Raw genomic sequence first — 283,970 nt, forward strand, 5'->3', positions numbered from 1 at the left:
ATCTAAGGAGCCCAATCTAGGCTAGAAAAAGATCGTCAGGAGTTTCTGACACACTTCACTTGGGGTTGGGTTTCTCCTTGAGGGTCTCCCTCTGTAGTGCCTCTCCGTAGCATCGCTTGTACCACCACCTCTGACCACTAATGCTGGGCTGGACTAACAGAGATTTGACTTAAACCTGACTGACAAAGCCTAAAAGAAAGCTAAGATCTGAGTGGTGACCTGCAAGCTCAGGGGAGAAGGAGCTGTAACGGCCCTTTTCCCTGCCCGAGCTTCAGCTCCCCTCACCTCCCAGCACTGGCGCTGGACCAAACTTTCCTGTTTCATCACAGGAAATAACTTTGTCATTAATCACATTGCTGTATCCAGTATTTATACATAGAAAATTCAACCTGTACTCCAGATTATTGAAAATCCCTCCTAAGTGCCAGCAGAGGGTTAGGTTTTGGCTGCAACTGCCCAGATCTCATTACCAGCAACGATCCTTACCTGTCGGCTGTGGGGGAAGATTTTCAAGGAAGGGCAAATTACAGGCTATGCTGCAGAGCTGTAATCTGGCGTCTGCAGTCAGCCCACATCTCGCACAGAGCCATATATAAGTACCATTAAAGCCAGGCCAGGAGCTCCTGCTGCTGTAGGCAGCTTCGACACAAGCACGGGTGACAAGCCGTGCCCTAACCCCCCACCCCCCCGTGAGGGCCGTGAAACCCTGGAGGGTCTGGGGTTGGGCTCAGCTCTGCTCTTCAGGGCTGAGGAGGGTAAACCGTTGTGAGTAAGCCATATATCCCTAGCTTCAGTTACTGTGACCCTTCAGTGACATCCGAAAAGCTTCAGGGAGTGATTCACGAAACCGCATTTACAACACGTTAGCTGCAGTGGTGGGGCTGAGGAGGAGGCGGATAGAAATCTCTGCAGGAGTGGACTCAGCCTGGGTATGTACCCCAGGCAACTCAAAAAGCTGTCCTGAACCGGTTGTACTAACCCACAAGTCAGGTTTTATTTTAGGACGTAGGTCTCTACCAGACTGCAGAGCCTCCTCGGCCCCCCAGCAATTGCCCAGGGGGGTGGCGGACCTCCCTCTACGTGAGGTCTCAGCTTGACACCACGAAGCGGTCTGTAAGGAGCAAGCCTGTATTCAGAGAGGGAGAGACCTCGATTCAGAAAGTGCCTCTCCCGTTTCTGCTCTGTGACTCTGTTGGAAGACCAAGCTAGTGAAACACATTTGCCAGTTTTAATCCCCAGATAGGACAGAGAAGCCTTATGTCCTTTGTGCTGCTTCCAGCTACAGCATTGCTTTGCTAAACATATTAAGTGTTAGAATTTTTGTACTCTCTTGGTAGAGACAGATAAAAGTAATACTTATGCTGGAGCTGGCCCATTTGAGCTAGTGAAATGTTGAAAACTCCCAGTTGTCTTTGAATAGATACATTTCAAAGTATTGCCCAAATACTTTGGAGCAATATTCAAACTGTGGTGGGTTTTTTAAAATATTTTATTTGATGTTTGCAAAATACTTGATACCTGCAAGCTATTGGATTTGACTTTCAGCTCATGTTGAGTGCTAAGCAATGTGCTTCACGACTGCAGGACTAACGCTTCCCTCCTGATAACCGGCGACTTGCACACCACTGTGCTTCTTTTTTGACTTTTCTGCAGGTAATTCATGCTAAATTCATGAAGCATTTGCAGAATGGTTTCTAGTCACCAATAGATAAACCATTATGTTATCTCATATGTTGCAGTAAATGAAATTACGCAGTTTTATTTGCTGTGCACCTAAACGTTTTATTTGCTCTTTGAAAAGAGCTGTAAGTTAAATTCCTCTTTCTGAAACTATTAATGGGCATATTTTCTGTCACAGTCAGAGTTGCATCTGTATTCCGTGACAAGAATGTCTTGTTAAATTCCTTTGAGCAAGTCTTCATTTAGTCTTCATTTGCACGTGCAAATTCTTCTGGAGCCGGGGGACCAGCGAATGCATATCCGAGAGCTGCATTTTGTCCGTCGAATCAAATTGCCCAGCCCATCAGATGACCAAAGGGGATGAGGGGAAAGATGCGAGCGATAAATTGCAGTACCATCAACGTGCTGGTATGCTAGAGGGGTATAGAGGGACATGCCTTTCTGGACACATAACCACTTTCCAGTGGTGAGGAAAGCTGGGGAAAGTGAGGACATTTGAGAAGCTGGGAAAGAGATGTAGCAACTCAAGCTAGTGGGAGAGCATGACTGTACCCACTGTCAGAGTTTCAGTGCACCGAAGCCAGCGTGCCTCACCCCGTAATGACACAGCTAAATGGAAAGATTTTGTTTCGTTTTGTCTCCACCCAGTTAGATAAAGGTATAGCTAACGAAAGCCAGGTCACACCTGTCTACTGGCACCTTTCCCTCTCTCATTGCGTTACCTTCGCAGATAGATTTATCTTGGAATAGAGATAAAAGGGGTTCTTTTTGTTTGTTTTCTGTTTTCTTTTTAATTTTAGAGGAAGTGTTTCATACCTGAAAGGTACAGATTACAGTTGTTTTTCCTTTCTCTAAGCTTAACTCTGGTGGCGGGATGGGAGCTGCTGGATACGTTATGCTTGATCCACTAGAGAATAAATATGTAAATAAGATTTGGGGCCGCACAGATCATAGCCCTCTGACAATAGTCCATGACAAGCCATGAAGTAAAACCAGGAATATCTTAAGTAATTTCATGGAATGAACAATATTTATGTTTTTCTTTTTAATATGTTCACATATCTTTTCATCTTTTTGCATATCATGATTTGAAGGAATTTTGATTCACCTCAAAATACTTGTTAATGCAATGGAAACACTTCACTGTCTGGTCTGTATTTGCTTCTAGGCCTGCATCTTTCATCAATACCTTCTCTGGGGAAATCCTTCTCATTTCTAACAGACAACCCAAATCAGGTGACAGAATTGGACCTACAATGAATTAAGGGTGCAGACATGGCTCAGCTGAGAAAGCACAGGATTGAGTTAATCGTGGAATTATCTGTCCTGAAGCAAAAATCCTTCTTGAATGTACTGTGTGTTCAGGTGATAGAATATTTTTTCAACTTCAAGCCTCTAGCAGAATGATAAAAGTCCTCCGAACTTTTACAGGTGCTTCATGCAACGTTGAGTAAATTACTCCAGAGTGAGTTTGTCTGGGGAGAAGTGACAGTACTTTTATTCATTGCACAAGCACCTCAGTCAGTCTGTCTGCTCAGGTTTCTGGAAAACTCTGTGGTCTGATTCACTATTTCCTTACTGTTTGTTCTGGGACTGGGAGTAACTACGCAAACATGATGTTGATGCAATATTGTAGGGAGTATCTAGGCTAATCCTTGCATTCAACTTCTGAACATGTTTGTTGAGAGCAAGGGGTTGGATTCCTTACTGTCTTCTATCTTGTGCTGCCTGTAAGCCTATGGAGCTACAGTCACACACACAGAGTTTTACACTCATTTTCTAACTGTAAATCACCTTGCACAAGCCAGTGAAAGAGATAGTTTCCAGTATACAGTGGACATGTTCTGACAGTTGGCATAAGGACATAGCTAGCACAAGAAAACCCTTTTGAGCTAGCACTGAAAACCTTTTTACAAATTGTCAGTTTCTGAGAAATCATCTTGGTCTTCAAAATGACCTAAGGTAGTCAAGCTGCCACTTTGGTTTTGGTATTGATAGCCAGGTGCTTTCGGGGAAGAATTAGAATTCGCTTCCCTCCAGATTTGCTCTACTACGTCCAAAGATTTAGTTGTACTACCAGGACTCTTCTGGTGACTCAGAGTTTAGTTGGAGGGCCAGTACAGGAGCCAGGAACGTGCTTTTAGAGATCTGTGCCACTTTTTTATATGCATTTCAGGCAGCATCCATCTCAACTAACACTGAGCACCTTCAGTGCAGACATCTACATCTGAGCTGGTCCTGTATGTCCCATTCCAGTAACTGTGAGAAACATCTGACCTGGTTTAGATATCTACCTTACGAGGAAAGGTAGGAGAGCCTGCTTCCCTCCATCAACTGTGAAGGGATCCATGCAACCTACTCAGATGTGGAAGTCTGCACCCAGTTTGGCCACAGGACATCCCACCCTTTTGCAGCTGAGCAAGAAGCAGGATTTGATACAAGCAGCAGCTTATTTACAGTAACAGAATGTATGAAGGAAGAAAAACCAGCAGAACTTCTAGACCTGCTTTCCAGTTCCTGATTCTCCAGGGAGTGTTGTGTTGGTTTTGGAGACATTTATGAGGGAGGAGGGTTTAAATTTTCCTTTAAGGACTGCAAAGTTTCTAAGAGCAGGGTGGATGGTGGTTGCAAGCCTTTTTAGGAAAAATAAAGATCGACTTACATCTTTCTGCAGACACTGACACTTCTAGTTGCAGAGCAGCGGTATGGAGATCAGAAAGGCTTTCTGTTTAGTCTCCCAGTCAGAACTACAAAGATATGAAAGATTCTCTAGAACAACACAGCTAGAAGATCACATTTCCTGGCACTGTGTTACATCGAATTGTAGGTGGACATGATGTTTTGGTATTGTAAAATGTACGTGGTCTGAAGACAGGCAGAGCAGAAGTCCATGGGACTTGGGATGCATCCAAGGGTGCTGAGGGAGGCAGCTATGGCTTTCTGCCATCTTTGAAAGGATGTGGTCAGCAGAGAAAGTCTCCAATGACTGGAAAAGGGCAAATGTCACACCTGAAAGGTGAAAAAGGATGGCCTAATCTCAGTCCCTGGAAAGAGTATGAGCGAACCTTCTGGAAGCTGTGACTGGACACCAAGAACAGGCAGGTAACTGGGAACAGCCAGCATGGGCTTAGGAAGGACAAGTCATGCCTGCCCACCCTGCCTGCCTTCTGTGCTGAGATGACTGGCTCTGTGAACAAGGGCAGAGCAATGCTCATTAACAAAGACGTTAAACGGTACTGGCCCCCGTAGTGACCCCTGAGGGAGGCCACTAGCAACCAGCTGCCAGCTGGACTTTGTACCTCTGACCACAAACCTTTAATCCCAGCGACCCAGCCAGCTTCCCACCCACCGTACAGCCCACTCATCCATTTCAGCAGCTTGGCTCCAAGGATGCTATGAAACACGACAGCGAAGGCCAAGCTTAAGTCAAGAGGCAACTGGCACAGGTCGCAGCAAAGGCGATCCCGATCAGATGAAAGGAAAACCAAACCTCACAGGGGGGGTGGTTGCCCGGTGAGACTCTGGAACCCCCATCCTTGGAGATGTTCACAATACAGCTACCCAAGGCCCTGGGTAAATTGATTGGAAAGAGTCCTGTCCTAGCCAAGGTAAGGACCAGAGGGATGAAAGGCACCTGGATAGATTCCTTCCAAACTGAATTATTCTGTGATCTCTTCTGTGGTGTATGTGTTTATATGTAGGTGTGCAGGAGACTTTCAGCACCGTTTCTGGCCTTGTGTGGGAGTCTCTTTCATACCTTAATTCAAAACAGTCATGTCTAGCTTTCTCCAAGAGAAGAGACAACCTTCTGAGAGATGATGTTTTTGTTTCCACTTCTGTTACGGAGGCGTCAGGATCACCAAAGCTACCGCTGTGTGCAGGACTAATTACCACCTATTTGAGAAAAGGAATATGGGGCTGTATTGCCCTCTTAGAAGGTAAGGTGTGGCAACTGTCTGCGCAACGGGAGGGGGCCTGTGCTATCAACAGAGGAAGGGCTCCAGCACAGAGCTGTCAGTCTGCTGCTTATCACCCCCAATACACATCTCCATTTTGTGTGCGAGTTTGTTGTTTGTTGCCCCCTGCCCCTGCTAAAAAAATTTAATATATTAGGAATCTGTAATAATATTTCAGCATGGCCTTGCCATGCAGCAGCAGCTAAAGAGAAATAAAAGCAAGGATAGACCCATGGGGAAAAGCAGTACCTTCTCTGTCCTCCAGACAGGAAAGAGAAAAATCTTTAAGGGCTCAGCCATGAGTAAACATTTTCATGAGATCATCAGTATTTAATCTAAGAAATTTATGTTAATATTGCCCCCAATATCATGATAGAGATCATGCCTATGAATGGACAGGAAGGCTCCACATTACGGGGCTACATCCGTGTATACTTATTGCCATCTGTGCTCATTCTGGATCTTCTTAAAGGTACCTCAGGCAGGGCTCCTCTGACTCATTTTACAGCAAACCCACCTACACTGAGATTTCCTTTGTGGTCAGAGGAGAGATATAGGTATTTCCGGGATGCAATTTTTCTCTTTTGATAGCATATTTTCAGCATATATGGATGATACATCTTCCTGGCAGCGCCTGCTTCTTTCCAGCTACTGGAGAGAAAGCGTGAGTGATGGGCTCGAGTGCACTGTAAACAACAAGGGTGAGGTTTCACCTCACTCTGATTTTAGGGTGTTAGGGTCCTGCGTGCACTGTAGGAGGTTTTAATTGCCCTGGACAGTCTCCCACAGGACACCCAGACATGTAGGGCTGTGTGTGAGCTCAGATGCTGGCACCCAGTCCTTGCCCCAGCTATGCCGTAGGTGTGCCCACCCTGTCTCCTGCTGATCCTCACTTGCTCCCTGGACTCCCCACATTGACTTCATGCCCGACTCCTTGCCTGCTGCTCCCCTCTGAAGGGCTTGATGTGGTCACCTCAGATCAGGTACCAGTTGAAATGACGTTGGGTATCCTGCTCAGTCTTGAACTACTGCTCCAGAAGACTCCCACAGGTCCTCCGCCAACTCCATGGGAATGTCGCAGCTACCCAAAGGGGTCTGAAACAGTGTCAGATGATACTGATGGGCAGGCAGCTGGATTGCGCCTCAGGTGTCTAAAGCACAAGGGTCTGCATGGGAGCAAGTAAGGATCTAGAACATATAGTTAGCGGAGTCTGGAGCGTGATTTGGCTGACCAAGTGTTGGGGTCTACCTCAGGAGGAGGAGAGTAGCTTGCTAGGCTCCAATGACCGTATGGGCTCAGTCTTCCTTGGCTGCCGTGGGAGTTTAGGCTGTATCTCACATCCAGGCACTATAATTTAGGCAAGCTAAATCCCACTCATGGTGACTAAAAAGAGAACAAATAAATACATTTATGAGAAAAATATGAAAATGATTACTCTTTGTGTTAAACATTATGATTTTCATCTGAGAAGTATAGAAAGGGAAAAGCTTTGTGGATATTTAAGGTTCAGTCTCTGTATCTGTAAATGCAATCACACACTCCCTGTATATTATACTGTATTACGTACACTCTCACAAAACATATCCTTTGTTTATGGTCATATGGATTGACAAACACTCCCTGGAAGAACAAAGATACACTCATTGTATACAAGATATTTTTTGCTTCTGTAAACTATAAATGTGGAAATATAAATAATAATTTTGGATATTTTGCATATGGTTTCCTGCATTTTGTGATTCTATCTCTACAAAGAGTAAATGAAAATATTGGTAGTGTATAATGATGATCTCTTTTTGCCCAGTCTCCTCTGCTCAGTTCTACGGCATTGTTATATCCTCCTCTGTTGCCATAGAAATGATTGATATGTCCAATCACAGCATTCTTGCCATACCCTTCCCTCTACATATTATGTATCTTGCTCTTTAAACCAGACTCTTACTTGGCTTTTTGATATTTTGGGTTATGTTCTGCAGAGGGAAAAAAAAAAAAAAAAAAGGAAACTTTGGCTTTCAGAAGCTGAAAGCTGAAACTAATCCAAAAGACAAAGTAGCATATATTAATATTGTGAATCGCTATGATTTTACTGTAAGTCTTGTGACATTTGGTGCTTTTATTAACCCCTGACTCTGGCAAGCAATGACTTTGTGAGAATCTTAGCATTTTCTCATGCAAAACAAGTATTTGCATTGTTTAAAGCTTCATAGCCATGGAACTTACAAAAGCAAAAGCAAATTTAGAGTTGCCTATTTGGGGGCGTGCTGATTTTAGGGGAAATTAATTATGATTTTTGCAGATTTGGGTTTCCCTCTCAAGAAACCAGGAGAGAAAGATAACTACTCGAGCGTGATGCAATGAGTAGCGGTCAGATTGACCAATTTAATTTTGCTTCACATGTTTCAAAACTTAGTAATGCACGCTGGCTACTTCCAGACTCTAATGTCCATTCCACAGCAGTTTATCACCCTAAGAAATACCCTGGGGCTGCCTGGGCTTCCTTTCTATCTGCTTCCCCTTCCCCCCCAGCAGTGCCTGGAGGCATATGGCACCAGACAGACCTCCCCTTCCCCAGCTTCTGGACAATAAGCCTTCTTTCCCGCCCCCCCCCACCCAGTTCCTTTGCCCAGAGCCCCATGAAGGCCCCTATGCAGTCCCCCATACATCCTCTATACAGGAGAGAAGGCTTTCTGTTCATCTAAGGCATTTGCAACACGTGAGTGCTTTCAGCTTGGAGCAAAGGAAACCAACAGAAGCTGGGGCTTGGGAAAGGGGCTGCATGGCTTTGCACCCCCTGCTACCTCCTATTGAGACACTCAGCGTTTGGTCCTTGCCCGGAAGGATGCTCTAGGAACAGGGTGACCCAGCCAGCAACAAAAAGGGCTTTCAGTGCCATTTGGGCGATACGCGGATGGACCGCAGAGCTGCCACTAAACCTCTTTCTCCACCTCTTGCCTTTTTTTTTGAGGGGCTCGTAGCCTGATGTTGCCTGTAATATCTATTTCTAGCAAATGCCACTAGGTGGCTCAAGATCGAATCTGCTACAGGCAACAGCTTTCAGTGGGATGTGGGTGTGTGTGGGGGGAATTTTGGAATTATCCTTGGGCGGTGAGCACCACCCTCATCACTTCTGTAATTTTCAGATCTTGGTTGCAGATGCTGGAGGAGGGAAAGGGGCATCCTAGCAAACTCTCTGAAATGGGAACGAGCGCATTTTTGTTTCTCACGTGAAATGAAACACCGGCAGTTTTCTTGATTTATTCATTGAGAATCGGGACAAGTGATAGCCTGGAGCCTAGTAATCCTCCCTGGAATAACAGTCAAGTTTTTTTTTCCCCCCTGCTAAAAGAAAAAAATGTGTATTATTCTCCTCTTTTAAGCTCTATCAAAGGCAATTGTTACCATCATTAAGGGCTTACTTCGACCTGAGTTTGCCTTGAGAACACACTATGGATGAGAAGTCTGAGTTCAATGTACTGGGGGTGAGCAGAGCCTTCAGAGGCCCAGCACACGACAAAGGTGACCCCCCACAAGGATCACTTTTATGTCTGCCACCCTTCTGACCTCTTTTCCAGGGGCACCCTGAAGGAATTGATTATTCCCCATTCCTCACTTCCCTCCATACTAAACCTCTGTGTTTTCCTCCCATTTCTGTTTGCCCTTATTCCAGGGTGCTCCTTGGGTTGCCCTTTCCTCTGCGTGCAGGGCTTTATGTGTTTTCCCGTAGCAGGAGCTCTGCAGGCATCTCTTCTCCTCCTCTCCCAGACAGTGCAATTCCACATCCCAGGAGGGCTGCAGTCCCTCTTCCCTTTTCCCCACTGATAATTGTCTGGGCATCAAATCCGCAGTTTGGCGCACACCCTCCGTGGTGGTGGCGGCATCCAGGACATCTCCCAGCACCCAGTCCTGCCTGCCACCCTGGGCTGCTCCAGCTGCCTGGGGGGCCATGCGAGAGGATGCTGCGGGCAAGAACTGGGAGGAGCAGGGAAGCTGGGATGCACAGCTCAGCCCTCCCTGGAAAACCTTGCCCTGCTCCCTGGGGAGGCCAGGGCTGAGTTTGTCAGGGTGTCAACACCTCGAAGGCAAGGAGGAGGAGGGGGAGAGAGGAGATAGAGACATTGTTGAGCAAGAAGGTGCAAGTGGGTGCCATCGGCCGGTTGTTTGAACTAGAAACAATTGCAGAGATGCTTGAAGCTGTAGCTATGCTAAACAGTTGGCCCATCCCCCTCCTGTGGTGTTTCCATTCCCCTTTCCCTCCCCCACAGTCAACAGGGTTTTGGCCAGCGATACCTTCCCTGACATTTTGAATTTGATTAGAAAGCAACGTATATCCTATGACACACAGGCAGGCGAGCACAGAAACGCTACCAAGTCAAGCGTGTGGTCTCACAAGCCCTGACAGCACGTCAAATATCCCCACACACACCTCCTTACGGGCCTTAAAAATTCCTCATTTAGGGCCTGGGACAGCAAAGATGAGTAACACCAAAGCACTCGCCCAGCTCAGTGGCAGAGCATGGGGAAAGATTTCATTTGGCTTCTGCATGGCAGCTACCAGAGCTCCCGCTAACCATCAACAGATTAGATGCTTGTTTTAAAGTGTGAAAATATACTTCATCTGAACTTTGCTTTTACTGAGAGAAAAGGGATGAAAAACAAATTCATAAGCCCCACCTAAAGCCTCTTCCCCAGAGTTGGCTCTGCCTTAGCTTCTCTCCCCACAAACACTACCTGCCCCCCCCCCAAGAGCTCCTCCCGTCTTCCTCGTTTTTAGGGTGGAGGCTAATAAGCCTCCCCAGCCCTGGTAAGTCAGGATTAATTAACCTGCAGATCCCTGCAGGCTTCCAACACCTGCTAACTGAGAGAATCCAGCCAGTCTCTCACGGTGCTTTTTTTTTTGCACGCAGCAAGCTTTAGCAGCTGGAATAAGGGAAGGAAGGGAAGTTTACAAGATCTGGCTTTGCCTGGGTGTTTTACAATGAAGAAAAAAAAAAAAGAATATTTTGTAGGGTCTGTTTGCTTTCTATTTTCCTTTTTTTTTTCTTTTTTTTTTTCTTTTTCTTTTTTAATTTAGACCAGCAACCTCTTTTGCATGGGAGGGGCATCTGCTAGCAAGCAGCTCTGTTTCATGCCCTTACCACCTTTCTGAGGCTGGTGGAGACCCTTTTAGCTGAGTTCTGCCTCTCTGCTAATGGGCACCCCTCTCTCCCGGCTGGTGGCTGCCATCTGTGGCAAACGTAGAGCATGTAGTCAGTCACTGCGGGATGCAGTTATCTGATGCAACCGCTCTCCCGGGACTGATTTAGGACCACTATAGTAAGGACAGTTAGAACTAATTGGATTTTTTTTTCCCCCTCAACCTGGGTTTCCAGATGTGACAGGGCAGCGTTGCTTTATTAACCCAGCCGTGTTCATCGGTGCTGCCTGTTAGAGACGAAAGGATTTCTTTTTTTTTTTTTTTTCTCTTGGTGTTGGATCACAGCTTAGTAGGGGCTATTTCCTGCTGGTTCCTGAACAAGAGCCAAGCGGCCATCCTTGCCTGCTGGAATTTTACAGCACGCACTGAGCAGGGGTGCCACCCTGCTGAACGCTGGCATTTTTTATTTCAATGAACAATTTTTTTTATCTCCACTAGTAACTGACTCACTTCAGTGGACTGGGCAAACCAGAACAACAAAAAAAAAAATGTTTCCAGGCAATGTTCTTCAGTGACTCATTCAGGTTTATCCACCTGAATGAACTTTTACAAATGTCCCCTCGTAGCTACCAGAACACTGGCGATAGAGCCTTGGCCGCTCTGCCTGTGAATTGCCACCACCCAGCCCTTCCCTGCCCAAGCACTCGGCTCTGCCTTGGTGCCAGCTTCAGTGCTCTCTGGGTCCTAGCCACAGCCATCTCATCATCCTAACCAGTGAAAACACCGAGCTGTTTTCTGCTAGTGCTTTGTCCCAACACCTACCAAGCCATGAGGGAGGAGATGGGCCCACCTGGTTGGGAAGATGTTAGATCACCATGGAGCAGCAGCCTTGGTTCACCTGCCAGTGCTGCTCACCAGCCATGTGTTCTTTTTCACAATGCCCTTCTGAGAGAGATGGGAAATAAAGGCCCGAGGGGGGATGGAATGACCTGCTGAAGGTCGTAATACAACAAACCTAGCTCCTCTCACAAGTTTTGCTAGAGTGTTGTACCAAAACATCCAAAAAAATTACTTGTATCCTGTATTTGTTTAGATAATCCTATGCTTTAGATAATGGACAGCTCGGCCCCTATGTACTGTGATACGCTCATAGGGCAAAGGACTGTGTTTCAGAGAGCAGAAATTATTATCAATCTGCCATTGATTCTTTGGATTCTGCAGTTTTCCACTGAGGATCTCCTCCCCAGGAATAAGTGTTCCATCTTTATCTATCCTGAAGATCTTTAAGAGAGGCTGAAGGCTTGCTAGTACCATGCACAATATCAATTCAAAGCCAGAATGGAGACAACATGTACATCAGCATGGTAAGTGTGTGTTCTTCATGGTCCAGGCAAGGGTGGTGGGGGCCTCTTCCAACCCAAATGGCTCCAGCAGGACCCTGTGCTTGAAAGGACCCTCCAGCCACCTGCAAATAACCATGGTAGTGTCCTTGATAAATGTGGCTCTGAGGCAAGAAGGACCACACGGAATGCCATCTGCATAAATGTCAGAGGCTTCTTTCCCTTGGAGACCCTATACCTGTAGACACATCTGTTTGTGCCTGGCCACCACTTTCTCCCCTCTTCATGCTTTATCCCTCCTCGTTTTTAACCAAATCTGCCAGCAACAGGGAAAGTCTTCTTTTGTATGGAGAACAGCTGCCCCTTCCTTACCACCCACCAAACACAAGACAATGACACCTATAGCTCTTTCAGTAGCAACTGAAGGCTGGTACCAGAATGGTGGTCCTCCTCATGAACTCCCTACCTGCCATCCTGTTCACTTCCCTATGAAGCATCCTCCCTAGCATGCTGTACTCGGCTTGCCTAAAGGCTGTAGCTCTTTAACTAGAAGACATGCTTCTGGCATTCTGGGGAAGCGAATTACAGTCACGATGGCAGCTGCCCTCTGCCCTTGTCTGTTGCAATAGCTCAAGATGATGCCAGCAGCCCCTGGGCTGCATTAGGAAGAGGGTCGCCAGCAGGTCGAGGGAGGAGATTGTTCCCATCTGTTTAGTACTGGTAGACACATCAGGAGTGCTGGGTTCCGTTCTGGGCTCCCTAATACAACAGAGACAAGAACTTACTGCAGCAAGTCAATGAAGGGCCATGAAGATGATGAAGGGACTGGAGCATCTGACATATGAGGAGAGGCTGAGAGAGCTGGTATTGTTCAGCCTGGAGAAGAGAAGCCTCGGGGGGGGGGGGGATCTGATCCATGTGTATGAATACCCAATGGGGCGACTAAAGAAGATAAAAGATTATAAATGATGCCCAGTAAAAGGACAAGAGGGAATTGGCATAAATGGAAATACAAGAAATACCATTTCGACATTAAGAAACCTCAAACTTCTTTACTAAAAGGGTCACCACCCAGATGGGTTGTGGAGTCAGCATCCTTGGAGATACTCAAAACCCGACTGTAGGCAGTCCTGAGGAACCTGCACTAGCTGACCCTGCTCTGAGCAGGGGTTGGACTAGGCAATTCGCAGAGACACCTTCGAGCCGTAACCATTCTGTGATCCTGCTCACTGATCCTCATGTCCTGTGGTCAAGTCCCACTACTCTTACTTGTGTTTTCCCTCGCCCATCTTGATGGAGTGGTGTTTGGCACTCCTGGGTGAAGGGACAAATCAGCTCTTCTGCAGCAGATACTCCTGAGCAGCTGATAAATGCACACCTGATACGGTATAGATGAGGAAAAAAGTCTTTCCATAAGGTGTTAAGTCCAGACATGGACCATTTAACTCTGGACATTTGCAGTGTAACCATTTATGCCTGAGTTATGTTTCTAGACTCCCTTTCAAGTCAATACAGAGAAATAGGCATTTCTAGAAAGTGTTTCATGTGACTTATTTTACATGAGATTAATCATGCCCATAAGTGCCTTTCTTTCTCAGCTAACTGTTGTGAAGAGAGATGTGAAGAGGTCAAATTTGGACTTCTACACTGTAGACATCTTACGGCATTCCCACCTCTGATACTTATGCAGAAGTCTATCTGTTATTGCCTAGAGTAAATTTTTACACACCATAAAATGCAGTCAAATTTGATGATCGTCTCTTTGCCTACAATCAGGACTGAACAGACAACTGAAAAGGACAGACAAACCCCAAAGCACTGCAGATTAAAAATTCATACAAGCAATCTAGGGGCAGGTTGGAACCCTGTTTTTTTATTCCAAGAGTGAGTATTTTGGAGCACAACTCAATGGCACTTTGAGTAATGGGACCTCATCTACTACATTGGACCAAAGTCAAGAGCCCCAAACCCAACCCTACAGATTCCTTGTGTGTCTGGGCTCCTCAGCCCTGAGTCCAGGGGAGTCTAGGGAACCGGCTACTTGATCGGTCCAGGCTACCGTATCTAAGGTGAACAGAGGAGAGTTGTGGACAAGATGTCTCAGTAAGGAGATACCTTAGATTCCTCCTTTGCAATTGTTAGCCCAGATTCCTTTGCATACATTTGTTAACAGGATCTTACCGGGGCAGAAGATCTTCACCTCACCATGCTGTAGACTGAACTTTCTTACTCATGAACTGTCATTGGCCTGCAATAACAAGCAGCAAGGAGGTAATGTACATCCTTGGCAGTGACTGGCCCTATGCTGGAGTGTCAAATGCTTGTAGAGCACTGCAAGATGACATGACCTGTCTTGTTTTGTCTTTTGAAATATGATGACCCAACATAGCATAAAACTGTTGTCCCTTTTTGCACTGGCTGGCACGCATCTGGGCAGCATCTGGACAGAAGACTCTGATCAAACTTGGCAGAGGTGGTTTGGCTATGCAGCATGATGCCTGCGCATGCTATAGGAAGCCAGATTGCATAAATACGCTGGTATGGGTGCTGGGCTGTAGTGTGGTCCTGGGTGCCTTAGACAGTCAGTCTAGGAGCTTGACCTTAATTTTGCTGCAAGGGTTCTGTGAAAACGCAGTATAGCTGCAGATTTCATCAGGCAAGTCATCTGTGGGCAAGATGCTTAGCTCCAGGTTTTTTCAAGGGAAGCCACAGCTTTTAGAGATCTGCACACATTTTGGGATGTTGGGATTGTAGAAGGAGAAAGGATTGAGAAAGAGTATATAAAGTCAACTGCCAAGAAAAATGATGTGCAAAGTGTGAATGAAAATAGTTTGTCTCAAGTTAGGTACCCCAAATCCCAAATTAGTTCCTCGCATAAAAGAACTTGTGACCTCCAATTTCTCAGCATTTTGATAAAGACAATAATATTTTTTCCTCTAAAGTGCTCAGAGATGTCAGATAACTATATAACATTTAAGTGATATTAAGTGTAGATATTAGCTGTTGTCCTGTAAAATGCAGTACGCAAACATGTTAGAAACTGCTGTGTGATGCAGGGAGAAGGTTGATATTTAAATATAATTTTACACCTTGCCAGTGTAAAATTTCATCATCAAAAAAATCAGAATGTGTTTCCATCCTACGTTATATTGGTGGTGAGAGGAAAGTGACTAACTGTTACAAAATGCTTGGAATGCCTGACTCTAAGGTAATTGGCCCTTATTTTCCGCCTTATATTCCACGGAGATCAAGAAGGTTCCAGCTGCAGAGGTTTTTACCCCCAACCTTTCCAAGATTCAAGTGCAAGGGAAAAACTAGTTTGGTAAGCTGATGGTTCATCCTCAATGAGTAGAATTTCAGATCCCGAAGTTAGTGTAATGGCATCCTTTCTCTCCTGGAGGAAATCAAGGACTTGATCAGAAAGGGAACTGCGGGCAGGGCTTGAGTACATCTGGCAGTGTCCTGGGGAACTCTGCAAAGTGCTCGTGCCAAGAACTTAGGATCTGAGCTGGGGGAACGCCCTTATTCAGAAGCGCGCATTTGCATGCCGTTAGCGTCCCACCACCTGTAGTACTTAAGCTGTCTTCTGAACTGGGACTTCCTCCTGTGGTGTACGCCTTCATCTCATCAGTGTGTCCCTGTGTATTTACACTTAGCTCAAATAACGGCTCCAGTCTGGGCTTTTGAGAGGAGGGAACAATAATGATCAAATCAGCAGACAAAGTTTTCAAGTGCTGTTGGGAAATCATGTGCTGTTTTTCTATTCTTTGTATAAATTTTCCTGCTTTTTCCATTTCAGAGCTAATTGAGCAAAGGGCAAATTGCCTATTCACCACTGCCTAACAACATACTTGTTTCTGATGATGACTGCTTATAGTAAGTACACCAGTCTTAAATTGGAGAATTTGGTCAGATGAGCTTCCGTGCAGTTTCACAAGAAGAGCTACGCTAAATCACAGCAGTTAAATGTCTGTCCCTTGACTTCACTTTGCTAGTCAAATGGGTAAATAGCTTCCAAAGTATGCAGGCCTGCACAGCTGAAAATCTTAAAAACTAGCATTGCGTGAAAGAGCACTGACTGGCTGCACGAGATTCATCGCACCAACCCGAGATGTCTGCAGCACAGGCTTCAGCGTCCAAACTTACCATGCCTTCTTCGTAGTCAGTGCTAAGACACCATTCCTCTGAGCCGCTTTATCTGTCTGTTTCAGGATGAGATGGACCGTACCCTGGAGGTGCTTACTTCTTTGAGTCAACTGTTAAAGGAAGCTTAAGTGATCAGCATGCAAAATGGACAGGTGAATCCCACATGTTTTATCTGAAGAGGAGAGCTCTCTGTAGACCCTCTTTATTCTGTGTTTCTGTTATGACCAGAAGACCCCTACAAGCCTCCACATTTCAGAAGATACAATCATTGTATTGCTTAGGAAGTTCTTCACTAGCAATGAGGAGCTTTACCAAACTGCTGTGTCACAGCATTCCTGATATTTGGCTTACTTAAAACCAGGACACAGAGGGTAAATGTATTATACAGAAGAGCCACCTGGTAAATCAACAAGATCTAGAAGAAAAGAAAAGGACAGAAAATGCCCTTTCAAGCCAAACTGTAGCTAAAATACTTTGCCTCACATCAAAACCCAGCAATGCCCCATAACAACCTTTTACTATATTTTGATGACAACATTTTGTTTAAAAAAACAATACCTGGAGGATTACGTTGTGTCAATCACCAGCCCAAGGGTGACTAATACTTTTCATTTCAACCATCTATTATGACCAGTGGGTGTCTTTTGTTAAATTATATGCTGCATGGTGATGCCTAAAGGCTTTGTCTCTTCCCACGGACCTTTCCCTGGCATTTCTATTGACATGTCAGCAGCAGCTCCATGAGATCTTGGCTTTGCTATCGGAGCTAACTTAAGAAGTTGCCAATGCCATTTCACCATTTCAGTCTCCCATGTGCTCCTCTTTGCTGTCACGGCCTCCTCGGTAATGATGCTGCAGGTGTCTATGGGGACACACCAGAAATCAGAACCGATTCATGCTAAAAAGCCCTACTTCTTCTGGGCAAGTGTTATTTTTAAGCCGGTGTGTGGCTCATCCCTGCAAACCCTTGTTCTGGCAACAGGAGCTGCCCACGGAGAGGGCAGTGTTCTGCGGTGTGAAGCCAGGTACGAGGCGCCAGGGAAGGGAGGAGAGGGAACATTTTAAGTTATCTTCACTGACAAAGCCAGAGTTTCATGAAATTAATGCCTCTGTGAGCCTCATACTGTATAAAATGAAAGGGAAACTTAAACCAATTAAGCCTGTGTATTAATTGTGGAAATCCTTCAACGGTGCTGGGGTTTTAATTTTTCATTTGAAAGGACAGTTTATTCTCACCTATGCTTTTTTCCCCTCCTTTCTCCCTACTCATTGTAAAATATAACACCAAATGAAAATGCCTTCAACATTCAAAGAAAAGTCACTTGGAAACTGAAGAAGAAAGCTTTCAAAGGGCAGACTTCAGTAGCCTTAATGTTTGTTTAAAATATATGCTTTATACTTTAATTTTGATTTCTATAATTTACCTCACTTAAGCCACAATCCTCAAGGATTTATGAATTCACAGGGAGTTTGCACAATGCATGAAGTTCAACACGGGGATAAATTTGCAGGATTAAAGGCAGCTGTACTCGACCAGGGGCACTGTGGGAATTTATGCTCTCACAGCTTTCTTGCAGAAGCCCACTCTTGGTAGAAGTGCATTGGCTTCATTCTGGTAACGCAATGGCTTCTGTACCAACTCAGGCCATGGTTACAGGTTGGTTATTACCAGATCTGTGGGCTTTTTGGGATCAGCTTGCTCTGGATCAGATGTAAACACACAACAATCTTCTTTTTGTTCAGTTAGCCCAAGTATAGAGAAATATTTCTCTGCCAGCTTTATGCTTTTTTGTACCAGCTTTCAGCTGTCTACAGCACCTGCTCTATCAGAAGATGTTCTGGGACAAAATGACTCCTTCAGAATTTTTTGAACACATTTGAATTGTCAGAGTAAGTTCATACAGGTTCAGCGCATTGCATCATGTCGTTGTGGCATTTCTGACTCAGTATGTGGCACATCAACACTATGTTCAGGGCCATGCCAAAACAAGGCTGAAGTTCTTGAGAAGTGATCCCCACCTATCTGCTCAAGAGCCTGGTAGCCTTGCAGACTCAACCTGAACTGTGTTTATATAAGCTGGAGGCCTACAAAAGAGCAATCCAATGACCTCCACGCTCACCACTTTCCTCCTTTCAGCTCTTTCACCACGCTGTGAGCACAACTGAGCCGGATAAAACAAAACCAAATCTGAAAGCAAGGGTTATTTCCAACACTGATCTGTTTGATCACAGGGCTCTGCAAGTAAAGGCACCAGCACAACAACAAGGGCAGTGCTGTGACAGGAACCAAAGACCAGGAGGGAAAGCACAAGACACATGCCCATGTGCTTGGTGGAGAAGGCCTGGGAGATCCTTACACAAGCACTGCCCATAGAGAAATGCCTGTAGAGCCACAGCCACCATCACGTTGGTTGAACAGCTTTTCTTATCCCAGGGCTCAAATGTAGCGTGAGCAGGTTGTCTCTCTGCCTTGCTCATCATCCCGAAGCATGGACCTCAGAAACTCTGGGTGAGCATACCCAAGTGCCCCGGGCGCATCAAGACAAATGTGAGGAGGGACAATACTCTCTGAGGAGTTCTGACTCAGATGGGGAGGAAAAATGTTTGCTCACAGCTGCTACAGATATGGCTCAGGGCCCTGTATAAGAGGTGAAATAAGTGTCACAGTTGGGTCACGGGAAGATAACTACAAGCCAGCTTAGCTGCAAGCAGAGATAGCCTGTGACAGCCAGCCACACTCAGTAATTGCATGCTTTGTGTGATAGATAGCAAGACCAGAAACAGCTAGCTTGTTAAAACTTAGAGCGCGGGCAGTGTCCAAAACCATACTCTGAATCTTTTCAATTAGCCCAAGCATGCAACAGTATTTTTATGCCAGGTTTATGCATTTTTGCCAGCTTTAAGCCTGGCTGCAGGACTGACAGTCTCTTCCCAGTCTGATGTGAACTGTGAGATCCTGGGCTGTGCTGAGAATTCAGGCTGGGTAGATAAATTAGGGATGTGGAGTCAGTGACTGTGGCAGCATGAAATCTCCCCTCCTTGTCCTGTTCTCTTCCAAGGATGGGAACAGCCTCCTTGCAGAGGCTGTGGCTCCACGGATGTAAATCCTGTGTGGGCATGTTCAGAACCAGATTCAAAATGCCCCAGCTAGGTGATGCAAATTGCTGAACTTTACTCCGCTGGTTCAGATTTGTTCACAGATTCCTCGGGGAGCACATTGTCCTGGCAAACTTCATAACATTTCAGCTGTCGGCTTCTCATGCCCTATGGCTTTAGATGGACCAGGTACCATCTTTCTTCACCATATCCAGTATAAAAGCATAAAGATGATATAAATACCATATCATGTTATTTTCATAAGAACATTGTTGTATGTTCATTTGTGATCCGGATCAAGGTAGAACTGCTGGGTGCTCCAGTACTGCAACGTGTGATATTAATTATTACAGGACTAAGGTCAACTTGTCCCCCTAGGCTAGACTGCAGTGCCATTTGAGGTAACTCTTTCACTCCAAAATGACTTTTAGGACATAGTTTCATGGTACCTAGATCTCTGCGCAGTAACAACTTGAGGAATTCCTGCTCTCACATTACGGCCCATCACTCCTTCAAAGCAGGGCATTAATAAGAGGTAAAGCAAAGCCTGCAGAAAAAACAAAGAAAAGAAGTGTTTTCTTTTTTTTTGCAAAGATCAGCCCAGCTACCTGACCACAATGCACGGGAGCTGTACTGGCACAGCTGCGGAGCCTGGCAGGGGATGGGGGAAGGTGGGCACCTCTAAAGTGCTGACAGTGCTGGGAGTACTGTGTCTTCCCACCCGGTACCGAGCAGCGGTGGGAAGTGCTCTGCCTCTGCCACTCTTCCCGCGCTATATTTAGGCAGCCCCTGTGTTTCAGAAGTCCTTTCAATCCACTCCCTGATCTGCTAGCAGAGGAAGCCAGGGAGTGGACAGTGATGGCTTCAAAGCGTACAGCTGGTGGAAAGCTGCTCCTTTTGGGTCCTGCGCAACTCGGTGTCACCTACAGCAACAGCTACGCGTGCTTCGGGTCAAACTACACGCCTGAGCCTTGCCTGCGTGCCAGGGTGAGGGTAACCCATCGGTCTGGGAGGCAGTGCAGTATCCTGGGGAGGGGGGAAGCAGCAGGATGTCACCCACAGCAGTGTGTGCACAACTGGGCAACCAGAGCTGTGGGAACACATCCATCTATACAACATCCAGATGCAGCATATAAGAACCTGGGTGTGCCGGCAGCGCTCACGCAGAGCAGCCCTCACGTGAAGGTGTGAGATGATAGCGGTGGTGAAAGCAGCAGAGGAGGAGAGGAGCGTAAGCTGGAGGAAGGCTGATTGCGTGGCATTCTTATGTATAGGATCTACTCCCAGTATATGTTGTAATCACCAGCACTAGGAGAACTCACCAGCATGAGAACAGGCAGTCTTTAAGGCCTCCCAACCTCCTTCCGGTCTTGGGAGTCCACTTGCACCGGGAGAGCTGGACTGTGCAAAACCTTAGTCAGCCACTCGCCCCTCTGTGCTCTGGTATTCCTCACCCTAGCCTGAGCCTCCCTCATGGACTTGCCTGGCCAAGGCAAGAACCGTTTCCCTAGACACAACAATGGGGCACATGTCTACCACTTCACGCTATCGAGGAGGTCAAAATCACTCCCATTTTCCACATAGGGAACGGAGCAGAGGCAGGAAATGAGATGCCCCAAGGCTACGGGATGAATCAGTAGGAGAAACAAAATGAAAATTCAGAACTTCCTGTCTCTTTACTCATCTCCTTGAATACCGTTGATGATTAAGCTCTTAAAAAGTTAGTGCAGTCAATGACCTCTACATCTCTGGTCAGTGATTAGGGCCCCAGTGTATTAAATGCGGAAAAGAATAAAACAAAGACAATTTCAAAGAACTGGGGGGGGAAGGGGGAAAGGGCAAGGAATTTCTTTTGTGGCTAGAACATAAATGTTGGGTTCCCACTACTCCCATGGTGCCTCTTCCCGTAAGGAAGGAAGTTTCTCTAGTTCTACCCCTATGTATCCACCGAGAGTTGAAATTGGCTTAAGCCACAGGTACCACCAAGAGGCAATGCTATGGTTACACTTCCTCCCCTGCACGCCTCCTGCCTCCCCAGCTCTGTTCAACACAACTGCTCAAGCAGGCATGCGATGAACCAGCCCGGGGAACTGATCAATAGTAACATTAAAAATTCTTTTCTTTTCCTGGGCTAGCTTTGCAATGAGCCCTAGCTCAATGCACAGCTGTACGAACGCTTACACTGACACAAGGGATGACCTTCCAGAGGACAGGAACAAATGGCTGGAGAAAGGGAGGCTCAGCCTCCCTCTTTCAGGGATGCTGAAACTGCTGAGGAAACTAGAGCTCCTCTGTTCCCTTCGCCGCTGCGAGCACAGCGAGCAGGAACGGGTGCAACTGTGTGTGTCTGAGGGTGACAGAAAGCACCACACTGGCCCCACAGCTTTCTCCTGCTTTGTTCCCGAACAGACGGAGCTGACTCAGAATTTTTGATGCTTGCACGTAGTTTGTCATTAGAAGACACAGTCATTTACTGCTCTGTGTGTGGGGTGACTGTAAATGGGGCTGAAATTGCCTTTCCTTGCATTTCATCTGCATTATGATTTTCAATGGCCGTCTGTCGCCTTCAGGGGTGCTGGTTTCACTCTGTGAGGAAGAGTTAAAACAGACCGCTCATCTTCTTTCCAGTGGTTTTAGGTTTGGTCTTTTAACCTTTAGACTTTCCAAACTGGGCAAGTAGACTGTGCTGGTGAAGGGCATGATGAACATGTGAACAGAGTGGTTTTGGCCGCAGCCAGAGAGACTTCTTCCTCAAGAAAGCAATCCTTTCATCCCTCTGCTTGTGTAGGAAGGAAAAGGAAGGTGAGACGGTGTGGTGCTTCACCCCGGGAATGACCGGGAAGCTCTCCTGTGGCATTTACTGCTTTATGAGAATTATTTTTTTCCTTAAAGTTAGGGGATGCAGCAATCTTCAAGGATTCATAATCTTGTCGTTAGCACCTTTGCTTCTTTAGAGTTCTTCTGGTATAATATTAAAACAAACCAAAGAAAAAAACTCACTACAATAAAATATAAGCTCAAAATAGAGAGGGGACACTATGGTGGAGTGACATCAGAGCTATAATGGTGAAAATGTGTATTTGGGTTCAGAGCCTCAGCTCTAAAAAACTCGGGCTGTGTTTTTCAGGGACACAAGAAAGGTGTTAGCTACTGGGTTTGGAAAACCTACAGTTCAGAGTTTGGGCTTGAAAATCTTTGTGGCATCCAGAAGTACACAGCAACAGTCTCTGAGGTAGTATTACCACTATGGAAAGGGATTGTGGAATTATAATAGACATGTTCCACAGAAATGTCATTTTCATACTCAACAACAGTGAAAAAAGGGAGTATCAGGAGAGGACTGGAAACCAGGACATCACCATGATGCTGCATGGGGAACCCACTATGAACATGATACAGAAAACCACTCCCCTGTCTTGAAAAAGAGGGCATTAGAAGCAGAAATGGTTCAATGAAGGGCAAGTACAGAATGGCTCTGATTTGTGGTATCACTAAAAAGACCAGAACTTGTTAGCTGGTGCAAACTGAGGGGGAACACAACAGAAGTCTATAAAAAATGAATGCAATGGAGAAAATGAATGGGAAATGATTGTTGTCTCTTCCAACACAAGAACCAGCAGGGTGTTCTTGCACACTAGCAGATGTTGGTTCAAAGCCAACAAACAAAGGTGGTCTTCACATAACAAACAGCTAGTTCATCTGTGGAACTCCCTGCCAGATGACACGGTAAGAGCCAGAAGCATGTATGAATCCACAAAGTAAACGGGCAATCTAATGGAAGGAAAAAAATCACCAGAGAGTACGAGATGTGGCGACACCAAATGCTGCTGAAAAAATCCCTGAGCTGCAGAGAGCTGGGAAGATGCCCCAGGGAAGTATCACTGGATGGTTAAAGTATCCCTGTGCTCTTCCCTCACCGTTCACCACTAGCTACATCCGGAGACAGGACGCTTGGCTACATGGGCAATGGGTTTGACTACCAAGGCTGCTCTTACGCATAGAAAGGCAGAGTTAAATAAGCCATGTAATGCAAACCAGGCTGTTGATAATGTATCTTTGTGGAAAAGTCTGCTTTCCAAAACTTACCGCATCTCTAGACTTGATCCTACTACTGTGTGCATGCACTCGGACCCAGCACAAAGCCCGTTGGAAATCATTTGCCTTCTTATTACTGTAGGTTCCTGTACAGAGAAAAACAGTTGCCCGGTCCAGGCCTGAGTGTCCTTTCTTTGTAACTACACTTTAAGTGAAAATGAAGTACACCATTAAACTGTTATGGTAATTTATCCTTACACTTTCTGCTCAACAGGTTTGTTTCGTTTTAAAAGTATGTTTCTGTGATACTTATAGCTATGTATATGTAATTTTGTGGTTATAGTAGAAGAGACAGGAAAACCTTGGTTCCCACAGGAAACGTAACTCGACCTCTTGCAAGCAGGTAACATTTTTGCCGTACCAGTGCGATAAAGAACTTCAATGAGAGACAAATCCTGCCAAGGTTTACACCTGTGTGCAACCGCCTGATGTGACTAGCTCGAAAGAGGTTAATGAGATTTTTCCACGATTCGGATTCTGCTGGAGGATGCTTCTGGGCGGGAACGGGGCCTGAGATAGTTCTGGCTGTCAGTAAATGATGTGTTAAAATGCCATCTTACAGGTGTTGGATCTGGTTCTGGAGGCCAGGATTTGTCTCTGTTTCTGCAGAGGTCTCTGGTGGGGCTGCAACGTTTTCCCTGTGGGCCTGGGGTCTCTGCGGGGGAAAAAGGAAAACGAGAGATTTTGCTGGTTATCTCACAGGAGACAGAAAAGGAAAATAAGACCACCATCACCCACCCCACGGGCTGTGGGGTAGCGCCGACCACCCTCTTGTGCCTTTTTTCATGATGATTTCCAAGGAGTGCCTCGCAATACCGGTGGCGACAGTCCAACTCTGACCGCGCTGTCCCCCCAAAGGCGCGGCGGGGGCAGCAGGGCGACTGGCAGCGCCCCGCACACGGGCCCTCTCCTTGCCCACGCCGCGGGGCAGAGGCAGGGTGAGCTGCCCGCAGCAGGCGGCGCGGCAGAGCCCGCCCCGTTCAGTCGCACAGCTCCACAACCCTGCCGCGGACACGCGTGGGCCTCCCCGCCAGGCCCGGGCGTTACTCGCGGCGGGGCCCCCGCCCCGGCGGGGCTATTATTGGGGGGCGGGCAGCGGCGGCGGGGCGGGCAGGGCTGTCGGGGCCGGTCCCCTCCCCGTCCTCCCTCTTTCTCTCCACGCGAGTTTACCCAGCAGTGCTTTGGTGAGGGCGCGTTTCCGCCGGTTTTTCCTGTTGGAGAAGGGAAGGGGGAGCTGTTTTCTCTCTCCCTCTCCCCGCTCGCAGTGTATTTTGTATCCCTTTTCTCCTCCTCCTTCTCCTCCTCCTCCTCCTCCTCCCCGGCTATCTTTGTCTGGCTCGCAGCACCCCGCTCCAGCCCCGCACCCGTGCCCCGCCGCCGCCGGGACGCGCAGCCCCTGCCCGCCGGTGCCCGGCGCCGTTTCATGCGAGGGCAGCGCCGCGGGGAGGGCTCGGAGGCGGCGGGGGCTCCGCCGCGGCGCTGGGCGTGAGCCCCCCATGCGAGAGCGGGGCCGCGGCTGCCGCTGCCGGCTCCCGGCGTGAGCGCCGCCCCGCCGCCGGCCGGGCCGGGCCGAGCCGTGCCGAGCCGTGCCATGCCCGGGCGCGGGGCGCACCGCGAGGCTGCCAGAGGCTGCCGGCCCCGGCGCCGCTCCTGCCGCCGCCGCCGCGACATGGTGTGAGCCCGCTGCCGCCGGGGACGCGCGGGCACCCACCGACCCACCCACCGACCCACCCACCGACCGGCCGGCCAGGGCATCGCCGCCCGCCTCGGGGGGGGGGGGGATCCAGCCCCGCACCGCGGGGAGACAGACGGACCGCAGCACCCCCTCTCTTTCCTCCTTCCTTCACCTCCCTCTCCCCCCTCCTCCTCCCACCATCCATCCATCTATCTATCCATCATCCCCCCCCGCCAACCCCTCCCAATGCTGAAGAGTTTCAACCCGGCGGGGCTGGAGTGAAGAAGGGAAGGGCGGAAGGGAGGAGAGGAGCTCCGTGCAATCCACAGCTGCTTCGGGGAGGGGGGGGCGGCCTCGCTATTATTTAACAGAGAAGAAAAAAAAGGAGGAAAAAAAAAAAAAGAGACAGGAAAATGGCGAACGATTCTCCTGCAAAAAGTCTGGTGGATATCGACCTTTCCTCCTTGCGGGTGAGTGCCAGGGCGGGGGGCCGGGGCGGCTGGGCGGGGGTCCCCCCAAGGGCCAGCGGCTCGGGGGCCGGCGCGCCCCTGCCGGGGCTGCCGGGCCGGCGGCGGTGGGAGCGGCCGGGCCGGGGCCGGGGCCGGGGCTGGAGCCGGAGCCGGGGCCGGGGCGCGGGGGGCCGGCGGCCGCGTGGGGGGAGCCCGGCGGGGGCGGGCGGGGGGAGCGCGGCCCTGGGCTGCTTTTCCTTTGTTTGCATGTATTGGCATGTGCGTGGAAAAACAGGGCGCAACAGCTGCACGCCGCCAGCAGCCGGGCTCGCTCGCTGGGCTCTGCCAGCAGCCATCGCCTGACAAAAATGTAACCCCGCTTTTCTTCTCCCCCCCCCCCGCCCCTTTCGCCCCTCCCCCCCCCCCCCAGGACCCCGCTGGGATTTTTGAGCTGGTGGAAGTGGTTGGCAATGGCACGTACGGGCAAGTCTACAAGGTTTGTGGCAGAATTTCTTCTCCTTTTATTATTGTCATTTTTCTAGAGGGTACCCGGTGTCTCTGCCGGGCTGAGCACACGGCTGATGGCGAGCCACCCGCTGTGGCAAGCGGAACAGTTAGGGATGATAAAAATGTTGTCCTTGTCATTGTTTCTGCCCATGACAAGTTTGTCAGCCTCTTGGCTTCTGCTTTTCCAAAGGGGCTCTCGTTACTCTCCCAAGTACCCATCTGAAATGATGAAATAGTCCTTTATTGTCCTTTTCCCCTCCTACATCCCCCCAGAGAAATGACCAAACCGAGTGGACAGTGTCAGAGCGTGTCCGTGCTGTACAAATAGGTCCACGGGCTTATTCAAAATTGCTGCTGGACGTCCTCATGGAAGTTGCTGCTGCTGCGGTGACTTTAGACAAAGGCATTGGCCTTCATTAAAATTGTCACCCGGTTTCCTTGTTGGAGAACCTTCAAAGTGCTGAAGCTGTCGAGTCGGGGGTGAATGGTGCCGCATCCGATCCCGCTGTGCTGTGCAACGATGGGGGGGGGGGGGCAGAGTGACAATAATAAGCGATCGAAGCAGGGATCTTATTTTGTGAAAATCAGAATTCCCAGAATAACCTGTTTGACAAGTGTATGACTTCAAAAAATAGAAATCGGAGAGTGCCCATGTGGGTGTGAAACTAGCCTACTTTTTTTTTTTTTCCCCCTCCACGGTGCAGTCAGTGGAACAAACAAATCTCGAGATTGCATGACTTTGCAGTGAGTGCTAGGTACCAGGATGACTAATTATTCACACAGTCTTAATACTTGGCTAAAGACGGGAGGCTCTGGTCTCTTATATTGTGTAGAAATGGTACATTTGCAGAGGGGAAGGAGCGATAACCAAAAGTAGCCGAGTATGCCTAGCTGCTTGGGGTTTTGGTTTTTTTTTTTTCCCTTTTTTGCTTATAAACAAGGGAGTATCATTGGTAAGTTTCCCTGATGGCAAGATACTGCTGCTTGCAGCTCCAGTGACTAAATAAAGCACTTTGGTGCCTCTTCTGCAAACGAAACACATGTCAGTTTGTTTTGAGGGCGTGAACCTCAGCCTTCCTGATGGGGAAGTAGTCTGTCTGTGCAGCGTGCAAGTTGCATTTTAAGGTTGGAAGTGGAATAACCAGGCTGCTGCTGCTGGGAAAAAGAATGTGGCTCAAAAGGCCAGGGGAGACAGGGGAGATGGGTGAGAAGCTGCACTTTGACATTACCTTGACCATTAAAGTTTTTTCTGACAAATTAAATGACACCATTGATTTTTTTTTCTGTAATCCTGCTCCCAGAGCTTGCATCACCTGAACCATTCTTACAAAAAAAAAAAATAAATTGTAGGGCGTGAATGTGCGACTTGAAACTCTCCTGTTAATTATTGCAATTTGGTGCATTGTTTCTCGGCTTACTTGTTAATGCTTTGACTTAATGAGCAAAGTCCTTGTTGGTTTAACAGTCTTGAGAATAGAAATTTTTAATTTCATTTTCCTTTGGTATGCTTGGAGTCTCCTGGAATAGTTAACATTAGCAATGAAACTCAGCGCATGCATTTATTGACGTGGAAAAGTGAATGGACACCTGAGGTTTAAGGGCATTGGTGTCACTGATAACGGGGGGAGCAGCGGGCGGTTTCTGTCAGGGCACTGGTTTTAGTGTGCATCTGATGAGATTTCCCTGCCCTTCCTCACTCGTTAGACAACGGTGGCAATGTTTCCTGTCACCTAGTAACTGGGGGCATGGTGGTTTGGGTGCCAGGCATAAAGGAAATAGGTAAATACTGCTTTGCTATGGAGCTTGTCAGACAGTAGTGGCTTGACAGTTACGCACGTTTGGATGGGCACTGCTACTTCTTAGGCGTTTGTCCACCTTTGTCTACATAGTGTTAAAACGTGGACACCTAACAGGGTTGTACATAAACAAAAAATACCAAACCAAAAAAACTTCCTTGCTGTGATTAAACCTCGGCTTTCTTCTTAAAAGAATGCAGTTATGATAAAAAAAAAAAAAAAATCAGTGCAATAGCAGTGCAATAGTATTTAACTTTTCTTCAGCTGCTGTTTTGTTAGGCAAAATGCTCCACGGACACTCCAAGAAGAAACTGTGTGTGTATGTTTTGAGGGCTTTTGGAGGAACTGCATAACCGAGGAAAAAACGTGGTTGTGCTGTGTTTGCTTGTTGCCTTCCCCTTTCCTCTTACCCAGCAACCCCTCCTCGAAATCCCTCTTCCCAAATGGTTTTATTTCCCTTTTAACGGGTCTGTCATCCCAAGGGACTGGTGGCAGGTCGGTTGTCTTTGATGAGCCGCGTCCCGAGATCTCTGGGGCAGCGCTACTTTGATGTACTTCCACATTTGTGTATCGGCATCAGCGATGATGTCACCCGGGCGCGGGGAGCGGGATTGGCTGGCTACCTGCCACTGCGGGGAGGACTGAGGGAGCGGGAGAGGGCATGACGTTATCTCTTTGTCTAGCTCATACACCCCGGCGATGATACTGACTGAAGGCCGTTAGGCTTGCCTGGGAGTCTCCTCTCCAGCAGTGGGAAGGAGGCTGCGCCGACCTGTTGAAAAGCAGAAAATTGTCCTGATTTTCTCCTCTTTGCCTTAGCAGAGCTTGCTGGAAATGGCTTAGATCTATCTAGCTACCAATATTTCTATAGGTAGTTCTACCGTAGCTATTTATTTAGCTATATATAAGCGTATATAGAGACGTATGTAGATATATATACACACATGAAATACGAGGGCAGCCCTTGGTTGTTTGGCACCTAAATGCCGACGGAGTTACTCCCCGTCACGGAGCAGTGTGGATCCTCCTGGGATTTTATGCCGTTAAATGGGTTGGCTGATGTGGCCTGTACTGTGGGCCTGGGACACAGGCTATTATAAAATACTGAGTTTTCAGCTGCTCCGCTTAAAGTCCATAAAGTTTACATTATTTTCATCTTCACAACCTCACTTACGCCTCTCCTGCGTGAAGGAGCCTTGCGTTTCAAGAGGAGCTTGTTACACAGCGGTGAATTGGGGGGGGGGTGTGGGAAATGAGCCGGGGGTTCCCCATCGCGGGGTGCCTAAAAGAAACGGGGTGTTTTTGGGAAGTCTCTGCCCAGTGCAGGGGAAGGGGCAGCAGCGGGGGTGGCTCGCTCATCCCGGGGCAAAGCAGAGCTCCTCTGCTGCTCATCTGAAACCCTGGGGAATGAAAGGCCGGCCTGGCAGTTGTTTGCCCTAGTAGTTAGTTCAAAATCTGAGAATGATGGAACAGAAAGAAAGAGGGATGCTTTTACACGTTGCCTGGCTTGGAAGTTAGAAACAAAGGGTTAAACGTTGCCAAGTAGAGCAGCAGAGTTCCCTCTGACCTGCCGGGCCGCAGAACCCCGTGAATCTGTAGTTTATCACTTTTAAGGAGCCCCACGCCTCTGCCGGAGTTGAGAGAGAGAAATTTCCCTTCAACAGGTTGGTATCAGCTGATGGGAGCCGAGAGAGAGACATGTGCGGGCTTGTCCGGAGCTGCGCCCTGCCCGCCTGCAGCAGGCAGAGCTGGCAGGGGAGCACCCCCACCTGCGCCTCAGCACCCCTAAGCCCTCTTTTAAGTGAAGGAGTAGCAATGTACGGCCTTTAACAAGTGAGGTGCAAGCGAGGGATGACGTGAATAGCACAGAATTCAGCAGAAAAACGGTGTCAGCCCGTAATGGTGCTTTTTGTGCATGCTCCTGTCTTGTGGGATGGCTGTGCCTCCCCAATCAACCCAGCTTTAGCAGGGCACTTCGGTGCAACTGGAACTTGTAGCCCGCTTACCAAACTATTAGCTGCCTTAAGGACTTTTTTTGATCTTTTGCAAATAGCGGAGAAGCATTTTTAGCATTGCTGCAGTTATTAGTTTTTCACATCCAGTAGTAAGCTTAATTTGAAGTTTGGCTCACACAAAATGAAAACACTCCAAAATTTGCCTCAAGATAAGATTCGAACTGGGTGTTTGCTTCCCTTTTTTTTTTTTTTTAAAAATGCAAAAATGACCTGTGAACTAAAGGCACTGGTTAATATTTTACACATTTTAAAATCTCTACCATATTATTGTTCATAGAGGCAGAAGACTTATTAATTTTGCTCTTGAGACTGAACTGTGTTAAATTGTTCAGTCACTTTCTCTTTGCTTTTTTTTGGGGGTGTGTATGTGTTTTTAAAGACAGCTAACACTTTAAAATAGCTGTTGTGAGCGCTCTGTTACGTCTCACAGATAGACATCGTAATTCTCTTGTAGCAGCAATGACTGGGGGGAAGGATGTTTTCATGCAAGTTCTGAGAAAGATGAGAATTAGGGATGATACTCCTAATTGCCCTCAACTCAGGCTAGTGTAGCTTTCTAAGAGCCTTGTAATAGTTAATGCATAGTGAAGGCTTCTTTTGTTGATTTATGTTGCAGCCTTCCAAAACTGCATGTAAATGATGTGTATTGTCTAACTACAGGCTCATAAAAGGAAATGATGTAAGATGTGATCGTTTAAATGCTGATTTGAAAATAAATTAAAACTTGGATAAATGTTTTCCCACGCTAAGGATACTCTATTTTTGTCTCTTAATGGACTTTCTGTCTTACAAGGTGACAGCGTTGGGGGGTAGGAAGAGAAGACAGTGCTTGGGATTCTCTACTAATTCAGCTAAATTCCCCTCCCCCTCCCCCCTTTTCTTTCTCTCTCTGCTAAAGGGACATCATTGTGGATTCAAATGATTTTGTTAAACATGAATACAATTCCAGTCTTATCGTTATAAAGACAAACTGTACTGAGGATCGGTGAGGTCACTGGCTTTCAGGAACTGGTCCAGACCAGCTCTCTTAAGTATGAACTGCCCTTCTTCCTTTCCTCCTCGGAGTTTTTGTGGATTATGTTGCAAAGGGAGAGTTTGGCATTGGAGAAATCGGGAAGGACCAGGCAGCGACTGGAATATTGACTTTTCTCTGGGTCCTGCGGCTAGATGTAGCCCTTAGCATTGTTTGCCCCCCCTTGGCCATCCTCCCCCAAATTGGCTAAACTTTTGACCAGTTTGCCATCACCCAAATCCTTCTTAATTAAATATATAAAAGCTAGGCAGGTGGCCAGTGGGGATTACTGATATTTATTTTTATTAAAAAAAAAAGAGAAAAAGAGAAAAGAAAGCAACCTGCCAGTTGTGGGTAACCACATGTCCCTCTCGTTCTTCCTCCCCCAGTCCATCTGTCTGTTTGTCAAAACGTCTTTTTTTTTTATCTTGTCTTAAATCAAATTGCAGGCTCCTGGGGCAGGGACTCCTTATTCCTGGTGGAATTAGAAGAGGGCCTGGCACTCAGAGACCTGGATGTGTGTAGGGCTTCGAGGCGATGGATGTAACAAAATACAGCCCAGAGTCTTACACTGACTCCTTGGAAATCTTTTTCAGCTTTCTGTAGGAAGATTTTTCAACTGGTGTGGATAAAACTTCAGTTGAAACATCTTGTACTCTCTCCTTGCTTTTTGTGTGCATGTGCTCTCTCCCTGTTGGCAATGGTTGGGGTCATTTCCCCGGGCTTGCAAAGTCGGATGGTTTTCCCCATGGAAGGTCTCTGCACCTCACCCCAGGCATGGGGAGAGTGGCTTTATTCATAAGGCCCAGGATAGGGATTTTTGTTAGTTTAGGGATATTAAAGAAAGAAGGGGAGAAAAACAGGATCATACACCTTCCATTTCCTTGCTTTATTTTTGCTCCCTCCTGGTAATGGAAATTTTGGTGACATGTTATCAACTTCCAGGCACTGGAGCCTCGGCGGTAGTGTGCAGAAATGCTTTTTTTGGCCTCTGTGATGATGGCAGGTCCGTGCCTCCCACCCTAGGGGATGATGTAGAGGAATGTTTCCAAAGGGAATCCAGCATTACAAGAGGTGTTCACCCTTTGCATTTCCCTGCCTTCAGAGTATACATTTTTTAGTATAAGTTTTTGGACTAGAATGCTAGCTGACTTTTCTCATGTGGTCTAGCATGTGTTTGTGTATACACATTATGTTCCAGTCATCTTCTTTTCAAGTGGTACTTTCTGTTGCAAGTGTGATTTCAGCCCGGTAGATTGTGTACCTACCTTCTCAAGATCTATTTTCCTTGGAGGAAAGTGGTATTTTTGTTTTTCCCATTTTAACATTTCTGACTGTACACTCTGGCTCTGCCAGAAGTATTTCTCCCTGCCTTTGGATGACGTTGATATTTAAGCTCAATAGCATTGACTTGCACAATGTGAGATTGACTGTAGTCAAAAGTTACAGTAAGATCCTTATCTGCGGCGTTATTTTAGGTCCCCGTCCAACTCCCACTGGAGCTGGTGGAAAGAATTCAACTCACTTGAACGAGAGGTGGATTTGGGAGGGGATCACATAGCTTTGCACAAGAGTTTTCTTATCAAATACCTTATGTTTGTAGCATTATGGGTCCCTGATTGTTTCTCAGGTCAGCACAGGCTGAAAAAAGATACTGCTGGCTCTAAAAGCGGGCAACTACATGAAGGGGGAGGAAAAAACCCACAACTGTGCATACTTCTTGGGAACCTTGAGGTAGCTTTGAATGTAGGAGGCTTGGAGATTGACATTGCATCTCAGTATTACTTCCAAAGTGTATTTTCTGCCTTGGATGTGGTGTGAAACACTTGCACAGAGGCACAAAATATTGCACTGATTACAAACTGCAGAGCACTGCCAAACGGTCAAAACACTGCTGTGAAGTTCATGATGCCTCCACCTAACCCTCATTCCTGGTCTCCTGTCCTGTCCCCAGCAAGGCTTGATGTATCTCCTCTTGGGTGGCCACGGGGCTCAGCAAGTCCTAACTTTTGTGGCATCTATTTCCAGTGTTAGAAAAAGGGCAGAGCAGCTTTCTGAGAGAGAAGTGAACACAGACTGGGACAGGGAGCACTCCCTTGCTCTCCTGGGCTTTGCTGTCCTGCAGCAGAGTGAAATCTGCCATTCTGAATGTAATGAAGAACTACGACTTGACATCACTGGTGTTGGTTTTAATTTGCTGCTGATTAGGAAGCCTGTGGAAAGCACCACTGAAGAAGGATGAAATCCCAAAGATTGAGGAATGGAGGTGCCCACCCTTACAGAGGACTGGCACTTCCAAAGCATATAGGGATCAGGTGGACATAGGATGGAGTGGGCTTCTCTCTACTTTATTTAGAAATTGGTGCCACTAACTCCTGTCTCAGGTGCCCTGTGCAGCTCGCTGTAGCAGGCATGAAGGGTGTTGACGACTTCTCCCTGGGCTTTTCCCATGGCCTCCTCCTGCTTGATCTTGCGTCATACTGACAAGTGAAGGACCAAATCTATGGGAAGATGTGGAGCTGCGAAGAGGTAGTGGGACAGCTCAGAGAGAAGCAGCCTAGTGAAGGTGAGTTTACAAAGGGAATCAGAAGGTGAAGAGGGAGAAGCTGGCTTAAATGTTGAGAATGAATTAGTGCACGATTCATAGTTGTGGGAAATGAAAAACAGTGCGGAGTCAGGGAAGGGCTTAATATGAGAAAAAGTGAGGGACAGCTTAATTGTCAGTAGAAACACATTAGCATGTGTAATTTATATTAAATATATGGATATATATTTATATATTATGAAAGAGATTAGTATTTACCCGTGGCAGTTCACTAGCTTTCCCTAGCCAGCCAAGCTTTGGGCTTATGCGCACCAGGGGAAGGTTTATCGACACCAGTTTTTGTGCTGATTTCCGCATGGCCCGGGCTGACGAGACCTCCCTCAGCCCACCTAGCCGTGTTGAGTCTGTGTGCCAGAATAAGCGATGTCTTTTGGAGGAGATTGTTTAACACTCCTGGCAAAATGCTCCTTTCCCACCGGAGCTGCGCCTCCCTGGGTTGCTCTGCCACTGTAGCTGTCATTATCGCTATACAAACAGGACACTGCAAGTGCCAACAGGTCCTGACCAGCCTGCCTGGTAATAAACCAGCTAATGTGGTAGAACTTACCTGGCTCCGAAGGCTTTCCTTCTTCTAGTGCCGGCTGTGGAGCAGCCCTTTCCACATGGAAATGCTGGTCCTCACGTCCATCCCTAACACCCGTCTGCCTGGTCTTTGGCTCCTCACTCTGTGTTGTATTATCCTCCAAAGCGGCTTTTCTCTTTGGTATGCCTAGGGAGTTCCCCTTAGCTTCACCAGATGTTTTAGGGCACTGAAAACCAGACTTTTTGTAAGTTTGAATGTTTGGGTTACCATTTTTTTATGTTTTACCAGTCCATGGTATGGACTTGTTGGTAAGCTTCACCAGAGGACAGAGGTGAAATGGGAGGACATTACTTAGGTGGAAGAATGGTAGCAGCTTGAAATACTTGGTTGCACAGTATCTGAGTTTTATTAACTTCCTGAGGAGTACCAAGGCAATAGTCTACTCCTGCTGATTTACCTCAAAGCTGATGCACTTTCTTTGGGATTTTTGCATTTGGAACTGTTGAAAGTTACTTGACGTCTTAAAAATACAACAGTGAATTTCAGTTAAGCTCTGGTAGTTTCAGTTGCTTTTTCCCAGGATTTTGTGAGAGTAGCTGTAGGGGAATGACAGTGGGCAAGAGTTCACAATTCTAATTTAAACAGTAAGCTCAAACCAAAATAAACTTGTCTCAAAACCTGCCCCCTACACTTTGAGCTATCTAATGGCATTGAGTTGTTTTGTTTTCAGTCGCAGGAAAGAAGAGCTTAAGGTCCATGGGCCTTAATGTGTTACTGGAAAGTATACTATGCTATACTTAGGTTTATGTATCTTAAAGTCTGGGACCCCCCAACATTATTGCAATTCATTATTTTTCTTCATTTTTGTGCTTCATGAGGAAAGTTCAATAGAAAGGAAGCACAACTGGACCCATCTTACAAGGCTGTCGTCAAGAGGGAATACTTGTAGCTGAGTCATAAACCCTTGCAGGCAGGGGTACATAAAGAAAGTTGAAATGCTTATGGACCCTTAGCTGTGGTCCACTAGCATGTGCTACTGCAATAATCAAAATAATTCTTGAGGGAACTGGTGCAGCAACGTTTGCATATAATGATGAGGTATTTGCTGACTGGAAGCCCTAATTGAGTTTCTTTTGTGCTTCTCAAAAAAACCTGATAGTGCTGCGTATCTCCAGTTATTTATGGTGTCCTGATAGGTGAAAAATGCATTTTGGAGCGAGAGCTGTAGATATGCATGCCTGGTCAGTAATACACAGCTCGCTGTGCAGTGGGCTTGGATGGTACTTTTGAAAGGGGCTTAAGTAGGTGAGCTGCCTACTGTCCTTCCGCTGTCTAAATCTGAGCTGTGTGCTCTAGGGCTCACAGCAGAGAGAAATAGGACAAGGGAATGGCCTCTGGAGACAACTACCCTAGGATGAGATAAATTGCTCTTTACCTGAGTCTTTGTCTGTTAATTATAATGGGAACTTAGGATGAATGTCTCAGTTGTATGTCTTCTAGATGTCTAAGGTCGGATAGGTTGGCTCCACTCTGTACCATGCATGGAGTAGCTCCTACAGTCCATCTTCTTGGTGGGATATATAGTAGGAGTGCCTTCGTAAGTGGATATGTCAAAGTAAATGACATGTAAAACCCCTCTTGCCCATCACTGGAAGGGAAGCATCCCAAAAGACTCAGAAATAAGTGACCTGGTTTTGAATGCATTTTACCAAGAGGTGAATGTGTTTGCCCTCGGTATCTCCGCACTCTTATATGAAGGCTGGGAACTGAAATATAGACAGGTTTATTTCTGCAGGACTTCCGAGGGATCTGGTTGAGAAGAACTATCAGTGTGAAAAGCAGTCAATGCCTTGTGTCTCCTCTCTGTGCCCTCAGTAGTAAGCTCTGGGGTCTTTCCTGTTCAGATAAATTATACTTCTACAGAGAATGCATTTATGCTAGGTTACTGTTTTTCAGGAGAGAATTATAGAAATACTTTAACTCTTTTGATGATATTGATAAGGGTTATAATTAAGTTCCTGACATGCAAGCTTTTTTTTTCAAAGATGTGCTTCTCTGCAAGGTATTATTTCCCATCAAACCTGTTTTGGGGTTGGTTTGGTGGTTTTTTTTTTTTTTTTTTGGTTCCCCCCCCCCCCCCCCCCCCCCCCCCCCCTAGCCATGTCGTATTGCTTCTCCGTAGCTGTAATCTCAGCTAGTAGAATTCAGTCTGGTTGTGAATCTTATTTTTAAATCTCAATCTGTTGTAAATCCCAGTATCTTTTCTCTAATTAACACTTAGGTTTTTTTGAGGCAATATACTGCATGTTCCTTCAGCAACTACAGCGGACATTCCTGAAGTACTTGAAGTTTCATATTCTGCACCATTTGTTAAACTGAACTATCAATTGCATGGTAATCTGCTGTATAAACACAGAAGGAAGGGGAGCTCTCATGTGCTTCTCCTCTGAAACTGAAGTTATCCACTGTGCTTTGCTTCACAGTGAGGGTGTGGGAGGAAAGTACGGCAGGGAACTGATGCAATTTATTCCCAGTCACACAGGAAATAAGTGACAGAGGCGCAATCCAAATCTCTGGACGCACAGTTCTGTGCTTTAATCAAAAGAGATCCCTTCTTTGCCTTAGTGATAGCTGGGATCAGCTTTCATGCTTACCCAAGCCAAAGAGAGGGAAGACTTTGCATGTTGACCCTCTGGTCTCTTAAGAGCTGCCCAGAGGAAGGGGCTAAATGTTCTTGGGTGACTGGGCAGGTGGATCTTGTAGAGTAAGCCCCGTGGTACCCTTTGTTGTTTGAGTGGCGTTTGCGGTGGGATTCTTCTGCTGTCTTGCAGTTGGTGAAGTTCCTGTGTTTAAATGAGTTTTGTAGAAAGCCCTGAACTGAATTGCTCACATTTAACTGTATTGTTCTCTGTAACAGAGGTGGGGCAGGTATTAGGATATTTTACCATGACTAAACGGCAGCGTTAATACCTTTAAAATTGGTATATTGACATTTATGAGCAGATATCGCATTACAGTGATAGCTTCAGGGGCCTTCTGCTGCGTATGAGAGCTCTTGGTTGATTTAGAAAGCAAATAAATAAAATTTGAAAGCCACCCTAACACAATCAAGCATGTTGAACCGAAAATGCAAAGCGATGCTATATCCTTAGCCTGTCCTGCGATCCGTTGTTATTTTGGCAGATGAAGTTAATGATGTGCTGTTGCAGGAGAAGGAGGAAAAGACGCAGTGTTGAGAACTACGGGGAAGCCTGGGATGTAAAGGACCCCCCTGATTTCCTGGCAGGCGTTTTTGTACAGCAGCGCCGTACCTCGCACCCGATGCGCTTGTCCAGGGGCGCGCTCGGAGGAGCCCCTGCGCCGCAGGGGATGGGGCTTTGGCAGAGCTGGCTCACCTCCAGGCTCCCTTAAATTGTCGCCTTCGCCTGTGTTTCTGGTGTGGTCTTGCGGGGGAAGAAAGAATGTCAGCCTATTAATAGTGACGGCGCAGGCTTTCTCCTCTTCATCTGTTAAAATTGCTGGAATGCTTTGAATAACAAATTACCGAAAAAAAATCTTTTTTTTTCTTTTTTTTTTTTTTCCCCCTGAGTGTTGGGAAGGGTGAGCTTTGCTCCTTCCTTTCCCCCACGTGAAACGCAATGAAATTCTTTGATCTGACTTGTCCTTGGGGGCTATGGAGAATGCTTTGTGCAGCTCCCCCTCTGCATTTTAGGTGCTCGCCAAGAGTTAAATTCTGGAGCGATGACAAGTGAATATGGAGAAAATGTTTCGAGTCATGTGAAAGAAATGTTACTTGCTAAATAACTTAAGTGTTAAAAGAAGGGATGGGAAAAGCTTTTCGTAGCCTTTGTGGAAGTCTTATATGGCAAGGAATGAAAATCTTTAATATTGACCTAATTTTATTTGTATTTAAGATCAAAGAGCTCTTGTGAATGAGTTGCTTGTCTTGTATGTCACCGGCTTTATGGTTTTCTGAATGGCTTGAGGCAGTAAATCAGTCCTGAGTAATGCTACCTTTCCTTAGGTTTCCTCTGAGGTAATGGAAGAGTGCTCTGGTTTCCTCTTCAGGAATAAAAGTATATTAGTTATTGAGAAGACTTCTTTCTGGTTAAGTTGCTGAATTTGGAGGTGCCTCGTTGTGTACCGAGTGTTGTGCATTGGATTTAGGGAAAGGAAGAGGGAAGCAGGCAATGAAACCGCTGTCGTTGACACCACCACTTTGGTTGCGGGTCAAGTCTTGCTGCGGTCTGGGTTTAACTTTGGAGCGTCCTCTGCTGCTGCTGCTGCTCTGCACCTCTTCGCTTTTTGGTAATGGAGCGTGCAGTCAGCGTGTGCTGCTGTTGTGAGGAAATATGTTTTGTATACATACGGTGTGGTTGCACTGGGCTATATGGGAAAGGGGAAGGTTTTATTTTGTGCTCCCCATCAGTAGGATTTCCTGTTGCAGAAAGGAGAAGGGAAGGTTAAGCAGACAGCTGAAACGCCTTAGGTGGTATCTGGTTACTTTATGCCAGCAGGGAGAGTGATCCTGCTTGCAGACATGGTACAGAGCTGTGCTGAAAGTACCGGGTCTTGGAGATACCTTGACTCGCTGGAGAATCTACTGACCCAGTTCCACCGTGGTTGCAACGTGGGTTTTCATCTTTGTAACTCAGGAGAAGATGGGAAAAGGGAATGTGAGCAGCATTTCAAATCTGTAAAGTGACATCAGTGTAGTTTGTAGATCCTTGGAAGTTTGGAAACAAAGCCAGTAGCCTTGGGTATTGAAGTGTCACGTTACTGTTAATATCTGTTCACCCTGCAGCATCAATGCGCTTAGGAGAAAAGAGGGGTGAAATCCTTTTCGCGGGTCTGAACCCTTGTCTGATGTGAAACGGCTCAGGTACATGAAAACCCACTGAAGAGGGTGTGGGTGGTGCGGTACCTCTGAGGTGGTAGTTTGGTCTGCTGAGCTTTGACTGCTCCTGGGTCTGCGTCAGTGGTGGTGGATGGTGCTGACTCGGCAGAGCCTCTTCTCACCTCCTCTGCTTGGAGCCAGTGCTCATCGCGAGAGCGAGAGGTGCCCAATAAACGGGAAATCTCATAAAGCCACTTGTGTTGCTGAACTTTGCCAAAACCTGGCTTTTTGTCAAGGTTAGCTGAAAAGTCAGGACTGCGTTTTCCTTCCAAGAACTCTTGGTTTAAAGCTCCATTAATTGTATGTCAGTTACCATATGTGTTATGATAATAACTAAGAGTGGAAAGGACTAGATTTATTTCGGTAAACATTTCACCTAGTAAAAATTTAATAGCTTGTCCGCCTTCAAAGGCCATTCCTTTTTCTCCTGTGCAGATTGTGCACCCAGCAGCAGTACGGAGTGTTTCCCTGAGAGCCGCGTTTATAACCTGACCTTGAGATGCTGCTTTTCCAGACCGACGGACGGGGCTGTTCAAGGATGCTCAGTCCTGAGTTTCTTTGCAAGACACAGATTGGGTTCGCCCCTGCTGCGCTGAATTCTGTGGGTTTCTTTTAATAGTGACTACGGACAGCTTTGAAAGACGATAAAACCAATGCGCTGAAATGACTAGGGACTTGTGTCTGAACCGCAGCCGTCAGCAAAACCACCTAGTTTCGAGAACTGTTCTGCAGAAAAAGTCTTGTGAGCGCCCAAGCCAAACTTCTCTTCAGCAAATATGTGATTTCATGATTTGAATGTTTCGAGGGAAATGTTTTGAATGTCCTTGCTGTCTTAGGCTGGCAGGAACAATATCCTTACCAGATTAGGCAGGCTGCCTGTGTATTTCTAATTTAAGGGTGTAAATGTCATTTGAGAGAAAAAGAAGTGCAGTGGGATAAGAGCATGGTAAATCCTTCTTACTGTGGTGTTTAGGTGTATATTGGTTTAGTTTAGATTATTTTTCTAAAGCTAGAAGTGCTTTGCCTGTGCAGGATCAGGCCCCATCTGCTGAAGTCAGCAGAGCTAAACTGGGTATCAGCCTGGCTCTGCAGCTTGGTGTTAGAGCTGTAGGCAAAGGCTTGCACAGTTTTGGTTCGAGACAATGTTCCCTCATCAGACTTGAGAGAAAAAAGTATTTTTTCAAGAAATATCGCTTTTCATAAGTGCCTCATGTCTTAAACTTCTTTGACTTCTTTAATGTTTTCTCATAGAATGAATTTTCTATTTCTGCCCTTTTTTTAGCAGTGGCAGGTTTCTCTCCTTTTCTGTGGTTTGTTTTGCCCTTCTTGCTCTATTCCCTCATACTCATCTGATGTGGGTGAATTCCTCCTGCTGCTCTCCCTTCCTCTAAACTCTACAGTCATCATCCTTTGCATTTCTTCCTCTAGGCTTCTCTGTGGTTTTTTTTTTTTTTTTTTTTTTTTGGTGTGTAAAAGTAACTACCAAATAGAAGGGATATGGTTAAATCCACGTGACCTCTGGTATTGGCTGTAGTTCTGCCAAGATGTGTGAGGTTTGTTTGTTTTTTCATTAATATGTTTCTCCACACACATTCTATACCTTCTTTAGATCTTTTTTTGTGGTCTCTTTTTACCCTGGCTTTCTGAAGAAATGAGGCTCTGTCCGTTTTACCCTGTCCTCAACACTTTTTCAACCTCAGGGTTGATTTCAGCTGTGTTTTCTTTTGGGGTATGGTCTAAAATCCTTACAAGTTTCATGAAAAATAGATGACTAGGTAGATGAGATTGAGAGAGCCTGTTTGCTTTTCTTCTATCTTCTGCTTCCCCATGGAGAAAGCCTACTAAACTCCCTCTTATTGGGCACTGGGAAGATGTGTGCCCAAGATGAAGGCTTTGGGCTCACCTCTGCTTGCAGCGTTGTTTGCCTGCGAGGTGGAGGCAGAGGGGTCACCGTTGTTACCTGCCAGCTGAGACAAAAAAGAGAAGGAAAATGGTCTCTGGTCTGTCTTTTGCTCTACCGGGGTAAGATGACAGGTGGCTATTGCAAAATTTATTTTTTTCCTCCCCCCTCATGTCTTTTGGACAAAGCTGTGATGCCATCCCCTGAAGTCAGAGGGGTCCCTGCTGGCAGAGGCGGCGGTCGGAGGAGCTTTGCGGGGATGCTCCCTCCCAGGGCTCCTCTCTCTGCTGGGATGGAAGGTAGGAGGTCTGTATATGCTAACTAAAGTGCATTGAAAGGCTTTGTCTGTGCAAGGCACAGCTGCCCTTGACACATGCTAGGTCCTTATAGTTAAAGCTTCGGGTACTTAGTGTGTGCTAACCTCGGGAGGTAAATCCAGGCCCAGACAAGCCCCCTGAGGAGGTGGTGGACAAGGTGGGGATTTCTTTGCATTAGTCTTTGCTGCAGCCTCAGCCGGTGCCTGAATGCAAACCTGCTCATAAGTGGTCATAACCATGGATGCTTTTTCTCTTGTCAGCTCCTGTCTGAATAGGGGCTTTTTTGTGACACACGCTTGTTTGCTCATGTTTCTCTTTTAAGGAAAGCAGTTAAACTCGGCAATAACCACCAGTGATTCAGTGCTCCGTTAAGCACGTAATAAACCAAACCCCAGATCCCTCGGTCTCAAGCCGTTGGAGACTGCCGCCCTTTGTTTCTCTCTTTGCGGGGAGGAGGGAAGAAAGGGGGCACAACCAACTTGTTCAGCGCGGGCGGGACAAAGGGGCGGCTGGACAGGGGAGAGGCACGACGGTGCGGGGCTCCCAGGATGGGCATCAGAAGTGCAGGATCAGAACCTGGGTTTTGCTCTGCGCCCGTGATGGCAAACTGCCCTGGTGTCTGCTGCAAATTTGCTTATAAAAGAGATTGCAGCTCCTCATGGTTGGTGCTGCATAAAGCGCCGGGTCTCAGCTCATCCTCCTGAGCAAAGCGGGCACCTCTCATTGACAACAAGGCTTGCTGTCATTTTCTGACTTCTTTTTAATCCAGGTGCAGCCCAGCTGTGGGATAGGCAGTAGCTGATGCAGGTCTGCACTGTTTGCATCCATTGCCAAAATACGGCCTTCTGCTGAGTTACCAAGTAGACTTTGTTGGGATTTCTTTTTGCACAAGCTGCTTGGTGCAAGTGTTGGTGAGGAGTGGAGACAAAGCAAAGTCTTTAACCAATTTGTGGATAAATGTTTAGGACGGGTCTTACAGAGTTCTGGGAAACTCTCCATGAAAAAACCAAATTTAAGTGCCTTCTTATCTCTGAATTGCCCCTTTAAGCCTCAAACCCAGCCTCTGCAAATCAGTTTGCTCTTCTACAAAGAGAATGGCTTCATGCTATTTCTCTGCATGATTTTGCAAAATGCATTTCCAGAGGGGAGCTTTCTTACACATATGCAGAACAAATTTTAGCAAAACATTTCACTTTCTCCTATCTTCAGACTTATGAAAATGAACTCCATCGTGACTTTTCAAAGTGTGGGTTTAAGCAAAAGCTCTCAAGGCATTTCAGTGCTGATTCTGATGCAGCTGTTAGTTTAAGGAATCTCTTTTTAAACTGGAGGTGGCTGTTAATTTTATTCAGGAGAGGAAAATGCAGTATCGAGCTGGTTAAACTGTAGTTTAGCTGATACTTATTTTGAGGTTGGGTGTGGCAGGTAAAAAAGACATTCTGTCAGAAAGATAAAAGGAGGAGGACTGGCCTAATTTTTAATACAACTAATTTTTAACAACCTTTTCTAAAATTTTCTCCTTCTGCAACATATTTTACCAGCACTGCCATACCATTGCTCCCCACCACTCCGCTTCGACTGCTTCGTTGCAATTCTTCTGGCTTTTCAAAATGTGATGGGACTTTTAGATGATCTGTGCAATTCACAATAGAACATTTAGTATACATGAATTTTGTTTCCTTGTCCTTTAGGTATAAGGAGGTGCCTGGTGGCTCTGTAAATGCTGAATGGCAGTGTGTAAGACTGTAAGTGTTAGGGAACTGGTGGAGAGGGAGCGAGGGAATCAAGGGAGGATAGCAGCTCATCCCCATGGGTCTGACTTCAGCTTGTTGGCTTGCGGCTTGCACGCGGACCATCACCGCATCCCGTCTCTGGTTCTGTGGGTTAGCCTCTGCAGTCATCCCCCTGAGACTGTGTGGGCATCATGGCCTTAAGAAATGGTTCATTTAATTCCTCGGGATGATAATAACATTTGGTGGGGGAGCTTTAAATGTGGAGTAGCTGACTGCCCTTTGAGTCTGGAGCTTAGTCACTGTTTTCCTTGCCGGTTGTGCTTCCCCCCCACCGAAATACGTCTGGGGCTATCTGCTGCCTGCGCAGGAGTGATGCTCTCCCCTTGGGAGCCGCCTGCCCCTCTGCTTTGGTTTCGACCTTACTGCCCAGGAGCTGCTTTTCCCACCCTCCCTAGGATCAGAGTGGATGGGAGAGCTGCGGGACATGCCAGGCTTATTATACTCACGGGTTCCCAGCCTGCCAGGTTTACCAGGTGAAGTAAAATTAGTTATCTATTCAGATTTTTCTCACCTTGTGGATGAATTGAGGCGTGCGTAAGGATGTCTGTGGCCTTGTGCCATATTGCAAGCAGCGGGGGATGAAGGAGAAGCTGATGTACGTCTCTCCAGCATTATGCACGCTGGTTGCCACTCTATCCTTATTCAGTCTTTCAGGTGCTGGATAATAATGCAGTGGTTCCTCTGGTAGTGGCAGGCAACAAATGGTAAGGATCAAAAGTCTCCCACTTGGATAGCTGCAATTTTTTATGTACTCACATAGCCTTTTTCCCTGGACGAGCACAATCACATCTGTCGCTTAAGCTGTTTTTTAAGATTCCCTCCTCCCCGCCGCCACTCCCTTGATCTGCAAGGAGGTGACAGTTGTAGGAGGATTGAGCCAAGTCTGTTTTTTAGATATTAGGAGGTACTTAGGGGAGTTCTGTTGAGACCACCATCTGGACAGAGATGCTGCACCGGTTCCAGGGGAGAACTGTTCAGATTTGGTGTGTACGGTACTAGCAGGCTGAAAAGGCAGTAAGGGAAGGTATAAGCTGCTATATGGTTACTTCAGGATTGTGTGCTTCTTGAAGATTTGAGTGGATGAAAAATAGCAGGTAGTCCGGGCACATGGGCATATCTGTTTCTTGGCAGGATTGGTGCTGACCTCTGTAATGCACTGCGTAGGCAAATGGCTCTAATCACTGTTAATTGCTCCTATATGGCAAATTCAATAATAATATAGGTGCCTGAGTACTTGGGAATTGCTTACTTTCCTCCATTGATCTAGACCCATCCCATGCAGGCATTGCTGGAATTGGCTTACGGTTCTTGGGAAGGGTTGAAACTGCAGCATGTTTCCAGCCTGACCCCTTCAAGTGTTTGGTTTGCTAGAACAAACTCAGGAGAGAGACGCTCTTGCCCTCGGACACGGATCCTGTTTGTCCTGCTCTGCTGAATCTAACCTGCTGCGTTTCATGCTCTCCGTGCTGGGATTTATTGAAGATTAGAGCTGGGGGGACACGACACGGCACGGGGGGGGGGGGACGGGGGACAGACATGCCACACACATCCCGCTCTGAGGGGGGCATTGCACTGCTGGAGCTTCACATTTAGGCACCAGAAGGATTAAAGGGCGCGCTTTGAAAAGATACTCCTTCATCTTGCTGATAAGCGGTGCTGAACAGGCAGAGGGAGAGGAGGTTAATGCCCCTTTTACCCGGGGTCTGTTTAAAGAAAGGCAGTCGTTTAGCAAAAAATATGCATCCACAGTTAATTTTTGTTTAAACTGAAATTACTGAGTAAAGAAATGCATCCTGGAAACAGATCAAGCCGTATGCTAGGAAAGGAGCACATTTCTCTCAAGCACAGTTGACAGCAGCACGCTTAAGGGTTTTCTGTATTAACTATTTGATAAATCTGTAGTAGACTTGAATTCTGTGTGGTTTTAATTACTTTTGATTTTTTAAGCCTGCAGGATTCTGACATTTTTCTTCATCTTTCCCTTTTTCTGCCCCCCCCCCCGCCCCCCTGTACTCTCCCCCACCCCCCTGATGATCCTGTTTCATCGTGGAATGAGCCCTTGGGTGTAATCGGCCATAGCCACGTCCTGGCAATGGGCAGAGCGATCCCCGTGGAGCTGGCCATAAGGCCGCGTTTCCAACTCTGCGAGGTCCAGAAAGCTCTCCGGTCCTGAAATTTGTTGCTTCAGAAATATTTGATTAACTTTATTGTATTAGCACGAGGTTGGTTTTATTGCTACTTCCTATACTTTATTAGAAATCTGTTATTAAAAGTGCAAGCATGTGTATTTGCTTCTAATGACTCCTTTCTTTTGCTGCTATTGGCAGCAATTTGCTATAGTGTTGTTAGTAGCCGGTGCGTCCAGGGATGGTGGGGTTGGGACGGAGGAGTGGTAGGAGGGCATTTGCCCCTCCTATTGTCTTTGATTTCTTTTTTAATTTTATTTTATTATTGTTCAGAAAATATTTAGGATTTTTTTTTTTCCTGGGCTGGAGAGAAGCTGATTCTCCTTGTGCATTTTAAAGCTGGATTCTGGATCTTCCTCTCCCATCGAGTTATATTTGGAGGATATTTGCCCGTGTGCAGGCCGTGAGCATGTAAGTGCCACCGGCTGATGTGCTTGTTTGCTTTCTCCCCCCACAGCTCCCGGCTGAAGCAAAGGTCGGACCTTTCCCCTGCTCCCCTCTTTGCATTTCCATTGTTTAGATAAACTTGTCTTGCCAGGGAGCCACAGGCACAGGCCGTTTTTGCTGAGCAGATGCACCCGCATTATCTCCCCGTGTGATTTATGTTGGGCAGTGCGGTGGTGTTCTCAAAACACTGAATGGAGAGGGAGGTCAAGGGGAAAAAATAAAAACCCAGCCATAAGTAGTTGCTTGTAGCTGTTTCAGACAGTCTATTCTTGCTGCTGCTTTATTACTCACGTGCTTTCGGCCGGCAGACTCTGGACTGCAGAGGGTAAGAAAGAAATAAATAAATCCACCCAGAGAGAACTTGGTTTGCTTATTCACAGTGCAGGTATCTTTCCTAGCAAGAACGCATTTTTTTAAGGGAAAAGCACTGATCCCATGCGAGCAATTGTGATATTTTGTTGTGAGGAATCAACACGTTCCTGGGGAAAGCAGGGCAGTAAAAAACACTTTCACCTGGCCAAGGGTGCAGGCCACTGGTTAAGTTGACAGTCTTTCCCCATTTCTCCTTACTTTGACCACGTCTGCAGCTGTTTGTCTCTTGAGAGACCCTTTCCAGAGATGTTCTCTGTGATTTTATTCTTTTTTCCCTTCCCCTAATGGTATCTTCTTGGTCTCCAAATTTTGCATTCTTCATCCTTCAGAATATTCCATACATGGGAAATTAATCCTTCTTCAGTCTGTTTCCCATAAGGTTGTAGGTATTTAAGAAATGCTGGAGACAGCTAAACCAAAAGACCTTTGCAGACAAAAATTATAATACAAGCCACCTTGAGAAGCTTGGTCTTCTCAAGCCGCCTGCTAGCAACCCTCCTTTTCCCTCAGCCTCAGGCTCTCCGTGAAGTCTCTCCCCTCTGGATTTGCCAAGCACTCAGTTGCCTGTTAATCACCACTAATAAAAAGCATGCTTAAGATCAGATGAGTGTCTAAGGATACTTGTCAAGGCTAAATGTCTCCTCAGTCTCTGCAGCTCTTTCCGATGGTGAGTGTGGATGGAGTGATTCATACCCCTCAGCTCCAGCCGAGCAGGCGGGCGGCTCACTGGCGCGCACCGGCTCAGCCATTTCCTTCTTCTCTCCTGCCTAGGGCAGAGGTAGGCATCAGGCAGATCCTCATTTCTCAGGAAACATCAGGGAGGTTACATATGATTGGGTAGAGGATGTGTTTGCTCTGTGCAAACCACTGGTGAAACTCCTGCTGGAGGGCTCCGGCTCACCCCTGCTCCTTACACTCAGACCAGATGTGTTTTAAGAGGACTCTGCTACTATGGACAGCCACGGTAAAGATGCTCCCAGTGTGGGTATGGGTCATGGTCACATAGCTGATTAGTGCTGATTTGCGTCAGGGCTTATGTTAGCCAGGGATGACCCTCTGGACGACTGTAGGTTTGAAAGCTTAAGCTCAGGTGGGAGAGCCCCGTGGTGCCATCTTTCTCCATCACCTGCCTCTGCTGATGCTCGTCAGCACCTTGGCGTTGCCCAATGCCGGTTTAACTCCTTGTCACTTCATCTCTGTTATACAAGTCATCTGCTGACAAAACAAAGATCTGGGTCACTGCTCTTAAAATAGATTCAGCATTAAGCAAATTGTTCAAGCAAGCTCTCCTTTCCTCTGAGAAGGCAATGTCAACCCAACCTCATAGGGATACCCCTAACAAGCACAGCATCCTTCCGCAGAGGCACCGCCAATTTAGCGACGCTTGCCTAATACTCTTTTAAAATGCAATGTCCAGCTGTTTGCACAATGTTTGACTTGCGCATAAGAGAGTAAAGGTTTTTTTCTTTATATTAATGCAGATATATGCATCAATATGAACTGTTTTTTCGAGGTGATCTTTGCAAATCTTCTATTTATTTGTGCTTGGAAGTGTGTTTGGCACATTTAACTTTCATCCGTAAAAGCTGTGATAAATGATATCTGTAGAAGCGGACTGTTGCCCTTGCTTATAGGCAGAGTTCAGCGGTGCCAGTTTCATCTTGATAATAGTCATACCATAACCGCTTTGAACACGCTGTGCCAAGCCTGTGCATGGGTGCGCAACCGGTCAAGGTTGAATTACTCATGAAATCTGTTTTTAAGGTCACAGCCAGGCCTCTGCAGGCTCTGATCCTGAGTTTATAGGCCTTCCTCCACCACATGCCTTTCTCACAAAGTTCTGCGGGCTTCCCGGGCCAGGGCTGCAACACCTGCTGCCTGGTGGTTGGCTGGCGGTGGTTTCTTTTGCTTCTCCAGGGGGGTTTCTTCTACTCTGAAGGGGGCTGCCATCACTGGGAGTGGGGCTGGAAAACACACTAATTGAAAAAGAGGAACTGGAAAGTAGGACGTTTGTGCTTCTTGCTCATCGGAGTCCACCTCTGTCTGTGTGTATTGCCTTTGCTGTGGGCATGGAAAGCCCGGTAGCCAGTGATTTGATAAACTGGGAAGTCCAGGTGGAATTTCCAGTTATGAGGCAAATGGAGTGAAATATGGTTTGGTGTCCCATGAATGGGTTCCCCGCTTGACCTCATGCAAACCTGGGTTGTCAGTAGCAGAAACGTCCCTCTGATGATAGGGGAGGTGGCAGTTTTCTACTAACGATGCCGTTGAAAACGTGGTATGTTTTTTGAGAGAGGGGTGGCTGGGCAGCGTGAGCCCTCATAATTCTTTCCCCACCTTTTTCCTAATGTTACGTTCATAATATCTGCTCAGTTAATGGGTTATACCCTAAGTAGACTCCAAGGCAAGGTTGTGAGTAGTGCCTTGCTATCTTGTGAAACCATCAGCACAAATTGTGCACCCCACAGGCTCTGGGGGAGCAGATGCCTTAAAGGTGAATCTAACAAAACCAGCCTGCTGATTGGAGAGCTGTGTATGCAGGCAAGTAAAATGGTGGTGAGAATTGTGTGCACCGGAGTTTAAACTCTTGACTGGAGTTTAAGACTTTCCTTTGGGCTACAGCAAATCACTCTGTGTGAGGACTCTGCAGCCCTGAAAGCAGCAATGCGATCAGTCGCAGAACAGAGGGGGGAATGCTGGTGGGGCTTCTGTAAGTGTGTTAGCAAGAGCACTTGGTTAGCTGGGAATTGGGATGCAAACTCTTTCTCTGGGATGTGACCCCTTATCTCCTACCCCCTGAAGGCTACTCCGGTCGCTGTGCTATAGGAAAGTCTTGGTAGAATCGATCCTGCTCTCTTATTTAAATTGTAATACTTTTCATGAATAAATCATAGAACTATGGAATGAGTTTGGTTGGAAGGGACCTCAAAGATCATCTAGTTCCAACCCCCCTGCCATGGGCACGGACACCCTCTGCTAGACCAGCTTGCCCAAAGCCCCATCCAACCTGGCCTTGAACACTTCCAGGGAGGGGGCATCCACAGCTTCTCTGGGCAACCTGTTCCAGTGCCTCACCACTCTCACAGGGAAGAATTTCTTCCTAATATCTAATCTAAACCTACTCTCTTTTCAGCTTAAAATCATTACCCCTTGTCCTGTCACTACACTCCCTGATAAACAATCCCTCCCCAGCTTTCCTGTAGGCCCCTTCAGGTACTGGAAGGCTGCTATAAGGTCTCCCTGGAGCCTTCTCTTCTCCAGGCTGAACAACCCCAACTCTCTCAGTGTGTCTCCGTAGGAGAGGTGCTCCAGCCCTCTGATCAGCTTTGTGGCCCTCCTCTGGACTTGCTCCAACAGGTCCATATCTTGTACTTTCTTGTTTGATTGGTTTGGGAAGGAGATGGTATGATGCATACGGCTTTGTGTGATACGTCATCACATAAAGTGTTTTCTGAGAAGTCCCAAATCTGCACATCTGAGAATACTGAAATACTGTTTGGGTGAAAGAGAGGATGAAGGGTCTTCCGCCTGTAAGAGGGGAGATGTGGTTGCTAGTACCTACTTCACACCCCACCCCCAATGGTGTACTTTCAGGAAAAAAGAATGTCTCAGCACTGCTGAGGGGTGAGAGGGGAGGCTGGACAGAGGAGGTGCTGTTGATAGGTACCCATTTTACCCCCAGCAAGGGACTGAGGAACACAGGGTCGAATACTTCTGTAGATACTGTGCTCGATGGGAACAGAAAGCTCCCTGCTTTATCAGGCCTGTATGTCCCCAGTGGTTTCTAAGTCCAAATCATCTCTTGCCTATCAGCTAAGAACAAACCATTTCCTTTCACAGACTAGAGGAAAAATCAAGGAACTCTGTGGTAACTATGAATAATGTTTTTCTGCTTTCCCATGATGAAGTGTTGCTTTGTTTCTTTTTTCCTTGATGATGAGAAAACAGAAGTGCCAGGCAGTGACGTCAAACTGCCTGTGCCTAGGGACATAGCCGCTTTGGAAATTAACTCCTTTACCTTGCCATGCTGCCATTGGGGTTAATCTTGACCTGGAGCCTAGCGTTTCCCTTTTCTTCTCGGATTCTTCCCACTCCCAAATCACAAATCTAATCAACTTAAACAAATTAAAAATGCTAAACTGGGAGAAAGCTTTGTAACTGTTTTCCTAAGGAGGCCTTTGTCACTGAGGAGTTGGGAGCAGAAAACTCAGTTGCTGTTTGCCCCAAATCATTAAGTCAGGAAGATGGACTGAACAAGGACCAAAAATTGTTTCAGGTTATTGTCACTGTTTTTATTTCAGCTGTTCTCAGGTTTTTCTGTACCGTGCCCAGCGCTAAACCAGAGTAACCTTCAGCTGCTGCTGAACCTTGACTTCATGCTGGAACGTTTGGTTCAGAAAGGTTGAGGGGTGGGACAGAGAAGGGTGTGCTGGCACGTGAGCGTACTTATAAGATCAGGCCCAAAGTCATTCATGTGATGATATCAAAGTACTGCAATGCACAGAGTGGGGTTTTTCAGCAGGGCGATGCCTGGTTGCTGTAAATTGCAGTTGCTTGCTGTATCTTTAGAAAACATTTATCGCTGTTCAGCATTCCTTTTACAAAATTACAGTAAATTGGGCTCAAAACGGTTTCTTCCTAAATCTGGGAGTGATGTATTCACATGGGCTAGAAAGTAGCAAAAAGCAAATAAAAGTTTGCTGGAATGGTCTTGTTGCTTGTGCTGTGCTTTTAGCTATCCTTCTCTCTGCTGGAAATGTTGAGCGAAAGCTTCACCAGGGTTTGAATGGTGAAATCACGTGAAGTGCTAATTTTGACTCAAAGATTGTCTCTCCACAAAAGGTAAGACAGCAAAAGGAAGACAAAAAGAATAGAAATGTGGACGTAATACAAAGAAGTTGAATTATTATGTTGAATTGAAGCCATGTGTGTAATATTCCTATTGAAGCATTTCATGCAACTTCTGACTAAGAGCTCTCACTGCTGTGTTGCTTGGTCTCCTCTGTGTCGTTACCATGAATTTTTCAGTGTATGAGAGAACTGTGTGTGTACTTCACATCAGAATAACATAAATCATGCATGTTAACATACTAAAGAGATAATGCTAACCGCTCTGGCAGAGTGCTAGCTTCTTTAAAATCAGGACTTCCAAATCGATGCCCTCCCTTCAATGTATAGAGCTGTGACAGCTGTCCCTTGGACATCCGTGTATGTGTATTCATTTTTATTTCCTGTATCAATCAGTAGCTTTATGCAAGGCTCAATAAGGTTGATAAAAGGCAAAAAAGGATCCTAACACAGCTGAAAGTGGCACAGTAAGTTCCTCTTGCATGAACAGCAGTCCCCTGATGTATCAAGGAGACCTGATTATACAACAGGACTAATCAGCTCTGGATGCTGCCATGAATTATGGGTTGGCTTAAGTGCTGCGATACACATTTCTGCCTTAAATTGACGGTAGAAGCGAAACAGAAAACCAGAACAGAAAGCCGAAATGTCGACAAGGCTTATCTTCCTTAGGTCTCTATCAGGGTTATAGAAGAGATTTCTTAATGTAATTATAACCTGTCTCTTCTATCCAGGCTAGCAAGACTAAACCAGGTTATATTGGAACTTTACTGCATAATATTACACAACTGTGCTTATTTAAATGTGGCTATTTTTGTAATACACACTGTGCCTTAATGGAGGTAATGGATAAAGAGCGTTGACCCACTGAAACATAGCTGAATATAGAGGTACAACGTTTATGTAAGTTACAGTGAAAGCTGGCCATTTTTCTAATGTGTTTGCACTTAGGGCAGAAGGAAATGTGGAAAAATAGTAAATGTTGAAAAAAAAATAATATCTGCCCGGTGCGTTTGTATGCCTTTTCATCTTATGAGGGGCCAATGAATTATTTCCCCCTCCCTTTCTTTCGTTGACTGCTTTCCATTTTTATTTTGCTAAATATAGTGGTGTAATTTTGGCACCTTATGCACAGAGCTTCCTCACTTTTGAATTTCGGACACCTGCAATTAACGTCTAAGGCTTACCTATTTACTGAGACATTGGGTGCTTCTATGGTTGAGAGAGAACTAGGTGCTTCCAGGTGATTCATCTGACCTGTCTGAGACCCTGGTCAAAAGGTGACTAGCCGAAACTAGCAGTTAGATGCCCTAAATGAGGACAAATGTGTTTCCTTCCTCCACCCCCATAATTTCCCCATCTCGGGTCGCTTTGTGAAGAGGGTGAGGAGGGTGACTTTGGTCTACCCCCAGTAATTCCTGAACCAAGTCCACAGCTGTTAGGTGAGTTCAGAGGGGAACTGTGCTTGGGGAGGTGGTGGTTCAGACCAAGTGGTTTTTGGAAATAGGGTACAATACCGGCTCTCGAGTACTCAGCTGTTTCTTAGATATGCAAATCTGCTCCCTCTGATTTGGCTGGGAGAGCCTGGTGTCTGCGTCTCCTCCTGATGAGATTGTTTGTTTGTTTATCTGTATGGGGTTTTCAACATTATGAATTCCGAGTATAATTATAATAATAGATGGCATGGTTATTTCACAAACAGTGTGCCCTCTGCTGTGATCAGCTACTGCATTCAAGAGCCTACGTGCCCGTCCACAGCTTCCTGCCCTCTCGCCGTCTTTGTATTCCAGCTGTTCCAGCTTTCCCCTCCTTGAACGCAGGAGAAGTTTTCAAACATTAAAAAAAAAAAAAAGAAAAAAGGAATGCTAAGAACATGATCTAGCAAGGAAGAAATTATTAACGTGTCCGTAAGAAGCAGCACTTTGTTACCTTATTTTTGTGCAGGCTGGGAATAGTGGGTGACACAGCCCCTGTGACGTGCTCGGTGCGTCTGTAGAGGAAAGCTGGCACTTACCTTGCAAATAATTACAGTCTAAGCAAGCTTAGAAAAGGGGCGGAGTGCAGGGAATAATTCAGTGTGAGAGAGATTTATTGTACAATGATGTTGGCTTCACTTGGGTTCACATTTAGTTTTTCTTCTAGGGTTTTACCCTTGTGGGGTTCAAGTCGCAAAGTGAGGGGAGGCTGCCACTGTTACACTCTTCTTCGGAGAGGAGTCTCGAAATTTAAACCCCGGAATTTAAGTGCTGCTGTTTCTCAGGCATTTCTTTTAGCAGAAGCGTCAGCTGGGAGAGCTCGGCCCTTCCCCACCGCTGCCATCCCCTCAGCCGGGCTGGTACAGCCCTGGCAGCAAACCGAGTTGCCATCCCTGTGCAGCTGTGCAGAGCGGCACCAGTGTGGCTGGAGATGGGCAATTTGCAAAAGCTGGTTTTAGGGCCTTTTAATGCCGGATCAGAAGTGCTGAACCCTCGTAATGCAAACTCACTCTGCTGGTTCAAATCTGTTCACGTTTATGGTTTTTTTTGAACAGGTTATCTTCCCACTGACGGGGCTTCGTGCCGGTTTGGGTATCCCTCTTCTCCTGCAGCTAGAAAGCTGGCAGGGAGTCTGAGCTCTGGCTAATGGAAGAGAAATGCAGCTGGCTGGCCACCAGTTTCTCACCGCCATTTTGGGGTGGGGAGGCTTTGCCTGCCCCACAGGTGCCTGCTGGAGGCACGTGGGGAAAGTTACAGTCCTGGGCTGGCATGGGCGCCCTGGCACAGCCGCTGCCGTGCTGCCTGCACGGCGCGCCTCGCCAGGGGACGGCCGCGATGGCACGTACCCTGCTGAAACAGTGTTTTCCCGCCACAAGAGCGTGTTGGGGGGCATGGCAAAACGTTGCTTGTGCGGATGTGGCTCCCAAAGCCTTCGCCGGGGCTCCAGGTCAGCTGGTAACCATTAGCTTTGGAGTCAGAGTGCTTGCAAATACACAAGACCTGGATTAAAAATGTCAGGCTGGAGTGTTGAAGGGAGGTCCCTCAAGTCTCACCTATGCCATGAAGATAAATATCTAGGCCTCTTTCCTTGAAGTATGGCTCAGCCTGAATAAATGGTTCTTAATATTGCTGCTCAGGAACACCCCGCAGCCATCTCATCACCCTCGAATGGGCTCACAGGGCTGCAGTCACAGATGCTTTCAGCTTTGTCTTGAAAAGTTCCAATTGTATGTTGCTGCTCCTGAAGAAATGTTGCATGGACCCTGTCACAGTGAGGCAAAACCAAAATCCTATTTAGTTGATACCTTCTCTAGCCCCTGCCCCAAAAAGTGGTAGGAAAACCTGTGGCCCTTCTCTTCCCTCCCCCTCCCAGTCCCTATGTCTGTGGCATAGCGGATGTGCTGGCCGGTGCAATACCAAATTCACTTTTTTTTGGCTCTTGTTTCCTGATGGAAGATTAAATCTAGATGCAAACCCCACATCAGAAAACTGGTATATCTTTTAGTTTTACCTTGAGGCTGTAATAACAGTGTGCAACTTTCTTGACAGTTTTTCCCCTGAGATTGCATTTTGGCTGTGCAGCCCCTTTATTTGTTTGAACCAGGGATGCTCTCTCCTCCTCTTTACTGTTTTTTCCCCTCGCGAGCCCAATGTCGCCCAGGTGCGCAGCTGAGCAAGCCTCGGGTGGGTGGGACTGATGGCAGGAGGGGGACAAGCGTACGCAGGAAAAGACATATTCTGGATTCCGGCCATGGAGATCGCCGGAGGAATCGCTGGAGGTTGAAGCGAAACAGGAGAGTTACAGATACAGTTTTGTCTTTTCCTCCCATCCCTTTTCCCCACCCGAGAGCTACGTACCTTTTCCTGGTTTAGGTCTAAACAACTGAGCCCCAGGACTGCAGAGGAAGATGTGGGCTGTGTTTTTCGATTGTATTGGAAAAACCTTGTGAATTATCTTACTGTTTTTCTGCCGTGAACTTTGAAAAGATGATGCATAGCCAAATGCCGAATACTGGATTATCTATGAAAGGGATCATATAATCGTTACACAGGAGGTGAGGGTACTCGTGTACTCTCTGGGTATGAGGATACCAAAAAATCATAATTTGTTTTTGTAGGACTAAGTTTGACTATGTAATGCTTTGGGGAACACAAGGCAGAACTGGAGCCTCCCGGCACAGTCACCCAGCCTGGCAGTCGTAAAGGTTTTGTGTACGAGGCCGTGAACAATGGCTCTAAATGTGATGCTATTGATTTTCTTCCTCGCAGTGTTTCATAAACACTGTGCAGTTTAACTCAGCTTTTAACCTTGCACGCAGGTTGAAGCGTGAGGCTTCTCACCCGGTGTCAGATGGCTCACCCAGTGAAAAATAACAGTCGCCCTACAGCCCAAATCCCGTTGGTATGTGAAAATGTGCCCATTTCACCTTCCGATTCCCAGCGAAAGCGCCTGAGGGGTGGCAGGCCTCTGTGGTGGTCCCCGGGAGGTCCTGCACAGCTCACGGAGAGGAGCACGAGTGCTGCAGGCTCGGCACTGCCTGGAGCCTCAGGCTGTGATCTTAGATGCCTTCGTTTCTTGCCTGGGTCAGTATAGCATCTGTTTGGACCTAGTAGGGCTTTGTAGCATGGCCTGACTCTGCTTGCTGAGTTTTAGACTTGTGTGTGGTACTCAGCGCTTGCCTTGAAAAAGTGACCGTGGAGTGCTCTGAATAGAAATCCTACAGCTAACCGAGACTTGCTCTTCACCAAATATTTACTATTTCACTGAATATTGCATTGCATATTCATTATTGCATTGCATATTCATTAAAAAAAGTCCAGTGAAGGAGCTTCATACCTTTTTCATATTTTTGTAGTGTTCCCATTTTTCTGGATGTGCAGGTGTCTCATTTACATTCCTAGAAACACGGCCTTCGTGTTTCCTTTAAAGTCAAGTTTTCTGATCTGTTGTGCTTAAGTAGCTTAAGGCATCCTTGGCATCGCTCAGAAACACCTTTGAGAGGGGATTGTTTCACAATGCAGTAACTGCAGGCGGTGACGTCATGGCGATACAAGCAAAAGAAAAACGATCAGAAGTGTCACCATGTGAGCTGGGTTTCTCCTGTGCTGTGCCATCCGTAAATGTGTTTTCTTGTACATTGAGTTTCTGTCACAGTGTGTCCTGATTCGTGCCCACGTGTTGTAGCGTGCCTCTTGTACGGCCAGCCTTTGGTGCAGGTTCTTAGGCAGTTTCCGCTCCCAGTTGCGCAGATCTGGATTTGGTTAGTGCTACACTCCCCTATATGACTTATTAAATTGCTGTTTCATATGGTGGATCAGTGAATACTGTTGAAAGATGTGCTTGATAGCAATAGTAGAAGAAAAGCCAGTGCCTATTTTGTCTGTAGGTGGAGTGACTACCCCTCGTAAAGAAGATGATTAACACGCATGCACACATGCACGCACCAGGAAAAAAAACCCCAACCAAAAGAAAAAAGTCTTGAAATGTTCCCTTTTTCCTTTACACATCGCTCTGGACTTGCTTGGGGCGATGGCCCTGTGCTGTGACTCTCAGATGGGTGACTCAGAAGGAGACCTGAAGACAAAACACCTGCTTGGCATTTCTGGTTACCAGATGAGCATCCCGGACGCTTCTCGGCTGCACCTTGCCTGCTTAGCTACCCAGCAGCTGGAGATGGTAGCTGTGACATTTGTAGGTATCTGCGCTAATAAAATGCTCTGAAGGTACCCCAAAAAATGAATTATATGTTGGACAAGCAGTGGAAATGTAAGGATAGTTTTTGTTTCCCAGAGTAACCCTCTTTGAACTTTGGTGAAGAAGGAGGAGTAGTGGAAAACGGACTGGAGGCTTTCACAGAGGTAATACAGGAAAGGTTTTGCTGTAGGATCAGCTAAAGGTGCACCTTAAATCAGACCCATAGCAGGTTGAAATGAGTGTTGGCTAAAATTAATGTCTGGAGGTTTGCTTTGCTGTGTTTGTTAAGAACTCTCCCCAGTGCAACATTGGAAGAGATAACATTTTTAAAGAAATGTTTTGCGTTGCTGAATCCTGGGCTAATCTGTAATTAGAAGTATCTCAGAATGGTACAGCTCAAAGTAATCAGCCTGTATGTGTGGGGAACAGTTGGGACATATGGGACCTGTGCACTCAGTGGATTGACCCACGTAACACAACTACAAAAAAATCCACAACGGGCAGATTTATTTCTTTGTGTTTTATACCTCAGCCTGTTTATACTTCTGCTTAAGCTCAGGTTATCAACAGAAGTCTCTAATTACAGTCACGGTTACAAGACTAATATTGAATGTGCCTTTTAATGTCAAACTCCTCCAGGAACCAAATTCTTTCATTTTAGGATGGAAAGATTTAAAACAAGGGCAAATGCTGAGTATCTCTGTGTCTTTTTTTTTTTTTTTTTTTTTTAAAGGGGCATCAATGCTACGGTAAGTTAATTGCAGCCATTAGGATGCTCATAGGTTGCTCCAGTGCTTCCAGACAGCATAGCCACGGTCCAGCCATTGCACTTGAATTCTTTGCATTCTGGCAGCACTTGCAGTTTAGCTGTTGGGATCCTTTGGTGTGCAGAAGTCCCTGTGTCTGGAACGCACACACGTGGGCTCTCTGCTGAAAAATCATTCAATTGACACCCCCCCCCCCCCGTGGAAAAGTACAAATTTGTGCATGTACTTTCTATGGCTATTTATTTGCCTTGCAGAGGGTCGACTGCAAAACCCTTTCTGAAATTATGCTCCTTGAAAATCTCCTGAAGAATGGTGGGCTCAAGCCAGAAAGGTCTTGTTTTACAGCCCTGCTGCCGTGAAAGAAATCTAAGTGTAGAAAAAATACAGCTTAAATGCCTCGGATATTTATTTTGCCCTTTCATTACACAAGCCTCCCCTCCCTCCTTAGGCTGGGAGGTCAGGGCACGTTTGTGGGGGGGGCTGTGCTTTGGGGCGGGAACCCTGCTGCACAGGCACTTGTGGGCCTCCTCTGGGCTCTGGCCCCCTTATTGTTTTAACAATTAGTCTTTCACCCATTTATAATTTAAACCACTAATAAATACACCCTTCTCTCCCCCCAAATTCTCAGGAATCTCTGCAGTCTCCTGCTTGATTACATATCTCCAAGCTTGCACAAATAAGTCCTCCAGTGGTATCTAGCCAAATGAAACCTTGGAGGGATGTGTTTGACCTTGGTTTGTGCGGTGACTGTACCTTACCCACTTGTCATGAAGACAGAAAAGAATGTTGACATTCACAATGTGAAAATAAATATTTGAAGATAGGTTTTGGTCTGCTCAATTTGCTCTGTCAGCATAAACAAAATCCTTCTCTTGTTTGCGTTTTAAGGGTCCGTATTGTAGCCTTCAGAATACTAGCCTGTATAATCCGAAAGCCCTTCATTGGAGGCATTTTAAATTGGAAGTTAAAACCAGAAAACAAACCAGAAGTGAAACTCCTGCACTCCTATTATCGTTTCTATTCCTTTCTTCCACCTAAATTCCATATATATTTTTTCCTTTTATATAAGTTTTTGCATATTCCACAACAAACAGGATGTTTGCTACCCCACTTGGTAGCTCAAATCCATGCCTCAGCCCTTGCTTTCTTGGGGAGGCCTTAATTTGAAATCAAATTTTCAGCAGTTCTGTAGGCTGCTAAAGCAAAGTTGGAAGGCTTGCTTTGTGTTAGAGCTCCCACCTTCCTCCTTAGCTGTGGAAGACTTGTTTTGGTGACCAGGCATATTTGCCTGAAGACCTTCTTTTTCATTGATGGATGGAGGGACTGACTTGTAGCTCTGCATAGCTGTGCGCCATGGGAAGCCCTACTTGGCAGAGCAGGACTTGTAATGGTGGGAAAGGAATAAAAGCTTCAAATATCTACGTTTAGTTCTCTGTGTGTGCATCTGCTGCTGGAAACTTCAAGGTGAGAAAATTTGAGATTCAAGGAAACATGGTTGGTAGTTTTGTTGTTGCATGATCCTAGATGTGGTTCAGCCTTCCTCTCCTTTCTTTCTCTGTGTTGTTGAAAAAGTGTAAGCCCGTGTCTTAGACCATCCCCCCACCCATTAGGACCGTCTAAGAAAGTAAGGAGTGACATGTTGAATTTGGACTGGGCCAGGTTTGTTTGCCTGAGACCAAACAGGGAATCGTGCAGTGGGCTCTAGAGGAGTATCCTCTTGCAAAGAAAATGGTTCCTCAGAGGGCAGTGCTAATTTCCCAAAATGCAGCTTGCAGGAGGCGAGGGTCTCCGTGCCACTGAGGTGTGGTGTCTCCCAGGTGTTTTGGGAGACGTGTGCCGGTGGGAATGGTCTCCTACTGATAGAGATGTGACAGGGCCTCCCACAACTCTCCAGTTAATATTGCAACATTTCTCCTGGAGTTTTGCTTTAAAGACTAAAGGGGACCAGAAACATTTGGCATCGGGTCAAAATGCTGAGATTATTTTTCTCCTACTTGCTGTGCTTTTGTATTTCTAAAGCCAAGGTGAGGTTGGTAATGATCTGTAGTATATTTTCACTTGTTTTCGAGGTACTTCCAGCGGTGGTGTGCCTGCTAGCCCTATTGCAGACCATCAGGATTTTGTTAGCTCCATAGAAGAACAATTGTTGGTATCGGTTTCTGCACTGAGAGTTCTCTGACAGCCAGTGATGCATGCAAGGACCAGATCTGGTTTTGATCTGATTAGCTTGATTATAGCTTGAGGTAGAAGAGCTGAAAACTGCCTGGAAGCCACTTTGCCATCCTTGTTTTCCCTGACTGCTTCAAAATACTGTTGCTTTTTCTTGGAGTTTTTCTCCTTATTGCACACCCTTTCCTGCCCCATTTAAAAGGGACTGCTGTGTTTGGTGCAGTATTTGTCGAAAACCTAATGTTGACAGGCAGTAATGTAGTTAAACAACTTTCCTTGAAACCTCTTTGTCATCATTGGACTTTCTGGCAGGCTGATAGTATTCTGCAGAGCAGAGGCGTGGAGTCAGATTTCATGTTTTGGTTAATTTGCAGGTCATTTAGAGCTAAGGCTACTGCAGGGAGAAGACAGCAGAGCTGTGTAAAAAAACACGAGGGTTATCACTTGCCTTTTCTTTTTTTTCCCAAGCTTCTCCAGAGAAATTAGTTTTCCTGCCTTCCCTTCCTTTACAGTTCATGCCCTAAAAATCATTGAAGTTTCAATGTAGAGATAAACTTGAAGTCAACAGATCAGCTTCCTTGTTTGTGTGTGTTTGAAAGAAAATTTTAATTTTGTAAGGTTTAAGAGGTGGAAGTATAACCAACCCTCACCAATGGTACTTCTAGCTCCTCACCAGTGCTCTTTGCCTGGTAGTGTCCTACCTGGAGGTGCTGCCCTGATGGAGCTGAGACCTTGGCAGTGATCCTTAAGATTAAGAAAACTCTGTGTAGGGCTGTCCTATGAGGACCGGCTGAGGACTTTGGGGTTGTCTAGTTTGGAGAGAATCTGTGATTCTGTGATTGTCTAGTTTGGCGAGAAGGAGGCTGAGGGCGACCCCATTGCTCTGTACAGCTTCCTGAGGAAGGGAAGCGGAGAGGGAAGTGCTGAGCTCTTCTCCCTGGAATCCAGTGACAGGACGTGTAGGAATGGTTCAAAGCTGCACCAGAGGAGGTTCAGACTGGGCATTAGGAAGCATTTCTTCACCGAGAGGGTGGTCAAACCCTGGAACAGGCTTCCTAGAGTGGTGGTCGCTGCCCCAAGCTTGTCAGTGTTTAGAAGAGATTTGGACAATGCCCTTAATAACATGCTTTAACTTTTGGTCAGCCCTGAAGTGGTCAGGCAGTTGGACTAGATGATCATTGTAGGCCTCTCTCAACTGAAATAGCCTGTTCTATTCTACATCTGTCCTACAGCTTTTATGGTCTCCGCTATAGCTTTGCTCTGGCAATTGTAAATGACAAACGTGATTCTTGATGCTGTGGGAGGCCAAAGAGGGCACCACCTACTTTCTGTTCAGAGTACAGATCACCTAGCTCCCGAAGCATATACACCTTCAAATGGGAGCTCCTTAAACTCACACCTTGTCTTTTTTGCTTATTCCTCTCACTACTGAGGTGAAAGTAAGGCACAAAAAGTAAGCATTGAGTAAAGTTAGAGTTGTGATTCAAGAGAGGTTCTCTGTTCCCTCCAGTGCAATATTAACCTTGTAATGGTCTTTCGGGTAAAGAAGTGCTGGGAGTGGTTCAGGAGTCTGAAGTCTGATCGCTTTAGCCAAATCCGTGGTTGGAAACAATGACGGACAAGAGGACGGGGCTGGGGCTTGCTAAGCTTCTTTGCTCTCCCGGAGGACGACGTCTGGTTAGTCCGTCACTGCTGCGGGGTGCCTGGGGGTCCCCCAGTGGGACCGCGGATCAGTTGCAGAGAGTTTGCATGGATCACCAGGCAGCAGGGCTAACGTGGGATGGGTCTGAAGCAGGAAAGTCCCTGCTGGGTACAGACAGCTTCTGAAACAGTGGCATCGGAGGAGTGTCAGAGCTGCACTGGTATCTTACTGATGCAAGTTGCCTTTGAGAAGGGGCAAGGGGCAGGTTATGTGACGGAGCGCCAGAGGCAGGCGTTAAGAAGGAAAGACTGACAAACTTGCCTTTAGTCAGCCTGCAAGGGGAAAAAAAACCTCGTTAGTTAACAGAGAGAGAAGCAACCGGTTCTGAACTGCGTCCGTGGCAGAGATGTTTCTCGGGCACGGGCAGCTGAGCCTGCTGGCACTGTGGGACTGCCTCTCGCTTCAGCACTGATGGGGTGCAATCTGTTTTCCTACCGCTCTCAGGGTTTTTCCGTATCAGTGTGACAGTCAGAACCCAGGAGAAGTTGAAAACCAGTTGTTGGTCTGTGAGATCTTACTGGTGCCATTTGTGCTAGCAGCTTTCATCTGCACGGGTTTTGGGGCTCTGATTAGACCTGGGGAAGACAAACTGTACCGGCCTGTGTGCCGCTTAAGGCAGCTTTGTGTGTGGTTGTAATTTGCTTTACCAGAAGAATAAGCGTTTGTCCTTTTTAGCCTGCTAATTTTTTTTTTTCCCTGTAGTATAGTGATGGCCCGAGTTTTCCAGAACTAGTCCGCTGAGAGGAAAACAAGTGGATGCGTTTAGGCAAATGAAGGCTTCAGCAGCTTAGTGCTTGTCTACATGGGGAAGTTAGTGCGCAGTAAGCTAGGGTGTGAATTTACAGCACGCTAGCTGCTCTGCACTAACTCCCCCTGTGGATGCTGAGTGTGCACTAAGAGCGCCTGTTGTGCGGGTTAATTTAGTCCACTGAAAGAAAGTGTGCTGAAAATTCACACTGTCGCTTCCTTCACCCTGACTTTCCCATGTAGACAAGCCCTTAGTAAGTCTAGGATAAAAAGTCCTTGTTCAGAGGTCTGGATTAACTTCTTTTTCTTCTTTCCTCCTTTTTCTTTCCTCCTTTTCTCCCTTCAGTGCAGGTTAAATGTTACTGGGGCTTTGTCATCCTGGTGAAGACTCTCTGTACTAAATTTGGAGAGGAAGGAGAGAATTACTTCAGAGGGAGGCCTGAAGGTGTATCACATGCAGAACCAGATGCAGAAAGGGACATGGCCTCCAAAGCATAAGGCGGGTTTGACTCGGCCTAAATAGTGTAACCAAAAGCTAGAAGAGCATCGTGATTTGGAGGAATGGACTTCCCCTTGCTTAGAAGATGAGGAGCTATTCATACATGAAACTATAGGTGTTGTATTATTAAATATGTTTAATCTTCAGCAGTTAGCGACCCCATAAAAAAAAAATCTTGAACAAGTAGAGGCAGTAATTCTCTTCCTGATTGCCGAGATATCAGGGTAGATTAGTGTTGTGGAAATTATGGAAACAAATTAATTTTTTTATAGGTTGTACTTACTGATGGTTATTTCCCTCATCACATCTCACTGCCTTTCTATCTCTATTTCCTCTTGGGAGGCAGGAAGTGTGAGAAGGAAAATTGTATGATCTAGTACAAAATGTAGAGGTCTCAGTCATTTCGGTTTTAGATATGGTCTAGCATATATAATTTTGGCTATGTCTTACTGATTTTTCAATCTAGATTTTGGAGAGATAGGTGGTTCTGGTGACTTAAGGGATGGAACGAAAATTTGTGTTTCTTCCTCTTAATCGGGAGGGTGAGAAGGCACAATTATGTACATGTGTGAAAAGGAACAACTCTTTTTCAGCTCATTTCGCTGTGCTAAAATAAGCCCAGTTAAATGGGTGAAATGGGTCAGGTCCAGCGTTACGCCATACTGGCTCTTCGCACGTGTATCCTGGTTCAGGGTGGAGTTTCACAGAAGCTTTTCCAACTTGTCTGCCCCAGCCCTGATGAGGAGGGAGATGCAGCCTCTTCCCTCTTTTCTCTCTCCAGTACGTGTGCATTCACATACAATCAACGCGCATGTGGTTATGCTGGATGCAGTCCTTTTCATCCACTGTTTCCAAATGCAAAGGAGGATGAGCAATTTGGGGGTAGAAGAGTAACTCCAGGGCTGTCTTGATACAGAGATCTTGTTTTAAGGATACGCACAAACACTCGCTGAACTATAGAAAACATAGGCTGCATTCAGGGCTTGGTTGTGTGTTACGTATCCTCCCTACATAGGCTCCATCTACGCTGTCTTAATGGTTCACCACTGTCTCAATGGTCCACCGTTGTAATGGCTTAGAGGCACCACCACAGGGGATGGGGGATTTGTGTTGCTCATCTCCACCATTCCTGTTTGTGCAGTTCTTAAATTTGAAGCAATTATATCATCCTCCTCTCTTCAACAGAGCCTGTGTTGCCATTGATGTAGTTCCTCTTTAAAGCACAGAAATTATGGTGGTGGCTTCTGCTCGGTGTCCTGGCTGATGCGGCAGTGAGTTTCCGAAGTGTGCTTTGGTCTCTTGTAGCAGAGATTGTGAGCAATAAACATGGATAGGCTATTGCTATGGGATGTTTTGACTTAATTCTTCCTATTGCTGTTTCTTGTCTCCTGCAGTATATCAGCCGATAGTTTGTCAGCCTGTAAACATATGTTCCTTTATTTTATAGGAAACACAGGAAAGAGTTCCTGTAGGGTTTGGGAAGAATAAACAACCCCCCAACGTATCTGTGCAAAGGAGCAGGAGTTGTGCCTTATATTATAACGTTGTTGATGGATGTGTTTTCTTTAAACAAGCTAAAAACTCCCAAATTTGGAATCTGATAGGTGCTCTTGCTGCAGTTTCCCTTCCAAATTAAACTGATCTATGCCCTTTTTTCCTTGCCTGGTGTAACCTCGCTTAAATTGCTTTGAGCATCGATTTTTTTTTTTTTTTTCCCCCCCTCTGCTTGGTCATTTCCTTTCTTTTCTGGCATCCGCGGTGGGAATATGTCAGTGTTTAGCCGCTCTTCCCCTCCTTCCCATTTTTGGGAGACCCTTCTCCTACAAATGTTCCCAGTGCCGGCCTCCCTGGGCCGCCGTTCCTGGCCGTGCCAAGGAGCGAACAAAGCTGAACTTTAGCAGTCTCTTGGCTTTCCAGTTGCCTGCCAGCTTCTGAATAGCGGCTGGGGAGACTGACGAGGCACTGTTCGCCTCCCGCTTTGCTGCTCTTTGGCAAGGCAAGGCCGGCCACTGGGACCGTGCCCTCACGGGCTTATGGAGACATTACTCGCCTTCTTTTAGCCCGGGTTTGGGTTTGAGTGATCCCCTTCATAGCTAGCAGGGCACAGAGGTGGGATTGTGCCACGGCTGAAAGCTCAGGCTCTGCTGAGGTTGGGGTGCTCGCACTGGGGTCCTTCCTGTTTTTTATAGGGGAGAAGAGTCATTCAGAACATCCCTCTTTCCCTTTGAGCATTAAAAGCCTGAACACAATTAACCAGGAGGAGAAAAAGGGACCCTCCGCCTCCAGGGTTTTCCTGCATGGAGCTGGGAGGTGCAGGGGACACGGTGCAGCAGGAGTCATGGCGAAGCCTCGTCGTGCGGGGTCGGCCAGCTCTGCATGCCGGCCGGCTGGCGCGCCTGGGAGGATTCGAAGTGACAGAGATAAGGCTTGGATCCTAGTAACCCGACTAATAAAAGACTTATTCCAGCCTTAATAAGCTCCTTGGACAGATGGATTCTGTTGGACAGATGGATTTAATCTGGGAAAATGATTACAAGGCTTTTGTACTCATTAGTATGTTTGGTCTTGGTATTTATGCACTAATATTCTTGCGGTAGGTTGGTGAAAATAGGGTTGCGTAAACCTGCACTGCTTTTTGCTTGCAGCAGTGGGGCAAGACACCCTTACGCTTCCCTTCTCACCCAGTACGTGGTGAACACGTATGCTTGTCTATATAGAGTCTATATATTCCCGGGATTCTTGGATTATTGAGGTGCAAACTTTTATTCTGATACGGCTGTGAAACCCTGTGTCCCCTGAAGGTGTGGCTGTAAGTGATTTTCCAAGCAGGAATATTCTGCCTATTTGAAGGAGACTTGAGACCTCTTTTAGATAGCGAGGGAGATCAACGTTGGGACTGTCGGGTTGTCTTCATGTCCCTGATAATAGCTAAATAGCTTCACAATCTTCATATAACAGGAAAGCACCAGAGTGGGTGCATAATAGGAGATGGTTTGAGAATAATAGGACAGAAGACGCTAGTAAGCATCATCTCTCCCTAAGGTTTGTTGAAAGCTAGAAGCACAGAGTGAGAAAGAACATGCCAAACATTTTGTGTTTGGACTTTATTTTATTTTCATTGACCTAAGTGAGAAGTACTTAATTTTAAGCACTTAATTTTCCCGTTATGGACGGGTGTCATTTGCTGCTCTGGACTGGTTGGGGATGTTTGAAATAGCTGGAGCATGATGAAATTTTAAATGAAGTCAGAAACCAAAAGTTACAGTGGAAACTTTCTTCGTATATTTAATTTACTACCTCCCAAGCTAGTGGAAAAGGGCTGGAGGCAGAGGGAAAGGGAAGAATTGATATTCATGAATTGTTTCGCGAGTGTGTGAGTGGGTGTTTTAATGGAAAAAAACACAACCAAACAAAATAAGTTAATGTCACAGGGTTTATAAACCTACTCTGCTATAAACTGAAGCGGTGTTTGCCAAATATTTATTTTCTTCCTCCTCAGCACTTCATTTTCCTTTAAGTGCTTTACCAATACTGCTTCTTGCGGAAGATGCGCTTGGCGGTTGCGACCCCTGTTTCGCAGGCGGTGGGGGAACGGCCGTGCGGGGCAGGAGGCAGCGGCACTGGGGAGGCGGTGGGATCCGCGACCTGCCGTGGGCGAGATCCGCGACCTGCTGTGGGCGAGATCCGCGATCTGCCGTGGGCGTCCGGGTCGAGTGGCTGGCAGCATCAGGATGCGGGGTTGGGTGATGCTCACCCTGTCGCCTCCCCGACACGGGGTTACCCCGCGGGATGGGCAGCCTCCCTTTTGAAATACCTTTCCCTGTGGAGGCGTCTGCACTTTTGGTTTTCATATAGAGCGTGCTAAAGCTAAAGTATTTAAAACGTTTCCCTGCTTACTCAGATGTAGCATGCCCCTTCTCTTTTCCTGCCAGTAAACCAGAATAGGTGAGCTGGCTTCTGTTTCTGCTGGTACCTGGAAACCCCGGGTAGGGGTGTCAGGGTCCCTTGTTCAGCCCTTTCCTCGCGCTCCCTGCAAGCCACAAGGCGTGAGGTGGGACGCAAAGACAGGGCTCTGGCAGCGCCGGGTGCTCTGCGGCTGAAGCACAGGGTGCAGGTTGTGCTGGTGCTTGCAGTGGCTTCCCTGCCCCTCCTCGCCATGCTGATGCAGATTAGTATTAAAATCACAGAGAGTTTTGGGTGGAAGGTGTGCGTGTTCAATGCTCTCATTTAATTTTTTTTTTTTTGTGTCTCTGATGATTTGTTTGGTACTTATATGTCTAGACTTTTTTGATGCTGGAAATAAACAGAATAAAAGACTCCAGCAACGATGTGCTCATGTTTCAGGGACCTCAGGGCTGTTGTGGCGAGATGCTCAAGACCTGGTTGCTGTGAGAGGGGGATGGGGTTGTCAAGCAAAGAGCAATTAAAGAGTTCTTCAGGGAACAGATGATCCCAGCTGTGTAATTAAAAATAGTGGCCTGCTGCTCTCAGTGCTGTTTGGGTTTGCAGTTAGAAGTGGAGCCGAGGAGAGCAGCAAGCTGCTGCCTCTCCCAGAGCCCGGCTGCAGGATGCAAAGGCCCGGCCGCTCAGTCTTTCCCCCTGGTGCCCTCTTTCCCCCCTACCTTCCAAGTACAGCCGCAGGGAAGCCCCCCACCCTGGGTCAAGGGAGCGAGGGCCAGCGCTGATGGCAGTGCAGGCGCTGGGGTGCTTGTTGCTGTGCAGCCTGCTTCAAAGCACCAGGCATCCCCCTGCATAGAAAAACTTGTTTTCTCCATGCTCAACTGGATGCTTCATGGGTTTCTCTGGAAAAAAAAAAAAAAAAAGTGCTAACGCCAGTCTTCAGTTAGAAGCGAAAAACAACAGTAAAGCAATGGCCATGGAGCAGCATCATTTATACTGGCTGGCAGTGAGTCTTAGAAATAGATTTCCTCCCAAGTTACGGAGTTAACTTTTCTTTTTTGCCTTTTTTTGTACATTGCTGTGGGACTGTCCACCATGCAAGTGATTTTCCAGTACGATGTACTGCATTATATATTGTATTAATAAAGCACCTCCTAGATAAATCCCTTTATTTAGGGGAACTGTCCCCTTGGCGTCTCTCCTTTATCTTTTTAATGATGGTTTCGTTCTGCTTTCTGACTGGTGCCATGAATCATGTGGGTGTTAATATATCTCTGTCAAGGTCTGCTTGCTAACAGAATTCAGAAGGGGAACAAATGATTAGTTGTCTCCTAGATGAAGAACTGCCGTATTACAGGTTGAAAAAATACAAAAACCAAAACCCAAACCTGCTAGCGTGAGGTTATTTTTCTGGGAGGAAGGGTGATTGAAAAGGCAGTAGAAAAGCAAATCCAGCATAACTGCAGTCCTCCAATTCTTTCAGTCTTGTCCAAGTGTGTAAAAGAGTGCAGATGGCATTGACCTTTTTGACCAACCGTTTCTTTGCTTGCTCGTTATGGTTCCTCAAGGCTACTTGCATCCTTTGGCTCCAGCAAACCAGAATTTGTTTTTCTGGTGAGATTTGAATGACACAAGGGAATTTCTGCCATAGTTATATTGAAATGCAAAACACCTTCCGATTAATTGCATGAAGAGGGATCCCTGTTTTGGTATCCTCCGTTTTGGTAGGAAAATTAATGAGCTTCCCATAGTCAACTTGCAAGGAGCAGTTACTGGTGTGTTGAGCTGCTGGTACTCAGCTGTGATGGATGATTCAGGGTTGCAGGATAAAGACCTTTGGACTCCTGACTAAATTCCTGTGTTCAACTCGTTGGCAAAGCAACTAACCGAGCTAGCATTTGTGATTGCCTTTTTAATTCACTTACGATGCACAAGTGAACTGAAACACGAGGGGACAGCCAGGCACCTCTGTGAATGCTCACAGATGAGCCCTGAGGGATGTTGCTGTGCTGCTGGAAGGACTTTCTTGGTGGCAGCTGGGAAGAGGGGAAGGAGTGCCTGCCCTGCAGCGCTCCAGTTTTGTTACCACGCAGCTGCGGACAGAAGCAGCTGGAGCTCAGATGCTGCTCCGATGCAGAGCAGGCAAAGCGTGCACGTAGGTGGGTGTCAGTGGGTGAATTTTGCTGCAGAGGCAGGGATGGATGGCAGACACCTGGGAGGAGGGAGACCTTCAGCTACCACAGCCAGACCTCATCTGTCTTGGCTCCGTTAATAAGTCTGTTTGGGTAACGTTGACGGAAATGAGAAATTATCTTCCACCCCACAAAAATACACCAAACCCAAGTTAGTGTGTTGGGTTTCTTTGCTCAGAAGTTATGAATCGGTAAGTGTATAGTTATTCTTGCAACAGCTCCTTTTTTGCATCCTCCCTTTGTGTAGCCTGAAACACGGGCAAGTGGAGTGTGATGGTACTTTATCATAACGCCAGTTTGTAGGGAGAATGAATAAAAGCTTGCGTGGATAAAATAATAGTCTCAGTGGGGCCAAAATTTGAGTCCCGGTATTGGATAGCTCCAGCACAAAGAAAAAGGTTTCTGCCATAGGTGTAGGGTAGGAGATGGTGAGGTTTTTTTCATTTTTCAGCGACTGTAAATCTGTCTGGCTTTGGCACTCCTTGAAAAGTACTGTTTTTTTCACAGCATAGCTGTCATACACTTCTGTTTTCTCCTGGTCTTTTGGAAATAATAATTCTTTAGACTAATCTTGCTCTGAAGGATAGGTATGCATTTACTATCCAACTCTGCTCTGGACTGTACTGGCCAAATCCCAAATAATTCCCAGATTTAGTGAGATCAGAATCTCAGCCCTGGGATTCAGCAGTGGGTTGCAGGTCATGTGTGAACGTGCCATATATTGGATGGAGCTGGAAGCTGCTCTTTTTGAGATGCCTGTGCTTAACGTTGGTAAGCTCTTTGCCCCCCGACCCCTGTTTGCTGTTTGGGGGGATGACTGTACATTATCACTCTCCTTGGAGATTATTTACAGTGGGTTAAGCTATGGTGATTGCCACAAGTTGAGGCTGTCAGTGAAGTGTATTACTTGGGATGACTTTGTAGCTTAAAAATAAATAAAAATTAATATTTTTATCCTAGCCTGTATTTTTGGGAACTGCGTGCACACGTTAACCACTCCTTTGAAACACCTTATTGCGGCAGACACTACCAAGTAAATACAATAAGCTCTGTTAAAAAGTGGCCATTTTAGTCTCTTACTCTTTCTCCCTTATATTTGTCCTCAATGTATTTGTTCAGCTTGATTGCTTGGGAGCGTGCCTTTAGGCTGGTGTATGTAGAAGGCTGCTGTATGAAGAGTTCTCTTTAGTTTTGGTTGGATGTGCTAGGGCATTGATACTGAGGAAAAGACAGGCATGCTCTCAAGTTTATGTTCACAAATAATTTCATCAACTAGGGGTCTAAAGGGACAAATTATTCCAATTTACTCATTACATTTTTGTAATCCTAGATTTGAAGAGTTTCTTGTTTGAATTAGATGCATCGCAAATGGCAGAAACCTGCGTCTAGTTTATTTTACGTACCGAAGAATTAGAAATGGTTGTGTTTGTATTAATTAGAGCCAGCAATAATAAATCATTTTACCCATAGCTGTCAAACTTTGTCTTCAAGAGCAAATTCGTCACTGTGATTGGAGGTGACATGAGAACTGAGTCATGGACTCAGCCCCATCCAACACTTGCATATAATACATTTTAATTACTTTTAAATTTGGAATAAAAGCATATCTCATGAAGACCTTTATTTTTATGCTAAGAGCATGCTTTGTATTTTTATAGTAAGACTGCATTTTGGGTGATTGCTGCATGGCCTTGTAAGATATTTTTTAATGAGGATTTTTTTTCTCTAAAAGCTTTGCTTTATATTTTTATTATGAAAAGTTAAAGTCTTTTACTTGTAGACTAACCTAAGTAATATTAAACTGAGACATAGTTTGCCTTGTCTTTTTTATGTGATGTTCCTATGCTCTATCTTGGTTTTGAACAATGTTACCTTTGGGTACACGATGAAGTTGATGACAGGTCGATGAAGTATGACGACAAAGTCAGGCTTAATTTTAGTATATTTTATACTCAAAAGTTCACTAAGTTCTTTTACGGTCTGATTTAAATGCGTCTGTGAGTTGCTTAACCCATGTTTGAAGTGGAAGGAGAAACTTTTCAGCGGGGCAGAACATGTAATCATGGAAAGTGAATAACAGCTTGTGATTATGGAATTGAAACTACTAGTGAGAATTTTTATAGTGGCATGTAGTTTATATAACTTAACAGAATTAAAATTTAACCATATGTGAATATCTTTCCTCTTACGGACTATGTTTACTGGAAGAAAAAAAAAAAAAAAAGAAAGCAAACTCCAAAGGAATCCAGCAACTACATTGAGTGCGTTGCATTTGATCTCTTACCAATCTTTCATTAATGGTATTTTAAAATATGAACTTAATCTTAATGCATACATAATTCTCTCCTATTTCCACTTGTTTGATTTGGACTGTGAGAACAGACCAGGAGCTAATATCTCTGTTTTTCAGTACCCGCTTCCGCATCGCCACCTCCTCGGGAGAGCTTTTGCTTCCAGAGCAATGTTTCAAAGGAACTTTTCTAAGCTCAGAGCTGAGCTCTGCTCCCAGATGCTGACAGGCGGGCTCCTCCTGAGGGGGGTGGAGGACCGTTTTAATTTACCTGCTGCTTCTTCCATGAGGAAGAAGACATCTGAAAAGGGGAGTAGGGAAAAAAAGAAAATAAATCTGCTTTTTCCATTGAGCTGTGCAACTCCACTTAGCCAAGTTGATATTAAATCCTGATAAAAAGAAAACAGGAACTCTCTCCTTTGCTTAGTTGCTTTATGTTGGCATTACATTTTCTCACCTGCACTTAGTGCTGGGCCCTGCTTTTTTAAGATGCCAGTGAGCTGCCACTCTTTATGTAAAAGCCTGTTTCCAAGAACTTAAGCTTTTTCTACACAAAAGTCTAAGTATATTTGGACTGGCCTAAGAGCTTCCATGTGGGATCAGACTACAGGTCTGTCATGCCTAGGCTGCTGTGTCTAATACTTGGCAGTGGTGGAGAAAAGGATTAAATACATATATACAGGGAAAGAGAGAGACCTCCCATAGGATATACCAACCTTTGGCAGCTGATGGTGGGGGTGTAGGGTGGGCACTCTCTTTTTTTTTTTTTTTTTTTTTAAATTTATTTTTGACCAAGGTTGCACCCAGTTCATCCACGCTTTTAATAGCCTTTATGGTATAAACCACGTTTCTACCTTTGGCTTCGCTGGCGTCCTGTGGCAAGGAGTCTGGCTGTGTGAAAACGTATGGGTTGGACTCGCTGCCCAGTAAGCGTTGGTGGAAGCACGATGGTGTGGGTGGATTTCTCTGCCTGGGGAGGAGCACCCCAGAGCCGTCTGCAGCTGGCACAGCATCATCTTTCCTGCCGTTCGCCTCTCATTTCAAGATAGCAAAGTTACACCTACACCTCGGCAGCTTGGTGACCTGTGGGTTGCGTTGCAGGCACTCGCAGCTCGCTTCCATCTGCCAGGTGTTATTAATGATACGTGTGTGTCTGTCTATTAAGAGTATCAAGCTAGTGTAAACAGTCCTTTTTCCTTTGGAAACACGGCTGCTCAAAAGCATGCTATCACCAAATTGGTATTTGTATTAATCTACAAGTTGGAAAAATATGTTTTTCTGATTTATTAGGCTGTCACGAGGGCTCCCTAAGTCAGGCCTGAAGCTTGCTGTCTCTTGCAATCTCAACTGGGACTCCCTTCCAAAACTGCTACGAATCCCATTTTTGCTGAAACACTTATACATGTTCTGCAGTTATAAAAAGAGTACTTCAGATAAAAATTTATCTGTTAACAGCAAATTTGGGGATTAAGTAAATAAGTTATTTCAGCTTTAAAAATGTTCTTTTTAGCCGTGAAAGAGATTTTGTTCCTGAATTTCTGCAGTTCCTTTCTCACTTCCCAGCAAAGTATAGGATGAGTTTTTATGAAGAATCAAAGCAAGTTTTAGGCATTCCTTGCCACATAGTGTTTGATGGATGTAGTTTCTCAGCTGTAGGGTAATCTGCTGTAATTTTCTAATTTGGCTTCCTAGGCTGTATTCCAAGTTTATGGATTTGCTTGTAGATCTGCTTTCGAAATCTTATGTATGGGGTTTGGTGCTTTAAACTGTTCCTACCCTTTGTGTTATATATGGAAGGAGGGAAGAACAAAGGAAAAATTGCAGAAATAAACATTTCACAGTATATTCGTATGTACGCAAACTCAGATGTTCATTAGATCAGTAGGGAGCAGGACTTTTTCTAATTATGGTGTCCACCAAGAAATAGCTCAGCAAATGTGAATAGCCCAGGAAGAGAGGAACAAAAGGATGTGACTCATGCAGTGTGTGTCTTCCAGGGAGACCAATGAAAATGTGAAGAAAGACTGTGAAATTTTGTGTATGTTGTTTTTGGCATCTGTTTGAACCTGCAAAAACCACCCATTTTTATAAGGAAAAATGCTTTCGGCTATCTGCTTCTGTCTTCTAAATATTTCCAGCAGCTTCAGAAACCAGCATTTTGATGAAAAAAGTTTGGGTTATGATTCCTTTCCTCTTTGTTAGTAAAAAGCAAGAATTATTATGATTTAATGTAATGAATATTTTCAGAATATAATAATATGAAATGAAATATGGGATGCATTGAAGGTTTCCCAAAATATGGAGTACATTTTTCATATTTTTCAGAGAGTATGTAATCTTATTTTTTTTTCCAGGATGGAGATTATTAAAAAAAGGCTTTTTTTTTTCCACACCAGCAGTTGGTGACATAGTTTGCCGAGCATGCAGTATATAAACAGATGAAAGCTATTTTTGATGTGTCATTGTCTCAGCAAGATGGGAATTGGCAGCACCGATGAAATGACAAGTACTTGGCGATGTCGACTTTACCACATGGCTGTCAGTCTAGCGATTAAAAAGAACTGGCAGGCGAGGATTGCTGTGGTTTAAGCAGAGGAGCTGATTTGCTCGTTTAGAGCCTGATTCTGCACATTTTGACTCATTTTGTAGTTCTGATATCAGGTGACTTGGCTGAAGTGAGGCAGGGCTTGCTTGAGCATCTTGCAGGATCGAGCTCCTCGGGAGCGGGTCTGCTCCTCTGCAGACCCTCCTATCGTGCTGCAGGGCTTGCTAGCACGGACACGTGGACACACAGACAGACGTGTGCACACTCGCTGTCAGGTTGCTGCATTTTGAGCCGGAAGGGTTCAGGCCTTGTATTGATCCTTGCGCAAAAGGACCTCCTTGCACCTCCATGCACCTTTCAGCTCTGAACTCCGGGCTGAAGTTGTATTTGCTTTTTAAAGCATTGCTTCTTGTTAACATTGGACTAAGGAGGAGAAGTTGTTTTTTACTGCTTTCTCTGAAATGGGTATCATGTAAAATAACTGACTGTTCTCTTCAAGGTACCATGGAGAAGAGATTTCATCCCTTAAATTAGCAAGTTAGCTGAATGCCATTAATGAAGAGCTTGACCTATTGGTTGATACAGAGGGGCAGACAACATGCCTAAATTTAGGAATTTTCTCTCCCGGCGGGTGGGGGGTGTGTGTGCCCCAGCCATGTCACTTTTTGTGGCATGCTGAAGGGGTAACATTGAGGCATAAAAGGTTTTTTTTATTTTGGTGTCACAGTTTAAAGGCTATTTGGAAGGATACTTGTAGGCTGTGCAGAAATGCTTAAAGGGCTCCTTGTGGACAGCCCAGCAAAGGCCCTTTGTTTGGTGTGCAGGCTCCGGCTCGCCTCACGTGATGGCAGCGAGGGGATAAATAACTGCAAGACATGTGCAAAGCAAAGGATCTACTTATCTTTACAGCCTCCCCACCATCTCCCCCACCCTCACCCTGCTGTGGGCCCTTGGCTAGGTTTTGGGTTTGTTTTTTTTTTTTGTTGAGCACGATCCAGTCCTCTGTTCTGCGATTAAATTCGGTGCGGGGCCGGGGGAAAGGAGGACGGGGAAATCTCCGTCCGAGTTAAGATGAAGTTGCCAATGACTTAATGTTGCAGAAAGGGCAGTGCTCCAGACGTCTTTAGGATTTTAATGAGCGTAGCTGATGGTTCGGTTAGGGCTTTTCTTTCCTTTTTTTGACAGATTGCTGATGTCTGTCCAGCAAACCTAAATGCAAAAATCATTTGTGGCTGCACTGTACTCCTCCTCCTCTGTCTCCCTGTGTCGGGACGTGCTCGATGTGGCAGCAGCCACGGGTGGGCTGTCAGCAGAGGTCGGTGGGAGCTGGGTCTTCTGTCCCGGCGAGGTACTGCGTGCCAGCCCTGGTCACAGCCCCGCTTTCTGCCGATGGGGATCTCCCTCTGCCAGCAGATACCTGGGTGATGGATGCTGGTGCCTGGGTTTCGGAGGATCACGCTCCTACCAACCCTCTGCGTGAGCCATCTGTCTTTAATGACCTCTCCAGCGGGGCTGGGTTTTGGGTTTTTTTTTTTCCCCCCTCTCAGCAGACAGGAAAATTTTCAGTATTGGGCCTGGCGGTTTCACGTTACAAATCCTCTCAGCTGGCTTCTCATTTTATTGGCCATTTTTCTGACCACCTTGTACGGGCTGTAGGGAAGGGGGGAAAGCTGCTCTCAACTGCTGCCCCTGGGTTTTTAGCCTTTCCTACTCTTCCTCCTGCTTTTCAAACTGTTTTAACTCTCAGTTGACAAATGCGTGAAATGAGATGCCTAGACCTATTCAAACCTGAACTCACTCTAACATTTTAAACTTACAGAACTGTATTAAGGGATTTAAAGCTGCATGGCCATTTCAGAAGTGCAGCAGGTATTAATTCCCTGAGCTCCATCATTAACCTTTATGGAGCGAGCTGGACTGCTGCAGGTTTTTGACCTATGTTCCCTATATCTGATGGAAGGACGAGGAGGTAAAATATAACTTAACAGTTGTTTGGTGCAGGTCTTTTTTTGCTTCGTTTTGTGGGGGCATCAGGAAAGGAATGGTGGGTGGCACAGTTACCTGAAGCTCCCCAACTCTTTTGGGGGTTGGGAGCAGTACGTGTGTGAAGGGAGTGCAAATTCTTGGCATCGCTGGTCTCAGGCTGGCGATTGGCAGAGCTTAGAGCAGCTTCAGAAAGCTGCAAAAATATGTGCTTTAGGTTATGCTTTTTTAAATCCCTTTTCTAGAAGTTTAGGACATGTCTTTGCTTTGAGGAAAAAACAAGTAGGCATCAATGATTAGCCTTTCCTGTGTTACATACTTAACCAGATATTATGTAAAGCTCCTAGTTACTGTCTTTTTATTCAAATGCGAGATCCAACCTCTCCTACCCTTGGCCTACAAGTTTTCTAGGTGTTTGAAAGATACCATTATCTCAGGTACAAGTTGGACTTACTGCTGTGTACTCCCTCGTAGGGTACTGTGGGTATTTGCTTGGCTCATCCATCTTCTTCCCCGGGTGGCTGGGTTTCAGGGAGGTCCTGAGCTCGTACAGCTCTGCGGATCCTCACAATGGGTTAGGCCTGCCACGGGTTTTGAAGAAAACAGGCCTATTTCACAGCTTTTTATACTGAAGTTTAGGCAGGACTTCTTGCAACTGATGCTTTCAAAGCTTTCAGTTCTGATGGGAAGGTTTATATTTTGGGGAGAAAGCAGGCTACTGGCCCTGGGTGATTTATAAAGAGTGCCATCAGAAGAGAAAATCCTCTGTGTAATCGATAGCGTTTGATATTGCCAGTTGTTACAAATGCAATATTACACGTCACTATCCCTTGTTGCCCTGTAGTTGTTACTAAAAGTGCCCGTTCGGTCCCTAATGCTGGAGGGGGCTTGAAATAGCTCCTGGTGGTCCTCCCCCCCTGCCCCCCCCCCCCCCCCCCCCATCTATTGCCCCCATGGCACAGCACTGCCAAGTTTGGCAGCTTTTGGCACGGCCTGCATCTGGAGAAGGCCTGGAGAGGTGGCTGTGTTCAGGGCTGCACCCCGGGGGGGGGAGCAAGCTGTGTTTTCTCCTCCTCCAGCTGCCGCAAGCCGGCATTTGGGAGACCTGGGCTTTCATCATGGGTAAAATCTATCAAACGTGCTCTTTTCACCCCTGCCCTCATGTTGTTAGAGGAGCACATTTGTGCCAGATAAAATACCTGGGCATGGAGGAGGCAGACAGACTGAAGGAAGGGGGTTTTTTGTATGCGTGCATGTAGCTTGGACAAGAAAATTTTGAGTCTGTCACGCAGGTTTCTAAATTCATTCCCAGGGGTTGTGGGGCCTCCAGCTCAAACTTTCAGATGTGACAAGGGTGACTTTTCACGTGCCTTTCATTTTGTGGGAGGGCTTAAAGAAACTTGGTTTTTTGGAGCGTGCACAATATGTGTCTTTTGAAAATCATTGACCACTTTAGTTTTTTAACCTTTGAAATTGAGTGTTACCATTTAATCTCATGCAGTGCTGATGCTGCCAAAATGCCATCGCTGGTGTGATAACATTCCCGCTGCTACACGCAGGGGCAGCCAGGTTTTGGGGGGCAGCAGCTTGCCCTCTTGGTTTCCCACCCTTCCTGCTGTGCTTTTGCTGGGGGATGTGGCTTATCCTTCTGGGCTTTACCCCTCCTGCCATGGAGAGGCCCCTTCAGTCCAGGCCCCATGAAGATGAAGCTGGTGGAGGTTTTGGGATGCCATTAAAGGCAATGGAAGCCCAAAGGGGTGTGTAGTGCAGAGCTGGCACATGGTTCACCCCCAAGTACGCCATAGTCCTAAGGGCCTGGTGTCTTGCGATGCTCTGGCATCGCCTCCAGTGAGGTTGCTGCTGTGCTATCGACACATCTCCCATCACGCTCACAGTCACTGCTCTGTCTTGAAAATACCAGACTTCCTCTCCTGACTTGAGCAAATGTCAGCCTTTGTTACTAATCAGTTTTTTCTTTTTTTTTTTCCCTTACTCTTCCTGTGAGAAGTCCCTGTGCTAGCCTTGAGAAGTGGATCAACGTTTGAATTTTCATTCTTGTAAACATGGCACTCCGATGCACTGACTTACAAATCCCATTGAAGATCCTTATGCTGTTATTTGGTTTTGAAATGTTTCAGATAGGCTCTCATTGTCTGTGGCAGCATGCTTATTTATTTACTTATCTGGGGTGCCCTTTGGCCAGCTGAAGAGCTTCAGTCATTTTTGGCTGCACTTCGGTAGGTCTTTTAAGTGTGGTTAGCGAGCATGCTTAAGCATGGTTTAAAATTCTTACGGCTGAGCAAAATTACAGCCCGCTTCTGCCAGCGTTGTGGCGGGAGCCAACTGGTGTCGGGGCCGTCTGAAAAAACACACTTTGAGACAAGGGAGGGCTGTGGCGGAGACAGGGGTGCTCGGCCGGACTGAGCTGTGTTACAACCTGGGTCGCCACAGCCATGTCCGAGCCCTGCTCGAGCCTGCCAGCCGTCTGTGCCATCGAGCTGCTGAGAGCTGCCCTGCCTCCCTTCAGGGAGAAGGAGGCTTCGGAGGTGGGATGCGCATCGATGGAGGTTGATGGGTGATGGAGGAGAGGCGGGAGGGAGGAGCAGAGGAGCTTCAGCATGGCAGAGTGTGATTCGCAGCGCCAAGCCTAAGCTGGCTTGCTCCAGCCGGCTGGCAGAAGGCATCCATATTCATCTGTGTCATCCTGTGCTTTCAGTAGGCACTTTCCATAAGCATTTTTTGTAATAGCAGGTTAACCTTCCTGAGGGAAAAAAAATTGCCTAGTGGTTTAAGAGTAAAAATCTGGCTATTGTAAAAGAAAATATGCTTGTAGCACAAATGAGTAATTATCTCCCAGAGTGTGGTCTTATCTATTCTCTAGTCTCAAAGGATCCGATGATACCATCTCAGTGGCATTTCCTCAGGAAAGTTTGTAGCTCAGATCCCCGACGCCACCCTGGCCCTGCTGGTAACGCAACCCCGGGTGGCTGGGAAGGGAAGGGAACGGGTCGGGGGAGAAGGGAGCACCAAATGGGTATGTTTTCCGAGGGAACGGGAGACAAAACAGGACTCATTGCCTCCTTTGCCTCCGCCTTGCTCCCGAGTGCCCCATTGAGCCCGTCAGACGTAATAGGGTATATAAGGTACAAGCGGAGCTTTGCCCATGTGTCCCTCTCGACGCCTTTGCCTGGGCAGCACGAGCCATCGCGTTCATGCGTATGCAGCGTGCTAATCTTGTGCATGTGATCGCGTCTCCTTTCAGTGTCTGGCCTAAGTTACTTAACAACCAGCAGATTAACCTTAGGAAGATTTCCTTTGGCTTGAGGGGGAAGCCTGTTCTTTTCTCCCTGAACAGGGGATTCAAGCCTTATGTAAGAGACCAAAGGTTTTGACTACAGTCCTTGGGTATGGGACACATTTTAAAGTGTAAGTAATTTGAAGGGGTTTTGGACTTTTTTTTTTTCTCCTTTCCTCCCGGGCAATATTGGTCAGCTGCAAACTGTATTAAGGAGATTAAACATGACGTCTTTCCTTGCCCTCAAATTGATAATTTATGTGTACATGTTTGTGTATGTGTATATACATGGGTATATATATATATGTACACATATGCATGTACAGTTATACAATCCATTCATGTAAATCAATCCATTCATATGAAAGCAGGGCTAGACAGAGTCTTGGGAGATCATCCAGTCCTTCCCTGTGCCCCAAGACTGGATCACTTTGGTCTGTCAGGCTGTTCCTGATGGGTGTTTCCTGTAGCCTGTGGTCTCGTGGTGCCACATCCACGGGCAACCTATTTCCACGTCCCACCAGCTCTCACTATTGAGGGTTTTCCTAGTGCCAAACATGAATCTCCTCCAGCCAGTCCCTGGTTTCTGGAGTTATCCATCAGTAAGGAGGACCGTGTAGCCTGTAGCAGCAGCTCCCCGATTTCCAGCTGACAAATGAAAACCAGCAGGAGTTTGTGTCTTTCTTACCCTCAGCACTGGTTTTGGTAGGAATGTCGCCCTCATTCACCCCCTCTTTTCAGAAAGCCTGACCTTGCCTGCTTCCTTGCTGATGGCAACACTCAGTCTCCAGTGCAGCCACACTGGTTTTGTCTCCGAGCGATGGATGCTTCCCCCCCTCCCCTTCACCTGCTCCTTGAGACTCCAAAGAAGTGTTTGGAGTTTTCTGCTGGTTTAGCTCTCTGAACTGGCTGCTGCTGTGCCTGAGCCTGGGGGCTGGAGGTGTGGGGAGGGGAGCCATCAGGCCTCCGCTCTTGTTGGCAGCAGCTTGCCCGTAGATGGGTTTTTAGCCATATCCTTAAGTCACACCCGCAGATGTCTGCTCAGGTCTTGTCTGAGTGAGGTGCTAACCGCAGTGGCAGTGGGGCGAAACGCGGGTATGAGCTGTGACTTGCAGCACTACGGTCTGCCCAAGGTAGATTGGCTTATTTTGACAGCGGGGGACTGGCGAGGTGTCAGCGCACACACAGGGACGTCCCCACTGCATCCCCACCCTGCTTTCTATGTACGTTCTCAGATGCTTTCTGACCCTTGTTTTTTCCCCATTTTTTTGCCTGTTCCCTCCTGCTCATGTAGTGGCTTCCCTGCTTTGCCTCCTTTACCTCCAAACAAGGACAGGAACTAACTTTATGCAGCTTGGCTGAAGCTGCAAACAAAACAATCTTCTCCTAAACACCCACTGGTTTTTTTGGTGGGTGAGGGAGTAAACCTCTTTGAAAGAGCATTTTCACCACTCCTGCCTTCCTCTCTGGGGATTAATGTGGGTTTTTTTTTTCCAAATCCACTTTTCATAATTACTGAAAGTGATCAAATCAGCCATGACTTTTTGCAAGTGATCCCGTACATTTAGAGAAGTAACTCCTGGCAAACTAGACCTTTTGGGTTCCTTATGCATTAAAAAAAGGATGACTTGCTCTGCCCATAAACTCTACCAACCTTTCTATTTCCCCAGCTTTAGCCGAAAGGATGAAGTCAGGCTAGGAAAAATAGTACTGCATTCATCTGGCTAACGTGGGAGAGCCTGCTTTCATAGAAGCATGTTTTGAAAAGGCTTAAGTTACTCTTATGTTGTCCTCAAAAAACAGAATTTGTTTTCATAGCTGAGGACAGAATAAATGGATTTCTTTAAATGACAGTATTTTTAGTAAAATTGTGGGGAGTAGACTAGTAATAAAATTGTCTGCAGCTGAGATAACATTTTATTTTGTTTACTTATCTGGTTTTTTACTGGTTGAGAGCTAGCACAAGGCATTGTCAGAAGCTCCACTTTGCTGGTGAGCTCCTGGTCTTTATTAGCAGCCTGTGATCTAATCTGCTCGCTCTTCTTGATGACGTGGATTTGTTCCTCCTTACCATGTTACGAGATCAGCCATCTGTCCGTCCATCCATCCATCCATCCATCTTTGAAGTCCATAGATGTGGTAACACAGGCAAAAGTCATAGGACCAGGACTCTGCCTCAGTCTTTCCAAATTACTTCTCAGTTCCTTGGCCCCTCGCTGAATCCTCCCTGAGACATGCCTGGGGAAAGGTAGATATTTTTCTCCTCTTGACAGGGTTCATCACAGCTTCGCTCACACAGCACAGTGGTAGTTAATTGTGAAGCTGTGCTGAAAGTGATGTCCTTGGCAGCAGTTAAGTTTTTCTTGTTGAAGTCCTTGGCATGGAAGTGGCTTTTAGCAACCCAGTACTCATGATCCTTCTTCCTTAATTTATAAATATTAAATTAGAAGAATTAAATGTCTTCTGATTTTAGTCTTTAAGCTAATGAAAGTGAAGTAAATCATGGTTATGGATGAACTGCTATGTAAACTTGCTGCTGTAAAATACCCTGCCAAGTAGAATCCTATAACAAAAGTAAATCCTATAAGCCCAAAGCTTAATTATTGATTTGATTTAGGCGTATATACAAATGCTAAGAAAATACTATAAATTTGGGTTCTAGTGTAAGTTGTAATTCAAGTTGTGAAACAGTTTCCATTATGAGCCTGAGACTGGACCTCCTCAAACTAAGTGATTTTTTTTTTCCTTCCCTGTTTTGGCTGAAAGTTTGCATCTGGCTCATTCTCCCTAGAGATTGCTTTGAATGTTTGTGCTCTGTGGTTTTGTTTGGGCCTTGGAAATCAGGAGGGTGATAGGAGGAATTAGTTCCTCTCATCTGATTAAATTCTGTCCTTCCTTCTGTAGTGGACTATAGCGAATGTTCAAAACTAGAGGAGAAATTGGCATTAGGGAGATTTTGACTGCTGTCGGGTTGTGGAAATATTTCTGTATTTCTAGACAAGTCTTCCAGTGGAAGAGTGCCCTGACAAACTACCTCCAGCAGAATCTCACAATATTTTCTTAAAACCAGGAGCGTAAATAGTATCACAGACCCTGTAAGTCAGAATTGTGGCAATCCTGACAAAATTACATTTACAGGGAGATGTAATTGATAAAGGTGGTCAAAATTTTGGGCACGGAAAACCTCCTTTGAGCCTTGAAACAGGAGGAGCAAACTTCAAGCTAAATACAAGTTGAATTCTTTCAATGTAAGTTTCTGTCGAAGAAGTGTTGTTTTGGGGGGTGTGTGTTTTTTGGGATGTGTGTTTTGGTTTGGTTTTAAGAGACCTTGACAGGCTGGAAAGGTGGGCCCATGCGAACTGCATGAAGTTCAACAAGGCCAAGTACAAGGTCCTGCACGTGGGTCAGGGCAATCCCAAGTACAACTACAGGCTGGGCAGAGAATGGATTGAGAGCAGCCCTGAGGAGAAGGACTTGAGGGTGTCAGTGGATGGGAAGCTCAACATGAGCCAGCAATGCACGCTTGCAGCTTAGAAAGCCAACTGTGTCCTGGGCTGCATCAAAAGCAGCATGACCAGCAGGTCGGGGGAGGTGATCCTGCCCCTCTACTCCGCTCTTGTGAGACCCCACCTGGAGTACTGCGTCCAGCTCTGGGGGCCCCAGTACAGGAGAGACATGGAGCTGTTGGAGAGAGTCCAGAGGAGGGCCACGAAGCTGATCAGAGGGCTGGAGCACCTCTCCTATGAGGACAGGCTGAGAGAGTTGGGGTTGTTCAGCCTGGAGAAGAGAAGGCTCCGGGGAGATCTAATTGCGGCTTTCCAGTACCTGAAGGGGCCTACAGGAAAGCTGGAGAGGGACTGTTTATCAGGGAGTGTAGTGACAGGACAAGGGGTAATGGGTTTAAGCTGAAAAGAGAGTAAGTTTAGATTAGATATTAGGAAGAAATTCTTTCCTGTTAGAGTGGTGAGGCACTGGAACAGGTTGCCCAGAGAAGCTGTGGATGCCCCCTCCCTGGAAGTGTTCAAGGCCAGGTTGGATGGGGCTTTGGGCAAGCTGGTCTAGTGGAGGGTGTCCCTGCCCATGGCAGGGGGGTTGGAACTAGGTGATCTTTGAGGTCCTTTTCAACCCAAACCATTCTGTGATTGTATGAAGTTGCATGGCCTCTTTTTGAATACCACAGCTGCACTTTGACTACTTTACAGAACTTTTTGCTAATCCTTAGCAGCACCCTAGCATTTTCCCTTCCAGCTTACCAAGCGGCTGGGAACTTGTGGGACCTGAGCATTAGACACAATGCAGCCAGGTGAAAGAGGTGAATTTGCTGCAACAGTAACTCCATCCAGGTCTTTTCCAGACTGGCATTTCTGCCCTAATCAGAGCAGGATTTAACACTTGGAGAATTTACTGTCTGGGATAGCTTGGGCGCACATGCCTTCCTGAATGAGGGCATCAGCTCGTAAGCTGTTTGGGCTAAGCGGTTTGCCTATGTGGGTGGCTGAACAGGATCTAACACAATGCTGCTTTGGTCATGATTTGAGGCCACTGAGTGGTACTGCAGTATAAATAAGAAATAAATTGTCGCTGAGCCGCACTCCCACACTGAGCCTGTGTAAATCCATTCAGTCCCAAGAGGCTGTTGTTCCAACTTTAATTAGCGTTCAGCGTGAGCTTCCCCCAGTACCCAGACCATGTTGGTAGCTGGTGGAGAGGCTTCAGCCTTACATCTTCCCACTTTCTTTGCAGAATGAGCTCGCTGGTTTGTTTGTGCTCCCAACTGAAGAGTTCCCATTGAGTTCCCAGTGCGTTTGGTCGCTGTGCGCTCCCCGGCGTGCATCGGTGTACGCCTGCCCGAGCTCTGGGGGTGCCGTGAGCTCCTCTCATCCACCTGGAGCGTGGCTCCTTAGGGAAGGGCTTTGGCATCCCGTGCTTCATGCCGGGTTAGGTCCTCAGGACGTGGCTGGCGGGGAAGTTGTGTGGGCTGCAGGCTTCCTTCTTCCCCGCTGCCTGGATGACACTGTCCCTGTCCTGTTTCAGCTGTTTCCCCTTGGGGGCTAGTGACATCATGTATATTTTCGGTGATGCAGAAAGACTGCCTGCAAACCCAGCCTTGTTCATTTATTCTTATGGACAGCTTGTACCTTGAAAATAACCTGCAGAACATCTGCACGCAGGGGTGTGTATTTACTCGTGCTATAGACACCAGCTGTGAAGTTTCTTCCATCTGTGCCTCTCCCTAGACAGCTTAATTTAATTTCTGGCTTGCTGCAGCTGTACCTGCGGATGTGGGAGTCATCGCTTCTACTCATAGACCCAGGGCAGGCTCTCACCCAACCTCTGCTCTGTTTCCTAGCATTTTTTTGAGGTTTAGGATCCTCTTTGATCCTCCACTCACCTAGGAAAGAGTGAACTGTGTAAACTTGAAGGTAGTTGGTTATTCTACTCAACAAAAAAACCTCTCTGCTTTTTTTTTTTTTTTTTTAAAGTAGCTTTATTTTTGCCATGAGTTTCCCCCTTGCTCTGCTTTAATTGTTGGCGTTTGGACATATTAATATCAAACAGAGAACCTGGGTGGTATTCAGTAGTTACTTATAAATACTGCACATGTAACTTCCGCATTCTCCACAACATCTTACTGTAAGCTTGATCTTTTAAAATGCAGAGCACCTAATAGTTTAAGAGAAATGGGATAAAGCAGGTTGTTGGTATCAAATCCAGCTTCGGAAAGAGATGGGGGGATGAGCATGGGGAGGAATTGCACTTGAACTTGTGTTTGTGTGTGATGTGAGGTCAGGTATACGTTTGCTCTGGATGGTGCTTTGGTAACCTTCATCATTCTGTTGAATGACTAATCAAATAGATAGTTAGATAGTTAAATAGTTAAATGCCTTCCAGTCCAAGTTGTTAGTCCTCCTTTCCCAACAAAGAGAAGAATAACACAATTTTAGCCCACTGTGCTGCTCCCTACTGTGCTATAGTGTTGGCCCCGCACAGGGCTTTATTTGAAACTTGGCGTAGGGAGAAGATAATTGGACTGTTGCTCTTTTTTTTTTTTTTTTTTTTTTAACTGTTCTGTTAAATTAATGATGCACTTCCCTCTAACCGATGCTCATTGTATGTAATCTTGTAAACTGCCCTGCTAATGCTGCTAACAGCATGATTATCTCCAGTTGTACCTTAGTAATATTCTAATGAATCAGAGGCGCACAAAGCACCAGGCAGAGGGTGAGCTTAGGACCTAATTAACAATGTGCCGAATGTCTGCCTCTCCTAGAGGAGGTGGAGAGGAGGGTGACAAGTCCTCCGTGTTGGATGTGTCGTGCAGTTTCTTTAAATAGCTGTAACTCCAGCTGAGCCGGGAAGGAGGACGTCTGCCTACTGAAGGGTCACGGGAGTAGTTGGCTACACCATAGTGCTTGGTGGTCCTCCATCACAACATTGAATGAATCACAACCCAGGGATTTGAGGGTCTTTTACTTCAGAGGAGTTCCTCAGGCTCCCACCCTGCCCTGCAAAAATTGTCCTTTAAGAGGAGGGTTTAAACTCTGTGGTGAATGCCAGATGGGTTGTGGGGTGCAGGAGGGGGTCCCTGCAGGTGGAGGGTGCTGCACGGCCCCAGGCTGCTCCTCATTTCTGGAACCTTCTTCCTTGGATTTGCAGAATTTTAAAATAATTTGGCGTAGAGTGAGCCATCAGTTGAGAAGTGTGGGAGGAGTTGGCCTGCATTAAAGGGAGTCTTTTCTCACCACCCCTGAAACACGGAGCCTTCAGAGGATCTAGTGACTTTTAAATTTGGAAACAAGAACACCTTAGGTTTGAAAGTACACCAACAGCTCCAGCTTGGAGCTGGGCAAGGTGCAGAAGTGGCAGCACTGAAGCAGCGGAGTTTTGTCCTGAAGGACAGAATTTCTCTGCAGAGGGGGAATTCAGATATTTATTTCATTTCACTTTGCTTTCAGGCTTATAGATAAAGATCTGCATTTCCTCAACATCAGCAAATCTCGGATTTACAGTCTCTTGAAGATGTCCAAATAATGCTGTTAATGTTTATTCAACAGATCTTTCTTTAATAAAATAGTTACTTCTGCTAGAGACTGTCTTAACCTGCTTAGTCCTTTTTGCTCTACTGAAGAGCAGTGAAAGAATTAACAATAATCCTTCCCGTAACCCCTTTTGCCTTTCCAGATTTAACATGGAAAGCGTTAGATATTCGGAAGATGAAAGTTACAATGCAGATACTCCTTGAACAAATCACACCACTTTTTCAGGAATAGGAGATATTTTTTTTTCAATTGGATTAAGAGTAAAAAATTAAAAGAGGTGGAGGGATCTCATCTTACATGAAGAAATAGTAAACAATAACCTTATTGAGTAGGCGCTCCTCTTTTTTTCCATGTCAGTGCCAAATTGTGGCATTGTTTGCGGCGTGCCCTTTGAAATAGGCTGGGAGGCTGGGAAGCCATGTCTGCTGTTAAGCTTTGTTCCAGCCGTGTCAAGGCACTTCCTTGAAACCAAAGGGATTCTTCCTGCTTCCAGGGGCCACTGCAGCCCAGCTGCCTTCAAAACCTGGGTGCATCCAGCTGGGACACTGCCTTCGAGCTGCTGGACCAGGGGATGGCTGGTGGTGGCATTGCACCTCGTGGGCAGTGGGATGGGACTTGTGTCCCCCTCTGCTCCTCTCTGCCAAGGAGAGGTATACTGGAACATCCTGCTTAGCCCCCCAGCATCTGCTCCAAAAGGACATAGATCTCTAACAGGTCTTGTGCTGTTTTCTGCCTGCCCTGGGATGTCCCACAAGGCATCAGTCACCCATATTTAGACCGCACGAATTGAACCGCAGGATGCCGGCAGTCCGGGCTCGGCCGCTCGCCGGAGGAAGGGGAAGTCTGACTCCGTTTCCTCGGTTTTCCCTCAGCACCCATGATCTTGTTGCTTTGCTTTTGTGGTGTCGGCCGCTCTCCTCCGGATCTGGCAAGGCACCGAATATGTCTGGCGCTTCTGCTGGAAGTGTCGGCTGCTGTTTCCTGGTCTCAAATGGCCGCTCAGTACAGAGGAACCAGTCCTGGTAACATTTAGCTGTTACTTAATATGTAATCTATCTGTGGCTTTTACCCAGGAACTCACAGCACTTTTTTCATAAACATTAATGAATTACGCCTGACAACACAACTATAAAGTTAGTTAATATTTTAATAGATTTAAAAAAACCCCAAAACCAGAGGAAATTGAGTTACATGTTCAAAATTGCACAGGATGTCTATGGCTGCAGTGGAAATGTGTCACCTCCTTCCAGACCTCTCTTCTTGACATGCTTTCTTCCACCTTACAGTATCTTATGGTGACAAACGTCCCAGATTTTCGTGCATCTCCTTCAACGTGCCTCAGGTTGCTCAGGATATCAATCTCCTTGTGAACTTTTCTTCCCTGAACAGTTTCGAAGCTTCTGGTAATTTTCATGGCAAATCTGGAAAACTAGATTTGAGGGTGGGGGGATCAACGTCTGGAGTTTCTCCTGGAAATCAGCTCTCTTGGATCCTGGCAATGTTCCCATCTCTGCATTGTCTTCCAATCCCAAACCCATTCTCCATGAGAGGACATTTCTGATGCTTCTGTCTTCTCTTGTAAGCAGAGGGTTAGAGCTACCTACTGGGTTTAACAGGAAAAAGAGATGGTTGGCATGTTTCATCTTTCAGAGCAAAGACAAGATGCGAGTGCATGCTCTTTATCTACTGGATGCTAAGGCTGCTTTCTCTGAGGAAGTGGAACGTGGTACAAGAAAGTCATTACTTAATTTCTGTAGTATCAGGCTTTGCAGGATGTGGCTTGAAAAGAGTAGAAAGAAACATTTGCAAATTGAGAAGGTTTAGGGAAATGGTCATAAGGGTAGAAATATGGATGCTGTTTGGGTCAGACTGTCGCTGCATGCGTGAAAAATGGTAGCAATGCTAACATCTAAATGCATATAGAAGTTTCTCCACAAATAATTTATATGTGCAGAGGTCCTCTGGCACAGCTGCTAGTTTCAGAAGTAGTTTCACTGAGAGCTTACGGTCTGCTGAAGAGTTTTGGAAAAACATTTAATGGATACTTGTTTCTTAAAATTTTTGTTATTGTACCTTTTAATTTTTGGGGGCCTTAACTATCTCAGTTTTGTAGATTTGGGAAGCACCTTACATGTTTCAGGTATCACAGCAACCAAAGAATACAGAAATCTGGGTTTTTTTCCCTGTCTTTGAACATCAGGCTATTTTTTTTACTGCACTGAATTTGAGGTACCTGTATTTGAATGTTGACCTTTTAGTCACAGCCAAAGTGGTAAGCAGGACAAGTAGAGTCCAGTCCTGGAAGTGCCTGTGTCTAGCTGTGATGGAAAGAAGCATCGTTAGCTCTCATTAATGGCATAATTAAATGGATCAGCCTTCTTTAAATCTAGCTTTGAGGAACAAAATTCTCTTAATCTCATATTGGTAATAAATCACTGACACTGTTGAGGCAACTTTTTTTTTTCCCCATCAGGAATGAAATCTGGTGCTCTGAGGAGAGACTCTTCTGCGTAAAGAGCACATAAGCGGGATGCGGTGGTAGCTGGGATTGTTAAATGCTGGAATTTCCTCATCCCTGTAATCTCCTGTGTGCATACTTGTTTCCTGGGCTTGTCTGCTAAAATGGCCTGCTGTCACGTGTTGGCTTCCTAGTAGTGGCTAGGCAGGCATGCTTTGTGAGGGCTATCATGGTATTGGAAGTGGTCTCTTTCTCTTTCTTCCTCCCCCTCTCTTTTTCTACGGCTGCCAGCTTTCTGGAATGAGTGTCACTTCTTTATGTTGTGGTATATCCACGAGATAGATTTCTTTGTCTGAGTTTGGATGTTTAAAGCGAGCAGAGATGTTAGGAAGGAAGCTCTGTTGGTTCCCCCCGCTGAGTTGGTTTTTGATTGCTCGTCACTCTTGCCTGGGCAGTAGCCATGTGAGTGTCACATGCGATCCAGTATCATGTAATCTTGATTGAAGAAAGAAAGGCTTTGCTCGTAATTCACGAGGTGATTCTAGCTGGGGGGCATGAAATCCCAACAATCCATGAATTTATTAGGTATTCTCACTTGAGATCCTGTTTTCTGAGATGAACGGAGTCATCACTGGGAGTGCTGAAGATCTGATGTAGAGGAAGAGATGAAAGATAAGGTTGTACTTGCACCTACATGCTGTATCTTCAGCTCCCTTGCCATTGACCCATCCACCAGTAAAAATACTCTCTCTTGTTTGTTTGCAGTCGTTACCTCCTATCTCCCAGGGCCCTGCCAAAACCATAGCATGGTGTGGTTCCCCAGAGTGCCAGGGTGGACATGCAGATCTCCATCCTGGTTCCTTACTGGGGCTCGTCTGTCCTCTCTGCCATGTTTCTGACCCGCTCCTCTTGGGTCTTCCATAGGGCAGTCTGGAGAAACATAGCCTGAAGGCCTCCTTTTTAAGTGAATTTCCTTGAAGAAATCAGACTTGATGTAAGCATATCATGTATCTTTGAGTTTGTTTGCTTGGAACACATTGGCACAGACTCGCCTGTGCTTTGAATGATTTCTGTCTCAAGGCAAAACTAAAACTTGTCATTAGTAAGTGCATACTTATTGTCGAGTGTGTGACACGTTCATGGGAGTCATAAAAGTAAAACAAATGAACTTCTGCCTGCGATGAACATGGAAATGAAGACTGGGAAGCTGGAGTGGTCTACTTTGAATTCACACTAACACGTTTTCCTGATCGTTTTCAGTTGCTTTTACTGAAGCTAAGGATGGATCTTGAAGATTTTCATGCAGCAGTCAACTAGACTGTTTGCTTTTTCTCACTTGCTGCTTCTTGTTGAATTTCACCCACTGATTTCAATACTAACTATAATGCAAGTGGCAAACAGTACAATTAAGTAGATAAAATCTCTCTTAGCTACAGGCTTATTCATATAATGCAGAAATGTTGGTTTTCTTTTTTTTTTTTTTTTTTCTTTTCTCCTTTGGAATAGTGTCTCCTGAAACTTTTAATCTAATGAGCAGGCTAAATGGAAGCTGTGCATTATCCATTTTTAAATGTGTACAGAAGATGGCTTGTAAGCTAGTGAAGCATTAGTAAAAAATGAAAATAAAAAGCAGAGTCATCAAAATAAATTAAAATAAAATTAAGCATTTGCTAATTTTCCTAAAATGGTGTGCTGGCATTTGCCAGTAACTTGTATTTGCTTGTTTTCTCTGCCCCAACCATTTGGTTGCATATTGAGGAACACTTGTTCTGTGCTCCCTGTGGAAACTTGGATGTTAGAGCTCCTCAGTTTTCATTTTTTGGATCTTGGATGATTTTACCTCAGATCCTGTTAGCTTTTCTTCTTTCTTGGTTGCACTTAGGGTTTGTGCCAAAAATCAGAAAGGAAGCCCCTGTAGGAAGGAACCCTTCCATTGGTGGAAGATATGAGCTCCTTCCCTTCTTTCTTCAGCACTGGGCATCTTTCATGCTTCCAGCTTTGAATTCTGATGTTTATTTGAACTCCAGCCCAGCATAGTATCAAATTAAGCTTTTGAGTTTTTCTTGCTGTTTCAGATGGAAATTCATTGGAGACTTTAAGCCTGGTTCTGTTTGTTTATTTACCTTCCAGGCATCTCTGAGATGTGCTGTAGCTGGACGAGGAGTAAGAGTAGCACAAGAACACTGTTCTTTTTACTTGTTTTTGACTAAAACATCCTCCCAGGCCCTGATCTAGGTAGATTAAAACCTCTGGGACAGACCTGCGTGCCTGTGGGGACCCGACTGCCCTCTGTCAGGCTGTGTGTAGCTGCAGCAGGTGCCCCCATGGTGCCTTTGGGAGGATCAGAAGGTCTCACCAGCTTTCCCCTGGAAAGAGCCAGTTGTAAGAGCTTGCCCTCCTGCCATAGACAGAGTCAGGCAGAGGTGAGTGCTGATGGAAAACATGTTTTGGGCAGTACGGGGGGGGGGGTGTGTGTGTGTGTGTGTGTGTGTGTGTGTTTCACCTTCAGTGATAGTGGAGCAGCATCTCGCACAACTTTGCCGGAGCTGGGGCTGCCAGGGGTCACGTGGGGCTGCACCTTGGTGGCTGTCCCCAACCCTCCTTCCCTTCATGCCCTGTAGTTTCTGGATTTGGGTAGCTCCCCTGCGTGGCAAAGCACCCACACCTATTGGGCTGGTGGGTGGGGTGCACTTCTGACTTCATCAGGGTCTTGTCACCCAGGGTAGGTGACGTGAGTGGTGAAGCAGTGGTTGGTGCTCAGGTTTAGAGCATCATGCCGTAGTCAGCCCTTCATTCAGCTGCATGTTTGATGGGGCTGCCTCACACTTGGCATAAATCTGCATCCGTGCATGCATGTGTCTTCAAACATGGCCTGACAGCATGTTGCACGAAATCTTGTCTTTTATGTGCTTCTCTTGGTGATCCATTGGTTCAGTGAAATTGCTTTAAGTGTTAAGTATTACTCTTGCTCGTGTTTTGAAAGGCAAGCCCTTGGACTTGTTATGAATTCTACTTTGACAGCAGTTGCAATAGCTGTGCATTGTATAATTGAGCAATCGATTCCAGCATGCTATATTGATGTTTTCAGTGCAGACACATGATTATAATAAACTGTAATGCTCTTTCAGTAATTAGACAAGTGCCTGTAAATTTAAAAGGCAAACTTTAAAAGCATTGGAACTTTCGGAAATCCAGTTTTATTACAATTTAAAAAATAATTACTTTGTTTTAGCTCTCCTCAGAGTGCTGTAATTTGGGACAGGCACAGCTGGCATACATAGACCCCTCCCCAGCATCTCGGAAATCCAGTCTTGCTGGTGATACAGCATTCAGACTCGTGGAAAGGATTTTGTTTTCTTTCCCTGATGTGGGGAGAAGGGAGTAGAAGTAGTAGGGCAGCATCACAGCTGATTTAATTTTGTTTTCAGTGCATGACACTTAATTGGAAGATTGCTTAATTCTAGGAACTGCTGTTCTGCACCACCATACCACGTAATGTATTTAGGTCATGGCTGTAGCGTTTGGTCAGAGTACCTGATTGTGTTTTCCAGATTCAAGTGGTGATTTGGGTAAAGGGTAGGTAGCTTTTGAGGCAGCATTGCTCAAACTTTCCTCTGTAGATAGGTTTGTATGCATCCTAGGAAAGTGTGCCTGAGCAAATACCTTAAAAGAAGTGGAAGGCTTCTACTTTTTTAAAATTTGTTTCTTTCCAGTCCCTTTCTCCACTCCTTTTAGTAAGGTTGGAAGTGGTAGAAAGGAATGGTAAGAGATTAAATTTGGCTACAGCATTATGTATATCTGTGTTTGCAGGATTACAAATTTTTGAGTTGAAATTCTGAGCAGGATTAAGCAATGTTTTCATTTGTGAATCCCTAACCAGAAACTGCTCCATTTTCCTGGAGGTTTCTGTGTTTCCTGGAGAACACAGGAGGTTTCTTCCCCACCTCGGTCTGTCTCTGAGCTGCAGCGGTGACCGGTTATTTTGCAAAGACCCGCGCTGCAGGAGGCGTCGTGCTGGTTCCAGCTGTGCTGCGAACCAGATGTGGCAGTGTGCATCCTTCACAGTCAGCTGTGTCTGCTCTTGGAGACAACAAAGTATGGGCAGATACGTGAGATCTTTCACAACTTGGGAAAACACCCAGCCGAGGATGGAAACTTTGGGTGTGTAGGGCACTCCTGAGCTGGGGCTGAAGGATTGCTGGAGCAGTTTTTTCAGTTTGCCAGGGTCTGGGACTTCAGCCCGAAGTGTTCACAGGCTCCCATTTCCATCCCTATATTTAGGGGAGATGAGCTGATGAGCCAGGAGATGGTCAACCTGCTGTAGTCGTCGGGAGGGGTGGTCTGTTCCCTGCTTCCTTTATGTTGTGCATCTGCCCTCAGCGGGACAGGACCCTGTCCAGGCTCACGCCGCGTCCCCTCTGCATCTCTCCCTGACACGAGCATGGCTGCCAGGATGCTTGTGGGGCCTGAGGGACAGCCTTGCTGCCCGGTGCACACGCAGTGGCTTATGCCTCGTGCTGGGGGACTGTTTGGGGTTGAGGCACCCGCTGCCTCTTTCTTCCTTCCGCTTCGCCGCCTGGGAAACAGTGCAGTGTTAGAGAGGCTGGATGGACGGTGATGCTGGCTTAAGCTGCATGGCTGTAAGTGATTACAAAATGTGTTAGTCGTCCATGGCACATGAATTTTGGTCCTCACTCCTCTTTTGCAGTCCAGGGCAATACTAAGTTGTCCTATTTATACTAGTTTGCTGAATGATCTACAACCAAAAGCTTGGCCTTTCTGACTAACAATTTTTGTATTACATCTAATGAAGAGTTGTGCTCCAGAGTAGTGACTTGTAGTCTGCAGGAATAGCTGGTGTTGGATTGTGAGTTGAATAATACTTTTGTGTAGTGTCATGAGAAGAGTTGGTTTTTTTCCCCAAGCACAATTATTAGAAATACTAAAAAAAAAAAAAAAAAAAAAAAAATCTGCAGTGTATCTCCTACCTCCAGTTACAGAAGTTGTGTGCGTTGGGGACTAAAATCTCACAAATCCTTTTGCACCGAAATACCTTTTGCTCAGTCTGCATTATATTTGTACCCTGAGCACACGGCAGAGTGGGTGGAGACTGGCTGCAATGGCAGCAGCACCCTGGGCTTGTTTGACGAGTCCTCCCGAGGAATTTCTTTCCCTTTTTGTTTGCCACAGCTTGGTCTGCAAAGGCCCGTAGTGTGTTATTTAAGAGCGGTGAACATGTTTTGACTGGTTTTTGTGAGGCACTTGGTGTGTTCTTGAGTACTCGGTAAAAAGTAATAATCAGAGAACGCGCAGGCTCCATTTCCTTGATGAATGCCGTTCTTTTCCGTGGATTAACCTGCAAGCTGAGTGTGTTGCACAATGGCTTTTCTGTCGTGTGGCCCTTTCACATAATAAACACGGTGGCCACAGGCTTTGGGAAAGCAACTGAAATACTGCCCAGGTAGCAACCTAGAAGAAATTGTGTTCATTTTGGTCCTCCTTTTGCTAAATAAATAAATATTTTAAACCCCTCTGAGGTTGGGGTTTTGTCTTTGGCAAGTCTGTTACAGAAAGGGTTGTTAGTACAGGCTTGGATTTCTGAGTCAGGCTCCTGTGCTGATGAAGCAGAAATAGTTTGAGGTCTGAAAATACTGCCTGAGTATTTGAAAATAGTTTGTGTGGACACAAAGCTGTTTACAGATCGCTCGCTGGCCACATGCCAGTTTCTCAAGGACAAGGTGGTTTGGGTTGTTTTTTGGGTTTTTTTATTGTTGTTGGGTTTTTTTGTTGTTGGTTGGTTGGAATTTTTTTTGCTTTAGAAGCACAGATGACTTGGCAGGGTACCAGAAGATAAAAATGCTGGAAAGAGTCTTCTGATGTGAGTCCTCGTTTAATTAAAATACATATAACTTTAGGCTAAATGTATGTTTTGCATCTTGGAAACAAGTTGGGAAAATATTTCTTAATTTGCTCTTACGTCCAGGGTCACAGTATACAACATGGTCCCTGTTCGTGTGGCTGCTACGTTGGCTGGTGCGATACTTTTTAAGAATTCCTGCTCTTGTAATACTCCCCCAGCAGATCTGGTGCCCTAGAAGATGCATTTTAGTTTCAGCCGCCGCTGCCTAGTAAATTATGGCTCCCTAGCCCACAGTGGCTAGCAGATGTGACTAACTGGAAGTGGTGCTGATGATGTTCGTAATGGCTAAAGGAAAGAGATGCCAGGCGGTATCTGCCCTCAGTAGGAAAAGCAAAAAGCCCTAAAACACACAGTTCCAGCCCTTCTTTGTCATGTTACAGCACTGGAGGAATATTGACAGTTGGACTGGAATTTCATTATATGTATATGCTTTATCTACTTAAGACTTTATTAACTTTTCTGCCTTACTGCTAATATTCTGGAATTTTTTAAAGGTTGTGGATGTGAAAACTTTCATTTTAACCATGTTGAAATAAAACCCATTATGCAGCTGACTGCTCTGCTCTGCTTGGCTGTCTTGTTCCACTGGGATGGTATAAATGAAAATAGTTCTCCTTCCCCTTTCCTCTCATTAATACTAAGCTGTCCAGTGATGGCTTCAGATCCTGCCCACGCGGGGTGCTTGTTAGCATCTCGTGGTGCAGCTAGACAAAAGGTGGGACTCTCTCAGTGGGGACAGCCGCACGTTTCAGTGTGTGTGTTGGGCTCCTCCTTGTCCAGTGGGCTGAATCAACAGCAGCAAACCCAAAAATGTATTAAAAAGGGAAATAAAAAGGAGTGGAGCCAATCGCTCTCCCTTTTCCCTTCCTCTCCCACCATGTCTTTTGCATTTACAGTGAGGTTTTGTACCTTCCAAAATAATTCCCCCATCTCTTTATCATACTCGAAATTAAAGATTCGGGCAGCCAGGTCCCCGAGCGCATGCTGTCAGTGCCTGCTGGGTGCTGCTCGGTGAGGGACACCTTCCCCTCGCTGCCTGGGGTGGCCGTCGCCTGTTTCTCAGTAGGTGTTGGTTACGGAGCTGCGCGCAGCTCCATGCTGGCCGCGTCCTCCGTCTCAGTGCAGCATTACCTGGGCTTGGTTTTCCTTCTCTCGTGGTGTATGACATCTGACAGTGTACCCCAAGAAAGTGCAGGCTGCTTACAGCAGCATCAGTGCAGGGAGAGTGAGGGACTAGCTCTGCTTCGGTTTTGATCTTTTTTTTTTTCCTCCCAGAGAAAAGTCAGTCTTTTATGTAGGTCTTCTGGCATTTCTGTGTACCTAATACTTAAATTTTGTGCTTTTATCCCGTGATCTGTGACAGGGCAAAATACCGAGGCTTTGAAAAGGCTGGTAGATGTTTGTCTGCCACAGCTGCTGTAGCAGCACTGTTGAAGTGATGGTGTTTGTCAGGGACACCTCTCCTCCTCTTTCAGGAGGTGCATGCCCAGCACCGAGGTGGTTTCTCAGCAGCTTCTCGGCAGTGAGCAGAGTGAAACGGGCCCAGACTTGCCCAGGTTTGCAGAGGGCCTTGGTCACAAGGCGTAAATTGCTCCGTTCAGTCGGAAAGCTCTGATTTGCACGTCCAGGGGTGATGAGTTAAATGTCAATATGAATTCATTTAAAACACAAATAAAGAGAAGTGGCCCCAGGCTCTTTTCATCCAGGCTTATTTCGATGTCACTCTGGAGAAGTGATCTGGAGACTCTGCCCTTTATCTGCTGTCTCTCTCAGCTATGGAGGCGCCTCTGTTGTTCCGAAGCTCCCATCCGCCTGCGCCGGGACCCCGGGGAGTCTGTTTGGGCTGCGCTTGGTCAGAGGTAGAAGCGGCGCGTGGTGCACGACGTCTCTCTGAAGTGGCGTCACATGGTTGTGATGGTGGGGTGCCACCTGGCAAGCGCCGGGCTCGCTCTGGAGACCTGTGGTGGTCCCCTTCAACCTGATCGATGCCGGCCCTGCTGCAGGGCTCGCTGTGGCCATGCCACCAAACCTGCCTCTACTTCAGTCAGTGGCCAGGATCCACTGGAGCGTGCTTTGGCGATGAAAGTGGTTGCTGAGGTGTAAAATGAGAAGTCAGCTGTATCTGTAGCTCATGTCGTTTTGTATCTACAAGCACATGTTTTATCATTTTGGTCTAAATTCTTCTCTTGATGTTCTCCATCTGGCTTGTTTTTAATTATAGTTGCCAGAAAGAAATTGTTCTGCATAAAAGAGACCATTGCAGAGGGTCTGAAGAGACGAATTAGTGTTAGGAGGGGGTGGATTTAGTGACTGGTAAAGCCGTTAAGGTAGGGTGAAGAACTGATTTGAATGAGAGCTGGACACAGCAGATTTTAGCTGGACGTTTCCAGAGGAAGCCAAATATAGTCTGAGCCAACAGTGTCCGCATGGGAGGTATGCCTCTACTCAGGTTTCATTCTCTTCTTTTGTTTTAGTTAGGGGGTTTTTTTGTGTGTCTTTCATTAGTGTCCCAACTAAATTACCTAGGTATGTTTAAAACTAGAAGAAAATACAAGCAATAATAAGGTTAGAGGCCGTTCTCTTTTTGGAGGAGTCTGAGGGTGGGGACTCTATTGTAAGAGAAAAAGAGTGATGTTGTGTTTAGTGAAGGTCACTAAATCTGGGCATAGCCTGGTGGTGGCTGGAAGGATGGGATGGTGACTTTGAGGATGGCTCTTGAAGAGGGTATTTTCCAGGCTGGCACCTCAAGGCAATTAGCTCAAATGTCCTGGTAGAAAAAACATAAAATCTGGGGCAGTTGGCCACCTACAGAGCAGCAAAGCACGAGCCAGCAGCCAGCTGATGGCCAGGGCCTCTGGCGGAAGGGCAGCACTCAGCAAGGCCTATCTTTTAAGAAGTTTAAAAACTTCTTAATGGCCTGGAGTTGAGGCCTTGTGGAAAAACGCATTGCGGCCTTGCTGCCGGCGTTGCCAGCGGACCCCGTGTGTCAGCCTTTTCTGCTTGGTATTTGGGAGCGAGAAGGAAGAGGGAGATCTGTAAGCTTCACTTGATAAGGGGATGTTTTGTGCCATTTGAGCCAGGAGATGCGTGGCCTTGGGGGATCCAAGCTGGCTGAAGGGACTGGGATTGGCGTGACTGGGTAACGAAGGGCCAGCCACAGTCTTAAACTGCACCGCTGCTGGACCTTCACCCTCCCCTGCAACATCCCCTCCTTCTGCCAGCGTTTTTCCATCTGTCACCCAGTCAGATATCTCAGTGGCTGTGAACCGAAATGGGCATGATAGTCAGGCCTCACTAAGGCAAATCTGTCCAAGGTCCTACGGGGGACCGGCATTGTTTTCCAGATGAAGTGGCGAGAGAACTGTCTGCCATTGTGGTTCTCTTCCTGTCCTTTCCTGTCAAACAAAACCATCTCCTGCTGAGAGGTGGGACAAGGTGGACCGCTAGGCAGGGTTCTGGGAATCAGTGGAGACGCCTCCTAACAGAGCTCTGCTGTTGACCTGTTGTGATCCTGGGAAAGTCAGATTGTGGCTTTGTGCCACGGTTTTCCCACCATCCTTTTTTTTTTCTTTCTTTCTTTTTTCTTTCTTTTTTTTTTTCTTTCCTTTTTCCTATTTAGGCAATGAGCTGTTTGGGAGAAGGAAACACCTCTGGTAATGTATATGCAGCATCTTTCGGAATGGGAAAGCTACCACAAAACTAGCAGTCGAAGTAAAAAATAAGTGCATAGGACTCTCTTTTTCCTTTCTAGCGGGTAACATTTTTTCACTCTGTCCCTGGAAGTACAGGACTGATAATAACTGTGCATCTTTCATACTTCACAGAATGCAGTACTATGCATGAGTAAATTGTCATTATTATGTCTTCAATAGACAGCTAGTGAGCCTGTGGATATCTAAAGCAGGATAGAGAGTATGTTGTTTTCTGTTTTGCTTTCCAGGCATTTGATGTCAAGAGTTAGACGGAGGGAAAACACAGAACCCTGTCCTGTCTTTGACTTAAACAGTGGGAGTCTTTAATAGCTTCTGGTTGGTTTGGGTTTAGAAATCGTCTAACAGGAAGAAAGAACACTGATGTTGGCCTTTTTTTCTTCTCATGCGTTTCTGCAGTGATTTTGCCAGGCTTTTGTGCTGAGGTTGTTTACTGATCTTTATTCTAGAAGGAGCTTCCTTGCCAGATAAACATTATCCTTTTTTTTTACAAATTTATCTCCATCACTGAAGCCTGTGATTATTTAGCTTTCAGAATGCTGTATCAGTAGGAACAGCATTATTTTGGCTACAAATGCAACTAGGTAGACTTTTTGCTTAAGAACATTTTCTACTTTATTATTTGTTTTTAATTGGGGAGGTTGCTTTCACTTTGTGCCATTCTATCTCAGAATGCGTGTTCTGTTTCCTCCACAAGCATTACTCCCGCTGCTTTTCACAGGGTAGACCTAGCCTTTCTGGGGAATGGGAAGAAACATCTTGTAGAGTCTGAGTATGTGCAATGCAAAGCTGGTTGGTCTGCAACTTTCTGTGTTGGCGAGTGACAAAAAGATCTGATGGTAAATGTGCATTGGAATAATCATCATCATCATCATCATTTATTGCACTGGTGTGTGCAACCTACTAGCAGAGTATTGCTCCATGGCCTGTTGCCTCAGGCTGGTAGGACTTTAGAGTCAACTAACTGAGAAGCAAATTGAAAAGTTAATTTTGGCATGGGGGCATTGTGCAGCACTGCTAAGATGTGATACCCTGGCGAGTTTTCACTTGATAGCATGTTTAAATCTAGCCTGCCACTTCTGTGTACATTGTAGCAACTGAAATGTGAATTAGTAGATTTTTTTTCCCAATTTGCTCTTCTTTCCAGAACTGTCAGCATAGGATATTAGGAGTTTGGAAAAGTTTTCCAAAGACTTCATGGTGTACAGTGCACAGGATAATCCAAGCTTGCAAGTCATGAGTCACGCATGCTGCCTTCCTTCCTTAATATGTGATGTTGCCCCATATTCCACTTTCATGGCATTTAGCTGAGGAGAAAGCTTCCAGGAACAATCCCCCAAAAGGCACATTAATACACAAGCTGAAAAATGTGTTAGTAGGAGAATTACATTACTGTGGAATACATATCTTGGATAATTAGTGGGGGGAGGAGGTAAATGAGCTGACAGAATTTCTTTTACATTTAATTTGCATAGTTCTTTGGTAACATTGAGGCATCTTAGGGAAAAAAAAAACACCATAAAAACCAGCACATAGCACCACTTGCCTTTGAACCTTTCCCAAACAAAAATTTTACCGTAATTGTGCAGAGGAAGAAAGAGGCAAGAAGTAGGTGTATTAACTGAGTTGGAGAGTGTGGGTAGGCTTGAAATTTATAATGTTCTGCAGATCTTGGCAGTCTACCAAGGATTCCCCTTGTCCCCTCTGCTTTTCAACATGCCAAAAGCCCACTGAGATGAGAAATAAACAGCATATTGCTATCAGACATGACTGGGAATGTGCTTAAGTAGGGGATTCAGTTTAAGAACCAGTTAAATGCTGCAGTGTTGCTATGTTGATGAGAAGAGCTGTGTTTTAAAATTTTCCATATGTAAATGAACTTTCTGTCATCCGCATGAGAAGAAACAGGACAAGATTTGGGGTCAGCAGACTCAACTCCATTGACTTGCTCATCCCAACAGGCCATTTAAAAATAGAACAGTGCAGTAGTGGTCTTTTAAAAATATTCTTACATTACTTCCCTGGGAGGATACACAAGTGCTTTAATATAGGTACATTCGTGAAAAGAGGGAAAGAAAGGAGGGGTGAATGCGTAAGAAAACACAAGCAGTTTGGAAATTTTGGTTGATCATAACATGGATAAATGAAGGGAAGGTGTTGGTGGGCTCTTTTCCTTGGGGCAGGAGCGAGACTCAGCTGACAGTTGTCGTGGCCCGCATCCCCGAGAGCAAACCCTTGCTCATGGGATGATGTAGCCTCCACTACCTGTTGCTGCTACTACGCAGTGCAAACCCTGCAGCCTCCTCAGTCCGTTGGCTCTGGAGACAGTCATCTTAGGCTTGACAAGATGCATCTAGCTTGCTGTCATCTTCATTGCATGTTTCATATCCGTACTTAACTTTCTGGCCAGGTGACAGTTATCCTGTGATCCCCAGCCTCTGATATTTGGTATCTAGCAATATTTTAAGAAACCGCTGTTTTCAGTTAGCATGGGTTGTGTTTTGCAATCGCGCAGCATTTTTCAGATATTCAGATGGTAATTGCCGACAATTTGCCCAGAGAAACAAAGCTGCAAGAACCTCCATGCGCCCTGGGGATGGGGGAGCCTGGGACGCCCTGAGGGGCCACAACTCCAGACAATGATAAAAAAGGGGCCTCCTTCTGCGATAAAAATGCTGTCTCTCCAGAGTGTTAGCCGGTGGTGTTGCTGAGATGGTGTCTGTATGGAGCCTTAATGGTTACCACATTTATGGAGTGCCCTGGGAGTTGGATTTGAATAAATTTTAATCCCAGGAGACTTGAGTTCAGAGGGTTTCTCCCATCTATGACTTCTGCAGTTCTTCCATCACATTCAACGGCTTTGCGATTTTAATATTTTTAATGCAGTTTTTTCCAAAGCAAAAGCTGGCTATGAAAATCTGAAGATCAGTTTCCAAAACAGGAATGCTTAGCCATTTCATGTTACAAGCAAAATTATACCAGCCTGCTAATAGTTTGACAAGTCTGATCTTGAGCAGAGTTGTTAAGCAGATAAACAAACAAACAAAAACTCTGCTCATGCTTATATATTGTGCTTGTGATGTTTGCTTTTTCCCCTCCCTCTAAAAATGTTTTTAATGAAAAGAATGTGGCTTTAAAATGTCCATTAACTTCTCTCATATAAATCAATGTCATGCAGCCCCCCGTATATGTTGTAGATGCTTAGAATATGAATGCTCCATATATTATGAAAAGGGTATTTGGAGTAATTTTTAATGATATTCTGAAATGACCAGGGTTTAAATTTGGCCTGGGATACTGAGCAGCCCACACTTCCCACAGTCTGCAGTTCCCTGGCTTTCCAGTCCCTCAGGAGGGTTATGGAGAAGCTTTTCCCATCCCTGCTGCAGAAACAGCAAAGCGAAACACAAGCAATCTCTGCTATAACTGTCGTGGCCCCAGGTTTTGATAGGGACTAGCGGAGGCACCGGTAGGATCCCGTAAAGCTGTAGGGGAAGGACGGTCAGGCTGATGCACGTTAGTCATTCTGAGGGGGCCAGTCTCACGGGGACTAATGACATCTTGAGAAAAGTTGTGAAAATGAACCCTGGGAAATTTCGAGCTTCTCTCTGGAAATAGCAAGCCCACCAGTAGTTTGTAGATTTAAAAAGACAAATAGAGCAAGTTTTCCATAAAATATGTGGCATCCCGTGGATGTCTTGCTACTTCTCTTTTCTGTGTGTCACTTTTTCTGCTTGGAGTATGTTCTGCTGCTGTTTTAGCATCCCCGCTTTACTGCAGAATGAACAGTGAACCGTATTTAACTGTTTTTTAAAAAATTTCTTCTTCATCAGCCCTCCTTAGTGTTTTGAGGTTTTTTTCTCTGAGATGTCCTTGTTCCTTTCTTATCTTTAGCATATTCTTTTTGTACCTTGAACTGTGCTTCCCCACATCTTTGTGTCTTTTAGTTCCTTCCACAGAACTGTGGAAAACGGGCAGAGCTGAGAGGAGACATTTTTCCACCTAGGTGTAAAACATTTTCCCCTCCTTCCTTGGTGGGATGGTAGGTCTTGGAGGAGAAGACCATAGGCTTTTGTCATTAGGCATAGGTCCAGGGTGAGAAATTGGGGATACATCTCTCCTGGGCTTGCTGAAAGTCTTTGGTTCAAGAAGTAGTAAGGGCAAGGTGGGGTCAGTCTTGGCCACTGCACGCATGTTAGGACCCTAAATTTGTTTCAAAATCCAAACCAACTTGAGACCAAGCTGTAAAAAGAAATGCATGCAATAAAGAGTTTACAGAGCCGGCAGAAACCCAAGTACAGTAATTTATTTATAGAAAGCATGTGGATTGGTTAATAAGGGGAAAGCGCAGCACAAGAAGAGTTGTGAAAGAAAGCGGAGGCTGTGAATTCTGCAGCGTTTCATCCTTTCTAATGCACCAGCAATGCCTGGCCATTACCTCCATGGAGGGCATCATAAGGTGTGAAGGGGTCAAGGTTTCTCCAAAGAGACTAGTGGTTTGGGGTGCTTCAGTTCTGGGGTGCCGGTCTCGAAAGAATCTGTAAAAAGATTAGGAAGTTAATCCAGGAAAAAAATACTCTTATCGATGTCCATTGGCTCTAGTGGATGCTACGTATAGGTTTCTGCCTAGGAAACTTAGAAATTGGTGAGGAGAAAGTTAAAGGAACTGTGAATTTAGTGAAATGTTTTGTTGTGTTTTTATCATTATTTCTGATAAAAGTAAAGAAATGTAGCGGGCATACCTCTTGCTGGAGAGCTTGACTGATTTAGAGAAGAACCTTTGGGGATGATGCTTGAGAAAGGCGTTGGGAGACTGGGCTGTTTGACTGGAAGTCTTGGTGCAGACCGCTGGGTGTTAAGTGGAGAGTTGGAAAACACTAATACCAGGACCATTTCTAAGTGCCTGTTTAGAAGAAAAAAACAACAGAGCAGCTTGTTGATATGGCCCCACCTCCTGTAAAAATGTACTTGAGAGAAAAAAGGTTTTTGTCAGAAGTCAGCTGAGGCGGTACAGCCCAGCACGGCCAGAGGGGCCCGTGGCGCTGCCTGCCTCCCAGCCACGCGATCGCCTCCTGCCAGCTCTGGCTCTGCTCTGACTGCCGAGCAAACCAGTTTAATTTCCTGATCTGCAATCCCCCGCCCCACCCTGCAGTTTGCTTTTTCTGTGTTAACTTTCTGCCATTTTAGTGATCTCAATCAGCTTATCATATGATCCGATGAGTGCCAGAACGAGCTCAGTGCTCCTGGGAGAAATATATGTGACAGGAGGCTGGAGGGAGGCAGGGGAAGGAAGGGTAGGAGCTCCCTGCCGCAGGAGCTGGGATCTATTAATTCAGCTCCAGCTGTACTGAGAAACCGAACCCTTACGGTGGCGTAGCTGAAGGGAGGCGACGTCTTGTTCTTGTCTAGCTGTCGTGAGACAGGCAAAGAGAGCTATTACAAGTCTGATGCATCGCTTGAAGAAACCTCACTTTTTTTTACTGGTGAATACCAAAACAAAGAGAAACGTCCATTTGCAACCCCCTAAGCGTGCTTACATTTACCCGGTAAAATATCACCCAGGTACCAGGCACTGGTGCGTGGAAATAAAATATGCAATACGTAGAGTTTAACTGTTCTGGCATGTTAATAAACTATCAGTACTGACTATGAGCTTTGCTAAAGTAAACATAAGGGAACCTGTGAATGTAATCTGTCTGTGCTCAATCTTGATAATCATCCTTTTAATGTGGAGAAAAATAAATGGGTTCTAAGATTTGTGTAAGAACATTTTGAAGAGAAACTGTTGGGGGTTTTTTAGCCATCTAGAGTATTTGTTGGTTTTTTCATATGAAGTATCATAAGGGTCCAGTAAATTTGGGGAATGCTTTTCTCTGTGTATGCTGAAGGGATGGGTGAGACACTGGTGCTGATGGTTCTCTCTCTTCTTCAGGGTCGACATGTCAAAACAGGTCAACTGGCAGCCATCAAAGTCATGGATGTTACCGAGGTGAGTAGAGGAACATTCTGCTTTATTAGCAATATGGGTAAAATTTAATTATGAGAGAGGGCATATGGCTTACCCCATATTTATGTTGAAGGGCATGGTCCTTGCATGTGATCGTTAGCTTTCTGTTTGCAGGACCTGACCCCTTGAGCCCATCTGCCGTTCATGAGATTTCTGTGTGCTTGTGTGCAGGGGCCTCTGGCCGTCAGAAAGTGCTTTAGCTGGTCCCAGGACATATGAGCACATGTAGCCCTCCCTTATCAGAAATTTCTTAGAAGAGGGGGAAAAAAGTCAGATTCCCCGCTTCCACTTTTTTATATTAAATGTAACATCTTGCTTTTACCAAAAAAGAAGGTGAGGAGGCTGCTTGAGATAGAGGACAGTAGTTTCCCTGGTACATTTGCAGCCTAAAAAGGGTATACGTTTATTCGAAGGAAATAGGTCCAATAAAGTTCCCAGAAGCCTGAAAGCAGAAACATCTGCAGGAATGATGAGCAGATTGCTGGCAGAATTCAGCAGTGTCAAGTAGTAGTTGTAACTGACCCAGGGGATTTACTGTGGAGTTTTAGATGGAAAGACTGGAAATTAACCCAGCCAAAGAAACAAAAAATATATGCCCATATTTGAATCTTTAGATGTCTTGCAGTTTATGTTGTTCAAAAAAGAATCAGTTTAAATTAAGTCTTCAAAACAGATCAGGAAAAGCATGGATTTTCCCCTCGATTTCGTTTGTGTTTTATAGTTGCATCTGCAAATTAACACAACAGCTTCAGATTTAAAATCGAATGAGATCCTCCTGTGTGCAATGCTTGACTGATGATACTGCAGTTCTGAAGAGAGGTTATGCCTCTTCAAACCAAGCTTCTTATTTTTCTGAACTCCTCAACCTCATATAGGTATTAGGGGAAAAATTACGTCAGCACATGTGCATTGTACAGAGCAGGGGGTCTTTGGCAAGCTGGTTATATTAAGCAAAACTCCTGCAAGGGTGTTGCTGCAAAATGCTTTATATTTTAGTGCGTGTATAGGTGCCAACAAGTAAAAATGGCCTTGGATACAAGCTCCTGGTGAGTGGCTGGGGTGTAATGGGTAAACAGGCAGGAGAAGGGGGAAAACAAGAAGGCAGGGTTAGGTCAACTAATAGGACTTCAGTCCTATCTCTGCATCTCCTTCTGATTGATGGGCAGTGTGACTGCTGCTCTCTAACTTAAGCTGTTGTGTCTGCCAAGAGCAAGACATTCTTACTTTGTAAGATGGCCTGATAAAAATCAATTTTCAATTGGAGATTTTCAAAGGCTGCCTTCATAAGAAGGCAGCGCTCTTTTGCTGCAGTTAACAACCAGACAAACCAGAGAAGAGTAAAGGTGTGTTGACACGCAGTGAATGTTCTCTGCACAGCAAACGTTTCCATTTGTGCAGCGGTTTTACACAGGGCAGCTCGCTGGACTGTGCACAACGAAGGCTTCTTCCATAACGTTGAGATTGGCTGTGCTGCACACTCCCTCTGTTTTTAATAGCATGTATTAATCACAAACAGTTGTAAAGGAGAGGTTGCACAGCAGAAGGAAAACAATTGAAAAATGCTGTCTATAGTATGGCTGAGCTCGTATTGTGGGAGATGGCTTATGTTTTGAAACTTTCTGTAGTTTTTGGCTGGTTTTGAAAAGCTAGTTGTATATTGGCTCTATGTATCTTTTATCTCACAAGCTCATGCTTTTTTAGGGGATGAAGGGCAGTCAGAGGGAGGAGTTTGGAGATGTTAGCCCCATGCAGCTTAAAAGTGTTGTCGTTCCTACCAGTGGAGCTCATGTGTTTTTGCTTCAAAGTAATGAGCCTGCGGAGGCTAAAAGCGTGGTGTAAATTCTTCCAAGTCGTGCTAAGTCAGCTCCATTTTTTAATACCAGCATGGATGATACTGTTGCTAACACCAGGCATGGGTGATACTGTTCAATGTACCATTTTCTCAGTGGCAGATGTGGCTGTAGGATATTCCTGTCCACTCTTGCTCGCTGGTTCCTTGCCTGTCTCCGAACACTTGTGCCGGCACAACTGCCCCGGGGCCAGATGGTGACCTGGATCAGTGAACGAGCCCCGGTTTCATGTTAAAAATACCCTCACTCCTCTCTTTGCCCTGGTTATTTATAACCTGGATTGGTTCGTTGATCTAGTTCAGCGCGTGGTATTACAAGCAGTTGTGCTGTCACTATGAAGAAGGTGGCATGAGGCTGGAGAAGAGCTGCCTACGGCCATGGGGGGAGAAGGGGCAGTGGCTCAAGTTGATGTTGCTGCCAGAGATGGCCATATCATCAAGCCATGGCTTCAGTTCCTCAAGCGATGGTTTCATGAACGCCTCCTTTTGCTGGTGGACTGTGCAGCTCCATGCTGGTTCTAGCTCACCACAGCTTATGGGAGCAGTGAGAGGAGAGAAGATGGGGACAGAGGGGACAGTGACTGCCGCCCCCAGCACTGCCCCGACAGAAATGCTGAAGAAGCCACAGCCTCAAATTTACCTCCTCTGCCTACTTCAAGATCTCCAGTTAGATGAACTGCTTTTGTAGGCTAATGGTAACTGTGTCCATGCCCGGGAAAGAGGCTTGAGTGGCAACTTCTACAAAACTGAAATTGTGATTTTTATTTTTTTTTAATGAACCTCTAGGTGGTTTGTGCTTCTGTGCATGTTTTACTGGCAGTGTTATGCCTTTTTGCTTAAACAGAAGTGATGCCATAGAGCATATCTGATTATTTTGTCTAACCTGCGTTGAGAACAGCCGCAAGACTTTCTTTCTTCTGGGATACCTCTGATCCAGTGCTTGCTTTGCCAAATGCTTAACAAATTAGAAAGCCTGATGTGTTGGCACGCTCTGTGGGCACACCCCAAATGTTCAGTTTTCAAGGCCTCGATTCTGCAATTCACCCATTGCTCAGGATCAGCTAGGTTACATCAGTTGTGGCCTATAAAGCTTTGATCACCCAAATGGGAGGGATGTCAAAGTCAGAGCGAAGGCTTTCCTTAAAAAGTTTTGGTTGGCATGAAGAAAATGAGGTAGTTTAACCTCCAACTAGAGACGTTGGAAGAAACATTACAGCTCTGTAATGTACATGGTGCTATGGAAATACTCTTCATCCTTCTCAGCTTTTCTTGTGGTTTTCTCTTCAGATTTTAATTTTGAAAAGAATGGTGGTGAGGATGAGAAAAGAGGAGGTGGGCTGAAGATAGCATCTTGATCTTTGAATATATTATGACTAGTTAGTACTGCTGCCTGAAACGTTGGGGGGGTGTTGATGTGCATAAAACTTTCCTGTCTTTTCCACTTTCCTCCTCTCTAAACAAATTATTAAAAGATCTAGAAGATTGTATGGATCTTTATAGACCTTTAGATCTACAGCACTAAAGCAAGCACTAAAGGGTCTGTAAGATCTAAAGATCTATAAGTCTTCCTACAGAATGGTGCATATGTAGGTCCTATTTTCACTTTCTGAGGGTGAAGCTAGAGTGCGTGTAGGGTGAAAAAAATTCACTGGAGTGTAGAACAAATAAAAACAAAACCCCACCAGTCCTCATCAGTTTAAAGCTATTCTGTTGTTGGAATGAGCCCAATGACCGTAAAAGGGGAACAGTACGAGCTATCAGCATATACACGCTTTGAACAATATTTTCCAAAATGTACATATGTAGACTGAATCTCAGGCTGCATGTGTGTTGTGGGGGGAGGCATTATTCAAAAGATTCCTGTAGTCAGTCTTTAATCTTTTTATTGTAGGGTCCCAGTTCCTTTGGCGGCACTGGTTTAGAGAAGGTGAAGTTCGGTCTGTGTTGACTCCTTCCACTCACTGACTGTGCTGTTAGGTTTGTGTGCTCCTTGCTGCGTGCTGGTGTGCAGCACTGTAGGGTACCAAGTGAGCCGTGACCAATGTTTATCAGATGCAACACAAGTACGCTGTAAGATTCGGCAGTCACCGTTTAGTTGGAAGAATCCATTTTCTTGTGAAGCAAATATTTAAAACCTTAGCAAAGCTTACTTGGCAAATCTGCCTGCATCTAAGCTGTTAACTTGCGTTACACCTTAAACAGGCGGCTTGACTCTGCTTAACTCTTTTGGAAGCTTTCTTTGCAGCTGCACGGTTGTTTCCAGTGTCACTCCTGTGTTCCCCTTCCAGCGATGATTTTCTCTTTGAAAGGTTTAGTAACTGATTTTGAGGGAAGAACACAATCGCTTCTTTTCTGTTTGGTATAACCCCTGACGCTGCTGCTTCTTCCTCCTACCTCTTCCCACACATGCTCTTGGCATCCCTTGGGAAAGTTTTCCGCATGCCTTTTTAATAGCAGTATTTCTCAGCTCTTGTGCCCAGTGTTTCATGACTTGTCCAGTCTAGTTTGTGTAAAATTATGCTAAGTAAACAACTGGATACTGTATCCTGCTGATTTATGAAAGAAGTTGGATTGCTTTTAGTGCTTGCCTGTCTTGCCCTTTCTGTACGTGCTCTGCAGAAAAATTAACAACCCCAAACCAAAACCTCCAGGCCTGCAGAGAAACGTGGCGCATCTCCTGCACCTAGACAGGAAAGGTTACCCGAATTATTCATTGCCATCTTCCTGACTCTGCTGACTGCTTTTTTGTGTTGTAGTAGGCAAGTCACTTTGATTCTTGTGAGCCTATATGTTATGGCCTACGTGGTGTTATAAACTGCAATCATGTGGATGATCTATCTGTCGTCTGTAAGACATCCAAAGAGCAATCTGCAGAAAGACTGCAGATAAATATAAATGTGTGTGTACCCACACATGCAGGCAGACGAAATGAGGGGATAACAAAAGTAATAACCACTGAAAGTTTGTCCAAACTTTTATGCAGGTTTTTTCCCCCCCAAATATAATGTGTAGATTTTGATCTGTTTGGAGGAAAAAAAAAGTTAAAAAAAAAAAAAAAGTTCATGTCTCATTGTAGCAGACTGGGAAATGCAGATCTTCACAGCACTGTGCAACAGAACTGGGGCAAGCCAGTCTGGAGAAGCTGAATTTGGGCTGGCCTTTTAGTGTGGAGACATGAGTGCACTGCTTTACCTGGCTTAGCACTGCTGCCTAACAAATCACTTATATACCAGTCCATGGCAGTACTTACTGCTAAGTTAGCCAAAGCAAACCTGAAGCCAGTAGGGTTAGTAGAAGCCTTTGCTGTGCCCCTTCTTCTTGATATGAATTGGGGAAAATGGATCAAGGACCTAAAAATCCAGGTAGTTCCCATGGCAAGTACTGGCACCTTGCTTGCTTGTCCCTCAAAGGCGAGGTTGCTTACTGCTAGTCTGTGCAAAATTTTGCAGTCTTTAGTTAAATAGTTACCTGGCAAAACAAAGAATTGTTCTGTGGAAAAGGAATAAATAGGAAAGGTATTTACAATGTGGACAGCCCTGCTGTCCAGTCTGTCCTGAAGTTGATTAACCCCTGATCTCTTCCAGGACTTAGGTCAAAAAAAAAAAAAAAAAAAAAAAAAAAAAAAAAGCTGCTGGGAACTTTCTGTTACAGTTCAGAGGAAAACAGAGCTGGACAGTGGTCCCTTGAGCTGTAACGTCTATTTTGGGAGGAGGTAAAAAATTGCTACAGTAGTCTTGCAGCCAGCGGGGCAGCCTTTTTTGAGCTGCAGAGCATTTGTATAATTGACTGTTTCCCTCCTTAATTTGAGATCCCACACCTACTTCTACTGCATGCCCTCGCCCAGCTGCTTGGCACAGTTCTTCCCCGGCTTTACCACAGCCCTGATGCCGGGAGGCTCAGCCCTGCAGTGCTGGCTGATGTCTGTGTGGGATCGGGCTCTGCTGCAGCCCCCCTCAGCTCCCATTTCTCTGCAAGATCCCCATTTGGGTTGCGTAGAGGTGGTCCTGTCCATCCTCAGGGCCTTGCAGGGGGACTCGGGGTGTCAGACATGTCACAACACGTCCATCCTTGGGTGGCAGAGCAGATGGAGTAGAGCGACATTTAACTCTGGAGAGGCTTTTGTCCTTACAGTCATACAAGGTGCAGTGACTTTATCTCCCAGCAAGGCAAATACTTCTAACACCTGGCTTGAGTCAGGTCTGTGATTTTTGGACATGATCCAAGAAACTTTCGTGGAGCAATGCTGGCACCAGTTTGTATAAAGGGCAAACTTTCACTTTTCATCTGAGTCCTGGGGTGGTTAGCAAGACTGTCGGGCTGGAGAAGATTACTTGGGAAGGGGAGAGCATCAGGTTTGATGCGGCTGCAAGAGGGAGGTTGAACAGGGAGCTCCACATGGAGTTTGAGGTCAGGGCAGAAAGCCATGGCTGTTACCGAGCCGCTTGGGAAATTAATTGTACACATCACAGATTGACCGGAGACAACTGGTGTCGAGCACCAAGGCTCTGGGCTGCTGTGACCCAGCAAAGACCAACTTCACTCTGATACTGTTTGGTTGGAGGAAAAATTGGTAATGATGAGAGGAAAAAATGAGATGTAAAACATTCATACATGCTTGTTTCTCTATCTACTTTTTTTCAGCATACAGTTTCTTCTTAGTGCAAAATTTCCACCTGAGTGGAAGACTGTTTCCATGCACAGCCTATTGTCAGTTGTCCTTGTGGGTATACCTCTCTCTATATTTTAACATGCTTGTTTTGGAACATGACTGTTTCAAGGCTAGAAGAAACAGATGTTTTCCTTTTGCCATGAAGATCCTTGAGGGCACCATTGCTATCTCACCAGCATCTATTATCTGTCAACAGCAAAAGAACTTTGACTGTGAAGGCTTTGTGGTGCTCACTTAGTAGTATTCCTGTTGCATGGCTTTTCAGCTGAGGCTGGGAGATGGCTTTGTACTCAAGGTTGATCGTGGATCACTGTGTTAGGAAAGTGCAAGGAAAGCTGTGCTGCCTCTGCCTTCTCCTCATCTGTATGCTTATGTCAGGTCTGTTGTGCAAGGTTTTTATCCTGTCTAGCAGAAGAGATTTTGCCAGTGCTCTGTAAATTGTAATGTAGTTTAGATTACACAAACTGAATTTATGAACACATAAAGGAAACGTCACTATAATTTGGAGCACCGAAGAATCTCTTTGTTTTAGGGAGGCAGCTTTAAAATTTTCCCTACCCGGCTGTAAGAGAACCAGGTACTGCTCTGCTGTAGCACAACAGATGGTGCTCAGGATCTTCTCCTCAGCTGTGGCTCTGAGATCTGTTATTGCTCGTCAGTATGTGAGAGCACGTGTTTAGCACTGGAGCACAATGGAAACTAAATGGCTGTGTAGGCTACAGCTGACTTCCAGTGGCGAAAAGGCAGGAATGCATTATTAAGGTTTCTCTGCAAGTCTTGATCTCTTTGGACAAGTCTGGACTTTTTCCTTAAAAATTTCTTTCCTCTGGTCTGTCTTTGCGACTGCATTGACACAGTCAGAAGGAAAGGATAAGTCATCTAAGTGAACTACTGATGTCTGTTACCATCATAATGAGTAGGGATGGGTGCTTGAAATCCAACTTTTGGACACTGTTTATCAGTCCAAGTGGGCAATACTCATGCATTTAACTGTTATCCTGTGCCTATTTTTCTTCAGTCCTTAGGCTTGGTGCCTGCAATCATCTGGAGACCTGCTGTTAGCATTGACGAGGAAGTCACTAATGACAATGTGATTTCATACATATACAAATGACTGCTAGCATTTATCTGCTTTAGGGAAATCTGGACCCTAATACCAGCAGTGGTGAAGGCTCAGTGTGGGTAGTGTGCGGGTGCTTTCACAATGATGATGTTTAATCTACCGGTCATACCTGCACTGACATGAATTTGAGCAATAATAGCCTGCGCAAGTTCTAGTGATGGAGCATTTCCTCCGAGCCAAGGGGAGCATTCGTGCAGGTGGCCTCGATGTGGGGGTTTCACCACTGCCTTTCTGAGTGCCACACTCTGTTTGTTCAAGCTGTCTGAGGAGATTTGAGTTCTGATGGGAAACAGAAATGGTTTGTATGCAGATAATAGCAAAAAGTACGGGGTTGCATTTTGTAGGATTTCTGTCAGACACACAGCACAGCTCAATTTACCTCCAGTGAATCAGACGTATCGTCTGCTCAAGGAAAACAAGGCAACCCTGTCAATACAGTGTTAGAGCATGTGTGCTCTTGCCAGTTTGGGCAGAGTAAAACCAACGACGGTTGTGATAGAGCACTGTGCTATCATTTTAGCAACTGTCTAGGCTGAACCCAGGTCTGCGGCATATTCCTCCTGCCTGAATAGGCAAGCAGGAGATCCAGGTGCAGTAGGAGCTGCTGTCTTTCAGAGGTGCACTTTAAAATCTGGCTTGGGCATAAGGATCAAAGACAGGAAAATTAATTTTCTGTTTATGTTAGAGGGGATATATCTGCTTGAAACGTAATCTTTCTTGACTGTGTTTAATTGTAGTTTCATAAACTGCACCTTGCCTGCAAGCTCCTCCTGGTTTTTGCTGCGACATTCCATATTTTTATCTTGATTTCCTAAGGAAATGAGGCTTCTCAGCGATAGTGCGTGTGTCCTGCCTTCTTTTCCACCAAATATCTTTTGGATCTGCTGGCCAACTTCAGCCAATTTAATGAGGAGGAGAAAGATACAAGTCCCAACAAGTTATGTGAAAACTGGCAGGCTGTGCGGAGAGGGGAGAGGCTGAAATTTATAGCCTCTGCTTTGGGAATGGTAGGCAGACCTTAGCCACTGTCCGTTATCAGTCAGCTGGCCACTGTTCTGCAGTAAATCAGGAGGGGGAAGCAGATTACTTTTTTTCCCCTTCTGTTTATTTAGAAAGAAAGTAAGTTCTGATGCTTGACTTTCAAGTGAGTGCTGCAGCTACAGGAATGTGTGCAGGGTAGCACATGAGAACTACTTTTAAGCATTTTAAAATCTCCCTCTGGTTCTTTCTTTAGTTTACGGATCCACAAATAGTATTGTACATTTAAGATTATCCTGCGTGGTCTCTCTCCCCTTTTTCTCTTTCTTAACATATGCATATGTATATATAAATATAAAATAGCAATGCTGTTCTCCAACATTTAATGAGACAAAAATGTTTGCTCTAAGTCCCTCGACAGTGCTCCTTTTGCAAGATGCAGTTTGAGTGATTGTGTTGGGAGTTGTTGGCTAAAACACAGTCTTAAAGCCCAGCTCCTAAGTCTAGAGATTATGGCAGCAAGTGCTAATGCTCAAGGACCTGGGAATTCATGGTACTCTAAGCTGACTTGTAACCGCGATGAATGCTCCCTTTGTGCCTCAAAGGAAAGCGTTCTTCTCCCCCTGTGCCCAGTCTCTTAAATATGCACTGGGAAGCACTCGACTCAGCTAGGTGTTAAAAGAGCCTTGAAGATGCTGTGCAAGCTAGTTCAGTTGATCAATGTAGGAGAAGATGCTGTTTGTCTCCTGAGCCTAGAAGCATCTCAAGTCCTTTCCAGCAAGGGGCCTGTGTACATTTCTCTAGATCGGTTTAATCCAGAAGGGATTAAAGCCCACTGAGTGTGCTTTCTCTGGCAGAGAACATTTTCTGCTGCTAAATAAAAGTGCAAAGGTGTTGTCATTAAATTGCAAAAAGATTGGTGTTTCATAATAAGCTCATGGTTTAGTTTTGCTCTCCTGTCCTTGCTGTCTCTCTTAGCAAGACCCTGCTTCAAGCATGATTAGACCAATGGGAGTCCGGCCAAGGAGACATCTTTTTGTTCTGATGATTCCCTGTTGATTTTTTTCACGTCGGGCGTTATTTCTCAAATGTTTAGATCTAAAAGATGTGTCTGTGAGAAGTGAGCTAGTTAGCAGCAGAAGCAGGTACTGTTCCTGTGTGGAGAGCAAACACATTGGTGGTGTGTTTTGCCTCACGTGCACCAGGTAAGATGGTAGTTTCTTTACCCAGAACATCATACCACTGGTGCAAAAGCTGTGGTGTGCTCTCTTTTGCACCTAGTTCTGCAGGACGAAGGGGGGCCTTCACCAGCGTCCGTCTCTCTGCCTAGTGGAGGGGTCAGTTCCAGAAATGAACTTTCAGTTTTTTGCATGTCGGTTGGTGTATGAGGTGCTTCTGCAGTGTTTTACTAGAGCAGGACTATTTTCCACTCTAGCTCCTTCTTCCTGAACTGAATTTTAGCATTTGATTCTAGAGCTGGTAAGAACTAAGTGGAAATTGTAGTGTAAATGCAGCGGCCCAAGGACCTTCAGGTAGCTGTTACCGGCCTGGCAAAGCACCTTGGCTCTGCGTGCAAGAGCAAGAAAGGATAGTGTCCATGATTCCTGAAAATCGTTTTCTTACGTGGAATATTTTACCGAATGGAAATGTAATCGGGCAAACAGACCACAGGCAGCAGGGAGCGCAAGCATCCCCGTGGCTGGCTGCTTGGCTCCCCCTCTGCTAACCTGTCCTGCCGGCCAGGGCTGCGGGCGGCCAGGCAGCCGTGAGTCACTGCTGTGGAAACAGTGATGCAAAGGCAGCACCATTAAGGAGGGGTTTATTTGTCTTTGGCATATTTTACCTCAGCAGCTTTTTCTCTAGCATTTATTGGTGTTTCCTCTCTTTGAGCCTGTGAGACAAACCCCGTTTTTATAAATAAGTTAGTTGCTTTTCACTCTGATTTTTTTCTTTTTGCTTCTTTTGCTATGCCCCTTTGCAAAAGTTTGTTTATAATTGACTCGAGGCTTTACATTTAAAATGCTATAGTTGCACTGATTTATAGATCGGAAGGGGCTGCATCGTCAAACAAGTCTCCACTCAAATTCAAGTCGCTGAAGGTGATGTCAGTTCCTATTTCAGAATTGCTGCTGGTCCTCAATTCTAGTGAAAAGAGTTTGGGAAATGTACCTTGCCTAGTCTTGGTTTGCAACACAAATTGTTAAGAGTTTGCACTGTTCTTGTAAAAATGGATGGATCAGCATGTAAATGCAAACTCATTCTCTCTCCCATGCTTACAAATGTAAACAAACAAACACTCATGTAAATTCAGGAAAGGATTTCTCACACTGGCAGGAAAGAAAGGAGGAACAGTTACATTTTCTATTTGTAAATGTTCGGATGGCATCCTGTTGTGATAGCAGCGCTTCCTCCCAACATAGGTGTCTATGGGTTTTCCCTATTTTCTATATACTTCTCCCTCAAGATGTGGTTTTACAGTACAGAAAAGCCCATTTGATATCTGGCTGCTACTGCAGGGGCAGCCCTGCCTCTCTTCCCCACCTTCCCCAGCTCCCCTCGTACCGGCACCTACCCTTGTCCTGTCCTTCAGAGAGCAACACTGGCAAAGAAGTATTTTCTTTCTACTTTTTTTAATACAGATTAGCTTTCTACTGTTTTTGCCCCAGCAAAGCTGGCTGGAGGGTGGGTGAGAGGGGACAGGCAGGGCAGAGAGAGGGAGAGGCTGTGGCTGGGAGCTGGCCCGCAGCAGCAGCAGCATCTCCTCAGGGTTACAGCCGTGAGCCCACCTGGGGAACCGCACCCCCGCGGCCATCCCTTTGCAGCGTGAGTGCAGAAGGAAAGCTGGCTACAATGCCTTTCCGACAGCCTGGACGCATCTTCCTCGGCCACCTGCGATGGCCACTGAGGGACTGTTGGTAGTGCTCCACACCTGCAGATTTATGCATAAGGAACGGAGTGTAAAGGTCTTTTGCAGGGATTCCCCCACCCTCTGATTCTTTCCACCGTGCAGCAGGCTATTTTTAGTCTGCTTGCTTGCCTCAGATATTACTTCACTTTCTGCTTTGGACCATTTCCATACATTTATTGTGATTCTGAATTCTAGTGTTCAGGACAATGTCAGAGCAAAGAATCACTGGGTGGTGAGCTCAGTTCCAGTGGTGGAGCCAAAAAAACAGCGCTGAGGGTGTGTGATGCCAGCTACTTCTGATCTGGTGACCCATAGGAGAATGGTTTAGCTGACCCCCATTTTGGACCATGCCCCGTATTTGCAGGCAAAGAATCTTGTTAATCCTGAGTTTAATGGTGCTTTGCTTCGTGAATGGCAAAAGAAAACAACCCTTTAGTGGGCTAATCCAGGTAGCCGAAGAAGATCTACCTCTGAATGATGTCTGTTTGCTTTAAGGGAAGTCCAGAATCAAAAGCCCAGCCTGCCCCTTGCGGTGTATGCTTCTGTGGTACCATTGCTAATTCACTGGATATCACTCTTTCTTCCTCCAGATATTAGTTTGGTATGATGTAAATCGACAGTTTCTTTGGCAATAAAGTGGTCTTAAGATACATAAGGTGTTAGAGCAGACTTTACCGTGGGAAACAATGCTCATTTTAACATTGTTGCATATGATGCATCTAATGATTTGCCACTTTGAGATATGAAAAAACATATAGCTAGTTCTGTAATAGGTATATTTCATACAGCTGGTTGATAAAGTAGAAGAATGTAAATCACTGGGTTTGGGCAGAGTGTTGTAGGTTCATAGGAAAGATCTTCTGACACAGTAGCATCCCTGAGGCAGTGCTGGATCCAGAGGGGGACAAAGACTGGCTGACAGTTAATAGGAATTTTTCTTAGGAGGAAAAAAAAAAGATGTTTCTTCTACTGGTCTTCTCTGCAGCTCAGTAATGCATGGGATGAATATAGTAGTGCAAACTGAAGTATTCAGGAGCTGTATATTCAGTGGACAGCAGAAATTGTGCCTATTGCTAAGGCACAATATAGATAAAAAAGTTGGATTTCAGTGTTTGAGATTAGGAAAAAAAAGACATTTACTATCAAGCCTACATTCTTGTGAATTTTCCACAGTTTTTTTCCTGGGTCTTACTTAAGAACAACTCATGATGGTTTGATGCCTGTTTTATGTTAGGAGTCTAATCCACGATTGTTCACAAAATAAACATATTCATCATCCTTTTGGGGAACAAATAGCTACTTAGAGTTTGGATAAACAGTCCAAACGCTCTGCTTAGCGTGGCTCCACGAGCTGTTACGTGCTCTTGAGACGTGGCCATCTTGACCTGGCGTGGCTGATGAGCAATGATCTCTCGGGCAAGGGTTTGCCTAAATTTTTCCGCCTGGTTGCACTCAAAGCGAATACTTGTGTGACTGCTGTGCTTTTGGCCATCACTAGAGGGCTTCAGAGTGGGAAGCCCGCTTACCTTCCATGTGATGTCAAGAGCCAGAAGTTTCTCCTGAAACCTGATGCACAGCAACATATCAGAGATCTTTGGGTTATGCTAGTAGGAGCTTACTTGGTGGTCAGCAGTTTTTTTGCATCTTCAATTCAGAGAACTTGTTTCATCAATTTTTTTTTTCCTTTCCTTTTTAACCTTCTGTTTTAATCATCTTTACAAGATGAATGGTAAAACAGGGCCTTACCCAGCCCTCCAGGTGTGGAGCGAGTAGGGCTGGTGGGCAGCTAACAGCAGCTAAAGGGTTTTGGGGTGTCCTGCACTTCCTCGAAGGGAAGAGGCCAGGATGTGCAGGTTGTTGGTGTGCGCGGGTGCGTGCCTGCTCTCCAGGCCAGCACCGCAGTGTCGGTGCTGCGGAGAGGTGGCCAAAACTGGGTTGTGGCCGTTGCACGGCTGTACGCGTTAACGGCTCCTGGGGAGAAGTGTCTACTCACGAACCAAAGGCGTGAGGGAATAAAGGCTGTATTGTATGAAAGACAACCTTAGCTGGGAGTCTTGCTTTGAAGAGGTTTGCCAAGGAGTTGGAGAGTTGCCCTCAGCCAGGCCTGCTTTCAGTGAGGAAGTTTTATAGGTCATGAAAAGCGGCAATGTCCTTTTTTTTCCACCATGCCTTGCCTTTATATGCAGCGGCGCACATGCACTGCCGTCATCCCTTGTGCTTTGGATCAGCGGCTCGGCGTTAGCCCAGGGAGAATTGCGAGTGCCTCCGATTTCTCTTCGTGGTGTGGGAATGCTGGAGCACATAATGGCTGTGATTCAAAGACAAATGCTAGCTCTTTGCTACTGATCACTTTGGCAGAAACCCCCTGATGCTTGGAGACTACAGATGGAGCTGATTTGGGGAGTTTAAAAAAAAAGGCACCCACAACCTTAGAACTTCCTTTTTTTTCTTTTTAAATTATGTTTTGCTATCTTTATAATAGCCTCCCTATTCTTCCTTTTCCTATTCTGTACCCCCCGCCCCTTGCTTTTTAATTCATGCCAGCCAGAGCACAGCTAAAGGCTTTTCCTAGCAGAGTGTCATTTGTTAGTAAACCAGCAAAGACAAGCTTAACCAATTTAACCAACAATTTCTGTGAGGCTTTCCTTTTTGACTGGGCTTTGGGATTTCTCCATGCGCCCGTTTGGAGGGACGAGGCTGCAGGAAACCGCAGGAGAGGAGCCTCCAGCTGTGACGGGCTTTGTTCAGATGCCTGTAGTCTGGCAGAAGCTGACCTCCACAGCACATGGTCTTTCACTTAGCTGCCTCTTTCCAGCTATTGGAGAGGTCCGATTTGCTGCGTGTGGGATTTCTGCTGCTTCCATGCTGCTTGGTAACGTTTCCAAACCCACCGGCAGATCCTTGCCTTGGTGGTGGAGCTGGAGCTGGCAGGGTTGCTACAGCCTGTCTCTTTATGCATGGCTTCATTGTCACACAGCTCCGCTCTGAGCAAATCTGGTGCCTTAAAGCGTATCTTCCTGAATTTTGAAGTTCTTCAAACAATCCAGGTTTCCTCCTTCTGATGTAAACGTGCCCCCCATGCTTCGGCTGGGCTAGTTGCTCTTTGTTTGGTTTCAAATTGGTGTGATTAAGGGAAGATTTTTTCCAGACTGTCACTTTGTCATGTTACAGGACTAGCATAGTAAAAAGTTGTAGTATCTGTTGGAGTGAGTACCCCAAGCACAGAATTACAGGTCTTTTCCTGCTCGTGAATCATCTTTCCCTGGGACCCTGTAGTGATAGCATTACTTCTCTTTTAAGGGAAAAGTCCCTGAGAAGGAGACAATTTATTTATTGGGACAAGAGGCACTGTCTGGTTTTTTTAAACACACATAACTTTTGAATTTATCCTTAAGGAAAACACTGCTCCAGGCGTTAGAGGTGAGCGTAGCTGGCAGGGCTGGGGCCACATTTGGCACAGGAGATGTGGTGGCTACTGGAGGCTGGGGAAACGTGTGACACCCAGTGAGCGGAATAAAACAAAGCAGTGACCCCCTCACCACAAACCTGAAGGATCGGCATTAATGGCCCTTCGCCGCCCCGGGGAGGGCTGCAGCCTGGATGGGGAGGCAGCGGGTGTGCTTCCTCCTCTTCCCTGCCTGGTGTAGGGTTTTTTCTTTCTGGGTGAGGTGGTCTGGCCTCTCAGGTTTCTCTTACACGTGGTTGATTTAGGGTGGGCCTGTCAAGGGAGAGTTTTGGATCAAGTAAACCTCATTTTCTGCTTATCAGCACCTGGCTGTTGGTGCCTGGCTCCCTTGTTCCTGTTCGGACCTCTTTCTGCCTGCTGCACATACACATCCAGAGTTTTAAGCAGCTGTCTGATGATTTATTATTTCTGTCCCTGTAGCCCCCGCGGGTCCCCTCTGCTAGTCGTGGTGCAGCGGTGAAAGGCAAGGGCAGGCCGGCAGGTTCGGGGCTGGCAGCAGCCCCTGCTTTGCAGCGCAGGGGCAGCAGGGCGAAGAGCAGCTGAGCCTCACCCAGAGCCGGCGTTGGGGTTGGGAAGTGGACTCCTGTCCCCAAACTCCAGCCAGGGCTCTCAGGGTTTCAGCTCAGAAGTGAGAGACTTGTGCTGGGATCCGAGTTGTTTGTTTTTAAACTGGAGAGTGAGATGCCTAGCGGCTCTGACTTTTGGAGGTGAAATGCCATTTAATAAATGCAAGCCCCATTCACAGTCCAGCAGCAAACACAAACCTGTACTGCAGTATTAGGACCACTTATACTTTCTCAGTTCCTATTTTCTTGGCTGTTAATCGTGGTCTCTTTGTCGCCTGCCCAGCTAAGGGTAAATGCAGCTGGGGTGTAATACTTTGTGCAAGCGTTTGCTGCATTTATTTATCCTAATGGAGGCAGAAGGACTTTTCTCAGGCAGGTAAATAATTAGCTGGCTATTGGCAGCTTCCTTGCTCGGAGAGGGCGAGGAAGGGAGAGGGGGGCCACGATGCCCCATCTGATAGATGGACACGAGCATCTTGTGGCTCTGTTCATTGTTAATTCACTCTTGCAGCACCACTCAGCTGTGAGTTTTCCAGGCGTGCTTGGCAGCGCCGACAACAAAAACATCTGGTCCAAGAATATAGTTCCCTTCTGCTGGCAGCTGCATGAAAATGATTTTGTACATAGTGGCGTGACGCCAAATGCACTTACTTGTACACCAAAGTGCACAGCCTTTATAGAGCTTTGGCAGCGCAGGGCGATTTCAAATGCCGTGCATAAGTCAGCATTAATCTACCAAAGAAAATCAAAACCTCAGCAACCAATTTTATAAAGAACTCACTTATCACGCGTGCCCAGATGTGGCCGTACCTTTGTACCTGTCTAACAGCTGTTCCTGTATGAATACAAAGGAAAAGCCTTTCGGTTGCAGCCCTGGTTGTCAACTGTCCTCCAGAAGGGTTTGGCACAAACACGAAGGGAAATTTGCCCCTCACAGACGTCCCTGAATTCCTCTCGTCAGCAGCCACATTTATCTGTTACTGATAGAGCTTGTCTGTCTCCTCTCTTGTTTTAGTAAGGACCTTGTGTGTGCTGAAGAAAATGTTAGCTGTGAATCCAGTAGTTTGTGTGTCTGCTGGTAAATTGTAATTTGAGTGATTGGACCTGATAATTACAGAGTCATCATCATCATCTTGTCAGTCAGTTGTAAATCATTCTGTAATGGATTTCCTTTTTAAAAAAGAGCTGTATTTCTGAGCGCAAGTGTATTTTAGAGGTAAAATGTAATATCTGTATTCCTTTCTGCTTTGAAAACCCTTAGGGTTATAAGTGTGGATCTCATCCTTACGTGAACAAGCAAGTTGAAGAGAACAAAGCTGCTCTTGGCCCACATATTTCCAGTTACTTCTTTTCTTTTTGTTCCCACCGAGTAGCTGAGCTTGGTGGTGCTTTTTTACCCGCAAAGCTGCTCTTGGGTTATAGGTTTTAGGAATGCTGCAGAAGAGCACGGAGGAGCAGAAACCCCGAGTCTCTCTCGTCTGGCATCAGTCACAGGCCTGGGTTTGCCCTTTGCGGAAGGAGCCCGTTCCTCCCTAGGAAGACGCAGGTGGTTTGAGGGCTTGGACAGGGTATTTCTGTGGGTGTGCGTAGGGCTGACTGTCTTCACAGTTACCGACCTGATGTTAATCCTCTGCTCTGTCGCTGCTGGGAGGAGCAGTTCTCACCAAACTGAGAGAGAAGGAAGAGAAGGTGGAGATGGTGGCAAAGGGAGGAGGAGCAAGCTTGCTTCTGCCAGCTTTTGAAGGCGTCTTTGCTTGCAGTATTGGTGAAAGAAACCAAAGGTTTTTTCTGGGGTATCTTTAAAATTGAAAATGGAATTTGACAAGCCTGTAGGGCTTGCTCAGATCTCTTCCCTTCTCCTCACCCCAGCCACCCATGATCTGTGCAGACAGTGTACATTCAGCCTGTTTCTCAAACACATGGTGGTGGGCTGGTGTTGCCGCTTTCTTTGTGATCCCTTCTGGCCCTCGTCTGGTGAGAGGAATGGGCCTTTACACCTCCTGGGTCCTCCCTGTCCGCGCCTGCCGTTCTGCGTTTGCAGTAGTTTCTTTGCGTAAGGCAGGGGAGAAGGCTGCGGATTACCGGCAGGGGTTGAGCGGTGACTAATATTGGACCAGAGGAGCTAAAGTGTTCAACCTTTAGGCAAAGATTACCTGAAATTAAAACTTGTAAGGACTTGCGCACTCGCACTGTGTCATTCAGTCGTGTTTGTAAGACACATGTACAGATCGGACGATTCCTTTTATTCCTGGGTAATTTACATATTTTGGCTGCTTCACAAAAGAAACCTTGTGTCGAATAAATCAGATCATGATCTCATACTAGTCCTTGCTTACAAGGAGTTTTTTGGAGGCTGCAGCATAGCCCAAAATTTGAAGTTTTCCTTTTGTGGGTGTAAAACAGAGCATAGGTTATTGGCAGCATGTACAACGGGCATTAAACATGGGTATTACCTCCTAAGCCAACGTATTACCTTTGATGTTTGGGGATGTGATGGCTGGCTGTTAGATGCCATTTCATCTGGTAGGTGTACCTCAGAGGTACACCACTTTAGAAAAGAAGCATTAAAATCTATTTCTTCGTAGTAATGGGCTAAGTGAAGTATGTCACTTTATGGAAGTGGATTGGTGGGCTGAAAAGAAAATGCAGTAATTTTGTTTTCAGGGCTTTTCTTAGGACTCATTTTCTGACAAAATGCAGGGCTTTGTTAGTGTTGCAGACAGAGTTTTAAATATTTGGAAGGAAAAATTGCACTACTTGCAACATTTTAATGAGAAGGGTTTGCTTAATTAAAGCTTAGAAGACTTAGGGAATGTGGACAGCTGAGGGATTAGCAATGTGTTACAAAGTTCTTCTTCCACCTACCAGTTGATTTGGGTGCAAAAGCCAAAGCCGGTAATAAAACTTAGAGTCTTCCAGCGGCTGTTCATCTGTGCTACCAATGACCAAAGCCTGGATTCATTCTGTCTAATTTTAGGCACGTATGGTTGTGCTGAAGCCTGGAGCGTAGCTGCCCTGAGTGCCTGCAATTTAGCGTGGAGGGGAAAAGTGCCTGTAAGGAGACAGGTCCGTCCACCTGAGGTGGGACTCGTCCCATAGAGGGGTGAAGGTTACCAGGGGGACTGAAGTGCGAGGTACTTGCTCTGTGGCTGCCAGCTGCTCACTGCTGGCAATAAAGGTGGTGCTTGTTCATGCTGCCCTGTATTTTTAAATATTTTATTTTTTAACAAACGGTTGATTTTGGGGTACCATTGCCAGTGTGTTCCCTCTACTTCACAAATCTGTGTGCTTTTAGCCTAAATAATATTACGTACCAAGCAGTGCCAAGCCCTCCATCATCGTTAGGTGAAGAAATGGCAGCATGTGATGGAGCTTCTGAATTTCTTTTGCCAACTACTTTCCCAGCCCCATCTTTCTTTTAATAAAGGATCCTATGTGAAACAGCCCTGAGGAACGCCAGAGTGGGATTACTTTTCTTTCCTCTCCTTTGTTCTGTTCCTGTCCGGGTGCGCATGAGGACAGCTTTTGGGTTTGTGATCGCAAACTGTTGGAGTGTTTTGTTTGGTTTTTAGCATTTGAGTTTCATTCAGTGTACAAAATTAACGAGGGGTGTTAGTAAATCCCTCTTCCCTGTTCATCTGCAGGACTTGTTGGGCAGTGTGGGTGTGAGGCTGTATACTGAACAAATCTGTCCTGTAAGGGAATCAGTGTCTTCATGTCATTATAGGTTTTCTCTCTTTTATGAGAGCTCTGAAGATGTCATTACCAGGCTAGCTTGTTGCATAACTTGTAAATAATTTAGGCTTGATGAAGATGGACAGTTGAATTGTATACATGGGATAAACATGCAGTCTGAGCAGGAAACTCAAAATTTTAAGTAATCATGACCAGGACTGAGGCACTAGCCTTGGAAATGGTTGAAGGGATTTGCCCTCAGGAGATTTCTCTCTTGGTTGTCTTCAGAAAAGTCTGGGGTTTTACTGGGGGAGGTCAGCAGAGGTGCACTCTGTGTGCCTTCAGTACAGCTCATTCAGTGACCATCAAGGCACATCAAGCAAGAAAGAAAATATTGTTGTCGGAGTGATTGGCAGAGGAGGTGGTTTGGGGGGAGACAACAGACAAGTATTGTCTTCACGTGGTTTTTGGCTCCTTCCTGCCTGCACGTGATTCCGTCTCCTGTGCCTGCACAATGCTGCTACACAGGCTCCTTTGGGGAGTGCTGGGACCCTGCTTAAGAGCTAACCCTCCCTCATGCTTTTTTTGTCTGGTTAACTTAATTGTTGCTTTATGGCTGCAGCCTCAGTGATGGCACTGTTGCAAACAATTTGGCTGATTTTCTCTCTTGGTTCAGATGGTGTCTTTAGCATGCAGTAGAGAGGGTGTTGTGCCAAGGGGAGACAAAGCAGCCTCTGTTTTGCATTGCAAAGTGTGTTCCTAACCTGCTTGATGAAATCTTGCCACCGAAGGTAACCAAACGTGGTCATAAGGACAGCCCTGTTCTGCCAGCCAGTTCTCACAAAAATAAGATTTTTTTGACCCTTGAAAAAGCATTGCAGCTGTCTTCTGCGATCGCTCTGCCTGAGCTGTGTTGCTGGTTTGATGCTTCTGGCAGCGTGGCTCTGTGCTGACAACGGAAGCAGCTCGGAGGCTGGTGGGCAGCTCTCAGTGACAAAATGGGCTCCAGAAAGCTCCCAAATGGTAAAGCCTGTGAAGGGCTTTCTCTGCATGGGCTGCATGTGTGGACAAGGGGTCAAGTCTGAGAGGTAACCTCACAGCGATGGCGGGGTGATGCTCACCACCCATGCCGCTGCTTGCTGGATGTCTAGTGCTCCTTCAGTGTCACTGAGTGCGGGGCGTGACGGCTGCTTTTTTTATAAGGGTGAAGAGTCCGCAGGCCTTTGAACACGCGCACGTGTTTGGGAAGGACTTGAAGGACGGTGCAGGGAAATGAAGGTGCTGATGCCAAGGTGGGAAGAGTCTGTGGGTAAAGGGTCTGTGAAAGAGAGACCTTGCACTTGAAGTGGGAGAGGCACAGTGAATGGTGGAGGAGAGAGACAGAAGAGAAACTTACATGAGGTCTTTAGCTTGAGGGTAACAAAGCTCAAAGGCTCCGTAAAAGACTCTCAAGAAGGACAGGATGTAATAAGAAAGTTGGAGGCTCTTGTATGTTAAGATTTAGGAGGGACTGTATGTGGACTTGTTAAATGTTTATGGCACGTCTTGATTAAAGTCTTTTATTTTAAACAGTTTAGGCTTTCTCTCCCAAGAAGCCTATGTTTGGTATTTTCTTTTAAAAACTATTTTAGTATTGTATTCCCAATTCCGACACTCTGTTGTGGCGTTGGAGAAGACCATGTTTCTCCCCGTTCTCTCTCCCCACACTGCAAGCTGCTCTGCTTTATACAAACTTCCTACCTTGGCAGGCGGTGGCAGGGACTTACCCGGCACTTGGAGTCTCATTGCTCTTGTGGTTAGGTTCCTCCCAAAATTACAGTCTCCTTCCCAGCTTGGAGGCAGCACCACAGCTCCCAGTTCAAATACTGTGCTGCATGCAATACTGCCGCAACTCTTCTCGCCAAAACATCTCCCTTGTGTGTGAGAACTTTATTAACGAGTGTGTATATTATGGATTCCAGCACCAGAAAAGGTCACCTATTGTGCTAGGCACTATTCAGACTTTCCCTGTCCTGGACAGATTCAGCTCCGAATGGATGCCAGCCAGGTCTGGGGTGCAGGGAGGAGGGAGGATGTGACACACAAACAGAATGGTGGTTTGCAAAAGTTGGTGTCATGGTTTATCGAGGAGGATTTTCGCTTGCACTTGACCTTTTTTTTTTTTTTTTTAATGTGGATGGAGAGCAGAAATGAAAAGTGAGAGGAAGCGGAAAGGAAAATAAACTGGATTTCTTCTGGTCCTCTCCTGTTTTTCTTCAACTTGCCTGTTGGGGGGAGACAGTGAAAGAAGGGCCAAGTCACTGTGGTTCTGGTGCCTCTGAAGGCAAAACACTCTGGGTGTCCGTGGGTTAGGGATCCCTTTCCCCTCTCAGCACCGGGTTGAGGCTGCTGCCGGCCTCTCCACACAGATCCCAAGTCTCCCGAGATTTAAAGATTCCCATATCTCACAAATCTACCGCTGGAGGTCGTGACTCTCAGCAACTCAGCTTACTCTGAAACCCCAGGCAGAGCGTTGCCAGCTGCCATTCTCCAGGCAGTGCAGCTCCCTGCGTGTAGGCAGGCAGAGTTTCATGACCAGCATTGGGATAGCAAAGGAAAGGAGACTTGGAGGCTTCCCTTTCCCCATCCCCCGTTGCCTGCGTGTTCGGCTTTCCACTGTTGGGGAGTGGTGTTAATTCTTAAAACACTTGGTTGTAGCTTAAAATGACTGGATGCTATTTGTGCGGGGAGAGCTGAGATTTGTCACTGTCTCATTTCTTAAATCAAAAAGGAAAGTTACTGACAGGATTGATCTGTATTCCTCTGCAAACTGATTTAGGGCAGCATATAAATCATCTGGTGGGATAGGTAAACTTGCTCTTACCTTCATCACAGAACATTGTCTTGCTTTATCCTTGCTTGGCCATGTTTCCTCATTCACATTTCCCCTCATCGTACTACCAGGGTAAATAAAATCTTCTGAAATTGTCCTGAGTTTCTCCTCCCTGACCCGTACCATCCCTTGGGAGGGCAGAAGCAGCAGCTAGCAAAGAGCAGTGGTCAGGCAGCTCTTCCACCCGTAGGTCTATGGATGGAAAGTCACCACTTACATGGCCTGGGATACTTCCTCGCTTTACCTTAAGTGTTGGTTGTTTTTTTTGTTTGTTTGTTTTTTTAAAAATTTAGGTCCTGAAATAATTTCCTTGTGCTATAGAGCTTGGAAAACAGTGTTATTCCCCCTTTACTTCCCCAAGTCTGTTTCAGAGACAGATTTCTCATAGGGGTCTCGTACCAGTTGCAGTGCAGGGGCAGGTCAGGCCTGTTTTGCTTGGTCTTCTGAGGCACCTAGACAACAATGTTTAGGGAAACATATAAAAACAGGGCAGCTGTGAAGTGATTTTTCTTTTCCTTTGGTTGTCCTCCCTGCTTCTGGCACTTCCAGAGCTCTAGTTCCCTTCTTCTCCCTCCCTACCACGATGCCCAGGAAAGCGCTTCTGAATTCCTCATCTTCTAAGAATTTGTATACATAAGTGAGATTTTCTTGCAAAAATGATGCAGGGGGGGTTACCTTTGGAAAACATCCTGAAATGGAATAATTGAGCTGTCCAGATGAATATTCCTTACATGGGTTTGCTCTAGTAGCTTTTATTTGACTGGGAGTTGTTACTCCAGTGGCAACCATGGTCAGACACTTAAATCACTCAGATAGTTAAATCATCTCAGTTTTGTAAGTGGTGATGTAATGAATGTAACAAGTCATTGGTTTGCCATCTACATGCAAAAAAAATAATCTGATATTTAGCGTGCAGTGATGAATGGAAGAGCAAGCGGTGTGGAGATGTTGTGCTACAGCCATAGGCAAGCTGTTCAGATGCCGCTAGGTGGCATGCTGGGAGGTAACATGCCTGGGTTTATTTTTAATGTGCTAATTCAAATGGTTAGAAAGTATCTTAGTATACATAGGTGGATTTCTGTGCGGGTGTCGTATGCAGTTTTTAACCTTGCAGGCAAAGTCGTTTTGATAAAACAGCGTTGCATTTAGAAATCCCTGGAGATGCTGACGTGTCTGTTTAATCTCTGAAGGGAAACGCACGGAAAGGGAGAGGAAAGCTGCTCCAAGCTCGATTTAACCACGTGAGACTTGCAAAAGTATAGCTTACTGCAAAAATTACTAGTAATCAGACATGCTGTCACAAACAGACAGCAAATGTGTAAGTATAAAACACTTACACCAGCCCCATCACAGGCCAGACAAAGAAGGTTTCAATGGGAGTTTGTATCCACAGATAATGACTTAAAGTGGTAATTGATGCCAGCTGCATAAAATCACTAGGAAGTGCTCACCAGCTGCCTCTCTTCTCCAAGAAAAAAGGATGTACTTTTGTATTCCTTCATGAGAATGACAGTCCCTCGCCTCAATCGGCTTTAATTTTCCCCCTTTGTGATCCTGGCATCTCTGCAAATGGAGGGACTGTTAGTGGTGGTGGTGGTGGTGCAGCGCGTGTGCTGTTGGGAGGAGGTGAGGGACCTTCTGTCCCTGAGGCCGGCTCACGCATCCCAATCCCGGGACGGCTGCTGAAACACCTCCCTCTGCACAGGAGGATCCCTGTTGCAGGCAGCAGCCTGCCCTCCCTGCGGCACGTGTGTCCATAAAGAGACCTGTGCGGAAACGGTCCTATCCGGTGAGGTTTTTGGGTGGGATTCATCTCACTCTGATGCGAGACATCTGCAAGATTGGTGTCTGGATCTTGGCTAATGACCTCATCCTCCTTTTGTAGTTAGTGGGGAGAAGTAAACACCGGTAGGGCGCACATTGTTTGGCCTCTTTTAGATGTCCACATTGGGATGAAATCAATTGTACCCTGGAAAAAAATGTTCCTGAATCTGGAACAGAACAATTTTGGTCTCGTCACCTTTTTTTTTAATTTTTTTTTTTTTTTTTTTTTTTTTTAATTTTACACCAATTGCTGTACCACAGTGGTACTGCAGCCTTGTCCATGCTGATTAATCCTCATGATAGTTCCTGTCGCCACAAAGTCTTTGGGATTCAGTGCCAGGGAGTTATCGATCCACGCTAAGTAAGTGGAGTCCTCCAAAGCCTGGCAAGAATTACTGAATCCATTTATTTTTGTAGACTGGAATTTGGACTGGATTGTACTGTAGGTGAGATGCTATTTGTGTTGTGGACAAATGCTCAATGACAGCTGAAATAGAAGTTTAGGACCATTATTAGCCTTAGTTAAGGTTGTTGCTGGCTATTGAGCAGGTGCCTTGACACAGCCGCAAGGAAAAACTGAAAGAGCAGTAACTGCCTGCGGTCTGCTGGGTCTGTGTGTGCCTTTTTTGTTGTTGTTTGTTCTTTGGTTTTTTTTTTTTTTTATTATTTTATTTTGCAGAAATAGATCCCGTCTAAGCATTGTCATTTTGGCTGTTGTTGCAATAGATAAACACGAACAACCTTTAGGACATCCTGCCCATTGTATTGTAAAAGCTATTGTGTTCATGTGCTGAGGGTAGGAAATAGTTTTAATGTAAAAAGTCAGTACAAAGTAGCAGATTAATCCAGTTATACATATTAACCTATCAGCGATTAAGTCCAAACCCATTAAGTTTAACAGAGCTCCCGTTACAGGTTTTTTGCCTAAATTCAAAGTTCAGTGTGGTAGTTTCTATTATACACATGTATTTGTTTTACTTCTTTTTTTTTTTTTTTTTGCATATGGTCTAAATAACTAAAAAAATCACACAACAGCAAGGACAACAGAAGCAGTAGAGGAAGCACCCAGTTAACTTTTGGCTCAAAAAGCTGTTCTGATAATGCTTTCTCCCAGGGCTGCTGTTCACTGGGAACTTTGATTTACAAGATTATTTTACTATTTTGTTCAGTGTTCCAGAAATACACAGTATTTTACTTTAAAGATGCGTCATGAGAAGATTTAGGGATAGTTTATCCCCGGTGCATTTTGGGATTTCTCTCGTCATAATTTATGAGTAAGCACTGCATCCCTCTATTAGTGTATTTGAAATAGTTGTTTGCTTTGTAGTATAGGATGGTTTCTTTTGCTAAAGCCATGTGTACCAGTGTGTATAAATAGTTAACATGTACTTAGTATTAACATCTGCATATGTCATGAATAAGATACTTGATTGCTAGCGCGGTACAAATTGCAAGGAAGTTTAAGGCTTAAAATTTTCTCATGTAATCAGCTTTGGCATTACAAGATAATCAAAATACGTGCTACCATTTCCATCAGCCAGCCACCCTAGGGAACAGAGGTTTTGGTTTCTTCCTGGAATCAGTTTAAGGTAGGCATTTTCCCCCTGGATATCTAGGTCTAGAAAATTGTGGAGCGAATAAAAATTGTGCCTAAAGGGGTACACCAGCTGCCTCTTCACTCATTGCCTTGAGAGGTGCTAGATGAAGGCTCCTGCTGTCTCGGTGTGGTGAGAGAGCTGGCGGTGGGATGGTGTCTGCTCCTTCTTCTTCTGTATCTGCTGGCCACCTGCTCAGGCATCACCTCAAACCGTGCGTGGATCCTTCCACGCATCCTGCTGTCACTTCAAAAATGGACTGTGGGTGTTTTTAAGGAGTGGTTGCGTAGCATTACCCGTTTCAGCTCTTTGAAGGGATGACCTCCCTTCACCTGAACTGCTCTCTCCTTGGCACCTCGCTGAGGCGGGAGGAACCAGGGGAAATCCTTCCTCTGCCTTTGTGTCCCAGCATCCTGTTTACCGCCCGGGCTCCCAGCCCTCTCTTCCTGATGCACTTGCTCTTCCTCTGTGGAGGCAGATGGAGGAGGAGGAGGAAACTTGTGCACGAGGCGAACGCTTTGTCCGCGCAATGAGGGGAATTCTTGATCTCCACCTCTGCTTTCCTGCACCAGCCCTGTGCTGGCAGCAAGGTTGGGACCCTGTGGCCCCCACCGGGGGGGGGGACCCACCTTGGATGGCCTGCTTCGGTAGCTGACTGCGCTGAGCCGCTGTCTGGTATTTAAATAGAACTGGTTGCAATTTTCAAAATTAAAGGGGAAAAAATGAGGAGGATGAAAATAATACGCCTTTATTGTAAATTCACAGATTTTTCCGGTTTTCTAGTTCTCTGGGTTACATAGAATAAAAGCCTGCTAGCTATGCATTTGCTTAAGGTATTACAAGTATAGGGTTTTTAAACAGATCCTGTCCTGCTCCATCATTGGATGAAGTCCAGTGCATCCTTCATTTGCTTTTTTACACTACTGAAAGCTTAGGAAAGTAAAGGTCTGGTTTAGACCATCTCAATAAATAGGATTTTGATGGTATTAACATAGGATGTGTTTACTGACCATGATGCTGGTATAAATTCAGCTTTTTAAAAATCTGCTTGTGTGAAAGAGAAGAGGAAATAAATAATGCACGTGGTGTATTAAACATATGTTTATGGTTTTTTTTCCGAAGGACGAAGAAGAAGAAATCAAACTGGAGATTAATATGCTAAAGAAATATTCTCATCATAGAAATATTGCAACTTATTATGGTGCTTTCATTAAGAAAAGTCCTCCAGGACATGACGACCAACTGTGGGTAAGCAGATATTTCTCAAGCATGTTCATAAGTCTTTCCCTTTTGGATATAGTTTGAGGATGACTGAAATATCACATTACGGAAAGACAAACTAATAGAATTTTGTGCTTGTCGGAACAGATAGATAAGTGAATCACATAGGCTAACCGTGCATCCTTAAGAGGATGGCTGAACCAAGATTTGCTATTAGCAATGGATTTGCTCTTTAACTAACGGTTTTTTTCCCCAGTTCCCAGATGGATAGTAACATGTTTCATGGGAACAGGACTGATGAGCTGAGCAGTAAGAATATGTGCCTGAAAAAAGAAAGCTGCACTTGAGAATTGTACCCATTACATTTCTCATCCCACCTCATCTACATCCTATAGAGGATTGAAGTTTGGGTTTGAAATAGCAGGGTACAGACATCAATGCATGTTCTTCCATAAATAAATGGGAGCTCAAGGGTAAGATGTGTTGCAATGGTGTGATCAGTTTGATTCCTTCAGCATTGGATGTGCTCTTACTCCTGTTGCTGCTAATGCATTTTGCATAGCTGAGCAAATCCAGATTCCCAGCATTAAATTACAGTGATTAAATCAGTCCTTGAAAATGTGGTAACTAATGTGCGACATATTCCATATATGTCTAACACACATTGGAGATACTTGGCTTGAATCCATTTTCCAGGCAGAGATGTAATATACATTATATTCAGTGGTTTGCAAGGGTTTCCCAAATCAGTGCTGCAACCTGATTATTTTACTTTGCTAGACATCTGGGAACTGCGTTTGATGTTGGTTGCATGTTGATATTTGTTTTGCAGCTTGTTATGGAGTTTTGTGGAGCAGGCTCTATCACAGACCTTGTGAAGAACACGAAAGGGAATACTCTGAAAGAAGACTGGATAGCATATATCTCCAGAGAGATTCTCCGGGTAAGGAAAATAGTCTGCTCCGCTTGAAAACACAGAAACAGTCTTACAGGGATGTAGCCTGGCTTGAGGTTCTGCACGAAGCTGTTTCTGATCAATTCTGTTAGCCATGTCATCGCTTGGAGAGTGCGTAGGAGCAGATAGATGTCTGCTCCACATCATTTAACTTGGTGTGAGTTGTACTGTATTGTCACAGCAGCCTTGCAGAAAATAGCAATTTTCAGTCATGAGAAGCCAGCGGAAGAATCAGTGACCTTACCTATTGTAGAAGCTGTGAAACAGTGCCCATAAGACACTGTAGTTGAGAAGCCTGAGGTTGTAAGAGTGTCGTAACAACATAGGGTGCAGAGTGGACTTTTCCAAATGTGCTTGCAGCCGTCTTTCTCTGCTCCTATTCAAGTCTGTGGAGGAAAGGAGTTGTTGGCTCAGGCCGCCATTCAGGACTTCTGTGCTGTGATGTGCTCGCACATTCAATATTCCCGCAGTCTGTCTACAGCAAGCAGCTCCATCGTATGTGGTTGTGCGCTGTTGAGTGCTGGCAGACGGCGCTGCAAAAGTTTCTCGGGAAAAGGGATGCCACTTACCAGTTTTTCTAAAACTGAAGCTTTAATTAATTACTCTTCGTATTTAATTTCCAGTTGGTACAGTTTAAGGGCTTTTTGAATTGGCATTTGTTTGCTGTGCTAAGTAAATCTGGTATGGTTTTCCTCGTGCTTCTTTGTATAACAAATTGCCTCCTACCCGTACCACTACACAGTATGTTTGTTCAATTACCTCATCATAAATGAAGTTCTGAAGGGCTTTATGTTAAAGGAAACCATCACTGGCTCTTGCATAAATCAATGTTCCTGTTGTCTGTGTTACACATTTGCTCGGCTTTGGCGATTTTTAAGATGGGGAGGGAGACGTACAATTCTGGTCTCTTGCTCTAACTCGAAATGCTAGGAGAGAGTCCGGCTGCTGGCGTTTGGGCTGGCACGTTTTAAGTTGTTTACGAGAGAGAAGAAAAGTTGAATACCTACTGATGGTTGTATTTCAAATCAAATGGATAGCATGCTTTAATATGAGGAAAGCTAACTTCTGCAGGACTGATCTTATGCTTAATTTGAGAACTGTGTCACCTTGGATGCTATTGGATGCATGCTATGTTGGATTCATCCTAGGTTCTCCTTCAGTAAGGTAGTCACATTTGCCAAGAAGAGGAAAAAATTATTTACCTCAGAAAAGAATGAGGTGAAAGCTATTTTCTCACTCCTGTGAGAGATTTGCAAAAGGAGCCTTAATTGCTTGCTAGCAGGAACTGGAATATCTGGAAAAAAGGAATGCTAAACTCACATTGCTATGAGACATTGCAAAACCTGATTTGACACTGAGTTTGTCAGAGACGGGGGAGAGAGGTTGTGTAACAGAAAGTTAAAATGAGCTAAAGTGCCAAAGATTGGTGCAGGTGGAGACACAGGTGAGGGTCGACCCTGTGGATCCCTGTGTGGTTGGAGGGGCTTGTGCCCCTCTGCCTCCTCCCTGCCCTTCGCAAACCTAAATGTGTTTTTTCAGTAAGGTTAGATGGTACTCTAGAGAAAACAGACGATTATCTCTCTGGCTGGGTCGGCATAGCAGAAAGCTTTAAAAAGTATCCGGTGTGAAGCCGTGGAAAAGTCTTCATTCCTGTGAAAAATAAGACCACACTTAGCGTTAGCAGCCAGCAAAGGGTCTCGGGGACATCAGCCATTCACTTGATTCGCTTGTGACATGTGCGGGGAGGAGCTGTGGACTGTGTTTTTTTTGGTCACGCTCATTAACTGTTTTAAAAAAAGAAAATAGCCCAATGGTTATGTAGGCAAACTGGTAAATGATCATTTAATGAAGAACATGTGTTAGGAAATATTTCTCTACAGCAACGACTACTCTCTTAACCTCTTGCAGCTGTAAAGGTTCTATTTCTTTATTTTTCATAAAACATTAAAAGCCTATGAGGGCAACACGAACAGGCAAGACGATCCCACTGGAGACTGCAATTTTCCGAGCAGAGATCTGAGGAGAAACCAAAATACAGGCAGTTGCTAAGAGGGTTGCCTGTTGTTCTCCCAATTACATTAGAGAGTAAAATGCAACATATGTCTTCCTCAGCCCTCCCTCCACATGGCTAATGCTTTGGGGCATGCATCCAGGTGCTGTCTCAACAAAAAGCACCGTATGCCAGGACGTTTTGTTTCCTTTGGAAAGTGTAATGCTCATGGTTGGAGTTTTTTTGCATTTTTTTTTTCCTGAGGAACAATTATCTGGCTTCATATTAATGGAGGCTAGAGAACTGCAGCTTTGCAGCAGAGCTTTTGTTTGTTGTCAGTCTTCTCTTGCCCTCAAATATAACTACAAGTCCGTCACCCTCCCACCGCCTTCTCGGGCGTACATGTCTGCATGCTGATGCTGCCTTTTTTCTCCCTCCAGCCCCCTTCCCCGGACTAAATTCTTTGTGACCCTGTGTGTGTCAGGTGTCAGTGATGTACATTGATGCTGTTGTCATTTGCAGTGTCATTGCATAGAGACTTTCTGGGAACTGAACTTTCTTCACATGACAGCTGAGAGGTGTTTGCACAGTACAGATGTTGGGCTGTATTTAGGTGCAGCGTGTGCGTGACCTGGGGCCTGTGTCTCTGCTCCGTTACGGAAAGCTGTGCGGGCAGTGTGCTGCTACAAGGCTCCCCCGGATCCCATTGCACCCAGCCGCTAAGCAAGAGCCCGAGACCCAGTGCCATGGGCTTTGCGGGTGCTGGTATGGGTAGTCTGTTGTTAAGCCAAGAGCCTAGCTCTGATGTCGTCTCCTTCCTCTCCTCTTCTTAATGCAGGGGTTGGCACATCTTCATGCCCACCATGTGATTCACAGGGATATCAAAGGACAAAATGTGTTGTTAACTGAGAATGCAGAAGTGAAACTTGGTAAGTAGGCACACACATCCACTGCCTCATTCATTCAACCTTTGTTTCTTATGTTCCCAAACTGATTTTATCCTCTAAGAGCCCTGTGACATGCTCTGTAGCATGTGTACTCTGTCACTGCTCCTGTGTGAATCGAGGCTCTGCACATATTTCTTCTTGCTTTGGGAGGATGGCATGCATTTTGTTAGAAGATGTTGGCTTTCATGCCAGAATCGGTGAGGGGATCGTTTTGTGCCCCCCTCCCCAAGCCGTGCATGACTTGGGTTGGTTCTGATTCTCTTTATTCTGGACTTGGGAAGTGATGAGAGTCACTCTTTTATTTGGCTTTAATTAAAATAGCACCTGCTGTGCAGGTTCTGGACACAAAAATACAATCTGGACAGCACTCTTGAGGGAGCTGTGGCATCAAGTTCAAAACGTAGTTCCAGCTCTGGCATGCCTGCTGAAACCCATGCTCATCCCTGGCCTCTTCCCTCCCTTCCAAGTGGACAAGCACTTTTCTTCCTTCTCTCTAATCCGTCTCTTCCAGTTACCGCACACTTTAACCTTCTGTGTATCACACTACGTTCGCCACCTTTTTTCAGTTAAATATAGAGCCATGCTGAAGCCCTCCCACCCAGCCCACATCCCTTCTGTTTTGCATTACACCTTCCTGCAGCACAAGGCATGGGAAGATGTCCCAGCTGCTGGAGGAGGAAGCTCTCAGGAGAGCTTTCCTCCTTTTGGTCCAAAGTGGAGCACAGTAGCTCCCAAACCGTTGCTCCCACCGAGCTCGTCTACACCAGTTTGTCAGCGTTGCTCAGATGATGGATGCAGTGAAGCTGACACAGCCCTCCTAAGGCAGATGCAGTTACTGGTATAGAAAGACATGTATCACTGTTGTCGTGAGCAGGGAGAACTGAAGGGAAGAAAACACCCTTGTAATGTAATTGCCCTGTAATGAAATGGGCATCCCTTTTGCAATCCATGTGTGCGTGTGCTCAAAGTTGGCACCTCTTGAATAATCCTCATCTTTTGCTCCTATCGACACATCTGCTCTGTATGTTAGAGCAGAGAGCAATTCACTGAACAATAAAAAATTTTTGCTGTCTGATTTTAGAGCAGAAAAGGTGGACAGCTGAAAAGGAGACGTGTTCACACATGTGGTTTTCCCACAGCATAAGAGGTACCTTTGGGAAGCAGCTCCCTTTCAATAGACAAAGGGGCTTGGCTTCACCATTTGGGAAGGGAATAGCCTTTCCTCAGCCTCCCAGGCAGTATTTTTGCAGCTGTACACTCCCTTCTGTACAGGCAGGCCGGTGAGAGGTGCAGGAGAGGTGGTCGCATGCTGCCATGTCCCTTGACACGTGTGAGCCAACATGTTGCATGTGAACCACAAAGGCTCGGCTGCCTCAGTATTCATCATATTATTTCTCCTCAGCATGGTCCTCCCATATAGAACATTCATGGGGTTTTATTTCCAAATCACCTTATAGAAGTAATCACTGCATTATTTTTCCCCCTCTTATTTTATTTTACTCTTTTCCCATCCACAGTGGATTTTGGTGTGAGTGCTCAGCTGGACAGGACAGTTGGCAGGAGAAACACTTTTATTGGAACTCCGTACTGGATGGCTCCAGAAGTTATTGCCTGTGATGAAAATCCAGATGCTACATATGATTACAGAGTAAGAGAGTCCTGTTCACAGAAAAAACCCAACCCAACGTACAAAACCCATACACTTGTATGAATGTTCACGAACGATGGCAGGTTTTGAGATTTCTTATGCTTTGTAGAAGTAATACTATTTTGTGTAGTTACATTCTTATGACAAGAGTACAAGGTATGGGTCACTGTCAAATTGTGACCTTTAACAGTTGCCGTTACTTGTATTATTGTAGCTTTGAGCCATAAGTAGTATAGGAGTTCAGGATGCTGTAGCTGCTCAGAGAAGGCAAAAAAGAGTTTAACTGGAAATGCCCGTGTTCTCAATTTGTATAATGATTGTACATTAAATTGTGTTAGACTATGTCCCAGTTATTGTAGTAACCCAGAACAATGCATTTTAGGTGTTGCCTTAAATAGAACCACCGTCTGGAGAGCCAGTGGAGTACAGAAGGAGCTCTTTAAACTGTGCCTATTCCTGATTTCAGGATACATATATGTGTTGATAAAAAAATATCCATCGCAACATTTCTCAACAAGGATCATTTTTTACATAGTTTGCTGCAGACTGAAGATTTAATTACTGCAAAACCATAATTGGCTTGATGGTATTTACACTACCCTTAAGAATATTATGTATGTGTATTTAAAGTTAAATTTCTCTAGTAAAAGCATATTGTAATCTTAAAAGTTCTTCTCAGCTTGCTTTAATGAAAGCACAAGGAAAGAAAAAATTGAAAATATGCTTTTAAAAAAATCTTCACTTAGACTAATGAAGTTGTTCCAACTCTTAACCAAGAAGGGCAACAAAGGTATCAGAAAGCCTGTGATTAAGGCCTTACAGTGAATTTTAGAGATGAACATCAATTACATCAATTTGCTGAGATTGGTAGTGGTGTTAGCTATCAGTATATTTGTGCATGTCTAAATCTATTTAAAAAAACAACAGCTTATTTGAATTGGTATTTTAGTACCTTTTGAGTAAGATTGATCAGATTGATCATATTTCTCTTGATTTAATTGCTTTTTAAATCCATCAGCTCATTGTACTAAAGATAATGCTTTATATCTTTGCAGATGGAGTTATTAGGGGTGGCTATTAAATTATCTAATAAAGGAGGAAAACTCTCTGCAATATTTGTTAATGCAGTCATGATGTGAAAAATAACTCCTTCTGCCTCTGAAAACACCTGTTTATGGTTCCTGGTGGAGCCTATAGGGCGCTCTCCTCCCAAAAAATCATGGTTGAAAGATTTTGTAAGATCACGAGGCTGTGCAGTTTAGCTTAAATGGCTGGATTGGACCAAGGGAAAAGATTGCCTTGCTGGGTCTGAAAATGCAATCGTTAGAAATACTTCTCTGCTTGTAGTATAAAAGAGCTTATTTGCTCATTAGTTTTGACTAAGTTTTTAAAAAAAACACTATGATCACCAGAAATGAAGACTGCTTTGCTCAAGAACAGCTCTCTTTCAGGAGTCTCCTCCAGTGTTTTGGCCCTTAAGCTGTGGCAGTCTCTGGAGTTGGTTCCTCGCCAGGACTTTTCCAGCTCTTGCCTATGTTTCACCCTCCTGGCTCTCGCTCAGGCTCTCCCTAGTCAGGGGTGCTGGCCAGAGGTGGTACCTTAAAAGGCTCCCACTGAAGGACTCTTGCTCGTAACGTTTCAAGCAAAGCTGAGAGATGGTAGGGAAGGAGTGTTCGTTTTGGCTGCAAGCAGTGTGTCCAACAGAGGCTTCTTGCAGTATTAGCAATGATGGCTATTCCCCTAGATAAAGCTATTATTTGACTATTGGGACTAGAAAAAGTTTGAGACTGGGTATATTCCATTAAGCTGTATTTGTTTGCTTATTTGCTAGTTTAGACACTGCCAGGTTTTGGGGGTTTTGCCCCATACTTTTCATAGTCTTTCATTTTCTCTGTCTTTTGTTTGAGAGAATGGGTATGGTATGTTCTATGAATCTACTGTAGGGAAATCACAGCATCATAGAATACCAGGTTGGAAGGAACCTCAAGAATCATCTGGTCCAACCTTTCTTGGCAAAAGCATGGTCTAGACAAGATGGCCCAGCACCCCATCCAGCCGAATCTTAGAAGTGTCCAGTGTTGGGGAATCCACCGCTTCCCTGGGGAGATCATTCCAATGGCTGATTATTCTCATTGTGAAAAAAATTTCTCTTGTGTTCAATCGGAATCTCCTCAGGAGTAACTTGCTCCCATTATCCCTTATCTTTTCCATGTGACTCCTTGTAAAAAGAGAGTCTCCATCTTCTTTGTAGCCACCCTTTAAGTACTGAATCATGGTGATGATGTCACCCCTAAGCCTTCTTTTCTCAAGGCTGAACAAACCCAGTGCTCTCAGCCTTTCCTCGTATGGCAGGCTTCCCAGTCCTTTGATCACCCTGGTGACCCTCCTCTGGACCCTCTCCAGCCTGTCCACATCTTTTTTTGTATAGTGGGTACCAAAACTGAACACAGTATTCCAGGTGTGGCCTGACAAGCGCTGAGTAGAGTGAGATAATGACTTCTTCATTTCTGCTGGTGATGCCCTTGTTGATGCAACCCAACATCCTGTTGGCTTGCTTTGCCACTGCAGCACACTGTTCACTCATACTGAGCTGGTTGTGCACCAGGACCCCAAGGTCCCTTTCTACAGAGCTGCTCCCCAGCCAGGTAGATCCCAGCCTGTGCTGCCCTCGTGGATTATATATTCCCAGGTGCAAGACCTTATATTTGTCTGTGTTGAACTTCATAAGGTTCTTGTTAGCCCACTCTTCCAGCTTATCCAGGTCTTCCTGCCGAGTGGCTTTCCCTTCCGAAGCGTCTACTTCCCCACTCAGTTTTGCATCATCTGCAAATTTCATCAGGGTGCACTTGATCCCATCATCCAGATCACTTAGAAAGATATTAAACAGTGTTGGGCCCAATATCGATCCCTGGGGGACCCCACTTGTGACAGGTTGCCAGTTCGAAAAAGAGCTATTTACCACCACCCTCTGGGTGAGGCCAGTTCCCCACCCACAGCATGGACCACTTGTCAGTTTTCAAGGAGGCGGCTCTGGGGAACCGTATTGAAAGCCTTCAAGAAATCCAGGTAGACGATGTCCACTGCTCGCCTCACATCAACTGAGCAGGTTACTTTGTCATAGAAGGTGATCAGGTTTGTCAAGCATGATTTGCCCTTGGTGAATCCATGCTGGCTTTTCCCAATTGTGTCCTTCATTTGACTTGTGATAGCCCCCAGGAGGATTTGTTCCATAACTTTCCCAGGGACTGAAGTAAGACTGATAGATCTATAATTTCCTGGATCCTTCTTTAAGCCCTTTTTGTAGATGGGGGTAACGTTAACCTTCTTCCAGTCTTCTGGGACATCCCCCAATCTCCAAAGAGGCTTCTCAAAGATTATGGAGAGCAGCCTTGCAATGACATCAGCCAGCTCTCTTAACACCTTCGGGTGGATATTGTCGGGACCCATCAATTTGCAGAGGTCAAGGTCCTGTAACAGTTCACATACCAACTCTTCCTTCACTGATGGCGGGTCCATGTTTGCATCAACCTGGATTTTTGTTCCCAAGTCCTGGGGCCCAACAGCACTGGTAAAGACAGAGGTGAAGGAAGTGTTGAGAACCTTTGCCTTATCAGTGTTGTGGTGACTAATTCACCTCTCCTGTTTAACAGTGGGCCAATATTATCCTTCTGCTTGTTGTTTACGTACCTAAAGAACCCTTTCTTATAGTTTTTGATGTCTCTGGCCAATTTTAATTTGAGCTGAGCTTTTGCTTTTCTAACTGCATTTCTGCACACCCTGGCAATGTCCTTGTTCAATCCTTTGTAAACAAGGAAATATTGAAAATTCTGTTGTTTCATAGACTTAGATTTTGAGCAAATGTATTTTTCTTTGTCATAACGTGAATATATTTTTATGTGTTATTAGAAAGGATTGTTTGCATAATCTGTGTGAATATGTGCGTGTATTTCTGCATATATATAAGTATTATATGAAAAGTAGGATTTTATGATACTGTTGCAAGAAAAAAGTAGCTTATATTATTTAAAAAGCCATGGTATTTGGTTTCAGTCTCACCTACAGGGCCTCTGTAAATAGTACTTTCTTACTGTCTGAATGGATAAATTCACCTACTAACATATGGTCTCTCTCTTTTTACGCAGAGTGACCTTTGGTCATGCGGCATTACAGCCATAGAGATGGCAGAAGGAGCTCCCCGTAAGTGATACGTGTGCTTCTCCAGTGGGCTCATTAAGACTGAAACATATACTTGGGAGATGCTGGTTGTAATCTAAGCCTAGTTTTGAGGTTTCTGAAAGTATCCACATGTTATTTCTGTTCTCTTTGGTTTTGCCTGCCCTATAAATACAAAATCCCATAAATAGCAATGCTTTTGATAAAGATAGGATTGTGTTTAAGCACTACAGTGCAGACTGCAGTAATTAAATTTCTATAGCAGGAATATTTGGAAGCTAATCGAGCGTCAGACTTCCTTCCTATGGGTAGTATATTGTGTTTCGGAGTTGTGTCCCAATTTGTGTATGGCCTGGCCTGGGATGCTGAAACCTCAGCCGGGGAGAGGGGCAGAGGGGCCTCGAGAAAACCGACCTTAATGAAAAAAGCATCTGTAGCAATTGTTTCTGTGTCGTCTTTCTGTCGCTCTGGGTAATGCTAACATTGTTTTTCCTTTTGTTTCTACCCATTGGTGGGCGGTGTTGATTTTAGCAGTGACATGACTTAAACTGTAAATCCATCTTCAACACAAAGTATTGAACTTAATGGTCCCTACTTGACAATACTTATCTGTTGATATGGGTATTTTTGACAGAGAAACCTGGAAACCAAAAATGCACCACTTCTTATAGCTTATTTTCCCCTCATATAGTTATTCTTTCCGACTATCAAGGCAGACAGCAGATAGGTGAGAGGAGGACAGAAGGATTTAAAAAGAAAGGAAATTAGGCACAATATTTTGGCTTTTAATGGTAATTTTTATGAAAGTCCTGATTGAACTAGCAAATATGCTTACCCTCACCCCCAACTGGAGCTCTGTATTTAAAAAGTAACAGCCTAAGGTACCTAAGAGTGAGTTAATTAAATTTTTTTACTCATAAACAACCACCACCACCACACCGTAGCCCAGCTTGAAACCTCGGTCTTTGCAATAATCATGTTGAAATAAAGTATTGATATTTTCCTAGCTAAAAAAAGGTCATTTCATTATAGCTGCTGCCTGATTTTTTTTGGTTGTTGTTAACATAAAATTTATAAATCGAATCACAACGTTCTTGTTGTGATTCATGTTTTAGGAGGTCTGATGGTTTGGGTTTTGGTTTTTGGGGGTTTTTTTCTTCCTAATTGCATGCTTGCCTGCATGCCCACGTGAGAGCTGCTCCCAGGACACCTCAGCCAGCACTGTGTTAACGACGTTTGAGCTACCACTTGACCTCCTTTTTGCCGTACCTTTTTGCTCAGTGCATTGGGTTGCCTGTATGGCTTTCAATTAAAAGCTCTGTCTGTGAGGTTTTTTGTAAGCTTGGTATTGGACAATAATATTTTTTCATTTCCAAACCGAAGCAGAGTTTGGATCCTTTTTGTGTAAAAGCACAAGAGGGGCATCTGAGAAGTGAGCGAAGATCCAATGTAAATGCTGAACAGCTCTTGCCTTGGTCTGTCCTCTGGCATGTGGGCTCTGCCTCCTCCTCCAGCGGCAGCTGAAGAGTCCATCCCTAAGCTTGGTGGTCAGATGGGATCCTCAGGCATCCAGGGGCTTCTCTGCCAAGGTTGTGGCCCCTTATTTCTGAATCCAGAATCCTCTTTACATCAGTCTGTTTCTCCTGGATTTCTGTTTCGTGGAAAATGTTACCTCTGCCTGCAGCGATCATTTAGGCTGAGACTGATGGTGCAAAGGTCAGGCATAGGAAGGTGGTTAAAAACAGGATTTGCTTCTAGTGACCTTTCTTGGGCAGCCTCTCTCCCTGCACCCTTGTTTCCCTGCTTTGGCTCTGCCGTGGTGCTTTGCTGTGGAACAGGAGGAAAGGCTGTCCAGCAGAGATCCCGGACTCCCACTAAGTGTCTGCTGAAACCAACAGGACTTTTGTCAGAAAAAGTCACGGGCTTGCATTTCAGTTCTGCAGGGAATCCTTTTTTTTTTTTTTTTTTTTTTTTGATACAGACCCTTCCATGCTTCAAAACTGTCAGGCCTTGGAGTAAAGAAAATCTCCAAGTCTGGAGAGTAAAAATGAGGCATCCTCCATAATGGGAGAGAAGGGCAGGTGGAGGGAAGTTTGTATGAAACAGTAACTGTGTCATTCTTTCCTTCTGCCATCATCATCTCCCAATATTTTATTGACCAGAATGTAAGGTAGATGATTTGGGGCTGGAGGAAGATCATGCACAGATGTTCCCATCATGGTTGATTCTGAAGGTTAATCCATGCCTCAATCTCTTTCTGTTTTGGGGGCTGCCCTTGGCACATTTTGCTGTGGAATTGTCGTTTCGGGCTAATTCCATTTAGCTGTGTTGCTGTGTGCATCAGCTGTGTGTGCGGTCAGGACGGTGGGAATGGTTGTGGAAGCTGAGGCCATTGTATTGACACAGAGCAACTAAGCCAACGTTTCTATGTTTCTGTTTGGTTTTGTTTTCTTTCCTTCAGCGCTTTGTGACATGCATCCCATGAGGGCACTCTTTCTGATACCCAGGAACCCTCCCCCACGGTTAAAATCCAAGAAATGGTACGTATTGGTTCTGTCTTGTTTGTAACCCTTTTTGTAGCATGATGCTTTCTTGTATCTGATCACATGCTGTTTTGTTACTGCTTCCACAGAACTGTAAAGCAATTTAAGTTTGCAAAAATCACTCTGTTCTTATCTTTTGTGCTGCTGAATCAAAGCATGAAATAAAAAGCATGCCTTGTTTATTTAGTTCTGTTTGTCCCAGAGAAATTTTATCTTGAATTACCTGAAAATAAAAACCAAGCTTTTTTTTTCTTGACAGAGCAGCATCTGTATTAAGGTGACAAATGGATCCATATTTTAAAAAATAAGCTCCCGCAGCACTCTTAAAATGTAGTATGTTTTCTCAAATGTATCATAACACAGAAACAGAACAGTACTATAGTGTTCTAGTTGCTAAGTTGAAAGGAGCTATTAAAACTAATGAAGGCTTTCACTATAATTATTGTAAACGATTGGAATTGAGTGTGTGCTTCTTGCCAGCTGAGAAGAATCCATTAGTATTGGAGGATTTCCTCCCAGTTACTGGTTACAACTGGCACATGGGAAACAAAAATACTCCCTAGAAAGAGGTTTCATATAGATTGAATGTGATCACAGGATGCTGTGATCCTGTCAAAATAATGAAGTGATTTGACTGCCTATTCAATATCAACGTAATGTAAACTTGGCTTGCTTGCTGGGCTTGGTCTTTGCCTGGATTGACTTATTTATGCATTTGTACTGTCAAGGCATCCCTCTCTCATACTTGCTTTCTGCATAAGTTAAAGGAATAGAGATGCATATACAGTATTTGCATAAGCCTTTCATGAACCTGTTTATTTAGAAGAATAACACTTAAGGTGTGAGGAATAAAAAACCCAGTGAAGTTACCTTGAATTCAGCCTCTTACATTACAGTAGGAAAGTGAAGCAATGGATGGAAACTGTTGTTGTTTTCACACTTAACCATGTGGTAGAGGTGTTTGCTGCCCAAGCATGGAAGCAGGTTGAGAGCACCTAGCAATCAAAAAGTGACTCTGGCCAAAGCCAGTGCTGCTGTGACTCAACTGTTTTGATGGTGTGCTCAGTGGCAGGTTATGAGAAAAATGCGGTTTTGAATATTTCCATTACTGGCATTTTGCAAGGTGGCTTATTTGGTGGCTTCTATCTGGAGAAGTCCTCTTTCAGGAGCTCAAATGAAGTGCAAATTTAGGAAGGTGATGCTCCAGCTTAGCTAACTTCCGTACCTTGTTGCTTCATGCGGTGTGCAGGAGGAGCTCAGTTCAGTTCATACCCTTAAATTGCATCAGTGAGAATCTGACCCCAAGTGCCTGTGTTGAACAGACAATACTATTTAACACCCACCTGTTGTTCTACGAGGATTTTTTTGTGTGTGTGGCTCTTCAGGTAAAAAATAAAATACTCTTAAATTCTCGCAGACCTATCTCAGTGAGCCCAGGTGCATACAAAAGCAGCGCAGTGCTGCTCGTGTCAGGGGAATGCTGGCCACAGTTCTTGTGGCTTTTGGTATGTGGTATGGCTGTTCTGAAGCAGACATGCCCTTAGATAGCATGGGCAGGTGGAGACACACCAGAGCTGCCCTGCCCGTGCTCCAAGCAAGCTGGATGCTACCCAGCTGTGGTCCAGAAGTAGCAGAGCTGGGTTTGCATGATTTGCCTTCGCTAATAGATCCTGCCTTTGAGGGCAATTATGCCTGTGAAAGAGGGCACATTACTGCCAGGCTGTGCCTAAGCACTGCAGGTATGTTGGTATGTGTCCATCCAGCCCTGTGTCCCTCCAGCCCAGTGCTCAGCTGGAGCCCACTCAGCTCTGTTTAGGAGGCATACTTGTAGACAGCACTTGTACCATCCTCTGGGACCTGATGCTCTTTGAGGAAAGGAATTAGACTTTGAGGAAGAACAGAAAAAATGTTTGAGCTGAGTTTTACCTGTGATCTTGTCTTGTTTTGGTTTTTTTCCCCCTCTCTACTTTCTCAGGTCAAAAAAGTTTTTCAGCTTTATAGAAGGCTGTCTAGTGAAGAATTACATGCAGCGACCTTCTACGGAGCAACTCTTGAAACACCCCTTTATACGTGACCAACCAAATGAAAGGCAAGTCCGAATCCAGCTTAAGGACCATATAGACAGGACCAGGAAGAAGAGAGGAGAGAAAGGTATGCCACTTCTAAAAATCCACTACTGCAGCTTGTTAAAAATACGTATTTTTGTCCTGCTTTGCATTCTAAATCCCCATGCCTAGAACAGCTCCGAACAACCCAAGCCCTTGAAAGATTCTTTTTTAATTCATGTTGCAATTATCAGCGGGCTCTTAGGTTTTGTTTTGTCCTCTACAATGTCAAGTGTCTTATTTTCAGATAAATTTATTCCCTTCTGGGCCACTGCCTCTTTCATACAAGCATTAAACAGTATTTAGGTGGATATTGGCATATATGCCTTTACTTTTTTGGTCTGTGGTAGGTTCATTCCTGGAATGATGCCATAAATCAGGCTCACAGGAAATAACCCATCACAAGAGCTATGAAGTGAATATCTCAGGCAGCCTGTTCTCTTTATTCAGGTGGTGCCAAAGTTCTCCAGGTGTCTTGTCTTACATGTAAAACCTGGTGGTGTTCAGGGAATTCACTGAAAGTCTGCTGCAGAGCACGGTGCTGCTTTACAAGTGTGGGAAGATGGGCTGGTATATGCAGAATGAGTTCTAGGGTCTGCGACAGATCTCCTCACTGAAGGGGATAGGAACTGGTTCACTAATGCGCTACTGCAACTCCTCACTGTCCTAAAATGAAAGATAAGCGCTATCTAGGCTTTTGTTTCTTTTCCATTAGATGAGACGGAGTATGAATATAGTGGAAGTGAGGAAGAAGAGGAGGAAGTGCCTGAACAAGAAGGAGAGCCAAGGTAATAATTGCTTTTGGGAGGGCTCTGGGCAGTCCATGCCAAGTAAGTGTAAAGGTCTGTGACTATAAATCAGGGGCATGCTTAATTTCTGTCTCCTATTAAATGCATGCACAAGCCATACAAACCACCCAAAGGGTTTGAATACCTGTACTGTGACTGCTAAAGGTTTTAAAGCTCCCCCTCGTATGGCTTAGAGCCAGCAAGCTCTGGATGGAGGGAGATTTATGGCAAATATGATTGGTCAGGGGCTCCACAATGTCAGAGTTGGTCCTTATTTTGCTTGGCCTCATTTCACGCCTTCCACTGACAGCGTGTATTTGACATGCATCCAGCCTCTTTGCTCCGAAAGCAACAAGATTAAAATTTAACATCATGCTATATTTTATTAATGTTCCCCTTCTTTGGAAAAGGTATTTAATGGCCCATCAGGCTTTATTGTACGGGAGGCTTTAACTTCCTCTTGTTGCAGTTCCATTGTCAATGTGCCTGGAGAATCAACCCTCCGACGTGATTTCCTGAGGCTGCAGCAGGAAAACAAGGAACGATCCGAGGCCCTTCGGAGACAGCAGCTGCTGCAGGAGCAGCAGCTCCGTGAGCAGGAGGAGTACAAGAGGCAGCTGCTGGCAGAGAGGCAGAAGCGCATCGAGCAGCAGAAGGAGCAAAGGAGGCGGCTGGAAGAGGTAGAGACAGGAGGCTGGAGCTCAGGGGGCAAAAAAAGCCCCTCTTCCACTTGCCTTTCCCATTCCCACGCCCATTTAAAAAGAGTTCCCTGTAGCCCAGCACATCTCAGGAAAGAAACCAACATGTTCAAATCCACTGGCAAACATAGAGCAAAGCACTTAAGTCCATGTCTGGCTACTTGAATATGAGCCGTCTTCCAAAGCATTTGAATATCCAGCAGCTCCTATGGAGGCAACAGGAGCCAAAGCTGGGTTGTTTGAAGGTATTTGGGGGGAGGCTGTGTCTTGGTCTCTGTTCCAAAGAAGAGGCAACATGTCTAGACTTTAGGTAGCTGTAAAGAAGGGTAGACATTAATTATTCCTAGACGGATTTTTTTTTTTTTAAAAGTAGGCAGTGCCTCAAGATTACTTTTTTGGGGGACATGACATGCTTCAAATTTCCCTTTAAAGCTTTCTCAAACATCTGTCTTTGGCATTCATTCGTGGTAGGTAGAAGCCTATTTTTTATTTATTACTCTCTCATGCATAGTAGCATGATGACTAAAAGCCACCTAGATTTATAAATATGATTTATAAATTAGTGTTAAAATTATAATTCTGAAAAAACCCACAAATATGCAAGTCATACTTTTGTGATATGGTAAGTATGCAATTTGCATACACTACCTGAAGATAAAAGAAAATTAATGTATACGTGCAATATTGTTCTGTCATACTTTTCACCGCCTAAGATCTCATGTGCGTTTATATACATGTAGATGGAATATGCAGTGTGAGCTTCAGAGATAGGAGGATTTCAAACCAGCGCTTCGGGCCAGAGCTGGGTATGACACAGAGCTGAAGTGAAACCAATCCTCTGCCTCCTCAAGAAGTGCAGGGTCAAATTCCAGTTGTCCTTAAATGACCTCTTGCTTGAGTCGCTGTTTCAACTGTTCACTTAGCAATGATGGAAAAACTACACCCAGTCTGGTTTTCCAAATCCTGGTAATGTTTAAGGAGGACGCTACCAGGACCAAATGTTGATTTGCATCCCGTGATGTGTTTACATAACACATAATACAAAATTCCAAATAGGTTTCCAGGTCACATTATGCTCCTTATCCCTCTTTTTCAATGTGCAAGTGAGTTTAGTGCTGCTGTAAGGAAGGATTGGTAGCAAAAACTCAGCCACACATGAAGCCAGGAGGAGGGACAAGGGGGAGGCATATAAACTCCATTTCTCTTCTGTTTTCTTCCCCACCCTTCTGAGATTGCCAAGATAAACATCATAGCTCTTCCAACTGTTTTTAGACTCTGGCTCTGTAGTGATTTTGTTGGGGGAGCAGATAATAAAAAGGGGCTAGGAAAATAGAGCATGGGACAATATGAAAATAAAATATTTTATTGATATTGTCAGAGGTGGGCAAAAGTTGAGATACTTAGTCTCTAAAATATTGCTTAGTATGGGAATTAGTTCTTTTAAATGCCTCTTTAATCTCCAAGGTTCTGCAGGCAGTACTTTTTTGGCAAGGAAGGGGATTAAGATTAAATTGTCTAGGTCATTTAACTTTAGTAATCAATGCAACCCTTAAAATCTGGAAATTCTTGTTAAAATAAAAGAGATGATGCTGCTAGTAAAGGAAACAAAGCAATGCACCTCTTTTCTGCACGGGGTAGAACTTTTCGGGGATGTTGCAGAAATAATAATTTAATAAGCAATTAAAAAGAAAAGGCAGTTACCTGAAAGTTATGTTTAATCAGTGCTGCTTTTTAAAATACAAAACAGAACTAACAACTTCAGCAACCACAAGCCGGCGTGTAATGTAGGTTGATGTATTACTGAATAAGGTTACACGGGAAACCATGTAAAGTTTTTAAGAGAAAAGCTTTTACCTTTTATTGAGTTTGTAACCTCAGCCTGGTTCCCTTAGAATCATAAATGTGAATGATGAGCTATAAAGGTTTCCTTTGCAGGTGGAGGGGTGGGCATGCTGTTCGTCAAGTGAATTAAAAAAAAAAAGGCCCACATTGAGTTTTCAAAAAACCCCTGCTTAGTTTGTTGGATCTTGTGTTGGAAAAATGTATGATCCCAAGTGATTTTTAACAAAACAACAGCCAAAACAAGCTTTTTAAGATGGGGGAAGGGTGGTAGACACACATTAAGATAAACATCAGTGTTGTGACACAATTGAAGGCCAAAATATTGAAATGTAGTCACTTTGTCCTTAAGCCACCCCCCTGTTTTGATGAACCCAGTAAACAATGATAAACTTGTTAATGTGAGTTAAGATTAGTGTCAGGCATTGAATCTCTGGGCTTCCATCAGTTTGCTGACATTTTTACCAAGCCTTGCTTTCTTGTAATGTTTCCTTGTGTGGAGTAAATGGGTTTACCTGTTTTAACATTCTTTGGGAAGAATTTTATGCATTAGATAATCTCCCTGGACAAGTTGCTTATTCTTCCCCCTCCCCCTTGTACCCCTCCACTTCCTAAATTAAAATTGAGGGCTTGTTCTTACAATGCTGGCACGGAGCCTAGACAGTTTTGACCGAGACTGTAACAGGAACAGTGTTAGGACATCTGCCAAAAACTAATTCTCAGCAGTATTAGAGAAAAAGATTACTTTTTAAAAGGTGTATAGGTGACTTCTGAACCTCATTGTTGCAGGAACCTTATAATTTGTGTATTACTTAGGAGGTGGAAGTGATACGTGGTCAAAGTGCAGAAAATTACCTGAAACATTTTGGGAAGGGGATTATTTGTCTGACCCCCCCCTTTAAAAATCATATAAAGACTAGTTACATAAATATCAGTTATATGACATATAAGTGTTTAGGTGGTTAGAACAAGAAATCTGAGCTGTTCGTGGCTGTTTTAACATGTGTCTGTGTTTCTGTTCAGCAACATGGAGACACCAGTGCTCAGTGTGACGGGTATCGAAAGGCATTTGAGTTTGTACTTTGCAAAACTGAGTCTGGTTTGGGAAATTAAGAATTAGCTGTGGTGGAATCCCATTCTGTGTGGACCTCCACACTTCAGGATAACTTCATTAAATGGTGTCTGTCCCTGATTATGAGAACCTAAGAGGGATGTTTTTGACGTGGTAGGTTGTAGCTCCATTGGCAAGTAGTACAGTCCAGTAGAAGCAGATTTGTGGAGCACAATAATTAAAGTGCTGTGGACCCAGAGACTTCACTCCACGTGTTTGAAGACAGGAGGAGTTCCTTTGGATTAGCTGAGGCCTAGACTGCATGCCTGCTTGTGGTTGGAGCGCATCTGCCCTTTTAATTTCATCCAAAAGGAGTGGTTGGCACTCCAAGACATCTTCAAAATACGAAACAAAACCTGGTAAGCGGAGATGATTGGATGATTCACTTCAAAAGAGCACTCCTGATCTGAACCAAGATGCTAATGTAGGTGTACCTGCAGGCGATTTTTACCAGGGCTTTGTTTCTTTTACAGAAGAGGAGATTATTCATATCTACTTAATTTGAATTTGCTCGCAGTTTGGATTGATACTGAGTAAGAAGTCCTACTTCTGGTTTGTCTCTAGTGTGGACAAAGCAAAAGTCTCAATCTTTCCAATCCTCTTCCTAAGCTGATACCAGGCTACCTAATTCTTTGTGAAAGAAATCATTAATATATGTATTTATCAACCTTCATCTAAGACAGACTAATAATATTTTATGAATATAAAATTAGAGGGTCTATATTTATCTTCAGCAATTCACTGTATGAATGAGGTCCTGAATTTGTTGGTATACGCCAACTGCATGTGTAGTTGCATTGCCCCCTCCTGGTAAATCACACTCTACTGCATGGTCTTCCAGTTTGGAGATGTCAGGTACCATTATGAGATCATCATTAAAGCATCCTAAAACTGGACACGGAGCCAGAGTATTTACACTGTATTTTCTGTATGTTTTCTTTGTTATTGGCATAGAAAATGCCAGTTTTGTGAAATGCACAAATGTGAGGCTGTATGGGCTCTGTCAAAATAGTGTTTTGGCATCTCTGAAGTTTCTTTAAGGAGTTCCTGCCCTTACCTTCTGGTTAACACTTAGCTCCTTGTAAATAAGCTTTTCATCTGACACGTACAAGAAAGTTGGTAATACCATATCCAACTAAAGAAGATCTGGATATGCACCCATAATTTCCGTGAATCCAGATCTATACCTGCTGTCTATTGGACAACAGTGTTTTACATCAGGCCTTTTTTGTAGTGCATGATAAGAAGTATAGTATCTAATAATCACACTTATTAAATTCAAAAGCCTAAGTTTTATAAACAGAACTGACATTGGTTTTAACTAATGATTTTCCCTGCCCCTCTCCCCTCCTTTGGGCCAGTTGAAGGAACACGTTGACCAGGGCTTTGGTGTATCCTCATGGAAGAGTTGCTAGAGGCAGTCAGGAAGACGACCATGTGCCAACAGAAAGATGGTAGGAAGTCAACTAAAGGGCTGCTTCTGAAGCCAGCTTGGGTCAGCAACGGCTTGCCACCAGCCAGCTTTGCCATCTCTTTGGCAAGATGTAGGCTAGGACCCGAGAGATGCTTGTCACTGTAGGTTTCCTTTCCCTGGGCTTGTTAAAAGTAAATTCTCCTTTGTTAGCGGCCAGTAGTTCGATGCTGAGGTTTCAAAGGCCACGTGCAAAGGAAGTGAAATATTTCTCTTACACCTAGGACTAGGAATAAGTGGATGGTGCGGGCTGTTGGTGGGCACTCTGCGGTGCCGGGTGCCTCCCTTCCCACCTGCCTGGCGAGGGCCTGAGGCGGTGTCTGACTGGAAGGCGGAAGTGATGCCAAGAAACCCCATCTCTCTGTGTACTTTGGCGTGTAGACAGCAGCACATTTGTGCTTTGGAGATTTGACATAAACGCACACTGGTCACAGAGAATCCTTCTTTTTCTTTCGTTGGGTAATAAATATCTACTATTGGTGCTGAGTGAGCAAACTGGCTCAAGGTTTGCTTAAAAATCTTGTCTTTTAACAGGTGATTTTGTTTATTTCATGATGCCATCGGAAATCAGGTCTCAGTCAACTTGTAATTTATTTTTTCTCATATTAAGTTCAGTTATTTATAGTGATTGCTGAATTACTTCTCCATTGATTTAAGAAGTGATGAATTTGTTTCATCCAAAAGACCTAAGCTCTGCCCATCTTCCTTGTAGTGAGAACAATGCCATCCCAAGATCTGCAATACATTCACTTAATAATGTCAACACAATATCATTAGACAGACAGGCTTCATATGTTTAATAAGTGTTTGAGATGATACATATGCATATTAACCAGTCAGCAGTGTGCTGTCTCTTGCATCCTCAGGGCAACAGAATTATTGTACTTCACATCTTAGTTTTCTTACACAAAGAGCCTGTCAGACTTGATTAGCCAAGAGGCACCTGAATATATTGACTTAAATATAGAAATTGTTTGACACAGATGCGTATATTCAGAAATAAAAGTGCCTCCTTAATCCTTTTATAGTGCTTAAAAAATGAAGGAGGGGAAGCAGTGAAACCTATAAAATGCACCACGTGCCGTAGCTGCCTTGCAGCACTTTTGCTATTTTTATATCTACATTTATTGAAGAGAGCTTGCTTAAGCAAGAGAAAAAAGGCTGGTAATGCATTTAGTTAGGAGAGGAGATGCAAGAGCAAGGAAACTGTGTCTCTGAGAAGATACAGAAAATGTGGGGGAGAAAAGAACTTATGTCTTGTGGCACGGGAAGGTGGAAGAGATGATGATGCTATAGGCCAGGAAGGAAGGCGTTGTAGTTACAGAGTGGGTGTATTTGAACAGTGGTCTTCAAGAAAGTTGCATCTTTCCTAAAACTGCAGCTAGTTAAAATTGAAAAGCAGTCTGTTTTATTTAATACTACTAATTCTTAACCATCTTTTTTCCCCCCAATGTTTCTTCTCCACTGTCATGTCAGTGTCATGTATCAATTCCAGAAGATGGAAAAGGCTGTTGAGCTTTCAGTTGCTTCTTAGTCATGCAGGGTAATGTGCTGAGCAGAGAAAGCTCATCCCGTGAAGTAACACAGGGAGTGTACACTGGCCTTTGCTTGTTCAGTTGAGCACAACTATGAAAAGCAGACCAGTAACTGGATTTGTGAACCCAACTAAAAGCTTCATCTGAGTTCTCTTGCAAGGCTACTTGGAGTGCCTTAAGACTGGCAAATCTGTGACAGCTTTGTTTCAACAGAAATTGCTGATAGTATTAACCTTAACCTAAATGAGAAAAGGAATAACCAATGTAGGTTTTCATTTTGTTTTTGAGATTAAATTTGCGTCCGCTTTTTTTGGTTTTAAATTTCTTCTATAATTTTTTAGCATATTATAGAAATCTATAATGGAAGTAAATGTTATAGAGATATTCCCAGTTGATGGTTGAACAGGAGACAGCTGGGTCTTTTGACACTTAGGCAGTTGTGGGAGGCTGCCTGGGATTTTGAGGTAGGTGGAGTAACTGGATGCTTCTGTAGAAGTGCAGGAAGAGTTGGTCACGAATGTACAGGCATTTAAAATGTCTCTTCTGAAGTCATATGTGGTGCTCTATAGACATAAATGAGTCAGTTCATGCTTTCTAGAGCTGTTTTCCAGGTTCTTTTCAAACTTGAGCAGACATACCAGGACCCTTTTGTACTTGGGTCATGTGTGCAAGCTTATCTGTGTAAGTGTAAAAGCTTAGCTCAGCTGTTTTTCCTCTTTTACATACAGGTGCTTTTGATGTTCTGGGAGGGGCTGAGGTGCTGTTGGTCAGCCTTCCTTCTCTCTTAGGCAAAGTTTTGGGCAGTGCATTAAGTCAAGGTTGGTTGTTGTGCCAACACCACCAAAATCTTAGCAGACCATGAATTGTGTTACAAGAGAAGCTGCTTACCGAAAGCTCAGATAGTTGTCATTTGAGTTTTAGTTGATTCAGTGGGGCTGATAGTTCCCTTTTGGCAACATTTAGATAATATGTTGAAGTAAAAAAAATTGTCACTCTGATGAAGATTAGAATTCAATAGTTGTTCAAAGATTGAGATTTCAGTGTGAGCCTCTCTTGAAGAGCAGCAGTGGGCTTCCACACCTCGATTGTCAGGAATATGGTACGTGACTGTGCGTGTGTGCGTGAAGAAACCAGAGAGAGTAAGCGAGGCTGCTTTTAGGTATAGTTGTGTGCTGGGTATGAGTTAGTTTCCTGGTGGATCACTTGCATAAAATGTTTTGTCACTCAGTTGCAGAGCTTGCCAGTCCTGGTAAATCCCTCTCTTCACAGTAGAAAACAACTCCACCTCTTTCTTTGATAACAACAAAAGTAAAACTTTGTGGTTTCTTTTCCCTTTTTGTAGCAACAAAGAAGAGAACGGGAAGCTCGAAGGCAACAAGAGCGTGAGCAAAGGCGGAGAGAACAGGAAGAAAAGAGACGTCTGGAAGAAATGGAGAGGAGGCGTAAGGAAGAGGAAGAGAGAAGAAGAGCAGAGGAGGAAAAGAGGAGGGTAGAAAGGGAGCAGGTGAGTCCATGATACAGATATATGGACAATAGGTTTGTTTCTTCTAAATTCTCATTTATTTTTTTAAAAATTAGTAAGCTTAAAGCAGCTTAGAGGCAACCTAACGCTGACCCTTTCATCTTTGTTGTCTCTGACAGCAAACGTACTAACATAGATTGTAGGGCTTTATGGAAAATTCTGGCAGCCTCAATATTCCCTCAAAAAAAAGAAGTCTTGTTGAAGTACTCATTCTAAATTCAGCTCGTGCCCCTGGGCTTGACTAAAAACCATCAGAATTGGCAAAATCATCACTGGAGCTGAAAATTGTTTCTAGGCTTGTCTTGCTGGATCAGTGGTTCTTGCAGGACGTGCCCCTGTTCAGAAGGCCTCCCAGAGAAGGGCAGCCCTGTTGCGTGTCAGCTTCTGGCACCCAGAATTGGTCAGATGCTCATCATAAACTTTGAATATTCTGAATTCCAGATGGAACCTTTGAGCTGCAGAGGGGTTTTCTTCCTAAAACTTAAATATGCAATCTCTCTCTCTCTCACTCTGTCTGTTTAAAATCAGCTCTAATAATGTATCCCAGTTCAGGCAGCAAGTATATCTTTAGCTGTGTCAGGGTGCCCTTAATACATTGAAAGTACAGGTGAGAAACCTTTTAAACTGTCAACTTCAGCTGCTATATTTATGCATGAAATCTGCATGTTTTAAAATCCTTTAAAAACTTGAATCAGGGTGATAATCAGGGTCATAATTACTGTGCATGTACTGCAAAATACTGATCCCAAATAAAGGGCCAAAACTACTGTCCTAGAGGCTGATTGTAAATTTCCCATTAACTTCAGGAATGCTGGTTTTGGCCTGATATACCTTAATTTTTTCTTATGTAAATTCGCTGTATATGAGATCATTGATGATTGTGTTACTGGGGAATTTTATTGTGTTTATGTATATCTCAAAGATTTTTGAGTCAAAAGCAGAGAAGACTAACCAATGGGACTAAATATGTGGAAAATTTCTAATTACAGCACAGCAATTTGCTTTTGGGCAGACACCGGGTATTCCCCCAGCTGCTTTTTAAACTGTTGAAATGCTAATTACGCACAGTGCCAATAATGACAAACAGTTAATTGACATGCCCAAGCTGAGCCACTCGGAGATATTTTTTTTTTTTTTCAGAAGAAAAGACATGCCCCCTCTTAGAATTTTTGTTAACCCAAACTATGGCTCAGCCAATGTGCGTAACTACAGTATAGTGTATCTCATCAGTCTGTCACAAGACTTTCTATAGCTCCCATCACCGTATCACTGATCCATTAATTTCTTTATGCATACACTGTAAACGTGTGCGTGTGCTTGTATGTGTGCGCATGCACATATTACATACTTCCATTAATTGCATGATAGGATGTTACCAGCTTGGGTTTGGTGCTTCAGAGTGTTAAGGAGTTCTTAGGGGGTCAGGCGAAACAGCGGGTAAACCTCTCAGCCTGTTGAGGCTGCAGGTGAAGAGATGGCTAGATTGCAAGAGCAAACGAGTTTGGTCTAATATCTGTTTCCTGGTGGATGTTTGTTTGTGTCATAACCATCGCATAATTCAGCAAGGCTGGCAGCGTCTGCTCAGGAGAAGCTTCTGGTGAGGGCAGCAGGGGAGATGGCAGGGCAGGTCCCACCTGCACTTGGCAGAGCCCCTCTGGGGGAGCTTGCTCCAGCTCTGCCTACACTACGCCTGGCTCTAGCTGTTGCTAACAGTTCATCGCACCAGTGCAACAAACTAATGTTTAATACAACTTGCATGTGACTTTGTGTTGGCTGTGTTGAGTCGACTTGCTGTGTTTTAACTTTCCAAAACCTTCAAGTGCATTTTGCTGCTTCTTGAAACCACTTCCAAAACACATAAATGAGCTCTGGCCCGTGCCGGCAACATTTGCAGGAGTCCAAATTTCAGAACAAAAGGGCCCAAAATCCGATGCTCAGGAGTCAGGGCTTCCTAAATTGTTCTGCAGGCACTAATCCATCCTGAAGTGTGTTTCTCGTTAAAGCTGAACTGGGGAAGTAGCGTGTGGTGTTCCACCCAGGGGGTTCTGATGCATTCCTTTTGAATAAATTTATTGCTGGGTAATTTCTATGTGACAGGAGTATATCAGGCGACAGCTAGAAGAGGAGCAGCGGCACTTGGAAATTCTACAGCAGCAGCTGCTCCAGGAGCAGGCCATGTTACTGGTAAAGCACTGTATCTGTTTTGTTCAGTAGCTATAGGATCCATTTATCTGGCCAGTCCTAGGCTTCCCTCAGTCGGGCACAGCTGCACTGACAGTATGACAACAAAGGAGCTTGATTAAAAAGCCATTTATGCTGGCATCGTGGGCTGACAGGCACATATGAGAAGTGCTGTATGGTCACACTGCTTTCTGGGCAGTAAGAGGAGGCTTTATGTTAAAGTGGAACAGTTCTGGTGTGGTGGTCAAGTTTCTGAACAGACCTTGGCATTCAGTGAAGAACTAGAGTGCTTATGTTGCAGATCAAAAGCACACATGATATGTAAATCCACCCTGCGATACAATGGCCTAGTGTTGGTCTAAATCATTGTTTTATGAACTTTACACTGGATTTAGTGTAAATAACTCTTTTTTTTCTTTTCTTCCTTTAATAAAAATCAGTTTTGACATAACTCTCCAATCATGTCAAGCTTAGCAGTACACTCTCAACTTTCCCAACACGAGACACATGCCATATTGGTCTAACCTAGCTCTTGGCTATACTTTAACAATGAAATAAACAATCAAAATTAAAAAAAACCAAACATTGAAAAGCAACAACAACCAGAAAGGTGCATTTTTAACGGGATGGATAGGGAGACATCCACCGTACAATCAATGTCATGTCTTGAATTGCTCACGCGTTCTCTCAAAGGAATACAGATGGCGAGAGATGGAGGAACACCGACAGGCGGAGCGACTCCAGCGCCAGTTGCAGCAGGAGCAAGCCTACCTCCTGTCACTGCAGCACGATCACAGGAGGCAGCAGCAGCAGCAACAGCAGCAGCAGCAACAGCAGCAGCAGCAAGAAAGAAATAAACAAAGCTATCATACCCCTGAGCCAAAACCCCACTATGAACCTGCTGAAAGAGCGCGTGAGGTAAGTCCTGCTTCTGGGCAGGATTTTGCTATCTGCTCCTCTGCCCCTGCCTGGTGGCATCATGGTGACTGTGGTTCTGCTGTAGTACAGTCAGAGGCCAAAGCGTTGCTCATAATGGGCAGGATATTCTAAAATGTTGGCTCCTGGTTTCCAAACCTGAGGGGTACTTCCAGGTACTTCTGTTGCAATCATTGGGGTTCAAAGTTTTGAGATATAAAGGGTGGAAAGAAATTCTGGAAGGCTGCAGACTGAGGGGACCTGGTTTTGGAAGCAACATGTCAGGAAGTTAATCTCATCTGTGCTTCATCAGACATGCTTTCACAGGAAGCACTGGTGCAGTTGGCGATCCGTGTCTCTGGCAAGTACTGGCGATTGGAAATTGGGAGGCAATTGGAAAGCATGAACCTGTGAGGGATACTTGCACACAGCACCTGTTTACACATTGATGCCTTAGCTCATGCTCTTGGAAATTTCTTTCTCATGAACACAAACCTGAATTCATTAGTTTCATTTTTGAAGTGTAAAGTATTCTCTCCTGAGATCACGTCCAACTCTCAGAAACTCTGTGGTGCTGCCTTCTTGGACTTTGGGCACTAACAAGTCGATCTGAAATCATCAGAGCGCTGTTTGTTTCAGTGAGTGGTCCCCTGTCTTCACTGGTCCACGAGTAACATTGCTAAGCAAGTAATTGCCTCTTTGATTCATCCTTGGCTGTCTTTCAGCGGTCTTATTCTTATGTTTCCCTTGAGCACCATACTGCCCACAAACCACTAGACTGGGCAACACTGGTCAAAGCTCTTAATAGCATTCATCACCAGCATGTGGGAACTAGGTAAATACATTTTGGAAGAAGAACAAAAAAAATCCTTGAGGCTATTGAACATGATAAAATAGCTTTCAGTCCATCTTTGTCCAGTAGTGCTTCATTGCCTTTGAAGTATTGCTGTTTGGGCTTGGTGAGCACAAACTCATGTTCTTGTAAATGCTGTTCTCCAAGTTCTTCATAAACCATGTTTGTGCTATATCTCATCCATTCCTGTTGGTGGTTGAAGTATCTGGTATGTCTCTCTCTTGGAAGAAGTTCAGACTTGTCCGGTATGTGGTAGTGCAGGCATGGAACCGGCCCTCCTGTCCTTGCTCCTGGCCTGCCTCGGTGAAAGCACAGTGCCAGACCAGTGCTCCTGTCCAATATGAAGGCTAGCTTTGGAGGGATGCAGAACCATCTCTGTTCCTTGTCTCCCATTTTCCTTTCAGAGTTGAAAAGGAGAGAAATTCCTGAAGTTTCAAAGTGTTACATCCTTTAACAGAACCACTGACAGCTATTTTTTGATCATGGTCTTTTTCTTTTGTAATTGCTCTAGCTAGAAGGAATAAAGTGAAGGCACAGAAAAATTGTGTTAGTAGTCAGATCTTCCCAGAGATTGCTCTGTACGTGTGGTAGAAGTATAGCCATGATATCTCGGTGCCTGGCAGTGGGAGCAACACCAGTTAATCTTAAAAGAAGGCATTAGCTCTAATGTCATTCTGGACATTGGAGTTGGAGCGAGTATTCTGTGCCTCATACTTCCAGGTATACTGCTCTCCAGAGAAAGTCTCCAGCTACGGAGATGCTGACCATCAGGATGACAAGTGAAAGTGGGCTAACTTTCCTGTTCTGGCAAAGTCTAATGGGGATTAAGGTGTTTTGGGGGGGGGGGGGGGGGTTTGCCATTCTAATGGCAATGGGGACGTAAGGAAAAGGACTTCTAAGACTGGCTCTGGGAAACAGAGAGGGAGATTAAAGCAAGAAATGAGGCTTAAAACGTTTTCTGGTCCAGACGTTCAGATGACTGGAACAAGGCCTGTTTCTGTCCAGGGATAAACTGGTTGTCTCCTTCCCACCTCTTGCCTGCTTTTAAGGACTTGTGGCTCGTGCAGTTTTTGTGCTTTGTGGAGGAAACCGCCTATCATCTACAACTAGAGACATGAAAGCCTTTTCCTTCAGACAGAAAGACTTGGGGCTTTTCCTTGTTCTATTCATAACAAGGAGTCTGGCCTGTTTTTTAAACTTTAAAGGATGGCTCTGTGAAGTTGAACACAGTGGTGAAAATGATTGTATGGTGAAGATGCTCGCCTCCATTATGGTTGTATTTCCCTAGACATGGTGTATTTTGTGTAGACCTGGCAGAAGCTTGTCTGCTCGTTCCCACAGGCAAACTATTACTGTCTTCAAATTCTGGAAAGCAGAGGCAGGTTGGGTTTGTAAAGCATCCTATCTAAGGAGTCCTGGAAACTTGCCTCTGTCTTCTGACATGGGTATATGAACAGCCAGCCTCTCCAGACCATCACTGCTAGGGAACAATTAGGAAATCACCCCAATACTGGTTTTATGCTCCAGGCAAGGGTTAAAGCAAATCTTGTGAGCAGCATCTCAACAAATGAAATCAGCCCAAGCTGCCAGTTTGATCTTTCTTTGATGCTTTGATAAAGTACTGGGAGTTCAGGGTTCCTCAGCGGCAGAAACACACACACTGCTCTGATTCCAGCTACAGACCATCTTAGGAAATGAGAGGGTATTTCCTTTCTGCCTGGAGTCTCCCTCCATCTCTTCCCCTTCGTACCACTTGCTTTGTTCGCAATGCCGTGGCCTTGGAAGAGGCAACATTTCTGCTTGGGACCTCACTTGATGCTCTTTTGAGGACTGAGCACTTTCTGATTTAGTCTTCCCCTTGAAAAGCTCTCTAGGTTAGTGTACGATCACTTCTACATGTTCCCGAGAACCAGAAACCAGCTGCTGGGGCAGTTCTCTGCAGCCTGATAAGAGCAAGGATGACCAGTCCTACAGTTTTGTACCTAAAGCTGAACAGCCTCCAGTATTACCAGATAGAGAAACATATCCTGTCTCTTCTTGCACTGCCAAAGAGAGCACAGGAGAGCAGATGATCAAATAACATTGATTGAGTAAGATGGGTAACTGCAGTAGGGGATGGCAATGGTAAATGTACATTTATATTCTAAAGTTGTTTCCGTTCTCATATATCCTTTGTATTGTCTGTGAGAAAAATACTGAGGAAAATTCTGTAAGTAGTCTAGGCAGAAAGAAGCCTCATAATGGTCTTTCATCATATCACTTCACATCTTCCTGCCTGCTGTAACCTCTTTCCAAGTATGGATTTTCCATATTAGCTTACTTGCCACTTTGGTGCAGTTCACCCTGTGTTTTGCATTGCTGGTGAAAGCAGTAGGGAAAAAATCATGCCAAGCCCCAAATGTATTTGGATTCTTTATGGTAAAGGAAAGGTGGTAGTCACCTTCATATTTCTACTGTAATTGGCTTTATTGACTCCAGGCTTAACCTTCATTTATTTTGGCTTAGGTGGAGGAGAGATTTAGAAAAACTAATCAAGGCTCCCCTGAAGCACAGTCTAAGCAGATGGGCAAAGTGTTGGAGCCACCAGTGCCTTCCAGATCAGAGTCCTTTTCCAATGGAAACTCAGAACCTGCTCAGCCTGCCCTGCAGAGGCCAATGGAGCCCCAGGTAAGTGCCCAGGAAAATCTCAGTGAGCCTGGAGGAAATGCAGAAGTCCCGACATGTTCCATTCAGTTTTGCAGATCTTGGCATATAGAAAGTCTTATGTAAAGGGCAGCACTGTTACACAAAGAAGTTTATTCAGTAGATTTGCTTTTTGCCTGTTTTTTGCTTATTTTGTTGATAAACTGATTGGTTTGTGGTTTTGGTGTGGGGGTTTTTTTTAATGTTAGAACTAGATTAGAGCTATTGCATTCTGTTATTATCTGTGCCATAGAGGAATGGTGGGCTAAACAGTGGTGGCAGTTGCAGTACACTTTTACAATTCAGAATTTGATCTGTGCAAGATATTTACTACCAAAGAGTATGCTCAGGAAAGAAGTGAGCTGGCTTAGTTTTTTTAATTCTTGCGGAGAAAGCTAACTAAACAAGTGGTTTTTAATAGTATAAGCACTGCTTCAAAGATGTACAAAACATGACTAAGAAAAGCAAGTTTGTTGTCAGTAGGCTTGCAGTTGCTAAATATTGCTCTGTACCACTCCTGGAAAATCAAAAAGAGGTTGAAACCACTGAGCTGCGTGGCTGCCATCATTCTGTTGTTTTCTTATGAAGGCCCTCCTGATCTTGGTATCTGTATCTCATAGGAATTACAGCATGAATTTAAAAAGCAACCTTTACCTGAAACTTAGAGAGAGCCCGTAAATTCCAAGTGATTTAGATATGCTAAATTAAACAGTGTATTTCTGCATTCGGTTCCTCCATTTCCGTGCAGAATTTTCTTCCAAATTAAGTCTGTTGATGACAGTGCAAGCTAAAAACATCCCTGATTGTGACTAGGTATTGCAAGTCTTTTGGGCAACAGGAGAATTTGAGCAGACGGGAGAGTGGGAGAAATCAGGACAGAACTTCATCTCTTACTCATTAATTCCTGGCTTTTATTCAAACCTCTGTGACTATTTCAAAATATTGGACTTGTATCTTCATGCTCTCTGTGCCAGTTACTTTTAAAGTCTGTGTCTTCCACTCATATTAAGGATAATCAGGCTCTTCAACAGCTGTGTGTATGAAAATTGAGGAAATAATAATCATATAAAACCAAATACAACCAGCCTACTGAAACTGGGGTTGAAAGCAAAGTTTTGCTTATTTATTAGGTGTGAAAACAGTGTGTTCCTCAGTTATGACCTTTCTCCTCCTCAGTTTCAGAAATTAACTCTGAAATGCCGGTTTATGCACAAGGATGGAGTAGGTTGAAGGGTCAATATGGATTTCAATGGAAATTCCAACGGAGTTCTAACTCTGGAGTCACTGTTGTGCTTTCTTAGTATGTGTAATTGAATATGTGTGCATGTATGTGTGTGCTTACTTTGTGTATAAATATGTATATATGTACAGTACATGGTACATATATGGTGTAAGTATAATATGCATTGTACATATGTATACTATATACAATATATATTATGGGTTTTTTATATATATTGCAATGACTGTAAAGGAATAAAGGCTTTTGTGTTATGGTCTTTCTCCAAAAGTTTGGAACTGTATCTAGTTCCTAAATTTATTAGGTAACGTAAATGTCTGTCGGTTTGCACACTTTACAGCAGTTTTTAATTTTGTACATTTCTTCAATTGAATATCCACTTCAAATTTCCCAACCCACTAGTGCTGCCGTGAGACCTGACCAAAGCCCACTGAAGACCGGGGAACAGCAGGCAACTTCTGTCTTGAGTGGCCTTTGGACTCGGGCTCACGGTGCAGATATTAGGTTGCCTTTGCTTTTGGGCACCAGTGTATGTGTATGTGGAGAGAGTATCTCACAAAAAAATGCGTATGTGCTGTATTTTCAGTCTGTTACGTTCTTTGGGCGCTTGCCTTGCTTTTAAGTGCATTGATTCCACCCCACGCTTACCTAATGCCATAACCAATTTGTCTCTGCCCGCCCCACCTGCCTTTATTCTGTGTTAATTGGAAAGCCAGTTATACTGAGCGCATTGAATGTTTTATGTTTTGTTTTCTTGTAAGGTACAGTGGTCCCATCTGGCATCTCTCAAGAACAATGTTTCCCCTGTCTCGCGATCCCATTCCTTCAGTGACCCTTCTCCCAAATTTGCTCATCACCATCTTCGTTCCCAGGACCCATATCCACCTTCACGCAGTGAAGTGCTAAATCAGAGTTCTGACTCTAAGTCGGAGGTACCCGACCCCACCCAAAAGGCTTGGGCTAGATCAGACAGTGACGAGGTGCCTCCAAGGGTAAGGAGTAGAAAGACAGATGTGTGCTATTTATTTTTATTAATAATTATTATTTTTTTAAGGATGTGATACTCTAGGCACTGGGAAGACCGTGCCCTTGTGCCAGCACTGGTAACATTTTGGAAGGCAGATCATAATGTAGGTGTTCAGTCAATGGGTTAATGGTAATCAACCTTAAGTACAATATTGAAGCTTCATATAAAATTGGCAATTATTTATAGAATGTAGCTATTTCAGAGACACAATTTATTATGCAAAGTTAACAAATCATTACCATATTCAGGAAAGAATTTAAAATATCCCTGAGGTTATTGCTCAGAGTTGATTTTCCTCTTCATCTGTTATCAACCCAAACTATGAATCATACCCATATTTAAAATTGAGATGGAACTGAACAAAAAGGAAACATTCAATATATTTCCTCCTCCTCTCCTCCTTTCACCCCCCTCCCATCCACTGGGATTTGCTTCTTCTGAGTATATTCTTGCTCCCCCACCAGTCTTTGCCTTCTGCTGATCCATTCCCGGGCATTTGTTTGGTTCCCCTGAGCTTATTCTCCTAATTCTCATGCTGTTTCAGCAAATTGCTTTGTGCCTCCCCTGCTTCAGTCAAAATGCCATATTCTTTTTAAATGTCTCAGTAGTTGGAAGGTAGTGGGGTGTGTATGTGTTCGTGTGGTAACTATTAAACACTACTTAATGTTAAGACTAAACTTTGAGTTCTCTTCCAAATCTGAACAGCATCCCAACTAAGGCTCTTGGTTTTGTGGGTGTTTGTTTATTGCTTTTGGTTGTTGGACTAAGAATAAGTGTTGTTAAAATCTTAAGAATATATTCTGTAGCAGAAGAGGTTTAATCTTCCTCTTCTCTCTCCTCTTCATGGCTTTAACACAACCTTTCTTCTCCCAAGGTACCTGTGAGAACAACGTCCCGATCACCAGTCCTGTCCCGCCGTGATTCTCCACTGCAGGGCAGTGGGCAGCAAAATAACCAAGCAGGTCAAAGAAACTCCACGAGGTTTGTAAGCCTACATGTCCTTGCCTTTCCTGCATTGGAAGAAAACCGCTCAGGGAAAGCCAGGCATTTTCAGAGAGCTTTTGGCATTGTCTGTTGGATATGAAAGGAAGATGAATTTGGATCCCTTTTCAGTAATGATTAATGTTAATTTCCCATGGTGTATCACGTGTGCCAACAAACAAAATCTCTTCTTCCCTCTTCTCCTTTGAGTTGCCTGCCCTGTAACTTTTGCAATAATTTCCAAATATTGTGAAGATTACTGGAAAAACACGGCCATTCATGAACATCTTGCCTTTTGGTGCAACAGGTCATCTTGGGCGTACTTGTGGGGATTACTGGCAGCAGAAGTGTTTGTAACATCTGAATCAAATTGCTCTCAGAAACCTTCTGGCCTCTTGGCCAGAACCAGAATTTAAGAGAGGGAGAAGTATCCATGAACTGTGACACAGAGCATCTGAAGTCAGGAAGGGGGAGAGGAGTGGACAGGCCACCCTGGCATTGGCTCACTGGACAGGGGTAAGGGTATTTTGAGAGGGACAGGCAGTGCTGGCTTTTTGGCTTGTGCTTGGGTGGCCAGGGCACTTCCGAGCCAATTTCGGACCTGCTGCCTGCAGGCTGAGAACTGTGTACTTTAGGTTATATAGGTAAGAATGGCAGGTAGCCAGTTGCAAATAAAAATAATAGCTTACACACAGCTAAACTTCTTTTTTTTTAACCATCCTAAATAAGGTAATAGGTATTTCAAAGGGAGGCACTGCTTGCATTGTGAAGCACCCCTGATGCCCTCAGTTGAGTGTTAAGTGCTCTTTCAGATAAGTTATTAGCAAAACACTGAGGAAGAGTGATGTTTGAGTTTAGAAATGGGAATCTGAAACTGAAGTGCGTGACAAAGACTTTCCTCCCTCCCCTGATACAGCAATATAGAGCCTCGTCTGCTGTGGGAAAGGGTGGAGAAGCTCGTACCAAGGCCAGGCAGTGGCAGTTCTTCAGGTTCAAGCAACTCAGGCTCACAGCCTGGCTCCCACCCTGGGTCTCAGAGCGGGTCTGGAGAGCGGTTTCGGATGAGATGTAAGTCCTTCCCCCACCCTTCGTAACGTCGTGTTTCTAAATTTATTCAGTTGTGCAATACTCAGTAATGAAGGATGATAACCATCACTGGGAAAGACCTTTGAGCGTGCGGTATCAAAGCTGGGTTAGCTTCCAGTACCCCCCTTGGCTGTATGTCCTTGCTTGGGAAAGACGGTGGCTGTAGAAGCTATCATGAAAGTGTTTCAGTGTTCTCTGACTCCCATTCAGTCACTGCTGCATTTTCCCATGTGCAAACAGCCCTGTCTCTGTGCTCTTATAGCTCCCTTCCTCCTGTGTGCAAGGGTATCTTTCGATGCTTGCTGCCTGTCACCTTGGTGGCTGCTGAAGGGGTGGCTACAGATAGGTCTCAGCTGTGGTACGTTGGATGCTGGTGCAGGTTTTCCAGCTTGTGGCCACGCTTGAGTTACCCTCTTTGATTTACAACTGTGTGACAGTTTACTTTGGCTTCAGTCATAGGTCAGCTGCGGCAGACACAGATCACGGCTTATGATGTTTTTCTGTATAGCTCTTCAGGGACAATGTAATAGTGAACCAGTGAAACTTATATCTTGCTCTCAGGCACCGCCTGATAGCCTTCTCACCTCGCTTCCCCACTCCAGAGTGAAGTAAGAAAACATATTTTAGCTCCCTGCTTAATCTGTTTTGTTCTGTGTTCCTTTTGGGGTCTTGACACATGCAGCATCATCCAAATCAGAGGGTTCTCCATCCCAGCGTCATGAAAGTGCACCTAAAAAGCCTGAAGAGAAGAAGGAAGTCTTCAGACCTATCAAGCCTGCTGTAAGTTGCATCCGCTTTCCCCTGTCCCCCTTCTCTTTCAGGTAGGCCCACAAAAAGTACGGTGTGAGCTTCCATTTGTGATGCCATTGGGGGTGAACTTCAGCTTGAGTTGCGTTTGTACCTGTGGGCATGGAAGCATGTCCTGGGCTCTGCAATTGCCTGCACACGTCACAGTACTTTAAACATTAGAATCTGCTCTGCTCTGGAATTGATTTCTGCTCTCTGGTCTTCTTCCTTCCTAACCTTTGCCTTTGTCTCTTTCAATCCTGTGCTTCCTTCCTGGGGCTGGACCAATGATCATGCATTTGACCTGAATGTGCCAATGTTGGGCTGAATGGTGCAGGGAGAAGTGGTAAGACCTTAAATTGTTGCTACTTTCTGTGAAAGATTTATAACATTTCCTTTATCTGACTGCTGTTTAGAGTTGATTACAGCTCTATGTCCAGTTGTATGCGGGAGATCACAGTGAGTTTTCACAATATTTCCAACTTTCCTTAAAACTTTTTCTCTTGCCATTATGATACTGCACTAGCTCCCAAATCTGTCAGTTAAAGCTGCTTTCTTAAAGAAACGTAGAGGTTGGTCCTTCACTTCTGATAGTATAATGTGTATATATTGTATATACACAATATTGTATATACACATATATTGTATGTGTATATTTGCCACAAACTGTATTCAGCTAAATAAAGCAAAGCTACACAATTAAGAACAGATTGCACTGACTGCAAACCTGGTTTGCCCACACTCCAAAAAAGCGGCTTATGTCCCATACTGTTTGACGGTCGTGTGCAACTGAGCTGGTGCTGATGAATCTGACCTCTCAGGTGAACTCCGTAGCATGGATCCATGCAACTGGAAATGGAGCAAAAGGTTTCAAGGAGGTTGGCTCTCTACGACTGTGCCTTCGGTGGCTCAATAAGTCTTATGATCTTTCTGCTACCTTGCTGCCTAGATTTCTTGTGGTGGATGCTATTAACCTGCAAAGTTTAGGAAAATGAACTGTGACGGTCAACCTCTGTGTGAGAGTGGGTCCGGGTGCTTGTATGTGTCCTTCATATGGTATAATAGGATAAACTGAAGTCATAATCAGGATAGTTTGGATTCAGACTATGCACATTTTTCTATAATATGGCAAGACCTCCTTATGTTGACTCTTTTGGTGCTTTATCAGAAAGTGACTTTTGGTAACTATCAGGAATGAACGAATCAAAGGAAACAATACAGCTGGGGCTATTGAAACACAGCAGTGGGAAGTGAGCGAAGTCGGGCAGTAATCCAGTGGGGTTGTCTTGCAAACTCTTCTCCTCTCTTCCTTGCAACATCAGTTTTTTCCTCTCTCTCCCATCAGGATTTAACTGCATTGGCAAAGGAATTGCGAGCGGTAGAGGATGTGCGACCTCCACATAAAGTAACAGATTATTCATCCTCAAGTGAGGAGTCAGGGACGACGGATGAGGAAGATGATGATATGGAACAAGAGGGAGCAGATGAATCTACTTCTGGACCAGATGATGTCCGAGCAGTGTTAGTTCTTCTAACAGTTTTTTGCTTCTGTTTTCCCTTTCAGGGGGTTGAAGAAAAAGAATGTTGGGTATTTTGGCTTGTTAAGTTCTTTCAGTTTACGACAAATAATCTATGGGTAAGACATACTAGCCTTGTATGTTCACACTTTCAAACACTGAGGGTAATCTTTTCAAAAAGTAGGCTTCTATAAATTATGTCCTTTCCCTCTTCTCTCTTGGTTTGTTATAAAACAAGAAGTGGTGTTTAACAAACTCCTGACTTTTTTTTTTTTTTTTAGAGTTTTCTTGGCAGGTTATATAAATATTCCACTCTGGTCACAATATAAATTAATTTTGAGTGTACCTTGGTGTGGGGCAGCGAAAGCTAGGGCACAAGTGCTATTATCTCACTCCAGTTATTTCTTGTCTGGCAAATAGGTCAACATTGAACTTGAGCAATGGTGAAACAGAGTCAGTGAAAACCATGATTGTCCATGACGATGTGGAGAGTGAACCTGCCTTGACTCCTTCTAAGGAGGGCACCTTAATTGTCCGACAGGTATTGCGTTTCCTGCCCTGTGCAGTGCTGCACCTTTTCTGTGCTCATTAACCCACTCGCTCATTCACCCATGCTGTTTCTACATTATATTTGTTGTTCGTATTATCAAGACACAGCTGTAGTGAATTTCAGATGAGCAAGGTGTTTGATGCATGCAAAGCGAAGAGTAGTCCTTCACCCCTTGCTACTGTTTTGCATGCTTTCCAGTGACACCCATGGCAGCACCGTGCAGAGTACCTCAAAGTCTGTGGGAGAGAAGGGTAGAAAAGCTGCAGGTGTGTGGAGCAAGTACCTGGAGCAAGAAATTAGTTTAGTTTTACTATAGGGTGGCTCTCAGGAGTGGGGCTGGGAGGGAGACTGGCGGGGAGCATTCAGAGTTTTTTTTTTTTAAATTGTTTTGAACCTGTAGTTGAGGGCATACAGACCACCTAGATAACACACACACACACGTACATCCAAATTCATGTAACAGTTAGTATGGGGGGAACAGAGAAGCAAAATAGGTGGTGAGGCAGAGAATGTGGACAGAGCTAGCACACTGTGTTGTTGCCTTTGATTCTGAAAATACTGCATTCTTGTGCCTCTGAAAGATGATGATTCCTAGCTTTTAAATGAGCTCGTGTGTTAATGAGCATGCTAGCTTATAGGAGTTTCCCCGGTAATCACATTTCTGAATTTCACAACTGAATGCCAATTTCTTAATTGAGCCCTCTGGTTTGAAAATTAAGATTTCATGCTTATTGTTTTAAATAGTTAGCTGAAGGCATTCACCAGACAGTCTAAGCTTGTATCTGTATAGGATTTAAGTTAGTTTTAAACAAAACAATAGGGGAAGAAATCCTCCCCCCCACCCCCAAAAATGTGCTTGTCCGCGTTGTGGTGGAAGACTTACCGGCGCAGTTACTCTTTTGTTAATTAGCGGAACTGGCTGTGCAAGTCAACCACACGAACTAAGCTTTTGACTGACAGAAGAGGTGGGAATTCGCTGAATTATAGTAGCTCTGCCCACTGTCCCTTTCCATCCAGGCATCAAGGCATGAATTATCAGCTTATTTTTTTTTAAACAAATATAAATAAATAAATGTTAAAAGGTAGGAAGAGAGCGAGGGAGAGAAGGAGAGAGGTTGTTAGGGATATAGACCTTTAAGCAGCACTTGAGCAAGACAAGTGTGCCTGTTTTTTCTACAGAGTACAGTTGACAAAAAGCGTGCCAGCCATCATGAGAGCAATGGCTTTGCCGGTCGCATTCACCTCTTGCCAGATCTCTTACAGCAAAGCCATTCCTCCTCCACTTCCTCCACCTCCTCCTCCCCATCCTCCAGCCAGCCGACACCCACCATGTCCCCACAGACACCCCAGGACAAGCTAACTACTAATGAGGTATGTCTTACACCACAGCTGGCTGCTTTCGTAGGGTTATAGCAGCATTGCCTAGTAGCTAGTTTGCAAAGGAACTCCAGCCAATCTCCCCTGCTTTTTTTTTCTGTCACCTTTGTTCCCACCCCCCAAATAACACATTTCAGTTCTGTGTAAGAAGCCCTTAACTCTAGAGCAGTCCCACGCCAAACTTGCCAGTTTACTATTTTTGCTTCCTCTTAGTGAGTCATTAATTGCATGGCGTTCGTTTTAAACTAAACTTGACTACTGCATTTTCAAGCCAATACTCTTAATTCTGTTTTATTCCGGGAGCAGGCTAATTGCAAGCAGTGTGCCTCTTAAAAATTAGCGGTTAATTTTGGCTTTGTCAGTAAAGGTTGGGCTAGTAACTCCGCACGTACAAGGAGCTGCTTGTGGAAACCCATCCTTTGGGAGAGGAAGCAGCTGTGGAGGGATTTTGCTCTTTAAAGCTTGCCACATGGGCTGGGTGAACAAATCAGGTGTTGCCCGGGAGGGTCATGAAAGCCTGGGGTATTGCTTGGGAATAATGAATGGGAGAAATCTTTGGGTTTTTTCCAAGTATGTGTGTACTCTGAAAAGCAGCTGTGTAATGATGACTATTCTTCACCAGTGCTGGTTCTGTCCAGGTGGAGAAGCAAGGCTTCGCCGCGGGGGAAGCTCCCTCTTGCTGTCCTGGGTTGATCCTGGGACAGTGGCTTCCCTTATTCACCAAGCACTGGTGGACAAGCTTGGTCCTTCACACGTGTGTAACCCCTTGCCTCAGAGGAGATGCACACGTGTGAACGAAGGGCATCATTCGCCCCTTACCAACCCTAGCAGTAAGTGAGGATCCCAGTGTGGTGGCTCCACTCCTGGCTGGGCAGCCAACCTGTCTGGTGGGGAGAGCCCCTCTCTGTATGCAACCAGGAGTGGTACAGGGGGAGCAAAATTCGATGAGGAGCTGCTGCTGCTTCTCAGGGTAGAGCCATCCTGCCATGTAGGCATGCAAGTGGCGTGATGAGAAGGAGAGGTTGCAGTGAGCCGGATAGGCTGATGGCAATAGACGTGTTTACCACAGGATCAAAAATGCTTCTGAACCACATAGCAGGAGGGTGGGTGGGAGGGTTTCCTCCTGGAAATTCAGTTAACGTAATAGTTAATTTTCAGCTATGCTTCATTGGTCTTTGATCTTTCTAAAAGCACAGTCTTGTAGGTTATAGAGATCAGTTGATTGATCCAGAGATACGCTTGCTCATTACTTTGATCTAAGCAATAAATAAGCAGGGTTCAGTTAACTCGGCTTGGGAAGTGGAGGCTGTGGCGGTGGCTGGTGGTGAAGGAGCCTTTTGGTATTGAGCTGTGCAGGGGAGTGATGCACTCCTAAGACCCATTGCTATTTTTTGTGCAGTGAGTAGAGGCTTAGAAAGATCAGAGGGTAAAGATTAGATAAAGAAGTGTCTCTACATTTGCATAAAGCTGAGCAAAAACCCAGTACTGCTTGGTACCACTTACCCACATGCACGCCCTTTATATATATGATCTTTTTTTTTTTTTTCACTTGTCCCATTCTGCTTCAGTATGCAATGTTGTCACTGTAATACTAAACTGGCAAGGGTTTTTAAGTCGTTCCATTTCCACTTTTAACAGTTCATTGTTTCACTTGTCTTCTTCCTTTCTTTATGTTTTTTCATGTTTAGACCACATAACTCAGCAAGCACCAGTGATTTTTATCCACTACATATTCATAGCTTCATATCACCGTTTGCTACACCTTCCACACTAATGAGCCCCTTTGTTCGATACAGGTTTAATATGTTGCTTTGTCAAATAAAGGTGGAAGAACCTGCTGCAGCTTTCTGGCAAGAGGCTCAGGTTAAAATAGGGAGAACGAACAGTAGTGGACATTGAAACATAATCCATCATAGAAGTGAACGCTTGATCCCAGATGGTACTGATTTTGTTGCACAAGCCAAGAGATCAAACTTCATAATTTATTAAACTAGCTCACTTTAGGAAATGCTTCATAAATTCAAAAGTTGTAGGTAGTGGACAGCTCGCAGATAAGGTAGTATACATACTTTTAAGCAAATTTTTTAAAAAAGAAGACATTCCCTCGCTTTGTGCCTGATTGTAGTGGCCAGTCCTAAAATTCTTCGCTAGCAGCTGAGGTGACAGGACGATGATTTAGCTAATTACATTTCGCTGTAACATGTGCAGTGTGCATATGTATCTAGCTCAGGTGTGGTGCCTGCAGTGCGTTGTGTATCTATAAAGGAAGTATAAAAGCTTGGGGATGCTCTGTAGCGTAATTCTGTAGTGACTTAAAAATGTTGGTTGTTGTTATCCGTGCTTTTTTATTGTCACTAATATTAATAAAGTTGAAATTTACATTGCAGACTCAGTCCGCTAGTAACACACTCCAGAAACACAAATCTTCCTCCTCCTTTACACCTTTTATAGACCCCAGATTACTACAGATTTCTCCATCTAGTGGGACAACTGTGACTTCTGTGGGTAAGTAAAGTAGCTGAAGACGACAATTGAAAAAGGGTTCAGTGACTTCAGTGGCTCTTTAAAGTACTTACGAATGTTACCATCATGCTTTTTATTTGATTTGCAATGGATTGCATAGTTTATTTCTTTTTCCATTTACATTTCTTACAAAAAGAAAGACTTGCTCGGTATTTTCAGTTACTGATTTGGGTTGTACGGTATAAAGAATATGTGGCCAGAATTTGGCACTTGAGGGATATTACATGCACTTTACTTTTCTTTTTTTTTTAGTAGGATTTTCTAGTGAAGCAATGAGATCGGAGGCAATAAGGCAAGACCCTACGCGGAAAGGATCAGTTGTCAACGTGAATCCCACGAATACGCGGCCACAGAGCGATACCCCAGAGATACGCAAATACAAGAAGAGATTCAATTCTGAGATACTGTGTGCTGCCTTATGGGGTAATGCAAACCTGTCGCTCCCTTGCCTCCTGCACTTCTGAAGTGCAGATGTGTCAGTATGAGCTTACAGCCTTCGAGAATGTATCTCTGAAACCTTAGCTGTTTCTGTGCATTTATTCAATGCTTGTTTACATATTTTTTGTTGCAAGAGCTGATTATTATGTGGTTTACAGTCTGCCGCTTCTGCTTTGATATAATTTCCCACTGCTGTATATACGCTTCTGATGGCACAGTTCAGCCTTCATTCAGCTGATCAGGATGTCCTTTTCGGCTCCCTCCAACCCCTGCTAGTATATCTGTTGCAGCTTTTGGGAGCTTGTAGTTGTCTTTGCATTGTACACGTGGTGCACATGGGGTATTTCTTTTGAAAAATAATCAGAATCTTGAGCCTCTTGCTAGTGTATTGTTGTGGAGCTTGATTAAGATGCGTTTCGTAAGATGACTTTCCACCTCAGTCATCGGTTTATGTAGGAAGGAAGAAGGAAGAGAGAAGGGTAAAAGGGACATTTTCCAGTGTGAGACTGTGGCTTGGTTTCGTTAAGAGTTGTGAGTGCAGAGAGAAGCTAGGTGTGAGGTGTCAGCTGACCACGTGTGTCTGCTCTTCTTGTCACAAGGGATCATTTATGTCAGTGTCAGACAGTCAGGATCCTACACTGGGGAGAGGCTTAGAGCAGAGCTTGTTGCCTGCTACACTGTGGAATCACTGCTGCAAAAGCTTTTCTCTGCTGTGTCCTTCCTTTCTTGGCCAGAATCTGTGGGGCCACCTGAATTTTTTCATTATTTGGGTGATGCGTGTGTATATTACGTACATATTTATCTAGTATGCCTAAACTTAACAGACTGTAAATGCACATGCATATCATTTTAAAAACTGTGAACAGAGTTGGCCGTTCCCCTGAGTCGCACAATGATTGCATAAGTAACAAATGCACTTTTCTTGTTTACATTTTCACAGCTCTTGCCAAAGCTTTAGTTATCTTTTGGGGTTATTTCCAGCATTTCGTGTTTCTCAGAACAGCACTGTTGTCCTATCCTTCTTGCCTGCAAAGCCATGTCAATTAAATAGCTGTCCTGACACCTTATCTTGCTATTTGCTGTTTTCTTTATTTCCAGAATTTATTGGTGAGAATTTTTACTCCAATGTTATTTCTGCATGTATTCATATGAATAATTCTCTGATAAAATGAACAGACTTGTGCAAATGTAAACTTTCAGACTGTGAGAGGGCGAAGGCAGAGAGTAATCGTATGGGATCAGTAAAGATGACTCATAATTTCTCTGATCTGCCTTGTTTTGCCAGTAGCAATTTGTGTTAATGGTTTTATATTTCTTTGATCTATGTATCTGACTATTATGGTGATTTAAAATACAGGTGTAAAATCCTAGAGGTGTTTTACAGCTGTAACAAAGCACTTCCTTGTTGAACAGTTAGGGCCAAGCTGGTGGTGATGTAAGCTGGTACACATGCTTATTTCTTGATAAGGTTTAGCTTCTTTTTCCCTTGAGCGAATTAAACCATTGCATGGTGATGTTTCTTATGCAAAAAGAGAGGGGCTTGCTTTGCTTTGTTTTGCTTTGCCTTTACCAATGGTAATGCCACAGTATCTGGTAGGTTGCTGATTGCATTAGCTGTGTCATACTATTTCTACCAACTGGTGAAAGTCGACATTAATGACATGGATGCAGTAGCATAGACTTTTACACCCAGCCTCCACAGAGAGCCTGGACTTTTTCAGGAAGCATTTCCATTTGTTTGAAAAACCAGAACTGCTTAATTGTAGGGTGGCCGTAGAAGAGCTCGGCTGGCTGTGAATAAAGACAGTGCTTGCATTTTAAAATACAGGCACTGCTTCCCACCAGCATGGTGCCTCATTAGGTTCATCTCAAAATGCATATAGCTAAGGGAAGGGGTCGGAGATGGGCGCGCATGTAAACTCAAAGCAGAAACATCTGCACAACAAAGGCATCAGAGGGAGAGGTGAGGGTGGAGGCGAGAGAGATTGAGCCCTGGTGCATAAAGAGGGGAAGGGACCATGAGGGAGCAGTTTGCATCTGGCTTTGTACTGTAATCAACGCTGAAAAAAATACAAAAATATGTGTTGAAGCTGAATCACTGACAGCTTTAGTCGATGGGTCCTGGAACTGCAGGAAGGAGACCGAGTGCTGGGCGCTTCCTCGGCCAGTTTGTTGCTGCTGCAGCCTGTGCCAAGCCCTGACTCAGTGCGTGCCTCGCTCTCCCTGCTTCCTTTCACCCCTTCCCAGTTTGAGGATGTCTCCCAGTATGGGAGGTGGTTGATGTGAAATGTCCCTGGGGGCTGTGGGACGGCAGCCAGCAGGTACAGACCCATGTCGGGGATGCAGAGGCAGGAGAAGAGCAGGAAGGGGACGGAGGAGGCATCAGCAGCTGAAGGAGAAGCCCAGGAGGGCTGCAGGCCCTCTCCCAAGATAGGCTCTGCACCTGCCAGCATCCGTGGGCTCTCCTGCCTGGAGGAGGCAGAGGAATAGCAGAGCAGCAAATTTCAGCAAAGAGAGGAGATGGTTTGTGGGGGCTGCTGGGACCTCTGAAGTTTCCTTACTGAAAAGACAAGAGAGAAGAAAATGGAGATGTGTGGTTTCTGTGGGCTACTTCTGTTTTTCTCATCCAGCCAGAGGCTTTTCAGAGTGCCCCAGCACCAGCAGCTCAGGCCCCTTGCCCATCATTACCTCCTCCTGGCTGCAGCTCTGCTCCCATCCAACCCCTTGTCCCCTTTGGGAGACATCTCGTGCCCTCCGGGTCAGGATGAACATGCTCTCCTCTTGCAAACCGCTCCCGCGTCTGGTAGCCAGGGTGTTGTTTAGGGCAGCATTCCTCATCCTTGTGAGCAATGCCCTTTTTCAACGCTGTGAGAAGGCATGTCACTGCTGCAGATGCAGGCCGCACTAAGATACAGACTCCTGTGTATTGGGCCCACGTGCTGCATTAGAAAAGGTTCGTTATGAGACCAGCCCAAATGATACATCCATTGCACCAGTATAGTTATATCTGGGGATTAATTGTTTGACGAGGGGTTAAGGCCGTTAAGCAATAAAACTATGATTGCCTTGCATGAGTTTTGCTTTTCATATTTTATTACTGTGTTATGCTTAAGGATGACAAGTTTTACACTGGGATTGCAACACAGAAGTCTAATAAAGCGAGTCATGCATTTGGTTTGATTTCAGTTCCCTGTGCTGTACCTGACCTGTCTCTGTACAATTTGTGGGGTCTTAGACTGAAACACTATTGCAACTAAATATTCATGCAATTGAAGTGTGATAATATATTAATAGATATTTAAAACCTAGTTTCATATATCTATATTTATTACTAAAAAAATGTAAACCTTTACTAAGGTTTTGTGGACTCTTGGAAAGTGTTCCAGTGGATGTGTGGACCTTTGTAGAAAGAAGCTGGCCTACTGATTTTTTCCATCTGTATTTGCTTGATCTTTAGGAGAAATCTGTGGAAACATGAGATTACTGTTACTCCTCTAGTTTTAACATTCAGATGGAAAAGATTGTTGGGAAGCTGAGGACCAACCCTGTGCCTATCCTTTTACAGGAGGGCTGCACCACAATCTGTTTTTCTCAGTGGGGACCAAGCCCCTAGCACTGCTTTTTTGCAATGTCCTTGTAAAGAGCATCCTGGAAGTGTTCAAGGCCAGGTTGGATGGGGCTTTGGGCAACCTGGTCTAGTGGAGGGTGTCCCTGCCCATGGCAGGGGTTTGGAACTAAATAGTCTTTGAGGTCCCTTCCAACCCAAACCATTCTATGGTTCTATGATCCTGCTACCAACTCCCCTACCAACAGCTAATACAGCTTTGGAATACATAAGCTTGGGTACTGCTTTGTGCCTCACCCCTCCTCCAACATTAGTGTGCCTTTTTGTTTGGGAACTGGTGCTCTAGAAAGTTCTCCATGGTCTATCCATCTCTTGCTCTCTTGAACACTGCAATTTGGCGCAAGTAGTCACTGCAGGCAGGTAATTTAGGCAGCCTTTACATCATAAGATCTTTTAGGCTGCAGGCGTCTGACACCCAACCTGCAGTGTTTAGACCTGCCTGAAGCAAGATAGTTGCTCTATCAAGCATCAGTTCATCAGAATATGTGGAAAATCTGCCTCCTAACTTGGATCTCTGTTTTCGTTTCTTCTAGGAGTGAACTTGTTAGTGGGCACTGAAAGTGGTCTGATGCTGCTAGACAGAAGTGGTCAGGGGAAAGTTTATCCACTCATCAATCGAAGACGATTCCAGCAAATGGATGTACTTGAAGGGCTGAATGTCTTGGTGACAATTTCTGGTAAAGTTAACTTTTCAACATGATTTTTTCCCCCTTCTGGCATGGCACGGCAGAATACTTTTCTTGGCAGCCTGTGTGTTGAGGGGGAAGTCCTGACTTGACTGAAGTCAGTGGGTTTTCCATCATTTCGCCTCTCTGAGTCTACAGTTTGTTTCTGCAAGTGAATCACTTTCCACACAACGCCCTGTGCCTGCTTGCTCCCTGTCCGTCCTCCTGTGCGGTGGCCTTTAAAAATGCTGCGTGGGTTTGGGGGAAATGTCCAGCTTTATTTGTTTGTTCAGTGCTTGGGAGCTGTAAGTTAATGTTTTGTGAAGTTTGTAAAAATGGGATTGTTTTCCTCTGTTATGATTACTTTCAACCAGGCCTCTTTCTAACCCAAACACGGTTTGCTACTGGGGTTTAGAGACATCTTGTGTGTTAAAATCCGTAGAATGGGAAATGGTCTTGCGAAGTAGAGAAATAAGAGTGACGTGCGGTGTGTGTGTGTTTGAGAGAGAGGGGAGTACAATGCGTACGTGATGTGGAAATCACCAGCGTGAGAAGGCACATCGGTGCAGTGTTTGGCCTTGTCTCTCACTGGATCCAACTGCAGATGGCAAAGCGGCAGGAGGTGAAGGGTGGTGGTGATTGTTGTGTTTGTTTTGTGTGCGCCGGTGAAAACCGTGTTTTATGAAACTTGAGGTTCCAGACTCTTTGGCTCCAGAGAGTTATTGCATAAGGTTATCCTGCTGTTGAGCAACTTTATGTGGTGCACTGTTAATCTTTCTTCACAGGTGCCATTCAGCCATTTACCTTTCCTTTTGTTTTAGTCTGTTTGTAAAATTAACCTTTGCTACACAGCGCATGTGTGACAGGGAGAGGATGTTAAACGAGGTTTCCCACAGTGGCCCCTGTGTCATTATTCAGAGCCACCCAAGATTTTGCTGAGGCTCCAGAGCCCCTCTGACTCCACTGTAGGAACTCTCTAGCTCTCCCAACACTTGTGCAAAAGGACACACACCTAGACAATTTAATGCGTTAGCAGTGTTATGAGGCCACAGGTCTGAAGAGCTGTGCCCATGCTGGCATCATCAACATGGGACTTTGTTTCTGTCTAAAGCAACCGTATTTTATTGGCTTGTTGCTGCATTCTCAGCCACAGCTATGCTGTGAAATCTTTAAAAAGAAAAGATTAATCAAGGAAGGTTTAAAAAAATACAACCTGCTGTGTGTCCTTTTGATGTCTGATGCTGTACGTTAAAATGTGAGCTGTTTGAAAACCACCATTTGATAGAGTTTATTCTATAGCAGACCTTAGAAACAAAAACATTGTATAATCAACTTGTGTAAAATCTGTTGGTTTGAAGCATATCCTACACAGATGACAAGTGTCTGTGATTCAATCTTGTGTGTAATTGTTTTAGGTTTATTTACGTTTACGTCAGTCACGGTCCGAGTACCCTGACACATCCGTTTTCTTTGTTTCCTTCAAAACTATTGCTTCCTCTGTGGAGACACGCTACATTAACCCTTAAGAAATGGGCTGATCTTTGGCTGATTTATGCTTTTATGTCTCTGGCCCATCTTGTACTGGAGTACAAGGCAGGAAAGGAGCATCCCTGCTCACCGAGAGGCAGGACGGGGGGGAGCATGCTTGGTGAAACCATGCTGCTTTTACGCTCAGGGTCCCCCTTACCTTCCTGTTCTGGCTTCTGTGCTGCAGTCCTCAATTTAAACTACCTTCATGCTGGTCTTGGCTTCTCTTAGTGTCTTTTTAAGTTGCTCCACCTCTCCAGGCAAACTGGGAACACTGACATGGGGATGTGTTTCTGCAAACGGTGCATTTTGGCAGCTTGGTTACGGAGCTGCCTCCGAGCTTTGTCCCAGGACTGCTACTGAGAATTGTTCAGCTCCCTACAGCGCTCCCAGCCATATGTTCCCTCGGCTTTTTCAGGAAGTGATGTGCTGAAGGTGGTGAGCTTTGAAAAGTATCACCACATTGTGCGAAGAAGTTCAGTGCATTAGGATGTCAAGGGGATTGTCACCTAAAATTGCTTTTAATATACACTCTTTGGAGCCTGGAAACCTGAAATCAATTCTCCCTCCAATGTATATCTCAAATATAAAACTTATTGACAACAAAGCTTTTGATACTGAGATACTGAGCTGCTACAGCTGGCACAAGAAAGTTTTGCAGGTCAAAGCAGAGTAGTTAATCAGCTCTTCATACTGTTGGGAGGCAAAAACATAGTTTCGGCTACTCAGGTAATACATATGCTGAGAGTCATAAAAACACTGTAAGAGCGACAGCATGCATACAGGACGCACTCTGCTTGTGGCCCCTGAGGGTTTTGCTAGCCCAGCTGGCTGATGGTGGCAATCGGAAAGGTAGGAAGGGATGACAGAGTAGAAGAACTGGTTGGAATCTGCCTGCTTAATAATTAAAACCCACGGCGACAATAAAAACAAAAACTCAATATAGGAAAAGGAACTTTGCATTCAAAATGACATCTGTGGGAGAACCAGAGCTGGGAGTTCTCATAGAAGTCACTGGCTGATCAGTTCATTTGATAGCTGGAGCAGAGTTTTCTTTCCTATTTCATGACCATAATAATTAGACCAAAAAAAAAAAAAAAAGACCAGATTTTTGAGAGCTTTTTTATCTGACTGGTAGAGATTTACAAGCAGAAGGATCTAATCCCCCCCACTCCCAATAAGAGCACCATAACTTGAAGTCTACACACAGCCATGTTTATATAACTAACTGGTCCTGCTTTTTTCATGTCAGACTGCTGAAAGGCAGAGGAATTTCCTGTCTTGTGACTTTCCTTGTGGTCTAGACACTAAAACACAATGGGAACACACTTGAGATATTTCTCTGTTGTTGTTTTGAAAAATGTTTCTGGTTGGAGAGAAATACCCTGGTGCACATCATGTGAACCACAAGGAAAAAAAAAAATTAGCCACATGCTGGGAAATTCCCTTGTGTACTGTTTGTTCTGAGTCTTCAAGTTTGACTAAGCTACTGGGGTAGCTAAAAGCCATGGAAATATCTGAGAGAGCATTTGTCTCCTACTGCACAGGGACTCGTGATACTTTTAAAGACATTTGGTGCATTGTACTGACCTTCAGCTCTCCTGTGCCCTCTGAGCTCTTCCTCACCCAGAACTGCAGTGCCTTCTGGTCTGGACTGTGTTCCCTATTTCAGTGTTTCTAAAAGAGCCCTTGTGGCTATTGTTTGCAGTATTTTCATGGGAGGACCTTTCCTTGGTCAGATGTGGGACTTCTGGGAATATTGTTTCCTGCTCTGGTCCCTTTTCCAAATCTTACAAAGCTATGGCAGTGGTGGGGCTTTATCCCTTTATGATACTTGGCTTAATAACTATGAAGTCAGGCAATAAATCAGGGTGCTCACCTACTGCCAAATCTGCTGTCATTTGTAGTAGGGATAAACAAGGGACAGTGAGATGTTACTTCATGTTTCATTCGGTGCCATCAGAGCAGAGGGGCCTTTAAAATTAAATAGCAGGTCCAGTATTTGAAAATGAGTCTCCAATTCCACTTCAAATTCAAGCTCAGTGACCAGATTTTTCACTTTGAAACTGTCTCCTCTTTTTCTCCTGCCCTTCCCCATCCAAGCAATCACAAAAAGATCTTTTAGGCTGTGTGTCTTCATAACAGAAAGACTCGAGGCGCTGCAGTCCATGGAGCAGCCTGTTTGCAAGCTGTGCTTCCCCACGTGCTGCCCCAGCCCTTGCAGCTGCTTTTCCTGAGGAGCCAGGCTCTGTTAGGGGATCCCCTGCCTTCAGGGCAGGGGCTCTGCACCAGCTCCAGGACCCCAGTGTGGAGCTGGCTGGGCACAGTAAGATGGTCTCAATGCTTGGGCTTTGTGTCCTGCCATAACCGATACCGCCCATCCCTGTCTCTGAAATGAGCAGCCAGCTGTGAACTGATCCATCGGTAGGCATCGTGTGAAAACTTAAAAGACAAATAAAAGACATTAGCTAAACCCTGTAGTTGGATCTGGCTGGCAGGCTGCCAGGTGGACCATCCTGACGAGTCATGGCTTTCTGCAGCACAGACCAGTACTGTGCCACTTGGCCAACCCAGCACTGACTGCGGTACAGGTCTGCCATCTCCTCACAGCCCCAAGGGCTGTGAAACACTGTCCACAGTCACACGGCTTCCTCATCATGGCTAGTGAAGCATGGAGGTACTCCACTGACAAGTTGGGTCCCTGAGAGCATCTCCTATTTCCTTTCCTTGTGCAGAGACCTCATGGAGCCTTATTAAATGTCTGCTAGTCAAAGCAGAGACGATCTCTTTTCTTTGCCTCCAGTTTCATCTGTGGACCTGTAATGGCTTTGGGCAGCAAAGCAGCTGGAGGAAGGAGGATGCAAGCTTTGAGTATGTGCATTAGGGCCGCCTTCTCGCTGGTTCAGCAAATGCTTTGTAGGCCATTTGTTGTTAAAGAATCACTGATAAAGTTTATCATGAACCTTGTTCTACATACAAAGAAGCCTTCTTGTATTGACAGTTGAGAGTCTGAGCTGTATTTTGATGACCGTGGCAGATGCATTGGCAGCTGAAGATAGGGCAGCCTGGGCAAGTAGATTCTCTCACCTGTGGAGAAGAAACACCTCTTGCAGTTTCTGTGTGCAGCCTGATAAGTATTACACCCCTTGCAGCACAAGGGAAGGGCTGCTGACAAAGCAGACGTCAGCTTTTAGTAAGCGGATGAAGTTTGCCTGGGCCGTGTGAAATCCTCTCACTGCAATTTCAGATATTGTACGTTTTGCCTTACAACAGAACTGGTATACAGCGGTTCAGTAATTAAATTATTTAGTGTTGTTGTTTGGTGTGCTTTTCCACCAGGGAAGTAATGAATGAACAGTCTTAATAAAACTTCACCAGTTTGTGTCTCCAAGGGTGATATAAGGGATGGAAATGTCCTGGTCACTAACTGAGAAGAATTTGTAAAATACATTTCATCGCTATATTCTTCTTCGCTTTTGCTTCCTCCTTTCAAACCAGTCCGACGCTCTTCTGATAGCTGCATAGATAATTTCGGGCCTCAAATTCCATCCTGCTGCTCTCCTACAGTTTTGTACGAAAAAGAGCCATTCTGACTCAGTTATATAGGTTTTTTTTATCTCAGGGCATGACTCTGGTGCTTTTGTTGTGGGAGTATAACCCTTTTCTAATAAAAGTTGTTTGCATCCTGAGAACCAGATGACTGAAGAGCTGTTCCCTTGAGTTTTTCATTTTATGTTCATGTGGTATTACCATGTGTCTCTGTCATTGATTATCAGGACAGCATGTGTTTGGGTGGAGTCTGGAGTAAAGCTGTTGTGGACGTAAAAACTGAGGGAAATCTCTGCGGTTGCAGCAGTTTCTCCTTCGTTGTCATTTTGATTTCCTTTGCGGGGCTTTCTCTTTGCTTGGGCAGGGTTCTTTTGCACTTCCTATGGAGATAAACCAATCTTTTTCATTTTGTGGCCAGGTAAGAAGAACAAGTTGCGAGTTTACTATTTGTCCTGGTTAAGAAATAAAATCCTTCACAACGACCCTGAAGTAGAAAAGAAACAGGGCTGGACAACGGTGGGCGACTTGGAAGGCTGTGTGCACTATAAAGTTGGTGAGTAGCAAACGCGGTAATCAAATTGTCAGGATAAAAGCTGGCTGAGAAAGGGAACTGCAGTGCGCGCAGCTGCTGGGTTGAAGATTTGGTTTTATTTCTAGCTGTCTTCCCAATCCCTCAGGGCGAAGTTCTCTGGCATAGCACCAGAGTAGGTGGCAAGTTACTGGGTTAAACTGAATATGGGAGAGGTTTTGCAGTGGGATGCTGGGCTGTGAACTAGAGCAGGCACAAATCCCCATCTGTCTCCTTGCCGTGGTGGATGCAACTTCCAGGAGAGTGCTAATGCGGACAATGAAAGCTGGTGACCTTTTGCTGCCTCTGTTAGACCCTTTAGGTAACAGAGGGGCTTCTTGTCAGCCAACAGCTGTTCACTCTACTAGCACATTTTCCTGGTCTTTTGCCTTGATGGCATCACATGCTGGAGTGGAGTGAAAAAAGTCTCCTCTTTAATATAGATTTTAAAGACTGGGGGGAAAAAAAAAAAAGAGAGTGGGAGGAGAAAGCAAACCCAACTAGTGCACGAGCTTTGGAGAGGCATCTGGGAACAGAAGCATATGTTTAGCTTCAAGATGATTCATTGATTCCCCTTAGCTCATGAAATTTCCTAATGCTGTCTCAGATCCACTGCAATACAGTTATGGGATGAAGCGTGTTTTCACTAGGCAGGTGTCTTTTGAGTGGTTTTAAGTCATTTAAATGGTTTTAGCTGTAGAAATTTCCACCAAAACCGGTGAAGGACATGTAGTATTCAGCCAGCAGAATATGCAGTGAGCCTGCTGCCCTGCAGGTGGGGATATGAACCAAGAGCTCTTTCTCCTGCTTCAGTCTCACGATGCATCTTAACAGGCCCTGGATGTAGCCTTTGATTTGGTTGTCTCCTAAGAGCCAGCTCAGTTCCTTTTCCAGCTGTGTCAGTCAATGTGGAGCACCATCAGCAATGAGACTGAGCTCGGTCTCCTCCTGTCATGTGTGCGCTCTTAGAAAAACCTGCTAGTGGGGCGTAATCAATAACGATGGCAGTAAGTGACTGCTGAACCAGGAGCTTAACCCCAAAAACAATTAATAATGTACTTCTCTGGTATGGTACCCCAGGGTGTCAGCAGCATAATGAAGTGGCCTGTGAACAATACATTAACAGCTATTGAAAGGAAGCTTTCCAGCAGGGAAGCGTGTGAAACAAAGAGCATTCTCTTCCAGATGAAGAGGGGTTTGTTACCCTGGGCTGCAGCCTGGCACTGAACTTCCCTCTGAACCACAGATGACTTCTTCAGGTAGTGAGAGGCCTCTTTGACAGCTGTGCTGCAGTTACCAAGAAGGATGAGCTCTGCCAATGGTTGGGCTCACGGTCTGGAGGCTGCCACCGAGGCAGCTGGCACTGATCGCTTCGTTGTGTCTTTGATGCAACAGGGGTCTTGGATGTCAGAGTGAAGTGGTATTTATGGATCTCAGTTGCTTCGGGCAATTTTTGGCTCCTCTAAATGATAAATTGCTCTTTTGAAACTTAAGATTTGGGTGAATTCCCAGATAGCACCCAGAGCAAAGAATGAGGATTATCAAAGGTCCCCTTTCACAGATAAGGTAGTTCTGTTCAACAACCCCCTCTTCCCTGAGAAAAAAATTCCAAGAAGTCTTGTAAGCTAGACAAGACTGAACAAAAGCTCTGTTTTTCAGTCAGTACAGCTGTGGAGGTTGAGAGACTTTTTTTTGTCTGTTGAAAAAACATCAAGTCCTTTAACACTTACAGTTCAGTACTCTCACTTCCCTGCAGAGTCAAAAGGGAGCAAGTAGTAGCTTTGTCTCCCTGTTACCTACCAAGAGACAACAACTGCAGGCTTGTACAGTAGTAAGATATCTAAAAGGCATTAAAATAGTATTTGTTAAAGAAGTGTTCTTCTCACAAGTCTGAGGTTTTCAGTCCTGTTTCAAAATCAGTTTTGGTTGGGAGATCGCAGAAGGTGAAGGTGCAAGGAATTACTGTTTTGGAAAAGTGGGATATTCCCCTAAAACTTGGGGTAAAGAGGTAGCAGAAACCTCCTAAGGTTTCTCGATGTCATCCAAATAATGTTTTGGGGTTTTTTTTTCTTCTCCCCCAAAAAAAAAGAGTGCTGGAAAGAGATCAACAAACCTCAACATTTGGAAGTCCTCATGATCTGTTCCTTCCCAAGTCCAGATGGCAGCTGGAAATGTAGATCCAGTGGCACTTTGTGAATGGCCATTTCTAGACTTTATCAGTCCCCTCCTGAAAACAGAAGAAGTGAACAGAGCTTTTTTTGATGGCTAATTTAGTCAGCTGTTTGAATGTGGGAACAGAAATATATTCGAGAATTTGTGGATCAGCTATGTCATGACACTTTATCTCTGGTAAATTCTGTGATGATTTTTTTTTTCCAGATGAGTTATCTCAGGCTTTACGGAAAAAGGAAAGTGCTCTTTCGAAAGAAAGTGCGCTATCAAACTTGCCTTTTGTTTTTAAAATGGACTTGTTTCTTAACTTCTCATTTCAGTTCCTTTTTTCCCTCCTTTCCCCTCGGGAATTTTACCGTCAGCTCAAAATACGACTGCCAGTGCTGTGACTGGAACTGCCAATATACTCTACCACAGCCATAGACTTCTTTTATTGGAAATGTCCCTGCCTGAAAACCAATTTTCTTGTCTTAATGAGTAAGCACTGTCTAATGTGGGGAAAAAAAGTGTAAATAAGTGTGTACCGATTAGGTAATTCGAAACATGGTGATGGGTTCAGCTACCGATGAGAGTAATGATTTTTTTGTGTGGTGTAAATGTGTCAAAATACTTAACTATGTAGAATTAGCAATCCTAAAATGCAAAAACCTCCAAATGTATGTAAGCATGGAGAAATATTGTCATTTTCTGCTTTCCTGAAGTAACTGAAATGACTTTGGAATCGCTGCTGAATTCGTTTTTGTTTTGTTTTAATTTCAGTAAAATATGAAAGAATCAAGTTCTTGGTAATTGCATTGAAGAGTTCTGTGGAAGTCTATGCATGGGCACCAAAGCCATACCATAAATTTATGGCCTTTAAGGTAACAGTATATTTCAGAATTTTCTCATAGAACACTTGCAATTACCCCTTTTACAAAAATGTTCAAACATTTTATCATGGCTGTATTACAGATTCTTTGGTAAATCTGCCATGAACTTTGTATTACATTTTAATTTAGGAGCTTCTTTAACTCAAAGATGCAGTACACTTAACGTTCTAAATCGTAACTGAGCATAAACAAATAATCAAAATGACACAACTGTTTGTTTCACCTCTCTATAAATAAAACATGAGGCAGAGACAAGTGAACCAAGTCTAAACATCTTCATCTGAGCAGAACAAGTCATTGCATGATACTCAGCATTGTTATTTTTTTGAATGCAGGAGGAATGAAGTTAGCTGGCTTGGTATAATTACCAAACTGATTTGCAGACGATCGGTTACTGCTGGTTGTGCAAATTGAAGTTCAACGCTTACAGGAGCGTCAAATCGCCCTGAACATTGGAGGAAACAATTCTTACTAAAAAACAAACAAACCAACTAAAGTAAACCCCTGCAGAAAATAGCTTACAATATTATGTGACTGAAATGCAACAGGGTGCAGAGTGATTTGTCCTTGTCCACAAGAGACACGTTAGCCTAACTGGTCTGGTGGATGAAGGCCAGAGGTGTGCAGGAGGAATAAACCCATAATAGGTGCATTAGAGTACATTTTTAGAAAACCCGCCATGGTTCTAAGCAGTAAAGTAAATCTCACTGATGGTTGTCTTACAGTCGTTTGGAGAATTGGTACATAAGCCATTACTCGTGGATCTAACCGTAGAAGAGGGTCAGAGACTAAAAGTGATCTATGGCTCCTGCGCTGGCTTCCATGCTGTTGATGTGGATTCAGGATCGGTCTATGATATTTATTTACCAACACATGTAAGAGCTGCTGCTGGGGTGGGGGTTTTTCTTCCTTCTCTGGTTTCGCCCTTGACCCTTCCTTTCCTCACATGACCAACAGATCGGGCTGCCCCCATGTATCACTGCTGGCATGGTAAATTGGGTGGAGGGGTCTGAGCAGATGTGGTCACCTGTACTTAGGGGCTTGTGCCTCACTCTCTGTCTTCTCCTCGTGGTCAGGATGTCTCCATGGTTGGGAGCTGCCCACCCAGGTGTGACATGGGCCAACATGACTGGTTCGGGGGTAGCAGCTAAATGGCCAAGTACATTGCAGAGGCCGCGGGGAAGGTGGCAGTACAAATGACGTGACAGCCCGCTGATGAGATTCAGCAGGGTTGGCAAAGGCCAGATGGCCTTAGCTCCCAAATTTTCCTGTCGTTCATTGTACACAGAGGTGTCAGATGGGCCTGTAGTGTGTGATGCTCCGCCACAAGCACTATTCACTGCAGTGCAGAGGTCTGAGGTCTGCATCTGCGCTGCTTGCTCCAGGCTCCCCTTCTGCCCCTGGAAAGAAATGAGCAGCTCTACACACAAGTTAATCTTTATTATCTTTAGATGCCTGCCTTAAGATGGGAGCATTTGTGCCCCTAAGGTTTCCAGGTCTTTGTTGTCACTGTGGAAGGGTGTCTAGCTTGGGGAGAGCAGAGCTAGCACTTGGAAAGTGAGTGAATCCCCAACATTCTGTCATCAGCCAAAATAAAAAACCACCCAACCTTTTCTCCCAGTGCAGTCTCTGTGGCATTAAAACACAAGGCTTCTTCTTCTCTTCCGTCTCTGCAGATCCAGAGCAGTATCCAACCTCACGCAATCATCATTCTCCCAAACACGGATGGGATGGAGCTACTGGTCTGCTACGAGGATGAAGGAGTTTACGTCAACACGTATGGAAGGATCACCAAGGATGTGGTTCTGCAGTGGGGAGAGATGCCAACTTCAGTTGGTAAGTGCCTCGACAGAGTCAAATACAATGTGCCGTTAGGGAGCGTGAGTGTGTGCAAGCAGACAGAAGGAAGGTGCGTCAGGTTTGACGTCAGATTCAGGAGCAGCAATGCTGTAATGTTCCTGGAAAACATCTGCACAAACTGGAGAGTAATCATATAGATCTGTTTTCTGCTGAGTTTTTAAGAACAAAATCCAAACAAGCAAGTTGTAGAATTCAGGAATTAAAAACTCACCAGGGCCTCTGTAGGCTGCTGCAGAATTTTTGCTACACATCCACAAAGTTGGGGAAGCCTTTCAGTAGGAAGACATGTAAGGTGGCAGGTGGGTAAGATATTATTATGGGTAATTCTCTAGAGATAACAGTCTGTATATCTGACTTGATGTATTTACTTTAATTCACCTCCAGATTGCTCATCTATCCTAGCATGATAATTCTCTCACATCTCTCCAGCTCAGAATAAGGTAGTTTTGAGAGTGGGAGCAATGAGTGTAGTAAAACGGGCACAGATTTGTTACGGACGCAAGTACACACCAGAGGATCCCTCTTACTGCCTGTGCTGCCGTATTTCAGTGCCGAGTGTAGCATGGGCTGTGCTCACACCTTCCTTTCGGGCAAATGCGTTGGGTTTGTGTGCTTTGGAATGGATGCGTGTATTAGGAGATTACTGCTGAGAGCTGTTCGAGCAACGTGAACCATAATGGAGGAGGAAATTTAAACAAGTTTCATGCACAGCATGCTCACTCCTGTGGTGATTAACTCTTGACTAGAGTTAAAAAGCAAGCAGGATTTATCAGCTGGCAAATTGCAGAGCCTTTGGGGGCTGGAGTGCCTGTGAAATAAATGCCACTGAGGCAGCCAACGCCATCTGAACATCTCATCTGACAATTTTTAGAAGCTATTTGGCCCAGTTACCACTAGTAACATATTTAAAAATAAATAGATTTCCAGCATGCTGGTATATGCAATGTATAGGTGTATATTATACTGTAGTAGGTAATTTGATTTAATTTCACTGAAAATTAATAGAGAAAAAACTATAAATGGGAAGTACTGCAGAATTAAATATTTTTAAATTTTGCTTGCTAAGAGTTATTGTTCTTTTTATTTTTCTGTTAAGTACGCATGCAAATCAGAGGCAACAGCTTATTCTTCATCAAGTTCCCATATGTTATTTTTGGCAGCGTTCCTAAGAGTATCCATCAAATTGCTTTTTGAATATACCTTTTCATAATGCTGGTGACTTTCTCCTTTATTTGATTTTTTTTTTTTTACAGCTATCAAGAACAGATTTTTTTCCTCATGCTACTACTAATCTGTTTCCTCCAGTGACGCTCTTAAGGAAAAATGCTTAATTTTTTGCTTTGTTTTGCACAAAGGAAACCATTCTGTGAAATAATAGTATTTTCACTTGGAGAGCTTAATATGGACCTCTTTTGAGATACACAGAATGCTTTTCAGACCAATTGGCTTTCTCAAGGAGATCAGTTTTTTAAAGTATTACTCCTATTAAAGGAAGCTAGCTCATTTTTTTTCTAGTTTTCCCTTTCCCTCTCCTCTTTCTCTGTTTTTGCTGTCAAACTCCTTCAAGGAGAGGAAATAACACCATGGGACACAGAGCTGGTGCTGGGGACGTGCTGGAGTGGATGGCTTTAGTCTATTTAAACATTGGGTTCTGCTTTCTTCTTGTCAACAGCTCATTAGCCTGTCTCTTTGACACACTTGGGAGAAAAAGCCTGTGTGAAAACGCGATGTTCCTTCTATTTAATTGAAGGTTGGAAGGTTCCCATTGTGTCATGAATGCTCAGGCAAGACGTACATTACTAACGTGGAAAACCCACGGGGACATTAAAAAAGAAAGAAGGTATTTTAAGGCGTCATGAAGATGCTGAAGACAGAAATAGCACTGTGAACATGTGTGTAGTTATAATAAGTACATGCAGGTCATTTTTAACTAGAGTGCGTCAGTATATTCCTCTGTTTTTTTCCGTTGTTCCGTGTTGCCCTCTCCCTGTCCTCATGGGCTGTGTGTGCTGTGTTTTCTTTCCAAAGCGTACATCCGATCCAACCAGATTATGGGCTGGGGAGAAAAAGCTATCGAAATACGATCGGTGGAAACTGGACACTTGGACGGTGTGTTCATGCACAAAAGGGCACAAAGACTCAAGTTCTTATGCGAACGCAATGACAAGGTATAATTCGTCCCCCCCGGGTAGTTTCTTGCCAAGGTGGTAAATGTGTACTTTAACCGGGTACTTGTGGTGGGTTGACCCAGACCAGCAGCCAAACACCCACCCAGCCTCTCGCTCACTCCCCTCTCCTGTGGGATGGGGATAATATAGAAGGGAAGCGAAAAGACTGATGGATCAAGACAAAGACAGTTCAATAAGGACAGCAAAAGGAGGCGAGATAAGGAATTCATTCTCAGCCTCCCGTTGGCAGGCAGATGTCCAGCCACTTCCCGGGCAGCAGAGCTTCAGTACGCATAATGCTTGCTTGGAAAGATAATTGTCATTGCCATGATGTCCCCCCATCCTCTCCTTTTCCCTGAGCATGACGTTATACATTATGGGATATCCCTTTGGTCAGTTTGAGTCCGCTGTCCTGACACTGTCCCCTCTCAGCCTCTTGCCCATCCCCAGCCCAGTTGAGGGGCCGGAGAGCAAGCCTTGGTACGGTGCAAGTGTTGTTCCGCAGCAGCCACAATGCCGGTGTCTTAACAACACTGTTTAGCCACAAACGCAGAGCCCAGCTCCATACAAGCTGCTATGAAGAAAGTCAACTCCGTCCCCACCAGACCCAGCACAGCACTGTAATTGCACCGTATATATCGGGGGCAGCGAAGGCAAATTAAAGCCTCTGCTGTCCTACCTGTTGAATTTACCAATCTCCTTTCTCCACAGGTTTTCTTTGCCTCCGTACGGTCGGGTGGAAGCAGTCAAGTCTATTTCATGACCCTTGGCAGGACTTCTCTTCTGAGCTGGTAGAAGCAGTGGGATTTGGCGAGGAATTGCTGACATCCAGAGTCTGAGATCTTCATAACTCGGAATTATTTTCAACTGGAGTACAGACCTGCACTAGTGCAGCACTCTGTGTAAATGTGTGTGCAGGCATCACTGGTGTTAGGTTTCTTTTTGTTTTTCAACTGAGGCTGCGACGCAGCTGGTGCTGTAAAGATATTGCCATCAGGTGCTACAATGTCTTTGAGATTTGGGATCATGCTAGAAAGCTACAGGTCTTCTTTTCCCTTCAGCTCCAGGATTCCTAGGCTTTGAAGGACTCTGTTTGTTAGTGTTAAAACAGAGGGGGGCGGGAGGGGAAAGGAAAAAAAAAAACCAAACCAAACCAACCCAGATTTACCGTGAACATGCTGTTGAGCGGACAGGAGGCAGGCAGGAGAAGGTGAGAAGGGGTGTAGAGAGTCAGACTGGCTGAAACAGAGGGCAGATCTAGTCTAGTGATGTTAACAATGTATTTAATTGACATTTCTTTTTTGTAATGTGACAATATGTGGACAAAGAGGAAGGTGGAGGTTTTAAGAAGTTAATATTTATAAAATGTGAAAGACACAGTGACTAGGATAACTTCTTCTTGGGGACAGGGAGGGTGGGAAGGGGCTCGGGGTGGAATTCTTGGGGTTTTTTTTTTGTTTCTGCAGTTTTATTTTGGCCTGGCCAATAACTTAGTCATTTTCTGTGTACCAGGTATTGCCTGAAACATGTGCAGATGATAAAAAAGAAAAAAAAAAGAAAAAAAAAAGAAAAAAGGAAAAAAAATTCATTTTCTATAATGATTCTGTGTTAGGCCAGAACTTGGTTATGTCACAGTATTAGCACTGCCTCAGTTAAAGGTTTAATTTTTGTTTAAACCTAGAAGTGCAACAACAGTTTTACCACAGTCTGCACTCGCAGAACTAAAAAAAGAAAAAAAAAAAGAAATAAAATCCAAACTACGTATGTTTATTTTTTGTGCCTACCTCATTGTCTTTAATGCATAAAATAAAAGAGGTGGTTTAGTTTATACGTTTTTAGATGAAAACCATTAATGTCTAATTTAATCTTAATACCAAAACTACCAGATTGAAAGGTTTCTGACTGTTATTGCGTAGCAAGTTTCAGCAGGAGGAGAGAGTGGTCCATTGGGGCAATAGTGGTAGCGGTATGGCAGTGAGACACTGATTAATGTAATTTGCTTACAAAATTTGGTAAAGCAAGCATTTTTTTAAACCAGTTTCATCCTTAATAGAAGTCTGAATTTAGCCTAAAACCAGAGGTTTCACTCTTCTAACGCGTGGGCTTAGTAACAGGCAGGTAAAAATAACTAGGCTAGTTCTGTAAACTGTTAAATGTTGTAGGAACCATTTTGGGGCGGTGATGTTTTTCTTTTTTAAGAATGCAATGCACTAAAACTCTTTTAAGAATGTAGTTAATACTGCTTATTCATAAAAACAGCGTATACCTGTGTTTAGATGTAAGATCCCAGCTCTGGCTTTTTTTCTTTTTTTTTTTTTTTTTAAGTCAGTTTTATTTTATGAATAAGTTCTGACATTTGTAATAAATGTCTTGAGAGTAATAATTTGTTTAATGGCTACATGTTCATTACTTGAGAAACCTTGAGTGTATAATAATCCGTTGGTGTTGTAATAATGCACAGTGTCACAATTCAGCCATTTTCCTTTTTGTTTCCACTTTGTTTTCTTTTTTTTTTTTTTTTTCCTTCCTTCCCAAGTCCTTTGGTGGGGTACTTTGTTGACAGCTGCCTTAAGCTGTTCATTCGGTGAACAGGCTCTCAGTGTTTCATGGGCTTTGTCTTCTGCTGCGGTTAACTTTCCTTCATGGCATGACAGGTAGGGCTTTTTAAACACGTATTCTTCAATTCAGTCAAGCTGATGGCTCGAGCGACTGGTCACACAATCAATTTAAGAGCCAAGAGCACCGAGTGTGCAAAGCTCAGACTCAACAGACCCTTCTTTTGGTGTCAAATCTGACTGCTGTAAATCCTTCAACCCTCATCAGCGTTGCTGCTGAAGACTCTCCTTTGAATACGGTGGACAGTTGAAAAGCGAGCGGTAAATGCGTACCGCCAGCGCACGCGCGTGCACACACACCCCCCACACCCCCCAAAAGAATCAAAACTCAAGAAAGCCTTACATTTGCTGGCGGAGGAATACTTAGAACTATTTTTTTTTTTTTAATTGTATGACTTTTGGATAGCGTTGAAGGTGAAGGATGCGTTCTTTTCAGGCCCGGTGTGGTCAGCCAGAAGAACGATCAACCTTTTGTACTATAATGAACTCAAGGGGACTCAGAAACGCAACGTGATGGTAGACGTGGGTGTAATCACACAGCTGCCCTGTAGTGTAGTTTGCCGAAGCCGATTCGATCGAATGTCAGTCTGCGTGATTTAAATCTTCCAGCGCTATGTGGTCAAAAATTAATCTAGTCCTTGAAAGCTGATGCTATTCACCTGGAGGAAGATGCTCCAGTACGGTAGGGATGCCCAGGTCACGGATACGTGCTGTTGAAGTTTTGAGGCTCCGTGGGGAGGGGGGGGAGAGAATCTCCTTCCTTCGGTGGGGCTGCCCGCCTGGCGGCTTCTGCCTCCGCAGAAGTGCCAACGCGGCAAGGTAAAAACAGTATTACGAAACCACTACGTATACCAACACCGAACTCTTCAAACAGTGCTTTTGTAAGCAAAGAAGAAAAGAAAAGCTCCTAGGTTTAGTTTTAAGCTTTAATAAGTAATAATTTTCTGTATCTTAAGTCAAAGTAACCCTAACTTGTATGACTGCAGTGTTTTTATTTTTTATCTTATGCACATGTTATGTTGGAGAAAATGTTTACAAAAATGGTTTTGTTACACTAATGTGCATCACATATTTATGGTTTATTTGAAAGTGATTTTTGTGGGTTTTTTAGTTTTTCATAGTAGTAGTAGTACACTTTTTGTGATTTATAACCCCAAATTCTGCTGATTATAAAGATGCTAAACAATAATACAAAATGACAAACTGCATTAAAATTACTAATCGTAGAGCTGCAAAGCAGACTGGTGACAAGTAAAACACTCAGCCTTTTTTTTGCAGTGCTATCTAACTTGTCTTCTGTGTATTATGGAAATTACTGTTTTTTCCCCGTTTTTCCTTAAATAAAGTCAAATTGACACCTATTCTATGTGGAAAGTATTTTGAATACCTACTGGCTGCAGAGATCAAGCTGCATGTTGCCTCGTTGCATGTGTTCATAAGAACAAAAGCCTTATTGTCAAATCTCGTAATTTTAGAGACTTTGACAATAAACATGGGCTTTTGAGGGCTTTTTTGTTGCGGTGGTTTTGGTTTTGGTTTTGTTTTTTTTTTTTTTTTCCTGGTGCAGTTGCTCTTTTGAGAATGACAATTTTCCATTAAAAAATGAGAAGTGAAAAGCTTCTAACATCAGCAAGTGCCCAGTGGTTCAGAAAGAAGAAGTCGCACAAAGGAGAGCCAGGGCGCGTTGTGAACGTGCCCTCCCACCACACCGCTTTCAGGAAGGTGATTTTTGTGAGCTGGCATTGCCTGTTGCCGAGCGAGCGTGACGAATGGGAATCCTGAGCCAGATTCTCGCACGGCATAAAAGCATGGCTCCAAAAAACTCGAGGCGCTCCAAGTTGTCAGCTGTGAGTACTAGGCAGTTTCGATGCAAAGCTGCTGTTTGCGCCCACGGGGTTCTTGTTGGCCATTGCCCATGTTTTTCCACCATGGGCTGTGTCTGTTTTCTGAAGTGGAGATAAGCAGTAGATGTTTCCTTCCGAGTAGGCTGGTCTGTGCGAGAGGAGGAGGAAGTCTGTTCCCGGGCTCCGGCCTTTCCTTGCACTTTTCATCTGCAGAAGGCAAGGGATGTGGTGTAAGTTGAAAAAATGTTTCAGGGTTTCACTTGCTTCCTATGGACAAAGGTATCTGAAATCCTCAAGCCCCACAGCTTTTCCGCTTCTGCAAGCGTAGATACTGACTGATCTTAAAAAACTAGCAGGACCAGCCAACCTCTGGTCAGGCTCCTGCCAGCTCCGCTCCGGTTGCTGCTCCAGAGCTGCTGGTTTTCTGCAGTCATTCCTGTCCTGTTGAAGACTTCCCTAAGTGAAACGTACTTGGCGTAGCAGAGCACCTTCGCTGGCGGTGAAGGCAGGTACGAGCTGTAGCTCGTGACAGTATGCGGTAAACCCCCGTGTGAGCTTCACGGTGGGCGCTGGCAGAGGCAACGGAGAACGTGCAAAACCTTCACGTTCCTGTGAAGAAAGACACAGTTGCAGTGATTTACGGGAGGAAGGGAATAAAAAAATGAAAGCATTGGAAACTGAGCAGCAGATCTCTTTCCTCTGTGGGACTTGTCAAGGTAGCAGTGGTGAGACAGGTCCAGATTTGTACCTTGTGAGGAGAGGAGGGATGTATGCGGGACAGAAGAGAGCAAACTGTGCAGCAAAAGAACATGGGCATCTTCAAAATTTAACAACCGCAGCAGTCAAACTAGAGAAAGAAGTGATCATCAGAAGGAGCATTTGAAACAACTTTTGTTCAAAACTTTTAAATATTCAAGTTAAAATATTAGTAATGAGAAGTGCAAAACACTTACCCATGAGATTAAAGTAAAAAATCTGCAAATTAGAAAAGATACAAAGAGTGACCCTCCCCCCCTCTTCAGGGGCTTTGCTGAAACACGCATGCTGGAGCATTAGGATTGTATAGGACCTTATAGGAAAGGGGGGAAGTTAAGTTTTGTGGGCTGCTGCCTCTTGTGCAGAGAGCTTGTCAATTCTTCAGCTTGTATCTATACTGAGGTCTGGGATGGAGACTGTAATACTGCCAAAAAGAGACTGAAGTTGTTGGCAAAACAACTTAAAACATGAGGAAAGAGCCTATGGCGGAGAGGGGACTCGGCACCGTGCATTCAACATTGGACGCTGCTGTATCGAAGTGGTCCAAGGCAACAAATTTGGTGTCCAGTGCTCTGTTACCCACCTGTGAGCTGCAGCATCTCAGCCCAAAGCTGTTCCTCTCCTCTTCCAGCATCACAGAAGAAAAATCAGCTTGTGCGGTATTCTGTAAGCGCTTGTCATGGCCAGCCTCTTGTACTTGCTGCTGGCTTTTACTTTGCCTTAAAATCACAGGCAGCGCAGCAGAGAGGCAATCCTGGGAACTTCACGGTGAGAAGGCTTCTTTTGCCTCAGGGCAGGGATTTCAGCTGCACGTGAGGGACATCCCTTGCCCCCCGGGGCTACTTTGGTGCACGTAAGGGACACAAGTTCAAGGAGCCGTGTGCGCCCAGCAGCTGTGAACGTGCTGGCTGCAGCGCTCTTCCAGTACGCGCAAATTCATCGCTGAGCTCCGGCACCCAGATGTTGTCCTATTTCCAACCAAAAAGCTGGGAAAGCTGGTAACAACTGTCTTCTTTTGACTTTACCTCCTTTTTGAAGAGTTTTTTTTAAGGCATTGAGATGTTGGTGCTGCTCAGGGGGTCAGGTGCCGGTATTGCTGCATGGGCTGCTGTGGAGGTTTCTGGTTGGGAGAATTAAAGGACAACATCAGGTAGCTGCAGTCACGTAATTTTCACTCCGTGATCACGTGGCTCCACGATAAAGGGTAAAAACTCTGCTCTAGAAGTACCAACCATCTTACTCCTCCTCCTTATCTCCCTGACTTATCCCACTCTTGTTCTAAACAATAATAAACTAGGGAGAGAAGTAGGGAGGAAGGTGGTTTGTTGTTTAAGAAAATAAATCCTCGACTCAATAATATGCCCATTCCAGCTGAGGAAATGACAGGGTTTTTTTTTTTTTTTTGTCTTTGTTAAAGTAAATTTCCTGTTATAATTTAACAAAGAAAAAACCCAAACATTTCATTCTCAGGCTCTTGTGGTTCTGTGGGGCAAATACATGGCATAGGAAAGTCAGATTAATTTGTTCCAACTGCTGTACACAGCTCAAATTTTACTTACCCTCTGTGTGAAATTTTTATTGTGCAACCTCATAGTTGTCATTCAGTGTAATCTGTCCATTAAAAAGTATTACCACATTTCCATTTTGTTTTAATATTTGCATCTCCTAAGCAATTTTGCCCAAGCCATGTTAGCCATGGGAAAAAAAAAAAAAAAAACTTTTCTGGCTGCGAAACAACTGTTGGAGCAAAGGGATTGTAAGGTATTGTTTGCCTCAGCTCTTGTCACGGGGAGATTACAGACAATTTTCAGTAGAGTCCCATTGGTATAGTTACCAGGACTCTAGTCTTACAAACAGGCAAAGCTGAAAGACTGAACAGAGTAAATGATGTGTTTGGGAGCTTTTAGTGACTCAGCGAGATAGTAAGAAAACTGGGATTTTAGTTTGAGATCTTTCACCTCGGCCATTAAACCATCTTAGCCCCTTGGGGTACGGCTGTCTCCCTCGGTGTTTGATGAAGGCAATAGAGTGTAACCCACACGATCGCTTTCCTGGGCCGGATACTCATACTTTATGAACCTTTGGCAATTCAGACAGAAAGCCATTAGCAAGGCTAGACCTGTGAGAAAGCAAAGCGTAGAGGGAATTCACATTTTCCTCTTCTGTTTTGTTGCGATGATTTTACCAAATTATTCACCGGTGCTAAGCATGCACTTGCATGTATATGGCACAGAGCCTGCTGACCTGCAGCAAGGAGTCCTGGCTTTTGGCAGCTCCGTGTCTCTGTCCTGGTTTCGACAGGGATAGAGTTAATTTTCTTCTAGCAGCTGGTATAGTGCTGTGGTTTGGATTTAGGATGAGAATGATGTTGATATAGTACACCGATGTTTTCAGTTGTTGCCAAGCAGTCAAGGACTTTTCAGCTTCTCATACTGTCCTGCCAAGAAGGTGGGGGGTGCACAAGAAGCTGGGGGGGGACGCGGCCAGGACAGCTGACCCAAACTGGCCACAGGGTTTAATCAAATCCACAGACCCAAACTGGCCACAAATCAAACAGAGCATTATTCCATACCATATGGCATCATGCTCAGTATATAACTGGGCAGGGGGCCGGGAGGCAGGGCAACTCAGGAACTTGCTGAGCATCGGCTTCTGGTGGTGAGTAATTGTGCTGTGCATCACTTGTTTTGTATATTCTATTATTATTTTTTTTTTCCTTCTCCTTCTCCTTTCCCTTCTTCCTCTTCTGTCCTATTAAACTGTCTTTATCTCAATCCATGAGTTTTATCTTTTCCAATTCTCTCCCCCATCCCACTGGGACGGGGATTGAGTGAACAGCTGTGTGGTTGGTTTAGCTGCCAGCTGGGTTAAACCACGACAGTCTCCTACTGGTGGTACCATAAGGCAGAAAGTGGGCCTGGGTCCTCCTAGAAGAGTCTTGTCAAGAGCCTTGTCAACCCCACTGCAGGCTTAAGCATTTTTTTATCTTCAAACACACCACAGACATAATACAAGCTTCATTCTCCCAAGCACTTAGTTGTGTTCAAACCTTCACCTAATGCTTAAATGTAGTCCCAAACCTGAATGTGGACTTCCTATCGATGGACCCTACCATGGTGCAGAGACTGCAGAGAGCAGCTGGAGGAGCCAGAGCCAGACTCGAGTGCACATACAGATCCTCTGACCTGAGAACTGGCTTGCTGGGCTTCCATTAAGTCCCAAATCTACTCAAATCAAATGACAAGAACTTCTGGAAAATTCATATGGAAATTTTCTCGCTGTTTCGGTAATGAAATTAACTGGAAGATAAGAAGAGAGCACAAACTGGCATAGAATGTTAAAATGCAAAGTATGTAATTATAGGCTCACAGTTGTAATGACTCTAATGGATATCAGAGACAAGTATAAAAGGAGAATAAATTATTTCAGGGCATAAAGAATCAGTTATGGGTAATTAAGCTGCAATTATCATTACTGTGCTGCTATGATAGGGGTTTTTTAAAACTAATTTTTCTAAAATGGAATAATGCAAGTTAAGCATGAATTCATCTATTATCTGCCATTCAGATAAAAACATTTTTCTAGTGCTTTTGAAAATGTGCCAGTGGGACAGATCTCAGTTTTACGCTAGTGAAAACACCAGGGATTTTTATTAAGTGATTTATTCCACGTCACGCAGCTGTTCAGTGGCATCATTTAACCTCAGGCTCAATGAAGTGCGTAAACCCATGCCTACTGCCAGTCATGTAAGCCAGCAGTCAGGTTCAACTGAGTTCTTAATGTGCTTAAAATGAAGTGATTTGGTAAATTGGTCTAATTCAGAGCAAGGATGGCACAATTTAGAGCAGCCAACCAGTGTTCTTGCTTCAATCCACAACGCTGAGATGGTTGAACCTGGAAATCAGCTGTGGAAACGTTTCAGTGTACAATATTGAGATGAACAGTCACTGATGTCACCTTGCCTTAAAAAGGCCCTTGTAAAACGTGGCAGGTGAGCAGCTGGTCCATGAGCAGGCATGGTGTGTGAAGGACCAGTGGTCCTGCTGAAGAAATCAAAGACCCGAGATGGCAGTGGAGTTACCAACGATGAGCCAGAAAGGCAGCGGGCCACCTCCTCTCCATCTTAAGGCACTGAAGACTTTGCAGCTGGAGACTAACTCCGTACTGGTACCAATGTACAAACACAGACGTTACAAGCGACAACACAAAATGCAGACGGAGGTTGACTTTGCCTGTATTGCATGGTAACCCACGCAAAGGGCAACCCACACAAAGGAAATGAATTCTAGGTTCGCTCCTAGCGCTGTCTCTCTACGAATGACCCAAGGTAGTTAGGGGTATTTGCAGAGGGATTACTCCGGGTCCCTAAAACCTGGATGCTGCTAAAGAGTTGTTGGGGTTCCCAGGGCAACGGAGGTGTCTCGGGTACCTTGGGCATCTGGAAGGGAACTGTATGCCTGGGGATAGGTACCTTAATCCTATCAGAGGTTTTAACACGTTTGTCATGACGCTGAACTCCTCAGTGCAGGGCTTGTCATCTGTTGCATGTGTTTGTGTACCACCTTGCATAACTTAACCAGTTGATGCTGTAATACAAATCTTTAGGAAAAGGATTTAAAAAAAAAAAAAAATGGTGAAAAATTGGAAAATACCAGGGTACCAGATATCTCTTATTAATGCTCAGCATTTAATTACATTCATAGACTTTTCTTGAAGTGCCATACTCACTCTACAACAGATGGTCCTTATGGGAGGGATAAGTGTTCAAAAACTCTTTATCCTCATTAATTAGTTTGGAGCCTTATGTATATCTTACTTGGTGTCATCCAAAGTGCTCGTTTTCTCATAAATTATATCAGCTTAGTATGGTTCACAAATACTAATGAACTTCTCTGTATTCCGTAAAGTGAGGGAGGGTTATCATTAGAAGCATTTTTATTTTTTTTTCTGTTGTCCTAATTTGAAATAAGGAACAAAAATTTGGATTTTTTTATGGAAGAGAATTTAAAAAAACATTTTGTTTCAGAAAAGTCAAAGTGAAACATGGCAGTAATTGAACTAATTTCTTCACTTCTTATGACTGTAATATTTTGCTTGCTATAATAACCACCAGCATGTCATGATATAAGTTGAATTTTAAAGGTATTTTCATGTTGCTCCCTAAATCCATCAACCCTATATGTGGTGCTTTTTTCTCATGGTCCAGTTCACAAAGTTTGTCTCTGAAGGGAACGTGTTAAATCAGGTTACATTTACATTTTTGAGGGTTGGGTATACCTGTAAAACCTCACGTGCTGGGTGAGAGAAGGTGCTGATAGGCAGATGCTTTATCAAGTTTATGGCATTGATTAAGTATTTCAGAGTGTATCGATTAAACAAAATGTTCTGTCAGTCAAACTGGCCTCAGACAAAATTTACCGCTCACCTTCCTTGATCAGAGTACATGTATTTCACAAGACTAGCATTTTTCCCATGGGAAGTATCAGTTAAATGGCAAATTAATTTTCTGATTAAAAAGGAAAAGATTCGGATAGAAAATGTATAGCTCCCCTGTGATTTTTTTTTTTTAATATGAAGAACTGAAGCAATGTTTTGTCTAGTTGGCCAAAAAGTTTTCACTCGTGAGCTGCCCCATGCCTCGCTATCATCTGCCCCAGTTGAGAAGCCCCTCGGTGCCTTCACGCCACGGCACCCGCAGGTCTCAGCTTGTGGACAAACAAGTGCCAGCCGCACGTATTTTGGGTAGGTGCCTCAGAGCGATGGGTTTTGTTAGAAAAACTGAGATTTGGGGTGGGGGGGAAGACTGCCAAGCACGCAAGCCCTTCCTCAGCAAGCGAGAGAACAAGACCTTTGAGTTCAGCCAGCCGTGTCTCCGGCCCACTGGGGGAAAAGAGAGCTTAACGGTAGATGACTGTTAATTAGAGAGGAAATAAGCTGGTTGTTTCCTAAGGAAAAATATGTGCCCAGCAGAACAAAGGGAGGTTTAGGCTGAAGAGGAGGGAAAAGTGTGATTGTGCTATGGTATAAAACCAGTGTCTACAATGGGACCCTGATTCCTGGTGCCTGTTTCTCAAGCTTGTCTTTGGAAGATGATTTATTCACTGCCTTTAAACATGTGTCTTCTGCCTAAAAGTGCAAGGTACATACCTTGATCTTTCTTTTGTGAAGACAGTGCTAAATAAATAGATTTTCCCACAAATTCTGCTTGGAGGCTTTTAAAGAGTGATTCATTGCGTCACTGATGACATGGGACATAGGCACAACCCCTCATGCCGCAGCATGCAGGCAAAAAGAGTAGTGCCTGTGCTTTCTGTTGCATATGTGCACGAGTCTACAAATCAAACAGAGCATTATTCAGCACTGTTGTTCGTGTTTTCACTGACAATGTCTCACAATTGTGTTTCGTAACTGTAAGCCAATGTATTGATCCCCTGGGATCAGCTTGCAGCTGAGATTCACTGCAGCACATGTTTTTGTTCCTGAAAGACCAGTCAGAACAGAGGGTCTAGAGAGTGACTAACAGTTAAAATATTCCCTTATGGGTTTTACTTAGTCAGAAATATTGTCTGGAAGTGAAATCTGTGAATCTGGATTCTGCAGGAACTCGGATGGAGTGTAAACCAGAAGAAACCTGGAAATCTCTGCTCCTCTCTAACGTCAACCATACTCCAGGTACCTCAGGACAATGAAAGTTAATTCAGATAAATTGTGAGGAAATGGGCAACGGAGAGCTGCCTTCTACTAGTAGAAGGTGATGAGCTCCATCTTCTGCTCTCTGATTTTTATGCACCTTGTGACCACCGTACAGCCCAGGATTGCACTGCAGTTACTTCCAAACCGATCTGCGAGTTCTTGTAGGCACCAAGGCAAGGGAGCAGATGGCCGCACAAACACCTCTGTGCCTGGGATCTGCTGACTTCTGCTCCTGCAGGACAGACAAACTTCCTTCACCAGACCCTTTGGAACCACAGCTGATAGAGGGCTGGCCAGCCCCTGGCCACAGAGCGACACTGGCAAGCCCACCCAGGCCTTTGCTGGCCCTTCTCAGGGAAGGTGGTCAAGTGCTCTTAGACCCCTGTGTTTTGGTGGTCGCCTTAGGCAGGACTGCCACAGTGGGTGACCTAGGCTGGGGTGAGGGGTGTGCGTTTGCCACGCAGCACCCGGGGACCCCGAGGGCCAGCTGTAGCGAGCTGGGCAGTGCCTGTTTCTCCTGGCAACTCTGCCACGGAGAGCAGGAAGAAGAGTGAGAGGTCATGAAAAGTGGAATTGTTGATCTCTTTTTGCCCCTCTTCTATAAATAGAACCAACCCTTTTGGTATCAGTTTTATTTCTAGTCATATGGAGAGCATCGTGTTCTCATTCCCATTGCTGAAACGCCTCACATGGCTCCTCGGTCTTCTTCGCACTCTTTTGTGCTAACAGCACTGGCTGGAGGAAGACACGATTTCCCAGGGGCTGGGAGATGTTTGCACGGCGAGGCTAAATATATAGGAGCTCCGGTTCCTCTCTCAGCATTCTGGGGGTGGGAGCAGAGATGCCAGGGACTGCAGCCGGCAGAGCTGGGGGTGGATGCTGCCCACGGCTGTGCCCCATAGCCGGAGGACACAGGGGCTGGGGAGGTTGGGAGGCTTTACACCTGGTGCTGCACCTTGGGGCTTGCCAAGCTGGGTGCCACCAGCTGGGGGAAGCTCCCTGCAGCAGATCCCCCTGCTCAGTGAGACCTGTCTTTAGGATCATCCCGCACCTGGCTGCATCTGCTGCAGGAGAAGCAGCTTTCTTCTCTCTGGCAACCGTACCTTTAGGGCCTGCAGGACTTGTTAACTTCTCAGAAGTTTGAGAGGCTTGTATTTTTGCAGCAGCTGTAAATTCAGTCTTATTTGGAGAAGCGTTATTTGTCTTATTCCCTCCTCCTTTTTTCCTGCTGTGTCTGCCCTTCCTTCCTTTCTTAAGTAGCTATCCTACTTCTGTTTCTGCCCAAAGCCATGTTTGTCTTGTAATGTGATAGGTTGAAGCAACACTCTGGAGATTTTTTTCCAGTGGATGCAGCTATTGCTCCTCTTAGCAAAGATGCGGCTGTGGTACTGTGATGATTGCGTTTCCGTGCTGCACTGTGTAGCTGCACAGGTATCCCAGTGCAAACTGTCCCAAGATGGGCAGACACTCTAGCTTTTAATCAAATGGGTTTTGGCTAATATGGAAATATATGCGAATAATAGAGGATTTGCATGAATGGATGAAGCTGCAGAAGAGGTTTTTAACAGGCCAAATACAAATCTTGCTTCTAAATTGGCCATCTGTTTGCAAAATATATATCAGCAAATGCTATAATTTCACGTACGTGACTTGCTTTCACATTGACTGTGGTAACTCTGAAGCTTGACTAATGAAGTTTTGTAATAGCCGTCTACTACTACTTACTCTGGAAAGTGTTGTCTGTGCTGACATTTCTCAAACACTGAATGTAAAGGTCTAGAAGTTCCTTTTGGATCTGAAATATGGTGCTATTAAGCAAGCCCATTTTGCAAGTTCTCATCTCACACCAGGAAACACTATTCTTGTGAAGAAATCACCATCAGAAGAGCACATCCAGTTTCCTTCCAGTGAGATCTGGGCTGAGCTCGTATCTCTCAGCACAGATGCTGAGTGTTTGCTGGCACACAGGATAGGTACTTGTGGGAGTTCTCTGCAATAACAATAGATTAGGAGATGCTCAAAGATCTAAAGTTTGCAGAGGTAGTGACAGTAAATACTTTTTTGGCCGTTGTAATGGGTCAGAGATAAAAAACTAAAGTGTGTCTTTGTGCAGGTGAATAGCATTGATGCTGTGCATGCAAATACTTCTAATCACGATGCACAAATTTTGCTTCTTGCAGTACCTTGACTGCCCTGCATGTTGCCAATATTTCACATTCTTTTTTTTCTCCCCTATTTTTGATGAGCACATTAAGGTAGCCAATTTCAAGCCACAGTTTAGAGGGGTTCACTCCTCAGGTCAAGAAAGTTTCATTGCTCTTTGACAGTGAGAGTTTTCACACAGGCCGTGGTGAGCTGCTTGGGGCTGGTGGTTTTGTTACCAGTGCGTACGGTGTTTGTAGCGTGCAGGTATGAAGAGGCTGTGAACCTCATCCTGAAAAGTTTTAATGATGACTATTTATTCTCAGTCTCATAAGACTTTGACATTTAAGCCTACTCTAAGAAGACCACCAAGAAAAACAAAATTTCACTTACCCACAGGTAAAAAGCCATTCAATTAATTCTAGTACTTGGGATTTCTGTTGTGGTTTTCCTAAAGTAGGGCGGCTTTTCCTGGAAGGACCCTTGAGGTCACTGCTGTACTGCTGCTTTGATGATTAGGTCAGGTAAAATCTTAGTAACAAATAGCCAGGAACAATCCTTTTCCCATAGAAATACAGTACATTTTAAATGTATAGTCTTAGTCCCTTAGACAGAATGTAGTTGTCTCCTTACTATATGTTTTTAAGATGCGTGGCAGAAAAATCTGACGAGAGCGAGCTGTTAACCATGCAAACTCACCCGTGGCTCCTCGGTATTTTCCCCTTCATACTTGTCTGAGATGGGTGGGACAGCACTGCCTGCAGAAGTTGGTGGGGAACAACCTCTAAAAGAGACATTGGGTAAGGCTGGAGACATCCTTTTAATTTCTCCTTGAGGTTCTTTCTGTCCTTTCAGAAAAACCCAAACAAACCACCAAAAAAACCCACAGGTTTTGTCTAAGTGCTGTCATTTAAATATGTTAGGAACCCATTTTGGTGTCTTTGTCTGTTAAGAGATTAAAATTCTCACTTCACTACACTTAAAAGCTTCAGCCTACTTCAGCTGAGTATGATTTGAGTGTCAGATCCATCCCGTTTGGAAAGGCATGGTGTCTAATTTTGCAGAGGGGAGCAGGCAAGCTCTTGACGTATTGACCCGATGTGCTGTTCACAGCGCACTCTGGCACCCAAACACTCGCCAACCCTTTCTGCTTTGGGCAGAATGCATTGGGAGTTGGATTTCTTTATGATTTGAAACAGATGGTTTGTAGTCCATTTTGCTATCATTTACCAGAGGGGTCCTCTTGAACAAGAGCGATCTCGTATTGTGCTCTTTGCTAAGTCTCTGGTCTCCAGGTATGGTAACTACCATGTTTGTTACTTCTCAAGCACTGTAAAAATGCAAGCGTATAATTTCATGAGTTAGTTAATCTTAGAATAGCACAAGTGTAAACATCAGTAGCTTTTCACATAGATGCATTGTACTTTTTATATTGCTTTACTTTTTATAGTTTGATATTGCTTTTTGTATTGCAAGAAAATTGATATTAAGCTTTCTTATGATATTTAAAAGATATTGCAGGGAAATTAAAATGCTGCCTAAATAAACCCTGTCTAGAAACCCAGACTCTTCCTCATGGAGAGAATAGGTATGAACTGTTTAGGCTGCACAGCAATAGCTGGACTCGAGGAGCAAAACCATTTGGCCATGACTGACCGAGGTTTCCCCCTTTGGCTGGTGCCAGTGCTGAGACAGGTAGTCCTGCGACAGGGTCAGAGCCAGGCTTTGGCAGCATCCAGGTTTGAGGTTGTTCAGGCCAAATGTCTCAGTTTGCTTCATCTCTATTTAACCCTTTTTGCACAAGGGTGTGAGTATGGGGATATGTGAATGGACTTACTCTTCCCCTCAAGTCTGTGCTGGTGACAATTAAACTGATGGACCCAAACTTACTTATGTGATCACTGTTGGGAATTATTTTTGAAAAGCGGTGTATTTGAGACCTATTTAAAGAAATTACGGCATCCTTGAAGTGAACAGCGTGTGATATGAGAAAGGAGAGGAGGGGACAAGCAGCTAAAACCAGAGCTAGTTAAGTCAGCAGTGTAAGTGGCATTGTGCGCAGACAGATGGGTACCAGCTGCCTTTTTGGAAGATACTGAGATGTGCTGTATGAACTGGGGCAGGAGAATGTACTTTAGCTGAACACTGCTAACCCTGTAGATTAAAAAAGGGCTGTAGAAACCTTCATGAAACCTAGATTTTTTTTTTTCTGAAATAAATAGGGCCATATTTGGTGTAAATTGTGTGTTTTTCTTTATTATTCAAATGGAAAAAATATTTCAAGTTGTTTCAGTCTCTAGCGTTGCTGAAAAAACCTCTGGATACATGACAAAATGAATATTTATTGTGTGTGACAGATGGGGAAGGGAACTGTTATTTTTTGAGCCAGGCAAAAATGATACATGGTTTCTTTTTGTTGAAATGTTGATTAAATCTTTCACAAAAAGAAAACTGGCAGCAGACCAAAAAAGTGCAAGGCCACCCATTAGAAAAACATTAATTTTGTATCACATATTCAAACTTGACAAAGTAGGGAGAAGAGTCTATTAAAAAAACCCAAAACCACAACCAACAAAAAAACCCCAAGAACAACAACAACAAAACCCAAAAACAACAACAACAACAAAAAAAACCAACCAAAGAAAAACACAAGAAAGGGAAGAAGAGTGAAGAGCCCGGGCTGAAAGCAGAGGTGAGCGTAATACCGACGTGACGAACCGCGCCGTATGTCCACTCCTGCAGCTGCCGTCCCTGCTGTAGCGGCGTTGGTGATGCAGTTAGGTTTGCTTGGCTGCACAGCCGCTGATTCAATATTCATAACCTTACCAGCAGGAATCATTATAGAACAGCGTATTCCTTCAACTCCAGCTGCTGAAAGGCAATGTTCCATAGGAAACTCAGTGTATAATTTTTGTTAAAAAAAACAATGGTCTGCCTTGATACCTTGCTACATTGAGCAGGTCATGCTACTAGGCAGCGTAGCTAACAAGAGCTCTAGGTCGTACTTAGGGCAATATTAACGTGCCTGCCATTCACATTAACTGCCGTCTCCTGTCAGTACTTTTGTGCAAAGCGTGGTGATGACTGAGGTCATCAAAACGAAACACTTCCAACATCCACCAAATTGGAGAAATGTAGCTTGGAAGCATCCCACAATGTGGAACAAATTCATTGTCATAGTCGTCAGGAGAAAAAAGCATGTAGGTAATGTTAGTCGTAATACATGTCCTGCAGAATGTCAGAACTAGCAATTTGAGCCAGGATTCCCAAACTCCTGTATCCTAGGGACTGCAGAAAAAATTTGAAAATATACATTAACAGGCCACATTAAACTTTAAGACACAAGTGATTATAATGGCCATTTGGCCTGGTATCTTCCAGGACATACTTCCAGAAGCAAATTCTAATTGTTCTCAGTGTTTTCCTCTCAATTTGTTCCCCAGCATTGCTGACTTGCTCCAGCTGAAAACTGAACCAGTTCAACCAGGGTGAGCTTTTTGTTGTCAAGTGAGCAGCAAACTTGTCAAAATCAAATTTGTAAAGAGGAAGCAAGCTGAAGCCTCTTGATGTGTGGCAATTCTTCCGGAACAGGGTAGGCAACACGCAATCTGGGACAGCCCCCAGGGACAACAGATCAATGAATACTTGCACGGAGATGTTGCCTAAGTAAACACAGTCACAGGGCCTTATTTCACAAGTGTGTCTTCCTATTACTTGAGTAGTAATAGGATATTTTTTGTACGGTGAACTCTGGGTACCTTATGGCTACCTTGCTCACCTAGAAAACCTGAGACCTACAACTTCATGAGCCAGAGTGCAAAGCATGAAACAGATGCAAGGAGTGAATTGTTTTCCAACATGAGGTTGCCCTCAGAGGTGTATCTACGTTTTCAGCTGCATATTTGAGCTCCATATGGTTGCGTGAGTAGTGCACGTACAGGACATTTTGTTCTGCAATCAGTGTTCATAGGTTTCATTTCACTATGTCCCTCATGAACACAGATTGCCGATAAGCACTGTGGGTTCTTCTGGTCAGCTGTCCCATCAAGCGTTGCTCCAGATATTTTCAGGAAACCTGTACGTGTTCTGCACAGTGCCCTAGAAAGCACAGGACATCTTGGGCCCACCAGTGTCATTCCTGCAACTCCACTGCTTCTGCAAATGGGTAGCTTTCAAAATTCTGCCTCCTTGCATGGAGAAAGCCTTGATGTACTTTGTGGTCTTGCAGTCAGGCATATAAACAGGGGACTGGTGAGCAGCTTAATGTGAAGGTAATGAGAAAGATGTAAGCAATGAGCTAGTCCTACCTCTGGAGATGGATCACCTGAAAGCAGGCACAGGAGCACAGTGCTGGGGGTCAGAGGGATGGGGTGGCAGGGAAAGACCTCCATTACATCAAAAGTCACTTGCCTCGGGCTCTGGAAAGAGCTTGCTGTAATGGCCTACCAACTCCTGCATGTAGACTTTGCTCTTTGCAAATTTGCTGCCCATTGTTTGCTAACCCACTCAGTAGGTGATGATGATGATGATGCATGACAGGGGAATGTGCAATGCCACCATAAAGCGCCTTTGCTCAGCACGAAGACTAAGTAGCAAATGGGAAGTTGTTCGTGACAAGACATGGCCAGACTCCTGAGGCTGCACGGTGCTGGATTCAACCAGTAGGAAGAGAAAGGGCACAACAGAAAATATTGTTACAGAACTTTTAAATTTCATAGTATGCATACATGGGTTCTGGCCATCTTAACTCAAGAGGGGTATAAAATACAAAACGTACACACATGGGCAGCAAGAATGACAGAGGACCTGGACCTGCATCTTCCACAGGAAGGTTAAATACTTGATGCACAGAAAACAGTTGGCAGTTGGAGGATACGGTCACAGCTAAATGTCTAGGGTAGTATGGAAAAGGTGAAGAGGGAATGCGTGTTTGCTGACTCTCACACTACCGGCTCTAGAGGGCAGCCCATGAAATTATCAGACAATATGTTTAAAATGTACAAAAAGGAGTAGTATTTTTCCATCAAGAATGTATATAAACCATGGAAATCATTGCCACAGGGTGCGGTAGAGGCTAAAGGTGTTCATGGATACATCAGATTCGTGTAAGCCAGATGGCGCAATCCCAAGCACGACTACAGGCTGGGCGTGGAATGGATTGAAAGCAGCCCCGAGGAGAAGGACTTGGGGGTATTGATTGATGAGAAGCTCAACATGAGTCGACAATGTGTGCTTGCAGCCCAGAAAGCCAACCGTGTCCTGGGCTGCATCAAAAGAAGCGTGACCAGCAGGTCGAGGGAGGTGATCCTGCCCCTCTACTCCGCTCTTGTGAGACCCCACCTGGAGTACTGCGTCCAGCTCTGGGGGCCCCAGTACAGGAGAGACATGGAGCTGTTGGAGAGAGTCCAGAGGAGGGCCACGAAGCTGATCAGAGGGCTGGAGCACCTCTCCTATGAGGACAGGCTGAGAGAGTTGGGGTTGTTCAGCCTGGAGAAGAGAAGGCTCCAGGGAGATCTAATTGCAGCTTTCCAGTACCTGAAGGGGCCTACAGGAAAGCTGGAGAGGGACTGTTTATCAGGGAGTGTAGTGACAGGACAAGGGGTAATGGGTTTAAACTAAAATAGAGTAGCTTTAGATTAAATGTTAGAAAGAAATTCTTTCCTGTTAGAGTGGTGAAGCACTGGAACAGGTTGCCCAGAGAGGCTGTGGATACCCCCTCCCTGGAAGTGTTCAAGGCCAGGTTGGATGGGGCTTTGGGCAAGCTGGTCTAGTGGAGGGTGTCCCTGCCCATGGCAGGGTGGTTGGAACTAGATGGTCTTTAAGGTCCCTTCCAACTTAAACCATTCTATGATTCTATGATTCTATAGTGTGGGATCAGCCCTTTCCGGAGGCTCTGAAAGACCTTACTTGCTGGTTGCCAAAAAAATACAAAGGGGAAATATCACACTGCACACGCCATGTTCTTATATCTCCTTAAACATCAGCTGCAGGTTGCTGTAAAGACCAGATACTAGGCTACGTGGGCTTTCAGTCTGACCTACTGTTACTGTTGTGACATTCTTATGGTTTCAGATTCTCCAGCTGTCACAGGTATTTCTCTGTGATGTCCCCATCCCTAACTGTTGGATGGCTTGTGAAGGGTCACAGGGTCTTTAGAAGATCTGGAGGTGTTTTCCACTACTTTATTCAGAAGCTTTTCCCCATACATATATGTGTTGCTTTTTCTCCTGATGCCTGTAAGGTCCAGAACACCTTTTGTCCTTGGTTTGCAAAGCTTTTACAGGCAAAAGAATTAACTATTTCCTCAGTAAGCTGCAGTGTGTACATATGCACGCAATGAAGCATGCATTTGCAGGACAGAAAAGTAAAGAGAGGGTCCTCTGATCAACGCTGAACATTGCTAAGAAACATCTTTGTATCATGAGAGCTGCTGGTTGTGATGAGGGCAGCCTTCATGAATGAACCAGGTACATGGCTGAGAGGCCTCTACAGCCCTGCAAAGGTAGAGGATGTTATATTTTAATTGCTTATGGTAACAACAATCTCTCCTGAATTAGATGATCTTTAAGGGCCCTTCCAACCCAAACCATTCTATGATTCTATCATTCTACGATTTACATCGCTCTGTGCACTGCCTGTCTTCTGTGTCCCAGCCTTACTTCTGCTCATGACCTACCTTTTACTGTGGCTGTATAAGCAGGTAATTTACCTCTGTACAAAATAAAACTTCTTTTAACAGCAAAGGATAGTAAAGTCCCCCATCTAAATATGTGGTCTGGTTATAGCAGCCTGGGCATGACTGATAAGGGCACTGGGAGGACAGAGGTCTGCAGAGAGGCGAGCGTTATGGAGTAGAGCAGGTTAAGAGATGGACAAGAACACCCATCAGAGGCACAGCAGAACTTGGCTCAGGGTGCAGATGAATTTACATCCACTTTGCTGCAGGTAAACTTGTGCCCTGTCTGGAAAGATCTGTTTCTGAAAGGGGCTTGATAACATGCATAAAATACTACAGAGTTTGCAAACCCTGCATTTTGTTTGTTGAACATGAAACAGCTGAACCTAAAGCAACTTGAATTTACCCATGACAGATCCTGAGACAGGCATAAGCCCTGTTGAAAGCACAGCTTCTTTAGTTCATTATCCCTCCTGTGTACCAAATTCTGATGAAAACCCCTCTTGCAAAAACATCAAAGTTGGCACATTAACAGAATCCTTTCCTCAAGGTGCTGTTTCTTCATCTTCTCAGAAAGAGCAGTCTCAGGGAACAGTTCTGCCAGGCACTTCTCTTCATTACAACGTTACAAAGTTTTGAAACACTCATTTAAGTAGACTGTTAAAACTGGTGGCTGCTTACATTGTTAAGAAAACACTGCGTATCTCCTTTTGGCAGACTGCAGGGCCAGAAAATTTCAGACCTTTCCTCTGTTCCACCAAGCCTTCAGAAATAAGAATAATTTGATGATTTGAGGATATACAAGAAAATCCTTCTTTGCTATTGTAGTAGTGATTTTGCAACATGAAGAAGCAAATTTATCTCAAGAGGAAGAGACAAATGGTCTGAGCAAGCTCTTGAGGGTGGTATCCTAGTTCTCCATGAATGCCTGGCTGCAGGGGCCCTGCAAGAGGCTGTCAACCTCAAATAAACATGGAATCATCAGCAAACTCATTACCAGATTTTGATCTAAACCAACACAGCACTGCTGCTACTGAATTTTTTAATGTTGTAGAACTATATAAACCAAATACTTTTTAATGTTGTCCTCAAGTTGTCACTATATGTGTAACCTTCACTAGCTGTGTTATTAATAAGTAAACTTTTTTCTGGCTGGTATTTTGCTGTAAAATAGTTTTGAGTTTCCCCAAACATTTGCCATTTTATACTAAAGAGTTTTGGCCAGATTACTCTGGTGTCCCCCTGGCGAGCACAGCCAGCATCCTGTAGCTTTTCCATCTCCTATGGGGCAATGAAAAAAAGACAGCAGAGCAGGAACAGAAACCCTGCAGGGCTTTCATTTCCACCCTTCTTTTTGGGACTTTGCAATTTGAATACAATTCTTTCCTCTCAGCAGGTGGTAGCCTCTATATTTCTCCATGTATGGACATGTATATATCTCTATTCTCCTCTTTCTCTTGATCTATGCATCAAAAGAGACAGAGTTTCTAATGAGCCTAAAAAATACCATTTGAGTGCCAAGGACTATGTGTTTTCTTACTTATCTCTTATCTCCAGGATTCCTTTTGGATATTTTAAAATTCAGCAAAAGATCCTGTGACTTCTGCATGGGACATGTAATTACAAGCCTCTCATCTTCTAGGCTGGTTTCATAAACATGTCATGAAACAGGCAGCAGCTCTGAACCACTGATAAAGAGCAAGTTACCCTATTCCTGCCGTGTCCTTGCTGTGCAGAGTTCTCCAGTTGCGTATTCAAGGGAGCCAACGATAGCTAAAGTTTCCAAACAGTGCTGCCATATCATTATGGTATTACATGGTTAAATTCAGTTCCCCATTTTTTTCTTTTCTTCCCGTAACTATGGTATCAAGCCAAGAGCCGTATCAATTATTCATACATCCTGCTGAAACCACTCTCTCTGGGAAGTCTATTCAGATGAACTTGTACAGTAATAAAAATAGGGACTTGTAAAGGTCCTGAGATCTTTCAGCTTTCCGTGAAGAGAAGGGGAATGGCTCAGCACTTATGAGAAGATCAGATTTGATGAGCTGTCCTTATGAGAAGATCAGGTTTGATGAGCTGTCCTTAAAGTAAGTGCAGGGCTCTGCTGGGTCCCCAGTGAAATGAATGCCCCTGACATAAGAGAGCCTGGAAGCTACACCTAGAAGGACCAATGGGGATATCAATTTTGTTGGGAAGGAAGCTCTCAATCCAGGGATGTTTTGAAGGAAATAAACACCACTTTCTTGCAATCTTTCACTAAAGCTACTCAAATTTTCCTGTAAATGGTAAACCCTCATGTTGGGTTCTCTCTACTTCCAATTAATTAAGTCTGAATGAACTCTCTTCCAGCTTGTGATTAAAGAAAATTTGTATAGTAAAGCAATGCTGTTGTTAAAAATTCCTTCTATTTCTGTTCAAAATAGAATTGATAGCAATGATTTAAAGAAATAACATTAAATATTGTCTTGACTTCCCATCATGTGTAAAATCCTCCCAAAGTCTTTAAACACCAGTTGCTGAAATATGAGTTCTGGAGAACTCATATTGTGCTGGAGAAGGCCTTAGCCCAGTGCATTTGAAGGCTGAAAACCTCTTAAGCTTAATTTTGCTGCCCCATGTGTATTTGTACTCCTCTTATGTGTCAGCCATGAACATAACAGAACTCTCCAAGCTCAGCTGATGGTAACTGTTTTTATTAAAACAAATGTGTTCATTAACCTGAATGAATGGTACAAAATCTTACTTTCTTTAGTGCGTCACAGTGTACGTGCACCAACCAAACAGATAAATAGAGGACAAAAAGAAAGACTACGCCTACCTCATCTTTACTGCAAGCAGATTTGCTCTTGTAGCATCACAGCAGGTTGCTCTTGCATTTCTTCTTTAGGAGGACAACGGTGATGTTGTGATTGGCTTTTTTTCTTCTGAACTGACTTGATTTCTCCTAATTCCTGTTTTCAAATACGCTGATTCCCCCCCCCCCCCCCATTGAGAAGCAGTATTGTTGCATCTATTTATTTTTTATTCATTTATTTGTAACCCCATCTTCCATTATATCACAGATCCAGAACAAGTCTATCTTGTCTTCTTTTTTCTCAAGCAGCTGTTGATGCTACTCAGAATTGCTGATCATCGTGACACTGTAACACAGGACAAGTACTGAGGAAGAATGCAAAGTACAACTGAAACTTGGGTGACTTTATTTCTATACCATCTGCACTTTCATACTTATTGCACTGTGACCCCCACAACTTCTGTGATAATGAATTACACATCTTGGTAGTGGAAGAGGAAAGAAATACCTTGGGCAATTGTATCCACTAAGTGTATTTCATACTTCTGCTTCTTAAAACCAGTGCATGAAACACACTTGTGTGTCAGAAGAATACTAAAACTAAGATAAATGAGAAGATTTACTGCCTGCATTAAATGAATGACTTCATCTTCTTGGTGAGACAAAGATTTCATTCAGGAACATGTAATACAAAATAATGGTTAATACTACCCTCTCAGTACACCTAGAGTAATGTGTGAACCATACTAGGTCAATTTTCTCCTAATCATAGGACATATATTTGTCATTGTTTTTCATAGCTATGAAGTTACTCTTTCCCAATTAAATTTAAGTTCGGCTAACAAAAAGGCAATCATGAACAAAAATCTTTGACACCTGTTTTTCTCTTTGCTTCTGGAGTTCCCTGTTTGCTGGATTGGCTGTGTAAACCAAGCACCATAACTGATTTAGAAATCTTATGTTGTCATGTAACTCTGTATGACTTCATGCTCCTCAAGCGGACACAGTCCCTCCCCTGTCTACTGTTACTGCAGGCTTTTCAAAATCACTGCCGTGTTTTTAAACCCCTATACACTTTTCACATGCAAGCCCATAAAGCACATTATGTTGGTTCATATATAAAAAAACTGATCATGATTGCAAGCAAACACTGCAATTTAGGAAGTGGAGGGAAAAAAAGGCTACTCAGCAATCTCAGGTTTGCTTTTGCTAGCTTTTAAAACATGTCCCTGGTGCCCCTACTGACTCACCGCCTGTGGTCTGAGAAGATGCCATAGCTGTGGGAAATGTCTGCTGGCTGTTTTCCTCATCATCGTTAGCTCCGCCACAGTGAGTGACCACGCGTGTGCTGCAGCTTTGCCTAAAGCCCTGCACTGGGGCATGGTAGATAACGTGTGCTGTAGGCTTCATCCGAGCAGTGGGGATGGCTGGTAGCCTGGGGAAGTGCTCAAGCTGAGCTGCAAGTTGTGGTCCACCTGCCTTGTCAGTCAGGATCTTCAAAGAAGTACACGTGCATCCATGCTTGCATTCCAGCAGCGATCCTAGTGATTTCACTTGCAGCATGTAATTATCAGCATCTGAGGCTTTACACTAATGAAGCCCATTTGAGACACTGTCCTGGTTTCGGCAGGGATAGAGTTAATTTTCTTCTAGCAGCTGGTATAGTGCTCTGATTTGGATTTAGGATGAGAATGATGTTGGTAACACACTCCGTGTTTTCAGTTGTTGCCGAGCAGTCAAGGACTTTTCAGCTTCTCATACTGCCCTGCCAACAAGAAGGTGGGGGGCACGCAAGAAGCTGGGGGGGGGACACGGCCAGGACAGCTGACCCAAACTGGCCAAAGGGATATTCCATACCATATGGCATCATGCTCAGTATATAACTGGGGGGTGGACTGGGAGGCAGGTGGCTCAGGAACTTGCTGAGCATCAGCTTCGGGCAAGAAATTGTGCTGTTCATTGCTTCTTTTGTATACTACTACTACTACTATTACTACTACTACTACTATTATTATTATCATCATCATCATCTTTCTTTTCCGTTCTATTAAACTACCTTTATCTCAACCCACGAGATTTACTTTTTTTTTTTTTTTTTTTCATTTTCAGTTCTGTCTGCCATCCTACTGGAGTGTGTGTGAACGAATGGCTGTGTGGTTGTTTTAGCTGCCAGCCAGGTTAAATCATGACACACATCATGAATAAAATTCAGCATATCTATACATAATTTTATCCACGGGAGAAGGAAGGGCAGTAAGAGAGATTTTTTTTTTCACTTTGATTGTAATTTTAGAGAGGCATTTGGATGTGGTGATGGTGAAACTATCACTATTTAGCAACTTAGATTACCTTCTCCAGTTCAGTGTATAGGGACAGAGACAGCGTTTTACTTCTACAACTTTGAAGAAACTCAGCTTTGCAACAGTCCTCCTTCACTGCTTGGTCACATTGCATCATATGTTATGTAGACTGTGCTCAAGAAGGGTTTTCTCCCTTAAATAAAAAGCCAGAAAATTCCACTTTTTTAGAAATACTTTCTTTATTTCGTCAATCTATGGCTGCGTGTCTGTGCACGGACAATTTAATCTGCTGCTGGCAGTCTCTGTGCAGCACTAGTGGGCAAGAAAAAGACTTTCCAGTATTGCAAATATGGATGTGATGTGTACAGTGATGAGGATGACCGATGCAGGGAGAGTCCTCTTGGCCAACACAAACTCCACAATTTGTGGTGAGGGCAGGTGAGGCACATTTTGTTTCTTGAAGTATTTCTGGCCTCGTTGGTCTGGCTCCAGGCCTTTCTAGCCATCACTTTGTCCCTTGCAGCCCGTTGACTTCTACAATGAGGATGTCCTCCTCCCTTCCCCTTCCAGCTCTTGACAGTGTAATTATTCACCGTCTGCCTGGTTTCTTTTGCAGTGAAAGGGTCTGTGGAAATCCCGGGAGCCCATGGGGTAGCAGGGAGGCAATCTGTAACCAAGCTCTCACTGCTCTGGCCAAACGAGCACTCCCTCACGACCAAGTGTATGTCTCATGGCCCATTTCTTCCTGTTTCTCCCAGTCAGTCATACAGAACTGGCATATGACAACACTTATAGCTCTGGATAAGCATGCAAATGCCTGCATTCTTGGCATCTGTTGTGCATCAAGCTAATTCCTCTGTTTAGTCTTTCTGTCCTATCTATTTGGTGTTTCTCAGAGTTGGATAGCTTCTTTAATTCCCTCTCCATTTCTGTGCTCCCCAAGAGCCCATCTGGGAACTGTGCATAAGGACATTATAAATTATTAAAACCAGGTTTTCCCATATCAGTAAGCCCAAGAACATGTGTTGCTGCAATAGTTGTGGTTTACTTTGCATCTGCTTGCCAGTCAGCTTTCAACATTCAATATTTCTTAATGCCTCTCCACCTTATTCTTATGTGAACCAGAGAAATTTTCTCCTATTTTTAATCGCGTGAAGCTGGCTCAGCCAAACTGAATAACAGAATAACTAGCAAAGTCCATGTGAGTGCACTTCCTGGATGCCAAACATCACCAGCCACAGAGCCACTTGGGTCAGTTCCTCCAGGATAGACAGCAGAACCTGGGAGTCGCTAGAAAAAGCTGGCACCTGAACTGTCCCTTATAGAAATGATCTTATCCCCACTCCGTGATGCTTGGATTTCCATTTGCCCTTCCATGGACTAGAGATAACGAACAGACATACCTTGCTTGTGGAGACCTTTTGAAAAACCTCTGTTGCAAGGAACTGCCAGAACGCTAAATATTACTTGAGATTTTGGTTATTTTATTGGGATGTCCTAGGAGAGCAGAATCCACCCAAATGCGGCAAGGCAGTTGCATGTAGCCCTGGTGTGGGAAATAGTGATCTGGTGAGATGAAGGACGAGTGAGATATGTGGGTCATAGCCTGGTCTTCAAGTTAGGAATTTCACGGCTGTGGTCCAGCTGTGAAATGGACCAGTATCTTGAGCTGTATAAATGAATCATCAGCACAGCGAAACCACAGAATGACACCAGCTTCCCTAAAAGAGTCTCTCTATATTTATAGCTGCTAAACTTGCATATTTCTGTTTATAAATACTCAGTAATAACTGACCGCAAAGTGACATGGTCTTCTCAGCAGACAGATCCTAAAAAAATACTTGTTCTGTCTTTCATTTCTTCCTGAGTTATTTTAAACCAGACTTTTGCACCTCCAGATATACTGAAGTCCTGGTACTAGTGCATGTGATCAGGACATTTTCTGCATAAAAAGACAGCCAGGAGAGAGCTCTTCTGAAGAAAGTTGATTAAAAGTGTTGATCCTTGTGAGGTGTATCTGAGGACATTATGCTATCTGGGAACTGCACTGCTACTAAGGCAGGTCAGCATATGTTATCGCATTATAAACTCACTTTAAACCCTTTGGCCTGCTTCAGCTGTATTTTCCAAGGGGTTGTGTTTTCAAAGAGTCTGAAGTTGTAGTAACATGAGGAAAATTGGTCACTGCTGGTGTGTACAGGTGGGAAACCCAAAGCACTGCCTCACAGAGGGAAAGTCAAGCGAAGCCCAGTCCTTACGCGTGGCGACGGACAATGACATGTTGACCAGTTAGCATCGATGCAGTTGCGAGTGAGCCCAAGAATGTGCTGCACCTGGCCTAGACAAACCAGTCACGGGTGAGGTGGGAGCAGAGGACATGAAGTGAGGGGAAGGAAAGGGCTGGAGTGTGGTGAGGAAAGGCCATGAGGGGAGAGCTGAAGTGGCTGAAGTGTCCCCCCAGTGCATGGGGCACAAATCTCCAGAAAAGAAAGTGATGCTAGTTCTGCTGCTCATTGAACAGCTTGCTGTCGGATGGCTTTACTCAGTGAAGGCTGTGAATGTGTTTGCAGCAGTTGGTAGGTACAATCTTTCCAAAGACATCAAACCTCATTTCCTGCAGTTTTGCTCTTTTTGAGTCTGGTAAATGTCTGGGTTATTTGCTGGGAACTTGCCTGGCTCTTGTGACCAGGGTTACCATTAGAGACTCCCACCTCTATTGCATAAGTCACTCATATAGTAAAAGCCTGTACTGAGACTTAATATAACACAGGTCACCCAATCTGACAACTCTTCTTTCTGGTTGCCATACAGTGAGCTGGAAAAGGAAGAACGGAAACAATTTTATAATTCATGAGGTCAGATTCTCAGAATGAAGTGCAGGGGCTCCAGAAACCAAGACCAGCAGTTTTGTAGCCCAAATGTAGGAGTTTAGCACCAATGGAGATGAGTTCGTTCTTTTCACTGAGAAGATGGTGCACTTCAGGGCAGTAGCTAATTTTAGTTGCATTATCAACCTTTCAGGTTTATGGATAACAGGACTGTGTAAGAAAAAACGGGTAGCCATGTGTGGGGCTGACAGCTGTAGAGACCCTTGCAATGACTGCATTGATGAGGAGGATATAGAGACTGTAAAGACCATTACAGACTGAAAAATGTGGCTTCATGATTTTTTCTCTTTGTTTATTTACTGAAGTTGCTGTAATGTGGTGGATATTGCCTGCAGAAAAGAATATGTGCAACCCAAGCGTATGACAAATCCCCGAAGATTGCAGTGTATTCATAGATGTCATCATCTATATGTTTCTTCTCTCCATAGTAGATGGCTGCATGGTCTCAAAAACTGTTAAGTTTTCATCTCTTAAACAATATTCTGAGGTCTCTAGTATAACTAAGACTGATATTAGTTAAAGAAAAAGTTAATGAATTATGTTAGCGTTAAATAAAAAATGGTTCTTACATGCTTACTGTGATAGACAGCTATGTTGTTGTTATTACTCATTAGTATTTATTAATCATTATTTGGTCAGTGAGAGCACCACAAAGCCTAAGCCTCAGGCTGGAACTCCAGTGCTCCAAACCGGGGCTGCTCAGCTGAGGTTCACGAAGCCCGGGGAGGGTTTTACTGAGGTCTGCTAGCAGAGACCTGTGTGCTGACGCTAGGCCGGGCAGGTCAGCCGGACACCACGCACTGCCTGCCGGGGCTAGCAGCGAGGCAGTGCGTGACAGCTGCTCCCTGGGGGACCAAGAGGCTGTAAGAAATGCAGGGTTGCCTGCAGCGGGCATCACACGTCAGGACAAGGCACAGGAAAAATTGGCTTGTGTTCAAGTTCCAGAATGAAGTCTTCCACTGGATTGCCTTCTTCTAAACAGCTGGAGGCCAACATTGCCACAATTCATAACCCATTTCTTACCCCTTCTGCTCAGGAGCCTGGATGCCATAATCTGCTTATATCTGTTATTTCTTTATACTCCTTTATAGTCCAGGGCTACAAAGATGATGAGGGGACTGGAGCATCTCTCGTATAAGGAAATGCTGAGAGAGCTGGGGCTGTTTAGCCTGGAGAAGACTGAGAGGGGATCTTATCAACGCTTATAAATACCTAAAGGGTGGGTGTCTAGAGGCCAGACTCTTCTTAATGGGAAGCTAACAGGACAAGGGGCAACGGACACAAACTGGGATGCAGGCAGTTCCACCTGAATATAAGGAAAACTTCTTCACTCTGAGGCTGCCCAGAGAGGTTGTAGAGTCTCCTTCTCTGGAGATATTGAAAACCCACCTGGACACAATCCTGTGCAACCTGCTGTAGGTGATCCTGCTCTAGCAGGGGGGGTTGGACTAGGTGATCTCCAGATGTCCCTTCCAACCCCTACCCTTCTGTGATTCTGTGATCCATTGCAAAGAGAGCCTTAATGTAAGCTGTGACACTAAGATGGATATTATGGAAGGAAAGGGGAATCAACCCATTTATGATTCACAAGCAATCTGGGAAATCACAAAAGATTTATGTTGTCCATGAAGAACTTGCTAAAAGACATTATGTGAAGATTGCAATTATTTTGCTGCTGACTATGCTGTGGGACACCTTTTGTTACCCGTGAGAATTTTTTATTTGAGGTAGAACGTGAAATAGTCATGTGAAGACATGAGTGTATGTAAACTACTGTTCGTCAGAAAAAGGGAAATTTAGTCATATATTTAGCAGTCATTTCCCCTTTTTTGGGAAATCTGAATACATATTTTTTTCTCTCTCTCTCTGTCAGTTTCTCTCATCCTCACTCTACGGAAGGAAAGAAAGGTGGGTCTAAAATGTCGTTTGATTCTGACACAAATCTAATTGGGCAACGAGAGACAAATTTCCGCTATGTGTTGAGCTAAACCCTATATAAGGTCCTTGCGAGCAATTTTCTGTCTTATGTCTTTTCATGAGAAGCTAATGGCTGAAAGACTGCAGAACCACAGGTAAGTGGATCTGTCGGAAATTTGGGAATGAAAACCTCACCTAAACCCTCAGTTTGTGTAGGGCTTACGGAGATTGCTAGAAACTAAACCAAAAGGGACCAGAAAGCTCTGAACAAAATAACCAAGTATATTCATCAGGCAAAGGATCTAACAAGAGACAAACTCCCGTTACAGGGTATTACATGCGAAGTGTGGGTCTTGTTAATGCCACAGACAAAACCACCAGCAGCACCCAGTCCAGGCGTAGCCCTGAGAGGGGCTACAACTCCACACCAATGCCCTGGAAACCCTTGTCAATCTAGCGGTAGGGGAGACAACCTGTGGTTATGAAACAGTATTATTCAGGAAGAGGTTGGCTTTGTGGTGTTGTAGAGATTACAATAAGCTGGAAATAGTTTATTATAGTAAAAGTATCAGAATGTCAGATAAATATAGCTACTAGAACAGGGAGAAATTTGGATTAAAACTGCATTATAAATATGAGCATGCTGGGATGCACAGAAGATGCCTGAAGGTGAGTACCTATGAATGCGACTGTGTTATATTGGTAGAAATATGTTTTTGCTTTTGGATACAATTTGAAGTAGTTGTCCAGTCATTTAATATTTTTCCTATGGGACAACCATAGTGTTAGGCTAATGTTAAGTGCATGCAATTTACATTTTTATATATAAAATGGAAATAGTATGTTTCATGTGCATATATATACTGTATGGCACATAGATACCTTACATAGAGCATAAACTTGTGCCTATACAAAGTATGGTTTATGTATTTTTCCCTGTGGTACACTGAGATAACACATAATTGATCAACTGAGTGGCAGCAGCTGAAACCTTGTGGCAGACCAGAAAGCATTCAGTGACGTACACAGAAACTGCCTTGCCCATGCCAGGCCAATACAGATGACAATTAATGAATGACTGACAGCAGATAGTTGTTGGTTTTTTGTTTTTTTTTTTCCCTTAGTGTCACCGTGTCTGATTTTTAGGGCAAGTTGTTCAGGGTTTTCCTCATCTTTTTTTAGCACAGATAGTAATACTGTCCACACTGAAAACTCGCTTGCTCACTAACAGCAAGATGAGTGTGCATGCCATGGGAGTCAAAGTTTTTTGTCCCAAGAGAAACATTTGTTGTAGACTCCAAAAGCTTGGCTCAGGTTATAGCAGGACATTTGCCCGCAGCCTGATCTACGCTAGCTGGTCTACTTTGGTAGCCACAGTGGAGAAGATAAAGTGACATAAGATTCAATGAAGTCCATGCAACCTTGAGAGACACCTGAAGTGACTGCTTAAGAGAGCTAAAGCCTATTCTGCTTCATCTTTGCTCCTGTGTTCACCCAAGCTATTACACTACAGCTGACTCAAAGCAGCTGACCCATGCCTCAGTCACATCTTATTGCAAAATAAGCAGAGCTAGAGTTTTACACCCGTAGCTGTTGCGCTGGAAAGCCGTGGGGACAGCAGCATCTTGTGGTACGTTGTTTGCATGTCCTGGAGAGAAAGGAAAGGGACAGAAGCGATGTGTTTGTGCCAAGCCAGATGCTCTTGTTCCACTAGTCAGCCCCCATAAACTAGGGATGAAGAAGCCTTTCTGCTCCCTAGGGTGAACAAAAGCTCACCAAAGAGTGAGCAAAAGAACAATTAACTCTGAAGTTAACGTTGAGTATTTTCATTGTATCTTCTGTCTTGTAATAAACTTCCCTGTAGATTTCAAGATACTTTCCCTCGGTCTTCTCCTTCTGATTTTGTCTGGGAAAAAATGTGTGGGCTTTTCTTTGTCCTGGTGATGTGCACAGCAGGTGCCTCCGCTTTTAGAATCCAGCAAGTCAAAAGCACAGGTAAGGGCGTGCTTTTTTTTTTTTTTTTTTCCCCCCTCTCCCTCTCCCTTCTTTTTAATGTGCCTGGCTAACAGTAATGTAAAACTATCTCTGATTTATATAGAAAACTGCCCAGATCACACCGTGTTTTTCAAACACTACTATGAACTGCACGGAGAACCTGTGGTTCTGAAATGCCCTTCCCCCAGATACAAACATTTGGATATTTCTGCCTTGACCCCTAATATCACATGGTATAAAAATAGTTCAAAATCCATGATATCAGGAAGAGATGAAGATCCAAGAATCTGGGCAAAAGGAGATGCACTCTGGTTTTTACCAGCAATGCTAGAAGACTCAGGAGTATATATCTGCACCAGAAGGTGGGTATTTAAAAGAAAATCCAGTGCACTAACAAGATGACTATGTCTAAAATATATTAGCTTGATTCTAAACTCCAGTTACGTTCAGAGCATGTCTGGATAAGATCATTTCCTTGCTGACTTTATTAGACAAAAAATGTGGAAAGTCAGAACTCTTAAATGCATTGTATTTCTCCTATCATACGTATACTGAAATTTGGATTAATCGTGACACAGTATTGCCATTCTGGGTATGAGGAAATAGTGTACAGAGAGTTTGTTCTAGCTTATTTATGAGCCAGTCAGTGCTATGGCAAGCAGGGACATGCTGCAGGCAGGGGAGTCTGCAGAACGCAACCCTCATATTTCAGCTCCAGAGAAGCAAATAGCCTTGTTTGCACTTCAGATTGCCTTACGAAGCATATACCAAGGCACCATGGCTCCACAGCGGTTTCCTTCTTGCCTCTTCCTTATCCCTGGTCTTTACTTTTCTTCTGCTTCACATTTTAAACCAGAATTTGATCATCTTGGTATTGCTGGAAGATATTTCATGAGAACCGATGCGTATTGGTACTGGTACCAGAGTTCAGATACTGCAGTGGGTTGAGACTTGAGCCATGGCTTTTTTCAGCCCTATTGGTCATTTTTTTTTCTGAGTGTTTACAATCTGACAGCCCGTTGTACAGTTTCAAAAGAAGTAACAGGGTCTGGATTTGTGGCCGCCTTGCTCTGTGGTCTATAGTGGGAAACATATCTCTACATTCCTGGAGCTGCCTGGGCAGAGCGCAGTTTCCTTGCTGGCAAAGCACTCCTCGTGAGTGATGTGTGTCAGCAGTGGAAGAGATGGACAGGCAGAACTCAAGTTAATAAATCATGCTCAGCATACTGGGTTGGCCTTTCCGCATGTCTCAGCAGCGATTGCGGTGGTGGGGCAGAAGAGAAGACTTTAATAGTGAGGCTGGAATAAGAGAAGGCTGCAAATACTGTCCTACAGCACAGCGGAGTTGCCTGAGATCTTCAAGGGTGGTTTTTAACCCCCTTTTTGGACTCAGCTTCTCAACCTATAACACTGAGGCAGTGTTACTGACAGCTATAGTAAAATGCTGTGAAACCTGTTTGAAAAAGATATGCAAGAGCCGAGTACATAGCTTCATCGCTAACATTATTACAGGATTAATGAAGTACAAACAAATTGCATTTCTTTCGCAAATCATCCCACAGGGAAGCCACCAGATATTTTTCAACACTGTAAAATGAGAGTATAAGCAAATTATCACAGATTTCTGCTTCTGCCAAGCAAATATTTTGGATTTAGATGTCCGACCTGTAGGTGTCAGCCAGTCACAGTGCCCCAGCTGTAGTGCGAGTCTGTCTGCTCGCAGCCCCCAGCTGCTCTCCAGGAGGTTGCAGCCCGGACCCCCGGGCTTTGCTGGCCCTTGCAGGGTCAGGTATCTCCAAGGCAGACTTTCAGAGGTCAGAAAGGACATAGTTTAAGCACCTATCCCCCCCCAGTTTGGTCCTCCTTGAGACTGGAAGCGATTGTCACTTGGGGCCAGAAAGAAAAGTTAAATATTGTAAAACTTTCAAGGCAGGAATGCCTTCTTTCCCATGCAAAACAATAAGCGCTCACAGAAATGCCTGTTGGTTGTGCAATAGTAACTGCAGATGTATTTTAATACATGCTTTAAACTTTTTATTTCATCTTTAGGTCCCAATCTTTAGGGTTTTCACAGTAAAGACCTCTTTCAAGGAAATGGTGGACGGTTCATGACACACCTGCTACTGTTTAGGCGGACATGTTCCCCCTCTTTGCAAAATTAAAATCGTGCCTTAGCCTAAGGGTGCACAGCAAACTTGGTGTACAAAAAAGAAAAGACTGAAGCTCCAAGGTAGACATATGTCAGCAACATGTTTATATTGTGTCAAAAAATAGCACCAGTGGTTTTCCAGGATCCCACCTGGTAAGATCTCAGTCTTGGCCTCTTGGAAATGGCTAAGGAGGGAAATGGAGCCAGGAGGAAACCACAGGTGTCACCTGAGTTCCCCTTGTCGCTGGTGGGCGCTCACCTCTTCCCACTCTGTCTGCAGGAACTCCTCCTACTGCGCCGAGGTCTCCATCCACCTCACGGTCGTGAAGAAAACAGCTGCTCGGGAGATCGCCTATCTCCAGGTCCTCTTCACTTTCACCTCTGGAAAGATTGTTTGCCCTGACCTGTGGGATTTTACACCAAATAGGACAAGCTTGGAGCTCAAGTGGTACAAGGTAGAAATTTCACCTCCTCTAATCTCAACCTGTTTGTAAAGGCACATACATCTTCACTTTCCGTTTCTCCTGAACGTGATGTTGTCAAAGCCATGAGCACAGTATGATATGCTGGGAATTTTGTGGCAGGTGTATATATTTTAAGAAAGGTTCTCTGGGGTGGACTCAGCACAGGGTGAAGTGCTCCACATATTGTATGTTCTCACAGGCAGTGTAACTAGTTTTAAGACTAGATTACCTACCCAAACTCCAGGGTTTGCCACATCAGATTAGGCCCTTCTCTTTGGCGTTATGCTTCTTTCTGTGGCCCTTCTAGTGAATGCCATAAAGAAGGTCCTCCCAGTGATGCTTCCCTTGTGTGAGCTGTTCAGATGGGGCAGCTTTCGTTAATCAACTGGAATACAGCATTTGGAAATACTGGGTTCATCACACAATGCCTAACTTGCCAGTTCATGGCTTTTCAAGTAGGCAAGCCTGGGCTTGCCTGTAAGGTCAAATGTCCTTCACTTGATCGTCCTCAGCTGTACAATCTCACATTGGAGAGCACAGGATTCTTCTTATATTTTCATAATACCTTGGTTTAGCTTTTATTTACACTCCCACTGTGATTATATGCTCTGCCTCATGCAGCTATCATCCTTACCATAGGATGTAATACCTAGGCTGGCTTCATACAGCAGTGCCTGTGTCATGGTTGGTACTGTACCAGCAAAATGTCTCTGATCAGGATTCCCTTCAGAAGCAGGCTATAACCCACTTGTCTAAGTAAAAGGCTGCGCCCCTCAATATGGTTCTTGCTACAACTGCCTGAAAGAGCTAGCTAGTTTCTTCATGAGGAAGGAACATCATTGCTCCTAGCAGGGCTCCAACCCATGTGGGAACAGAGCCTTAGTGATACAGAGTGGGAATTTATCACAGATTATGAGATCATAGTAACTAATAGCTTTGTGAAAGCTGCATGATTACTAAAATGTGTTTTTCTTAGAAGAATGGCTTAGGATATTACTCTTGTGAGGTCATGTATGGAAAGTAATAGTGTTGTGAATACCTTCATGGTTAGTAAAATGATTTTGTCTTAGAAGAATGTGTTAGATGACTACTCTTAAGATAACTCAGTAAAGAGCCTATTATATCTTTTCCATCCTAAAATGTGCATTTTATTGAAAAGCTATACACATACATTAAAGATACATTAAAACAGTGATTCTTCACAATTCATATAGTGCCTCAAAGCATTTTAGTGATGGATACATGTTTGAAGAACTTGCCCTTTGGTGGGAATGTGGAACTGCTCAGATTTCCCATTGATAAATGAAATTTTAATAACAGAGGGACAAGGATAAGTAATTTTGTTTGGAAGTTACACAGAGTGTAACTACAGCTATCATCTGAGCCGTAACACCAGTTGCTGTCTTTTCTCCAGGATGCTCTGCCTTTGGAAGAAAACAATGAAAAATTCTTAATTCTGAAGGGTTCAGCATCTCTGATCATGACTTCTGTGGTACCAACAGACGCTGGCTATTACACCTGCAAGATGTCATTCCCATATGAAGGTGTAATGTACGAAATCACCAGAACAATTCAGCTGGAGACTGTTGGTAAATATTGACCCCTTAAAACATTACAGCACATAAGAAAAATCCCATCTCTGTTAATCAAGCTCGGGAGGGGAACTCCTGGTTGGCCTCTCAGCACTGCCCGGGAAAGGGGGACGCCATGGGTGCTGGCTTTGGCACCCCCAAGTTCCCCACAGGTCACCCCCGTGCGGGAGGCACAACTGCGTGTTGCGAGCGCCTGTGGTTGTGAAATCGAATAATTTATGTCTTGGGGGGGAGGTGTGTCTGTGTGTGTCACTGCAAACGGCTTCAGAAGGCTTAGAAAATAAACCATTTAACACTCGCTCAGGACGGGGGAAAGCCGGCATTTCGCAAACGGGTGAAACCGGCTCGCGGCGGGGGGCGGGGCCTGCAGGAGCGGGGCGCTGCTGCCCCGAGCGGCCAGCAGGGGGCGGGCGTGCCCTGGAGCAGCCAGCCCCTGGCCCCGCCCCGCCGCCTTTGGCCCCGCCCCTGGCCCCGCCCCGCCGCCTTTGGCCCCGCCCCTGGCCCCGCCCCGCGGCCTCAGCCTGCCTCACCGCCCTCCGTCCCCAGCGGTTTGAGGGTGCTCCTTCCTCCGGCTGGTCACTGGGGCCCGGTCGTGGAAGTGACTTGTGGAACGTGAACGTTTCGCTGGTGTGGGAGTGCCGAAGGTGTAAATTTCGGTCATGCCCACATCCGTTCTCTGCTTAAGCTTGTGGCTTTTCTGTTTTTGCAAGTATGAAATGGGTGTGCGAGGATTTTGGCGCTCACTGCTCCTAAAGAGGACGGTGCTTATTGCCTGCTGTTACCGTTGCTTCCAAAAGACACTCACTCACCTGCCATAAATTGCTCATGGTGCAGCTTTCGGGATGAAGCTGTGAGCTCGATCCCGTCTATCTCCACAAGCACAGGCCTCAGGGCTTGAAATTGGAATGTTTCTGTGGCATTCCGCTGGGTTTAATAATCGAATGCTTCCCTGGGAGAGGAAAGATGTTGAGCAAGGTGGCACATTTCTATCTATAGCTCTGGGGCAATGCAAACATTTTCTTTTGTGCTAGCACTGACTCTCTGTTTTCCTTCTCTCTCCAGAAAAAGAAAAGAGAATTACCCCAATAATTGTGTATCCAACACAAAAGACGTCATCAGCTGCTCTCGGTAAGGCCCAAAATTATTTTTTGAAGCATCTAATCAGGCCAAAATAAGAGCAGGTCCTCTAATGGTGTAATTTGTTGGCACAAATTGTAGTTCTTTTGATCTGCATTATATTAGCTGAGGGTCAATGCTGGAGTAGTTTTTGCGTCTTACTGTCTATAACTAGATTCTGTCTTCCATGTAGGAGAGGGTGTAGAAATGCCATAGATTTTAGCCACTAACAAAGCAAGAAAAGCATGTTTGTACCCTTAGATCAGCTGCTTAGAGTCCCCCTTCACTAAGAACCATTTGTTTTCAATATTCCCTCAAACTGGTGTAGGTTATCTGGCAGCTTTGAACGAGCCATCTAGGTCTTTTGGGAGGAGACATTTTTTCATTGCTCTTTACTGTTTGAACTAGACAGTTGTTGTTAGTTAGAAAGTACCTTGATAGGATCTCAAGTTTTCTTTGAAGATTATATTATGACAACAAATTTCTGTTGCATTTTCTTTTCTCAGAAAATGCCAGGTATTCAGGTAAAATGCCAGATACACTAAGTTTTTTAACTTGGGTACTACACACACAGCTGTGTCCCATGGTGTCTCAGTTTTCCCTGCCACTTTTCTTTCCATCAGCGTAGGATTACTGTGTAATTTTTTTTGCCTGTCTATCTCCGTGGAGCGTTTTACATTCCTTTTGTCACCATCTGCACAGATACAATAATAAAATTGTATGAGCCTTGTGTTTTCCATATCATATAGATACACACCAGTCTGAAGGATCTTTATCGTTAGCTCTGAGTTACAATAATTATAGTAAAATTTCTGAATTTTTCATGATCACTTTTATCCCTGTGTCGTGGTTTTACCCCAGCCAGCAGCTGAGCACCACACAGCCGCTCGTTCACTCCCCCCACCTCGCCCCCAGTGGGATGGGGAGGAGAATGGGAAGGAAAAGACAAGACCTGGTGGGTTGGTATAAGGACAGTTTACTAGGATAGCAAAGGGAGAGGGGAAGACAAAACAAAACAAAACAGTACTTAACAGAGTATACGAAACTGGTGATACAGAATGCAGTTTCTCACCCGAGGACCTTACAACTCAGACCACACGCTCAGGCCTGTCCCAAAACCGGACTGTCCCCGAGCCACGCGTCCTGGAGCTGCTGCCGCCCCCCCGCCCCGGCTAGTCCCCCTTTTATGCTGAGCATGATGTCACATGGTATGGAATATCCCCTTTGGCTAGTTTGGGTCACCTGTACTGTCTATGTCCCCTCCCAACTCCTTGTGCACCCCAGCCGTCCCACTGGCAAGGCGGTGCGAGAAGCAGAAAAGGCCTTGGCTCTGTGTAAGCACTGCTCAACAACAGGTCCACATGACAAAAACATCTCTATATTATCAACGTTGTTTCCAGCACAAATCCAAAACATAGCCCCATACTAGCTACTGTGAAGAAGAAAAAAAAAAATGAACCCTCTCAGCTGAAACCAGGACACCCTGGATGTCCCACCTTGAGCTGAATGCCCTTGGCCACAGCACCTCTGAGTGAAGCTACACTGCTGGTTAATGCAGTTGCTCCAGAGCAGTAAATCACACTGTCCCCTCTGGGCTGCAGTACGTCAGAAGGAGCAAGGCCACAAGAATACAGCTTTACCTCCTGAGGAATGTGTCTAGTGCAAGAGCTGCTAACTGTTGCAATGGGAAAGTACTGTGGTTAGTGGCAGGAAGGACTGCCAAACTGAAGGGTCTTGCTGCCAAGGAGTAGAGGATCAAAAGCAATCTAGGGCTTAACTTCAGTTTCGAATGTAGTGGTGCTTGACGTGGCGCTTGATCTCCCACTGGAGATGTTGGTTTTCACCAAAAGAAAGAGTAGTTCTTCATATGTATCCAAATGGGGTTTTAATTTTTCTTTTACCAACAGGCTCCAAGATGACTCTCCCATGCAAAGTGTTTGTTGGACTGAGCAGCCATGTCCATACCGATGTGGAATGGCTCGCAAATGACACCAGCGTCGACGTGGTTTACAAGCAAAGCAGAGTTACAGAGGGAGAACGACAGTAAGTCTGGCTGACAGTGTTTCCGTGTGCTTGTCGTTTTAACCTGCAGTGTGACAGGGGCTCTCAGTGCAGCTGAATGCCAGGTAATAAAATGGGATATGGACAGATCTGAAGTGAAGGTGAGAGCTGAGACAAAAACAAGCGGGCAAGCAAAAAAAACCCAAACCCAATCCAGGCAGGGTGAATTAAATTATTTATCTCTGGTTTTTATTCATGGTATACTGCAGATGACCCAACTTCAAGGCTTAAACTTGAAGCACATTTTCATGGGCAGCTGAGTTGATGTTAAGAGCTGACTGCAGTGAAAAGCAATGGGACTTGATCCTTCCCACTGCTTCTCTTATCTCTTTCCTTGCCCTGTGCCAGGGAAATGGCAACATCCTCTCCTCAACATTAATTAAGTTCTCTGAACACACTAAGACAACAGAAAACTATCCAGTTGTTTTGTTTTGTTTTTTAAATATCATTGTTTTTCCCCTTAGGGTTGTTCTTTTCCACAGCAGTGAGTTAAACTGACTCACAGGGACGCCCAGTGAGTGCTGGAGCTGGCGCCAGGGAAGCACTGTGGGGGATGCTGGTGGGAGGGAGAAGCAGGATGTCTCACACCCTCTTGCCCTGATCCATTGTCTCTCCCAGTCTTGCAGAGCCTTCTCTCAGCTGCCTCATAGCTGCATGCCTCAAAGCTTTTCTCACTAGGAAAGGAGGGAAAAGGTTTGCTCTCTGTACCTGTCACATGCCACCTGAGCAGCACTAACTCAAACATTGTCTGCAGGCAATGCTTCTAGTACTTAGCAAATGTGAGGTAAACCTACCACTGGAGTCTCTTCATTGAGGTCCAGGTTGGCATGTTTTATCTCTCATTTGCTGAAATTGAGGGTCCACAAAGATCACAGTGGCTCTGCCGGTGGACAGAGCCAAGAAGGTTCCTGACCTCTGGGTGCCATTGCCTCTGCTGTTAATCGTTAAACACTCACCAGCTAGCACCTTCCCAAAGAGCTCCTGGCTATCAGTTAGGATTTAGCACGGGGCAGGGACCATTCCCAACAGTTTGGGGATGTGGCATCCCTATTGTGAGGGACAAGAGCGTTTAACAGTTATGGATGTGAGCTGGTTTTGGCCATTTGTGGCCATCAGTGTCAGATAACAACCTGGCCATGTTTAGTTTATTGCACAGCTGCAGCCAGAGGTAACATGGCAACTCAGCTGTATGCCCAAGCCCTTACATGTTTTCACATCCCCCACAGCATGACTGAGACCATTAATTTATAATGTTTACATGGATAAGTGACAGTGCGTTAAACCTGTGGTCAGGAGCCATAAAATATACTGTAGCTTTTAAAATGTCTCTGCATGCTTTAGAATAGAGCAGCACGTGTACTTCCTTACTTAGACATTAAATTTTTTTTTTATTATTACTATCATTATTACTGTTATATATTATCATATAATTGCCTGAGGACAGGGACCACGCCAGCTAGGGCTCATGCAGAGCCCATGAAGCATGAAACACCCCAGTTCTGCTGGAAGCCCTCAGAATGGCAGCAAGGCAAAACAGGTCAAATGCCATGAGGAAAACGAATTTCCTGCAGAAATCTCTGGCAAAGCACCCACTGCTGTGCTGCTGCCTTCCTGCAGTACAGTCCCAGGGGGAGTGTACAGGGACTTCCACTGCCGCAGCGCATAGCAGACTCATGCTCTGAGATCATTAAAGAGCAGCTGGACATCTGCTGCAGCAGTGACTAAAAGATATGCAGAGGCAATGTTTGACTGCAGCTAGAAAACCACTTTTAAATATTTGGACTGATGAAACAATCAGGTTGAAGGAAGCTGGAAACTTCCTAGACAGTTTCTTGTATTGAGCTCTTGGCTTTGGGCACGTGATAGACAGGAATGGTGGATCAGTTTGCTGAGTGAACATTTTCAGGGTTATGTTATCCATATGTCCTCTTCCAGCCAATAGTAAGAATTAATCTCAAAAATGAATAGGTGGTCATAGAGAAGGAATTAGGTCTTTCCACAACACTGTGCAGAGAGCTCAAAGATATAGAGAATTCTGCTTGCCTTTCTTCCCTCCCTTTTCTTTATTTTTGCAAGACAAATCCAGCTCTTCTTTTTTTCCTGGAAGATTCAACAAGTGCAGGATGGGTACTGACTGCTGAGATAGTTGGCAGTTGGCACAACTAGGCTGGAAGACAGAGGTGTCCTCTTATGCTGAGGGGCTGGCTCAGAAATGAGCAAATATCCAATGCATTTTCTTGCAATGTGCTGTTAGAATGAACATATCGAACAGAAAAAAGCCAGCTTATAAAAGAATTTAACATTAAATTTTCCTTTTTCTTCCAGAGAAATTGTAGAAAATGGTGAAAACTTCATTGAAGTGCCACTGATTTTTGATTCTGTTGAAGAAGTGGATTTTTACACAGACTTTACGTGTCTGGCCCAGAACAGATATGGCTACCAAGTGCTGCCAACAAGGGTCAAGCAGGAAGGTAACTAGTTTGACCGCTTACTTGGGATAATTGTTACAGTTATTCTAATGCTAGATTATCATCCAAGCCTTTTATACTGTCAGGACTAGCATTGGGATGAATTATTGCTTGGGGAAAAACTGGTTGCCTCTTTCACCTGCAGGCTTTGGAATAGCTTGTTCACAAAATATACTTTTTGTGGGCCACTCACTGACATATTCTGCAGGGATAAGGATCTGCACTGGTATATCTGTTCATAGGGCTGACAGAGCTCCAATGAAATGATGGCTCCAGTGAGACTCCTGGCAAACTCCCATGGGGTGCAGCAGGGCCAGATCTCCTCCAGTTCTTCAAGATGTAGTGGGGAAAAAAAGACAATAGCACAATAAAGATCAAAGTGTTCGTTCTCCTCATGCACCACCTGCTGCCAAAATAACAAGAAGTGTAAATTATGATGGGTGTTGTTATTTTGGCTCCTAGTGATGGGAAGAGAAGCCCTAAGCTCAGTGCAATTAATGTGGCGGAGTGATAGACCATTGGCCAAGAACCAGCTGTAAAAACAATATGTGAAGCACTGCTAATTGTTTCTTTGCATGATGTTGATGAATTGCCGAAGCTTGCTCACACTGTCTTAGAAAGGCACATGAACATTTACAGTCTTCATTATGAGTTATACCTTATGACTCACTCCAGCATCCTATGATGAAGGATTTGTACTCATTTGGTAGATGATGTGCTGCCCTTGTCTTCCGTGAGCTACAGAGCAGGCAGTCCATGAACCAATATAGACTGGAATAATCCAAAATGGTCTGGACGGACACTGGTCTTGGAAATTAGCTGCATTTTGGGAAAAAGCTCAGAGTCTTAGCTTGATCATTAGTAATTTATAGGCTGCTCTGTATGAGAAAATTATTCACAGAGCTTGAGGGCAGACTAGCTGTTATGTACTCCCTCTCCATGTGGTGCTTTTATTTCCTGCTTGGAGTGTCTCTGCTTCTACCAAATTAAGATAGAAAGCACGTAGCTGCCCTGAGCAGGGGTTGGGAAGAGTCATGTGTATGCAAAAGTTTGAACTTTAAATTCTCACCCTCTATTGTTTTGCAATTGTTCCTCTCATCTTCATAAACCCATTTCCCAGAGCACTCAATCGGTAGGCCTCTTCCTTTCACAGGTGATCAACCCTGCTGGAAGGTTAACTTGCAGACATCCTTTTTATTGTGATTTCTCCTCTTCCTCCTTGAACTGAGATAGACAACTATGTTCCTGGGAGTTTTTTTGAAAATATTTCATTTCTTTACTTTTCCAGCTGTTGGCTTGTCCTGGTACATTGCAATGATTCCCGTCGCGTTGGCCTGTGTGATCGTGGGGGGGATATGCATACACAAGTGCTGGAAGCGGAGAGCCGATAAAGGATACGCAATAGCAAAAGTTTAAAATCTGCTTTATTCTCCAACCACCAACAGAACAAAAAATCATCCTGGCTATCTTTCACATGTGACACATAGAGACATTTCAGACCAGACATACTGCTTTCCCAGCAGATGGATATATCTCAGCTATTTTCCTCTTCTCCAACTCTTCGATCTTATGAAGTTATAAATATAAGTTTGCATTTTTATGCTGCGTAGATGCAGGAAACCTGCTTCTCTTATTTTGCAGCTAGGGTGCAATCTGTAGCATTTTGGAACACAGAATATCAGAAGCATGCCCTGGATATGGGAAGCGTAGGGAAAGGGAGGTGCTCTCGCCCTTTGTAATTCCAATGGTCTTATTGTTTAAAAAAAAAAAGGAAAAGAGACCCCCTAACATCTGAAAACGGAAGCTAAGAAAGCTTGCTATGGAAGGACTATTGCACACCAGAGTGAAAATTCAGTTTTCTTAAGCATCCAAATTGATATTATTTTACTTCAGTCTAAAAAAAGTCAGTTTTTTCCCTTTTCCAGAGCCAAATACAGTTGTCGTGGCAACTGTATATCTACGAACATTTCCACAGAAAATCTAAAGTTTTTCACCATTTGGATTACTCTTGGCTTAAATGGACTGTCTCAGAATATCCCTTCCTCAAGGGATAACTACATCAGCATAACAGATAATTCTACATGGGATAATTCAGTTCTGTTTTATCTACCAATATCTCATAGCCAGAGATTCATAGGCAGCTGTAACATGTTGTTTTCTTTGCCAAGAAAAAAATTTGGAGGGATGTTTTAGTGTTTTGAGAGTCATTTGACTAATACAGTTTTATTCCTGGAAGTGATTGGACAGATTACCAGTAATAACATACAGTCTTGCCCTTCTGTGCCTCTAACTCTTTCATGACTGGCCTGATTCTCCTCTCTGATATGAGTATAAAAGTCTGGCATAGATTCCCATAAACAACAAATCTGCACCAGACTAAAGCTGGTGCAGCTTTGGGAACTTTGTGTCCTTTAATTTGAAGTATGCAAATCGATTACTCATGATACAAAATGCTGCCTGTTAGGTTAATCTAACTGGATTCCAGTCTTGACATAAATCAGCAGGGAGAAATAATCAGTGACCATGATGTACTTTGAGGATCAGAATGAGTAGAATGGCTTGGTTACTTCCTCTTCCAAGAGATAACACTTATGCTAGTTGAGAAATAGTTCCATCATATATACTGTATATTATCTTCATCCGTATAGGAGAGGAAGAGATCCAGCCTTAAGGTCTAGATTGTTACAGACCCATAACTGACACCTCTCACAGACACTGAAGGTAAAGCTTTTTGTTCGGGTAAATCAGCCCAGAGGTTTTTTGAACTCTGTAGGAAAAAAAATAATCAGGAAAAAGTTTGGCTCCAAAGAAACAAATTGTAAAGTAAGAACGTTAGAACTGCGTGTGGTTCCACAGCCCAGGGAAATGAATGACTTGCATCCATCTGGGAGAGGTCATAATCTAATTCCTTTCCACCACCATTTGTAGCTGATTCTGAGTTTAGCCCAGTAAATATTTTGAAGGATTTTAAAGACTAGGGTGTGGTTTGAGATAAGAAACTCTTCAATCTCTTAGCAAGAACCTTCACATTTTATGAGATTCAAGCCAAAGTCTTCCTTTAAATATTCTAAACACTTGCTGTGGAGATACGGGCACAGTGATTAGATTTCTAACACAGTCTGAGTCAACAGCAACCAAAGACGACCACAGGAATTACTGTTTCCAAGTGCAGGATGTTAAAGATGATGATAAAGAATACATATATTTTATGGGCAGATGGGAAAAAGATGGCTGCAAGTGTGGAAAACAGTCACTCCACTTGGATATCTGTTCTTTGAAGGAAGAAAACTATAGACGAGCTATCATTGGAACAAGCATGAAAAATGTTTTAGGTACATCAAGAATGCTCATTTTTATTAAGCAATTGCTAGTATGTGGATAGAGAACAAATTAGGTTTGCCAGTAAGTGTAACCTTTTGAAATGTGGTATGTTCTTCCCACCCATCTATATCCTCCAAGAGTACTGTGATAACACATCTGGCTGCAGGAGCGGGGCTGAATTTCACCAAGTAGTGGAAAAGAAGTGGAACTTTTGGTATATGGTGCCATGAGAAAGTTAAATACGTCAGATCCTCCTCCAAACTAGAAGAGGAGAAAGAAATGTGAATGTGAGAGAAAAATTTGGCACACAGAGGACTGATGTTACATACTCGGTGGTGTCTTGAATACAAGGGGAATGTCAAGATACAACTGTTTGTCTCTTATGAAGTGATATTTGCTTTTCTAACTACTGGTATAGTAATGTTCCAAAGGCTTTCATGATAGGTAGACTTGTTCAAGTGAGCTACATAGTGTAAATGTTTTCCAGGTAGACTTGAACAAGTGACCTACATAATGTAAAAGTTTTACATTTATTTGTATTATAAACAAGGATAACACGGTCTATATTGGTTTTGAAAATGTTATGTGAAAAATGAAAAAAACATAAAAACCCAAAAGAAAGTGCCGGTGCGTGAGTTGGGTGGGAAGGAAGAGGTGAGATGGCTCTTTGGGGGTGGCAGCTCTCTCCCGGAGAGGTGCATTTTTACGCTGCGCTCTGCTGCAGAGGGGCTGGTCCCTTGGGGGGGTGCAGTGACCCCCGCACCGCAGGATGAGCTCCATCCTTTGGCTGCTTCTGCTCTCGCCCTGCAGCTGTGCCTTGTCACACCCAAGGGAGACCAAACCCTGATGGGCCACACTCCGCTCCTGACTGCTACCACATTCATGGCTGTCCTCGATCTGCACTCCCCCGAGCATTTGGGCTCACTCTGGGCAGGAAGATCTGGGTGATCTTCCTCTCTCTGGCTACAAACTGTTGAAGTATTGCATCCCTCCACTCACTTCTGTGGGGGAACTTCTGGAAATGTAGGTTAACAAAGACTGTCGCTGTGAGGATGTGAATTTAGCGTGTGCTCCCCAGGCAGGGAGATCTCTCTTATTCAGCTTCCCAAAGGCAAAACTTTTGTCTCCTTTTTCCAGTTAAAATTAGAGAACTCCGGTTGTCACTGTCCTTTGGGTGGGTCCATCCCAGGAAGTTCAGAGTCATTGGCCTCAATGTACTTTGAGGAGAAAATGTCCTGAATCTCAAGGCAAACTGAGACTGAGGACTTGTGCCAGTTTATAATCAGACCTGAAAAGAAATACGACATCAGGGAATGCCATTTCACATCAAGAATTCAGTGCTCTGGACCACACTGTTTCTCTTTGGAAAAAAATAATGATGTAAGGAGGACAAGGTCACCTTGTTCCTGGGACTGTGTGGGTTTATAGCATTTTCCGGAGAGCTTATCTATCCGCAACATCTTCAAAGGAACACCTACAGAGGGGAAGAGACTGGTGTCCCACTGTCTTGGCATGAGTTAGCATCCAGGACAGTTGCTGCTCATGTGGAAGTAGTTCTTTTCAGGAAACATGAGCTCACTTAACAAACAGTCCTTTTCTTGTTTTACTCAGCATATGTGATCTTGATGTCAGCTATCCATGTAAACAGGCAGCATAACTACTGCTTGGCCAAAGTAGCACCTAAAACAAAGTAAATGTCATTTGGAGAGCACCAGATAACTAGATCTGCTGGTCCCCAAGCAAACCCCTCAAATAAATGTGGGAGCAAGTGGAAATAAGAATTGCATCTGTGCCCAGAGCTGATTTTTGGCAGATCAAGATAAGAAGGTTAAATTTTTTTAATCTAGTAGCTGGGGAGGGAAGGTGTGTGTGCGGGAGGACAAGAAACATGTGAAATACCATTGCCGGGAATAATGCTTTAAATATGAGAATAGCTGATGGAAGTGTTTGATGATTATTCTGACTCAAGTCTGCAAAGCAAGAGACCCAGGAGAGCAAAACAAAGTAAGGAATAGGTCTTATGTTTTGGAGCTGAGAACTCCCTGTCCACTCATAACCTCGGAGCTGCTAAAGACAGCCTAGGGTGCGGTGCTTCTCATCCAGCATTCCACCAGCCGAAAGCACAGCTAGGTCCAAGCTAGCCATTGGTCTTTCATCTCCCCTCAGTGGAGAAAGAGTTATATGCAGTGACTAAAATAAATGGGATGAATTGCCCTCTCAAGATGTCTGTCTTTTTCCACCAGTTTAAAAGAAAGTGAGACAAATCCACCCTGGATTACAGGAACGATTGGTTGTGGACAACTTGATTTCAGGTTGTTGGAGAGGTTATAGAAGGAAACAGATTTAAGCCCAGAGACACCCTTTCATGTAGCTGAGGCTGCTGGGCTTTCTTGAGAAGCGACCTTAGCGCTGGCAGCTCCCTGTGCAGAGCAAGGACAGAGGCTCACACTAAATGTAAATACTGCAAGTGGCTGGGAGGCAGGTACAAAGGAAGGTATTGTGGGATACAACACAAGACACTGACGATGTCTGGTCAATGCCTTCTGTGGCAAATGTTTGTGGCTCATGGACCATGTGGTCGTGAAGTGCCACAGCTGCTACAGGAAGAAAAAGAGCTGCTGTGTGTGTGAGGCTGAAGTACACAGAGCCTTCCTGGGACTGGGAGGAGCGCTGCCGGGCGACTGCAGGCGAGCCAGGGGCTCTCGGGCAAGCACGGGGAGAGCAGGGGCTGCCAGCCCTTCCACTGCACTCAGCCAGCTCAGCTCCCACCGCAGCCAGCACCCGCCTGCTCCTAGCAGGCACGGCTGGGCAACAGCAGCAGCAGACCGGAAAAAATATTGTAATGTACAAATGGTATATCATGTAACTAGCCTGCTGCCAGCGGACAAACACAGACTGTCGATAAGAAAACCACTAAAAATATATATAACTCATTAGTCTGCTTTAGTGTGTTCATTGCACTGGAAATTATAGCACTCTATACATTAGCTATTATACACAATGTAAAGAGCTTGATAAACTAGGTGAAATACAGCACCAGTCAGTTTTCTAGAAGGACATATTGTTATTTTCCTGAAGTTCCTCCAGGGAGAGCCAGGCACCTAATAGTAACGAGGAAACTTTAAAAAACTCATCCAGTACTGCAAAGTGTAGTTTGGCTGTTGCAGTTGTGTGTCCCTCCTACCAATGTTAGGGTTTTGCACCAGAACTTGATGACAACTGCAGGTATAAACAGCAAACTCCTTTGTAATGTGTTGAAAAAGTCAATCTCTCAGTCCTGGCAAGATGTGAAGGTCTTCTCTTTCTGACTCTTTTTACTGGTTTGTCATCTGTTGAGTAGTGCCACAGGAACTTCACTTATACGTACTTACATTTCATAGAAATGCAAGTCTTAATTTCTTTGTGGACGATGAGGCATTACCAGCAGGGCTTGAATGGTACTATTCATTTAAAGCCTTAGAGGCCCTGTTTTGCCTTGGTTATAGAGGATTCATCCATCTGCTAAGCTGTGGGATAAGTGAATCATCCTGTTTGCTTGCTTTGGCTCCCAAATATGCTTCGTCATAAGTGCTAGGGAGGCCAGACTATGACTGGAAATAGTTGATACTATGTTTGTTTACTTACCAAAAAAAAAAAAGACTCTCAAGTAACTTGTGGCTTTCAAGTTGGGGATACAGCTGAACTAAGTAATTAAAGGGTATCATTATATGTACCCTTAGCATGTTGCTACCACTCTCTTGCTTTTGACTGGGACTTACCATGGCCAAAAAAAAAAGTAGCCAATTTGAGAGCTCTCCAGAGCAGACAGTGGGCAAGCCACGGTGGTTTCTGAGCTCTCATCATCATAAACTGGCCAGACTGTGGATGCTGGAGACTAGGGCCTCCTTCTTGTAAGTAAAGAAGAGCTATCAGCTCACGGGAGAAACAGATGCCCTGCCTTTGATCACAGCTGATGGGCAGTTTACCTGCTGAATCTAAGCCAGTAAAATGCAGGAGGAAGCACAGTTGAAAAAAGATCAGAGATTAACATCTCCACCTAAGAGTGGCAGAGCTGTATGACTGATCACTTCTTGCTAGGAAAGAATATGTAAGCTTTTTTTTTTTCTTTTAATTACCATGCCGATGTGGTACCATTTAGGACATCTGGATTGCATGGGAGAATGTAAGGATGCGTGGAAGAGGGTGGATTCCCGTGGAGAGCTGCAAAGTGCTGCAAGGACACTTGAGGAATGGAGAACTTGTGAGAATAGGCAATATGAGCTTATCTTCTGCCTGGAAAGGCAAAGACAGGCCATGCTAGCGGCCTGTGAGCAAAATTAAGTTGGCCGCTAATCACTGCAACAGGGAGGTCCTGAAAGAGCTTCTCAGCAGGAATAATGGCTAGGAAAAGAAATTACTTTTGACCTGGAGCTGGGTACAGTTATGAAAGGGATTTGGTGTGTGTGGCAGCAGGGGGTCTTCCTGCAAGGCTGCATCATGTCCTGTGGCTTTGTGCTCTTTATTTCCATTGAAAAAAAGGCTGAACAGCTACAGATAAAAAAATGCCATCTAAGTTTAATCATTGTATTATTATTATTTCCTCAGTTAAATCTCTAATGCCCATATTTACCACTCTTTCAAGATTGTAAGGGCTGGGAGATCAAAAGAATTAGCGCTGAACACAATTGCTGGATATGTCTTTGTAGACATGTCCAAAGTCCTAATCTGCTTTAAACTCTGCCAGGAGATGCCAGTTGCCCGTGGAAAATAGTCCTTAATTAGATTTGGCTTTCCTACTGTAGGGAGTGATCTGGTCTCTAAACAACCCTGTGTTGTAAGAGATGAGTTAGCTCCTCACATGACCAAGTGCCTGTGTTATGCAGGGAAGAGGAGGAGGACAAGGCTGTTAAATGCTGCTCTGTCCTTTTTCACTCAGTCTCATGAATGTTGCTTTCTGCCTGTTTATTTTACTGTTTAATGGTTGCTCCTGTGGCTTTCACTCTTGGCCGTGCATTGGGAACCACGACAGAGCAACGCTGCCCCAGCGAGGGTCCCAAGAGCTTCCCAGCTCAGGCCAGCAGGATCTCTCAGACTGCAGGCAAGCAGCAGGAGGGAAGTCTCTGTTGGGAATGTCAGGTTGCTAGAGACAAGGAGCAAAGAGTGCAGCAATGATAAGTGGCAGTGGCACGCAACTCCCAGCCCTGGAAGAGTGCTTTAGGACATAGAAACCAGCTGCTGAAACACATCTGCTAAAGGCTTGACAGAAATACTTTATGGGATCACATTTCAGGATTATTGCCTGTGCCCGGATGTAGATTTTTTTAGCTTTAATTGTAAGTGCAGAATGTTGATTTACCCAAAAGGAATCCCCTCACCTCTCTACCCTTAAATCAGTAACTCAAGTTTTTCATCAACTGTATACCCAGTATGGGACACACTGGTTATGCAGACGCAGTCTGAGACTGCATATATGTCAGCCACCAACTTTGTAGTTTAGATTTAGTGCTTGTAATATTTAGCATTTGCATTCATTCTATTTCTTTTTGATTAAGAAAACAAATTAAATCCTACTTTTACAATGATTTTTAAAAGTGGACCATGGGACTTCAGTCTTGTTATTCCTAAAAACAAATTATTATGATGCAATGCTTTGAGGAGGTCTGAGCATGCCACAGCACAGGCAAAACACAATTTACAGAGTTTATCCTTGGTCCTAGGTCTCTCCAGGAAGTTGATCCAGTTTCAGCACTTTTCCCATCTTCCTTTGCTTTATTATGCTTGTAGCATATATTTTAGCAAAGCAGATACAAGGAGACCAACTGTACAACGACTCTGCTCAGAGTTAATTTTCTTTAGCTGTGTACCTTTGCCAGTGTTACAAATTCATGCAGCTCTCACGGGGTCAGGGAGCCTCTCCTGGAGCTGGGGCAACACTTACATTATGAGCTACGTGCAGGACTCCTGCAGATGAACTCAGGAGGGGTAGCAATCCCCTCTGAGTGGATGCTATGCCCATTTAGTCACCTTCCAGTGAAGATCAACCATTCAGGAAACGCAGCAGAAGCAGGCAGGACTCTTCCCTCCCCTCCTGCTTGGGGGTGGTATCAGCATGGAGATGGGGAGGGAGAGGAAAGAGGCCAGTCCCGGCGCAGCTCACCTGCGAGCAGTCGTCCTTCGGCTTCCTCTCTTCCCAAGACATCTTGCTCAGCAAGGGGAGAGGGAAAAGTCTACTGTATCTTCTCACACCTCTTCCTTTCCTCTGCTGTCAGGGCAGAGGAGAATGAGAGGGGCACACGGTGGGACCCAACCTCCTGCGTAGGGGGAAAAAACAAACAGAGCAACCTGCATGGTGAACTGGTGGAGACCTGAGTGGAGCTGTTAGGTCTCGGTGTTTTGGTGTGGCACAGACAGGACCTCATAGCCCAAGACCTGGCAGCTTTGCAGGCTCTCTCTTCAGCTCTTTGGAGCCCAAAACTCAATTCTACCCTTCAAAACAAAGCATTTTGCTTAATTATTGAAAGAGATAACAGAGAGAGAGAAAACACATTTAAAAACAAGTGGGTTGCTGACATAGGCATATTGGACCATAATGCCAGTGTAGCCTGAAACACATAGGCTTTTATTTTGGGATAAGCACCACTTCCCCACCTCCCATTCTCTTACATCCCACTCCTCACATTTGCGAGGGCACCCTGCCTGCCCTCCAGACCCCGTCTCTTGTACCACCTCCTGTGCGAAAGGGGGAAGCCCTGTTACACCAGTGGCACGTCTCCGCCGGCGTGGCACAGCCCCCTCCCCATTCCAGGCTATTTTCCCTGGTCAGCTGAAGACCCAGGTGATGTCAAGCCAACAGAGTGCCCCAGGCCTGGCTGTTCCTCTCCCTTTGTGGGTGTTTGGGTGCAGTCACTTTGACTTCAGTCCCTAATACAGGGATGTGTTTTGCTCAGGGATGAGGCAATTCAGATTGGCTCACGAGGTGGGAGCCTTTGACTCCTCGCTACGTATATAACATGAAATTGGCCACGTAATTAATTTTTTTCGACAGCAACCAAAATATGTCAATAACTCATGGATGCTTGTGGTCATATGCTGTCATTCAGCCTTTCCATGTGAACTGAGTAAAACTTTAATGCATGGGATCAGAGACCACAAAGTATTTGTGTGTTACAATAAAATAATGTGAGCTGAGGCATTTTTAATGGATTTCTTTTGAAATGCAGATGTCGATAGTATTGTATTTTCAACTTTCTGCATTTCTCATGTCATTTAAATGCTGTAAGAGTGATGACTCCAGGTTCATGTGAGACAGCTGAATTTAGGTGGTGAAATGAATGCCAGACTCCTAATGAAACAGTGGTTGTTAAGAAGTGACTAATGTAGTTGCAGCTTTTTTCACTTGGTCTGAACTTGTGCTTTTAGGACAAATAGTTAATATGTGCATGTTTTGGTTGAAGAAAGGGGCAATTTTAAAGTTAGCACAGTTATTTTTTGCTGTATGTGATTTGTTCACTCATCTTTTGACCTCATTGCTTCCTGAACCCACTGTCTGGACCTTGTGGCTCTCCAGAGTTTAAAGGCAGGGTCTCAAATGCTGTTTTACAAAGCTACTTTTGCTTTATGGGCTTGGGGAACCACTCCCTATACCTCATAACGAATACACACAAGTGCAGAATGGAAGGAAAGAAAGAAGGTGTCCAACAGTTCTCCTAATTTTGGCCTAGATGAAACTTATGAAAACTTTTCTGTGTGCTTTGTTGGGTTTTTTTGATAACAGATTAACTCTGATTCTATATGACTGCAGAATAAGAAAGAAAAAAACTCAGGAAAGCTTTCTTAACATACTCAAAAGTATTGCTTATCTTTTGTGTTTATCAGGGACATTAACAGTGAGGTGTCCATTCAGTAATACATTCAGCTAACTTTCTTTGACCAGTAAATTCAAAGTTTCTTTGCTGCATCATTAGCAAGAAGTAATTTAATGATCCAGCTGGCTGTCAAAGGATGGACACAGCATCAGTAATTACCCATGCCTGGTTGGCTTAAGTGACTTGTTTGTCATTCCATAGGAGCTTTGTGGCATCGCTATGGATGAAATCTGATTCTCAAACGCAACATTCACATCCTTAAAAAGAATAATCAGTTTTCTCATTCTTTTTCTGCAACCTCTGCTTCATCCCTTACTAGCTTCCAGCTTTTGCAGTGAATAAGAAAGGAATTCTACCATGAGCAACCTCCTGTATGGTGCAGGCCTGATTCACTTCCATGGCTTGGCCCTTCCTGTGCTCTGCAAGATGGGGAAAAGAATATAATGCATCATCTATTTAAAGAATGTATCTTAATGTGTCTGAATCCTCAATTCTTATATTGCCTAATTTCAGAAAGCTTGACTTTGCAATGAGTTCTTCAAACACTTCTTTGTGTGCATAAGTTTCCCTAAAATAGCTTTTTGTTTATTAAAAATCACAGTGGTAAGTTGAATCTTAATCAAGTCAGGCCCGGCTGGAGTCAAAGGGATGGAGGATGTCAATTAGAGAAATAGTACTGCAGAGTAGTGTTGCGGGTGGACACAGAAAAATACTGCCATTCAAAATTAGGGATGATAGTGTTATTTCTACTGCTTGCCTCTCGAATGACTACTTCTTCCACTGACCCTCACCCCTCTGCTACTGTTTATGACTCCCTGGCTTGGTCCACTTCTGATGGCATCCAGTCTCAGTCTCCACCCTGACATTCTCCCATCTCTCCTTCCTGTTTTGGGGCTAGCTGTCTCTTGCAATTTGGCTATGAGGAGACAAAATATGAACTCATGCCATATGTTCTCACTCAGTATCTCTGTACTGCTTTTCTGGCTTCAGTTGAGAAGGAAAGCTTTTCCACAAACATCTGCCAGCTGATGACTGCTTAAACTGGAAAATAGCTCCTTGGTTCCCATAAAGAGGTACTTTTCCTTCCTTGTCTGGGAACAAACCTACACTTTTTCTAGGAAAGGCGTAAGCTAATGCTGAAGGCCATTGGGTTCTCAAGCTGCTTTTTTCAGAAACTGTTAAGCACTTTGCATCTTAACTCGCATCCTTCCACACCGCATATACAATGTGTGTCTGCACGTACAAAGAGGAGAGATTGTGTTTGGCTTTGAAATACGTTCTCTCATCCACATCTCAAGACAGAGGTCATCTGTCATTCTCCATTATGACTTGCACTAGGCCAACTGGACCTATAGACTGAAATACCATCTTTTTCTTTAAATGTGAACTCTGACTCCCTGAACTTGCAGCGTGTCTAAGTTCTGCACATCCTGCACCTTGGCCTGTAGATCCAAGACAACGACAACTCCACCTCCTAATTTCTAGCATTTTCTAACCCTTCAGGTCTAATTCTATGTGGCCTGAAGATTTCCTAAGTGCCTACAGTTGGGTGCTGATACGTGCACAGAAGTGCATGCTGTAGAGTGAAATGCTGTTCAAGCTGTGCTGATATTCAGACTTCTGCAGAGAGCCAGTTGGCATGCAAGGGCAGCCCTTCTGAAAAGCTGGACTTGGGTGTTGGTGGCTCCTGCCTTTGCATAGTGCTTGGGATGATAGACTTCCCCTCAGAAGGGGAAAGACCAGATCTAAGCTGTTTTTTAGAGTGAGGAAACTGAAACTCCACCCCAGAAGAGTGCTACTGCATGCCAGGCTGCACGTGCCTGAAACAGCTGAGGGAAAGGCCAGGGGGACATGAGTGTCTGGTCCTGTCACTGTCACGGTTTTCTTCTTCTGACAGCAGCTGATGTAAGAGGCAGGCTCATCCCAGGGAGTAGGGAGTGGAGCTCCCCAGCCCTGCCGCTTCCCGGGGAGTTCGTCTGGCTCCCTCTCCCCCACCTCTACCTCTCTGCAGGGGGAGGATTTGGGAAGGATGGAGAAGGGGCAGCCCTTCTTATTTTCTCCTTCCCCAGTCCTTCACGTGAAGGAATAAACTCATTGTGCCTCATTCTGTCTGTTGGGTTTTCAGGTTTTATGAATTCAGACTATTTCTTTATAGTTGCGGCTGTTGATTCTACTTCTCGCTTCTTGTACAATTCCTTTTGCATTTGAAACTCATGAGTGATCTCCTTATGCAGCCTTGTTGGTCCTTACCTACCTTAAAACCTTCCTTTGCACTGAGATTGTACTCCTATTTCTCCTTTTTTTTTTTTTTTTTCCCCTAGGAAAGCCCTAGATTTCCTTCCAAAGGGATAGTAGGTTGATTGCATTCTTTTTTTGATCAAAGATTCTCCCAGTCTCCTGCAACTTGTGGTACTGATTTACTGACGACATTCTCAATACATAATGACATAATTAGAGAAAATGGAAGAAATGCAATAAATGTACCTTGTGTTAGTTAATTTCCTGCTCACAGATTGCGTCAGAGGGCTAAATATGTTCCACATGAGAAAGGTCTTTCAAAATAAACATTAAAAAGACTTTAGTAGTTAATATCTGATTTTAAACTGAGATTTACTGTCCCACTATTTCAAATAACAGAGATTCCCTTGGAATCTATTCTATTTTTGTATACATATTTATACACGCTATAGAAATGCTACATATATATATATATTTATGTAAGATCTGATTTGTCCCTACATTTAATCCCATATTCTTTTTTACTTTATTCTGCAGTTTCATGTAATTCTTCCTCTTCTCTTTTTCACAACATACTGTGAGATAGTTTATTGCAATCTGGCCAGTTAATATCATAGCTAGATAGGTACAGGAGAGAACAAGAAAAGCACGAGAGGTTTTTGGCTGTACAGTCACATTGTATATGATTCTTCTGAAGTCCAGAAAGAGATGGAAGGCAGACTTGTTCAATGTTTTTTAGGTAAAAGTAAAAAAGGGAAAAGAAGAGATCACTCTCACAGTCAAGACAGAGTTACGGATCTGCCAGCAGTGACCTGAACTATTGAAATATCTTTTGGGCACCGATGACCCAGCAAGTTCTGGGAATGTGTTAGTGGCAAGTTTTTGTTGTAGAGGCAGAGGAAGTTAATAGATAAGGGACAGGAATTAAATCTGTTTGAAATTCAATTCAGCCAGAGGTCAGATGGTAATGTTAGTTACTGGAGACTACAAACAATAGTGTTCCAAATAAAGGAAGGAAGCCCCAAATCGATGTGAAGAGGACAGGTAGGAGGATATCTTTGGCACGAATTCCAAGGAGTATCTAAGGAACAAGAACACGTGTAAGATACAAAAAGCTGATTAAAAACAAGGTGGATTTGCCAAGAACAAAACACGCCTTACCAGTTCTGTTTCCTCTTTTCCAGGATAACAACTGTCTTAGTGTCAAAGAGGGAGCAGTAGTTGTGGTATATCTCAGATTTAGTAAGGGATTTGAGGAGTGCTCAGGTAAGCTAGGGACATGGGGTGGAGATGATGGGAATGTAAGGTTGATGCTCAGCTAGTTTGAAAACTGTACTCATGGAGTAGTCAACCATGGGTTTCTGTGAAATGGGAGATATTTCAAGGCATTGCTGCAAATTTAATTCCTGGAAATGGTTTGACACTATCTAATCATTTAGGTTAACAATGTTGGTGATGGACTGGGGAATAGTTTCAGGAATTTATACTTCAAATTACAGTAAGAAAGGGTGGAAGCACTTTGAAGACAACCAGCAAAGGTCAAAGTGAGTCTGGCATGTTGGGGTGATGGTACAAAACTGATGAAGAGAAATCCTAGAAAGAAAACACTAGGGAAAAAAAATAATGGTATTGGGGGAATTGATTAGGCAATAGCAACTCTGCAAGGCATAAGGAAAACAAAGTCAACCAGAAATTGAGTTAGCCAATGCAAGGTAGTTGCAACAAAGACAATTTGTATTGACATGTACTAACAGGGTTCTTTTTCGTATAACATGAGAGGTATTTACTCTACTCTATCCTTATAGGGAAGACCTTATCTGGCATTCAAACTTTATCTGATAAAGTTTCGGAATCACATTTTGAGAAAGATGCATATCAATTGGTGAGAATCCAGAACGGAGATCCAGGACGAATAATTTTGGAAAATATGATTTATTTGGAACAAATCTAAAAACCTGGTTTGTTTATATGAGAGAAGACTAAGGGAATATTTACAACATGATAACAGACTTCCAAAATGGCAAGAAGAGAACAAACAGTTGATTTCCATGTTCACTGGATTAGGACAAGCAGTAATCTCTTCAGTTTTGCATGGGACAATAAACATTTATGTGCTGTATTAGGGAAACCTAGTTCTACATTAGGAAAAGCTCTTCAGCTGAAGCAAGTTTTTCTAGTTTAAGCACAGAAATAGACTCTGATGGTGGAGATTATGAAATCTTTATGAGTATGTTAAATATCTGTCAGGATGTTGCAGATCTACCAGCCATACTTCAGGACAAAAGCACAGATTAGATGACCTTGTGAAGTCCTGTCAAGCTACATCCCAGCTTTTTTCTCCAAGGTCCTGTGCAAGGGATGTGGAGTCATTCCCTCTTCCCGCAGGCAGCAACGTACCCATGCATCAGTTTAACATGTTAGGTCCTTCTTTAACAGGCTTCTGTCTGTAGTTCCAACAGCTTTATCAGAGTGTTTGTGGACTACTTCAGAGGTAACCTTTTCTCCGTGTGCACAAAAGTAGAAAAAAATTGATTCTTTGTTACCCCATTAATCCATTGGATCTTGTCCTGGAGCATGCTGGAAAAATTCCTTAAAACGAAAACCAGACTCAGTCTGCAAGAGAGAGCTGAGTCCCTTCCAGCAGCCTGGATTTTCCCTTTACTTCTGGCTAGGGACAGATATGTGGTTTAACCTCTTCACAGAAATAGCAGGTGTACTTTTGGTACTTGGGCTATGTTTCATTGTTGAATGTTTGAACTCAGTATGGCATAAAATCTGAGAGGTTTTCTTTGGAAGCCTTCAGTGACATGAACAAATAGGAGTATGCAAAATTCACCTTAACACCTCTTCCGCATGGTACTTTTCTGTGAACACAAATACACTTTTCATATAAACATACAATTCAATTTTAGTTCAGGTTCACAGATCAAATAACAATATAGCTACTTTGTGATTTTGCATTTCCAAAAGACACTTTATTTAACATTTCTGTTTGCCTTTTTTTCCCTTTTTTTCTTTCTGTATAAGCTTCCACCCTATGTTATTCATTTTAACCAGGGAAACACTATTGTTTCTTTTGAATGTCAGCAGCTAGTTAACAAACAGGTTAGGTTATTGGCATTGACATTTGTAACGATCATGCTGCCTGTAAAAAGTTACTCAAGGCTTTTCTATTGAATTTGGGTTCTGATTGTTCTCTGGTAATTTTGTAACCAGTCTCAAATAGGCATATTTGCATTTTCAGGTACAGGTACTATAAATCCCCTGATATTACTTGAAAGAAATTAAAAAGAAAAAGCGATGAGAAATGGTTTCAGCAAAATAGATCTGAAATTCATAGTTCAGAACTACAAGGTCACAGCCAGTGTGCAGCTTTCTAATGCCGAAATATCTTTGCTGATCAGATCATTGCAGGAACTTTTCCTAACAAAGCTAATTGCAAAGCAAACTCCTTTAATAAAATTCTTTTTTTTCCCCCTTTTTTTTTCATTTATCACATTGAGTTGATTTATGGGACTTTTACATGCCAAAGCTGAAAATCATCTGGAAGAAACTCAAATTATAGTCTAGGGATAAACACAATTACAATGTTATAAGGAAGAAGTACTTTTCCTCCTCTTGTCCCCACCCTTCTGCAGAGAGTCAAGTGGTAGAGGTTGGTCTGTGGTTATAAAGCTGCAGATGGCCCAAACCATGAGCTCCTGCCTGCATGGGGAGAGAAGGGTTGTGTCTACAACCGGCACCTCGGACTGAGGGCCTGAAAGAAGCTGTTCTGGAAATCCCTGTAATGGGAAAAGGGAGATGGAGCCTCCAGGGAGAGCGAAACCTCCTCCCATCTGCATATACTTTCCCTGCGCGTCCTGGCTGAACATACCATCAGTGTACCAGCTGCAAGTACATGGCTTGGCATCCAGCCGGGTTGGCTGAAATACCTCTAAGGATTAGTCAAAGGCTGGGTGAAATTTGCAGTGATTAGCAGCTGAGTGTGGTGCAATGCTGTCCCCACCAGCAGCAGCAGAAAGAACAAGGTGTGAGAGCACAGAGCAGCTTTTGACTCAGTGATGCATTTAGTAGCTGAGTGTGCTGGGGAAGATCCCAGAGTTTTCAGCAAGTTTTCTCTTAAAATAATAGGACCGTGACATAAGATATCATGTAGAGAGATTGTTCAGTAGTAATTTGGCTGAAGACTAACTGTCCAGTGGGAATTTGGCCTGCGACTAATTGGCTCAAACCTGAAACACTCTGAGATGAGAAGCTCGCTCTTCATTTCTGACAGCTTGCCTGTATTCCTAAGTGCAGACAGCTGCCCTTTCAGTTCATCCCTAGTCCGCTGATTGCTAATGACCAAAATGTTCCCCGTCATTCAAGCACTGCTCTACCCTCTCCCAGTGCTGCTCAGAAGCCACTGGGGCTGTTTCTTTTCAGAAGCTGCATTACTTTTGAAGGCACTGAGACAGGGGCATGCCACTCTGACAACTTAGGTAATAGTACCTAATTAAATGCTTGTGAGATCGTACTGTTCAAACTGTACTAGATGTGGCCAGGCAGAACAAAAACAGCCCTGTCGAAAAGCAAAACAGGATTTAGTGTGGAATGAAACAAAATGCTCTTAGTCATATGGTTTAATTTTAGGTAGTTCTGCGAGGAGCAGGGAGTTGTACTCGATGATCCTTATGAATCCCTTCCAACTTGAGACCTTTTATGATTCTAAAAGTTTAGAAACTTGTGCCCAGAGCTGTGATTCTGGAAAGAGGCAATGCCTGGAGGAAAGGAAGACAGGTTGGCAGCAGCGTGATCAGAGTATGGATAATTATAGGTGTTCAATTAGCCCCCTAGGGAGGTTTTTCCCTTAGTACTGTCCTAGCTTCAATGCCACTTCAGATTAAGGATTCAGCGGGTATATGAGCTCAGGGGATAACCTGAACCTAGAAGTAAAAGGGCTTTATAAGGAGCCAGGTCAGGAAAGGCATGCAGTGAATAAGGGCTGAGAATTTTGGCTTCCAGAAAACCAGTGGAAACATCTTCAGCAGAAACTATGCACATGTTTCCAGCTGAGCCTGAGATTCCCAAGAGCAACTGTGGATTGTTATTGTGGGCTGCCATTTGCACAAAATCTATATATGTTAGCAATTGCACTCGAGCAATCTTGCAGTTACTCATTATTTCTGCTGTATTAGTATTCCTAAGTGGAATCAGGGCTGCCTTCTGTACTTCACAGAATATGAAGCAAAAGAGAAACTAATATGCCTTTATACAGCTATGTGTATTTCTGTGTCTGTTCAAACCTATTTAAAACTCCAGCCTCTCCAATAGCTTTCATCAGATGCAGATCAGGGCTGTAAGTCAAGCCGTGTGAAAGGCACACACACTTCACTGGGATACATAGCGCTTTCCTGCGCAAAGAGGAGCTGTGCAATGGGCCTGCTTTCAAATGTGAGGAAAAAAAGCAAATAACATAATGGGGGGGAAATTTTCCTAAAGAGCATTTGATTGTGACATGTGACAGCTCTTCCTTTAAACAACTGTTTCTGAGAAGTACAAGAAAGCCTTGCAGATGCCTTTTCCAGTAAATCCATTTGCCCAAAACTCTTGCACAAAAGGCTCAGAACAAACAGGACTCATGCTGGAGAACAGCTTGCCGAAGCAGTTCTTGCATGGGAGGGGTCTAAAGGTTTGTCTCAATAATTAGCATACGCAGTCAGCTACTGGAAAGCAAATCTCGCTCCCAGTCAGTGGTATGACAACGTGAGCAGATGCCACGTTGAACCTGAATGGAGTGTACAGTTTTTAGGGATGAATGAAACTCGAGGCATACAATGGGATACAATCCTATTCCCATACAAAATAAGGGCAAAGGTCCCACTAACTTCAGGCTCTTATCCTGCATGCATATGCACAACAAGAATTGCCCTGTTGGCAGATTATGAGTATGAACGAGATATGCGATAAAAAGATTGCAGAAAAGCAAGCCTTCGCTTGACTTATGCTCTCGTAAGTGTGGGTTTGGCGGCTTCCCACTTTCCCTTACTAGCCTTTGAAATATTTAACTGTTAAGTTCCTGCTACCTGAAGATTGTAGCTAAGCAAGAGAATGAAACCTTTCTTCCTTAAGGACAGGTGACTGCTGCTCCAGATAGGTTTTTTCTGCCATAACAGGGGTTGGTGTACTGCAGACCAGAGCTTTGGTTTTGTTGCGGCTCATTTAAGGTCCTGATAATTCACATTGGAAGGAGCAGATCAGTCCTCAGTACATTTTTTCTCTTTTGTGTGTCACTGGCAAATGAAATAAATGGTAAAAACACAGAGAGGACTTTTTGGTTTTAACAGGCGCTGCAAAGGCAGAAGCAGCTGGCATCAGTGCTTAAGCAGTTAGGGTCAGTTTTGGCTGCGTATGTAGTGCAATGAGTAAATATTGGTACAGTTGGGCTCAAATTAAAGCTGTTCTGACGGCAAGTGCTTTAAAAATAAAAGAGACAGGAAATTACTTAGACAACTTCATAAAATAAGATGGCAAGTTTTCCTTCACTATGGGAGAGGCCAGTGTCATTGGAGAAGAACAGAGTTTTCTTAATTAAAACTTTAGTCACTGGAAAATACCAATTTATTAAAACCTAAACTTCTTTAAAAAATGAATTAATTTTGGCCAGATTAATTTCCAGGAAGAACCTTTGTCTGGGATGTGGGAGAGACGGGCTGAATTCTTTGTCCCAAAGCAAGTGAAGCGTGAGATTGAATCTCTATCACCCCTGCAATTTTGGCTTTTCTTCAGGAGCTAAGATGTTCTTTAGGCTTTCTGGTGAAAAACTTGGGAAGATTTAATCTTCAACCCAATGTGCTGAGAAAAGAAATGTCCAGCTCTTTGATATCTTCACTGAAAGGATGTTTTTTGTTTCCTCATAAATTCTTTGAATTTTGGAGTGAGAGCCCACAGGCATTTTGAACTAATTCAGATAATTCTCTGGTAGTTGCTCTTCCAATTCATGTACACATTAAAGGAATTACTGGAATGAGTGGGTTCCCACAGATCTTTTTGGATTTCCTCTCAGTCTGTACTGATAAGGCAATAAGAAAGAACAATGTTTTCACAACTCGGCCTCTTCAGTCTGAGAATTCATTCATAGATTGTAAGAGCTGGAACATCGCTGGCACGGGCCAGGAGCAGCTTCAGCTTGTCACAGTGTGAAACACTGGTGGTTCTTGTAACATCAAACCTGGCACTTTCACATGAGTCAGCTGCAGAATGAATGCACTTCACACCAGAATAGCTTAATTATCATGTTGATCACTAAGCTCCACAAATGTCATGGGAATGCGATTTCTGTGATGCTTCCGATACTGCATGTTACCCTTGTTTTTCCTTCTGTCTAGCAAGAATTTCCTCCATCGTCTGTAGAGTAACAGGGTGTTGATCTCCATCTGAACCTGAGACAAGCTGCAGAATCCTATCACTTCTAGCCTGGAAAAATTTTTCTTCTTCATGAATGATAGCACCAGACTCCTACAAGGGAGATAAGAGAGCAGCATCCTCTTTCCCTCTCACTGGTGATAGGACTACTTTAGCCCACAATTTCCTTTGTGTGCTGCTAAGTAAAAAAATGATGGCATATCACATTGTCTGACTTAGGCTGGTTCAGGTCACTGGTGCTGCCAACCTGCCAGGAGAGCTCTCAGGAGGATCCTACTGACATCCGTGCTGGGATCTGGGACTTTTAGCTTGTTGCTCTCAAAAGAGGTGAGGCGACAGGCTTTGTGTGTGCTACAGAATTATTTAAGCTAGTCAAACACATTAAAGCATGCTGTAAGAGCTATGGAAGGGTCTTATTACATCTTCTCACATAACTGTCTGATAAAATTAGAGATTTAGATTCAGTGTAGAAAAATACAAAGCCTTTTTGTGCCTGTAGAGAAACAGCATTAGCTGTACCAGCAGCTTGCTCTTCATCAGCTGTCTGTGTTCAGGAAAGGCACATTGATATCACTGTGACTAGTTCTCTGAAAGCATCAGCTCAGTGACGAGCAGCAGTCTGTCAGATGGGCTATCAGGGATCGTTAGGGAAGGAATGGAGAACGGCACTAAAAAGGTCAAGATTCAATGGAGGGTTAGGTACATGGAATAACGTTGCATCAAAGCAGGCACTATGTCGTCTTGGAAAGAGGATATAGTTCTCGTCCTCCCACCATCAACGAAAATAGAGCACCGAGGAGGGATCTTCTGAGTCATGAACGGTAATGGAGAAAGTGAGCAGGAAAAGATGTGTTAATTCTTTCTCACATAATCAGAGTGAAGGGTGCCTAGCTAAATTATTGAGTGGCAGATTAAGAAAAAGCAACAGAGTGTTCCTTTCTAATCACAGCGTGTAGTTAGTGTTTAATGATTAATGTGCAAGTCATTTCCATGGGATGTCATGGAAGCGAGAAAGATAAGAAATTTAAAAAGGGAACAGACAGAACTATGGAGGGAAAGTTAATTAGTAACTACTGAATTGGGCATGACCTTTTGGTGATGGGATGCCTGAAATGCTATTACTGGAAAATAGGAGAGCGTAACAAATACAGACAAAGTCTCATTAGCCTTGTTCAGCTAATATTTTTGTAAGTACCTGCAGCTGGCCATAGTCAGAGACAAGAGATTGTCTCAGGGGCTGTATAGCCCCTAGATTTGGCCTTATATGTCTGTTCTTCTGCCACGTTGGCTCTAGCAAGTGACTATTTTTAAATGCTTCTATTTTGTTAGCCCATAAGCTACTATGCAGAATAAATGCAGGTTAATAATTTAATCAGTGACTGCTGGAAAAAAATTAGGATTACCTTCCCCAGAAATAGATACAGAGTCAGCATGAGATCAAGTAAGGCCCTCGCTGTGCGTGTCAACATAAAGGAAAGTGGGAAGGCAGTGCAGGGGGGAGAAGATATGAAAAGGATTCAAGCCCACATTCAATCTTAATGCTATGAGTCTGGGCCTAAAACAGACTCTCGCTCAGTTATTCCGTGGACAAGTAAGAGAATGTGGTTAAAACAAGCTAACGTGTTGCTTCCTGGTTATCACAACATAACAAAGTCTTCTGTTCTGCCGTCTTCTGGGGCTCCTTAGAGACATGGCTGGCTCAGTTTCCTGTTTGGACTTCCTAAAGGATACAAGCAGTAAATGATGCAGCATAATGAAGGGATTATTGTCCGGACAGCGCTTTCTCTTCTGCTTTGGCTCTTCTCCAAACATGACAATAAGTTTTAGAAGTCACAAAAGCGAGACGGCGTGCTGCCTGCGTGCTTCAATATCTGGACTGCACAAGTTTGTGCACAGGGCATTTTAATCTTTACCAGATGAAAGGGCTTTTGTTATGGATTTGGTCATTACCTTATTTTAAAGGACCAGCCACGGGTCTGCATTCTTCACCAGATGTTAGACCTGTCCTGCAAGAAAGAAACAGTGAAGTGAAGATATAGATCCTGTTCTGTTTGTGATAAAAAAATCTTTGCAACAGGTAACATTAGTCGAACAATTGACATTTTTGTGAGTGTTTCTAAATATAGATATACACTTGCATTTATATTCTCCAGTTATTTCTCATCACTGAAGGCATCATAAGAGGCATATACAGCTAATTGGCTTAAATGAATGTGCGGGAGTTGTGAATGGGGAAAGGCAGACTAAAGATAGTCTACCACACTGAGGTATGAATACTTGATAAATACATTAACAGTGAGAATGATACCAGATATACGCCCAATATCTGCTGGGGTAAAATTGTCACCTCCAAGTAATGACAGCTGCTGCCCAGGTCCTTTGCACCAGGTCACTCCCAGCATACACATGGAAGCTGTTAATGGGGTTTTTGTACATCTGCACAGTGAAAACCAAACAAGGCATGAGTCAACTCTTCTTTCCAAAACTAGAAGCAGCACCCTAGTGAGCAAAACATGTAAGAAAGAGACTCGTGGTCTTTCATAGGCTTTGGACAGGCTAACCCATGGGTGTTACAGAAACCGTGTTATGGGAAAGATGTAATGTTCGCTGCACCATTTTAAACCCCAAGTCACGCACAGGATAGCCCAGAGCTGCAGGTCTGCATGAGTTCATATAGCTCACCTTCTGTCAGCTTGGATTTACTCTCTGTTTGTTTTCCTTTAACTATAAACACATTACTATGTTTAAATTGTCATTGTAGAATAACCTTGCAGCTGTGTTATTAAAATGCACAGGACAATCCCATGATACTGCCGATATAAGTTCAAACTCACAAGCGATTCAAACTTTATATTCTGGTTCTCAGTCCCCATCAAGTTATCCACAGTAAGGGTGAAAATGTGAATTACTTCACGTAGTATAATAGCCACAATTTGGCCAACTACAGAACTCTTAATTAACTAACCTTTTCAGCCTCCCTCTAGAACTGAAAGGAGGAGCGTGCTGTACCACTCCCTTTAGTTCTGGATTTCTAGGCATTCGTATTGTGAATCTGAACAAAGGAAGATTATCACTTTAGCCCTCAAAGTAAGGTTTATTTTCCACAGAAAACAAGGGATGGGGGGTTCTACATGTACTCCCTGGCATGGGTTCAATGCATAGCTGAGGCCTGCAGCTGGACCCCAGGGACCCACTCAGCTCTTGGGTGCTGAAACCTCAGGACTAGGGGCAGTAAGCTGTAAGGGTCTTCACAAAACCAGTGTGAAATGATAACGGGAGGCAGGGGGAAGAGAAAAGTGGTTGGAGGCTAGGTTTAAAATATTTTTCACAAACTGCAGTCTTCTCCACAAGAGTCAGACCACGTTGCTGAGGGAACTTTAAATGCTTTAAATGTGCTCTCAGTTCCACATTGTGAAAAAAAGTTTCAGTTCCAACAACCCTTTTTTTTTTCTTTCTGTGGCTTATGTGGTCCCATTACCGTAATATCTTTACCTTATACAATTATACATTATAAAAGCTATGTGCAGAAAGAAATGCTGTCATCCCCATGGGAATACGCAGCACAGAATGATGGTAGTGTTTGAGCCACCTCGTGGGGTTTCCAGTTCCATTTTCCATTCCAGTTTGGGAGGACTTAAGATTGCTTTATCTCTTGAAACTCCAAAAATAACCTGTACAATCTCTCACTTCTGTTGCTTTTTTGACCTACTTGGTTAACCAAAATTCAGCATCCTGTGGTTTGTCTCTATCTGGAAGAGGCGTTGATGATGGACTCAGATACCTTTGATGCACTTCTGTTTGTTCATGTTTTGTAAATAAAGTCTTATTTCCTGACCGCAGAGTCCTTTGCGTAGGAAACTGGTCTTACTCACAGCTTCAAATCCTCTTTCAGTGAGTTTTATTAGATAGTTTATTAGATTTCTTCTTGAAATACAAATTAAATGTGGTGTGCATTTCAGATTTAATGTAAGTATATGCTGCGTATCTGCTGTGTAACTACTTAACAATTAGCTGAAATTTGGTGGTTGTTGTGTTTGAACAGTTTTCCGGAAAGCAGAGCTTTAGACCCGTCACTACTACTGATCACTGTTTTGACCCCGTGGGCTCAAGAAAATTGCGTCAAAACAGGAAAGCGTCATTTGCAAGCCTGTGAAATGAGACTGCCCAACAATGCTGTGTTGTGGAACAGCGGGCACAAAACAAATGACAACCAGGTTGTCATCTAGTAGTATTCTGTTTAAAGCAGAAACCTAGAATGACTGCAGCACTGAAACTGTTGTCAGAGTCACCAGGAATTGGCTGCAGAACAGAGAAAAGGCAGAACAGTCTGCCTTAACCCAATGGGTGTGTGGCATATGACCATACAGTTGAAAGCATGACTATAGGGTTTGCTACATTTTCCTGCAGACCTCTTCTAAGAGTCTGCATCTCCTTCTTCAGAGACACACAATGTAGGACACAGAACAGCAGAAAGTAGTCTTCCTGTGCTCAAGCACAGAAAACCAGGCAAAATACAAGAGCTACAAGAAAGGACAAGATTCCGTCACAGAGTCTGCCATTCAGCAGGGCTTCCAGGCTTGGAGTGGACAGCTGGCAGGGGTCAGAGATGTTGTGACCACAGGGACATTCAGCAGACACAGATCTGAGGACATGGGGTGTTAACAGATCATGAGAGGGATGCTATGATGCCCTTGCAAGTGTATATATCCTGCTGGAACTGGAGGTAGAATGGAAGAGAGCCCTTAAGCACTCCTAAGCACCGAGCGCTCCCACCATGTGGGCTGTGAATGTGTTTTCCTGTGCAGTTCATACACTGCAGAACCACAATTGCGAAAGAGGGTGGAAGAGCTCCAAGCATGAATAATCAGAGAACTTCAAGCACATGCTGTTCAACAGGAAACTCCAAATCAGAACCCTCAACAAAGTCTGCGGGAGGGAGAGACTAAAACCATGAGGTTTTAGGTAGAAGGACAGGAAAACTTATTCAAAGTTCAACTTAAAAAGGGAAAGAAGCTGAGCATAGCATGAAAACAATCCTCCTTCACTCTCTTCTTCATTGGGGGCTTCTGTGAGCAAACCCCACATGTGCAGGCTTTCGGGAATCCTTGGGCACAGCAGAGCAGCAGGGGCTTCTTTTGCTGAATGATGCCCCAGTGTTTTCAGGAGGAAAACCCTGAATCTTTGGATGAAGTCAGAAGAGATATGATGAAATACTAAACGTACTTAAGATATGAAAGAAAATAAATGAGTTGGAGTGTTGCAAAATGAAAAGTGAAGTGCTCCATGGAATTCTCCACCAATTTTCCATAGGGTTTTGATTTGGGGATTTGTGAGTTCTTCAGTTCACCTGGATTCAGAGGCGTGGGGGTGGAGATGCAAGCCCTGCAAGTCCTGAAGTGACTGTATGTTCTGTACCCTCGCTTCTTGAGATTACTGTTTTCTTCCAAATGTCAGAAGGCTGCCTGCCTGCCCGTGCTCTCTCAGGGCCTCTCTCTCTCCTGTGTAGTCAAAGGAGGCTAGTCATCACCTTGAGCTATTTTTAACCTTTAGTAAAGAAACTCCTACATAAGTTTGAAACACAGTGACACAGGAAATGGAATAAATGGGGCAGATTTAAAAAAAAAAAAAGTGCTGAAAATGATCTGATATATTTTTCCCTGTAAATCTTTCTTAGGCTGTATTTAAATATACACTTCAATATGTAAATTATGTATTAAACCCTGTATTATTGCTATAGATTATGTATTATAAGCTTTTGTTAAAAATACATCTAATTAGAGACAGTTTACTTTGCAATGTTCAAGTCAACTGATGGACTGGAACTCAGAATCTTTGAAAGATGCTGGAATAATTTGGTTCTTGGGAAAATGACATTTCTGGCTCAGCCTGAGAAGACTTACACAGAACTACTGCGCTTAACGCAGGGGAGTTTGGCCATGGCAGTAGGTAGCTGAGTTTGCTCTGTGCCTGGCTGAGGGCTCTTGGGGATGCACCGGGCTCGGAGGAGATGCCGACATCGTTCTTGCATCTCATAAGCGCTTTGAACTCAGCCTGAGCCCAGGCTGTGTCAAAATATTGCACATTTTTATGGAGAGTACCTGAAGATGACTGAATCCTTTCCAAAAGGACTGTCCTAGCCAAGAAAGGTCCCAAGCCATCCTTTTTGTCTGATTTTAAAACAAAGGCAGGTAGAAACCACACACTCTGCACTCTGGGAGGCTTGAGTACTGGTCACACCTGACACTTCTTCTTGGGAATACCAACAATTTAACTTTAAACCTTCTTGCACAACATTCATGTTATCTTCCTTTCTAAAATTAAGATGAAGATGGTTTTAGCTGAATACTCAACAAACCTTCACAGTAGTGCACTGCAGGCAGTGAACTGGAACTGAAGTCAGATTTCAAATATGGTGTCTCACATACAATGTAAAAATGTAGAAAAAATTATGAGGTTAGTGAATAAGCTGTTTTACAAGGATTAGGTTCTGATTGTGATCAGCAGGATGCTGATCATTCAAAGATTTAAAAAAAGCTTATTGTGCTGAATGTCTCCAAACTTAGACTCAACAAGAAAAATAAGTGAATGGTTCACAAGCTTGTCCTTTATATGCAACAATTCATATTACAATTTATAATTTGTTCATTTATATTGTAATTTGTATTAGCTCTGTGTTAATAGAAGTTTCTTTTCAAAATATAGAGATAAATTTTAAAAGAAGACAACTGAAAAGTCATAGCTATGTACAGGGATGCAATTAAAAGCAGATGTTATTTCAGATGAGATGATGCTATCGCTTACACAATATAGTCCCATAGCTCACATGGTTACTGTACAGGATTTTGTAATTACCTCTGTAGGTGTTTTAATCAGTGAAGTGAAAAAAGATTACCATAAATTATTTATTATTTCCAACTTTCATTTCTAGACTATTCCTCCGTTAAGATGACTCAAAGTTATCCAACTTTCATTTATCTTGCTGATCTTGGGCAGTAAGTCAAGTCAGTCCAGTGACTTGTTTCAGATAGCTGTTTCAGCATCTAACTGGGGAAATCAAGGTCAGTGAAGCTACAGTATCCTGACCGCCTCTTACAGATTTGGACTTGTTATTTCTGCTGTATGTGCATGCTGAGTTAAAGTTTTGATATTGCAGAGGCAGCTCTGTACATGGCATCTCATTCAAATCTAGTAAAATGTCAGACTAGCGTGTGTACTCTTTGGCTGTGGAAGTGGACCAGGAATGACGAGATTTCTTCCTTCTCTTTGGGAGAGGGATTCACTGGGTTTGCTTTGGGGTTTGGGGTTTTTTTCCAAGATTTTCATGACGAAAAAATTGGCTTACTTGGGAACTAGATTGTGTCACATGCAGAGCAAAAGTATCTGGTGTATTGCTCGGAATTGAATTGATAATGTATTTTTTCTAAATCTTCTTATCGAAGGAACATAAACAAGTAAGTCTTTTTCATGCTCTGTGTGTGCTTGTTTAAGGCATATGAAGCTCTTGGCTGGGGATGAGCAGGATGTCAGGAGTTTTACCACTTCCTGACATTTTTCATATCAAGCCAGATTACTCCCTTCCCGCTCCATTTTTAAACAAGCTGCAACGTGACCTGACTCCTGGTTCATTACCAGCCTGCAAGAAACACATGGGGGTTATTATTTTGATTTTTGTTGCTTACTGCATTTTTCTGCTTGTTATTTTTCTACTGACGCAACACAGAGTGTAATTGCTGCTCACAACAACAAGGGCATGGCCATAGCTTCAGCTGCTATGGCTTATCAGCCCCTAAACATCTGTTGGACATGCATCAGCGAATTTTAAAAAGAAAAACAGAAACATCTTAAAAATTCAGTACACACCTATTGCTCTTTATTTTTCATTCTGTTGCATATGGAGGAATTTCAGGTAAAAGCCTTTGCTCGAAAGGTTATCTGGTGGTGTTCAGAAATCCCTTTTGAGATAGGGACCCTACATATGTGCTCATGAATGAAAGTGGTTCTCGGCTGAGGCACAAGCGCCATCCCACAACTGTCTCTTCTACCTGCAGGGTCCCTGGCACACTTCTGGCTTGTGCCAGCTAGCACTCTGCCAGGAAATACCTGCTGTGGCACAGGGACTAGCCCAGGCTATGGACTTTTCCCAGTCAGAAGTGAAGTGGAGGACACCCTTTTGAGGACACCCTTCAGAATTTAGTTTGGCCACATGGAGAGAGACCTCAGACAACCTGTTCTCTGGCCCATACATTTATTTGTGTTGAGATAGCTGGGGATTGTCATGGTCCATCTGGATCTCTCAAATTTACAAGACAACATACTCTGTAAATTAAACTTTATTTTATGAGCATTAGGAAAGAAAAGAAACAAACCCAACAAACAAGCCTCATTCCCCTTTGTGCAGACTAGTCTACCATGTGAATTCACTAATTTGTCACTTAAGTCATGATGTTTCTAACTCACAAGTTCTCTAATTCGTAACTAACAACTCGTAACTCCTGCACCTATGAGCAAAACAGTTACCTAGCCAATGGTGAGAGTGCTCATCCTTCCTCCTCCATCACAGTGTGGAGGTCCCCTGTATCACACGCTCTGGGAAGCACAAAAGCCCCAGCAGTCCTGCTGCTGTTGAATCCACTTCAAAGGCTTTTTTGGGGTAAGCTGATGCATTTATACCTTCCAGCCTGGAAGTTTGGTCTATACAGTTTCCATGAGTTACCAGAATCTGAAGAAACTGCCAGACACTCGATACGCAAGGATGATGGCTGCAGGAGACAGCAAGCTGCAGGTGATAGCGGCTGCATAGTGACCTTTAGCCCTTCCCGGCCACCATCTCCTGCTGACGTGTTGCCCTCGCTTTGACCTTGTTCCCAGCATACATCAGGCCTTAGCGCGAGCTGTGTGTTAGCCAAAATCTGAGCAGGAGTTGAGTGAACAGTCGCAGAGAAAACTAGTGTGGAGTAGTTTTCAATTTTGTTGTGAAAGCTGCATTTTCTTATGGCAGAAAAGATAAAGGGGCAGAGCAAGAACATGGCAAAAGGTAAGAAATGCAGCTTTGAAGCCTGCACTACGATGCTGCTTCAGCTGGAAAAAGCTGTAACTCCCCAGTAGGGATGCAGAAAAGTTTTTGCATCTAAAAAGAATTTGTGCTGTATGCTACACTGCTAATGTAAAGCCACCCCCAAACTCTACACCATTAATTACACCAGCATCAGCCTGGAGCAACATGAAGTGCAATCTGCATCTCTTTCATGTACAGTAAGTTCCTCCTTTGTAGCAGTCACAAAGGATGTGATGACCTTATTAGCCAGTCTAGGTGTGGTCAACTTTGCCAGTATTGGGCTAGTGAGGCACAGCAGAGATTTTTGCTCAGCTTCTTAGGGTGTGTCTACATATAGCTGCTTGGAGGTGCAAATATTCTCACCAATTGGGTCTGGTATTTCGTAGGTGGCCTCTGTTTCTCTCACAAGGCTGAAGCAGGTTATGGGGAAGGGCGAGCTGATGCACGCCCTGATGGAGGCAGAGGCAGTAAGGAGCAAAGGTGTGACGGGAGTGCCGCTCAGCTGGCAACTCGGGGGCACCTCCAGGCTCCCTCGGCGAGGCAGAGATGCGGAGCGTGAGGGGACAAGGAGCACTGAGCTACTTTCCCAATTCCAAAGCTGTAAGAGGACTAAAGAAATAGCTGTAAGGGCTGTGAATGTTATGAGAATTTGGGAAATATTTAAGCATGCTGTCAATGTTTTAGGCAGCTAGGGAATTGCTTGAATGCTATTGTTCAAATCTAAAAATACGCAGAACTTGAAAACAGAGGAAGACAGTTTGGCAGCATCTTCTCTTTTTCCTTGCCACACATGAAACAAGGAGATAACCCAGGAATCTCCAGCACATCCCTTTACTGTTATATATTTTTCCAATTGCCTAGAAATGAAGGAGAGAAACGCAGAGAGGTAGACCCAACACCATCTCAAGAAACTTCAAAACAATCTTAGATACTCACAACTTGGTACACTCATACCATGAAAATGACCATTTTCAACTTCTAAGGGATATGTAAGTATTTCTAAATTATAAGTTATGCAAGGGTTAATAAACTCTAAAGGCATGAAAGAGAGAGGAAAAGGATAAGGTGGGGAAGGAAAAGGATGCATAAGGGATGGGATGATGACAGCCACTTCAGGCACACGTTTCAAGGTTTACCCAAGACCAGTTGAGTACTGGCAATGTCACAGCATGATTTAAGTAGTGCCTATTATAGCCTGGACACAATCCTCCCCTGTTGAACAGATGTATTTGAAACATTTGTATTTGAAATTGGCTCAACTGTTTATTCAAGACTGACCTATTCAAACTGAAGAACGAATCTGATCTGTAAGTCAAAGGACTTCACAAAGTGTTTCACCTAATGAAAGCACAGTCTATTATTTTTAGTAAAGACTTTGTGAAGTGAGTACTTATGCAAAAATACTCGCTTGCTTGGCACTATGTATAAGAAAAATGTCCCAACAAGCCATCTTCAATCAAAAGCACAATCGAGCATCAAAGGTGGCACAGCTATGTCATTAAAATGTGTAAAATACCAATTATATTTAAGACAGTGATTTATAAAAGCATATCTCCTGCTTACTAAATCAGGCCGATTTCCATCACTAATTGGGTCAGCTAACCACAAAGGCACATGCTTCACTTCCTCTTCAAGCATGTCCTTTGGTGGCTTCTCAGAAAGTTACAGCTTCTGTACTTTACAGCAATACTTTGAAACACTTCAGAATCATTCATGTTCCTTTTATAGCCATCACCTTCCTTCTGTTCTGTTTTTCTCTTTACCTCAGTTATTTCCCCTTTTCTTTTTATCATCTTAGAATAAAATTCCCTTTTTTCATCTTTTATATGTTCAGCTGCTACTTTATATGAAATTTTAGATGTTTGGGTTTGGGTTTTGGTTTTTTTTACAATGATACTTTTTTCTGCAGCTTCTTTAGACAATGTTTTGTTTCTGTCATTCTTGCTTATTTCTCTCTGTGTTTTATTTTGCTTCTCTGATCAAGCTACACACACATGGCATTTCTCCACTCATATCCTCAAGTCCTTACTAGTTCAAATACTTCTTTTCCCCTCTTCTTTTTTTACATCAAGTTTGGCTTCCCATTCTCCTTCTCTAATTTGTTTAATCTAGCCCCACTTGTTTTGATCATTATGAGAAATTAGGAAACTAAAATACCAGAAAATATTCAATGTTGATAGCTCATTTATGAAATACACTTGAGAAATCCGGTGAGATGATGTCAAATGTTAAATGTCAAACTCCTGCTTTTATAGCAAATGGAAAATTCCACAAGACAGTGTCCAGGAGAGTCTTCTGAGGTTTAGCAACCTGCAACTCTGAAGATTTCAGCCTTACTGAACACGATCTGTTGCTTTGCAGCTGTGGGTGCTGAGCAGACAGAACAAGTCTGCGGTGCAACAGGAGCCTCCAGTCTGGGAAGAAAATTGGACATTCCCTGTATTTATTCTACTACCCCACAATGAACCCAGACACTGCTACTGAGAGATGGAAACCTGTCTGTCCTTGGCTGCCCGTGCCCATCCTGCAGCTGGTAAGCAGGCAGCAGGCAGCAGGAATCACTCTGCACAAGTGCACAGGGGACAGAAGGGAAGAACAGAGTGGAGAAAAGAAGTATGTGATGCATCTCAGAGAAGGGGTTGAGGGATGTGCCTGGGGAGTGGGAGAACTGAGGCAGGCTGGACATGGAGCATAGGACCGAGAAGTGGACTAACTCCTGTTACAGACAAGGAGCAAGTGATTCATACACTGGTGAGTATCTTGAAGGAATAACAGAAAATAGGTAAAGGGTAGGAAAGAGAACCTGCTAAAGAGAAGAAGTTTTTGAAAGAGATGGAGATTGTCTAGACAGGGAGACTGGTATTAGCCACTTTTGTAGGAAGAAAGAAGCAACGTGGGGAGAGTTTGACTGGAGAAGGGTATGCAGGCAGTGGGAGACAAAGCAACAGGTGTGAGAACTAGAGAAGAGGAAACTGGGAACTGGTGAGAATACAGGGAGGGTGTGGTGATGATCTTGTTTGAAGGAGGAGGTCAGTGGAGAGACTGGGAATGACAGCCACGGGGGAGGAGCTCATGGACAGCTGTACTGTCAGAGCCTCCAGAAACAGGGAAATGACGGGGAGACTGGAGGTGTCTGTTTTGAAGGAGGAGGAGGAAATGAGACTACGTATGAAAGGAGACTACAACTGGCATTAGAGGTCAAAGAAAATAGAGACCATGACAAGAAATTCCAGGTGCATCTCACAAGACTGAGAAAGTAGGCAAAAAGGTGGCAGATAAATCTCAGTGTAGGTAGATGTAAGGTAATGCATATAGATAAAAATAATCTAGCCCATGTTGACATGATTCTGAACACAGAACTGGCATTTACAGCTCAAGAAAGAAATCCTGGACTAATCATTGGCAGTTCTCTGAAGGAATCACCTCAATGTTCAGTAGAAACCAGAAGACCTAGCTATATGGGTTGAGAATAAAACAGAAAGCATCATTTTGCCAATATATAAAGCCTTGGGGCAGCTCTGCAGGGTATTGCTTGAACAATTGAGTATTGTATGATACCCTCACTTCAAGATACAGGTGCATGACACAAAGTGATGATTAAGGGGATGATGCAGCTGTCCCATGATGGGAGACAAAAGGCTGAAACTTTTCACTTTACAGAGAAGGTGGTGGGTGGGAAAGATATTGCTGGGACTTACAAAATTTTGAAGGCAATGAGTAAGACGAATGTAGAATTGTATTCACCAAATCTTACGGTACTAAGATTAGAGGATTGTCATTGCAACTGGCACTTGGCTTAAAAAAAAGACAGTACAGTCAGTACTGACCTTCTGGAAGTGGTTGCTACAGGTGGTTGTGGAGGCAGAGAGTATCAACAGGATCAAAACAGAATTAGACTAATGGTCTAGATTCTTTTGGGGAAACGCATCAATGTGCCCTCTGATTCCACAGTGGCATTGCCCCCTTGCCTGACTGTTACCCCCATGGCTAGTTCTGCCTGCTGGAGTCTCTTGTGGATCATGGTCAGGATCCCCTCAGATGTGTTGAGGAGGCCTCTCCCATCAGAGAAGGTCTGGCCCTGTAAATTATGTTTGCCCCAAAGATGGGATTGCACTGCCTGCCAGGGTCTGGGACAGTGGTCTCAGCGTAGGTGTCTAGGGTGGCAAGACTTGAGGAGGAAAGGTGAAGGGAGAGAGCCATCTGCCCTTGCAAGCAGGTTGCTCTCGCTTTAGGGTGTCCCTTATAGCCCCCTCCCCAGGGACCCTGCTTCCACACCGCAGGCAGTTTCAGCTGAGTTGTCCTTCTCATGCTGACCCCACCACCTGGACAAGTGCCACAGAGGGAGGGGATGCCTGGGTGTGAAGGGCCACTGGCAGTGGTGCATCTGAGGCCCTCTTTTGCCAGTCTTCCTTCCTGCATCAATGGAGAAACCCAGAAGTGCCGTGAAGCCCAGTGGGGGAAGGTGGGCAGCAGAGGTAGCACCCCACCCACAGGCAGGCACCCATCTGCCAGGGTGCTGGGAGTAGGGTGATCCCAGAAGAGGCGCAACATCCATGCACTTTTTCCAGTGCAAGGCAGGAAGAAGGGAGGAGATGGGTAGGATGGGGGAGAGCAATTCCAACAGCGCCCAACAGTTCTGGATGTGAGGTTATATGAGAGGAACGGACCGTAGCTAGTGGTCAGATTGGCGTGATGACCCTTAATAGCATCTCCAACGGCCATTGCTGGACACAGAGTGCTGGGCCAGATGGGACATTTTGGTATGGTCCAGTTGGGCATTCCTTTCATTCTCAGATTGTTATAAAGATGAACATTATCAAAATGAATGAGTCACAATTATTTGTTGCTTAAAGTTGCTTATGCAACTAACATTTTTTTTCCTTTTGCAATTATTTAGTCACATACTATTGTACCTTCTAGGAAGTCTTTGGCTCTATTGGCAAGAAAGAAGGTGCTCTCTTTCAATGATCATGTAATCAGGACATTTTTCCCTCCCTGGTAATTCGGTGAGCATCCCCATGCCTCATTTCTTGTCTTCTGTTCAAGCAGAACAGTAAATATTTGTTTCTACATGGACTTCTTTTTGGCATTCACCATTTGTTTTCTAACACTGACTTTGCAATCAAATTATTTTAACATAGCAAGTTCACGCTCTAAATTCAGTCAGGACAAGACTTTGTGCTGAATGCAATTTTTGCTCTTTATAGCTGCTGACAACACTGACGAAGAAAAGAAGGGCACACCATAAATCTGCCAGTAAAATGTACATATTTCAGGTATCTTAGCATCAAGAGACTTATTATCAACTAAACAATAAAAACTAGGAAAGGCCAAGCAAAGGTGATGTCCTGGTTTTGGCTATTTTAGAGTTAATTTCTTCCTAGCAGCTGGTATAGTGCTGTGTTTTGGATTCAGGATGAGAATAATGTTGATAACACACCGATGGTTTCAGTTGTTGCCGAGCAGTCAAGGACTTTTCAGCTTCTCATATTGCCCCACCCGTGAGGAGGCTGGGGGTTCACAAGAAGCTGGGAGGGGACACGGCCAGGACAGCTGACCCAAACTGGCCACAGGGATATTCCATACCATATGATGTCATGCTCAGTATATAACTGGGGTTTGGCCGGGAGGTGGCGTGGCTCAGGAACTAGGTGAGCATCAGCTTCTGGTGGTGAGCAATTGTGCTGTGCATCACTTATTTTGTATATTCTTTTACTATTGTTATTGCTATTGTTGTTGTTTTTATCATCATCATCTTCCTTTTCTGTCCTATTAAACTGTCTTTAACTCAGCCCATGAGGTCTAACCTTTTTTTCTTTTTGATTGTCTCCCTCATCCCACTGCAGGAGAGAGTGAGCAAACAGCTGTGGAGTTGTTTTAGTTGCTGGCCGGAATAAACCACAGCAGGTGAGATTCATGAAACTCAGGGACTACCGGTGGTTTCCATCTCTTCAGAATGGGGGATGCTCCAGAAAGATGACTTTAGGAATGAAAAGGAGCATCTGCCCTTGGGTCCCAGCTGCTAGTCCTCACACAGGTCACATTCACACTGAGTATATGGACCCAGAGTTGAGCATAGATGTGAACTAAGATGTATCTGTTGTAGACAACCAGGGAATTAGCAGCCTGTTTGACCCAGACTGCCAAGTACTATCAAATATCTGAAAATGTGGAACAAAGACAGTTGATAAATTTAAATCACCTCTTCAACAGAAAACAAACTTGCAACATCTGCAGGTGCTAATGCTACTTTTATTCTTTGTGACCATTACAATTCTTCCTTTATTGAGTGTTACAGGGAGAGGCAGGAAGCCTGGCAAACCACAGAAGTATAAGCCCAGTGTGCTGGTACCTTTTGAGTAATGTTCCACTTGCAGTCTAAGCTGCTGTAGTGCTGCACTGGTTGTGACTATGCCCTACATTTGATGTAGCAGACATTATTGCCTTTGTGTAACTCCACTTGTGGCTAAAAACCCTTGAGTAAGAAATTCAAAGAGTGATCTAGTGACCTCTGTGCAAAATTACTCCCATGCTTACAATGAGGAGCCATTTTCCCTGTAGTCTGCTTTTTTCTAGGTTTTCAAAAATATTTGTAATCAATAAAATGGTGGTTTTAGTCTAATCAATCTCCTTTGAAAATAATTATTACTGAACAGAACTAGTGGCCACTTCAACATTGCGACAAGCGTAGGCTCCCAAAAGCACTGCGGGAGGCTCCTTCAACTACTTGCCTTATCAGGATGAAACAACTGGTTTTTAAGCGACAGAATTGCTGTCTAGCTTACTTCAGCGCAGGCTTTCCTTAGAATGTTTTTCAAAGACTGTTTTTCAAGTAGCCATTGCAATGAAATCATGCAGAAAACCCCACCAATCTTTCATATGAAACTGATTTGTAAATAGAGCGTGTCTTGGCCAGTTTTATTTTAAGGTGTTATAACTGGCTGGCATTAGACTTCAGAAGGGGAGTTATAATAGCAATAATAATGAATAGGTAGTATCATGGATAGGGTTGATAGAAACTCCATAAATTTCTGAGTCACCTCTTTTTAATATTGTTAAAATTATCCCTTTGGACAGAAGTTTTCTATCCTCTATAGTCATCTAAGTTTTTTTTTTTAAAAAGGAAAGTCACTCAAATCCATTCATAAATTTCTAAAATGAGGATAAAGAAGAAAACCACTGTGTCTACATGCTTTAAAGCCAGGAACAGGAGCACAGTCTTTGTCAGGGACATATTGCTTGCATTTCTGCAAAGTGTTATGTGGATTTGGCCAATTTATAAATGATTGCATATGCCATCTCATACACACCCATATTTGCTACGAGTTACCACATAAGGCCTTTGAATAGTTTTCTTTTAGGATGTTTAATCTGAGTTCTGTCTATGCATTGGGAGCTCGGTTTCTGTGCCATGAGAGAGGAAGGGCTATGTTATTGCAACATCCTCCTCATAAACCATTGATACAGACCTTTTCCAGAAAACCTAAAAAATTCTGGGTCCTAACTGCTGTAGTGCAAGGAAGGTGAGGAGACAGCCTGCAACTGCTCTGTCCAAGGCCAGCTGTGGCCACGGGCTAGTTTCTTCCACACCTTAGGGTGCCTCTGAAAGCTGCCCTAAACTGTAACTCCTTCAGAGCAGTCTATCTATGCCACTGGATGACTCTGCTTTGCCTAGGCTTTTTCTTTCCTGTTCTCTATTCCGGCTTTCCTAATGACCGATGTCTGAGGTTAACAGCTGGGACGTACAGCAAAGATCACGGAGTGGTCTAGAAGAGGAACCTACCGGGCACAGAATCCCCCGGAGGGGCAGGAGGCCTCCCCGAGTGGGACACAGCCTGCTAACCATGATCCTTCCCCTCCCCGCCGGCTGCGTTTGAGCAACGATAAGCAACCTCACCCAGTCGGCATACAAATATGTGTCAGATTTGTAATGTTTTCATTAAACTGAAACATGTCCTTGAAAAGCTGCTCTTGAAGAAAGCAAAACAACAACTTTGAGAAGTTTCTGCTAAGAAAAACAACAGGGGAAAGTACCAGCTTTGTAACTTGTTGGACCTGTGCACTCAACTTTCTAAAAGTGGAGACAAGGTCTGTTCTACAATGAGATCTATGTTGGAGACAGCTTATCATCTAAAGGGCCGATTTGGCTTCTTTCCTTTAGCTCTGTACTTTCCCTTGCAGTCCGTTATATCCTTCACCTTAGTTGCTCCTTCTCCCAAGTACGCCGTCTTTCTGAAACCGTTCCCTGCAACGCTGCTGAGCAACACAGCACAAACACCGAATAAATGAAGGATGGGGGAATAAAGAGAGCACTTACTGTGCGATCATGTGAACAAAAATTATTGTTTCCAGCTTGCCTGCATGTAATGTGAATTTCCACAGTTGGCATGTCCTGTTTAAGAGGAAAAAAAAAAAAAAAAAAGCATAATGCTGTGGTCTGGCTCCTCTTCCCTCCTTCAGGCTTCTGCTAAAGAGCAGGAAACTGAAACCAGCAGGACATGAAGCTCGCTCAACACCTGGCGGCATAAGGGGGCTGGGGGTGTTCAGAGCTCAGAACTGCTTCTTGCATTTGCTCCAGGGATGGAAGAGATACCATCTCCCATGGCATCACCTTCCCAGCTCTCCAAAGAGTGTCCAGAGACCTGGTGGGGCAGGACAGAGTGTGTGTGGGGGGAAACCAGTCACTACAGTAAGTTGAATTTCTTCATGCATCCCAAACAAGCATTAAAAAAGTAGAGCTGCTTTGTCTGTTTTCATTCATTTTCAAACTCTGTGCTTGGCACTCATTAGAGGTTTATATTACCAGTTTAATAGCTTAAACTACCAGTTTGATACTAGTTAAATGGTAGTCCCTAATCCAGATTTTGTGCTTCCTCTTCTATCAGACATTCTGGTTATCTGCATCGTTTAAGCTACCACCCCTCTCAGACAGTGATTTAGCATCAGTTTTAGGAAATGCCCCAAAGGAGAAAGCCTTCAAGTGGCTTGTGCATTCTCTTCTGTTGTTCTCTTAGACTAGTTCTATTGCTCGATCTCACAGGCCTGGACCTTCCTTATCTCTGTGTGGTTGCTTTGAGCTGGAGAAACTTCAAGGCTGCTGTGAGTAATGGTGAATGGGGTGACTCTGAATTCATTACTGAGTCTTGCAAGAAGAGTTAAATCAGCAAAAGTTGATTTCATATAAGTGGTAAAAGTTCACAATTATTGTTGAATGAAAGAAAGCAGCTAGTTGACTGGAGGTTATGAGGTTACATCCTGTCGCAATCTTTCTTTGCAAAAGGAAAGACAAAAAACCTCCAAGCGAATTCACACCAATGACAATCTCCTTTAAGCTGCTTTGGATCCTGTAAATAAGGTCAGATTCCCTCAAACCATATTTGCTCCCACTCGGTCCCCCTGATTATTTAACAGCTTTTTGATACTTCATGTAGACAAATAATAACACCCTGCCCCCCAAATCCAGAGAGCTCAGTTGAAGTAAACAAAAAATGGGAAGAGTAACAAAGCTCAGTGACACGTTTCTCCCTCTCCAGCTCCACTTGCATGTAAAACAGTGGTTAACCTCTGAGTCAAAGCTGCGGCTGCTCTTTGTACCGCTCCACCCCTCGCCACAGCAGCCCGATGACATTTGAATGATGGATTTGAATTACGATTCTGGTTCAAACATTCGTCACAAATGTTCTTAAAGCTCTTGGTCGCTCTTTTGCAGGAGATCATAAAGTACTTTTTCTCTACTTGCAAGCATGGCCTTGCTATACCTTATAACGATCTGTTACTTCATTTTTCTTAGTCCTTCTTCTTCAGGTAGCCCCAGAAATCTGGCTCATCCTCCTTTCTTCCACCTCTTTCTCCCTGCTGATAAAACCCCTTCTCGCCATTCCCTCAGCATCCAAATACCATCTTTTTCAAAAGGCTGTCTCTGGTTATCCCTAATGCATGCAGGTCCTGCTCAAATTTTCCTCTTCTTTATACAAATCTGGCTGTTCTGATGAGCTTGAAAGGTCTAGGAACCTGGTACTTTATTTGGGGCGTGAACTGACTTGATATACCATGAAGAGAAGAAGAAAATAGTTTAGTGTAAGGTATGTTCTTAAGTTTAACCTTAACCCTGTAAGTTCACCAACATTAAATATTAAGCTGGCTAGTTGTTTTACCACCTTGAATGCCAGGGCATAAAGCTTGGCATTAACAACACCGGCTTCTTCTAGGTCAGGATGTTTCATAGGAACTGTGCTTTTTAAAAATCTAAAACAGCAAAGTCAAAGCCAGAACTTCTCGGGAAACCACAGCCTAAGCCAGCCTCAGATGGTTCCCACTTTCCTTACTTCTTTGCTCAACTGAATCATCTTCACCATTTGCTTTTTTTTAGCCAAATACTGTTTATCTATTGCATTAATTTTCCTCCTAAAAGCATTATCAGAAGGCATCCATTACACATGATTTACTCCCATGAGACAATGACTTGTGTAAGTCAGGCACATAAGCTGCTGAAAATTATAGAACTACTCTTCACCTGTGTGGCCTGTGCTAGTTTGGGATGTGAAGGATGAAACGTTATGAGGAGCGGCTGGGGGAGCTGGGGTTGTTTAGCCTGGAGGAAAGGAGGCTGAGGGGAGACCTTATCGCTCTCTACAACTACCAGAAAGGAGGTTGTAGCCAGCTGGACATGGGTCTCTTCTCCCAAGCAACAAACAATAGGATGAGAGGAAATGGTTTCAAGTTGTGCCAGGGGAGATTTAGATTGGATATTAGGAAAAATTTCTTCACCAAAAGGCTTGTCAAGCATTGGAACTGGCTGCCCAGTGGTGGACTTGGCTGTGCTAGTTTAATGGTTAATGATCTTACAGGTCTTTTTCAACCTAAATGATTCTATGTTTGGGGGGCAAGGTACCATGGATATTCCTTTTCATTGTTCCCAGCTCTCAGCTGCCACCAGAGTCATCCAGGAGATTTTGAAAAGTCACTTACCATGGGAGAGGATTGAGATACATAATGGTACTGTTTATTGCTGTTGGTATTCACAATAGCACACCACCAGTTTAGGCTGAACTATTTATGCACTCTTGAAAAACAGTCTAATTGCAGCTGGCTGGTTGGAAACGACACTTAGGAAGTGTATTAGCAAAAGCGCTATATTTACAAAGCTCTGAAAAAGAGGTATCTGGAAAGGCCATGAGCACAGCACGCTCTCTTAATTCATTTGTCCATCATTCTGGACAACGCCTAGATACCCCTCTGAGTTTATCCAGTAGCATCTGAAGGTACTGTGCATGCTGGGTCTTGTGTGCTCTGGATGATGCCCTCCATCTGTGCAAGACACCATGCTTGACATTGTTATGGTCTCCACAGACTGGGAAGCTGGTCTGGAGGATGGTCCTGGAGCCATAAGATGTAGTATTAGATGTACTCAAACAAATTTTCTAATCTTCATGCTGGAGAGGCTTTATAACTGGTTTCATCTCCCTAGTGCAGACTAAGTGCCACCTTCTCGCAGGTGAATTATGAAAAGAAGTCATCATTGTGGGGTTAACTAAAAGGGTTTTATTAATGATTAAATGATGGTCAAATGATAATTAATTGATGATTGAATGAAAATTAAATGATAATCAAATGGTGATTAAGCAGTAATTGAATGGTAATTGAACAGTGACTTGACAGTGATTTGACGACCATTTAAACAACGATTTAAATGATAATTTAGAAGGCAGTCACTCTACTACTTACTACATTTCTAATAATTAAGCTATAGCAAGATATAGATATAGATATAAATGTTGCTAGCGTACAATATACTTTTAGGCATAATGTAAAATGCCTAAAATGTTCTAGATATCAGATGCCAAATCAGATAGTTTCACGTGATCAGTAGCAAGATACGCTGTGCATTTTACAGTGAGATATACTGATTAGGTTAAAAACCAAACTAAAATATATAAAAAGACAATAACAACAATACAAATTACCACAAGGGCAAACGTTATTATCGCGGGATGTAATATGGCGTTCAATACACCCGTTGCCACTGGAGACCATCCTAATAGGGTTTCTCACCAGTGGTGTTCCCCGTCCTTCTTCCCTCTTTCCAGTATGTGGTGCATTCCTTCTCCATTGTGATGTACACTTATTAATGTGGTTTTGCCTTGTTGTTGTGTCTTTCACAATAAGGCTGGTAAGTCTCTATGTGCCAGATGCTTGTGAAGCAGCGTCAAGTCCATCCTGATGGGGGAAGGTAAAAGGTCTCAATGCAGTGTGTAATCTTCCTTTAACAGCACATATGAGGTCACTGGGGCTGTATTGATTAGCACAAATAAAGGAAATGAGGGCCTCCACCCTATGCATCAGGCTTCTTGATGTGTGAATCGGAAATGGTCCATACTAGCGATGATTGTTCCCATGTGAGGGATGAATATTCCTCCCATGATCAATTTGATCTCCAAGGGAGGCATTCTGGTATCAATCCCGGTATTATTCCTGGAAAGAGAAAATAACACAAGTCTCGGAGGAGTGACTCCAGGCTGGTTACCCCTTTTATTTAATAGGTAGGGTACATCCACCCAGCACTAATGCCACATTCAGTTCCACTGAGCTATAGTGGGTGAATGCTTATAGCCCTGAGGAAGTCTTTTAAAAGTAAATTGTATGCCATCCCAGGTAAAAGCAAATTTTCTTTTATCCTCCTCCTGCAGCGGCACCATAAAGAACATACCTTTTACATCTAGTTCTGCCATCCAGGGGTGAGCGCCACCTTGGTGGCAGTTAATGTACCAATGTTCGGATGGTGGCCATAAAAGGAGGGGTATTTGCATTTACCTTTCTATAGCATATGGTTAAGCTCCCTCTCCTGTCTGGTTTTTCAACTGGCCACATTGGGGAATTATACAGGGAGTGGAGTGCATTCAGGTGATAATGTGTCTTTTTCCTAGGTCAGCTATGACCTCCGCAATACCCGTCTGAGACAGGATACTGAGGGACATCGGTTATTTTTGAGTCAGGCAGTCTGGGTACAGCTCGCAGCAAGTGAACTGTGCCAGTTCTCTGATACCCACAGGTAGCTGCTAATTTTCTCTCAGCTAACCAAGGACACTCTGGCCAGCCAAAAGACCAACAACTACCGTCCGGCACTTTCCAAACTTGTCCTTGCAATACATGAAGCCTAAAACATTTTCCTTCCCTGAAACTACTGCTAATTGGTGTCTTGATTTTTTTTTTCTCCCCTGGCAATAAGAAGTTTGCTTTAGCTACAGGGCATATTTCACTTTTGCCAGTAAATCCTGTTATTTTAACGCTTTGTCAGGTGGGCTTAATGTTCATTCTTTGGGCATCCAAACTTGAAATTATTGAAATTTGAGCTCCTGTGTTAATTAAAAATTTCGTTATTTGTCTTTGGAGGCTGACTGGAACAGAAATATGAAGGTTGTCTGTGTTATCCCATTGATAATCTTTCATCGGGGGGCTTATGCAATCAGGGAAAGCATTGGGGGTTCTTAGGAGTCTGTCTTACTTGCTGGATCTGTCTGCTGTCTGCGTCAGCTCAGAGTTGCCACGCTGGTGTCGGTTCATCCCATCCCATTTCTGGACCATGATTTACAATGCATCAAATCTGCCCAAGTCAGGATGGGTTGGCCTAAGAATGATGTTTTGTATTATTTCCTCCCTTTTTGCAATGAGGTACAATTTTAAGACAGCAGGGGCTCCCCTTGTCAGTGGTCTCAAGGCTTGGGGGTCTACAGGGGCAGAGATAGGGTGATTACCATGTCTGCATAGTCTGAAGGCAGGCTGCCTTTGTAATGGCAATGGAAAGTTTGCTTAACGATCTTATTAGTATAGCAGTGGGCTGCTCTCTGTCTTCAGGGTCCATGCCCCCTGCCCAATATGCTGCTCAGCACATAATAGAGTGTGGTTCAGTGTTAGGGGCTGGTCCCTGATTCAAGAACACTCCAGGTCCCCAAAAGCCATCTGCTTCACCTTGATCTAACACAATACGATCTCCTCCAGTTAAGGAGACACACCACAGACATTCAGTCTTGCTTTTGCCACGTGTCTGTCCATATTTTTTGTGCAGACCAGCCAGTTGAATGGGGTCCCACAGAATGGTTTTTATGCTATTTATCTGGTTGCTCCCTTGAGGTTCAGCAGATACCTCAGTTTTAATAATAGGGGCTACTTTAAATTCTGATTTATCTTATCCACTTTCCTCCCTGAGTTCTTGGTCAGAGGTCCTCCCAACTATCTCCGTCCCAGTCTTAGGGGGAAATTATTAACTTATGAATTTTGACAGCATCTGGGGGATTGGGGGGCCAAATTATCATGAGTTCTAGCTTATCCTCTACCTTCCTGCATTTTTGTTTTTCCTCCCCCAGTTGTTTCTGCAATTGCTCTATTCGCAGAGATAACAGCATTTCTTGTCCCTGTCTTTGTTCAACCTCATCTTGTAACACTCTCATTTCCTTTTCTTTGCATTTTATACCGATATGTTGCTTCTAAATACTTTTTCAACATTTTGTATATTATTATTACCTTCTCTTTCAGTTTCCTTCTTGCAAGGTTTAACTGTTCTTTTATCTTATTCCAATTATCCCACTTTTCTCGCACCCAATTATCCAAAAATTTCAGTGAAGTGTTAACTCCGTGCCTCCATAACCAGTGAGTGATTGAATCTGCCATCCTGCTGCCTATGCCAATTTTGGTCGCAGATGAATTATGAAGAGAAGTCATCGTTGTGAGGTTAACTAAAAGGGGTTTATGAATGATTAAATGATGATAAAATTATAATTAATCAATGACTGAATGAAAATGAAATGGTAATCAAATGGCAATTAAGCAGTAATTGAATGGTAATTAAACAGCGATTTAACAATGATTTGATGATGATTTGACAATTATTTCAATGGTGATTTAAATGATAATTTAGAAGGCAGTCAAACACTCTCTACTACTTACTACACTTCTAATAATTAAGCTATAGCAGGATATATATATATATATATATAAAAAAATGTCGCTATCATACAACATACTTTTAGGCCTAATGAAAAATGTCACTTACCTCATTCTAGATATCAGATCCCGGGTCAGGGGTCTCTCAGCCTCAACGAGTAACCTGGAGAGGTGTCCCTGCTCAAGGGGAGGTCCCCACCGTGCAGCCTGCTGGTGTACAGGAGAGCTCAATGGGCTGGGGCAGGGGGCTACAGAGTCAATTACTTTACACTGTATTTATAGTCAAACTCCCTCATTTGGTGCGTGTGCGGGAGTGCAGTTGTAGCAGTTTTTAGTTTTGTCTAGTCCCAGCTCAGGCTGGCATTGTTAGCTCCTGATAAGACATGGCCTAGACTCCTTAGTCGCTGGGAAGATATGGCCTGGCCTAGTTCTCACAGTTTGCACAGCAAGGCTGATTTCATAGAATCATAGAACCATAGAATGGTTTGGGTGGGAAGGGACCTCAAAGATCATCTAGTTCCAATCCCAGTCAGGCCCACAAGTCGGTGATGCCTGAACCAAAGCTCCGCTCGCTCACTCAGAGTGAGGGCATCCCTCACACTCCACCTCTCACACCTTTTGCCTTTGCCTCTCTCTCCTCCACTTCACCACGCAGCAGAGTGGAAGTTCTGCCAGTTGTGGTACCTGACCGCAGCCGCCACAGAGGTGACCTGTTACACATACCGACAAAGAACAATATCTCCTTAGTCAGAGCCCCAAGACATCCCTGATAAGCTCAGCCCCTGATAAGCTCAGCTGAAACCTCCCTAATGGAGAGTAGCCGGCAGGACAAAGAAACTGCGGTAATGAACTGACCTTCTGGGAAAACAGGAGTCAGCAACAAATATTCAAGGAGCTGATGTCCTACACCCACTTATGTATCTACCAAAAAGGTATTTATGCCAAAAAGGTATACAAAGTAAAGTAACTCGCTACCTACCCAAAATAAGCTTCTGTGAAAGAGATCTCCTGGACAGACCAGACCCTTGCTGGGAATGCCTGGCTGACTCCAGACCCCATGACGTGGGTCATCTTTGAAGTGAGGCTTCTTCCATCGTGAATTAGCCCCACTTTGGGGAGTGGTTTGGCGAGTGCCATACCGGTAACACCTCGCAAAATATACTTACAGGCATGCCTAGAGGTAAAGGTTCATAAGTATATACTTGCTTCACTAGTTGGAATTCTGCAAAAACTTTTAATATACATATATTTGCTTTACTCTTGTAATATATATATACACACTTGCTTTCATAGTGGTAATTTTGTAGTGACTTGTAGCATATATTTATATTTATAATTTGTATTTGTATTTGTATTTATTTGGTTTTACTAATAGTAGTTTTGTAGTCATTTGTAATGAAGAAATTGTCAAAAACCCTGACCTCCATGTCCTTGCATAGTGCAGAATCCTGAAAATCCCACAGTCACCATCTTTACACACTCATGGGCTGGGTAACTCCCACAGGTCATGACCGTCACTGTCACAGTACCCATCTCTGTGGGTGCTCCCATATAATCTGGAGAAAAGACAGAGGACAAAAAGAGCACATGGGAATCCAGAGGAGGAAAGAATTTTAGTTCAAAGAATTTCAAAATGAACATCATTTATTTTGGAACACAGGAGCTTACTGTGCCATCTGCAGCTGTATTTACTGTGGGTGGAGAGCTGGTTTTGATTACCAAAATCCAAGCAAAATATTAGCCCAACATTTCAATGAACACAGCAGCAGTATTTTACCGAAACTTTCACATCACAGGTCAGTTGCTAACACAGTTAAGCAAGGACCACAGGAACAGAGGTGACCAGCTGGGAAAAAGGATACACAATGTATTTTTTCTTCTACTCCCATAGCAAGTAGTCCTTGAGTGACTATCAATAGGAAAAATGAAGAAATGTTAATGAATTTTCTCCTCATCTCCAAAATGCCAATTTATAGCTGTGGCCCAGTTGTGTTTTATAGCAATAAAACCACAGAGTGAATGTCTCCAAGGGAGAAAGCATAATGCCAGTAGGAGCTGGGATTGCTTAACACCACTGTCAGCATTTGCCAACACATTTTTAAGGGTTCCACTGACAAAAAAACAGCTCATGAACTACTTCTGTATTCCACATTACTGTTTGCTTTCTTTTGGTTGAGGGGAGCGCCAGGCAATGGAAAGTTTCAGCAGAAAACAAAAAAAGCTCCTGCAGGTACTTTTGGAAGCAATAAGAAATTATTTGTCCAAAACATAATGCAGCTCATGAGGGAAATTGTCTTCCTTCTCTTCTGTAACATGATCCAGTGACAGGAATTATCATCACATAAATAAGAAGTTAAAAATGCATAAAATGTATTAGAGATGCTGCAGGCTGTTCACGCAGGTCCGAGGGCTGGATTCATCCCCTCCAGTGCAGACATCCACAGTACACATAGATTTCTATGGCTCAGAGAATTTTCAAGTAGACAGAGGGGAGCAGGTCAGAGGACTGCAACTCTCGGTGACTACAGATGGATCATCTGCTGAGATGAACTCTGTCCTAAGTGCTCAAGTCAGGCTTTGCGAAAGCCTGAGAGACCTGGGAGCTGAAAGTCCTGAAGAGCTTGCCCTGAAAGGAGGGTTATAAGGAGGAATGTGACATTGTCATGGTTTTACCCCAGCCGGCAGCTGAGCACCACGCAGCCGCTCGCTCACTCCCCGCCATCAGGATTGGGGAGAGAATTGGAAAAGTGAGAAAACTCGTGGGTTGAGATAAAGACAGTTTAATAGGTAAAGCAAAAGCCGCACGCACAAGCAAAGCAAAGCAAGGAATTCATTCACCACTTCCCATGGGCAGGCAGGGGTTCAGCCATCTCCAGGACAGCAGGGCTCTGTCATGCATAACGGTTACTTGGGAAGACAAACGCCATCGCTCCGAACGCCGCCACCCCCCCTTTCCCTCTTCCCCCAAGCTCCTTATAAACTGACTATGATGTCATATGATATGGAATATCCCTTTGGTCAGTTTGGGTCAGCTGTCCTGTCTGTGTCTCCTCCCAACCCCTTGTGCATCCCCAGCCATCCTGCGGGCAGGGCGGTGCGAGAAGCAGAGAAGGCCTTGGCTCTGTGTAAGCACTGCTCAACGATAGGTCCATAGAACAAAAACATCTCTATATTATCTACACTGCTTCCAGCACAAATCCAAAACATATCCTCATACTAGCTACTATGAAGAAAATTAACCCTCTCAGCTGAAATCAGCACAGACATGTACGGCTGGGGAATGGGAAGGAGAAAAAATCTAAGAGACGAGTGTGGCAAGGGGACACTCTGACACCTTGGCAGCAAGAAAGCTGGGGATTCTTTTAGTTTCTGCTGAGGGTTGTAAGACAAGGATAGGATTTAGGAGAAGTTGTTGTGCTGTAATGAGTCAGTCTCCTTGGGGTAAGACATTACAAGGTTACTCTTCCAAAGTCTGAGCTACTGTTTGTGTTTGAAGGGCATGTGGAAGGAAAAGGAAAGAAGCAAAACTATCTGGGTAGTGTTATGTGTTATGAATGCTCCTGCTGCTGACTGAAAACCTACTGAGAAAATAGTGATCATCTTACAGACCTTACTGCAAGTTAATTACAGCCATTTCACTTGCACTTCTGCTGACTCCAAGAGCTGTAACCCACAAACCAGGATAAAAGATCTTGAGCTGGCTGTGTGTCAGGCAGAGATATCAAGTTGTGAAACTTGATTTTCATTTCAATGACTCACCTACTGGCTAGTGAAGCCGTCACTTGCTTTGGCTCTGATGAGTACTGTTAGTGTCAACATACTGCCTCCACCTCAAGGAAGTCCTAAGGAGACCAAGAATAACCTTGAAGCCATTCCAGGATCTTGAGAACTGCTTCAGTTCAAACCAGAACTATTCAGGTAATGTCGGTAATACAAGTACTAACGATTTACTTAGGTAGTAATGTGGTAAAGCCAAAAAAAGCAGGGATTTAGACCTGCTTAGTCACACTGGAAATGAACAAGGCTATAGGTCTTCTGCATGCTGAAGTCAAAAAGGAAAAAAACCCCAACAACTGTCAGCATTGCTCTCAGGAGGCATAGGAGTCACAGAAAAGACAGAAGAGAAGCATCTGATAGAGAAATCCAGTGATTCTGGGTGGACAGGAGGAGAAAGGTGCTCCTACCATTCATTCCTGGTTAAGTGTTGCAGTGGCAGTCACATAACAGCAGAGACCTCCTCCACTTAAGCTCCAGTTGCACATGGAAGCATGTAGAACTGATGAAAGATCTTCTAGCTCTTTTAAAAAGAAAAATCAAAAATCTATTTTTATTTTAAGTGAGATTCCAATTGCGAAAGCTGTCTTTTGAGATAACTGGTATGTTCAGGTTTTTCACTTACAATGTCAATTTGAGATCAGTTCCTTTGTCCAGTATAAATTTGCATTAAGCGCAGATGGATATACCCGATCAAATAGGAACTCTCTTTGCTTTGTGTGGAAATCCTAGATGGTGTGACTGAACAAGTCTCAATACCTGAAAACATGTTTCAGGTTACTGCCATGTGAACAAAATAGGTCTGACATGCCTTTGAAGGAGTCACACTAAAAGCACTGTTATGAGTGCAATGCGATGACTGCGTCTTTGTGTTTCAGTTGCTACCCCATTCTCTCCAAGAAGAGTGCGCTTTGTACAAGAGGCCGTTCAGGGAAGCGATCTAGTAGGATATGCAGCTACTCAGTTTTGATTTAGACTTTGGACTTGGCTGACCAGAAAATCAACCACCCCTGCATTTAAGATTTTCTGGGATGAGGGTCTTGGTTGGCACAAGCTCTGCTGTTGTGCTAAAACAGGTGTGTTCAGACTGCACGAGACTCAGAACTGGGTTGTTTTCAAAGATCTATAGCTTTTGGTGCTGCAGCAAGCTGTACCAAGATTTAATTCAATATAAATAGACTCTCTGGAATGAACTAGTGCTTCTTGATTGCTTTCCACATTAACCAGGAGAGGGCCGGAGCACCTCTCCTGTGAGGACAGGCTGAGAGAGTTGGTGTTGTTCAGCCTGGAGAAGAGAAGGCTTCAGGGAGACCTTATAGCACCCTTCCAGTACCTAAAAGGGGCCTACAGGAAAGCTGGAGAGGGACTGTTTACAAGGGCATTACAAGGGGTAATAGGTTTAAATGAAAAGAGGGTAGATTTAGATTAGATATACAGAAAAAAAATCTTCATTGTGAGGGTGGTGAGGCACTGGAACAGGTTTCCCAGAGAAGCTGTGGATGCCCCCTCCCTGGAATTGTTCAAGGCCAGGTTGGATGGGGCTTTGGGCAACCTGGTCTAGTGGAGGGTGTCCCTGCCCATGGCAGGGGGGTTGGAACTAGATGATCTTTGAGGTCCCTTCCAACCCAAACCATTCCATGATTCTATGATTACGGTCCAAGACCAAAGAGCCCTGTGGAGAACTTGAGTGGAATTACCAGACTGCCTTTGACTTAACTAGCATGACATAGTCATCACTTCCAACATCAGTCATCGATGTGCCAGGAGCCGTACCTTTCAGGGCAAACTGTGTTGCTCTGAAGTTCACCCTTGCCAGTTAGACCAGGATGCTGAAGGACCCAAACCTCTGTCTGGCTTCTTGGTGCTGACTGATTGCTGAACAATGCAGTCTCATTAGCAGCAACCTGGCATCAGCCCAGAGGACTAAGCCCTGAAGCATGCCTCAGAGGCCTGCAGTTGGAAGCAGCAACAGGCTTTTCCCAATTACATGTGAACTCCGCGCCTAGGTACACTCACACAGTTGACTGTGTAATTGAGGTAACAGGTTGGGTTGTAAAACTCGGGAAAACAGCTCTACAGTGGAACAAGAACAGAAATTTGCAAAATTACTCCTCTCTAACTGGAGTCTTACTAGATGTTTCATGATCAATTCATTCACAGCACTCTTAAGAAACTCTAGGAAACATCCTCTACTCTGAGAAAAATGCATACTTTGCTCCTGAATCACAATTTGGCAGTGCTGATGCTTGCGTGCGTTCTTTTGGAAGTGTACTTCTGGTTTGGAGTGATTAGTTTCTCTAAAATGAGTGCGAGAGAGTACTTTGGGTTTTTACTTTAAAAGTGTGGTCATGACAGATATGGGATGTCAGAATTATGGAAATAGTGATGTGTGCCAGATCCTACAAATGACCATTTTATCTTCAACACTTATCAAGTATTATATACATCCAATATAAGTGTGTTACTCTTTCTCGAGACTGCTGGGTTTCTGGCATGCTCTCTATTCTCTTGCTGCATGGTGGAGAGCTTTTTTTAGTCATTGCTAGCTACTGGGAGACACTTCTTTGAACCCCCCGTGTCACCAACTTTCAAACTGTGTGCAGCTTAATTGGAAGCATTGTTGTTATCCTTTGGATATTGTGGAACAAAGAATTGGGCAGGTAAACACTTAAAGCACTCTAATACCTTTGTTCTTAAGATTGCTATGGCCTATGAAGTTCCTCCAATTTAGCCAGTCACCTTAACACCACCCTTGACTCAAAAACAGTGAAGGCAAAAGCCGATAAAAGCATTTTGCACAGCTAAAATAGACATGAGAGCTTGCAAAGGCTTATAATCACACACAGCAACAGGAAGAGAAATTTACCCATCCAGCTCATAAAGGATTTTCTCCCCCTTTATATCATCGGATAAGCTGGTCAACATTTCACAGCTTACTTCTCTGAGAACTCCATGGCTCAAGCCAGCTCTTCATCCTGATATCGTCAACATGGAAGAAGGCCAGTATGAGAATCCCTTCTTTCTTCTAATTAGTCTTAATGAAACCAAGAGGGAAGCAAACTAGCCTTTCTACCCAAAAAAGCCCAAGCTTCCCACTTGGGAAAGAGTAATGGTTCTCTGAGTCCAAAAGAGAGGATCTTCTCTACCATTTAGTAAGTTAAAACATGCCTTCCCGCATGTTCCCAAACCCTTAACTAAGTTGCCAGACCCTTCACATTGATTTGGAAATTGTTCAAACCCCAAGATGAAACTTATTCTTACGTTACATTTTTATAATTCATATTAAAAAGTATGTTTACTTCAACAATAAAGTTAATGCGTGTGGATCTTGAATAAAAGCAGAGATGGGGACAAGCGGTCAATCTGAGTACCCTACAGTCGTGTCTCTGAGGACTGGCTAAAAGTAAGCTGATGGGAACCAAAATGAAGGAGGTGAAGGCAAACTCAAGGAGGAAAAGGCACTGAATTGAAAACTATGGAGAAAGAAACAATTCCAGAGAAACTTCTCCCTGTCTGGAAAAATTTGAATTTCTGTGTTTGCACATGCTTAATTTCACCATCAAACTAAAGAATGTAAGTATATAGAGTTACTACCCAAACCCTGAAGGAAGAACTATTGTTTGAACTGAAAAAGTGATACCCTAGCGCAGTGGAAGGGACGGCTGACCAAACCAGATAAAAAGTAAACACATGATGGAAAGCAAACAAAGCTCTGCTCCAAATAAAGAGGTTGAGCAACTTCAGGTGATGGAATATGGGAATGGTGGCAGCGGGCACTGGCATTCTGTCCTGGAAAATCCCAGGCAAACGTGAGGGTCCCTGCACTCACTTCAGGAGCAGGGTGCTGGATTCGCCAAGGCCTGGTTTCACTCGTGCTACACAGGGCGGGTACGGTTACATCCGGCCAGCCCTGGATGCACCGCAGTGCACGGGTAGAATCTGGTTATTTGAAGACGTGTCTCCATTCCCACCAGGCAGCAGATGGGCATAAGCCTTGCACGGCGGCAGAG

The 283,970-nt window shown here is 44.3% G+C and overlaps 2 protein-coding genes and 1 long non-coding RNA gene across 16 annotated transcripts; 2 read left to right on the forward strand and 1 right to left on the reverse strand.

The window, feature by feature from the left end:
- Positions 1 to 20,780: 20,780 nt before the first annotated feature.
- Positions 20,781 to 24,760, reverse strand: LOC142598939 (uncharacterized). Its single transcript, XR_012832772.1, has 3 exons — positions 24,619 to 24,760; positions 24,009 to 24,103; positions 20,781 to 23,124 (listed from the first exon to the last, which is right to left on the reverse strand). It is a non-coding gene; the product is annotated as an uncharacterized LOC142598939 (long non-coding RNA).
- Positions 24,658 to 192,890, forward strand: MAP4K4 (mitogen-activated protein kinase kinase kinase kinase 4). 11 transcript variants are annotated; one of them, XM_075738316.1, is made up of 32 exons: positions 24,658 to 25,593; positions 26,003 to 26,068; positions 103,610 to 103,666; positions 130,332 to 130,457; positions 131,263 to 131,373; positions 134,214 to 134,304; positions 135,840 to 135,970; positions 140,113 to 140,167; positions 142,605 to 142,683; positions 144,662 to 144,837; positions 145,507 to 145,579; positions 146,049 to 146,259; positions 153,576 to 153,737; positions 155,853 to 155,939; positions 156,630 to 156,854; positions 160,210 to 160,371; positions 162,388 to 162,618; positions 163,528 to 163,634; positions 164,551 to 164,702; positions 165,403 to 165,500; positions 166,852 to 167,027; positions 167,444 to 167,564; positions 168,753 to 168,944; positions 171,338 to 171,455; positions 171,729 to 171,896; positions 176,070 to 176,213; positions 181,696 to 181,830; positions 184,777 to 184,877; positions 185,612 to 185,761; positions 186,563 to 186,722; positions 188,775 to 188,914; positions 189,626 to 192,890. In XM_075738316.1, the coding sequence occupies exons 1-32, from the start codon at positions 25,537 to 25,539 to the stop codon at positions 189,707 to 189,709; spliced, it is 4,146 nt and encodes a 1,381-aa protein (XP_075594431.1). In that variant the 5' UTR covers positions 24,658 to 25,536; the 3' UTR covers positions 189,710 to 192,890. The 11 variants fall into 11 exon arrangements, with proteins under 11 accessions (XP_075594431.1, XP_075594471.1, XP_075594424.1 ...); XM_075738309.1 differs by having other exon boundaries at positions 24,659 to 25,593; positions 171,726 to 171,896; XM_075738321.1 differs by having other exon boundaries at positions 24,659 to 25,593; positions 162,394 to 162,618; positions 171,726 to 171,896.
- Positions 192,891 to 219,653: 26,763 nt separating this feature from the next.
- On the forward strand, positions 219,654 to 266,193 carry IL1R2 (interleukin 1 receptor type 2). Of its 4 annotated transcripts, XR_012832771.1 has the most exons (10): positions 219,657 to 219,697; positions 221,407 to 221,537; positions 221,641 to 221,899; positions 223,967 to 224,141; positions 225,565 to 225,739; positions 226,805 to 226,870; positions 228,766 to 228,901; positions 231,245 to 231,390; positions 263,611 to 263,782; positions 266,170 to 266,193. XR_012832771.1 is itself a non-coding variant. In XM_075738425.1 (9 exons), exons 1-9 carry the CDS (start codon positions 219,672 to 219,674, stop codon positions 232,801 to 232,803), a joined length of 1,242 nt encoding a protein of 413 aa, XP_075594540.1. In that variant the 5' UTR covers positions 219,654 to 219,671; the 3' UTR covers positions 232,804 to 235,329. The 4 variants fall into 4 exon arrangements, 3 of the variants coding, with proteins under 3 accessions (XP_075594540.1, XP_075594519.1, XP_075594532.1); XM_075738425.1 differs by lacking the exons at positions 263,611 to 263,782; positions 266,170 to 266,193 and adding an exon at positions 232,676 to 235,329 and having other exon boundaries at positions 219,654 to 219,697; XM_075738404.1 differs by lacking the exon at positions 266,170 to 266,193 and having other exon boundaries at positions 263,611 to 264,153.
- Positions 266,194 to 283,970: the final 17,777 nt, after the last annotated feature.

This window comes from Balearica regulorum, chromosome 1 (assembly GCF_011004875.1).
Source record: "Balearica regulorum gibbericeps isolate bBalReg1 chromosome 1, bBalReg1.pri, whole genome shotgun sequence".
Lineage (NCBI taxonomy): Eukaryota > Metazoa > Chordata > Aves > Gruiformes > Gruidae > Balearica > Balearica regulorum.

Coding starts and splice junctions, on each gene's coding strand:
- MAP4K4 (XM_075738309.1), top strand. CDS start 25,537: ATGGCGAACGATTCTCCTGCAAAAAGTCTGGTGGATATCGACCTTTCC. Junction 26,069..103,609: donor CGTACGGGCAAGTCTACAAG/GTTTGTGGCAGA, acceptor TCTCTTCTTCAG/GGTCGACATGTCAAAACAGG. Junction 163,635..164,550: donor GGTCAAAGAAACTCCACGAG/GTTTGTAAGCCT, acceptor CCCCTGATACAG/CAATATAGAGCCTCGTCTGC.
- IL1R2 (XM_075738425.1), top strand. CDS start 219,672: ATGGCTGAAAGACTGCAGAACCACAG. Junction 228,902..231,244: donor GTTACAGAGGGAGAACGACA/GTAAGTCTGGCT, acceptor TTTTTCTTCCAG/AGAAATTGTAGAAAATGGTG. Junction 231,391..232,675: donor AACAAGGGTCAAGCAGGAAG/GTAACTAGTTTG, acceptor TTACTTTTCCAG/CTGTTGGCTTGTCCTGGTAC.